This window comes from Eretmochelys imbricata, chromosome 1 (assembly GCF_965152235.1).
Source record: "Eretmochelys imbricata isolate rEreImb1 chromosome 1, rEreImb1.hap1, whole genome shotgun sequence".
Lineage (NCBI taxonomy): Eukaryota > Metazoa > Chordata > Testudines > Cheloniidae > Eretmochelys > Eretmochelys imbricata.
The window spans coordinates 8,354,337-8,625,219 of record NC_135572.1 but is presented as its reverse complement, the minus strand read 5'-3'; the positions used below and the strand labels follow the sequence as shown (position 1 = coordinate 8,625,219).

Genomic DNA, 270,883 nt, shown 5'->3' with positions numbered 1-270,883 from the left:
AGAGGCCCAGCAAGTTTCTCTGGTTTGCCCGGAGTCACTTAGTGGCAGAGCCAGGAGCCCTGGTTCTAACTACTAGACCTCACTGCCCTAAGATGCAAGAAATTTTCCAGGAATTGCCTGGTTTCCACTTGATAAAACTTGTCAGTTTGGGTGGGGTCAGTCTAACATCATCATCCTGTGACTTCTTGCGGGTTTGATTCACTGACCAGTTTCCAGTCTCCAGCCCAGCAGCTTGCAGAGTCTGCTCAGCCCAGACAGGTAGCTCCCGGCTTTAATCACACACTGATGTAACCAAGACCAGAATCTGTTCCATCTTGTCCTATGGAACATCCACCACACCTCTCAGCCTGGCACCAGGCCCTGTCACATCCAGCTCTGGGCCTCAACATGTCCAGGGAAAATCCTCCCTCCAAGTGCCAGGCCATCCGTGCACTGTGGTGAGCAGTGTGACTTATGAATGGCCCATGTGGACTCAGATCTTCAAAACTGATCCTTTGATAGCAAACCCCCTTATTCTGTCTCCAGTCGGACACTCAGAACCACGAGTCGCTTTCTAAAATCCTTGCTAAAATCTAGATCCGGGAGACCCTACCCAGAATCCCCCTCACTGGCTCAGAATGAGGCTTTTTTCTCTTGGGGAGGGTGGGGTTGGAAAATGCCACTTTGTCGGAACCAAACCTTGTTTGCAGTTTTGCCTCAGTTTTGATGAATTTTTCAACTAAAAAAAAAGTTCGAGTTTTGCAATTGTCAAAACGTTTCCTTTTGGACATTCTGGAAATGACAAATTGCCGTTTTCAGGCGCAAAATGACTTTTTGTTTTGACAGTTAAGCTAGTGATAGTAAATAGATATGTTCAATCATGAGGAAACACCTTGAAATGAAGCTTTTGGATTTCCAGCTTGTGAACACTTTCCAGATTTTGACTTTTTCTCCTGATTCCAAGTGGGAAAATTTTTCAATATTTTGAAAATTGTCAGGGGCTGGGAAAACTCTTTTTTTTGAGCCAGCCCAGGCATGCGTGACTTATACGGCATTGTGAACATCCCCAAACACTGACTCTGTGGCCCGTGGACCCCTTGGGGGCTGCAGACTGTGTCTGAGATTTCCAAAGGAGTCCACACCTTGAAATTTGTTTGGGGTCCGCAAATGAGAAAAGGTTGAAAACCGCTGCTGTAGGGGGTTACCATCCATAGCAAGCACGTATGTTACCTGCTTGGAGCACACCCTGTTTGTGGTTCTGGGTGGATCTAACCCTGAACTAGCCATCTCCACTGAGAGTGGGCACTAGACTGTACTTTGGGAGATACATGAGGTATGGGGGGCGGGGGGGGGGTACATCTCCACAGTGAGCTGAAACCCACAGCAGCGAGTCTGAGCTTCTGGCTTGTGGGTCTCGCGTTACAGTGCTTAAAACAGCTGTTTAGCCATTGGGGCTGGAGGGCGGGCTATGAAGCTCACTCTACTCCTGGGGTTCAGAGCCCAGGCTCCAGCCCAAGCCCCAATGTCTACATGGCTATTTTTAGTGCGGTCTCATGAGCCTGACTCTTAGACTCGGGCTCTGAGGCTCAGTGCTGGGGGTTTCTACTTGCCATGTAGACATACTCCCCATGTCTCCGAGCAACCAAATCAAATGGGAAAGCATTCTGTTCTGTCACTGCCCTCCTGGGCAGATGCCTGAAGTCTTCTCTATTCAGATGCTCATGAGGCCAAATTCTGCCCGCAGGCCTTTCCTCCACTGGGACAGCAAAAGTGGGAGCACTAGTGTAGACAACACCGTTGGCTATCTCATCCCTGCTATTTATCTGCATTACTACAGTGCTTAGGGGCGCCAACCAAGCCCCCACTGTGCTAGGAGCTGTACAAACAGAGAACACTGCCTGTCCCTGCCTGATAGAGCTCACACCCAGATTCTCAAAGGTATTTCGGCTCCTAACTTCCACTGAAATCCACCCACCAGCAGCAGGCTTCATCTGTTGCGGGTGCTGGAACCTGGAAACGAGCTTGACAATGGCTTTCTTCTTCGCCTGAGCAACGTCGCTGACGTTTGAGGATCTGGTCTAAGCATAAGACGAGGCAACAGCTGGGAGCGCAGCTAGAGAGAGACCATAGTGGTCAGTGTGATGGGAAGTGGTCTCCACACTCCAGCAGCCCAAGCGTGGTCATTACGGCCTCGGACTCTGCTCAGATAAGCACCAGCTGCGGCCCTTCTGTCCTCTGCTAGCCTGGCTGTGACCGCAGAGCTGCAGAGGCGAGAGGTGGAGGGATTTCCGCCGTGGAGACGGGCCTGGTAACGCGGCTGGAAACGGGCTTCCGGGGAGCAGAGCGGGGTTACACCAGCGGCAGCGAGAACATGGGGAGGTCAAGGAGGGTTTTGCCTCGGGGGTGGCTCCATGCATGATACCGGCGCCTGAGTCCAGACGAGCAGGGGAGTCACTTCTCCGTCCAGTCTGGAAGCCAATCTTTTCCCCTGAGACATTTCAAAGTGACTTTTTATATTTTGGTTCACAACGGTTGGTTCCCGCGGTCGGGAGCTGGACCTGAACTACCGTTCCCGTTTCCGAGTGACACGAACGGAAGCAAAACGCCACCGGGGTTAGCAGTTCCCTTGGGAAAACACACTTCTCTTGGGATTTGCCATTTCCCTGCTTTGAACAAAACCATCCTTTTTCGGTCCAGAAGACGCCTGCCTGGAGCATTTTGAGCAGCCTCATTAAATTCCTTCTAGCTGACTCCGGCGGCCCCTTCCAGCATCGCTCCCTGGTGCAGAGCCAAGCCCCCGTGCACACAGCTGGGCCACTGCACTAGGATGGCTTCCACTTCAGGGGAGAGACAGGGGTTTGGCCTGGTTTGCTTGCAGTGTTGGCCTGCCACAGCTCCTCTGGGCCAGTCATTTCTCCATTTCCAGGTTCCTGTCTCATTTCCCCATTACACAGGGCTGAGAGCAGGACTCCCTGCAGGGCTGGGCCCAGGCGGCATTGGGCAGGGCGCAAAGCCTCATCCAGACCACCATGGACATTTCCCCTAGGGAAGGGCGAACCTCCCGCCCACAAGGAGCCCTGTGGGCTGGGCTGTGGGATGGATCCCAAAGCTCAGCGCCTTCCTGTGGGGCTGAAGGACAGCAAGGGGCGGAAGGCAGGCAAGGACTGGGAGCGAGCGGGGCGAGTTCGAGTCCTGACTCAGACTGGGGCTCAGATGCCCCATCCCTTCCCGGCCCAGACATCCCTGTACACACACACCCCGTCCCTTCCCATCCCAGACACCCCTGCGCACACATCCCCATCCCTTCCCAGACATCCCTGCACACACACCCCCCCCCGGCCCAGACACCCCTGCACACACACACACCCCCAGCCCTTCCCAGCCCAGACACCCCTGCACACATATCCCCGTCTCTTCCCAGACATCCCTGCATACACACACCCCCGTCCCTTCCTGGCCCAGACAGCCCTGCACTCCCTTCCCTTCGTGCCCCCTCCCCGCCGGGCTGTTGACAGCCCATCCCTGCCATTCCAGGGGTAGTAAACGCCTGCTCTAAGTGCCCTGCCCAGCCTGGTGTGACCCGGCCTGGCAGGGACTTGCTGGCTGAACAGAGGCATCTCTGTCCCGCGGCATCCCTGGCCCTGCTCAAATGCCCATTGTCCTCGCTGCCTGGCTGGATCCTCTGCAGGGGCCTTGGCAGACACCCAGCAGAATGGGAAGGCCTCAGCCAAAGCCACTTCCCCCCAGGGTGCATCCTTCCGCTGCCCCCTCTGCCGGGAAGGGCCATGGGCGTGGGAACAGGAGCCACATGGCTGCTGCAGCCCAGAAACAGGCCTCATGCAGGATTCCCCCTCACCCCCCAGCCCAAATGGGGCACAGCTCTTCCAACTCCCTGGGAATGGGCTGAGCCCCCGTTGGCCCCTGCCTGAACTGGGGGGCTGCCAGCTTTGAAGTACTAACAAACGGGACAGCCAGGGCCATAGCCCTGGGCAGCTTGGCAGCATGCACCGAGCACCCTGCGGGTACGTCTACACAGCACACCAAGCCTCAGCTCTGACTCCGGTTTGATCCCAAGCCCCGCTTCTTTCCACAACCACATCAGCCTGACTCGGGTCAGCCAGCACTCAGGAGCCGGGTCCTAGGACCCATGCAGGAGGAGGGTCAGCGCCCAAGTCCCACTGAGACATGGGGCCAGGCCCTGGCCTTGGGCAATGTGGACGCGGCTCAAGCCATAGCCCCACCTGACAGCCCCACCAGACTTCCCTGGGGGCTCCCACCCCTCTGGTCCGCTGCTGGAAACCCACTGGCCTCTCCGGCCCATGCCCCCAGTGCCCACCCACACGCTGAGCCCTGAGCCCGGCCTCACACGGGGTGGGCAAGGCGGGGAGCAAAGGGGTGGTGAATCAGGGAGAAGGGGAAGCTGGAGGGGGAGGGTGCAAGAGGGCTGGGGCTTATTCCACAGGACACAGCCCCCACCGGGAATGGGGGGAGGGAATTCGCTAAGGAGTGACGGGCCAGACCCAGCATTCCTCTCCCGGCTGATTTCACGCTCTGCAGCTGGCAGCTCCCAGCGCCGGGGATGTGAGCGCACCTCCTGTCCAGCGCCAAGTGGTCACTGGCAAATGGCTGCTGTCACGCCACTGGGGGGATCAGTGGGGGGGTCTCTTGCAGGCTTGCAGCCCCTACAAAACTGATGGCTCTGGGGCCAGTAGTTGAGATAATGTGTCTGTCTGACTGTCCATCAGCTCCAGGCTGGCAGACACCCCGTATGCTCAGAGTTCACCTGCTGGGTGTTATGTCTCCCCGGCATTGTTGAGGAATCGCCGTTCCGGAGTAACGCCAGGCACTGCCAAACCTTGGATGCCTGGTGCTGCTCACACAGTTGCATAGCCCAGTCCCCGGGGCCGGGGGAGGCGGGCTCTCTTCTCAAGCCTTTATCTCCTCCAGCAGCCAAGTCGTCTCCTGCACGGCGTGGCCCCTGGCCATGCCTCGCTCTCCCCAACCCTTGCCACCATAATGCTGTTAATACACAGGCCGGCTGCCACTCGCTGCTCAGTGGGAAGAACCACTTCTCCTGGAACGTAGAGGATAAAACTTTCCTCATCTACAGTGCCATCCCTCACAGGAGCCCTAAGGGCTTTACAAACCTCCCTGTCCACGAGGTGGGTGTTATTACCCCCATAGTATGGAAGGGTAAACTGAGGCACAGCGCTGGCATGACTTGCCCTGGGCCATGCAGGAACTCAGGGGGAAATGCCAGGCCTACAACACAGATCTCCTGATTCACGGGTCATAGCTGCTAGACCAGTCATTCCCACACGACAGCCCCTGGAACACGGGCTGGTCACACGGGCCTGGCTCCTCCCCCGGCGTCCCTCTGAGAAATCATATATAAACAGGCTGGAAACATCACAGCGCCTCTATATAAATCCATGGTACACCCACCTCTTGAATACTGTGTGCAGATGTGCTCGCCCCATCTCAAAAAAGCTATACTGGACTTGGAAAAGGTTCAGAAAAGGACAACACAAATGATTAGGGGTATGGAACGGCTTCCGTATGAGGAGAGATTAAAAAGACTGGGACTTTTCAGCTTGGAAAAAAGATGACTAAGGGAGGTACGATAGAGGTCTATTAAATCATGACTGGTGTGGAGAAAGTAAATAAGGAAGTGTTATTTACTCCTTCTCATAACACAAAAACTAAGGGCCACCAAATGAAATTAATAGGTGGCAGATTTAAAACAAACAAAAGGAAGTATTTTTTTTCACACAACGCACAGTCAACCTGTGGAAATCCTTGCCAGAGGATGTTGTGAAGGCCAAGACTATAACAGGGTTCAAAAAAGAATTCGAGAAGTTCATGGAAGACAGATCCATCAATGGCTATTAGCCAGGATGGGCAGGGATGGTGTCCCTACCCTCTGTTTGCCAGAAGCTGGGAATAGGTGACAGGGGATGGATCACTTAAAATCATAGAATACCAGGGTTGGAAGGGACCTCAGGAGGTCATCTAGTCCAACCCCCTGCTCAAAGCAGGACCAATCCCCCAACTAAATCATCCCAACCAGGGCTTTATCAAGCCTGATCTTAAAAACCTCTAAGGAAGGAGATTCCACCACCTCCCTAGGAAACACATTCCAGTGTTTCGCCACCCTCCTAGTGAAAAAGTTTTTCCTAATACTTGAAGATTCCCTGTTCTGTTCATTCCCTCTGGGGCACCTGGCATTGGCCACTGCTGGAAGACTGGATGCTGGGCTAGGAGCTTCGGTCTGACCCAGTCTGGCCGTTCTTATGTTTCTTAACTTCATGAAAACTAATGGAATGTTGCCTGCATTGTTTTCACTTATCTGTATGCTGGTATAATGGAGGAGCAAACATTTACATTCTGCCTGCTCCAGTAACTAAATAACCCATCAAAGGGGAACGAATGCAAATGCGGAATGCAAATGAAGAACTGTAACTGACCTCTGATCATCACACGCAATAACCACTTGCTTTGAAATGAGCAATTTTCTAAGACTCAAAATGGGTTCCTCACTCTCCATCATGAAAGGAAAAGCCAGCAGGGGTAGTGACCCCCTGTCCACGTGTTTCCTGTGAGCCGAAGATATACATATGGATTCGGGGAAAGATCCTGTTTGGACTCTTACAGGGAAATGTATCAGATGCAAAGTGGAGAGCCCCAGAGACAATTTGGGTACCCTGAAAAGACGTTTGGGAAAGTGGCCGTTTATCCACAGTGCTGGAACTAGGGGGGGCTATTGCACCCCCCCAGCTTGAAGTGGTTTCCATCATATCCAGGGTTTCCAGTTTGATTCAATAGCTCTCAGCACTCCCACTATAAACAGTGTTCCCCTGCCCCTGTACATGACTGCCACTCTTTGGAGTTACAGACTGTGGCTCACCTGCGCATATATTTTAACTTCTCAATAACTCCCATTTCCTTTTCTTAGCGGAATTGGCTGCCAGCGTTGTCTTTGGTGCAGGATCTGAGGTCAGTGACTGGTCTCTTGGGACTGGGAGCAACCTGATGGGGTGTGATTTTTGGTTTAATTGACCATTTATCACTAAATCCAATTGTCTGAGGGGCCTGACTATAACTCCACGGTAAGACTTTTTACAGTGGTCCGGGAGTTCACATTTGTTACTGGCTCGGTGAAATCTAATTAGAGAGCACACCGCCAGCTTGGGGGCGTCTGCCCTGTGTTCTGACAGCCTGCCCTGAGGTCGGCACTCACAGTTGTGAGCCACTCCAGGCAGTGTGCCTCAGAGCCCCATTGCGCCAGGCGCTGTACGTGCACATTATGAGCCAGTTCTGAAGAGCCTATAATCTGCAAAGGATGGGAGGGGAAAATCTGGCCTAGAGAGGGGAACGTGACTAGACCAGGAATAGAACCCAGGCATCCTGAGGCCTGTGAAAGTCCCTACAGGGATCAATGCTCATCATTATTATTCACTCCTGACTCACTGCTCGGCTGCAGCACTATCCTCAAAGCCAGGCCATGCCAGCCAGACCATCTGCGGGCAGCTCGGGTACCCAGCGGGCTCCACGTCTCGTGTGGGACAGGCTCTCCCTCAGACCTGCCACATCCTGGTGACCATGGGCTCCCCAGCTTGAGGGAGGAAGCTGGGGAAGGGACAGGCCAAGGTGTTTGTTTCTCATATGGCTCTGCTGAGATAGCGGGGTTCCCAAGCAGCGGGGGGAGACTCGGGGGAGGGGACTCTCTGTCCCTTTATCTGTTGCTCACGTGGTCTGTGAAAACAGGCCAGAGCGGCGACGTCGTCCATGTGAGGATCCCAGAGTGCGAAGCATCCAGGCCACCCCACCTCGTGACAGCTCCCACTCACTGGCAGGCAGGGAGATGCTGCTGCCATCACCACCTGCCAGATGGGGAAACTGAGGCACAGACAATGACAAGACCATGCTCTCCCAAATAACCTGTCATTGCAGGCACCTCAGTTTGTGGGCACTCAGCTTTAGGCACGCAGGGGCCGAATTTTCCAGGGTGCTGTGCGCTCACATCTCCGGGAACTGACAGAGCCGGACGCCCCAGGGGTGGCTGAGCATTTTGCAGGGATGAGCCCAGAGCACAGATGACATGACAGCTCTACCTAGTTTGTCTGCTCCACGGCTGCTATTTCCCGGCACTGCCCTTGCTGGGACCTTCGCTGTGCCTTGGGGCTGGGGCTGAGTCTCTGAGCCTTGGTGGGTCAGGGGCCTGGCGGGCATGAGGTCCCTGCTACATGGGCCGTCGCTGAGCCATGGGCCACAGAAGAGCTAGCCCCAGAGCCAGAGGTGGGTGAGGCCAGGCGTGGGGCACCAGCCCTGAGCCAGGACCCGCCCCACCCTTTGCCTTAGGGGTTGGAAACTGGGTCCAGTGGGAGGTGCTGGATTCCAAGCTGTTACCCAGAATTCACTTCTGCTCTCTGGCCCACTGGGAGTGCCCGGGATAGGTCAGCGCTGGCCCCGTGCTCTGTGCCCTGCACAGAGGGGGGGCGCTTTTCTTGACCTGCTGCTCACAAACCGGGTAGAATTAGTGGGGGAAGCAAAAGTGGATGGGAATCTGGGAGGCAGTGACCATGAGTTGGTTGAGTTCAGGATCCTGACGCAGGGAAGAAAGGTAAGCAGCAGGATACGGACCCTGGACTTCAGGAAAGCAGACTTTGACTCCCTCAGGGAACGGATGGCCAGGATCCCCTGGGGGACTAACTTGAAGGGGAAAGGAGTCCAGGAGAGCTGGCTGTATTTCAAGGAATCCCTGTTGAAGTTACAGGGACAAACCATCCCGATGAGTCGAAAGAATAGTAAATATGGCAGGCGACCAGCTTGGCTTAATGGTGAAATCCTAGCGGATCTTAAACATAAAAAAGAAGCTTACAAGAAGTGGAAGGTTGGACATATGACCAGGGAAGAGTACAAAAATATTGCTCGGGCATGTAGGAATGATATCAGGAGGGCCAAATCGCACCTGGAGCTGCAGCTAGCAAGAGATGTCAAGAATAACAAGAAGGGTTTCTTCAGGTATGTTGGCAACAAGAAGAAAGCCAAGGAAAGTGTGGACCCCTTACTGAATGAGGGAGGCAACCTAGTGACAGAGGATGTGGAAAAAGCTAATGTACTCAATGCTTTTTTTGCCTCTGTTTTCACTAACAAGGTCAGCTCCCAGACTGCTGCGCTGGGCATCACAAAATGGGGAAGAGATGGCCAGCCCTCTGTGGAGATAGAGGTGGTTAGGGACTATTTAGAAAAGCTGGACGTGCACAAGTGCATGGGGCCGGACGAGTTGCATCGAGAGTGCTGAAGGAATTGGCGGCTGTGATTGCAGAGCCATTGGCCATTATCTTTGAAAACTCGTGGCGAACGGGGGAAGTCCCGGATGACTGGAAAAAGGCTAATGTAGTGCCAATCTTTTAAAAAGGGAAGAAGGAGGATCCAGGGAACTACAGGCCAGTCAGCCTCACCTCAGTCCCTGGAAAAATCATGGAGCAGGTCCTCAAAGAATCAATCCTGAAGCACTTGCATGAGAGGAAAGTGATCAGGAACAGCCAGCATGGATTCACCAAGGGAAGGTCATGCCTGACTAATCTAATCGCCTTTTATGATGAGATTACTGGTTCTGTGGATGAAGGGAAAGCAGTGGATGTATTGTTTCTTGACTTTAGCAAAGCTTTTGACACGGTCTCCCACAGTATTCTTGTCAGCAAGTTAAGGAAGTATGGGCTGGATGAATGCACTATAAGGTGGGTAGAAAGCTGGCTAGATTGTCGGGCTCAACGGGTAGTGATCAATGGCTCCATGTCTAGTTGGCAGCCGGTATCAAGTGGAGTGCCCCAAGGGTCGGTCCTGGGGCCGGTTTTGTTCAATATCTTCATAAATGATCTGGAGGATGGTGTGGATTGCACTCTCAGCAAATTTGCGGATGATACTAAACTGGGAGGAGTGGTAGATACGCTGGAGGGGAGGGATAGGATACAGAAGGACCTAGACAAATTGGAGGATTGGGCCAAAAGAAATCTGATGAGGTTCAATAAGGATAAGTGCAGGGTCCTGCACTTAGGATGGAAGAACCCAATGCACCGCTACAGACTAGGGGCCGAATGGCTAGGCAGCAGTTCTGCGGAAAAGGACCTAGGGGTGACAGTGGACGAGAAGCTGGATATGAGTCAGCAGTGTGCCCTTGTTGCCAAGAAGGCCAATGGCATTTTGGGATGTATAAGTAGGGGCATAGCGAGCAGATCGAGGGACGTGATCGTTCCCCTCTATTCAACATTGGTGAGGCCTCATCTGGAGTACTGTGTCCAGTTTTGGGCCCCACACTACAAGAAGGATGTGGATAAATTGGAGAGAGTCCAGCGAAGGGCAACAAAAATGATTAGGGGTCTAGAACACATGACTTATGAGGAGAGGCTGAGGGAGCTGGGATTGTTTAGCCTGCAGAAGAGAAGAATGAGGGGGGATTTGATAGCTGCTTTCAACTACCTGAAAGGGGGTTCCAAAGAGGATGGATCTAGACTGTTCTCAATGGTAGCAGATGACAGAACGAGGAGTAATGGTCTCAAGTTGCAGTGGGGGAGGTTTAGATTGGATATTAGGAAAAACTTTTTCACTAAGAGGGTGGTGAAACACTGGAATGCGTTACCTAGGGAGGTGGTAGAATCTCCTTCCTTAGAGGTTTTTAAGGTCAGGCTTGACAAAGCCCTGGCTGGGATGATTTAACTGGGAATTGGTCCTGCTTCGAGCAGGGGGTTGGACTAGATGACCTTCTGGGGTCCCTTCCAACCCTGATATTCTATGATTCTATGATTCTATGATTCTATGATCGGAGGGGCACTGGGCTCAGCACAGCAACCCCCGTACCCAAAAGGGGCTTCAGATACCCCCCCCCCACCCACACACACGTCCTGGCACTACTCTCCCAGGGCCCACTGGCACCCAGCCATGTGCGTCCGCCTGACGCACTGTGCCCCACGGTGGATTAGCGCAGCCTGTGACTGGGCTAGGCAGGGGCGGCTCTGGGAGAGGCCGAGGCGCCCGGGGGGGGGCCGCGCTCAGGCAGGAAAGCGTGTGTGGAGCTCGCCCACGGGAAGACCCGCTCAGCTGCAGAGCTGCTGGACCCTGGCTGCTGGAGCTCTGCCATCACCTGCTGCTGCTGTGGCTGAGGGGGCTCTCTCAGCAGCCCCCCAACTGCCGGAGCCTGCTGGGACTTTCCATGAGACTGGGCCCTGGGGACTCCAACCTCCCCTCCTTGGCGTCATTTGGTGGAGAAATAAGGGTCCGAATTCCTTACAGCGTGACTCCTCTTGCCTACCGTAGGATGCTTATACTGCCACCCATCACCGTAGTTTGTGGGACCCCCAGCCTGGCCTCTGCACATTACATTGGCCCTGAGGGATTCGGAGATCACACAGGCCGAATGCATCCCAGCGCCAGAGATCCGCAGCCTGAGAGGCTTCCTAGGCAGGGTACCACTGTGTTCCAGGCCAGGGCCAGTCAGAGGGGCCACGGACCCAGCCAGGTGAGTTCAGTATTGTAACACACCCATCGACACCCACCCCATCATGGTGACTGTTGTCTCTCAGAGCTCCAGAGCAGCTTCTGGCATCGATCCCGCTGCTACAAAACCCAGACTCCAGCCACTTGAGCTGACGGAGAACCTCCATTAGCTGCTAGCAGAATATGGCCAGTGGGACAGGGGAAAGAGAACGTCCCCGAAATAATTCATCAGCAGAGCTTTTAGAAAACCAGCCACCCTTGAGTTAAAAGTCACCCGTGATGGAGACTCCACCACGGCCCTCGGTAAATTGTTCCAGTGGTTACTCACTCTCACTGTTAAAAATTTACACTTTATTTCCAGTCTGAATGCTTCTAGCTTCAACATCCAGCCATTGGGTCGTGTCAGACCTTTCTCTGGTAGACTGAAGAGCCCGTTGTTAAATATTTATTCCCTGTGTAGGTATTATAGACTGTGGTCAAGTCACCCTTTAACCCTCTCTTTGTTCAGCTAAATAGACTGAGCTCCTTGCGTCTATCACTCTAAGGCAGGTTTTCTAATCCTTTAATCAAGCTTGTGGCTCTTCTCTGACCCCTCTCCAATTTATCACCATCCTTCTTGAATTGTGGGCACCAGAACTGGACCCAGGATTCCAGCCGCGGTCGCACCAGTGCCAAATATAGAGGTAGAATAACCTCTGTAAAATAACAACGGTACAAAATATAGAGGAATGACAGAGCAGGTTGTGCTGGTGGGGGAGTGGTGCTACGTGTGAAAGAAAGCAGAGAGTCAAATATAGTAAAAATCTGAAATGAATCAAACGGTACCATAGAATCGCTCTGGATAGAAATTCCATGCTTGAATAATAAGAATATAGCAGTAGGAATATGCTACCGACCACCTAACCAGGATGGTGATGGTGATTGTGAAATAATCAAGGAGATTAATGAGGCTACAAAAACAGAAAATGCACTAGAGGATTTCAACTCTCCCCATATTGACTGGGTACACGTCACCTCAGGACGGGATGCAGAAATGAGATTTCTAGGCACCACCAATGGCTGCTTCTTGGAGCAGCTAGTCCTGGAACCCACAAGAGGAGAGGCAATTCTTGATTTAGTCCCAAGTGTAGCACAGGATCTTGTCCAAGAGGGGAATACAGCTGAACCACTTGGTAATAGCAACCACAGTGTCATTAAATTTAACATCCTCATGGGTGGGAAAATACCAAAGAAACCGAGCACAGCAGCTTCAAAAAGGGGACATAGACAAAAATGAGGAAGCCAGTTAAACAGAAATTAAAAGGTACAGTCACAAGAGTGAAATGTCTGCAAACTGCATGGAAGCTATGTAAAAACACCATTTTAGAGGCTCCAACTGAAGGTGTACCTCAAATAAACAAAAGCAACAAGAGGTAGAAAAAATACCACTGTGGCAAAACAACAGAATAAAAGAGGTGGTTAGGGGCAAAGAGGCATCCTTTAAGAATTGGAAGTCAAATCCTATTGAGCAAAACAGAGAGGAGCATAAACTCTGGCAAGTGTAAAAATAGAATTAGGCAGTCCAGAAAAGAATTTGAAGAGCAGTTACCAAAAGACACAAAAACTGACAGCAATTTTTTTTAATGTACACCAGAAGCAGGAAGCCGGCTGAAGAATCCGTGGGGCCCCTGGATGATCGAGGTGCTAAAGGAGAAGTCAAGGAAGACAAGGCCATTAAATTAATTTTTTGCATTGGTCTTTACTGCAGAGGATGTGAGGGAGATTCCCACTCCTGGTCCATTCTTTTTAGGGGACAAATCTGAGGAACTGTCCCTGACTGAGGTGTCTATAGAGGAGGTTTGGGAACAAACTGATGAATTAAACAGGAATAAGTCACCAGGGAGAGATGGAATTTACCCAAGAGTTCTGAAGGAACTCAAATATGAAATAGCAGACCTACTCACTGTGGTATGTAACATATCACTTAAAGCAGCCTCTGTACCAGAAGTCTGGAGGCTAGCTAATGTAATGGCAATTTAAAAAAAAAAAAGACTCCAGAGGTGATCATGGCAATTACAAACTAGTAAACCTAAATTCAGTACCAGGAAAACTGGTGGAAACTCTTGTAAAGAACAGAATGATCAGACACATAGATAACACGATATGTTGGGGAACAGTCAACATGCCTTTTGTAAAGGGAAATCACGCCTCACCACTCTACTAGAATTCTTTGAGGGGGTCAACAAGCATGCAGGCAAGGGTGATCCAGTGGATATAGTGTACTTGGACTTTCAGAAAGCCTTTGACAAGGTCCCTCACCAAAGGCTCTTAAGCAAAGTAAGTTGTCATGCGATAAGAGGGAAGGTGCTCTCATGGATCAGTTACTGGTTAAAAGACAGGAAACAAAGGGTAGGAATAAATGGTCAGTTTTCAGAATGGAGAGAGGTCAATAGCAGAGTCCCCCAGGGGTCTGTAGCTGGTTCAGTACTATCCATCATATTAATAAATGATCTGGAAAAGGGTATGATCAGAGGTGGCAAAATTTGCAGATGATACAAAGTTACTCAAGCTAGTTAAGTCCAAAGCAGACTGCGAAGAGTTACAAAGGGATCTCACAAAATTGGGTGACTGGGCAACAAAACGGCAGATGAAATTCAAAGTACTGCACATTGGAAACCCTAATCCTAACTGTACATACAGTTGCAAGGGGTTCCCAAGGTAGAACTCCCTCTCCTCCCCCCCCCCCCAAGAAACTATTTTAAAAACTCGCTGCTTCTTCTAAATAGACAGGACAGAGGTTGGAAGATAGAAGCACCCACCCTGCGGGAATGGGGGCCTCTTTGCTCTTTTACAATAACAATTGGCATCCAGTAGTTTCAACGAGCTCCCCAGCAGGGGGGTAGTATCATTACCCCCCATTGTACAGCTGGGGAAACTGAGGCACAGAGAGGGGACATGACCTGCCTCAAGGTCACAGGATGAGCTAGTAGCTGAGCTGGGACTACAATACAGGTCTCTGGATGGCCAAGCCTGTGCATTACCCACTAGACCACCCTATTAGAGGCCTGGGGAGGTAGCATGCAGGAAGGCAGCATAGCTGGTAGGTCCGGGCTGGCGGCCCTGAGAACCAGCCAGTCTCGTTCTCCCCTCCCCTTGCGGCTGGGCTCTCCCCTTTCCCCGCAGAGCTGTCCCATTCCCACCCCGCGCTGTGGGGATGCACGTGCCTAGCTCGGTGGGGTGCATTCATCTGCCAGGCTCAGCTCTTCAGCGGGGCGAGGCCCAGCACTCCCAGCTTGTCCCCCCTTCCCTTCCCCTCTGCCAAGCTGCCGTCTCCCGCTCCCCCCGCAGGCGGGTTTGCTAGTGAAATGTGGAGGCGGAGGGGGAACAATGGGGTTCTGTTGCTGGCTCTGGGTCTGTCCCTCCACCAGGAAGTCAGGCCACTGGACTGCCTGCAGACAAAGGGCTCGTTTGCATCCCTGTGGAGGTGGGAGGAAGAAGCACTGCCAAACAGCCCTGATAAGAGGGGCGGCTGGCTCTGGGCCATGCCAGGCCGCGGGCCAGCACGTGCCTCCCGCCCCCAGGTCTCCTGCCTGAGGGATGTCAGGGGAGGGAGAGAGGCCCCCCTAGCTGGGGCCAGAGGCAGGCCTCGAGGGGTCGTGTCTGGGCTGAGGGGGCACGTGAGTGCAGCCCTGCAATCAAGCCCCTTGTTAAAGGGGGGCAAAGTGTGCCAGGGACCTCTCTGTGACACCTGCCCTGGTGCCCTGCATGGGCCACCAACCCCAGGCACAAGAGGAGACACTGAGGGGCACCAGGACCAGCTGAACGTGCCCAGTGCTCCTCGCTAAGGGGCGTGTCTAGGCGCTTTCTGTGCCCACACGGCAAACCCATTAGCCAGGAGGTGTATAGGGCAGAAGGTTGCCCTAGAGCCCAGGAAAGCCACAGTTTGGAGGGAGGGGCCAGGCCCAGCCCCAGGCCAGGCACGCTCCAGCCCCCAGGATCCTGGCACGAATGCCCCTCGCCAGACGCGTTGCCTGAGCCCCATCGTGGCCGTGCCCTGGTTTGTTTATTCGGGGCAGGTCAGTCCTAGAACAATTCGCTGCTGACTGTGCAAATGGGATGGGGGAGCTGGGGCTGGGGTGCCCCCGGCCCTGCATTCAGGGGGCTCGCGAGCTAAGCTGGTAGTGTCAGGGCCCCCCTGTACTGCACTCTCATGGGCTTGTCATTTACATGTTTCTCCTGGGGGGTGTTTCTCTTCTGTGGGGATTGAGTCTTCCTTAATGTTGGTGTCACAGGACAGCAAGGTGCTGGGGCAAGCAGATGTGTGTGTGGGGGGTGTCCCTGGAGCAGGCAGATGTAGGGCAGGGGGTTTCTTGGGGCAGGCAGACATGGAGGTGGGAGGGTTCCCAGGGGCAGGCAGATGCTGGGGGGAGAGTTCCTGGGGCAAGCGGGTGCGGGGGAAGGGTTCCCTGGGGCAGTCAGATGTGTGGGGAGGGTTCCCAGGGGCAGGCAGACATGGGGGGGGGATTCCCTAGGGAGGCAGATGCGGGTGGGGGAGGTCCGTGGGGCAGGCAGATGCGGGAGGTTTCCCTGGGGCAGGCAGACAAAGGGGAGTAATCTGGGGAGGCAGGTGGGGGGAGGAGGGTTCCCAGGAGCAAGCGGATGTGGGGGTAGCGGGTGGCCAGGAGCAAGCAGATGTGGGGGGTAGCGGGTGGCCAGGGACAGGCAGATGCAGGGGTATGGGTCCCTGGGGCAGGCAGACAAGAGGGGTGGGGGGGGCGTTCCCTAGGGAAGCAGATGCAGGGGGATACATTCATGGGGCAGGCAGATGAAGCATATCTGCCCCCGATCGGCAGGTCTCAAATTCCCAGGCTGAGGGCAGCAGGGCCGGGGGGGGGGGGGGGGGGGGAGGGGATGTCTCTGCTGAGGGTCAGCATCACTCTCCAGCACCCCCTTCTGGCCAGTGTGTGGGGCTGGTAGTGATGAGCCCCAGAGGTGGCGACACCCGGCCCCCAGGGTGGCCGTCGGGGATTCCAGTCACCACTGCCCCCGAGGCAGGGCAGAGAGGGAAGCTGGGTCGTAGCGAAATCACCATTGCCCCTGCAGCGACCCTGTAAATGGAACCCAGGCGTCCTGGCCCCTCATCCTGTGGTCAGGCACGAGCCCCCGGGGCACCTAGCGATCAGCTCATGTACCAGCCGCTGTGCCCGGCCTGCGGGCTGCTGGCTGGAGCTGGGCCCCATCCCCCCTACCAGCTCGTTCTGGACATGGGGGACATGCTGGGCTACCATTCGAGAGGGAAAGGCTGTAGATCCACTGCTTTTGGGGTGCAGCAAGAAGGGGCTGCTGGGACAGGACTGGGGGCGGGGGCAGGGCGGAGGGGTGGCTGAGACCACTTTACCTGGGCTGCCCATGGATACTGAAGCTGGCTGCCCGGGACGGTGCCTCGTCTTTGCAGCTTTGCTGATGGGAGGACACGGTCACCGTATCTGCTCTGCCTACATTGTGCCTTTTAGCCCGTACAGGAATGCCTTTAACTCATCCCTGCCCCGCAGCCACCTCTGGGGCGGAGCAGGGCCGTTTGGAACAGATGCAGCGAGGACGAGACAGCGAGTACCCTGTTATTTCTCTAGGGTTGCCCCACGGCGTTCATTAGCGCAGCACCCCTCCAGGGTGGATCTCCAGCAGTGCCGAGGCCTCCGCCCCCAACTGCAAGCCGGGAGAGCTGGGGTGCTCGGGGCCTCCAAGGTGTCCAAAGTTGGGCACCCGAAATTGGGGTCAGTTTTGCAAAACTTGGCCCTTCACCTCTCTGTGCCTCCATTTTCCATCGGGTAGAAGGAGGCTGCTGGGTCTGTTGGGAGCTTGGACGATAACTGGCCTGCCCATTCTTATGCCAAAGGGGAAACTGAGGCACGGTGACTTACCCAGAGGGGAGAGCTCCTCCTCCATCTCCACTCCCTGCACCCGAGGAAGAGTTTTCCCTTGGCGGGCTCCCCTCCCACCCCTTCACACATCCAGCCCTGCTGCGAACTCAGCCTGGCCTGGCTGAGTGCGGCCCAGAGGCAGCAGGGCCTCAGAAGCCAACCCTGCTCCCTTCACCAGGCTCGGGGGCAGGGATCCAGGGCTCATTCCCCCGCCCCTCTGTGCGGGGGGCTGTACCACACTATATTCTGGTTGGGATTTAGCCTCCCAGCTCCCGTTCAGTTCAATGGGATTCATGTGGCGAAAGCACCCTAGCAGCCCCTCCTCTTTAAGGGCTTCAGCCCCGGGGTTCCTGGCTCCGGCTCCCAGCCTTGGCCACCCCCAGAGGGGGCCCTCTCCCCTGCATAGCAGCTCCAGGATCCCAGCAGAGCGGGGGGGTGGGGAAGGGGAGGCGCCGCGGCTGAGCCAGGCATTCCAAGCGGCGCTGGGACGGATTAAATTCTCGTGTGTGAAAAGAGCCAGCCAAGGCTGCTCCGTCCTCTCGCGGGGGAGGGGAGGCGGGAGCAGCTCCAGGGTGGGAGGAGAACCCCCAGCCATAACTGTGGTGCCCCTCACTGCGCTTTCAAACAGGAATTAACCCTCCCGTGCCCCGTGCTGGTGGAGGAGTTACTGACAGGGGCAGGCAGGGGCTAAGGGACTTGGTCAAGGTCACTCCGCCAGGCAGTAGCGGCCACACCACTGTTGCCCAGCCTTGACTGTAATCCCACTCGTCAGCGGCTCCCTTGGGCCATGCTGGCGCTGCCCTGGGGTGAAGTCAGCTGAGGATCGGAGGCTCGGGGACAGCCCGTGCGGCGACCACAGGCAGCAGAGCCTGGGATAAAAAGCACACCATGGTCTGTCTGCCTCCAGCATCCTCCATGCACAATTGCCTTTGCACTTTCTTCGACAGGAGCTCGGCGCCCCACAGGAGCGGGGACCCAGGCCCATTCTAAGTGTTGGAGCTCTGGCCTTGCGAACAGGGTTTGCAGCAAGGCACCCGTGGCGCTGTACACGGCCCCAAGACCCCAAAACACAGCAACTCTGTCGGCATAAAGACAGCGCCCAACATAGGCTCGAGGGCCGGTCTGACAGCGAACCCTCACGGGCAGGGGCCGGAGACGGTCGCTGGGCCTTGCACACTCACCAGACTTGGCTGTCAGAGCAGAGGAAGCCACGCATCCCAGGGCTGAGAGGTCTCCCCCGAGAACGCCCTGGCCCCAGCTGATTCAATCTAGGGACCACTGGCAAGAGTATCCCAGCCCACCTCACTGCCGGAGCCACACACAAGTAGAGGCCTCTCTTAGGGAGATTCATAGATTTTAAGGTCAGAAGGGACCATCATGATCATCTAAATGGGGGCTCCGATACCCCGGGCAATGGGATGGGTGCCACATAAGAGCTGTGGACAGAGATCAAAAGAAATTGAACAGTCCACTTGTGTCTCATCCAAGTAGCAGGCCAGGGCCATCCCTTCCCCAGCTGCTCAGATACTCCCCGCCTGGAGGGTTAGAAAGCAGAGCCCAGGAGACACAGGGAGCCTTGACATATTCTGTTTATTAAAGCAACACCACAAGGCCCTCCCGGCAGTAAGACCCCGTTGTTTCTATTTCCTTCTCAATAAGCAGATCCCACAGGACCCAACTCTCCTCTCCGTACAACGCGGGATTCATTTACAACCCAGGCTCCAGTTTCATAAAAGTATTAAAAACAGAGACAGAATTGCCCTTAAAGACACGTCAGCAAAAATAAAGAGAGAGCTCTGGATTGCGGGAGCCGGCGGGAAAGCCAGAGAGGGCGCTGGGACTGGAATGGGGCTTTGCTCCCAGCCCCCCTCAGAAATGGCTGCCAGCTGGGCCGTACACACCATAGGTTAGCTTGCTCTCGAAGGGTAGCTCCTTTCCTCGGCTCCCCCCGCTCAGAGCTCGGACTTGCCTTTCACACTGGTATGTTAGCCAGCAAAGGCAGCTGCCCCTGAGGCGATGTCACAATTGTTTGGGCTACTTTCCTAGGACCTGTCGGCTACTCTATATGCTGTGCAGTGCGCGGACTGTATCTGCCCTGCCATCGCCACTCTGCTGGGCGCCACGTGACCTGCTCAAGCATCTTTGGCCATGCCACCCCCTAGAGGCTGCAGCCTACAGAGCGCATGAGCGCCGATGCTCGTCCTGCGAACCTGGATTCTCCTTCGCTCGGGGGGCGCGTTCTCCAGGGTGGAGCAGAAGGCTGGCGTTCTAAGCCCAGCGCTGACCTGTTACGAGCTAGTTTCTCTTCTGACAGGTTTCAGAGTAGCAGCCGTGTTAGTCTGTATTCGCAAAAAAGAAAAGGAGGACTTGTGGCACCTTAGAGACTAACCAATTTATTTGAGCATGAGCTTTCGTGAGCTACAGCTCACTTTAGCTCACGAAAGCTCATGCTCAAATAAATTGGTTAGTCTCTAAGGTGCCACAAGTCCTCCTTTTCTTAGTTTCTCTTCTGGAGCTATTGTGCTGTGCGCTGACTCATCACGGTCACACGCAAAGCCTTTGGTTCCCACCAGCAGTCTGCCTGGAAAGAGAGATGGAGGTTTCCTTGGCATCAGCTCACCCTTCGCGGTAGAAGTAGTTTACCGAGATGGTTTCAGAGCAAACGCTGGTTTCTGGGAAGCCCCTGCCCATGGATCTGAACCAGGGGCCCCAGCCTCTGGAATCTGCTGTGAAAGGAGAACGGCCCCGAGTGCACACTGATAACACTGCCCAGGCCTCCAGCCACTATCGATGGTAAGGCTGGTTCAGCCTGCTGGATGCTCGTCAGTGCTGCGTTAGCTGGATGGGGATAATTATTTGCCGCTTCACGCTACGGAAAGGGGCAGAAGTTTGGTGGAAACCCACTGCCAGCACCACTTGAATTCTCCGCCGTGGCAGGTGCAATGAACACCCCTTCCACCAGAACTGTCAGGACTCCCTGGCCCTCAGCTCATGGAAGCTGCTTGACCTCGGGTGAAAGAGGGAGCAGACCGCTTGCATTACAGCCTGGGTTAGGGGGACAGAAAATGCATTTTGATAGTGCTTCCCCACCATCGAGGACATTCCCACTGGTCTCAGCTTCCTTATCTGACCTTAAAGGGGCCGGGTCCTCCTGGTCAGGACCTCACGGGACACGCTGTTGGGCAATCATTTCTTGCATCTTTATTCAGCCATCACTGGGACCGACAGGCTGTGCTGCCCCCTCCACCCGCCCCGGGGGAGCATCACAGGTAGGGCAGTCAGCTGTGAGCGTTGCAAAGGCACGAAAGACCTGGCGGGAGGGATGTGGGGAGACAGACCCTGGTACCTAGAGAGACCCATGGAGTTCCAGGCTGTCCCACGAGCTGCTCCCTCTCCCCAGCGTTCTGTTGCCACCTCCAAAAAAGAAAATCACCCCCACTCTCCCTTTTGCTACCCTGCCGTTTCATATCAATTGGATGAAACTGATCCCCCCTCCAACCCCCGGAGGCTCTTTTCCTTTTAGTGATGTTTGGTGACAATTCTTTGCACCTGCTGGATAAATGGGCCAGGTTTGAGTGCTGAGCTTGAATCAGAACGTGGAGCAGCGAGATGATCATAGAAACATAGACTGGTAGGACTGGAAAGGCCCTCAAGAGGTCTTCTAGTCCAGTCCCCTGCACTCAAGGCAGGACCAGGCACCCTGATTCAGGCTGCACTGTGCAGAGGTTTCAGTTGGGACAAGCAGCACTGTGATGCAGCAGGATTCAAAGGGCGGCTGAGGGAAACACGGCAAGAAGGAGGAGAGACACTTCTCTGAAGGCCTTCACTGAAGTCTTCAAGATCACCCTGCTGGGCACATGGTCTTCACAGCACTGCCCATTTCAAATAAACACTAGGTGAAGAGGCTGCAGCTCATTAAGCAGGAGACCAATAGAGTAGGTAGCTTCTGAAGCAGTTTGGGCAGGTCTGGTCCTCAGGAAGAAGACACGTGGTCTCGTTAAGAAAGGTGGCTGGGTGCAGGAGGAGGAACCAGTCCATGATCTCAATGCAAGCCGCAAAACGCACCTGTGCTCAGCAAAGCGTGGTGCTCTTTGCAAAGAGGTGACCTGCGTGGGGAGGTGCAGGACGCCTTATTCTAGCTGTGGAAGAGAATGCGTGTAGCCAGCGCGGTTGTAGCCTCCGGCTCTGTAAATGTGTCTCTGCAAATGGGGCCATCTCAGAAGAAAACAAAAACTCCATGGAAAAAAAATAGAAGTACAGCCCCCCCCACCCCCCATCCCCCATGTAAGCACAAATGCCTTCTCTTTGTAAACAGGTGGGATTTGTCGAAAGCATCTTCATGCAGGGGTAACCTTTTCAAACATGCCAGGTGGTCTCTATCAGTGAAGGGCTGTGTGGGGCTCAGAGGAGAAGGAACGTCGAGGAAGCCAGGAGAAGACAATCAGAACAAGTTTCTGTCATTTCCCTCTCCTGGCAAATCAAAAGTCAATCCCATGGAAACACTGGCAGGTCTTCAACGTGACAAAGGGACCCCAGGGCACTTGCTTCTTTGGCAGCTGATGAGCTTCAACCTGTAATTCAGCAATTACGCCAGTTCTGTCGGCCCTGCAGGATGGCTCAGTGCCCCATCAAACCACCAAAGCAGCCACAGCTCCTGGAGGGCAGGCATGTTTTAACACTGAACAAGGTTCCTGGTTTCCTTCCATCCCTGCAGCTGATGGGTTTGGAAGACCAAAGGCCAAGGAGATGGCGCAAGCGGTTGCAGATGCCATCTGAGCACTCGCTTCTCAGGACAGGGGTTTGCAGTGCAGTGGTTTCATTTTAGTGGCTGTCTGAATGGCTGACCAAGAAGTGGAAGCCATTCATCCCCGAGTGAGCTACGTACCCAGGTCCCAAGAACAGGATGGGACCAGGGACTCCTTGGGTTCACATCAAAGGGGAGGGGAAACCATCTAATGACATATCAGGGTTACCCCGCCCCCCAAAAAATGTGATCCAAGACAATCTATGTATTAGTGCAAACGTGGTTTATTATTATCAAGAACAGCCTTGGTTTCGTGGCACCCAGCTGTCCAATCACGCCTTCACTGGAAGGACACAAGGCTTGGGGAGTGGGGTTGGGGCATGCTGGATACAATGGAGGCAGGATGTCCCTTGCCGTGTCCTGGGACAGACAGCTGGGAAGCGTCTGGAATGAGAAGGACTGTACATACTAGCTTCACTGGGTGCAGAGGGACAAGTGCAGGATCATCTCCGGGTTCTAAGGCACTCTCCCCCTCCCCAAGCGGCCACCAAGCCCAGCCGCACGCTTTGGTTTCTGGAGTCCTCTTCACAAAAGGATGCAGGGCTTTTTAGGTTTCACCGGGACGGGGTTGAGGACGGCTCGCACGGCCTCCGTGAAGACCTCCTTGATGCCTTCCTGGTTAAGGGCGGAGCACTCCATGTACTTGACGGCGTGGATCTGCTTGGAGAGGTTGACCCCCTGCTGGGTTGTGACAGGCATCTGGTTCTGCTCCTTTAGCTTCTTTATGGTGTCGGGGTTGTTTCTCAGATCCTTCTTGGTGCCCACGAGGAGGATGGGCACATTGGGGCAGTGGTGGCAGACCTCTGGGTACCACTTGTGTTTCACGTTCTCATAGGAGGACGGGCTGGCTATTGAGAAGCAGATGATGAAGACGTTAGTCTGGGGGTAGGAAAGCGTCCGGAGCCGGTCATACTCCTCCTGGCCTGCCGTGTCCCACAGATTTAAGTTAATAGTCCTGCCGTCCACTGTGTTCTGGGCGCTGTAGTTGTCGAAGACAGTGGGGATGTACTCCTTGGGGAAGGCGTTGGTGGTGTAGCAGATCAAGAGGCAGGTCTTCCCCACCGCCCCATCACCCACCACGACGCACTTTATGCTCTGCATCCCGGCTCACGTTCCCTGGGCTCCACTTCAGCAACCTGGAGGGGGAGGAGACAGAGTCAATGAGAGCATGCTCGGTGCTGGAGACGGGCTCTGGCCTGCACTATGGCCAGGGGCTCAGGGTAGGTGATCACAAGGGCACCTTCTGGCCTCGAGAATCTGGGATGGGTGGAAGACAAGTAAGTGCAGCCATTTCACCAGCCTCCTGCTCCCACCCAGAGTCCTCCACCTACAATCCCAGAGATGTAGGGCTGGAAGGTGACCTCGTCCACCACCCCGTGCTGAGGCAAGACCAAGTCGGGGTGACGGAAGCTCCCTAAAAGTGTTGGGGGGGGCCGCACCCAAAACGTGGCCCTGCCCCCTCCACGCAGCCCCTTCCCCGAGCCCCCGCCCTAGCGCCGCCCTTTTTCCCCGATCCCCTGCCCCCATGCCGTCCCATCCCCCGCGCCCCCAGTCCCACTTTCCCTGAGGCCCCAACGTGTCCCACCCCTTCCCCCCAAGGCCCCACCCACGCGCCATCCCTTCTCCCCGAGCCCCACCTTCTCACCGTCTCTTCCCCCAAGACCCCGCCCCCCACTCGCTCCTCTCTATCCTTTCTCCCCATGTCTTGCCCTTATGGCTGGTGTGCCCTCCCACTTTTAAAAGTGGTGGAGCCATGGCCCCCTTCCCCCTTCCGCTCCCTCCCCCCCCAGCCGTTCTGGCACCCCAGCCTCACTTCTCTCCAGCACACATCGCTTCCATCGGTTGGAAGCCCAGAGATTGCTGAGATGCATTAACAGAGGATAAGGAACAAAGTGAGCCTTCATGTAAGGATCCTGACTCCCATGAGTCTCCCTCCATTTGCACCAGGGCCAGACTCTCTGCGCCAGCAGCTGGAGTCTCCAGAGGCCATGTGTTCACTAGGATAGGAGGCCTCCAGGGAAAATCGAGGTACCGTGGAAAGTTGGCTTGGTGACTGAGCCAGTACTGAGCCAGCACGCCAGAGCACAGTACTCTGATGCCATGGTGAGGGGCGCACCGACAGGTGCTGGGGTTTAGAGGAGACACGCAACTGAAGTCATTGATTTGTGTCGCAGTCGTGCCGAGGTGTGGCCAGTCAGGAGCCATGCCCCCATCGTGCGAGGCGCTGTATGGACAGATGGTCTCTTTCCCCAGAGAGTTGTAACCTAATGTGTCTCAGACAGGCGACAATAGGTGGGGTCTTACAACAAACAGCTGGAAAGAGCGGAAGGTAACAATAAGACAACGTCAGATGTCCCCCAGGGGTCTGTAGCGGGCCCAGTCTCTCCCACTGTATTGTCCACTGCATGCAGCCGATGAAGTGGGTTTTAGCTCATGAAAGCTGATGCTCAAATAAAGTGGCTAGTCTCTAAGGTGCCACAAGTCCTCCTCGTTCTTTCTAGTGGTGCAGTGCACAGCTGCCAGATTCCACCCTAGAAGTGGCTGCATTACAGTGATGGGCAAATATCCGTCCTCATCCTCAAAGGAAACCTGCACCACACTTTCAAAAGAGGAGCCTGGGAGCTTACAGCTCTGCTAGACGCGGAAACTCATGGCCTGAGCGGAGACACTGGATTTGTGGCTAATTACAAGGATCTGTAACCCGCTAACCCCCGCCTCTTCTGGGATGCTGGGAGTCCCTTTCCCAGGCCTGAAGAAGATCTGTGTGGCTGGAAAGCTAGCACTGGCATAAGCACTTAGCATTTCTAGAACATTTTCCCCTCCATAGATCTCCAAGCACTTTACAAAAGTCTCATTATCTGTTTGGCGTGGTCAAAGTTATGGGAGGTGGGAGTGGGAGTGGGAGATCCAGATCCAGACCCCACAACGCCCGGCCCTGCCCCCTAGACACGCGGTATTATCGCTAGGCACACTCAGAAACTGTAGCTAGTGCTGATAAGATTGATAAGATTCTGGCTGGGGAGGCGGGGGTGGAAGGGAGATAATCGCATTCTGCCATCACATGCCACTGGGAATGATAGTGAGAAGACAGATACCCATTCATCAGGTGGTGGCAGAGCACGGGCCCTGCCAGGAAGCGTAGCGAGCAGGTCTGGAGGAGGCCGATAGGCAGCTGGCCCAGCACAGGCTCCGATCTCCTTGCGGTTAGAAGGCGGGAAAGGTTCGGAAGCAAGTGCTTGCTCTGGCTGCTGCTCAGCCCCACGCCTTCACGGCCCACTTTCCAGGCTATGCTCTCGTGGGACCGTTCATGTTGCCAAGGGTCCAGCCCGCTCCTGGCTCCGATGGACGATGTCCAAGGAAAACCCACGTGCCGCGGGGGGCGGTGTGTCGGAGAACTGGCAGGGGCTGCTCTTCCCTCCAGTCAGTACGAAGCCAATGCCCCAGCAGGGTGCCCCCTTTCAGAGCAGATGTAAGGCCAAGTGTCTTGATTGCAGAGGGCCCCTTATGCAAGGGCAGGGTTGTGAACCCAGATGTCCTGACCAGATTAATGGGTAATTGCATTCCGCCTCTCCAAATACCCCGTTCTGCTGCCCTTGGGTACATTATTCTGCTCCACCCCCTGTCCTGAACTGCAACCTGGTTTTCCTGTTCAGTGCGGCTGTGTTCCACCCCAGAGGTCACTGCAGCTTGGTAACAGGAGCAAAAGCTCCCATGGCGATTGCTTGTAACTTTGTAGGTGGCTTATTAGATAGGAGTTCCTCTGTGAACTGCTCCCCCTCCACTCACGTGCCACCTCCTCCCATCACCCCCTACAGCCATGCTCCCATCACACACCCCCCTGCTCCATTTCACTTATAGACATTTATCTGCAACTGCAATACTGGGGCCTGGGGGCAGGGCTGTGGGGGGACCGGGGCAATCTGGAGGCGTAGGGAGACGGGAGACAGCTGCAGGGGCATGGGAGTGAATTGGTGCGCAGGGGGCTAGAGGTGGGCTGGAGCTGCATGGAGGGGCATTAGCGAGACCAGGGGGGTGGATAGCTGGTGGTGCAGCTGGGAGGCATGGGACACGTGCTGTCTCCAGCATCTACCCTGCTGACTGCAAACCCTGCACTGCTCCCTGCGCCCAGCAGGGATGGGAGCCAGGAGCCAGTCCCTTCCCCGGGGCACCTCCCTCCCTCTCCCCACAGCACATCTCAGGACACCTTCCCTCCCCCTCCCCGCTCCCTTGTCCAGGCCCCATATTCCCAAGCACCTGTCACTCACTCAGCCATCCCCCTTCCAAAGGGGAAAGCCCGCAGCTGGGCATACTCGGTGTCCCTGCTCCTCCCCTACCCGGCCCTGCATCCCGCGCATCGCAGCTATTGACAGCGCTGGGCACCTGGGGGGGCAGGTCGGGGATCAACTGCACCCACTCCCTGCAAGGCACCGGCAGGCTACCCCATATACTTGTGTATAGCCCAATTTGTGTCTAAGCCGGCTTGCCTCTTTCCCCCTCAGCACTGCCCCCCGCTGTGGCCTGCTCCCCGGCCTCCTGGCCTGGCCTTCCAGACCTCTGCCCCCAACAGCTTGGGCAGGCCAGAAACCCTCAGCTGGTTCACCCGTCCCACTCCCTCGCCCCCCCAGCATCTGCCCACTCCGTGTATTCCACCACTCCCACCGCAGCTTCCCCACTCCCCGGCGTTTGGCGGCCTGGCTCCCCATGAGGAGCAGCGATGATCACCCGCCACGTGCAGCCATGAGGCAGCCACTGAGCCGAGGACGCCCACCTGGGGCCTGCACCCAGACTGAGCGCAGCAGGGACGTTGCCCCCCAGCCCGGATTCCTAGGAGTGAGGAGTGGCTTGCACAGCTGCCTGGGCACCAGGATCTCCTGGATTTTGACCCCGACTGGCTGTGTGACCCCAGGCAAGTCCCCACTTCCCTGGGCCTCAATTTCCCCATCAGCAAAGTGAGGCTGAATTGCTGCACAGGGCTGCAGAGGAAGCCTTGGCTCTGAGAGGACTCAGGCCGGCTGCTGGGTGGGGTAAGACCAGGGGAGCCAGGAGGGAGAATTCACTGGGCTGGGAGCCTGAGACAGCAGAGGATGGGGGCCCAGTGGTTAGCACCTGGGAATCAGGAGAGCTGGGGTCAATTCCTGGCTCTGTTGCAGACTCCCTGAGTGAAGTGGGCAAGTCGCTTCATCGACCCGGTGCCCAGTTCCCCGTCAGCACAATGGGGTAACAGCCTGGCCCAGCCTCCCAGCAGTGCAACAGGGCCAGATAAGCACCACACAACAGACGTGTGTGTAAATGTGGGCAAGTCACTTTCCAGCTGTGTGCCTCAGTTTTCACACCTATAAGATGGGTGTGATTCTGTACCTGCCTCACAGGAGGTTGTGAGGTTTAACCCATTAATGGCAAACACGCTTTGGGATCTCTGGGGAGAAGGGCACAGCAAGATCACGCCAAGGAGTAGCGGGCGCCCGCCCCCCAAATACTTCCCGCTACCCCTTCCACTACCCCAATACCCCACCTGGTATTATTTATGTAACCAACATTATTTATCCTTGTTGAATAAAGTGCGTGTATAAAACAAAACCCTCACTCCCCCACGAATGGACTTGGCTGCCCCTTCGCTCCCCCGAATTAATTATTCCAGCATCGCCCTGAGCAGGATGCTGATTAGGTTTCATCACCAGCGGGGCTGCAAAGGGACGAGTCGATTGGGATACGTGCCCAGGGAGCATGGGAAGATCCAGGGCGTAGCTGCCACAGTGAACTTCCAACTGCTGCCCTGCCGCCAGGCCGACAGGACAGACGAGAGGGGAGCCGCATCTCGGGGCAGGCAGCCGGCAAGACAGAGACCAAGGCATGGGGACGGAACGAGGGGGCAGGCAGTCGGCAAGACAGAGACCAAGGCATGGGGCCAACGGCGAGGCGCAAATCCAGGCCTGCAGGACTAAGGGCAGGGTTCTCCAACTGAGCCAAAGAGGTCACTGATAGCAGTAGTAGGCTCTTAACCTTTTACTTGAACAAAGGCCTGTGTTCTCTCAGGGACGGCTACAGGGACAAGAACAGAGGCATGTCAGAGTGGGAGTCTGGGGCTTTAATCCGACCCACAGCCCAGCTGAACTCCACCAACACTCCCTGTGGGTCAGATTAAAACCCCAGACACCAATCAACCTTGGAGCCAGCCCCCAGTTTTGCCAATGGCTCCCATCTCTCTAATGGGCCAAACTGAAATCCCAGCACCTCACAGCCCTGCAGTTCAGAGTGCTTGGACCCTGACCCACTGCAGCCTGACACCCAGTCTCTCTGCTGGAAGAAGATGGCTGGGATGGTAGGAAAATAGAGCCGCTGAGGGAGACATGGAGAGAGAGCAGAGACAAGTTTAGCTTCCAAGTGTGGGGAAAAAGCCAGGATCTAAACACCCAGGAACCAGACTCCCTTCTTCCCTCCCCTCCTGGCCACAGGCTTCCGTCCACCAAGCTAAATCTGTGACAGAACCAACCGTCCCTGGGGTTTAGAAAGGAGCATCAAGGGAGAAAAGGCCTCACCTTTTAGCAAACCAAACTTGGATTCCCCATCTGTTTGTGAGGGACCTTGAGAGACAACTACAGCTCCTCTTTTCCCTGCTGTTACCAGGCTGGGGCCGTATGGTTTCCGGGAAAGTGCCCAGGACATGATACTGGAAGGTTTGTTCTGACCTGGAGGACAGAGCCAGGCTATGGGGTAGCACAAGCTAGAGCCACCCTGGATCTCAATCTCCCCTGAGCAAAGCATGCTGGGAAGGGGCGGAGCCAGGGGCCTTTATAAGGCAGGTTCCGATACCGCTCAGGGGTGATACTGGCTCAGGGAGCGAAAACCCAGAGTGTCTGTGAGCAGGGCGCTTGGACAAAGTCTATTGGCTGGGCTAGAGAAGATTTTAGTGCCCCGAGCTCTATGGAAGTGACTGCACTGGTCGGTCTGGTGAACATCCTGGCTTTTAAGTCATTGCTTTTTTCTCTGTTCCCCCTTGTCCCACTGCTGTGGTGCGTAGGGGATCTGGGCTCACTGTAAGATCAGGCCTTTAAACAGCCCTCTTGTTTCTCACCACATTTACTGTGTGTATTGCGACAGCACTGGGAGTCCCAGCCGTGGGTCAGGACCCTGTTCCACGAGGTGCTGTACAAACACAGAACCAGACAAGAGAGTCCTTGCCCCCAAATGCTTACAAGCTCGCTTTGTTTCTCTCGACTGCTGCATGCCTCGGCTCTCCCTGGCTCTGATAGGGAACAGACGCTCCGAAATACCCTGAGCAGCCCCATTCTCAGGACACCTCGAGATCAGGAAGTCCCCCATGAAAGCCTGTTCTTGCAACATTTCTAGGTTGCAGCGTTTTGGGGAAGAGCTTGGCTTTGGGAAGCTCCTTTTGAGAGCTGCCCATTTCTAGCTCGGACCCGGGGCAAACCCTGAAACCTCAAGCCTCAAACTAACAACTGGAGCCTGGGACCACAGGAGAAGGCCAAGTACCAGGGCAGGGGAAAGACTCAAAGGTAGCCCTGAAAGAGGCCCAGAGAGAGTGCCGAAGACAAGCGCAGGGAGGGTGTCTTTTGTTTGTTTGGTCCTTGGTCACCCCAGAAGGGGATAAGTCCATTTGTGACTTGGCTGGAGGGCTAAGCCACATCTCCAGCATAGACCTGTGTGTGGCTCACTGAGGAGACCCACCTCGGGGGAAGGAAACTGAGGCAGGGAGTGCCCGCAGTGCCACGCTCAAGCAGAAGGGGGCGGTACGGGGCGGCCACGCCCAAACATAGGCACTCTCCCTGGAAATCTAATGATTCTAGTCGCCTGTCTCCAAATCGCCCTGTTCTTCTTACACCCTGCAAGACAGGACGCCCGGAGGTGAACACAGTACGGGGCGTGGTGCTGGGGGTGAAACTAACACATCAGAGCGAGCTCTGCAAGTGAAAACCCCGGTGTACAGTGAAAGCAGGAAATGCAGAGCAGTTCGGCCACAGCTGTTCCCCCGCCCCGCAGGCCCAGCCCCGCCCCGCCTGCCAGCCTTGCAGGGGATTTCTCAAGGCCCTTTGCCCCCATCCCGACGTGGGATTGTTCACCCAGGTAGGGCAGGGGGAGCAGGTATCTCATGGGGTGCAGGCCAGCATGGCGGGGCCCTGCGGGGAGAGCGCTCCGCCTGCATGATCAGCGGCAGGAAGCAGAGCGGCTGGGCTGGCTGTGGGAAGGCGGCACGGCGGGCTTGTGGGGCTGAGCGAAGCAGGTGGGGAGGGGGAGGGCAACGCCAGTTTCCCTTGACGTACAGAGCGGATTTAAAAATACACTCCCGCCGAACCCGCTTGGGAATGAATCATGTGCAACAGCAGACAGGCCGCTGCCCCATCACGGCAGTGACGCACCCTAGCCAGGCTGCACAGCTGGGCCAGGCCTGGACAGACCACGGCGGTCGGGCACGAGAGGCTCCCAGCCAGCCGTCTCCAAGACTGGACAGAAGGGGAGGAAGGGTGGGCTTGTGCTGGAGGCCCTAGGCTGGGATCAGGAGAACTGGCTTCAATTCCTGCCTGGGCCACACAGGCCCCTGGGCAAATGGCTCGCGGTCTCCCAGGTCCCCATCTGTGGAATAGGAATAATGACGCCTCACAGGGAGATTGAGGCCAAATCCAGGAGCTGTGAGGAGCACAGGGAAGGGTTTCATGTTAATGGACACTGATCCAGGTGGAAACTGCAGTGAAGGCCCCCGCGGGAGCCAGAAGGTAGAAGGACTGGAAGGGACCTCGAAAGGTCCAGGCCCCTGCACTCATGGCAGGACTAAAGGCGGGTCTACACGACACAGTTAGGTCAAGGTAAGGCAACTTACATCAGCCCAGTTAGGTCAGTGTCTACACTACAGCCTTCCTCCCGCCGATGTAAGTGCCCTGCTACACCAACATCATAACTCCACCGCCACGAGAGGCGTCGGGCGTATGTTGGTGTTGTTAGTGCAACGCAGGATCCGTGTAGACATTGGCTATTGGCTGGCGTGTCAATTTCACGGCAGGTTGACTTGTGTTTCTAATGTAGACATACCCTAAGTATTATCTAGACCATCCCTGGCAGGTGTTTGTCCAACCTGCTCTTAAAAACCTCCAGTGATGGAGATTCCACAGCCTCCCTGGGCAATTTATTCCAGTGCTTAACCACCCTGACAGTTAGGAAGTTTTTCCTAATGTCCAACCTAAACAGCCCCTGCTGCAATTTAAGCCCATTGCTCCTTGTCCTAGCCTCAGAGGTTAAGGAGAACAATTTTTCTCCCTCCTCCTTGTAACAACCTTCTAGGTACTTTGTGGGGACCCTCACAAAGTGGCCAAGGAGCTGTAGGAGGGTGAAGAGATCCCGGGGGAGTGGGCGTTGGCAGGCCCCCTTCCCACTTTGCTCTGCTGGGACCCTCAGGAGATCTGCGGCTGTGCATGGCACTACTGCAGCACTGCAATCAGCTCCTAGTGAAGTCCCTGGGACTTTTCCACTGACTCTGGGGGAAAGGGGGTGTGTGAAATGGGGCCCTCTTTGAACTGATGTGATCCGATAGTTAATCAGGAGCTGACCCGTGCTCGCTGATAGAAAGTCCCAGATCTGGGAAGGCACCGTGGGTGCAGTGTGTTGCATAGTGTACAATCTTCTGCCTTTCATCAATGTCCAGCTGATTTGGACGACATTGATTTGCATAACGCTAGCTATTTGCATAGTGGCAAATCATCCTCCTATGCATGCCGCATTGCAAAGCCCCAGCTCCATTAATGGACTTTCCAAATGGCCCTTCCATCCCTTCGCTTGGACTGTCCCACAGCCGCTACAGGCATCCCGATGGCAAGTCTCTGTTTCCCTGAGTGCAATTTCAACCCAGTAGCAACCTGATCAGTGTCTATCACACCTGGACTGTGCTTCCTTCTTGCAGGGCACCAGCTTGTCCTTGCTGCATTCCTAAGACCCTTGGAGTAGCAGCAGCTCAGTGTCCTGACTGGACTTCCTCTGTCTTGGGATAAAGTCCCCCCGCCCCCCGGCAGTCCCCTTTTGGTGTGGGACAGCTGCAGCCAGCGAAGACTCCATTGCACAAGGGTGGAGGAGGAGCTGGCGAACCCTGCATGAGCCCCTGGGTTGGCTGCGATAGGGTTAGAGGGAGTTCATGTCCCTGATTTGACCTGATAATCGTTAGAACTCCAAGGTCTGCTGCACCAGATCAGCCCTAGCGAGATTCCAGGAAGAAAAGCACCATTCCCTTGCTAAGAAATAATAAGTCTTGACATAGGACCCACAGTGTTGTGGGCTCGCCCACAAAGGAAGCCAGAGGTCACTTACCAATCCTGAGCTAACCTGAGCACCCGGAATGCTGTGAGAGCCACGGAGAGCTGCAGCTGGCCAGTGCGTCTTCAGCACCCCTGCATCGGGCCCCTTGCTAGCGACCTAACTTGTTGCAACAGGTGTGAAAGATATGGCCTTTCCCCCAAATGGGGATTACGATACTCACCCACATTGGCTTCTGAGGCTTTAATGGGGGAACGTCTGCACAGTGCTATGAACAGGCAAACCACTGAGTGTCAGAACAAAGCCATGGCCAGCTGGGACATCCTATGCTGCACAGTATGGCTGCTGCATGGGGAAGGGGAGTTGGTCTATTTGGTACCTATACAGCCCCCAGCTCTGTAACATCAGATGATTTAGTGGGGGATTGGTCCTGCTCTGAGCAGGGGGTTGGACTAGACGACCTCCTGAGGTCCCCACCAACCCTGATGTTCTATGATTCTGTGATATCCCAGCGTCTCCCAAATGTCTGAAAACAGACATAGAACTACCCATCTCTCCTCCTTCCCAGCCTGCAGGTGAAATAGTGTGGGGGGGAGAAGGACAGACAGACAGACGTGAGACACAAGGGCCTACTCTGGGAAAGCTAAATTAGAGAGGATAAGTTTCAGAGCCTCCTGTGCCAAACCCGCACATCTCTTTCACTTGAGCTAAAGGAGAGTCTGGTAGCAGTGGAGGGGCCAGGCCACAGCTGTGCAGCCCTGTTTCCATCCAGCAGAGGGCTGTGGCGTACACTCACTAGCAAGTTCATACCATTCCCCGTTTTACAAGTGCGGAAACCGAGGCACAGAGGTGGGGAAGTGACTTGCCCAAGGTCACCCGTGAGCCCGTGTCCGCGCTGGGATCTGAATGTAGGAGGTGGCATTCCCGTGCTCAGATCATGGCATTCCCGTGCTCAGATCCCGTGCTCAGATCCCACCCTGCTCCTCTCACTAAATCAATGGCACCCAGGAGTCCGTCCCTGGGGTGAGAGCGGAGAGGGCCAAGAGCAGCTCTTGCAGCTGCGTACAGAGCACCTGGTCCTGGGAGCCTCTTGTCCTCGCTCTCCTCTCCCCGGAGGTCTTGTTAGGTCACCGGAAGCAGGTGACTTGGTGGTTTGGGTTCTGCTCCGCCTAGCCCCTCCCAGCCAGGGGAACTGATGGAGATTCAGGGCTGGTGGGGGGAGCAGCTGGCAGGCAGGGAGCAGCTGGCCCTCCCACAAATGGAATCAAAGACCAGCCATGTGAATCCTTGTCACAGCCCAGCTCCCAGCCCAACGCTTGCTTCCTCTGCAGGTGACGTTCGGGGGCACGATGCCCCCTCTCCCACCCCACAGAACGTGGGTGGAGCTGGGAGCACTCACATGGGGGCGGGGGTTATTATAGCCACGGAACAGATGGCTCATCTGACCTGCCCAAAGTCACAGAACGAGTTGGTGTCCGTGGCAGGACTAGGCCTCAGGTGCCCTGCTCTGGCCACTAAACAATGCTGCCTCTAAATCTGAGCCAGCCAGAGGTGAGAAGACCTGCCCCGATGGCTGCAACAAATCCTCTCTGGAAGGAGCTGGCGGGCCGGAAATAGGTAATAAGGAGCTCGGGGTTACCGCTGGAGCGGGCGTGCGGGATAAGGCAGGTGTGTGGCATGTCTGTGCCCCTCAATGAACTCAGTCAGCAGGGCAAAACACCCCTTTGTCTTGGTAGCTTGTAAATCCTTCTGAAAGCAACCTGGAGACACCGTTGTACGCTGCAGCACTGGAGGGGTTAATCCAAGGGGTACTGAAGGAGAGAAGGAAACTCTTCCCATGGGCTAAGGGATAGGAATGGGAGCAGATCAGCAATTTAACGGCACAAGGAATATCTCCCTCTGCAGGAATCGGAGCTGAATGGACCAGGGCCCAGAGAATGCTGAAATGCTGAGGGTGAAGGTAAAAGAACTTGCCACCATCCCCTCCAAACTCCTGGCCAGGCCTGGGAAGTGAAGAAACCTTCCCCAGAGCATCCATCGCAGGTGTTACCCAGATCCCAGGGCACGCTGAGCAGGACTTCAGGGGACCAGGCACCCATAGGCACATGGACACCTGTGCGGCACAGATGTGAACTACAAGGGCTTGTCTACACACAGCATTTGCACCGGTTTAATTCTGTGTGCACCTGCGATGGTTTAAAGTTGGTTCTATGGCTTGAGTTTGTGCCTACAATCCCCCCGCCCCTCCAGGCTGAGCTGCCGTAAGCCAGGTTGGAACTGATTTCAGCACGTCCACATACAAAGCTGCCACAGAGCTGAGCTAAGCCGCTGTAGAAAGACGCCAGTAATTCCACCGGTGTCACTTGGCATGCTGAGCTCCAGAGAACTCTGCCACGAGGCACCGGGCCCTAATCTTGGAAGCTGCCAGTAAGATCCCAGTCGCCCTGCGTCTTCCCTTCCCAGCTGCAACACGAGCCAGTTTGTGCCGTAACCAGCAGTTTGGTTGAATTTCTGCTCTGCCCTCTCCTGCTTCCAGAAAGCCCAGCAGGCCACTTGCTGCACCACAACCAATGGAAGCAGCCCTGAGTCTGCCGCACTGGAGGAGATGCTGGGCCACCATCAGCTAGAGATTCTCCCTCTGATCAGCCAAGAGGCTGCTGAGGGACGTGGGAGGAGGTGGTGGGGTGGGAGGAAGGGAGGGAAATGGGAGTGGATAATCTGATCTAGGGGGGAGAGGGGCCTGCCAAGCTTTGAAACTCTGGAAATGTGCCAACCGCAGTCATCCCACCTTGCCTCAGTTTCCCCACCTGGATAATGTTGATGGCGCCTAGCTCACAGAGCTAGCTCATTTGCTCTGAGCTCCTTGGACAGAAGGGGCTTGAGGAATACCGTTCTTCTGGGAGCACTGCCCATCACCGTGGTATCTGAGCTGTCCTGAGTACTACTGCTGGGTACGCGGGCAGAGACATTCACCGGTGAACCCCCCCACATACCCTGTGATGGGAGGAAGGTCCATGTTGCTGTCACTGTTTTACAGAGGGGGAGTGGAGGCCTGGAAGAGATTAAGGACCTCCTCCAAAGCCCAATGGGCTACACAGACACTCACTCACTTCACCGGGCGCAGGATCCGGCCATAAGAGCCAGGCCCAAAATGAGAGGGGGCTTGTGCCTGTACTGATGCCAGGAGTCCTGATTCCGCCCCCACCTGGAGGTGGTGTGATCCCGTTAGCGGGCAGGTTAGAGAACGCACCTGAGAGGTTTTCTAACCCGGGGGGCTGCCTGGCCCTGGCACGGGCAGGCCAGCTGAGCTGTCATCCCCTTGCCTTCGCTGAGTCGCCCTGATGGGAACGGCGCTGGGAATGCACCATCAGAGGGGGGATAAACCAGCCCTGGGGGACACCCGCGTGGGAAAACATGAGGCTGTCCATACGGGCAGCCAGAGCACGGTGCTCTGGCAGATCACTCAGCAGAGCTTTCCTTCCGTTGGAGCAGAGGAGGGCAGCCGCTCGGGGCTGCCAGAACACGGGACGGGGGGCTCTTATGAGATTACCCCACTCTGAATTCACCAGCCCCTCTCCCTGTGCGGCTCTACTCTGCTGGGAGAGAGCCATTCACTGGGAATGGGAGAGGACAGCAGCATCTGTTCACAGGCATTATCGTGCCCAGTATGGACAGGCGGCCGCATTTGCTAGAGGGGCCGGGAAAGGCTGGGACAGTTTTGCAGAGCTGGCCTCAGGGTGGTGTCAATATAGTCTAATCCCCCACATGGACGTGGGGTAAGCACCTGGATCTCTATCACCGTGGTGTCTGGGCTCCTGCCCTGCAAAGTGCTAGGCCCTGATCCTGTCCAGGGGACTTGATTGCACTTTACGATCCCAAAGGGCTTCACAGACATCGATTAAAGTCTCAGGCTCACTATCTCCATCTGGCAGAGGGGGAAACTGAGGCATGGGGGCAAAGTGGGTTGCCCAAGATTACACAGCTAGTCACTGGCAGGGCTGAGGCTATACCAGAGGTTCCTGACTACCCGCCAGGCTGACGGCTGTTCCCTGGAAGGCTCTCCTTCCTGCACGAGAGCTGGCTATTGTCGTCCATTTCCTAACTCCAGCAGAGAAAAAAACCACTTCGCCCTCATGCAAACGCTTTCTAGGCAGAAACAATTCTGCTTCTGTGGCCCGTATTTCCTAGGGTGGCTCTTCCTGTTTGCATTCAAATCTTGGTTTCTGATCTGCTCAAGTATCGATTCCCTGTCCAAAGGCATCTGCCTTTGGAGGCTGCGATTGACAGATCAGAGCTAATGCAGGGAGCCAGAGACCAAGCCGGCAGCTCTAGATCTCACGTGGCTTCTTGAAGGCGGTGCAGGCTGGCTTTGACAACAGCCCTGCCCATCCCTAGACGTTCTCCCAGCGCCGCCCACACGGGAGGCCCTGGTGCCCACTAACTGCCCCTCTCTGGCACCGACAGGAGCAGGGGTCTCCGGGCTGCTCAGGGAGCTCAGTGTGGCAAGTGCCCGGTCCAGAGCAGCGAGTGGACGTGGTCTCCAGGAGCCACAGGTACACCAGAACTTCCTGGGCAGCGCTGCTTTGAGGCTGCGAAAACCACGCTCCCCAGCCAGAGCCACTGGCCTTGGTGTACCGCGGGAACAGAGCTGGGAAGGGCCCCCCTGCTCCGCCCAGCTTCCCATCGGGCAGGAGACTCCTGCCCGCCATCCACACGCAGGCCCTGCGGTGCTGGAAAAGGTTCCCATGCTGCAGGGCTTAATTTGTGCCAGGGCTGAGCCCCGGCACCTCTGGGCTTGTTGCATCAGTTATGAATGTAAAAACACAACCGTTCTGGGGGGGCCCCCCAGCCAGGCCCCCGCTCCCTGCCTCCCCTGACTCTGCTGCAGGAAGAGGAGAGCAGTAAGATGCACCAGCCCTGAATGAGGATCTGTCACAAGGAGGGGTCTGTTCTTCCTGCCTGACGCTGGAAAGAGCAGCTGGGCAGATTTTACTGCCCTTTCCCAAGGCCTTGCCTCTGCCTTTCAGCACGTGAACCCTCGATCCTGGCAAAGAAACGAAGGCACTTGGACGTTCTGGGAACTAGACTCGAACCTCCCCAGAGCCCCACTGGTTTCTCTAGGTAGTGAAAGATCACCACCCAGGTACGTTCTCTGGGCTTCGGTCAAACCCAGTTCTGAATGCCTCTAGCGTCCAGGCTTCCATCCCATCCCCTGGAAGCTATTCCGCAGCTGATCAGCTCTCAGTACCGGGCAATGGATCCTAACGTTCAGCCTCCATTTTCCTCTCCGCAGTTCAGCCTCAGCCCATTCCCTCGGGCCCCCCCTCCCTTCCCTGCTCCGGACTGAGCCCACAAGGTGTCCTGAGCAACTGCCATGGGGCCTGTCAGCACGGAGCCTCCCTCGCTAGGAGCAATTGGGGTTGCTGGCAAAGGAGCTGCCAAGCCAGATCAGACTCATTGTCCCATCAGGCTGGTGTCCTGTCTCTGGCAGGGGCTGGGACCAGATCCAGACCTAGTGGACTCTCTTGCAATTACATGCTTGTGTGGAAGCTTCTTCCTGACCCCGGCAGCTGATGCTTTACTTCCGCCCTGCTGCAGAGCGGTCCCAGCTCACTGAGCCTCACTCATCTCAGGGCCAGGGGGTGATTGAAGCCCACTCGAGTTGGGACCCTCAAGAATTAACTCATCTTTTCAACCTGACGGCCGTTATATTCTCCCTTCCACCCACTTCCCTCTCTTCTAAGTAGCATGACCCCACCTCACACCTCTCTGCCCAGAACCAAGGCCAGTGTGACTGGCTAATCAGCCAGTGGATCACCCCCTCTGCAGCCAGGGCACGTGTGCATCCCCGCGTGAGCATCGCCAGCGTGCTGGGAAGGGGAGAAAATCAAGGCCGCTCTGAAATCTAGAGCGCACTTGTATAGCAGCGCAGAGAATAGTCCTGTACTCAGGACACCAGCCTGGGACGTGGGAGCTCTGCCACTGACTCCGCGTGTGCCCTTGGGTGAGTCACTTAGCCTTGCTGCAGCTCAGTTCCCCTTCTATACCACAGGAATAACAGCCCTGTCCCGCCTCAGGGGTGGAGCGAGGATAAATACATGACAGATTGCGAGATTCTCCTCTGCTACCGTGCTGAGGCCAGCTAAGTCCCTTCGCTCTGCATGTCTCATGGGAAATTACCATACTTTTGGTGATGCCTCATATCCACACGCCACGCTCGTAATGAGCTCATGATGCATCAGGGTTGGGAGGGTGACAGAGCTGAGAAACCGACTGGCCCAGGCAGTCCAACCCCCTTGGCCTGTGCAGAAGCAGCCCGCCAAACAGAAGATTGGTGTCTCTGTGAGCTGGGTGGGTGGGTCTCGGTCTGTCCAAGGCACTGGTAAGACCGTATCAGGAATGCGGCGCTCATGTGCTGGTCACCCGTGTTGAAGGAAGAAGAATTCAGGCTGGAACAGGTGCAGAGAAGGGCTGCTCGGACGGGCAGGGCCGTGGAGGAGACTGAGAGAGGTTGGCTGGCTTAGCCTGGCGAAAGGCAGGCTGAGCGGGGATCAGATTGCTCTATAAATACACACCAGGGTGAACCCCAGGGAAGGAGACGAGCTATTGAAGCTAAAGGACAATGTTGGCACAAGAACAGACAGGGAGCGAGTGACCAGGAAACGTGGAGGCTAGGAAGGAGAAGGTTTCTAACCCTGCCGCAACCTCCCAGTAGAGCAGAGAGGGACAAACAACCGAAGGGGCTTTCGGGTGGAGCGTGACAAGTTTGTGAAGGGGACGATATGCCAGGGCTGTCTGGGATAGCCGGGGACTGGGCACAATGCCCCGGAGGTCCCTTCCAGTCCCACGTTATCATTGTTTGGGTGCCCAACTTGAGTCTGGCTCCTGGAGGGACTGACCACCTGGCTTCATCTGCTGGGAGCCCAGAAACTCGGGGACTAAAATAAGTGGCCATGTTTGGAAGCCTCTGCCTCAGAAGACATGAACCCCAGGTCCAGCCATGGCATCGAGTGGCCAGAGAACGGTGGACAGGGGGCATTACTCTCCGCCCCCACGAGACTGCAGGGCCGCATGGGGGAGCTTTGCCTGGCTGACCCTGTTTGACCAGGGTAGGCCTGGCTCGTCCTGGAGAGCGACCAGGCCCCGTCCCACAGGAGCATCACAGCCCCATCCTCCACCCTGCGCCAGCCCAGCCTGCCAGGGTGCGAGGCTGCTCGGCGCTGGCCCAAGGGTGAGGGGATGGGGAGCTGGAGCCCGCTGGGGAGGGATGCGGGGGGATCTCCAGCCGCCGGCTTCCACGCAGCCTTTAGAAGGATCCTTCCTGCCACAGCCCGTCGAAAGGACGGAGGGGTCCAGCCCCGGGCACATGCGGGGTGGGGGGAGCGGCAGGGCCCCAGGCCCTGACGCAAACGACATCAGCAGGCCTGAGCTAGTTACAGGAAGTAAACAAACCTCGCCCAGGAACCCAGCCCGCCCCTCCCCACGTGCCCGCTGGTGACTGAGATACCATCCCTGCTTCTGTGTGTGCCCCCCACACACTGCCCTCCTGTACACCCCCCCACACCCCCTTCCCCCCATCCCCACCCCACACCCCAAACACTGCCCTCCTGTACACCCACACACGCACTGCCCCACACCACCCTCCTGAACACCCCCACACAAACTGCCCTCAACCCCACACGCTGTCCCACACCCCCACACTGCCCTCCTGTACACCCACACACACACCCCGCCCCACATCCCTCATGCAATCCTGCTGCCCAAGCAGGGCCGCATGGCCAGCCCACGCACGAACTCCTCCTGGCTCCCACGTAGCCTGTCGTCAGGGCCTGGTGGGGGTGTACAGGATGGCTGTGTGTGGGGTGGGGGTTGTGTACCGAAGGAGGGCAGTGTACACCCCAGTATACAAGTTGCCCCCCCACTGCCCACACCCCCCCACACACTGTGCAAACCCACAACCCGCACACACTGCCCTCCTGCACACCCACACCTCACATGCTGCCCTCCTGTACACCCCCCACACCACACCACACCTAGCCCACACTCACACCCACACTTCACACACGGCCCTCCTTCTGTACACCGCCCCCACAGCCTTCACCATACACAGCCCCCACCCCACCCCACCCTCCTGTACACAGTCCCCACCCCCACCCCCAGTCCCCTCCTTCTACACCCCCCTCACACACAGCCCCCACCCCCACTCCACTGCCCTCCTTCTACACCCCCCACTACACACACTGCCCTCCCCAGAGTCCGGCCACAGATGCCCAATAGACATGGTGCCCCGACCTTTCACAGCTCCCCCCCCATCACCACCCTGGCCGCAGCCCCCTCACGCTGCCCTGCCTCCTCTGTTGCCCGCACACGTGTCACCCCAGCCCTGAAGGCCTTGCTGGGGGCAGCAGGATTGCACGGGGCTGGAGGGAGGTAAAACACCCCAGGGCACCTTCCTCTGCCCAGCAATGATCCTCATCCGGTACCGCATCAGCAAGAGGAAGCTGGGGCCAGGACCCTGGCGGGTGATTCATAACGACTCCCCCTCCCCACCCAGGAAGGGAAAACAACTCATCTCGCACTCAGCAGAAAAGGGAAGCAAAACCCTCTCTCTGTTTTTCAGACACAAAATCCACCCTCAGCCCCTGCCAAGAACTCCGCCCAGGCGGGGGGGTTTCCACCCAGAGGAGGGAAAATGTGCCATCTGCTGAATGCTGGGGCCACACCAACGGAGCCTGGCATCCTCCTGAATGGGGCCTGCCCACTGTGTTTCTCCCCCCGCCGGACTGAGTCCTTCCACTAACCCCTGCCGAGCAGCCCCCTGCGCCTGAGTCCCTCGGCTGAGGCCTGGGATTCTCGGCCCCAGGGTCCCTCCCATCGGACAGTTACGTGCACACCACTGCGGCTTGGGGCCATGACTCACGATCCTCCAGGACTCCGCCTTCGGACACCTGTCAGCCCACGAAGGGGTAGCCTGGGTCTCTCCCCTTGGGTGCAGTAATATGAAATATTGTCCTGCCGTGGCACCTAGCTGTCCCCACCAGGGTCAGGGCCCCGTTGTGTTAGGTGTTGAACACACTGTATTTACGGGTCCAGTGGAGCAGGAAATAAACTGGCTCTGCGCAGCCTCCCCCATTCCAATCCTTTTCTGAAGAGGAAAATGAACGGCCATACAGAGAGCTCCACTCTGCTACACACACACGCTCATGCTCTGTCAGGTAGGAAAAGTACCTGCAATCACTAGAAGCCGCCTGTATCTCCATGGGAGGAGAAGGAGAGGCTAGAGAAGGTGTCTGACAGCCAGGACGACTGGGTTCTACTATAGGTTCCGGGAGGGAGTGTGGGCTAGTGGCTAGAGCAGGACTTCTAGGTTCTCTTCCGCCCTAGAAGGAACATAGGACTAGTCCAGTATGGCCAGCCAGTACAGAACAGTTAAACCCACTTCTAATGGAAGTAGCGCCTCCTTCAGAGCAGCACGGCCACCAAACTCCTTGAAAAATGCAACAGCGCTCCCCTTCTGAAAGGAGCCAGAACTCAACACTGTGGACCATCCCCTCTCCAACCTCCCAGCCACGGGCAAGATCATGGAGAAAGTAGGAACCACCATGCTCCACCAACAGGTGACGTCAGTCAGCATCCCGGATGCCTCCAGAGAGGTCTAGGGGCACTAAAAGGTGACCTCCTTGTGGCCATGGACACAAGTAAGATCTTCACGGTCCTACCACCGGGCCTCTACAGCCTGTGACAAGGGAACCCCAAGGTACTGCTAGCTCTCCCACCTGACACAGCCGGAGCTGATGGCCCAGTCTCCCAGTGGCTCCAGTCCTCCCTCTCCAGCTGTGCCAGAGAGCTGAAGTGCTGCTGGTCAGAAAGGAGAACAGCTGCCTCCACCTTCCATGGAAGGCGTGCAGACCCAATTCATCAAAAGGGCGAGAAACTCAGGGCCCTGTCTGACTCCTCAAAACGCCCTCTTTCGCCCCCAGCTCGTTAGGAAACCTTGTCCCTTCCTCCCGGAGGAGATGTGACCACGGGGATCAAGACATGTGTCACCTCCAGGCCGGGTTACTGTAACCAAAACTAAATGTGAAGCTGCCGGGCAGGTTCCAGCTACCCACCTCCGTGGCTCAGACCAGCATGGGCACCTCAGACCCATGCTTAAATGCCTCCACTGGCTCCCAGTCGGCTTCCGAAGCCTGTTTAATGACTCAGCCCTAATTTAAAGCAATTAATGGATCAAGTCCCTGCTACACCAAAGACTGTATTTCGATCTGTGACCCACCACCACAGCTGCGCTCCTCTGGGCCAATGCAGATCACAAAGCGCATGAGCACTGGGGTCAAACTTTCTCAGTCCAGGGGATCTGCCTGTGGAACGATTGTCCAGAGGAGCTCAGGCGAACCCAGAGATTGACCGTCTTCACGAGACACTGCCAAACTTTCTTTCTCTTTGGAAAAGTCTCTCCATCATCTGAATAACAGTCACCAGGCTGAACCCCCTAAGCCCTGCCAACCAATCAAAAACCTTGCACCAAGCGGAATTGAACCCCGAAAAGGAGAGACATGACAGAGACTCCACCAAGTCCACTAGGGACTTCGCTATTGCTACGGATTTGAAATTGAAGGTGAAAAAGGACTTGCGCCCAGTGGGGTGATTGCTTTTCTGCTGTGTTTCCTGCTTCTGATACATTCAAAGAACGCCTTGTGATTTGTTTTGATGTCTTTGGCTGGGTTCTCCCCGAACGTCCCAACCCCTATCTAACACTCTACCTGCTCCCGCCCGCGTGCAGCCAACAGAAAGAAGCTCCATTTTCGGAAGGATGCTGTTGTGGCTTGGAGGACATAAGCTCTTCTTGACTAATTTCTTCATTTATTTTTATCAACTGCTACCTTTCGTTACATTTGCTCCGCAGCTACCATGCCTGCCCTAGACCTACCAGTCTTCCCAGCAATCTAAAGTTAGTTTCCAGGACCTCTCTCTTACATCACCTTATGTTACTGGTAACATAGGCTCCTCCCTGCACATGCCAGAAGCCTCTAGAGAGGTCTCCTGAGATCTGCTACACGTGGACCCAAGAGCCATGTCACTGAATTGATCTTCTGGTCACCACGACCCCAGCTATTGCTCATGATCAAATCCACCATCTTTACAGCCCATGTGTCTCACAACTACCCACCCTGTCACTTTCTTCCTGTCTGCTTTGATAAAGTCCTCCAAGCACCTTTAGCTACAACTCAGTGGTGACTGAAAGTCTCTCTCTAAAAGATCTGCCATAGTTCCACACACACACAACCCTCTCGCAGTTATCAGGCACAAAGCAGGAATGAAGGGCAAGTTTCTCTGGCCTGTGCTATACAGGAAGTCAGACTAGCTGATCAGAACGGTCCCTTCTAGCCTTAAAAATCTACAGATCTGTGAACTAACATCCCATTTGGCAACGGCTTTATCTTTCAGTCTACTGTCAGGTTTTGTACAATGCTCATCATTGTAGTATCTAACTATCAAGGGTGAAATATTTTTTGTTTAAAAAAAAGAATCAAAGGGTTAACTACAAAAAGGAGCAGAAGGCAAAGGGTTCAACTTTAGAAAAAGGCAAGACAAACTTTTGTAAGGCTAGAATTAAGTATAAAAAAAGACAGAAAGTGACACAGCCAGCGTTCGAAACTAAACAAAGGGGAGAGTGAAACCGAAAAGGCCAAGAATAGCTAAAAAGAAAGGTCAAGCTTAGAAATAAGTTAATAGAGAGAAAGCTGAGCTTGAATATTATGAAAAAGGGACAAAGTCCAGGGTTTAAAACCGATGAAATTCTAGTGTTAATTATGCACAAAATAGGAAAATGTATATGTATATATAGAGAGAGATAAAGGCAATTTGAAATGGTTTAAAAATTAAATCGTTATTTTAAGACTAATAAGGGCCAATCCTACCAATAGTTATCCACATGCTTCACGTTATTGAAATGTGTAGTTCCATGGGACTTACATGTTTCAAGTTAAGCATAATCTTAAGTGTTGACGGCATTGGGGCAGGGTCTGTGTCTTCACATGAGGGGGCCCCCATCCTGACTGGGGCTGCTAGACACTACAGCAATGTAAAGACTCTTAACCAGTAATGCCAGAGGGATAATAGTTCCCTTCCTCACCCGGGGGAACCAGGAGGTTTCATTCATTTGTGTTTGCAAACTCCTTGGGATGCAAGGTGGGATGGTCATTCCATGCCCCAGAGAAGCCTACTAATTCTCTGAGCTGCTCGTGAGCGTGCATGGCTTTGAACACAGAAAGCAGCTTGGAACTGTGAAGTACCAGTATGATAATCAAGGCCGTTCATACACTGGAACGCCTCTAATTATGACACACCGGCCCCTGGCTGCCCAAGGAAGGGAAGGGAGGGGGCCCGCCGTGCCCTCCAAAGAGATGAAATAATCGTAACCATACAGTAACAAGGAGAACCCAGGGGCAACCTCGTTCCATAGAATTGCACAGACGCTTGGACAGAGAGCGACTTCCTTAACAACCAAACAGTCACTGCAACAAACCACCCCACTCAGAGGAGGGATTGCATTGGGGTTTAGAGCACATGCTCACATTCAGTGGGAACGGTCTGGTCTCACTTTTTCCTTGAGCTGCCCCACCTTATTTCAGCTCTGTTCCGTTCGCCCCTCCTGAAGCTCCACCACTGTCAGAAACAGGCTACTGGGCAAGGTGAACCACGGTCTCCCATCTCTTCCCTCCTGCCTGCCTCCAGCTCTCCTCCCATTCACCCCTCCACTCTCACCCATCCCGTCTGATCCCGGCTGGATTCGAACCAGTGACCTAGCGGTCAAAAGCCAGTTACTCACCCAGGTCCTCAGGATTATTTCTTCTGCAGCATCAACAACTTAAAATGCATTGTGCAAAAATACAATGTACAAGATTTATTGTGTCTGGAAAAATATGCAACAAGCCTTAAATACATTGTGATGCAATGCGCATGAGTGAGCACATCATTGCCCTCTGCTAGACAGAATCAGAACTTATAAGCTGTGTGTCATGTGCCCTATACTGCAAGTAGCTAGTGGTGATTCTCCTTTACTAAAAAGGCAGGGGTCAGGTCTATCTATGCTGGTTCCACAAAGTTCCAAGCAGCCATGCTGCATAGCACGGTGCCAGCCATAACATTGGGGTGGCCCTGGCTTTGTTACACTATTTGAAGGCTGTTTCTCATTCTAAGGGAGTCTGTATTCTCCAGGCAGGGCCGTCTCCCCACCACCATCCTGATGAGCTCAGATCTCCGCCTCCCTCCTCCCTGACTCCAGGTCGAATCACCACCACTGGTAGCCTATGACACTGGTGATATCAGCCCAGGAAATCTGACCCTATGGGTGCATTCACTCAGGCATAATCTGGGAACTGCCCCAGCTCAAACCGTCTGCTAGCAGCCCCGTCCATCCGAGCTCAGGCCTGAGTCACTGCAGTCTGATGCCCACTTGTATCCCTAGTAAAACGGGAGGTTGCAGACGTTCATTCTTAGCCTTTTAGTAACACACAAAATGATCTGACCTCATGAAAAGGCAGCAGAGCCCACGGAGGGCATCTCAGCCCAGCTCACATGGTCTCAGCTCACCTGGGATGGTGAGGGGGAAGACCCCAGCAGTAGGGTGGGGATAGACACAGAGTCCTTGGCTCCAAGGCCAGAAGGGACCCATGTGTACAGCACAGGCCAGGAGATTTCCCCGTAATAATCCACAGAGCAGATCTCTCAGAAAATGAAGAATCAAATCCACTCCCAGTCCTGGGAGGGGATCTTCTCTTCCCCTCCCCCCTTCTAAACAAAACCCAGGCCATGATCCAACCCAATACACCCCATCCCCGAGACAAGGAGATACCCAGGAGGAGCCCACTGCTTTCCAATTGAACAGCACAGAACAAACTCTGATGACTTTCTGACTGCAACATGCTGCCTGCTCTAGCACTAGAAGGGCCCAGCCCGGCTGAGCTTGGCACAGAACGGCTCAGGGCAGTCAGAGGGAGAACCCCAGGGCCAGGCCCACTTTAGCCTGGCACAGAATGAGTCCGCCCAGCTCCCTGCAGCCCAGCTCGGACTGACCTAATAACAACAAGGGACACAAGGGAAACTCCTACTTGCTCTGGGCCAAAGCCAAGCCTAGCTCAGAGGAGGGCTGGGAAAAGGGCCGGGGGAGGGAGGGGAGTGCCAGGCTTGTGGGGGAGGGCACAGGGCAGGCTGTGTTCTCAGGACAGACCTTCTCTCCCAGAAGAAACAGAGCCAGGCAGTCTGCCCAGGCCGCCTGCACCCTGCCCCCCCTGGAGGAAGCAGTGGCCCAGACAGGAGCACCCCACAGCTGGCTGCTTCACCATTTTCCTCCTGGAGTTGCTCCTTTTCAGAGTGCAGCCCAGCCTGGCTTGGCCCAGGTCAGCCTCGTCGGGCCCGGCCCAGCCCGGCCCGGCTCAGCCTCCCCCGGCCTCCTTCACAGGCAGACACAGCAGTAGGTCTTGTCAGTTGCAGTCGCCTTTGGTGAAAACTCTTCCTCCTCCTCTCCCCCCATATCCCTCACTCCAGCCCCACAGCCCACCCCTGCTTCTCCCCCAGGCTCTCTCCTGCCCCCCTTTGCTGACTGCAGCCGGGTCCTGGGAAGCGTCCTGGCCCCCGTTCCACCAGGCACGCAACACACCCACCCGGCGGCACCCAGCCCGCCCGAGGGGACCCGCCCTCCAGAGGCGCACTGCACAGCTCCCCACCCCGATCCGAGGGGACCCGCCCTCCAGAGGACAGACAGCAGCGCCCCCACCCCGAGGGGACCCCCCCCAGAGGCGCACTGCACAACTCCCCACCCCGATCCGAGGGGACCCGCCCTCCAGAGGACAGACAGCAGCGCCCCCCACCCCGAGGGGACCCCCCCTCCAGAGGCGCACTGCACAGCTCCCCACCCCGATCCGAGGGGACCCGCCCTCCAGAGGACAGACAGCAGCGCCCCCCACCCCGAGGGGACCCCCCCTCCAGAGGCGCACTGCACAACTCCCCACCCCGATCCGAGGGGACCCGCCCTCCAGAGGACAGACAGCAGCGCCCCCCACCCCGGGGGGACCCCCCCTCCAGAGGCGCACTGCACAGCTCCCCACCCCGATCCGAGGGGACCCGCCCTCCAGAAGCGCACTGCACAGCGGCACCCACCCCGATCCGCGGGGACCCCCCCTCCAGAGGGCACAGTGCATCAGCACCCACCTCGGGGGACCCTCCAGGGGCGCACGGCACAGCGGGACCCCCCACCCCATTCCAGAGGCTCACGGCACAGCGGGACCCCCCACCCCTCTCCAGAGGCGCACGGCACAGCGGGACCCCTCTCCAGAGGCGCACGGCACAGCTCCCCACACACTTTCTGCCAGGCGCCTGGCACAGCTGGGGACGCGGCCCCCGCCGGCCTAAGGGGCGCGCCCGGACCCCCTCTCCCAGAAGGCGGGGGGAGCTGCGGGGAGGCAGGACTCACCCTGGCTCATATCTCGGGGCGGCGGGGGGGGCGCAGTGACCCGGGTGTTTCTCGGCTGGGGGCGCCCGCCGCTGCTGCTCGCTGCTGCTGCTCGCTCCCGGTGCAGAAGGAAGTGAATGAGGCCAGAGGAAGTCTGCAGAGCAAGGCACAAGAGAGCGTGAACAAGGAAGTTTCTGCTCCCCGGCTCTTACTTCCCCTCCTCTCTAGCCCTGAGCACTCTCTGCTGAGGCCAACTTTCCTCCAGTCCTCTCCCCTCTGGCTCTTCCCCCCAGTCAGATCCCAGCCTTGCCCCACAGTCAGCCCTGCCTTGGCAGGTCATGCCACACCCACAAAGAGGAACCCCCAAATCTCTGGGGGGACTGCACCCCAGGAGGTGCCAGCCCTGGGTCTGCCACCTTCTGTTCAGCTGTCCAGGCTCTAACCACCCCGAGGACTCCTCCAGCCTGGCAGCGGGACCGTGGGTAGATCACACACCAGGGAAGCGCCCAGACACTGCCGTGATGAGCGTTGGAGAAGCGCCTTAGGGAGCTGGATAGGGAGGGTAGCCAGCCAGCCTTGTGTTTGCGGCCTGGTCCCAACAAGCACACGCACCTCGGGGGCGTCATCGCGTTATAACCCAATGTCAATGACATCCCTGGGGCGGGGGGGGAGCCAACGGGGCATCAGTCAAAGCCTCCATAGGTGCCAGACATGGACCCACCCAACCCAGCACAGCCAGTATCTGCCCCGTCCACGCCCGCTTCTCCAGAAGTTTCTCTGTGCGTCTTGCTCGTCTCTTAACCAAAGGGAAGCCTGCTATCCCTCAGGGCACCAGTTTCCAACCTTTCTTCATTTGCAGGCCCCTGAAAAGTTTCGCAGGGCAGCGCGGAGCCCTTTGGAAATACCAGACACAGTCTGCGGAGCTCCCCGTCGAAAACCACGGCCCTAGCCACTCCACGGCCCATGAAGGCTAGCGTCACTCCCAGGCGGGTTTCAGAGTAGCAGCCGGGTTCGTCTGTATCCGCAAAAAGAACAGGAGGACTTGCAGCACCTTAGAGACTAACAAATTTATTTGAGCATCAGCTTTTGTGGGCTACAGTTCACTGCACTGGATGCATGCAGTGGGGAGCAGAGGAGGTCAGGACAGCCGCTGAGCTGCCTGCAGTCAGAGGAGCCTGGCGACAGGCCGCAGGGCTCGGGAAAAGGTTACAAACCAAATGGTTTGGCGGGCGAGCGTCACGTGCAGTGTCCGGATGTTATTATATAAACGCTCAGCTCCCCTGTGAAAGCCACACTCCTGCACCAGCCTCTCCTGTAGCCTGCAAACAGCTGTCGGCTGTGGGTCAAATTCACCCCTGGGGGAACCTGAGCAGCCCAGGCTTCTTTACCCCGAGCCGGCGGCCCCAGCACAGGGAGGCTGCTGCCACCCAGAGGCCAGATGGTGCCATGCCCCAATAAATGCTGAGTGATGAAGGAAGGCTCAAGAAGGTGCCAGGGGGCTGTTGGTTGTTCTGGGGGAGGGGTTGGTGGGACAGTCTCTGGAGACGTGGGGGCATTTCTTGCTCCTGTTGAAGTGTTCACGGCAAAGCTCAGATTCGTTACCATGCAAGTCCTGGAGCCGGAAATGCTTTCGGGCTGCAGTACGCATGGGCCACTCCATGCAAGGGTTCATAGCCACAGGACCATGAGACACAGGCTTGGAAGGGACCTCCTGGGTCATGCAGGCTAATGCTAATGCAGGCAGCCCCGGCATACCATCCATTATTCCTTACACCCCGGAGTCTTAGGCATTGTGTCTTCAGTGAACCCCACCTTCCCCGTCGGCCCGGATGCTGTCTGCAGCACAGTGCTCGGGTCAATGGGCCGCGAGCTCGCCAAGGCCGCCAGGGACACTAAGAATTCCTCCCTCCTGTCCCCAGCAGGACCCGGTGTGGTGGGGGAGCGGCTGCCTGGATTCTGATACATCCCCGGGGCTGATACACGTCACCCCTCCACGGGAGGTTTGGACAATGGATCTGGGTTGTCTCATACCAACAGGCATAGAAGCTTGCAGGCACCGTGCGTGCGGGGCTGAGGCCCCCTTTGTACAGTGGACCAGCCTGGGCTCCTCCGTGTTCTGGGTCCCCCCGCAGCCCTGCATGGTCTGAACGTCCCGATAAGAGCAGACACAGCCTTTCCTGATTCATTACTCGTATGTCAGCCATGTCTGCGGTGTCCTAGTTCAGGCTAAGGTGGAGATCCTGCTTCACACTCCCCCCACACACATGCATGCCTGCCATTCGCAGCTGCTTTTTATAGCCTTCTCGAGAACGCAAACAGGCTCAGCGCAGAGCCAGCCGTGTGTTTGTAAGTCTTTTAACCGATTGAACCAGCCTGGTGCTGCCTAGGGAGATGCTGTGGTGGCAGAGTGCCCCGGGACATGCCCTGCATGCTCCCACCTGCCCTCGGGCCCCTCAGAGCCCAGCCTTGCCGCTGGGAGGGACCTTACCTAGATCATGCACAACTGAACAGACAGCGGAGGGGGAGTGCCAGGGCTAGAGAGGTGTTCCAGGGGCTACGAGTCATGTGAGGAGCCCAGATACTCCAGTGAGTGGTGTCATTGTTATACGTTCTCAGCCACACACGTGATGTTACGATTGTTCTGTATAATGGAGACAAGGTGGGTGAGGGGATACCTTCTATTGGACCAGCCTCTGGCCATGGAAGAGAAGCTTCCAAGCCTACACAGAAACTCATCTCACCCACAGTATCGGACGGGCCTGGACACAGGGTCACCTATTTGCATGTGAATTGGACTGGAAAGCTTTTTACAGTGTGTAAACGAGCACTCACTGTCTGTCTGTCTATGGGATACCAGAATAATGTCAGAAACACTGCGCTGGAGACAAGAGGGGCGTGTGCACGAGTGAGTGTGAGAGGGACATGGGGATATGCAACAGGCTAGCTGGCCCCTTCAGTGAAAGGGGGCTCAGCGCTCCTGTTCCAGTCAAGGGGCACCCTAGTTTGATGTCAGAAGAAGGGTGAGGCTGCCCCTGGTGTTATAAATGAGAGTTCAGCAGCCTGAGAGGGGAGTTTATGAAACAGAGAGAGGGTGGCTGAAGTGGCTACCATGCATATAAAAGGAAGAATGTGTAGGTGGAGCTATGCAGGTCAGAGCTGGGAAAGCCTGCGCCAGTAGACAGGCACAAAACACCAGCACTCCACAGGGGCACGTCATCAGTCCTACCTTCTTCAACATCATGACAAATGATCTTCTGAAAGAGAGCTGAGCAGCCAGAGGCATCCCTCTGATCACCAGCGACCACCCCGTGGGGAAAACCCAGAAATCCTGTGTCAAGGTTCCTTCCCCACTCTGAACTCTAGGGTACAGATGTGGGGACCTGCATGAAAACCTCCTAAGCTTACTTTTACCAGCTTAGGTTTAAACTTCCCCAAGGTATAAATTATTTTACCCTTTGCCCTTGGATTTCCACTGCCACCACCAAACTTTATCAGGGTTCCTGAAAAAACAGAGTTTGGACACGTCTTTCCCCCCCAAATCCTCCCACCCCTTGCACCCCACTTAGAATCATAGAATATCAGGGTTGGAAGGGACCTCAGGAGGTCATCTAGTCCAACCCCCTGCTCAAAGCAGGACCAATCCCCAATTAAATCATCCCAGCCAGGGCTTCCTGGGGAAGGTTTGGTAAAAATCCTCACCAATTTGCATAGGTGACCACAGACCCAAACCCTTGGATCTTAGAACAATGAAAAAGCATTCAGTTTCCTTACAAGAAGACTTTTCATAGAAGTAAAGAAAAGAAGCACCTCTGTAAAATCAGGATGGTGAATACCTTACAAGGTAATTAGATTCAAAACATAGAGAATCCCCCTAGGCAAAACCTTAAGTTACAAAAAAGACACACAGACAGGAATATTCATTCTATTCAGCACAGCTATTTTCTCAGCCATTTAAAGAAATCATAATCTAACACATACCTAGCTAGATTGCTTACTAAGTTCTAAGACTCTATTCCTGTTCTGTCTCCAGCAAAAGCATCACCCAGACAGACACAGACCCTTTGTTTTTTTCCCTCCTCTCAGCTTTTGAAAGTATCTTGTCTCCTCATTGGTCATTTTGGTCAGGTGCCAGCGAGGTTACCTTTAGCTTCTTAACCCTTTACAGGTGAGAGGATTTTTCCTCTGGCCAGGAGGGATTTTAAAGGGGTTTACCCTTCCCTTTATATTTATGACACACACCCCAAATCTCAGCTAGGGTGAAACGCTGGCTGGGATTTCTTCCTGGAGCTCTAGGAAAAAACAGAGTTAATAAGACACATGCATCTCTAAATATACTATCAAGTACATAAAAACTAACAATATTTTCCACATCTCAAGGATGATTTTAACCAGTTGATTCTGGGAAACTTTCACGGGAGAGTGCATCAGCCACTTTGTTAGAAGCTCCTGAGATGTGTTGGATGTCGAAATCAAAATCTTGGAGAGTTAAACTCCACCGAATAAGTTTTTTGTTATTTCCCATGGCGGTATGAAGCCACTGTAGCGCAGCATGGTTGGTTTGCAGGTGGAAACGCCGTCCCCAAACATATGGGCGTAGCTTTTCCAGAGCGTAGACAATGGCGTAACATTCTTTTTCACTGACTGACCAGTTGCTTTCCCTCTCAGACAGTTTTTTGCTGAGAAACACTACAGGGTGGAATTCTTGATCCGGTCCTTTCTGCATTAAAACTGCTCCCACACCACGCTCGGACGCATCTGTGGTTACTAGGAACGGTTTGTCAAAGTCTGGGGCCCTTAGTACAGGGTCAGACATGAGTGTCGCTTTAGAAACTGAATGCTTTTTCATTGTTCTAAGATCCAAGGGTTTGGGTCTGTGGTCACCTATGCAAATTGGTGAGGATTTTTACCAAACTTTCCCCAGGAAGTGGGGTGCAAGGGGTGGGAGGATTTTTCCTCTGGCCAGGAGGGATTTTAAAGGGGTTTACCCTTCCCTTTATATTTATGACACCCTGCAACAGCTGCTAAAAGTAAATGAAGGTCTAAGGAAGTTGTAGCAGGGTGCAGCAGGGCCCCTTTGGCTTCTGCCTCTGCTAAGCTCACAAAGTCACTCTGAGACCTGGGGCTTAGTAACCACTGGTACACTTTATTCTCAGGCTTGTTCCCACCACCATTTCACCACATACAAGTAACCCTTCACCGTCTGCAGGCGGGAGGGGAGAGCTACTTCCCTGTTTCCATTCCCTGCCTTTTTCTTTTTCCTTTCCCTTTCCTTCTGCTCTCCCTTGGCTTCCTTCCCCTGAGGCTTTTGTGCAGCCCCAGGCTAATTAGGTAGCAGCTGTCTCTGCCAGGTCATCTCCAGCCTGCTCTAATTTATTCCCCTAATGAGGAGTGGGCATGACAGAGGGCTGAATCTGCAACCCTTTGCCCAGCACCCTGTCACAGAAGGGCGTGGAGTGGTGAAACACGGGGTGCTTTAAATTCTCAGTTGACACAACTAAGGGAATGATAGTCACCAATGGGAAAATTCAAAAAGATTATAAATTGTATCTATATGGACACCAAATAAGTATAGTCAAAAGTGTCACCTTTTTAGGTGTGATATCTGATAGCAAGCTCACGTGGAAGGATCGTATGAAAATATTAGAGATAAGTAAAGGCAGGATAAACTTACTTAAAAGTCTTTCTGGAACTTCCTGGGGTGCGGATAAGGCAGACAAAGCACTAATGAGACCCATCACCAAGTATAGGGAGAGTTTAGACAGGACGAGTCTCCAGAGTCCTGAGTTCAAAGCGAACTCAGAGGAAGAGCAGCACTGGGCTGAGAGCTCCAGGGTGGGGCTGGCCAGGGGGGCGAGAGCCGCAGGAGCTGTACCTGGGAGCTGAGCTAGGGAGGGGTGAGAGTCACAGGAGCTGTACCTGGGAGCTGAGATGAGATACGGTGAAAGCCGCAGGAGCCGTACCTGGGAGCTGGGCTGGGATAGGGTGAGAGCTGCAGGAGCTGGACCTGGGAGCTGAGCTGGTGGGGAGGGGGGTGAGAGCCGCAGGAGCCGTACCTGGGGGCTGAGCTAGGGGCAGATGAGAGCCACAGGAGCCGGACCTGGGAACTGAGCTGGGGAGGGTGGGCGTGAGAGCCACAGGAGCCGGACCTGGGAGCTGAACTGGGGGGAGTGGCGGGGAGAGCCGCAGGAGCCATAACCAGGAGCTGAGCTGGGGCGGGCTGAGAAATGCAGGAGCTGTATGTGGTGTAGGACGGTTGGGACGAAAGTACCGGTTGGACGGTGGTGGGGGGATTCTCGTCTATGGTCGTGGGATGTTTGATAATCAAGTAACCCCACAGAAACGGCTAGCTGAATTCTCCAGAGGTTGCACTGAGTCTAACTGAGGAATCAAGAGGGACACTGAGGCCGGGGCTACTGGCAGGGCTGCCTGGAGGCCAAGCGGTCCCCGGCTGTTTTTGACATGTGTTTTAGGGATGGTTGGGAAAAGCCCTCCCGTCGAGAGCACTGGAACGCCTGATCCTCTGGGACTGTCTTTGCTGAGCACAGCAGTACCCTCCCCCATCACTCAGGCCTGTAACCTGGGCGTCCCCAGCAACTCCTCCTACCCGTTCCCTCTATCCTTATAACTCTCCTCCAGTCCCTCATTATCTCCTGACCTGTGGCCTGCCTGTTCCTCCTCTCGGTCCCCAGCACCCACGGGTGCCCGCTCCAGTCCGTACAAAAGCAGACGCCAAGACCATTGTCCTTGTCTGCCGATATCCCCCGTTCCTTCAATCCCTCCACCGGCTTTTCCTTTCAGTGACCTTAACATCTTGTCCTTCCCCTCCGGGACCAGTGCTGGGTTTACAATGGCGCCAGTGGCTCCATGGAGCTGGTCCCATGCTCAGAAGGGGCCCCGGCCTGCTCTGCTTGTACTCTGCCCTGAGACCCCGCCAGCCACCCCACCCACCACTTGCTCCTCTTGGCCTGCCCACCAGCCAGCCGAGGGCTCCTCTCCACCCCCCTAGTCCCACCCGCAGACTTCTTGCTAGCAAGTTAAAGAAGTACGGACTGGATGAATGGACTATAAGGTGGACAGAAAGCTGGCTAGATCATCGGGCTTAAGGGGTACCAATCAACGGCTTGATGTCTAGTTGGCAGCCGCTATCAAGCGGAGTGCCCCAGGGGTCGGTCCTGGACAGTGCTCCCGCTAATTTTTCCTACCCATGTGCGGAAATTTTGTTATGTTCACCAATATGGAGGTGATATGCAAGAGTTGGGGTGCAGGGGTGTGAGGGCTCCGGCTGGGGGTGTGGGCTCTGGGGTGGGGCTGGGGATGAGGGGTTTGGGGTGTGGGAGGGGACTCCGGGGCTACGGCAGGGAGAGAGGACGCCCCCCCAGCTCTCTCCCTGCAGCAACACCTGGGCTGTGAGGGAGAGGCACCTCTCCCCGCTGCAGCAGCTCCGGGATTGAGGCTGCAGGATAGACATCCCTTCCCTGGCCCCAGCAGGGCCAGGGCTGGGTTCTGGCCAGGGGAGGGAGCATTCCAGCTGCACCTGGGTCCAGGCCGCGCCGCCCGGGCTGGGACTGACGCTGGGCCGGGCCACTCTGTCCATGCTTGGGTCTGGACTGGGCAAGACCACTCCTGGGTCTGTGCCGCCCTGAGCCGCACCTGGGTCCATGCCACCCCGGCCACACCTGGGAACTTAGGTCCTGGGGTCAGTTTTGTTCAACATCTTCATTAATGATCTGGATGATGGGATGGATTGTACCCTCAGCAAGTTTGCGGATGACACTAAGCTGGGGGGAGAGGTAGATAAGCTGGAGGGTAAGAATAGTGTCCAGAGTGACCTAGACAAATTGGAGGATTGGGACAAAAGAAATCTGATGAGGTTCAACAAGGACAAGTGCAGAGTCCTGCACTTAGGACGGAAGAATCCCATGCACCGCTACAGGCTGGGGACCGACTGGCTCAGCGGCGGTTCTGCAGAAAAGGACCTGGGGATTACAGTGGATGAGAAGCTGGATATGAGTCAGCAGTGTGCCCTTGTTGTCAAGAAGACTAATGGCATTTTGGGCTGCATTAGTAGAAGCATTGCCAGCAGATCGAGGGAACTGATTATTCCCCTCTATTCGACACTGGTGAAGCCACATCTGGAGTATTGCATCCATTTTGGTCCCCCCCACTACAGAAGGGATGTGGACAAATTGGAGAGAGTCCAGTGGAGGGAAACGAAAATGATCAGGGGGCGGGAGCACATGACTTATGAGGAGAGGCTGAGGGAACTGGGCTTATTTAGTCTGCAGAAGAGAAGAGTGAGGGGGGATTTGATAGCAGCCTACAACTACCTGAAGGGAGGTTCCAAAGAGGATGGAGCTCGGCTGTTCTCACTGGTGGCAGTTGACCAAACAAGGAGCAATGGTCTCAAGTTGCAGTGGGGGAGGTCTAGGTTGGATATTAGGAAAAGTGATTTCACTAGGAGGGTAGTGAAGCACTGGAATGGGTGTTACCTAGGAGGTGGTGGAATCTCCATCCTTAGAGGTTTTTAAGGCCCAGCTTGACAAAGCCCTGGCTGGGATGATTTAGTTGAGGATTGGTCCTGCTCTGAGCAGGGGATTGGACTAGATGACCTCCTGAGGTCCCTTCCAACCCTGATATTCTATGATTCTATGATTCTCTCTGCCTCCTGGCCTAGGGTGACCAGACAGCAAGTGTGAAAAATCAGGACGGGGGTGGGGGGTAATAGGAGTCTATATAACAAAAAGACCCCAAAATTGGGACTGTCCCTATAAAATTGGGACATCTGGTCACCCTACAGCCTGGCCAGACCCCAGTGCACCTCCGGCTCTGGGCAGTCTCGGCTTCCTACCACCTGTGCGGCCTCACCTGTCTCCCTGGTGCTGAGCAGCCTGGGACGGGTGCAGAAGCCTGGCCAGTCTCAGCCAGTTGATGGGGGGCAGTGTGGGGGGCTTGGCTGGGCCCCTCCAGGCAAGTGGGTCCTGAGGGAGGCTGGCTGGGGCAGGCCCTGGCCTGGCTGGATCGTGCCACTTCCGGAGTGATTCCCCGCCCCGGGACCAGCCCTGGCTGCACGGGCAGCTCAGCCCGGCAGACACAGTTGCCTCCCAGCAGGGCCGATGAGTGCAGCCAGGAGGCAGGGCCTGGGGGAGTGGGTCTCTGGGAGACATAGGTGGCTGCTGGGCTGTGAGAGGCTGGGGAAGATCTGTGTGTTGGGGCACTAGGGAGTGGGGGTTCTGTGTGGGGTGCTGGGCAGTTGTGGTGGGGCTGTGGGCAGGGCGGCACTGGATGGGGTGATGGTGTGCAGGGCGCTGTGCATTTGTGGCAGGGTCTGGGGGGGTGCTGGGCATAGTGGGTCTGAGGGGGCTCTGGCCTTAGGGAATTGGAGGGGGGGCATGTTCCAGTGTTGGGCAGGGGGTGAGGGGGGGATGTGTGGTGCGGCATGGCCCACTGTGCGTCTGGCAACTGCCAGTTTGTAAAGAGTGCCCTCGCACTGGGCTGGGCAGAATGGGTCTGCCCCTGCCATGCCATACCCCTGCCCGGCCCCTCGCTCCGGAGACTGCCCCCCCACACCATGCTCCATTGTCCCCATGGGGGCTCACAAATATGTTTGGCGCTGGGCCCACAAAAGGTTAATCCGGCCCTGTCCAGGACCCTACAGAGCTCAGACCCTACCGGAGGTGGACTGATGCCTGTCTCTGGGGAGCAGCAGTCTCCTGGGGCTTGGCGGGAGCGTGCCTGAGCATGTGGGCCCACTCCTCGCTGTGCCCAGATCCTCTGGGGCTCCTGGCCTCTGCCCCTTCCGCCCTCCCACACCACTGAAGCTTGTGCCGAGGTAGCTTCTCTCCAGGAGCAGGGATTGTAGCTCAGTGGGGCAGCCCTTTTCTGGCTGCTGGGCCCTGGGAGCAGTGGCTGCGGTGGGGGGCAAAGAGTGGCCAGCCCCATGCTGGTGTCAGTCATTGCCATGGTTACCACGGCACCCACTGTCCCCACGGTGGATGACTGCCCTTGCCGTGAGTGTGGGGACATGGGGTACACCTAGGGCTCCTCTCGCCCTTCTGTGTGCTGCAGCTCCCAGCGGCTCTGGGAGGCGAGTGGGAGCAGGCAGTGCCCCCTTATATCAGTGCCCAGGGCCCCGTCTCGGCACAGAAAGCACGTAGCTCCCAAGATGTCTCTTGGGGCCCCAGCACCTCTGCGAGAAGGATGTAAACAGGCCAGGCCTCCCTACAGTGACACGACACCCTCCTAACAAGAGGGAGCGGGGAGGAGCAGGAAGAGCCCAGTAGCTCAGGGTCGCTCTGCTCCTGGGAGCAATTGGAACAGGACAGTTCCTCTGCTTCTCCCATCCTACCATCCCTGCAACACCCGCTGCAGCCTCCCCAGAGTTGGGGAGGGTGTGTGTGAAGAGCCCCTGGAGCTGCAGAAGGAGCAGAGGTGAGGCCAGGACAGGGACAGAATTGTGGGGGGCCTGGGGCAAGGTGGGGGTAGCCTTGGGAAAGGCAAGGCAGGAAGAAGAGGGGTGAAGAAAAGGCATCCGATGAAGTGAGCTGTAGCTCACGAAAGCTTATGCTCAAATAAATGGGTTAGTCTCTAAGGTGCCACAAGTCCTCCTTTTCTTTTTGCGAATACAGACTAACACGGCTGTTACTCTGAAGACTGCTGGCAGTGACTTGCTCGGCACACCTAGCATGTGTGACATGAGACCAGTGCTTAATTTGTGCCAGAGCTGAGTCCCGGCACCTCTAGGCTTGGCAGTTCATAGCCCCAGCACCCCCAGACTTGCTGCGTCAGTTATGAATGTAAAAAAAATTACTTGAGCCCCGGCACCTCTCATTACAAATTAAGCACTCCATGAGACACTTTCAAAGAGTCAGCCACTTTTGGGGAGCCACTTGGGCCTGAATAAGGGCTTCCGTCCATCCACTCTCCAATCAGCTTCAGACTTGCCATTTCCTGATGAAGACCACTCAGCATAATGACAGATTTGTCCTTTCCATATCCCCCAGGCTACATCCACTGTATCAGTTTGGTTATGGTGAAAAGGGGCTGATCCACAGTGATCACTGACACCTGGCGTGGGTTACGTGGTGTACAGTGTTCCTTATCACATCCATGGCGGGACGAATAGTTGCCACAGACATAGAGTCATCCGGAAAGAGGGGAAGAAGTTGGGGTGGAGTCTGGGTCTGGCTGTTTGCTGGCATGGTAAGCTGCCCTGGAAATGGCTGGATCTCCATTTAAGGTATCCAGACTTGCTGCTTGCCTTAATTGTTCAAGCCACCTGCATTCTCCTTGCAGGGCTTGGGTAATCAGCTGACAGTCAGTCTTGATTTCAGCATTTGAGGCGGGATGGGAGTGCTGGTTTTCTTCACGATCAGTGGAGGGACAATTGTGTAAGACTCAGGAAGTGATGATATAGTCTCCTCCACTGGTCTCACAGTCCAAGATGGGAATTCCACAGACAGCTCCCTCCACTTGAGTACTGGGATGCTGAAAAAGTGAGATCCCAGTTCTGCGGAAGGAGTCTGTTGCTGTGGTGGAGCTAGGATTGTGGTCTGCAGCCACAGCAGTGAACAGACGACCAGGAAGCTTTAGAAGACAGATATATTCTCATCCTTGAAGTGTTGGCATGCACTGTTTGCCATGCTGGTAGAGATGGCCAACACTGTCGTAGGAGATGGACAATCCAAGTTTAAAGACGGTAGCTACTGGTCACTTTTTCACATCTGTGCATGTGTCAAACCAGTGAAGGCATTTCTCAAGCTTTGTTGCTGTTCAAACTTTCTTTTCCTTCACGGCAACGGATATTGCTGTCATATTGCAACTGTACTATGCCAAAATAAGAGTCGCTGGATGAACGGAAACTTGCTCTGAGTGAGTTTTAATGTTTGGACCACCCAATATCACGGACATCAAAGCCACTAGTGACTCAGGCACAAATTTTGCTTGGCCTCCTGGGTTAAATGATCCATTAATTGTGTTTTCATTTGGCATATGTCCGTTCAAACACTTTTTGCTGTTTGGGACAGGTGAAGTGCTTCTTCCTCACAGTCTTCCTCACGTGCTTTTCGGAGGGCATGCCAGTATCCTGGTTGAAGGCAAGGAGCACATCATGTCCTTCTTGTATGCGTGGAGATCTGGAATGCGTGAAAGGATGTGTGATTTTAGTTCAGTGTTGTGAATGTCACCCCCAGCTGTTCTAGTGTAGCTGTATAGAGCCTGGGGAGGTCTGCTAATTTGAATGAATTTGTGGCTCCAGTCTTCAGTTTTGTCTCTTCAGCGTATGCTATCAGTTCAGCAAAGGCAATCCCATGCGACATCTTCTCTGTGTTGCTTTGCTCAGTTTTCTTCTCCCTGACTTTGTTGTAGAGAGACACAAAACAGCTTGCATGATACTTTGCCTTTTGGGCCACTAAGTTCCCTGCACTTAAGCCCTGGTCTACACTAGGAGTTGAGGTTGAATTTAGCAGTGTTAAATCGATTTAACCCTGCACCCGTCCACACAATGAAGCCCTTTTTTTCAACTTAAAGGGCTCTTAAAATCGATTTCCTTACTCCACCCCTGACAAGGGGATTAGCGCTGAAATTGGCCTTGCCGGCTCGAATTTGGGGTACTGTGGACGCAATTAGACAGTATTGGCCTCCGGGAGCTATCCCAGAGTGCTCTATTGTGACCGCTCTGGACAGCACTCTCAACTAAGATGCACTGGCCAGGTAGACAGGAAAAGGCCCGCAAACTTTTGAATTTCAATTTCCTGTTTGCATGGTCACCTGCAGCTTGCCACGCTGGCCAGAGCTCATTAGCAGAGGTGACCATGATGGAGTCCCAGAATCGCAAAAGAGCTCCAGCATGGACCGAATGGGAGGTACGGGATCTGATCGCTGTATGGGGAGAGGAATCCATGCTATCAGAACTCCGTTCCAGTTTTCGAAATGCCAAAACATTTGTCAAAATCTCCCAGGGCATGAAGGACAGAGGCCATAACAAGGACCTGAAGCAGTGCTGCATGAAACTTAAGGAGCTGAGGCAAGCCTACCAGAAAACCAAAGAGGCAAACGGCTGCTCCCCCAAACATGCCCCAAACATGCCACTTCTATGATGAGCTGCATGCCATTTTAGGGGGTTCAGCCACCACTACCCCAGCCATGTTGTTTGACTCCTTCAATGGAGATGGAGGCAACACAGAAGCAGGTTTTGGGGACGAGGAAGATGATGATGATGAAGTTGTAGATAGCTCACAGCAAGCAAGCGGAGAAACCGGTTTTCCCGACAGACAGGAACTGTTTCTCACCCTGGACCTGGAGCCAGTACCCCCCCGAACCCACCCAAAGATGCCTCCCAGACCCGCCCGGCGGAGAAGGGACCTCTGGTGAGTGTACCTTTTAAAATACTATACATGGTTTAAAAGCAAGCATGTTTAATGATTAATTTGCCCTGGCATTTGCGGCTCTCCTGGATGTACTCCCAAAGCCTTTGCAAAAGGTTTCTGGGAAGGGCAGCCTTATTCCGTCCACCATGGTAGGACACTTTACCACACCAAGCCAGTAGCACATACTCGGGAATCATTGTAGAACAAAGCATTGCAGTGTATGTTTGCTGGCATCCGTTCTTTATCTCTCTGTGTTATCCTCAGGAGAGTGATATCATTCATGGTCACCTGGTTGAAATAGGGGGCTTTTCTTAAGGGGACATTCAGAGGTGCCCGTTCCTGCTGGGTTGTTTGCCTGTGGCTGAACAGAAATGTTCCCCTCTGTTAGCCACCGGAAGAGGTGAGGGGTGAGGGTCTAGCCACGTGGTGGAGGGAGGCAAAATGCAACCTTGGAACGAAAGCACATGTGCTATGTATGTAATGTTAACAGCAAGGTTTACAGTGAAAGAGTGTACCCATTGTTCTATAAAATGTGTCTTTTTAAATACCACTGTCCCTATTTTTTTCTCCACCAGCTGCATGTGTTTCAAGGACCACAGGATCTTCTCCTTCCCAGAGGCTAGTGAAGATTAGAAGGTGAAAAAAACGCACTCGTGATGAAATGTTCTCTGAGCTCATGCTGTCCTCCCACACTGACAGAGCACAGACGAATGCGTGGAGGCAGACAATGTCAGAGTGCAGGAAAGACAAATTGGAGCATTGGGCCAAAAGAAATCTGATGAGGTTCAACAACGATAAGTGCAGCGTCCTGCACTTAGGACGGAAGAATCCAATGCACCGCTACAGACTAGGGACCGAATGGCTCGGCAGCAGTTCTGTGGAAAAGGACCTAGGGGTGACAGTGGATGAGAAGCTGGATATGAGTCAGCAGTGTGCCCTTGTTGCCAAGAAGGCCAATGGCATTTTGGGATGTATAAGTAGGGGCATAGCCAGCAGATCGAGGGACGTGATCGTTCCCCTCTATTCGACATTGGTGAGGCCTCATCTGGAGTACTGTGTCCAGTTTTGGGCCCCACACTACAAGAAGGATGTGGAAAAATTGGAGAGAGTCCAGCGAAGGGCAACAAAAATGATTAGGGGTCTGGAACATGGGTGACTTTAATTTTCCTGATATCTGCTGGGAGAGCAATACAGCAGTGCATAGACAATCCAGGAAGTTTTTGGAAAGCATAGGGGACAATTTCCTGGTGCAAGTGCTAGAGGAGCCAACTAGGGGCAGAGCTTTTCTTGACCTGCTGCTCACAAACAGGGAAGAATTAGTGGGGGACGAAAAAGTGGACGGGAATCTGGGAGGCAGTGACCATGAGTTGGTTGAGTTCAGGATCCTGACACAGGGAAGAAAGGTAAGCAGCAGGATATGGACCCTGGACTTCAGGAAAGCAGACTTCGACTCCCTCAGGGAACAGATGGGTAGGATCCCCTGGGGGACTAACATGAAGGGGAAAGGCGTCCAGGAGAGCTGGCTGTATTTCAAGGAATCGCTGTTGAGGTTACAGGGACAAACCATCCCGATGTGTCGAAAGAATAGTAAATATGGCAGGCGACCAGCTTGGCTTAACGGTGAAATCCTAGCGGATCTTAAACATAAAAAAGAAGCTTACAAGAAGTGGAAGGTTGGACATATGACCAGGGAAGAGTATAAAAATATTGCTCGGGCATGTAGGAATGAAATCAGGAGGGCCAAATCGCACCTGGAGCTGCAGCTAGCGAGAGATGTCAAGAGTAACAAGAAGGGTTTCTTCAGGTATGTTGGCAACAAGAAGAAAGCCAAGGAAAGTGTGGGCCCCTTAATGAATGAGGGAGGCAACCTAGTGACAGAGGATGTGGAAAAAGCTAATGTACTCAATGCTTTTTTTGCCTCTGTCTTCACGAACAAGGTCAGCTCCCAGACTGCTGCGCTGGGCATCACAACATGGGGAATAGATGGCCAGCCCTCTGTGGAGAAAGAGGTGGTTAGGGACTATTTAGAAAAGCTGGACGTGCACAAGTCCATGGGGCCGGACGAGTTGCATCCGAGAGTGCTAAAGGAATTGGCGGCTGTGATTGCAGAGCCATTGGCCATTATCTTTGAAAACTCGTGGCGAACGGGGGAAGTCCCGGATGACTGGAAAAAGGCTAATGTAGTGCCAATCTTTAAAAAAGGGAAGAAGGAGGATCCTGGGAACGACAGGCCAGTCAGCCTCACCTCAGTCCCCGGAAAAATCATGGAGCAGGTCCTCAAAGAATCAATCCTGAAGCACTTACATGAGAGGAAAGTGATCAGGAACAGTCAGCATGGATTCACCAAGGGAAGGTCATGCCTGACTAATCTAATCGCCTTCTATGATGAGATTACTGGTTCTGTGGATGAAGGGAAAGCAGTGGATGTATTGTTTCTTGACTTTAGCAAAGCTTTTGACACGGTCTCCCACAGTATTCTTGTCAGCAAGTTAAAGAAGTATGGGCAGGATGAATGCACTATAAGGTGGGTAGAAAGTTGGCTAGATTGTCGGGCTCAACGGGTAGTGATCAATGGCTCCATGTCTAGTTGGCAGCCGGTATCAAGTGGAGTGCCCCAGGGGTCGGTCCTGGGGCCAGTTTTGTTCAATATCTTCATAAATGATCTGGAGGATGGTGTGGATTGCACTCTCAGCAAATTTGCAGATGATACTAAACTGGGAGGAGTGGTAGATACGCTGGAGGGCAGGGATAGGATACAGAGGGACCTAGACAAATTGGAGGATTGGGCCAAAAGAAATCTGATGAGGTTCAATAAGGATAAGTGCAGGGTCCTGGACTTAGGACGGAAGAATCCCATGCAGTTACAGACTAGGGACCGAATGGCTAGGCAGCAGTTCTGCGGAAAAGGACCTAGGGGTGACAGTGGACGAGAAACTGGATATGAGTCAGCAGTGTGCCCTTGTTGCCAAGAAGGCCAATGGCATTTTGGGATGTATAAGTAGGGGCATAGCCAGCAGATCGAGGGACGTGATCATCCCTCTCTATTCGACATTGGTGAGGCCTCATCTGGAGTACTGTGTCCAGTTTTGGGCCCCACACTACAAGAAGGATGTGGATAAATTGGAGAGAGTCCAGCGAAGGGCAACAAAAATGATTAGGGGTCTGGAACACATGACTTCTGAGGAGAGGCTGAGGGAACTGGGATTGTTTAGTCTGCAGAAGAGAAGAATGAGGGGGGATTTGATAGCTGCTTTCAACTACCTGAGAGGTGGTTCCAGAGAGGATGGTTCTAGACTATTCTCAGTGGTAAAAGAGGACAGGACAAGGAGTAATGGTCTCAAGTTGCAGTGGGGGAGGTTTAGGTTGGATGTTAGGAAAAACTTTTTCACTAGGAGGGTGGTGGAACACTGGAATGCGTTACCTAGGGAGGTGGTAGAATCTCCTTCCTTAGAAGTTTCTAAGGTCAGGCTTGACAAAACCCTGGCTGGGATGATTTAGTTGGGGTTGGTCCTCCTTTGAGCAGGGGGTTGGACTAGATGACCTCCTGAGGTCCCTTCCAACCCTGATATTCTATGATTCTATGATTCTATGAAAGCACAAAATGACTGGGAGAAGAGGTGGTGGGCTGAGGAGAGTAAGTGGCTGGCTGAAGAAAGGGCTGAAGCTGAAAGGTGGCGGCAGCATGATGAGAGGAGGCAGGATTCAATGCTGAGGCTGCTGGAGGATCAAACCAATATGCTCCAGCATATGGTTGAGCTGCAGGAAAGGCAGCAAGAGCACAGACTGCTGCTACAGCCCCTGTGTAACCAACGACCCTCCTCCCCAAGTTCCATAGTGCGGGGGCCTCCGGCCACCCAGCCACTCCACCCCAGAGGATTGCCCAAGCAACAAAAGGCTGGCATTCAATAAGTTTTAAAGTTTTGAACTTTTAAAGTGCTGTGTGTCCTTGTCCTTCCCTCCTCCACCTCCTGGTGCTTCTCTCCTCCATCACCCCTCCCAGGCTACCTTGGCAGTTATCCTCCTATTTGTGTAATGAATTAGTAAAGAATGCAAGAATGTGAAGCAACAATGACTTTATTGCCTCTGCAAGTGCTGATCGAAGGGAGGAGGGGAGGGTGCTTAGCTTACAGGGAAGTAAAGTGAACTAAGGGGCAGGGGGTTTCATCAAGGAGAAACAAAAAGAACTTTCACACTGTAGCCTGGCCAGTCATGAAACTGGTCTTCAAAGCTTCTCTGATGCGCACCGCACCCTCCTGTGCTCTTCTAACCGCCCTGGTGTCTGGCTGCGCGTAACCAGCGGCCAGGCGATTTGCCTCAACCTCCCACCCTGCCATAAACGTCTCCCCCTTACTCTCACAGATATTGTGGAGCGCACAGCAAGCAGTAATAACAGTGGGAATATCGGTTTCGCTGAGGTCTAACTGAGTCAGTAAACTGCGCCAGCGCGCTTTTAAACATTCTACCACCATTTTGCACTTGCTCAGCCTGTAGTTGAACAGCTCCTAACTACTGTCCAGGCTCCCTGTGTATGGCTTCATGAGCCATGGCATTAAGGGGTAGGCTGGGTCCCAAGGATAACTATAGGCATTTCAACATCCCCAACGGTTATTTTCTGGTCTGGGAATAAAGTCCCTTCATGCAGCTTTTGAAACAGACCAGAGTTCCTGAAGATGCGAGTGTCATGTACCTTTCCCGGCCATCCCACGTTGATGTTGGTGAAATGTCCCTTGTGACCCACCAGTGCTTGCAGCACTATTGAAAAGTACCCCTTGCGGTTTATGTACTCGCCAGCTTGGTGCTCCGGTGCCAAGATAGGGATATGGGTTATGTCTATGGCTCCACCATAGTTAGGGAATCCCATTGCAGCAAAGCCATCCACTATGACCTGCACATTTCCCAGGGTCACTACCCTTGATATCAGCAGATCTTTGATTGCATTGGCTACTTGCATCACAACAGCCCCCACAGTAGGTTTGCCCACTCCAAATTGATTCCCGACTGACTGGTAGCTGTCTGGCGTTGCAAGCTTCCATAGGGCTATTGCCACTCACTTCTCAATTGTGAGGGCTGCTCTCATCTTGGTATTCTTGCGCCTCAGGGCAGGGGAAAGCAAGTCACAAAGTTCCATGAAAGTACCCTTACGCATGTGAAAGTTTTGCAGCCACTGGGAATCATCCCAGACCTGCAACACTATGCGGTCCCACCAGTCTGTGCTTGTTTCCCGGGCATAGAATCGGCGTTCCACCGCATGAACCTGCCCCATTAGCACCATGATGCCTGCATTGTCAGGGCCCATGCTTTAAGAGAAGTCGGTGTCCATGTCCTCATCACTCTCGTCACCGCGCTGACGTTACCTACTCGCCCGGTTTCGCTTTGCCAGGTTCTGGTGCTGCATATACTGCTGGATAATGCGCGTGGTGTTTAATGTGCTCCTAATTGCCAAAGTGATCTGAGCGGGCTCCATGCTTGCTGTGGTATGGCGTCTGCACGGAAAAAAGGCGCGGAACGATTGTCTGCCGTTGCTTGGGAGGGGCGACTGATGACATGGCTTACAGGGAATTAAAATCAACAAAGGGGGTGGCTTTACATCAAGAAGAAACAAAAACAACTGTCACACAGAATGGCCCCCTCAAGGATTGAACTCAAAACCCTGGGTTTATCAGGCCAATGCTCAACCCACTAAGCTATCCCTCTCTCTGGTATTTCAGGCAGGACTTCATGGAGGGAGGGAGGTGGGGGGAGCAAATGAATACAAAAGAAATCTGGTCTATTTCTTGTTTTGATCCACTCCATCTATCTTTTACATCTTTGGCTGGCAGCAGACGGTGAAGAAGGACTGCAAGCCACCCACATCTCCTGGCTTCTCGGCTGAAGATGGTACAATAGGACTGCTAGCCATCCATATTTTCTGCCTGCTCACCATAAGATGGTACAATAGGACTGCCTGTAGGACTAAAAAGAATGACCTGGCCGAGTCACTCCTAATTTAGTCCCTTCACCCATGTCTGCCCAGGCGCTCCTGACCGACGTGGTCAGGAGCACCTCAGGCATGATGATGACGGCTACCAGTGCTATTGTACTGTCTGCTGCCACAAGGCAATGGGTTGCTGCTGCCGTGTAGCAATGCAGTAGCGCGTCTGCCAGCACCCAGGAGACATACGGTGACAGTGAGCTGAGCGGGTTCCACACTTGCCGTGGTATGGTGTCTGCACAGGTAACTCAGGCAAAAAGGTGCGAAACGATTGTCTGCCATTGCTTTCCCAGTGGGAGGGAGGGCCTGATGACATGTACCCATAACCACGCGTGACAATGTTTTTTGCCCCATCAGGCATTGGGATCTCAACCCAGAATTCCAATGGACAGCGGAGACTGTGGGAACTGTGGGATAGCTACCCACAGTGCAACGCTTTGGAAGTCGACACTTGCCTCACTACTGTGGAAGCACTCCGCCGAGTTAATGCACTTAATGCACTTAGAGCATTTTGTGTGGGGACACACACAATCGAATATATAAAAACGATTTCTAAAAAAACGACTTCTATAAATTCGACCTAATTTCGTAGTGTAGACATACCCTTAGTTTTGCAAGCAAGCACTGGTCTTGCAGCTGAAGTGCACACTTCACTGTCAATGCCCAGGGTAGAAGCTTCATGGAAGTCTTCTGATGGCATATTTGTTTCACAAATAAAGCATGCTTCTTCTCCTGGAGGTTCTTTGTGTTGGTCGCTGAAACATGCGTATTTCCTCAGCAGTTCGCAAGGTGGTGCACAGCTTTCTCAGCTCTTTTCAGTTTGGTCCTGTTAAACTGCTGGAGTTTGATAGCCAGATCTAACATGCTCTTGTTTTCATTCTGCTGGATTAGTCAGATCTGCACCTGGGTCCTCCTGACAAAGCACACACTTGCCCCTGTCAGTAGAGGAATGGGATGTCTCTGCACATGGACCTGGCTCCTGAAGAAGATTACATCTTTCTGACACATTTGGAGCACCAGTAATCGCCAATAGTAATCTAATATCTTTTGCTACTGCAAACAATGAATATTACCACCAATCACCAAGCAGCTTTCACACAACCAAAGTAGCATCTGAAAGAAAAAAGAGAAATGAGATTAAATTCTGCCCAGGGCACACTGACAATCAAAATTAGTACAAAATGTGTTCTTACACCATTTTTATGGTCATGTTGGAGGAAAACCAAGAATATATCCCTTGCGCATCCAGCTGTAGAACGTTATTTGCTGATTGTGACAATGTTGTTAAAATGCCACAGCCGCCGCCAACATGGCATGAGTTGGCAATGGCCCCATACCTGAAAATCTTTATTAGGCCAGGCCCTAAGACTGTGGCAAATGCCATGCTTTTATCATCAAACCCACAATTCCACGATCTTGTTGCACAAATGTGATTGGCTAGTCTGTGGCCCGGCCCTCTGGCCAAGTCACCAGAAAGTTCAAACCCCTTCCGTGGTAGCACATGGTCCAACTGAAAGCCCAACACAGATACCCACCCTGGTAGTTCTTCTGCCCCTCTTGGAGGTCACTGAAGTTCTCGATTCTTGGCCCCTCCAGAGGTTTCCATGTCTTACTTTCTCCCCAGCAGGATTCCCCCACTGCCTCCCTTCCCCAGACGCTCTGGCAACTTTCCTTAGGGATCTCCCTGCTCACTGTAGGCCCTAGCCCAAGCCTCCCTCACAGGTGCCTCCCCGCCTCCCCATGGGTCTCACATCCAGAACTCTGGCCCCAACACCTGGCCCCTTGTTCCAGGGGCTCACAACAGGAGTTAGCTCTACTCCGGTTTCAGAGTAACAGCCGTGTTAGTCTGTATTCGCAAAAAGAAAAGGAGTACTTGTGGCACCTTAGAGACTAACCAATTTATTTGAGCATAAGCTTTCATGAGCTACATCTCACTTCATCGGATGCATACTGTGGAAAGTGTAGAAGATCTTTTTATACACACAAAGCATGAAAAAATACCTCCCCGCGCCCCACTCTCCTGCTGGTAATTTGGGGACAATGTATACCTTCAGATCAGCGGCACTGCTATGGGTACCTGCCTGGTCCCACAGTATGCCAACATTTTTATGGCTGACTTAGAACAACGCTTCCTCAGCTCTCATCCCCTAACGCCCCTACTCTACTTGCACTATATTGATGACATCTTCATCATCTGGACCCATGGGAAAGAAGCCCTTGAGGAATTCTACCATGATTTCAACAATTTCCATCCCACCATCAACCTCAGCCTGGTCCAGTCCACACAAGAGATCCACTTCCTGGACACTACAGTGCTAATAAACAATGGTCACATAAACACCATCCTATACCGGAAACTGACTGACCGCTATTCCTACCTACATGCCTCCAGCTTTCACCCAGACCACACCACACGATCCATCGTCTACAGCCAAGCTCTGAGATACAACCGCATTTGCTCCAACCCTCAGACAGAGACAAACACCTACAAGATCTCTATCAAGCATTCTTACAACTACAATACCCACCTGCAGAAGTGAAGAAACAGATTGATAGAGCCAGAAGAGTTCCCAGAAGTCACCTACTACAGGACAGGCCTAACAAAGAAAATAACAGAACGCCACTAGCCGTCACCTTCAGCCCCCAACTAAACCCCTCCAATGCATTATTAAGGATCTACAACCTATCCTGAAGGATGACCCAACACTCTCACAAATCTTGGGAGACAGGCCAGTCCTTACCTACAGACACCCCGCAACCTGAAGCAAATACTCACCAGCAACCACACACCACACAACAGAACCACTAACCCAGGAACCTATCCTTGCAACAAAGCCCGTTGCCAGCTGTGCCCACATATCTATTCAGGGGACACCATCACAGGGCCTAATCACATCAGCCACACTATCAGAGGCTCGTTCACCTGCACATCCACCAATGTGATATATGCCATCATGTGCCAGCAATGCCCCTCTGCCATGTACATTGGTCAAACTGGACAGTCTCTACATAAAAGAATAAATGGACACAAATCAGATGTCAAGAATTATAACATTCATAAACCAGTCGGAGAACACTTCAATCTCTCTGGTCACGCGATTACAGACATGAAAGTTGCGATATTACAATAAAAAAACTTTAAACCCAGACTCCAGCGAGAAACTGTTGAATTGGAATTCATTTGCAAATTGGATACAATTAACTTAGGCTTGAATAGAGACTGGGAGTGGCTAAGTCATTATGCAAGGTAACCCATTTCCCCTTGTTTTTTCCTACCCCCCCCTCCTTAAACGTTCTTGTTAAACCCTGGATTTGTGCTGGAAATAGCCCACCTTGATTATCATACACATTGTAAGGAGAGTGATCACTTTAGATAAGCTATTACCAGCAGGAGAGTGGGGTGGGGGGAGGTATTTTTTCATGAATCAGTATTTTTTCATGCTTTGTGTGTATATAAAAAGATCTTCTACACTTTCCATGGTATGCATCCGATGAAGTGAGCTGTAGCTCACGAAAGCTCATGCTCAAATAAATTGGTTAGTCTCTAAGGTGCCAAAAGTAGCTCTATTCCGGTGGCTCAGCCAGTCCCAAACTGCTGGGCCTTCCCCTGCAGGAGATTCCTGTCTCCTCTCTCCCCACCTTCCCTCAGGCTGCTCATAAGGCCTGGCTCATCACTAGCTCTGCCCCCTCTGGCTGGGAGACAATCTGCCAGGCAATCTCCCAGCAGGGAGGGCACGTCTCTGATTTGGGTTTTGTCTCCTTCTCTAGCGCAGTGGTTCTCAAACTAGGGTGCCACTTGTTCAGGGAAAGCCCCTGGCGGGCCGGGATGGTTTGTTTACCTGCCGCGTCCGCAGGCTCGGACGATCGCGGCTCCCACTGGCCGCGGTTCGCCGCTCCAGGCCAATGGGGGCTGCAGGAAGGGCGGCCAGCACATCCCTCAGCCTGCGCCACTTCCCGCAGCCCCCATTGGCCTGGAGTGGCGAACCGTGGCCAGTGGGAGCCGCGATCGGCCAAACCCGCGGACGCAGCAGGTAAACAAACCGGCCCGGCCCGCCAGGGGCTTTCCCTGAACAAGCGGCAGCCCTAGTTTGAGAACCACCGTTCTAGCAGATGATGGGGTTTCAGCCCATCCCAGGGACTCCCCAGGAGACTGGGAGACTCGCTGCACTTCTGCTTTCATCTCAGTATGCCCTGCTCAATGCCATTCTCAGTTTGTGACTTGGAAAGACGTTGTGATCTACCACTAACACCTTTATACCTAGTGATAACATAGCTGGGCCGGAGGAATCTGCCTTTCGTTTTCTGTAACTTCTCTATGCTACGAGTATTTAGAGACACTAGGGAAAGAAATTCCCCCTTTCACGCAAAGAGAGGGGCACGCCTTCCAGTGTTGGAGCTGTTGCGGGTCCCTGAGGATGGCGCTCTAGTCCAACGTTTCTCAAATACAGCCACTATGGCTGCATGTGGCCACCAGGGGCTTTTCTTGCAGCCACAGTTGCCTGGGATGTGATGGGGGGGGAGGAGAGGAGGGTTTCAGTAGTGGCTAGGCCCTGCCCCTCTCTGGAGACACAAAAGCTGGAGGAGCAGGCATCCTGTGAGTTCCTCATCTTCCTGGGGTTGGTATTCAGCCCTTCAGGGATGGGCGGCAGGCTCCAGCCATGGGGCTTGAGGCTCCATTCCCTGGCCATGCGGTGGTGGGCTCTGGCCGCAATCTCACCCCTCCCATCACCCTGGCCCTCGCTGCTTCCCCCAGTGGCCCATCGCCACTGACCCCATTGCCTCTGTACCTACCTCCCCATCCAGGGCGTAATTTGTACCCAGGCTTGCTGGAACTGAGTAAGTCTGCTGTGAAAAGTGATATTAAAAAAAGCAACTAAACAAAGCAAAAGAAACAACAAGAAAAAAGACAAGAACGTGCAAAGCGCCTGATTTGTGTTTCTATTCTGTTTAGGTCCAGTAAAGAATAGAGACAACTGTACATTATTTTTAGTATTGAGTCTGCAATACTTCAGAGTCCATACTCTGAAGCCACCAAAATGTTTGTGGTGAGAACCCCTGCGTCTAGTCCAGAGGTGGGCAAACTACAGTTTGTGGGTCACAACCTGCCTGCGGGACCGTCCTGCCCGGCCCTTGAGCTCCTGGCCATGGAGGCTCGCCCCCGGTCCATCCCCTGCTGTACCCCCACCCTCGCAGGCTCAGCTCACTGCGCCGCCAGCCGGCTGGGTGGCGCAGCTGCCAGACATGGTGCTCTGAGTGGCATGGTAAGGGGGTGGGGAGCAGGGAGTTGGATAAAGGGCAGAGAGTCTTGGGGGGCACTCAGGAGACAGAGAGCAGGGTGCGGTTGGATAGGCATGGGAGTCCCAGGGGGCTTGTCAGGGGGCGGGGGTGTGGATAGGGGTGGGGGCAGTCAGGGGCCAGGAATGGGGGGGTTGGATAGGGGGTGAGCTCACAGGGGGGCGGTTAGGGGTGGGGGTCCTGGGAGGGGGCGCTCAGGGGACAGGGAGCAGGGGGGGTTGGATGGGTTGGGGGTTCCGAGGGGGGCAGGAAGTGGGAGGGGGTGAATAGGGGGCGGGGCAGGGGCCAGGCTGTTTGGGGAGGCCCGGCCTTCCCTACCTGGCCCTCCATACAGTTTTGCACCCCCAATGTGGCCCTCGGGCCAAAACATTTGCCCACCCCTGGGCTAGTCCCTAGCTTTTGAGCCTCGGGGCTCACACCCCTTTCCCCAGCCAGAGTCTCCTCGATCTTTCCGCTAGGAAACGTTTCCTGATCCCCAGCCGCCGGTGTCCTTTCGGGGACGGGGACCCGCCCGGAGCAGGGCGCCCCCAGGCCCAGCGCCTGCCTGCGCGGGGTGACCAGGCTTATTGCTAGGGGAAGAGGCTTTGTGGGGTCCGGGTCTCCCCCTGGGCGGCAGCTCGGGGTTCACAACCTCGGGGCTGCCCATGCTGGGGCCCCCTGCTCCCTGGGGGTCTCCAGGAGACATGCACACATGGCAGCCTCCCGTGGCCGGGCTGCGGGGCGCACGGTCTCCCAGCAACCCCCAGCCTAGCCACCCCGTCGGGGCCCCCCTCGGGACCGCCGCTGTCTCCCTTCCAAGCGCCGGCCCCGCCGGAGCCTGCTTAGCTCGCGCGCTCTGCCGCCCCGCTCTGAGCCGCCGCCTGCAGCTCCCGCCCTTTGCCGCCAGAGGCCGCTGCGGGGCAGCGCGGCGCCCGCCGGGGGGCGGGGTCAGGCGGCCGTAGCCTATTGGCTGCCAGCGGGAAAGGGGCGGGGCCTCTCCTGGTTCCTGCCCCGCCCCGTGCGGCGGCGCGGCGGTTGGCGCCTCCGCTGTCAGTGTCCGAGCGTGCGGCGGCAGCGGCGGCAGCGCTTCAGCCGGCTCCGCAGCTGGGCCGCGACAGCGGGGTAACCGGCCACCGGGGCTCCGCCCGGAGGGGAGACACCTGCCGGGGGAGGGGCCTCGGGAGAAACTACCGGGCGCGCGGGGAGCGACGGCGAGTCTGGTGCTGAGAGGGCTGCCCGGGAGAGACCATTGCGGAGGGGTGGGAGGGGGGAAGGCTGGCCTGGCCTGGCCCGGGAGAAACCATTGCTAAGGGTCAAGGGCTGGCCTGGGTGAGACCATTCGTGCGGGGAAGGGCTAGCCCTGGGGGAAACCATTGCTCAAGAAACAGGGGTCAAGGGTTAGCCTGGGTGAGACCATTGCTGGAGGGGGGGAAGGGTCAAGGGTTAGCCTGGGTGAGACCATTGCTGAGGGGGGTGGAAGGGTCAAGGGTTAGCCTGGGTGAGACCATTGCTGGAGGGGAGGGGAGGTTAAGGGTTACTGTGGGTGAGACCATTGCAGGGGGGGGAAGGGGGAGAGGTTAAGGGTTTAGTCTGGGGGAAACCATTGCTGAGGGGATAGGGGGAGGTTAGTTAGTGTGGGTGAGACTATTGCTGAGGGGGGAAAGGGGTTAAGAGTTGGCCTTGCTGAGACCACTGGTATGTGGGGGAAGGGCTAGCCTGGGAGGAATTGTTAGCGGTGTGGCGGGGGAGGTTCTGAGCAGAGGGACTAGAACCAGCATTAACAATCTGAACCTGTTCCAGGACACCCCAGGCCTGCTGCGTGAGAGCTGCCCCAGGAGCAAGGAGGACTAATCCTTGGAGAGGCCAGGCCTACTGGATGAGCAGACTGTCCCGGGAGAAGCCTGGAGTTGATAGGCACTAGGTCTGACGAGTGAGAGGTGTTCTGAATGCTGCTGGGATTTCTTATGTTCTGCTCGGACATACTCTCTTGGGAAAATCCACGATTGAACAGATGCTGTTGATTTAAACTGGGATAAAAGGAAAAAAAAATTCCTAAAGTAGCCTGTCCTATCCAACAGACCTGGGATAGATCATCACTCAAGTCTTGAAAGAGAGCTGTGCTGGAAATAAATTGGGCCAAACAAAGAGAGATTCTGGCCAATGTTTTGAGTCAGAGAAGAGTTGCTGATAAACTAACCTGGAAATCCCAAAGATAAACTGAGATTTGCTGAAGTGCATAAAAAGAAATCTTGATCAAAACTGAGTGAAAACCAAAATTTGGATTAAATGGTTTAGAGGCTTTTCGGATTAAACTGAGAAACCTGCCTTGGGTAAAGATACTAACCCTGGGAGGCAGCAGACAAGGCTAACCTGTTTCCAGTGGTAAAACTACTGCAGGGTTGTGCTGCTGAGGTGGGAACAGAGGATCGGACAATGGGTGTTCTACCACTTTTTTTTTTTTAAGGGAGTGCTAGCAAGAAGCAAAGAAAGGGATAGGTTACCTGGTACCTGGCAGAGTCCAGGTCTGTTAGTCTCCAGCTGAATAAGGTGTCCCTGTTTGGCATTTTTTTTATATTTTGTATTGTAATAGAGGATTGTGGCATCTGGGGCTTTTTAACACTTTATTTCATTCTGCGTTTTTAAAAATTCTTCTTTGCGTCTCTAAAAGAATGTGCGTTAGTGTCTTTGCAAATATCTGGCTCTTGAAAGGTATCTGATTAAAATGCACGTTGTTTGAAATTTAAATTAAAGCTTTAAGTTGTCACATGCACGGACATTTAGTTGACCAAAAAATAATCCTTTCAAACAAGTCTGGATTATTTTAGTCTTGCTAAACAGTTTGGAATCTGCAAGTGTGTTGCCTGTGAATGGTTAAACCGTGGATGTTGCAGCATTTTGAGCCACAGAGACTGCTGGAAAATCATTCATGCAAAAAAAAATTTTTTTTTGAACTTTAGTACCAAAAATGTTCGGTATTTTTAATCTTGACTAGTCTTTAAAAATACAAGACTTGAGTGAACTTTCTTCAGGGTGAGGGAGGCTAATTAAAATCTGTTTTATTTGGAGATAAATTTAATTGTGAGGCTGGTTTTTGGGAGAAAGCATAGACCTAGGGCAAAATTTCAGTTTATGCTGGAGGGTGGGAAAAGAACCTCAAAATATCTCCATCCTTTACTTCTGTAGTCTTTGGAATTAATCAGGCACCGCTCCTGGGATATCAGACACTTTACTTCGTACACCATTTTGGGATATAAAGGTGCAGAGTGAACTAAGAAACTTGAACATATCCATTGGGGACTGATGCTGAGGAAGAGCTGACATACAAAGGGATAAAGGCTGTAATATTATACAGAAATGGATGTGTGGTCAAGAGTAGCAGTGTGGATCCTGTGTGGTTTTCTTCTGCACCAAGGACAGGGGGAGAGGCCCCCAGGTACCCATTTGGATGAAACTGCAATTGCAGGTAAGGAAAAGGCTTCAGAAATGGTGTTTTTATTTCCCCTCCTTCCCAGCGATGAGGAAAACATTAGAGCAAACTTACTGCTCTGTGAAACCTGTTGGTAGTCACAGGTAGGGCCTATATGCTGTTAGCTTTGATTATCTTCTGTCAAAGAACTAATCAGTTTTAGTTCATGATGCTTTAAATTTTACATACGTTGCAAGGGATTGGTTTGTCACATGATGAAACTTAGAATGTTAAATTAAAGTTTGCAGCTTCTTCAGTAAGGGACGTCCTCAAGAAGATATAACATGTCAGGATAGTGTAGACCCTGTAATAAATGAGATGCACTGTTGGTAGAAAAATGCTCAACAGTTTTGAGAATCTTGCTCATGAGTTAGATTGAATTGATGTGTCAGGGAGTCAGGATGGCACATGGCACTTAGTCTGAAACCCATTGCTTTCAGAGAGGTTTAAGATGACTAAACGGCAATCTCTTTATTTCAAAACAGATGCCAACTATTCACCAACTGCAGATTATTTCACTGTTTGTTGTGGATACTGACTTCATCCGTTTGGGAGATTTCAGATTTAATGTAGTTTTTGGTTCTCTTTTTTTTTAAAGCCACCTCTCCAAAGAATGCAAAGAGCACTGTCCCAAAATATAAGGGGGAAAGATAAAAAGGAGAAATTGCATACTTCGCATACAAAAATCACGAGTCTAAAAATATTTTTTTCACTATTGCCCTAGTGACATTCTCGGGGAAATAAGCATTTGATCACGTCTTGGCAGGGAGAGAGAGAATGAAAGTATGATAGCTGAATTTCTTGCTGTCTAGTCCTGTTCCCCCCCAGCCCATCCCGAAATCTGTCTGTCTCACTGGTTCCCAGTAGGCAAATGTTGGCCTTGCATAAGCACTTGACTCCTTTGCTGACAGCTTGATCGTCTCAGTAGAGGAGTGAAGGTTTGAATAGGTCATTTTTGGACTGATATACCTCGACTCCTAGTGATTGTCCCTGTATGTCAGGATTGAGGTCTAGTAGAGAAATTTGTTTGCTGTTGCTGCTTTTACTGTCGCTATCTGTGGATAAACAGTGGCCTCCAGTAGTCAGGGCTGCCAGTCCTGCACGTTTTACCAGCACTGAATTCAAATGTGCACACAAGAAAATAGAAGAGTACCCTATGAGCACTGGGAGACAAAAATATAGTTGATTTACGTAGCAGAAAAAATTGTTGCAAAAATGCTCTCAGGTTGGGTGCAGGCAGCTTTTAACAGCCCAAACATAACTTCTCTCTTGAAAGTGTCCCATCCAGCAGTGTCGTCAGCATCTGGGTGGCTCCTATAGCTGGAGGTACCCAAAAGCATTAATTGCATTCAGAAATGGTTTGAACCTGATCAGAAAACTCATGAATGCAGATTTCCAAATAAGTAATGCTTCATCAGTTAAGGAGTGAAGATCAGGGTCTCTGGAATAAACGGAGGAATGGCTGATTTATGAGTGCTGAGTAGTGTGTGTGTTAATTTTAATACTGTTATGGTACATTTCACTTGTGTTAGTAATCAATAATTTTACTTGGTTTTAAAACTGGCTGTTACTAACAGTGGCAAACTCTTGAGTCCTGAGGTGAGAGAGAGAGCATGAACCTGGTACGTCCTCTCTGAGCAGTGATAATACTGAGTTCCACGTTGACAGTGTAATGCTGATTCACATGAATTTTTCCCTTATGTTAGTCAATGGCATAACTAGTTGATATGTTCCAAATCTTTTTGAAAGACTGGCTTTCATTCTTGCATTCTGTGTATGAGATGCTTCATGGTTTTAGGTTTAAAGCAACTTCACATCCAGCCTGCTCTGACAAGGAAACAGGATCTCGGCAGTCCTTTTGAAACAGGGTTTGTGCCTCCAATGAGCCTTCAAGTGGGATAGTTTTTGAAGGCCTCGCAGAAATGCGGCAGCCCTGGTGATTCAGTTTCTGACTTGTTTTTATCTCTAAATGAGAAGCAGTCAATTGCAGTGCGGTAGAGGAGAACTGTGTGAGGTACTCAGTCTCTGGTATAGATTACCTGCAGGCAGGCTTTCCCTTGTAAGGGATTCCTATTCACTGTATGTACTCCTGTCTGTTCACGTCTAGTCAATATACAATTTCCATTTGTTTTTTTGGATAAAAATAACTTCAGATTAATATGTGTGGCACCTAGAAAGAGTACCATAGTGATTACAGTCCAGAAACCAGCATAGAGATAAACGAGGTCTGACTGGACTGCATAGACACATGTTGATGCATAACAGAGGTATTCACTCCTGAGGCCAGTAATTCATGGCCTTTAACTACTCTGTGTGTTTGAGTAGCAGCCGTGTTACTCTGTATTAGCAAAAAGAAAAGGAGTACTTGTGGCACCTTAGAGACTAACCAATTTATTTGAGCATAAGCTTTCGTGAGCTATAGCTCACTTCATCGGAACTGAATGCATCCGATGAAGTGAGCTGTAGCTCACGAAAGCTTATGCTCAAATAAATTGGTTAGTCTCTAAGGTGCCACAAGTACTCCTTTTCTTTTTACTCTGTGTGTGTTCCTTTGTTGGATAATCGTTGAAGGTTTTATTGTGGACGCCACACTCGGTTCAGAAGGCCCATAGCAAAAAGGCTCTTTAAGATTTGCTTTTTAGTTGTCGTAGTTACTACTTGTATTTAAGTGCAGAAGGCCCTCATACACCACATATCACTTTCTGCCTCATGCAGTCCTCTAGGAACAGTCAGTATGAATCCTTTTAGTTGGATGCATGACTATACATTACTGTTATCATTAAATAGATGCAAACAATCTAGGACTACTAGGTTTTGAAGTGAAGCACAATTGGCTTTCTTTAATGTGGCTTGTTTTTAATATTTACAAAAACTGATTGCGGTGGTCACTTGTCATCTCTGTAGAAGGTGATGAGATTCTCAGAAGCAGCAGAAAAGCAGTTTACTCAGGAAGCAGAGGTGTGGAAGTTGGAACAGTAGTTGCTGATTAGGCTCTTTCTGCTTTCAGAGGTGTAGATTCATTTGCACACACTGGTAAATTACATGCTTTATACTGGATATATGTGTATGTTTGTGATTTCTAGGCAGTTTAGCCCTGAGTTTAGAACTGGTAATTGTGTGTGTGAAGTGTAATTGATTAGCCTCTCGGAAAACCGCGCTTCAGACTGTGTTCAGCTTGTACACAATTATCTTCATGGGCATCTGTTCTCTTTGAAAAATGAGATAATGATTAGCCTTTTCACATCTAGGTGTCTGGTTCAAGTCTAGCTACAGTTGGTAGTGCTGGAGAGGCTAGTTGTCTGGTCACTTATGAGGAAATGAGTTGGCGGTACTATATAGTTGATTTTTTTTTTTTTTTTTTTTTAAGGCAGGAAGGGACCAATATGATCATCTCCAGTCTGACTTCCTGCATAATGAAGGCCAAACACCCTCACCTAGTAATCTCTGCATCAAGCTCATAATTTCTGTTTGAGCTGGAACAGAAGCTTCATTAAGACATCCAGTCTTGATTTAAAGAGTTCAAACATCTCTAGGTCAATTGTTTTAATGGTTAATTACCTTCATGGTCAAATTCTCATCTTATTTCTAGTCTGAATTTGTCTGGCTTCAGCTTCCAGCCATTGGATTTTGTTATGCCTTTATCTGCTAAGTTTTAAAGTGCTGTACTATCAGAAATCTCTTCCCCATGTAGGTACTTGTAGAACATAATCAAGTCTCCTCTAATTCTTCTCTTGGATAAACTGAATAGATTGAGCTTCTTAAGTCTCTCACTGTAAGACATACTTCCTAGACTTCATATCATTCTTGTAGCTCTTTTCTGAACACTTTCTAATTTTTCAATATTCTTTATGAAGTGTGGACACCAGAACTGGACACAGTATTCCCGTAATGATCTCGCTAATACAGTATAAAGAGGTAATATCTCCCTACTCATACTTGATATTCCCCTGCTTATACATTCAAATATTGCATTTACCCTCTTAGCTATAGCATTGCACTGGGAATTCATGTTTAACTGGTTCTGTACCTTTACTCCTAAATCCTTTTCAGTGTTCCTGCATTCCAGGATACAGTCCCCCATCTCGGAAGGGTGACCTGCATTCTTTGTTCCAAGACATATGACCTTGCATTTGGTTGTATTGAAATGTCTTTTTGTTCAGATTAGAGCCCTGTGACCTGACCTGAATCTGAGTGGGACCCGGACTACGAGCGTCGGGTCTGGGTTGGGTGGGAAAAGAACAAGACCCTCTCAACATCAGGGCAGATCAGGTCAGCTCTCCTTCTCCTGCCCTTGGGGTCTGCATGGCAGTGGCTGACAGCTGTATGCCCTGCTCCTCCTGTCCATTGCCTCCCCGCTGCATGGGTGCATGGTATGGGGCAAGTATGCCACTGCACATATGTAGTGCAGCAGGGAGCAGCGAATGGCAGGAGCAGTGTGTGTGCAGCTGCCAGTGTATGCTACCCTGCTGACCCCATGGCAACTCATATTCAGGGAGGAGGGGGAAGGTTTGGAGTTGGTTTGAAAAATGATGTGACCTGGTTGGGTCAGGGTGGACTTAGGTCTGGGTCAGGCCTAAAGGTTCAGTCTGATCAGAACTCTAGTTCAGATGAGTCTGTTTTACCAAGCCATCTGAGTGATTGTTTACCCATCCACCGATTTTTTTTTTGTATCGTCTTCAAATTACCAGCAATGAAAAGTGGGCAGCCTGTTCACTTTGACTTAAATTCATCTCCTGTTTCTGTCTCCATGTTCGTAACAGGTGTCTGCGCATCTGCTTTCCTGTGTCTTATTCTGACTTGTGTCCGTACTATTTGTAAGGAAAAGGCTATGCCTTCCTGTTCCTGCTGGGAGAAATGCCGGACCTTGGTGGGATGCCTTGTATGTAGGGAATCAGTTTGTTCCTCCTTATGGCATGGCCCAGATAAAGTAAAGATCCTTTCCCCTGTTAACATTATTGTTGTGATACTCTCTGGATAACAGCTGTGGTAGATAGCATTCAGAAAGTATAGCTTCTAGTAGTTCTTGCACTAACTGAGTAGCTAAACTGCAGTTGCTGACTTAGTTTGCTTCCCCCATTTCATAGAATCATAGAATATCAGGGTTGGAAGGGACCTCAGGAGGTCATCTAGTCCAACCCCCTGCTCAAAGCAGGACCAATCCCCAATTAAATCATCCCAGCCAGGGCTTTGTCAAGCCTGACCTTAAAAACTTTTAAGGAAGGAGATTCTACCACCTCCCTAGTGTCAAAGTTTGACTCAGACTCGCAATTTATCAGACCACTGTTTTATTAGCAAAGCTGCTCTGCTAATACATTTAGATGTGAGCCCCCCAAGTGGGGCTTGTGTCTCTTAATTTGTACAGTTTTTGGAGAACAAGTTACAGAGAAGTTACAGAAAAAAGATTTTAGTCACCACCCTTCGAGATCCCTGAGACCAGTCACGTATCTTTAATTACCTGCCACCCTTAACAATCTCCTTTAACAGCTTTCAGTTAACTTAACTAATTGCCCTTCACACCTTCCATTCTGATGCCTGCTTCTTAGACGTGCTGGCTCTATCTTAATTGCTTCTCCATTCAAAAGCTAACTGTCCCTACATGTGCTCCCTCAGATACTTTGTAACATGTTTTGGCATGCCCTCTCATATACAATGTATCCAGCATATCCCCTTATACAATGCTATACTTATACAGTGTTATACTTCCACACTAGGTAACGCATTCTAGTATTTCACCGTCCTCCTAGTGAAAAAGTTTTTCCTAATATCCAACCAAAACCTCCCCCACTACAACTTGAGACCATCGCTCCTTGTCCTGTCCTCTTCCACCACTGAGAATAGTCTAGAACCATCCTCTCTGGAACTACCTCTCAGGTAGTTGAAAGCAGCTCTCAAATCCCCCCTCATTCTTCTCTTCTGCAGACTAAACAATCCCAGTTCCCTCAGCCTCTCCTCATAAGTCATGTGTTCCAGACCCCTAATCATTTTTGTTGCCCTTTGCTGGACTCTCTCCAATTTATCCACATCCTTCTTGTAGTGTGGGGCCCAAAACTGGACACAGTACTCCAGATGAGGCCTCACCAATGTTGAATAGAGGGGGACGATCACGTCCCTCGATCTGCTCGCTATGCCCCTACTTAAACATCCCAAAATGCCATTGGCCTTCTTGGCAACAAGGGCACACTGCTGGCTCATATCCAGCTTCTCGTCCACTGTCACCCCTAGGTCCTTTTCCGCAGAACTGCTGCCTAGCCATTCGGTCCCTAGTCTGTAGCTGTGCATTGGGTTCTTCCGTCCTAAGTCCAGGACCCTGCACTTATCCTTATTGAACCTCATCAGATTTCTTTTGGCCCAATCCTCCAATTTGTCTAGGTCCCTCTGTATCCTATCCCTGCCCTCCAGCGTATCTACCACTCCTCCCAGTTTAGTATCATCCGCAAATTTGCTGAGAGTGCAATCCACACCATCCTCCAGATCATTTATGAAGATATTGAACAAAACCGGCCCCAGGACCGACCCCTGGGGCACTCCACTTGACACCGGCTGCCAACTAGACATGGAGCCATTGATCACTACCCGTTGAGCCTGACAGTCTAGCCAACTTTCTACCCACCTTATAGTGCATTCATCCAGCCCATACTTCTTTAACTTGCTGACAAGAACACTGTGGGAGACCGTGTCAAAAGCTTTGCTAAAGTCAAGAAACAATACATCCACTCGATTAGATTAGTCAGGCATGACCTTCCCTTGGTGAATCCATGCTGACTGTTCATGATCACTTTCCTCTCATATAAGTGCTTCAGGATTGATTCTTTGAGGACCTGCTCCATGATTTTTCCAGGGACTGAGGTGAGGCTGACTGGCCTGTAGTTCCCAGGATCCTCCTCCTTCCCTTTTTTAAAGATTGGCACTACATTAGCCTTTTTCCAGTCATCCGGGACTTCCCCCGTTCGCCACGAGTTTTCAAAGATAATGGCCAATGGCTCTGCAATCACAGCCGCCAGTTCCTTTAGCACTCTCGGATGCAACTCGTCCGGCCCCATGGACTTGTGCACGTCCAGCTTTTCTAAATAGTCCCTAACCACCTCTTTCTCCACAGAGGGCTAGCCATCTCTTCCCCATGTTGTGATGCCCAGCGCAGCAGTCTGGGAGCTGACCTTGTTCGTGAAGACAGAGGCAAAAAAAGCATTGAGTACATTAGCTTTTTCCACATCCTCTGTCACTAGGTTGCCTCCCTCATTCATTAAGGGGCCCATACTTTCCTTGGCTTTTTTCTTGTTGCCAACATACCTGAAGAAACCCTTCTTACATTTCTCTACATTTCCTTGAAAACTTGCTGGCTGTGGCCTGGAAATCACTTGACCAGAGTTGTAAAGTACTCTCCCTCTGGCAGGGATGTGATGAAAGGAAAGGTCCCAGTGCTTGATTAAGTTGCAGTAGGATAAATGCTTTTGTCCTGGGCTGGGGGGTTTTGCTCCTTGGCTGCTTCCACACCATAACAGTTACTTGATGTTTTGTCCTCTGTACAAGTTGCACTCCACTGCATTTGAGGGTAAATGGAAGAAAATCCATTAAAAAAAGTCCTCCCTTATTTCCCCAACTCCAGGAGTGTTATGGGAATGTGCTTTAATAGGAGCTCCCTTAAAGCATTAACTACACTTTCTCATACTAGAAATCCTAAGCACTCTTTTTGTGTGGCTCCACTTAACTGTTGTTTTCAAGCTCCTGGAACAATTTGCTGCTCTATCTATTGGTTAGGCAAATAGTGACCTGAGACTTCTATTTTTCTGCTTAACTTTGTTTTGTTACTTCATTCTCTCATCCCATTTGTCTATTTTGTCCTCCTGTTGTCTTGTCTGACCCCTGGACCATAAGCTCTTTGCAGGTAGGGACAGTCATCTTTATTGCTTGTCTGTCGAGGAAGTAGCACAATGAGGCCTTAATTCTTGACTGGAGCTCCCAAGTGCTACCAGAATACACACAATCAAAATGAATAGGATGCCAGAGGAGCAGCTTGAAAGCATGTTGTTGGGACAACTTCATGTTTCTAAAGCACTGGTCGAGAACTGTTTATCCTAGATATGTCTAAGGCCCCTTTTCCCTTGGAATCTAAGTGCCATGTAAAATTCAGAAGTATCTAGTCTATAACAAAATAACTGTTATTTCCCTCAGTTCCCTGTGAACAAGGGTAGGTGAATATAAGTTTTGACTCAGTCTTTGGGGATCCGAAAGAAAAGTTTTTGATCCTTGCCACTTGCATGTTATAGTAAAATCATCATAGTCAGTGCCCTGCATATTTTGTGATTCTGTGGTGCTGAGTTTTCTGGTGAATCCCTCTGTAGCTGATAAATTGTGCTCCATAATCTTTGATTTAAAAAGAAAACTTGTTTCTAGTTCTCTTATGGTTACAAAGAAAGCCTTGAAAACATTAATGGAGTGTAAACCACTGCGAACTGTGCGTGTGCAGACAGTCTGAAGCAATACTTCAGAAAGTTGTGAACATCTGAATGGTTCATTGACTCTAAAACCTAAAGATGCTAATTTAAATATCAACATTGCTAACTGTTTGATCATATTAGCAGAATCATAAAAGTGTAGGACTGGAAGGCACCTTGAGAGATCATCTAGTCCAGTCACTTGCACTCAAGACAGGACTAGGTAAGAACTAGACCTCTTGACAGGGGTTTGTCTAACCTATTCTTAAAAGCCTTCAGTGATGGAGATTCCACAACCTCCCTAGGCAATTTATTCCAGCGCTTAACCACCCTGACAGGAAGTTTTTCCTAATGTCCAACCTAAACCTCCTTTGTTGCAATTTAAGCCCTTCGCTTCTGTTGTATCCTCAGGGATTAAGGAGAACAATTTTTCACTCTTCTCCTTGTAACAACATTTTTTTAAGTACATAAAAAGTTATGTGGCCCCCCTCCTCCAAGTCTCCCCTTCTCCAGATGAAACAAATGCAATTTTTTCAGAAACATCCACCCAATATGTTGTTCCACAATTCTGAACTGTCCCCCCCCACCTTCTCTGATGCCAGAAGCCCCTCTTTTCCCTGCCCAGCTGCCACAACCTCCAGCTTCTCCCCAGTAGCTTGTAAGGGTATATCTACACTGGCATTACATTGCTGGCAGTTACATTGCTGCTCAGAGAGTTCTGAAGGGAAACCGCTGTTGTGTGTTCACACTGTCAGCTGCCTGTGCAATAACATGTTCACACTTGCGGCACTTTTATTGGTATTCGTGGTGGTGCACTCTGGGCAGCTATCCCACAGAGCATCTCTTCCTCTTCTGCTGCTAAGAGTTGTGGGAAGGCAGAGGGGGTCGCGGGGCATCTTGCGTCCTGTCCCAATGCCCCATGATGCATTGCAATCCCTGTGTTTCCGTCTGCATTTGGCACCATCTTTCAGTGGTTTGTGTTCTGCACACTCTGCCTCTTTGGTCTGCAGGAATGGATCCCAAACTGTTGACCAGTATGCTGCTCGCTCTTACTAGCACGTCATGAGTGGCAGTGGAGTTATTCCTTAAACTACAAAGGCAAGAGGAGTTCAACATTGATCTTGCCAAGTGTAGTAGCTACGACATGAGATTGCTTGTGGCATTCATGGAGGTACTACAGTGGAATGCTGCTTTTGGGCTTGGGAAACAAACTTTCGGATGAGGAAAGCCGCATTCATGGGACTGTGTGATGAGCTCGTCCCAGCCCTGCATTGCCAGGACATGAGAATGAGAGCTGCCCTGTTCTAGAAGTGTGTGGTGATTGCACTGTGGAAGCTAGCTACTCCAGACTGCTACCGGTATCAGTCGCTAACCAGTTCGGAGTGGGAAAGTCAACCGTTGGACTCGTTGACAGAAGCGTGCAGGGCCATTAATCGCATCCTGCTCCGAAAGACCGTGACTCTGGGCAATGTGCGTGACATTGTGGATGGCTTTGCACAAATGGGCTTCCCTAACTGCGGAGGGGTGATAGATGGCACGCATATTCCAATTCTGGCACCAGACCACCTAGCCACCGAGTACATTAATCGGAAGGGTTATTTCTCTATGGTTCTCCAGGCACTTGTGGATCACCATGGGTGTTTCATGGACATTAAAGCAGGCTGGTCCAGAAAGGTGCATGACACATGCATCTTTTGGAACACTGGCATGTTCAGGAAGCTGCAAGCCAACACTTGCTTCCCAGACCAGAAGATCATTATAGGGGAAGTCGAAATGCCCATTGTGATCCTGGGAGATCTTGTCTATCCCTTAATGCTGTGGCTTATGAAGCCATACACGGGGAACCTTGACAGCAGCAAAGAGCCGTTCAACAACAGGTTGAGCAAGTGCAGAATGACTGTTGAGTGTGCTTTTGGCCATTTAAATGCCCCCTGGCACTGCCTATATGGGAGGCTGGCCGTGGCCGATGACAATATTCCTATGCTTATAGCCGCATGCTGTACGCTCCATAATATTTGTGAAGGCAAGGGTGAAAGCTTTACTCAGGGCTGGACCGCTGGGGCTCAGCGCCTGGAGGTTGAATTTGAACAGCCAGAGACCAGGGCTATTAGAGGGGCGTAGCACGGGGCCATAAGGATGAGGGATGCCTTGAGGTAGCAATTTGAAGCTGAAAGTCACTAGTATTTGTTTAAGAGTGGTAGCAGTATTAGTCTGTATCAGCAGAAAGATCGAGGAGTACTTGTGGCACCTTAGAGACTAACAAATTTATTAGAGCATAAGCTTTCGTGAGCTATAAAGCCCACTTCATCAGACGCTTGAATAAAGACTGGGAGTGGATGAGTCGTTACACTAACTAAAAACTATTTCACCATGCTAATTTTCCCCCTACTGTTACTCACACCTTCTTGTCAACTGTTTGAAATGGGCCATCCTGATTATCACTACAAAACTTTTTATTTTTTTTATTTTTTCTCCTGCTGATAATAGCCCACCTTAATCGATTGGTCTCAATAAGAGTTGATATGGTAACCCCCATTTTTTCATGTTCTCTGTGTGTATGTGTATAAAAAAATCTTCCTACTGTATTTTCCACTGCATGTATCTGATGAAGTGGGCTTTAGCCCACGAAAGCTTATGCTCAGATAAATTTGTTAGTCTCTAAGGTGCCACAAATACTCCTCATTCTTTCTGCTAATATTTGTTGCTATTTTCGGGAGTGCAATGCTTGTAATGCTAGGAGGCGATTGTGATTGGTGCAGGTGATGCACTGTGAAGGTTTAAGAAAATTGCCTGTTGCTTTATAGGGCTCTGTTTGCTTTCAGTAATGGAATAAAGATTGCTTTCAAACCAAAACAATTATTAAAAAACAACTGGAGGAGAGAGACAAACAAAAAAAACACATCAGCACTGTGGGGGATGCGGGCAGGGAGGGTCCCAGGAGGAGGTGGGGTCCCGGGACGGTTAAAGATTTGTGTATGTCCAGGTATCATATGCAGCCGTGTCCTTTGCAGTACAGTGCAGCGGGTACTGGACTTCAGCAGGGCTGCGGAGGGACGGGTGTTTAGTGCAGTGGGTAGTGGGAGTCCACAGGGCTGGACTGTGACGAATGCAGCAGGTACAGACTGGAGCCAGGAGGTTGATAAGAGTGTGTCGGCGGTGTCTGGGGGGGGCGCATGTGAAAGAGTTTTGTGACAGCGGCTGCAGGGGAGGGCAGTGCGGAGCTGCTCGGTTTGCATTATTGGTAATGCCTGGAGCGTGTCTGCTTGGTGCTCCATAATGTTTGAGCCTCTTCATGGCTTTGTTCTGGCGCGCCGTGTTCTCCTTTTGGTCCCTCTTCTCGCTGTTCCACCGCTCCTTCAATTCTTGTTTTTCGGCCACGGAGTGCATCGTGACATGACGCAGCAAGTCCTCTTTAGTTCTTCATGGCTGCTTTCTAATTCTGCGCACCTGTTCAGCCGGCGATAACAAAGAGGGAGGTTGGGCTCCCAAGGTCCTCTCTGTGAAGCTAAAACATAACATTTTACAGAAGCAGTGTTGTTTGCAACACACAGACCACTGATTCAGTGATTTAAAATACAGCCACTATTCACATTCCTGTCACTAACTGGCTGACCCCAGGCAAGGACACTTGAGCCACAAGACCCCCACATTTGTGAGTAACTGCAGGGGCAGTGGCAGTCAGTGTTCCAGGACTGTACTCGGCACGTGGCTCTTGGGGAAAGCCAGCATTGTAGGGGGGGCCTTATAATCATTCCTGTCCTCACATTTTCCACAGGCTATGTTCATTATGGAAGATATCTCGCTGCTGAGGGTGAGCAGGGAATCAAGGGAGGGTTTAGGGAGTCAGGGTGGCTTCCCTCCGAACCAGAGGGTAAAGAGCCACCCTCTCAGCCTGAGTGGGCGGGGCCAGACCAAGCTTACGCCAATCCCCGGAAGGGGAGGGGTGGGACAGGAAGTACAAAGGGCGGGGCCCTTTGCCCAGTGAGGAGAGCACCAGGGAGGGAGACAGACACAGGCTGCTGGCTGCTCCCTCGCGATCCTGCTGCTGACCCAGGGGAGGCCCTGGGCCAGGAGGAACCTGACCGGGAGGAAGGCCTGTGGCGACCAGGACTGCCAGCCGCTGAGTACCCAGAGGACCTTGAGGGGCCCGGCTGTAGCCCAGGCCAGCGTGAGTCTGACACAGAGTGGGAGCTGGAGCTGCCAGCAGCGGAATACCTGCACGGGCTGGAGGGACCCGAGAGACCCGCTTGAGAGACTGGGTAGGAAGTAGCACAGACTCTGGGGCCTCCTCTCCAGTTTGCACTTTGCCAAGCTCCGATAGTGACTGGCTAACCTCCGGGGTTGAGAAGAGCTCCTGGCTGCATGCATCTTTGACCTCAGAGTCATCCTATGCCTCTGGGTCCCCCTTCCCCTCCACATCCTTGTCCAAGATTTCCCTTCCAGGCTCAGTCCACTGTCGACTGGCACGCGAGCCACTGAAGTATCCACGGTGGCCTTCGCAATGGAGGTGGGGTCGCCACCGAGTAATGCGTCCAGCTCTTTGTAAAACTGGCAGCTCGTGGGCACAGCACAGGAGCGGCGGTTTGCCTCCCGTGTCTTGTGGTAGGCATTCTGCAGCTCCTTCACTTTGACCCTGCAGTGTGTCCCGGTCATGGCCCCTTTCTGTCATGCATCGTGAAATCTGTCCGTAGGTATAATTCCTATGGCTGGAGCACAGCTGGGCCTGGACAGCCTCCCCTCCCCAAATGCTGATGAGGTCCAGCAGCTTGGCACTGCTCCAAGCGGGGGATCGCCTGGTGCATGGAGCAGGCATTGCCACCTGGAAAGATGTGCTGAGACCACTGCTTGCGTCACCGAGCAAACAGGAAGGGGACTTTCAAAATTCCCAAGGACTCTATGGGGTGGGGTTCACGGTTGTTCACCTGAGGGCAGGGAGTAGAGTTCAAACCGATGACCAGAGAGGCGAGAACAGGCATTGTCGGACACCTCCCAGAGGCCAATTCCAGGACTGTAATTGACCAGGTGTCTACGCTGGCACCACGGAGCTGTAGTCCCGGTGCAGAATGCTGTATGCCTCTCGTCAGGGTGGTTTTTTTACAGTGCTGCAACTGCACAGTTTCTGTAAACTAAGTGGCTTGGCCCTGTGTACACCTCGAGAGTTATACCGCAGAAAGCTGCCAGTGTAGACAATGCCTAAGATGCAGCTATGAATTGTCAATGGAAAAATCTTTGGCATATTGAAAATGTGGGAATAAAGTACATTGAGTTAATATAAAACCAGACTAGCTGAAGTATTACTGAACTGGTTCATTTTTCTATTCAATTAACCCCCCCATATTTAAATGAAGCTGCTGGAGAACTTCATCTGTCACACGAGGGTGCCATACAATCCAGGAATCTTGCTGCAAAATGTAGATTCAGTTTACTGTAGAATACACAGGCCCTTGAGATAAAGCGGAAAGCGAAGAGAGACAAACACCTGGATTAGTGAATAATGTAAAGAAGCAAAAGAATTTGTGAAGAGAAATGGCACAGATAAGAGAACTGAGTATTGCAAGATTAGAGAACCGAGTGGGACATGTGAGTTGAAGATATCAACAGTGAAAGACAAGCACGGGCAAAGTAATTGACAGGATCAAGCAACGAAAATGGAAAGAATATTTTGAAGAGCTGTACAGTGTGCAGAACACAATAGGTGCAATGGTCTTGGAGAAGCTTCCAAATACAAACAACGGAAAGCAGATGTGGGAATTCTTAGAAGTAGTAAAGCTCTTGATAGAAAGTTTTGAAAGAGGAAAATGTGCCAGGAGGTGACAATGTAACTGCACAGCTGTTGCAAACAGGCAAAGTAAACACAGTAAAGTTGATGCACAAGTTGTTTAACAAGATTTACAAGGAACAGTGAGTGCTGAGCGAATGGGGGAAAGCAATAATAGTACCGATTTATTAAAAAAGGATAAGAATAAATAGAGAGGAATCAGCTTATTGAGTATTCCAGGAAACATATTCACCAAGATGTTGCAGAGGAGCATGAAGAAGGAAGAAGTACGTGGAAACGGCATTGCAGAGGAACAGGCTGGATTTAAACCAGGATGAAGTAAAATAGATCAGTTATTTGTGATAAGACAGGCAAGTACATCATCGGCAACCCCTTGAGATACCTCATATGTTTTATTTTTCATTGGTTCTTTGGTGACTGAGGAGTCCAATCTTTGAGCCACAGGGTTGTTGGCAGATGTTGCAGGTGGTGTTGGAAGACAGGGTTGGGTCACGATTGCTGCGTGGCAGTTGTCTTTCCTTTCTTTTCTGGTGTTTTTCTGCGACCAGGGCATGTGGATTTTCCTCAAAAGTGGACGTTCCCTCTCTGACAAGTCTTCACCAGTTATCCCTATCCTGGGCTGCTGTCTCCCAGTGTGTGGTGTCGATGCCACATCTCTTGATGTTTATCTTGAGGGTGTCTTTAAAGCGTTTCTTTTGGCCTCCCCGTTTCCTTTCTTGTTCGGTGAGGTTGGGCATACAGCAGTTGTTTTGGTAAGTGCACATCAGGCATGTGCACACAGTGCCTGCTCCACCTCAGCTAGTGCTGGATAATCAGGGTTTCAACACTGAAGATTTCAGAGTAGCAGCCGTGTTAGTCTGTATTCGCAAAAAGAAAAGGAGGACTAGTGGCACCTTAGAGGATGTCGACATTAGTGCAACAATCCTCCCACTTTATATTGAGGATCTTCCGAAGAAAGTGCTGGTGCTGACGTTCCAGGTTTTTCAGGTGTTTTCTGTAGGTCACCCAAGTCTCACAGCCGTAGAGGAGAGTTGGGATTAAACTAAAAGTCTAGTATGTGTTCTGATGTTGTGATTGTTAAACACCTGGCCAGATAATCTGCCACAGGCAAGACAGGCGCAGTGGATTCTGTGCTCAATCTCGACATCTATGTCTGCAGTCTGTGAGAGATGGCTGCCAAGAGAGGCAAAGTACTCTACATTTCCAGTTCTTCTTTGTCAGTGTAGATCTTCCCTGCTGGGTCTGATGATTGACTGGGGACTGCCGGGTGGAGAATTTTGTTTTGCTGATGTTCAGAGTTAGCCCTAGGCTTTTTGTAAGCTTCAGAGAAGCAATTAAGGACTCTTTGTAGATCCTCCTTTGAGTGTGCAACGACAGCACAATCATCTGCATACTGGAGTTTGGCTACTGTTGCCAATATTACTTTAGTTCTGGCACGGAGATGAGAAAGGTTGAAAAGGTGGCGGCGGTCAGTCCGATATTGGATGCCAATTCCCTGTGGTAGACGGTCGTGGGTTAGTGTTTTCATAGCTGCTAAGAAAATGGAGAAAAGGGTGGGTGCCAGTACACAACCTTGTTTTACACCAGTTCGGATGACAAAGGGCTGAGAGTTAGAGCCACTGCACAGGATGGAGGCAGTCATCTGGTCATGGAGGAGTCTTACAATGGTGATAAATTTGCCTGGGCAGCCAGACTTTGACATGATTTTCCACAGAGCCTCACGATTGACGGAATCAAAGGCTTTGGTCAGATTGATAAAGGCTGTATACAGCTCCTGGTGTTTTCCTTGACATTTTTCCTGGATCTGCCTGGCTGCAAAAATCATGTCGGTGGTGCCTCGTCATGGTCTGAAGCCACACTGGGACTCTGGAAGTACTTTCTCTGCAAGAGGGAGCAGGCGATTCAGTAAGATTCTAGCAGGGATCTTTCCAGCGATGAGGGCAATACCTCAATAATTGCCACAGTCAGTCCTGTCTCCCTTTTTGAAAATGGTGACAATGTTAGCATTACGTAAAACAGCAGAGATTTCTTCAGTGCACCAGGTTTTGAGGAGCACCAAATGAAGCTTGTTAGTCAGTGTTTCTCCCTCCACTTTCAGTACTTCATCTGGTATGCCATCAGGACCTGGAGCTTTATTGTTCTTCATTTGTTTAATTGCTTTGTGGACCTCCTCAGGTGTTGGTGGTTTGGCAAGAGTTTCCCAGATTGGGTACTGAGGGATGGAGTCAATGGTTTCATCCGTCACAGTTGATTCTCGATATAGAAGCTTTTGGTCGTGTTCCTTCCAGCACTCTTTGATGGATGTGTTATCTTTAAGAAGGGCGCTACCATCTTCAGAGCTCAGAGGTGTGAGGCCACGTGAGCTTGGTCCGTACAGGGTCCTTGTCTCACAACAAAAGCTCCACATATCATGTCTGTCAGCGAATGTTTGGATTTCTTTTGCTTTGTCCTCCCACCATTTGGTTTTGATTTCTCTGATCCTCCTTTGAACTTCAGTTTTGAGCTGATGGAAAGAGCTCTGCTTCTGACTGGATAGTGGTTGAGTTTTGCCAGTTGCAGAAAGCTTTTCTCTTCTGGTCCCAAAGGGCTGTAAACTCAATGTTGTTGTAGTCAATCCTGTCTTGATGGTGGCGGGTAGCAAGGCTGATGGATTCCTCGCAAGCCTCATGTATGGTCTGTTTTAAGGCTTCCCAGTCTTTTTCGACACTTGTGTTGTTATTTCCAGGTGTGCATATGGTCAGTTTTTCACTGAGGATTGTTTAGAAGTCTCTTGGTGCACTGAGGATTGAAGTCTTTGTATGTTGTATTGCTGTCTGTGTGATTTGGGTTGCTTTCTATACTTCGGTGCAATCCTGATTGATGTGACTGACATCACCAGGCGGTGGTCAGTCCAGCAATCATCAGCGCCTCTCATGACATGGGTGATTTGGACATCTCTTAGATCCTCTGGTCTTACAATGACATAATCTAGGAGGTGCCACTGTTTTCAGTGGGGCCGTTGCCAGGTTGTTTTATACTTGTTGCTTTGTCTGAACACAACTGAACTTGCTAAAACAACTTTATAGACCAGACAGGCTTCTGATAGCATTTGGAAGAAAGGGTTATGGCAAGTCTTGAGAATGTATGGCTCGCATAAACGGGGTACAAACAAACAAGCAAACATGTTTTAATACAGCTAAATGTAAACATGTAAATCTAGGAACAAAGAATGTAGGCCATATTTACAGGGTGCCGAACTCTGACTCGGAAAAAGATTTGAAAGTCATGGTGGATAATCAGCTGAACATGAGCTCCTGGTGTGACCCTGTGGCCAAAAGGATTAAGTGATCCCTGGATGCATCAACAGTGAAATCTTGAAAAGGAGTGGACAGGTTATTTTACCTTTGTGTCTCGCACTGGTGCAACTGCCCCTGGAGTACTGTGTCCATTTCTGGTGTCTACAATTCAAGAAGAATGTTGATAAATTGCGAAGGGTTCAAAGAAAAACTGCAAGAAGGATGAAAGGATCAGAAAACATGCCCTATAGTGACAGACTCAAGGAGCTGAAAGAGAAGGTTAAGGGGTGACTTGATTCCAGTTTAAAAGTACCTACAAGGGAACAAATATTTAATAACTGGCTCTTCAGTCTAGCAGAGAAACTTGTGACATGATCCAATAACTGGAAGTTGAAGCGAGACAAATTCAGACTGGAAATAAGCTAAAAAAATTTCACAGTGAAAGTAATTAATCATTGTAACAATTTTTACAAAGGCTTCTTGCAGATTCTCTGTTAGTGACCATTTTTAAATCAAGATTGGATGTTAAGAAGGAGTTACAAAAAATAACTGAAAAGATAAACCCGGAAAGCAGAACATTAGGGCTGAAGATCATCACAAAGTCACAACTATGGCAACTGGAAGACAAGAGGAAAACGCAAAGATGAAAGTCAGAGACAGAACTAGAACAAGTGGAAAAGTTTTTGTATATTGAAGGACCAGAATTGAAGAATGGGCATTTGAAGGTAACATAAAAAAGACTCTGTAGTCTCTGTTGCATTTGGAAAATTCTGTAGGATCTGGAAGGTTAAAGACATTTTGATTAAAAATGAAAATCTGTGTCTCTGGGACAGTTGTCATGCTGATACTGCTGTACGGGTTGGAACGTTGGTGTGTGAGGAAAGCTGATGAACATAGGAGACTGAGTTCAGAAATGAACTGGCTGAGGGGAGTACTGAGAGATTTAAGACTGCAGAAAATAAAATATGATGTAATAAGAAAACCAGTAGGACAAGAAATAAAAATGTTACAGAAGATTAAAGAGAGATGTTTCAAGAATGGACCGGAAAGGATACTATGCATGGAGGTACATAGCAGAGTGCAAGGGACTGCAAATAGAGGAAGACTGAGGATGCATTGGATAGATATGGTGAAGAATTACAGAGAACAAAAAGGATTAAAGATAAATGAATCCATTAAGCTAGTACAAGATGTAAAGTGATGGAAAGATTTCATTCAGCCCCATTGTCACTGCTTGGCTGATGGATGGGAATCAAATTAAAAAATACAGGCTGGTGGCCATATACATGGGTGTGATCATTCTGTTCCCAAGCCAGCCTGATGGGAACTCTGACTTCTTGCTGGAGCTCTGTGTAATAATTATTGCATCCTCTTCTCTGCCACTATTCTGAGGAAACTTGTATAATAAATGAGAAAGTATTGAAAGCTACTTTTAGTTGGTGCTCTTTTAGATCAGCAAGGATTTCTGATGTTGTACCTTCTGCTTATGGCTTCAGTCATTCCGGCAATGTTAAATCGCTTGCCTGACAGGCACCTTCATGAGCGGTATGAGCTGCAAATGCTAATGGCATTTGATTGGATAACATGGGAGAATTTTAGTGAAAAGTAGAATGAGTGGTTGGGAAAAGTCCTCTGTTGTTTGACCCTTAGTCTGTTTGCCAAGGCAGAAGTGCTGACAGTACTGGGTAATGCCCACTGCTTCAAGGTTAAATCAGATGACCTACCTGGTAAAATGCTCTCGACTTCACTTATTTAATGTGACTTGACCCTCCGTAGAATTGATACTGTCATTACAGTTTTGACAACGTCTATTGAACACATTACGAAAGAGACCATTACTACTTCCTTAGAGCATTTTTAAGAATCCTATCTGAAAATGTGAGGAGCCTGTTCCAGCTTGCAAGGAAACCTGAATGGACAGCGCAGTCTTTGGCTTATTCAGAAATGAAAAAGGATTTATCCTGGAGCCAATGATGTTTTGAGAACTGTAGAAATGATGTTTTGAGAACTGGAATCCATTTAGATATTTATATCATCCTCATAATCGTAGTGTCTGAGCCCTTCACAAGTATTTAGGGACTTACCTTCACAAAAATCCTCGTGGGTAGGGAAGTAATATCTATCTATCTTACGTATTTATAGCTAGGGCAGGGTGAATAACTGATTTTTCAGTCTGCTGACAGTTCTGAAAAAAAAAAATAAAAAAAAAATCGGACCTGAACCAAACCCCAGATAGTTCTGAATTTTTGCCAAATCAAAAAGTGGATAAAAATTTTGGTTTGGGTCAAATGAAACGTTTAGTTTCAGGCCACTTTTAACTTTTTTTTTTTTTTTTTTAAATGCAAGCAAAGGATCTCTTCATTTCTCCTGTTGAAGCTGTTCCAGTTTGTATAAAATACTTGAATAGTCATAGAGAAAGTAAAAAGAAAAGGAGTACTTGTGCTGTACTACAGCTGTAGTTCACGAAAGCTTATGCTCAAATAAATTGGTTAGTCTCTAAGGTGCCACAAGTACTCCTTTTCTTTTTGCTAATACAGACTAACACGGCTGTTACTCTGAAACCTGTCATAGAGAGAGTGTGAGTGAAAGACTCACCGACTCACTCTCTAGCCTGATGGTTAGGGCACTTGCTTGGGGTGTGGAGCCTAACGGCTCAAGTCCCTGTGCCAGTGAATATTTAATAATTTATACAAAGTGCAACAGCTTCAACAGGACAGATTGAGAGCTGTAGCCTGTGGTTAGGGTACTCACCTAAAGGGGAGGGCGACCTGGGTTCATAGTCCCTGCTCCAGTGCTCCAACCCAGCTACTGGGCAGTTGGGTATAAGTCGAGCAGCACCAGCACAAGGTTTGTGAGCGGTGCCGAAGCCCCCTTGTGAATCTAGCCCTTTTTTTGCCCAAAACTCTTCAGGGAATTTGTGTGAAATTTGTGAATAGTTTTAGCTGGCCTGAAGCAGCATTTTTTTGGTGAATAAACTTTGTCCAAAATATGTGCTCCGCTCTACTTACGGCTTCCATAACTACGGTATCTGAGCACCTCATACAGTAGAACCTCCGAGTTACGAACACCTCTGGAATGGAGGTTGTTCAGAACTCTGAAACGTTTGTACCTCTGAACAAAATGTTATGGTTCTTTCAAAAGGTTACAAATAAACATCGACTTAATACAACTTTGAAACTTTACTATGCAGAAGAAAAATACTGTTTTTAACCATCTTAGTTTAAATGAAACCAGCACAGAAATAGTTTCCTTTCCTTGTCAAATCTTTTTAAACTTCCCTTTTATTTATTTAGTAGTTTACATTTAATACAATACTGTACTGTATTTGCTTTTTGTCTGTCTATCTCTGCTGCTGCCTGATTGCATACTTCTGGTTCCACATGAGGTGTGTGGTTGACCAGTCAGTTCATAACTCTGGTGTTCGTAACTCTGAGGTTCTGCTGTAGTTTGTAATGTATATATCTTCACAACACCTCTGAGGTAGGGCAGGGCTATTTTTCCCATTGTACAGATGCGGAACTGAGGCACTGAAAGACTAAATGACTTGTCCAGAGCTAGTAATTGAATCCAGGTGTCCTGAGTCTATCTTCTACACAAGACCTTCCTCTAGGCCATGAACTGTTATATGATCAAGTCCAGCTCCCTACCAGTGTACAATTGTTCTTTGTAGTACATTTTTCTAGCTTTAGGAGTAAGGTTCGGCTGTGTGATATTCTGTCGTATATAAACCAGTTTAAGGAATGACCTGAGCTCTCGCTCTTCAAGACTGTGGAATGAACTCCCATAGGAGCTAAGGACCAACACAGAACTCACCACTTGTGGAAGGCACATTTTTTGACCTTGTCTTCTCTAACATAAAGATAAAGAGGGGTGTGTGTGTATGTATCACTGTTTCCAGACCAGTAAGGAGTTGTCACCACTTGCCCTGCAACCCTAGGTGCCTTACAATGCTTTGCTGCTGTAAATCCCAACCTGGGATGCTCACAGCCAACCTACCAAGCATGCAGGTCACACCTGAGTGTCTGTGTGCTAGATAGCCCTGGTTCAGCAGCTCTGACTCCAGCAGTCTGGCTACAGCCCCATTAAGGCTTCCATCAGCCTTGGTTACAACCAGCAAGGTGACACCAGCGCATGCCGGGTCCCGAGTTTCCCCAAATGGTGTGTCCTGAATTGTCCCGTCCTCTCTTGGGTAGCTCAGAGAAATAATAAGCTTTGTTACTCCCTTAGAGAGAGAGAAACTGTATTGTGCTTTGTAGCTTAATTGGGGTAAATATATTCTGATCTTCAAACATATGAACTGAGTTGGTTCATAGTAAAATAAAACAAATTTATTAACAATAGGACATAGGTCAAGTGATGCCAAGTAAAAAATAAAAGTAGAGATGGTTACAAGCAAATGAAAAGTGAAAACACATGTCTAAAACTTAATCTAGCAAAGTACAGGCTTTGTTCAAGATGATTTCTCTCACCAGTCTGACTTCTTCCCAGCCACGGCTAACATTCCTTCAGTCAGGACCTTCCACAGAAGTACAAGATGCTGGCTTCCCTTGTCTTCCTAGGTGAAAGATCTTTGCTTAAATAGGTTTCTCACCTATATTCAGTTACCAGAGACTTCAGCACCTCTGCCCTGCCTTGGAGAAGGATGCGTCCTTCAGCTGCTTGCAAGAGAACTGTTCCCTTGTGTCTGTCTAGTGATGGATGCCAAATATGGCTTCTGTCTCTGCTTATATCTTCCAAAATTCAGTGACCTTGTTTCAAGAGCAGGATGACCTCATGTTACTGTTTTCTTTCTTGTGCTCTGCTTATCCCCTGCTGATTTGAATTTTAAATGGGGCTTCCATTGTTTTTGGTTTTACTTAATTTCATTAGAGACAGGTAGGCAGCTGTGATATTCCCTCCTGTATGAGAGAGAAACTTGTTTCTCCCTTTGTTTGATCACAGACTGTAAAGCATAAAATTAAATATCCATAATTCCTTATGTAGTGTTAACACATAGGATTCACAATATTAATCACCAGTGTGTCACAGGCTTTCATAAAAGACCTCCCTTAATACACTTTTATAATTAGGGCCCTACCAAACGGACCATGAAATCTGGTCTCCCCTGTGAAATCTGGTCTTTTGTAGTCTTTTACCCTACACTGTACAGATTTCACTGGGGAGACCAGCGTTTCTCAAACTGGGGGTCCCGACCCAAAAAGCGGGATGTGGGCGGGGAGGTGGGTTGCAAGGTTATTGTTGAGGGGCTGTGGTATTGCCACCCTTACTTTGGCACTGCCTTCAGAGCTGGGTGGCTGGAGAGTGGTTGCTGTTGGACGAGGGCCCAGCTTCGAAGGTGGTAGCCTAGAAGTAAGGGTAGCAATGCTATACCTGCCATCCTTATTTCTGTGCTGCTGGTGGTGGCAGTGCTGCCTTCCAAGCTGGGCTCCTGGTCAGCAGCTGCTGCTCTCTGGCTGCCTAGCTCTGGAGGCGGTGCAGAAGTAAGGGTGCAGAAGTAAGGCAGGCGGTACCCCAACCCTCCTACAATAACCTTGCAAACCTCTCCCCCCGCACCCCGTCTTTTGGGTCAGGACCCCTACAGTTACAACACCATGAAATTTCAGATTGAAATATCTGAAATAATAAAATGTATGATTTTTAAAATCCTGTGATCGTGAAATTGACCAAAACGGACATGAATTTGGTAGGGCCCTATTTATAATACAGTATACAGTCAGTTGATTGAGTTGCTTATCACCTGTGGTTCAGCCCTCCTGTATTCATAGACCAGTAAACTTTTGCAATATATTCTTTGAAAAGTAAAACTCAGACCAAACTTTTCTCGTTTCTTCGCTTGTCTCTTCCCCCACTTGTTAGCTTGATAGCTTTGTTTACCTAATATGTAAATAGACCTTCCTTGTCTCTGCCTGATAATGGGGCTGGTTAGAAAAACAAATATACATTCCTTTGTCTAAGGCAGACTCTGCTTATGCATTGTTTGCCAAACACATTTTAAAAATATTCCAGCACATATTCATAACTCTCTATGCACAGCCTGTGCATACATCCTGCAGAAATATTAATGATCAGTGAATTATTGGTTCTCCAATGACATATTGCATGACATCTTTTAGATACAGATTATAACCATAGTGAGTTGGGGTACACTGAATTGGTGAGGCCAGCTGAAATTCATTACCCGATACCAGTGAGCCCCTTGCCCTCTGGCACTGCGTTGCTCTTAGAGTCACATATAATATATATATTAAAAAAAAATCCAAACCAAAATGCACCTCTGCACACACCTTTCCCCCAGGAAGAGGATGAGAGAATGAACATGTGACAGATGTTAGTCACATCACTTAATGCATTACTGAAAGGTGTTTTGATGATGAACACAGTATAAGAACCTGTATAGAATAAAGCAGACCACATGGTTAGCCTGAAAATTATGTGGCCTACTCGTGGAGTGGTGCATACAGAAGATACAGGGTCCTCTGTTGTTCTGTGCTCTGCTCTTGCCCATTCAGTTTGTGTGTAGATGGCAGGTTATATAAAATCACTGGGTGCAGTGCCTTCATTCCTTGCTAAGTGGCCACAGCCTTTACTTCTCTGGGCAAGAGACCGATCTGCCTCTGGGCACGTTAGTGCTTGGGCAAAGATTGCAGGGGCAGCAGAGGGGTGATCTCTGTTGTCAGGTGATGAGATGGTCAGAATTATTCTGTTTCAAGAGCTGTTTGCACATTTCATTGCAAAAGAGCACAACATTATAGTGTCATTCCATCCGGAATTATTTTTTAAATAAGGACATTTACCTTGAGGCCGTCTCTGTGCCTCTTGCAGTTCCTCTCCTGATTATTAAACTCTGAGGCTGGACTAATTAAAATGATGGCAGTAGCACATATCCTCTTTATAGCTCATAAAGCCCAGATCTAGTGGAGAGGTTACCCTTTTGCTGCTCGACTGCAGATGGTGCAGAACTTCTTTAAAATAGAGGTTCTAAAATTGCACCACATGTTTATTTGCACTGAAAAACCTGCTGAATTGCTTCATTAGTCAGCTATACTGTAAAAATAAAGCTAGATGCTGGAGAAATGAATTCCTGTGTAGTTCAGGAACAAACTCGAAGCTTGGGCTAGTCTGTATGGAATAAGGTTATTTCTTGCAGCAATCCTGGGATGAACTCCAGTTCATTAGAGTGAATTTTGGGTTCTTCTCCTTTCTCCAGCAAGACCAGCTCATTTGGCCGAGCCATTAACATCTTGACCACGAGAAGGGAATATAAGGCAAGTTACCTTTTGTTTTAACTGATTTGAATGCTTGCTTGGCTCTCCAAACAGCCAGAGAGTATGTGGAAGACAATGTGTGATATTATTTGCCAAGGTTTTAAGGGTTTAGAAAGAAGTTTTATACTTTGATTTAATCAGCCCCTGCATTCTTCTCTGCAGTTTTCACTCGTGTTATTCCAGCCCATTCTGTAACAGCTGACGAGGTCACTCGATTACAGACCTAAGAGTGGCAATACTACAACAAAAAAACTTCAAAAACAGACTCCAGCGAGAGACTGCTGAATTGGAATTAATTTGCAAACTGGACACCATTAAATTAGGCTTGAATAAAGACTGGGAGTGGATGGGTCATTACACAAAGTAAAACTATTTCCCCATGTTTGTTTTTCCCCCCTACTGTTACTCACCTTCTTGTCAACTGTTGGAAATGGGCCATCCTGATTATCACTTCAAAAGGTTTTTTTTTTTCTCCTGCTGATAATAGCTCACCTTAACTGATCACTCTTGTTATAGTGGGTATGGCAACACCCATTTTTTTCATGGTCGGTTGGTCGGTCTGTCTACTGTATTTTCCACTGCATTCATCCGATGAAGTGGGTTTTAGCCCATGAAAGCTCATGCTCAAATAAATTTATTAGTCTCTAAGGTGCCACAAGTACTCCTTGTTCTTTTTTTTCTGATCCTTGGGTATCTCCGTCTTTCCCTGAGCACTGCTCCATTTGTTACCACAGTGAACACTGCGAGTCCTCTGGCTTCAAATCATAGGGCCTCTTGTGGAACATGGTGCACCCAAATGTGGTGCACCCTGGCGACCGTCAAGCTTTCTGTAGGAGTTGAATCTTGGTCACTGGGGTAGAAATGTGGCACTGAAGGCTTCTGCAAGGGTTGCTTTTTGACTTTCTTCTTAAAATCAGAATTTGGCCCCTGAATTGAGAGGGCCGGACTGTATCTCAGTACATTATATTGGGATGTCAGAACAGGGTGCACTTGTGGGTGACCGGATCCAGAGGTTGCATGTGGAACTCTGAATGCCAGGTTTGAGATGTAGGTTTTTCTGCAGTGGAACAGGAGCAGTGTGTTGGGATGGGGAGAGAAAATAACAGGGTGAAGTTCCCTTCTCTAGAATAGGTGGTAGAACCAGTGGAGAAGCTGCAGGAAGTTTTTGAAGAGATTGTATTGTACATCCATTAGTAAATGAGCCATGGATGTGATTTGGTTATTTTATAAATATGAAGTAATTTCCATGGGGTTGCTTGGATGTTTGTATGTTTGCTTGAATTCTGAGTCCATCCCTTGTGTAGAGTGTTTTTCCACCTTTGGAAACACACTGGTTCATTATGAGGTAGTGTGAATTTGTGCTCAGGCTTACTTTAGGAACCACTGGGGATTCCATAAAGTTCTCTGAGCAGAATATGTCTCTTACCTTTATTGAATATTTATGTCGTTGCTTTGCTGCTGCAAGCTAGTTTTCCAGACTTGTGTGAACCACTCATGCAAGCCTAATACCCCTTCAAAAAACAATTTCCCTGAGGGGATAGTTTCACATAGGGTGATCAAATAGCAAGTGTGAAAAATTGGGATGGGGCGGGTGTAATGGCGTATAATAGGGGTCTATATAAAACACAGCCACTAATATCAGGATGGTACCAATAATATTGGGATGTCTGGTCACCCTAGTTTTACATGCTTCTGGCTCTGCTGTCCCCTCACCTTTGGAGTGGGGGGCTCTGAAATTGTAGCAGGTTGTATTGATTCCAGCCAGCTGGCACTGTGTGGAAACAGAAGGGTGAGAACCTGATTGCTAACATGAATTACTATTTCCTAATAACAGGTTTCAGAGTAGCAGCCGTGTTAGTCTGTATCTGCAAAAAGAAAAGGAGGACTTGTAGCACCTTAGACACCCCAGGAAAGGGGGTGTAGGGCTTGGGGGGATTTTTGGGGGAAAGACGTTTCCAAGTGGGCTCTTTCCCTTTTGTTTTTGTCAGACGCTTGGTGGTGGCAGCAATAAGGTCCAGGGAAAAAAGGTAAAATAGTTTGTACCTTGGGGAATTTTTAACCTAAGCTGGTAAAAATAAGCTTAGAGGTTTTTTCATGCAGGTCCCCACATCTGAACCCTAGAGTTCAGAGTGCGGAAGGAACCTTGACACTGAACCTTAGACTTGATCACTAAACTATCTAAACTACTACATGCCACAAGGGGCCAAACAGTGGTTCCCTTAACCCACCCAGCAATATTGTTAATCTACCCAACTATACTCTTAGCCCAGCAGAAGAATCTGTCCTATTTCGGGGCCTCTCCTTCTGCTCCTCCACCACCGCAAACATGATACAGTTCGGTGGTAACCTAGAATCCTATTTTCTACGTCTCCGACTCAAGGAATATTTCCAACGCACCTCTGAACAACATACTAACCCACAGAGACCCACAGAGACCTTCCTAAAATTTGTTAGTCGCTAAGGTGCCACAATTCCTCCTTTTCTGTTTCCTAATATACATCTGTATCCCATGTGTTGCAATAAATGTGAATAACGTTGTCTTTTAAGTACCTCCCACCTCTCTTCTCGAAGGAGAGAGTATTAAAAACATCGGTCAAACTCATTATTTCAGGTTTTGAGAGTCAGTGCCTGAAATTCTGAGATTCTCAGCGGATAGAAACATAATAAACAGGAGAACTTTAAGAATGTTCAACATTCGAATTATAAATGAGCTGCCTGCTTGTTTGTACGGTTTGCTCGTTTTCTTGTCAAGCTCCGCTTTGTGCTGCAGGAAGGGGAGAAATAATTCAGGATTAAAGCTGCTAAGCAATGGGTATGCTTAGGGTTGTAGCAGTGCTGGTGCAGTGATCATCTGTCCCTCAGTGAAATGTTAGACTTCCTCCAGGAGGGGGTTAGATGCAGCATGCAACCTAATTGCTGGGGGTAAGAAATAGTTCCCTCAAAATATGATTGTCCAGTTAACGTGTATCCCCTTCAGCACTAGTCATCCTATTTGCTTTACCATTCGAAACATGGTTCAGACTGGGCTGTCTTAAAGAGGCTTGGTGCTCCCCCCCACCCAATAGGGGGCCATCTTGATATTCAGAACTTTAATATCAAGTTTGTAGTCCTTACAGCTGTTCAAGATACAAACCAGATGTAAGCTGACAACATGTTTATATAAACTGATCCCTTTCATCTGAATGATGTGTTAACTCTGAAGCCTAACAATAACAAACAGTCCTCGTTATTACCTCTATAACATTGCTGATCAAAGCATGCCAGAAAGAAGTCAGTCGTGAAGATCTGCACAATCTACTGTGACTGGCACCTCTAAGTCGGTGGAACTAGGAAGAGAGCCATTACATTCTCTTCTTGCCAACTATACCACTGAGCTATAGAAAACAAAGGGTTTTAAGGCTTTTTAAACATAGAGACTCAATTTTAGCTGAACGTTTCTTTTGTCAGCTTCATATCTTGTTGGATACAAATTAGTGTAGAAATATATCTTTTTGGTAAAACCTTAGTGTGACATTGTCTAATTAAAATATAATCATGCAAATCATTATTGCTACCACTGCTATATAATTGCAGTAAAACTTATACAAAATATAACTCATGGCCAGAAAGGGTTAAACAGCTTGCAGGTCAATGACCCAAAGCCCACCTTTAAAGACATATTAGAAATGTTACCTAGGGCCATTGCATGCTAAATAGGCTAGAACTTTGAAATGCAAACCTATGTTGTTAGAGGTAATATTAATTGTGCATCTTAAATGCTACCCATGTAATCGGACAGTTCCTGTCTGTCGCTATAGCTACTAATTCAGAGATCAACACGGAGTATTAACATTTAGATGAATCTTTGGTGAAATAATGTCATTGTCTATATGTCTCTTTGAAATTAGTAATGGACTGCCTAATGGATAAATTGCCCTATGTTAATTTGTGTAACTAATTACTGGTGGTGTTTAGAAAGCAGAAGGTTACATCAAAAGCCTATTATTTACCCAGGACTGTGTGGTCAAGTGGATGCTAGAAAACTGTATAAAAGACTGTTGGGGTCCTGATTCTGTCATCTCAGATCTGCTTGAGGCTTCATACAGGGGACGCTTAGGCCATAAGGACCGAGATCTCAGTTCTAACTGGATTGCCCTGAAATATAAACATTGGAGTATAACCTATGGACTATTTCTGAAAGAACTCTTTGCAACTACAACGCTCACCATCTCTTCTCTCACAGTTTGTATGGTAACTTCCAACTTATCTGTATGTATACAGGTCTGTCTTACTATATGTTCCATTCTATGCATCCGATGAAGTGGGTTGTAGCCCACGAAAGCTTATGCTCTAATAAAGGTGCCGCAAGTACCTCCTGTTCTTTTTGCGGATACAGACTAACACGGCTGCTACTCTGAAACCTGTCATCTCTGCTATGAATCTGAATCTTAAGAATTGAACTCATGTCTGTATGTATACTGATCTTTTAACCATACTCTCTTTTGTTTTTAAATAAATTTTAGTGTAGTTAATAAGAATTGGCTGTAGTGTGTATATGGGTAAGATCTGGAATATTCGACAATCAGGGAGGTAATGTGTCTGATCCTTTGGGATTGGTAGAACCTTTTTTTTTATATGATGAAATAAGATTTTCAGAAATCATCATATTTGAGGTAGGTACCTGGATGGAGGCCTGAGGCTGGATCACTTTAAGGGAACTGTGTTGTTTGGATTTCTGAGTAACTAGTAAGATAATAAAGAAGTTGGTTTATGCCGGCTTGGTAAATCTAAGTATTGGAATATCCACCAGCTTTTTGGGGATTGTCTGACCCATGTTTTGTAGTTCACCCTAATTGAGTGACCACAGCTGGTCCCCACTGGGACCCCATCACACTTAGAAATGGACATTAGAAACTGATACAATCTTCCACAGGTTATCTCCCTTTCTAATTAAGTTCATGGATTTGTTTTCTAAACCTGCCATTCAGCTGCCAGTCTGTCCAAACTCAGGCTGATATAATGGGAGGAAAGGAAGACATTCATGCTAATAACCAGCTATCTTTCTTTTTTAGATGCATTGAACAGTTAGTAGTTTCCGAAAGCTGTTCAGTACATGAGAAGTTGTTACCCCATGCCCACCTTGGAATCATGACTGATACTACTGTAGAATAGAAATGAACCTGTAAGAGTTCATAAATAGTTTAGGGATTTATTTGGCACTGATTCAAGTTCACCCTGGCCCATCTGATCAGAAGATAGCATTGAAGTGTCACTAGTTATTTCATCTTCTTTCCTGATGAAATTGTAGGTTAAATCGCAAACCCATCTACATCGTGAGCACTTTTGTTTTTAATTCTGGAGGGGGTCTGAAGAGAGTATGTGGTATTTATCCCCATGCCTTTCATCCAAGGATTTCAAAGCACTTTCAGAAAATTAAACCTCATATCTTCCACAGGACTATATATGCATCACTTCACCAGTCACTAAAATGCAGCCGTCTCTGGTATAGATACAGCAGATTTAAACAATGCATAGCAATGTAGGACAGAAAGTAAAAAATATTGTAGTCCATGTGAAAGCCCACCAACATCACTTTAAATACCCAGTGTTCCTTGGAGGTTTCCTGTCCATGTTCTGACCTAGCCTGACCTAGCTTATTTTGTACAATTCTGACGGGACCACAGTGTAATGTAGTATGACTGCAGCCAATTTAGTAAGGGGGCTAAATTATCCCCTCCTATGTGATCAGCTTCTTCTCCACACAATAGGTCATGTCAGATTTGTTGTCATCACTATGATAAAAAATTCTAAGCATGTGTTCCTATTTCAGTCTTCAGTTGAATTTGAGTAAAGGGACATGGACCTGCTGGAGTGAAACTCCTCAATATTGATGCTTTCATAAGCCCCCTATACATAGTGATCTCTGTTCTATGGAAACCAGTTGCTTCGGTAATATCCCCGTGTATTTCTGGGACTTTATGGGTTATGTCCTCCTGTCAGCAGGTGATGATTGACAAAAGACTTTCCCAGTTTTGCCTCACAGCTCCTGATATAGTGTGTTGTGGGTTTTTTTTTTTTAATGCTTTGTGCTTTCCAGCAGGGGTTGCAACCTCATTGTGTTTTCTTTGACTCATCCACTTCAAATAGTTTGGTCTCTTCCAGGCAGTACCGTAGGTTATCTGAGGTTATCCTCTACATTCTCCAAGAATATGAATAGATGAGGAGAGGTTTCAGATGGTAGGGGGTAATGTGAAGGTTCTCTGCTTGACATAGAAAGTGATGATTTAAAACTGCATGAAAGCCTTGAGCCTAATGAATTAATGTATGTAAATGACGTAGGAGACAAAGGTGTACCTGAGGCCACAATAGATAGTTGTACAGCTGTCCCCACAGATAAAGGAATTTCTGAGCTGGTAGTGGAGTCCAAAGTAAATTCAGAAGGGAAGACTATTGGAGCTTCCTGACTGAGTAGACCATACTGTATATCCTGTTGTCTTCCCACACTGCCAAGTGTGTGGGCTCACTTTACTGTCTAAAAGACATGGACAGTTGGAAGTACCTTTTCCCGCAATTGTGGTAGAAACAAGAGCAATGTTTTTGGCCCTGCTAAACTTGTAAAAGATGTCATAGAGCTCAGCAGTAGGAGGGGACATGGAGCCACACCATGTTTGAAACTTCTCTCTGATCAGTGTAATAAACTATTTGCCTTTGATGGTATTACAGTTAGATGGCTCTCTCAATATCAGAATGGATTGGTTTAGTTGTCAGCTAAACCTCTGGAAATGACTGATCAACCCACACTTCCAACAGCTATGCTGACAATGGGGGGAAGGGGAGGTTTCCAGTTGCAGACCTCATTGCATTCATGTGGAATTGCAAATTGAATGGTTCCAAATTGAATGCTGCTGATCTACAAGAGTGCTACAGACCAGTGGTTCTCAGCCAGGGGTCTGAGGCCCCCTGGGGGGCTGTGAGCAGGTTTCAAGGGGGTCGTCAAGCAGGGCCAGGGGGACTCGCTGTGGCCCAGGGCAGAAAGCCAAAGCCCTGCCACATGGGGCTGAAGCCTGGACCCTGAGCTTCCCCACTCAAGGCTCAAGCCAAAGCCTGAGCAGTGTAGCTCTGCGGGGGCCCCTGTGGCATAAGGCCCCAGGCAGTTGCCCTGCTTGCTACCCCCTAATACCAGCCCTGGCTTTTACATGCAGAAAACCAGTTATTATGACACAGGTGGGCCATGGAGATTTTATAGTATGTTGGACGGGCCTCAGAAAGAGAGAGGTTGAGAACCCCTGCTACAGACATTGAAAAGACCATGCTGTCCTTGGTGGATCACGCTGGATTATGCAGTCTTCTGAAGATTGTATTCGTATTTGGTGAAATCTGGGTTTGGCCCTATGCCAGAATGACTGAGTGTGGTGGAATCTGTAAAATTCTTCATTAAAACTGGTTTGAGCTGTGAGAGGTGGTATCTCATTTGATCTCTTTCCCTCCCCCACCTTGCTTGGCTATTCCCCTTCTTTTGGGGGGGGGGGGGAAACGGGACGAAGGGGGCAGGGAAATAGTGGCTCTGTGTGCTGTAGTCAGGAAGTGACAACAGGTGGCATTTTCTGCTAAACCACCCAGAAGCTACATGTGCACACTAGAGCTCAGCAGACCGTTCATTCCTTGTCATACAACCTGCCTCCAGCTCGCTGCTGTGTTTGATTTTGCATTACGGCTGGGATAAGTTGTCCAGCTGGTTTGTTTTTCATCTCATGGCTATTTTCAGTCACCCAGCCTAACAAGGTGAAATGTCTGAGATGCTTTTCTGTTCCCTGTGACTGTGCTATAAGGAAGCCTAGCACTCATTCCAGGGTAATCTCAAGAGAGGGCTTCACCCTAATGTTTTCTATTGCTTACTAGCCTTTGGCTACTAACCCTTTTACTGTCTGTTAACCAGTCTCTTTATAAAGGCTAAAGAACAATAGGAGTGTCTATCCAGACTCAATTAAATATTGGGAGGTGGACTGAAATCATTTAATAAAACTGCTCTGTCACCTGATTAAGAGATGTATCAAATCCAACTCTTTAGCTGGAATTAGGAATCGTCTGTGTCATGTAGGGGTCTTGCTCCATTTCTGAGGAACACTGGCTGTAATACAGCTCAAACATTATTCCTAAAGCATGTGAGCTTTATATTTCTTTGCATGCCAGTTAGTAACAAAAGTATCTGCCTCTCAGATCCAAATTAGAAGATGGTTGCCCTGGATATGGGAAACAAAGCCAAACTTTCCTGTCTTCTGCCTGTAAATGGGTAACTAATTTGTACATATTTGCAGTTCTCTTAGGTATTTGTTTAGTGCCAAAAGGAACTTTGAAACCACCACTCCCTCAACAAAAAGAGTAGTTTCAGCAAATCCTTTTCTCCCTTCTTCGTATTCTCTTTGCACCCCTGACTATAGCCAAAAGGAGTAGCTCTCCTGAGTCGGGGCCAGCATTCCGAGGCCTTCACTGCATGGGAGATTACCCCACTTCTAGCACTGGTAGCAAGTCATCAGTGAAGCTGTAGTGGTACAACTCCCTAGTATTGACTGTCTTTTGTTTGTCTTTGGTACCTATCAGGCCCTCATTGTAGTATTCGAGTGCACTATTATCCCCATTTGGGGAACCGAGGCACAGTGAGGTCCCATAGGAAGTCTGTGTCAGAGCAGGGACTGGAATCCAAGCCTCCAGCGTGTACCCTAACCCCTGGACCAGCCTTCCTCCTGTAGACAGACTAAATCACTATTTGTAATGGAGGAGCTTGCTCCTGGCCACTGATGGATTATGACATTTGGACAGATCCCTAGTATGGGGAAGACCCTAGAACTGTAGGGAAAGGAAAAAGGAGGTTTATATAACTCACCGCTGCCCCGTTTTGGAAAGAAAGCCTAGCAAAGTGGATGTTGCTTTCCATGTCTGCTAGCTGGGACTGGACTGCTGACCTCGCCAAGGCGACCCTCCGACATCTTTACTCAGAACTGTGGAGAAGCAGCAAACCAGGGTTAGATTTTGGAATACACAGCTTTTTCAAAGAGGACTGCATTCAGCGGGAGCATGCTGCAACCTATTGGTCAGTCCAAACTTCAATTACTCAGGGTGGGTGGGGGGGAAGAAAGGAGTGAAATCTTGCAGTATGTCTGTTTCTGGATTCCTTCACTAGTGGGATTTTGAGTCCCAGCCCTATTAGATGTTCTGATTTAAAAACAATGCTAACTTTTTAAAGCAGAAATCCAGTAGCTGAAAGTTGATAGCCAACAGTAGGCTGCTTGAATAGGACAGTGTTGTTGTAATAGCTGTGATGGTCCCAGATATTATTAGTTAGTGGTTAGAGGGTTATAGTTGGTAAGATGGTTGGGGATGATGTTTTGTTTCTTGCATTTTCTCGGGAAGTAGATGTCGCTGTTAAGCTTTGCTCCCTTTTTCTTCATGATGCGGAGTTTCCATTTCAGACAGCAAAATTTGATATCTTCCATTCTATTCACAGTAGCTGGTCCAATAAAAGATATTACCTCACCTTGTCTCTCCGAGTAGACCAGAGTCTAGCAAATCCCTTTATGTTAATTGAGGGAGAGGGAAGCTTTGGTTCGAGGCACACAGTGTACACTAGCCCAAGAGAAGGTCATGGTGCTTGAAAGGCAGATTCAGACTAACCAGGGAGTCCATGGGTAGCTCCTTTATTCACACCCCGACCTCCCTGAATGCTGTTTTTATTTAGGTAAGAACGTTTTCCCTCTGGTTTTGTAACTTTTTGAATATGTTAGGTATAACAACAAATACACTTCTCCTTGTCCATTTGCTGGTCCTTCTTCCCAGCAAACACATGGTAGAAGATGCGGAGAAGAATCTTCTGCAGAGCATGTTTGGGCTTTGTGGGTCTGGCAGCCTCATTTTACATAGTAACTCATTCATATAAGCTGTATCTGTTTTAGTGGACCTCTGAAAGTCATGCAAACTATATGAGATCATCTTTCTCTGTGGTGGCCTACAAAAGCATACATTCCTGCTGTTCAGATGCAATAGAGGGAATCCAGCCCCCTCCACTTTGGAGTTACCTAATGTTTCCACCTTCTGACTAGCCCAGTTAGCTTTTGTGTATCTGCAAACTACAAGAAAGACTTCCAGTACTTTATATCTGTTGATTTTTCTCATCCCTAATTCAAAATGCTGGGTGACCTGCCCTTGTTAATTCATTTGCTCACTGGTAGTTATGCTCTTAAGACTTTAGCTTGTCCTGTCTTGGTTTGGTCTTTTGGGCTCTTGGCCAGATTTGGTGGCTGATTCTGGTTGCTGGGCCCTGGCCAGAAAGAGCTCTTCAGATCCCCATCGTTTGGACCAGCTCCCTGGAATTAGCCAGTTCTAGTACTAATCCCAATAAAGAGCTGAAACAGTTTTCCAAAGAATTTTAATCAAAGGGCAGACCAGCCCTTCTCTTCTGAATCCCATTAAGTCATTTTAGTCTGTAAAATTTTTCTATTATAATTTGCCTTTGTCTGTGCCAAATATAGTTGAGTAGAAGTTATTGCTGTCATCAACCCATTTTGCAGGCAAATTGTACTAATGCTGTAGTCTGTAGTAGATGTGCAAAGGTAATTTTTTTTTTTAATGGCTAAACTCTCCTGTGAAAGACAGGAGACGCTCAATGAGGATTTGCACATTGAGGGAAACTTAGGCCCTGTCTACACTATAAATACAACTGCATAAGTTCAGTGGTGTTGCTCCAGCATAAAACTGGTATCACAGAGTGGAGAATCAGGTCTGAGCCCTTCACCTTTCTCTACTTCAGCGGTCTCATGTTCATTCAGTTCTTCATCAGTGTTTCAGGAAAGTGTTCTTTCCACAACCCCAAATCCTATTCAAGTAATAGAAGGAAAGCTTTCTGCGAGCAGCTGATAGCCCAGAGGGGGGCAAACTACGGCCTGAGGGCCACATCCGGCTCCTAGGACCCTTCCCTCTGGCCCCCAAGCTCCTGCCAGGGAGTGGGGTCAGGACAGGCTTGCAAAGGAGCCAGCCCAACTCCCCAGCAGTGTGGTGAGCAGGACGGAGGCTAGCCCCTGGCCCCTTTCCTTCTGCTCCCCTCCCTCCCTCGCAGTCACAGTTCCTCCAGCACCTGGACAGCGTGGCTGCAGCTCCAGCCGGGCAGCAGGGCTATAGCTATAGCGTGGCCACACCTGGTGCTCCAGGGTGCTGTGGTCAGGGAGAGTTCTAGGAGCGGGGAGTTTGCAGGGGGGTGGTCAGGGAGCCTGGTCCCTGCTGCTGGGGACGGGGCAGAGCAAACCAGGGCCCCCCTCCACCTCCAGCATGCTTGGCCCCTGTCCCCAGTAGCCAAGCCCAGACAGGGAGCAAGCCCTGCCCGACTGCCAGGGAGAGCAGCCAAACGAGCAGGGGAAACGCACAGGAAAAGGACTGAGCCCCCTTTTCTCCCACCCCACAGGTAACGTGGGGCGGGGAGAGCAGGGAGGGTTGGCTAGGGGGCGGGGGGCCCCAGGAGAGTGGTCAGGGGGTGGGGAGCAGGGGAGATTGGATAAGGGACGGGTGTCCTGGGGGGATGGTCGGGGGCAGAGAGCAGGGGTGTTTTGGATAGGATGCAGGAGTCCCGGGGGGCAGTCGGGTGGGAAGCGGGGGGGGGGTTGGATGGGGGTGAGAGTTCCGGGGGCCTGGAATTGGGGCGGGGGCCAGGCCATGCCCCCAGCCTTCCCTACCTGGCCCTCCATACAATTTCTGTACCTGATGTGGCCCTAGGGCCAAAAAGTTTGCCCACCCCTGTGATAGCCCAATGGCTCAGAGGAGTAGGGAGGGAGCAGGGTAGTATTTAGTACACTAGCATTCAGCCTGAAGGAGAGCAGCTGGCTCCGGGAGAGGGCTCCTGCCGGGCAGCACTTACCTCTGGCGGCTCCTGATGGTGTAGCATGGCTACAGCTAAGGCAGGATCCCTGCCTAGCATGGCCCCATGCAGCGCCCCAAAGGGGCCAATGCCACAGCTCCCCGTTCCCAGCCAATGGGAGCTATAGGGTCGGTGCTTGCAGGCAGGAGCAGCACGCGAAGGGAGACCCCCGCTTCCTGGGGCCGGTCTGGCCGCTTCCGGAACAGCGTGGGGCCAGGGCAGGCAGGGAGCCTGCGTTAGCAGCAGCCCCACTTCACCACCAGAGATCGTGATTGACTGGGAGGTCCTCTAGGATCAACCAGTCGACTGTGATCGACCGGTTGGTGACCATTGATCTAGGGCGAGCTGTGTCTTTTGTTTCAGACGCACCTAGGTTCATTTTAGTTTGCTGTCAGGTACCTAGCCTGACAGGCAGAAGGTGGGGACACCTTTTGTCTTAGGTCTGGAAAGCCACTTTGCAAACCAGTCAGTGAAGGGCTACACCCAATTACTTCAGAGGAAAAGTATTAGGAGGCCCTCCTAGCAACATGGCGGTTGAAATGGCGGGAAAAGACATCCCTGCCTTCATCCAGACTGTCAAAAGGGATGGTAGAATGATCTGTTATAGGAGCAGGCAGTCCCTTTGAATCTTCAGCTGCAGGCTTATAGAAACATCACTCCAGCTTCTGCCAGAGAAAGTTTCTGAATGATACTTTTTCCTACCAACCTCCTTTAAGAGCAATAAAACCTAGCTCCAGGCCCGATCTGTCTAAGAGCACACCAGCATTATTCAGTCCCCGCTGGTGAAAGGCTAGTTCAGAAAGGTAGGTTTCAGAGTAACAGCCTTGTTAGCCTGTATTCGCAAAAAGAAAAGGAGTACTTGTGGCACCTTAGAGACTAACCAATTTATTTGAGCATGAGCTTTCGTGAGCTACAGCTCACTTCATCCGAGGTGAGCTGTAGCTCAGGAAAGCTTATGCTCAAATAAATTGGTTAGTCTCTAAGGTGCCACAAGTACTCCTTTTCTTTTTTCAGAAAGGTAGAAATTGTGCAGCAAGACACTGTGATAGAACTGAAGAAATTCCCTGTGCCTTGTTCATAGTCTCATTCACCGAAAAGAATGAGTTCAATATAGGAAGAAGGCCATCAGTAATGGATTGAAGGTAGGTACTGAAGTGCCAGAACCTCAGATTCTAGGAAGTGACTCCTGTACCTTTACTGCTCCTCTTCATACCCTTACATGTGGCTCAGGACCAGCAGAATAACATTTACTAGAATTGGATCAGGTTTCACTCTGCTGCTGCTTTTGACTCCACTGCTTAGTAAACAGCAGCCTTCTGTGCACAATCCTACAGGAAGAAAGGTATTAGTGTCCTAATGACTGTTAAACTGTCACTTGCTTTCTGGCCTAGCAGGATGTAGAAGCGCCGCAGAGATGGTACATTCAGCCCTGAAGGAGTGAGGAGGTATTGTTTCATATTCTCTGTGTATATATAAAGTCTGCTGCAGTTTCCACGGTATGCATCCGATGAAGTGAGCTGTAGCTCACGAAAGCTCATGCTCAAATAAATTGGTTAGTCTCTAAGGTGCCACAAGTACTCCTTTTCTTTTTGCGAATACAGACTAACACGGCTGTTACTCTGAAACTTATCTGACTAGTGATCTAGCTGATCTGGAGTGAACAGTACCTTCATTAGCCCTCCCCAACCAGTCTTGTGACTGGGAGGCTGAGAAAAAGCCAAAGAGGAAAAATGTGGATTGACCAGAAACTCGCCACTAAAAGGGGTGAATAAAAAAGGGGAGAGGAAAAGCTATACACCACCAAGGAGAGAGAGGAGTAGAAATATAATCCAAAGGCGTGAGGATAGATGCAGAGGGAAGGGGGAAATAGTACACATCTCCACCTTAAAAATAAAGGTTTCACAGTAGCAGCTGTGTTGGTCTGTATCTGCAAAAAGAACAGAAGTACTTGTGGCACCTTAGAGACTAAATAAAGCAATTCACGTATTTGGGTTTCTTTCAGCTCCTAATCAAATGAAGATGGCTATGTGAATTGGTAACCAAAAATTGAGAAATTAAACTTCCCCCTTCCCTTTCCTTATAAGCACAAATGGTATCAACTCCCTAATCTTGGGCATATGGCAGTTTGCGCCGATGATAATGATTGTTTGACTTCGATGCAGAAACAAGCAAAGTGAGGTGGGCTTTGGGGGTCACAGCTCTTGTTCAAACAGAAATCTGTTGATTAGCAGTCATTTACCTCAAACATATGGAAAGGTAAATGGATTGCTGCTCCAGCGACTACCTCAGCATGAAGAGCTTTTTGCAATGTACTTTGAAACGGCAGCAAGAGTTTTTGATTGACAGCTGCTAAACTGGATTCCCCATTTGGGCAGCCTTTTCGTCTCTGTCTGCAGAACTGTAGGTATGTGCTCCCTGAATGGCATGACAGTTCAGAATTGATTGGGTATGCACAGTGCAAGCGGCATTTGCATTGCAACAAAGCTGAGGTAATTTTACCAGCAGGTTTTTTAGATATCCTGCTCTTCAAGTTAGGATTCAAATTTCATGAATCCTGATATTCTGCGGAGCATGTAGTTGCTGATGAGGTTGAAATTCCTTATCTTAAAAGGTTCAAGAGCGCATTTTAGTGCAGCTCCTGTATGTACTATGCTTACATAACTTCTTACATTGAGTGCTTAAATCTTTACAGTAAATCATCTGCCCAATAAATCTTCCCTTAACATAGAAGCATAGTATACCACTTGTGGCCCCCTCTTGGCCACTCAACAGACTGCTTGGATGGGATCCAGCTACTGAATTCTGCGATGTTCTAAAGCCTGAACAAAGTTCAGGCACTGCCACTGTCTTGGGGTCCACAGGTACACTCTTGGGATGCAACCCTCTGCAGATCCCCGGAGAGCTGTGACCAGGTGGCCCGCTCCCCAGCCCCCAGAACTGGTGCTGGTCCCTCAAACACTCCCTGACTGCCTCAGGTTAAATGCACTCCCAGAACTCCAGCCAAATGTGTTCTGGGCCCACAGTTTAAAAATAAACCCTACACACGTTTCCCCACCTCACTTTCCTCATCACTCCAGAGCATGCTTTGGTTTGGGACCAAGGTCATCTGGGTCCATCTGGGATGTTTTTGCTGCAGTGCATGGTTTGTCTTCTGAAATATGGAGCCTTTTCGTCTCTGATAGCTTTCTCTAACCTTGATTGTTCCAACTCCTTCTTTTCTCCTGTCTGAAGTTTCCGTTTCCTGTCCCAATGAGTCTCTCTAGTTTTACATCTTACACCACCACCATCTGGTTCCTTTGTTTTACTGCTGGTAACTTTCCACTTTACAGCCCTCATCCCCCTACTAGACAAGCTGGATAAAGTGTCTTCTAGCTCCAGTCAACCTCCTTAGCATATCTATTGACTGGTTAGAGTACAGTCATTAAAGTTAAGTACTCTCCATTGTCGTTAGTCTGGTGTGTGCCTGTTACAGGTCCTAGCAGCAGTGATAGTGACAGGCATAGACATATATTATTCTATGATACAACAATTTTCATAGAAGCAACTTCATAACATCAACCAGAATTCATAAATTGTACAGACAGATTCCCCAAATCACCAGAGCTTATATTTGAAACTTGATTGTGACCATCTCACTCTTCAAATCTCTTTTGGGAAGAGACCCGATGACAAGCTTCAGTTGGGATTGAAGTGGTGGTGTTTTGTTTTTTTTAAAGTTCCTGAGACAAAGCACACACTGTTCTTAAAGCCGCTTAAAGTTTGTGCAGGTATCAAAATGCATTTGTTTTCAGTTTTGGACTAGTGTTTAAAATTACATGCACAAAGGTCTGACTTAATTTATTTTTTTAACTTTGTTACTTTGAGTGAAAGCCAGGGTTGCAAAAAAGATCCCCTCAAAAAACAAAGGTTTCAGAGTAGCAGCTGTGTTAGTCTGTATCCGCAAACAGAACAGGAGGACTTGTGCGCAGATAAATTTGTTAGTCTCTAAGGTGCCACAATTCCTCCTTTTCTTTTTTCAAAAAACAAAGTATTGGATAGCACTGGTATTTCGTTTTACTGTCGTTGTAGATGATGGGCTCTTCCATCTATATCATGGAATAGTGGGTCTGTTAAAGAAGCGAAGGTGATTTATTCTTTTTGTAAATGCTATTTAAGCACCTTAAGCAGTGGCCTCTTGTGTGAAGCCTCACTGGTCTATAATTGACTGAGACGTGAATTAAGTGTCCTCTCTCAAAGCTGGGAACACATGATGGACATTTATTTCAATTATTGCTGGCTGTGGAGTCTGTGATGAGTGTTGAAATGCTGTAGGATTAAAAAAATAATGGAAAATCGTTACCTTTTCAGCACTTCGATTCTGCAGTGCTAGGTGCGATAGGAAAACCTCAGAGAAACACCTTCTAATAATTATATTTTCATTAAAATAGATAAAAAATCAGCTGTGCAACATTTGTGAGAGGTGTTAGCCTCATGGCTAAAAGACGGGGGTGGGGGGTGGGGGGGCGCATTAGTGCTGCTAAGTAGAATGCCATATCACAGGGGTTATACAATAGGGAACAATCTGGCACTGGCTGGGGGCGGGGGAGTAGATGATCTAATAGGTCTTTTCCATTTCTAATGTCTGATTCAGTCCAGTGCCAGTTGTAAATCTGCAGTTTTTTCCCACGCACAAGAAGGCATTGCGGGGGGGGGGGGGGGGATTTCCGTAATCCCAGGTCAACTATAAAGCTCTGCTGGGAATTATTTCTAGCCAGAGAGACTGGTTAGAAAGAACCTGGAAATAACAGGGATTTTTAGGTGATCAGTACCTACAATTCAGGTATGAAGAGTATGTAAATCCTTGTTCCTGGAGGATTTATGGGGAACAGATCAGCATAGTTTCTGCTTCATTTTCTACAGTTCTTGTGCTGTCGTGCACATCCAATTGCCTGGTGTGCTCGGGGAGCTTTTGATACATTAGCTTCAAGGACCAAATCTTTTGTTTATTTCCCAGAGCAGGTGCTTAGCTTCTCTTCCAAAGCCCTACAAGATTTGTGCTCCTTGTTGAAAGTTTGTAGTGCTAGTATGTTACAAAAATAAATACACTTCGGAAAAATAAACTATTTGTTAGTGGAAATAATAAACAGGGCCAAATTCAGCTCCCCTGTTGGAGTTATGCCAAGGATAAATTTGATAAATTCTGTCAGTCGTCAGTATTTAGTAATTAAGAACTGGAATGTAGCCATCAGCATTCCTGTTTTGGAAGTTAGTTAAGGTTTTAAGTGTTAACTTTCAAACAGGCCCATTTAGTAAATCGGGCAGACTTTAGTAAAATTTTAAAAATATTAATTCATATGGCATATTGTAATGTACAGGTTTGTGTAAATTTCAATTATACCAAGAAGCAACAAAATATAACTTTGTATCCCTACAAAAGTGCAGAAAGTAGGAGAAGAATGTTAACTTGTTTGTTCTGCATTCTGATGTCTTTTCATTCAAATGAATCCATTGGGGATTTCCTCTAGTAAGTTGTGTCCCACCTGTCCGTCTCTGCTTGTTCTGGTTTCCTTTGCAGATTTTAAAGTTAGTGGAAGATGGAAAGTTTTTTATTTTCTCTGTGGTGGTGCTCAACCCCCGCAGTCGGCCCCAGGCCATGCCTCTCCCCGGTCCCTTCCCCCAAACCCCTGCCTCTGCTCTGCCCTGGCCCTGCCCCCGCTCCGCCTTGGCCTCACCCCCATCCCATCCTTTCCCGCAAGCCCCGATTCCCACCTCTTTCCCACCTAGTTCCGCCCCCTCCCACAGCATACCCCACCCCTGCTCCTCCCTCCTCCCTCCCAGAGCCTCCTGCACCCTGCAAAACAGCTGATCGTGCCAGGCGGAAGGCAGTGGGAAGGAGGGGGAGACGCTGATCAGTGGGGCAGCAGGCAGGCGGGAGGCGCTGGGTGGGGAGCTGGCTGCCAGTGGGTGCTCCAGCCCTGGAGCACCCACGGAGTCGGCGCCTATGGTGTTCTGTATCAGTCCAAATGCTTGAGTCATGCTTCTCTCTGCAAGCAGATAAAGAGAGGACTCTTGAGATTTGGATGATGCCATCCTCCCACCCATCAATCGTTTCCCACACCAGAATCTTCAGTTATTTGTCTCCCAGAAGGTAAAACTGCTTCCCAGCCTCTCTAGTAGTGAAGAACCTGAGGCCTAGTAAACGTGATTCTCACCTGCCCACCCTGCTGTATTTGGACAATATAATATCAGGGTGGTACTGGTTCCTGCTCCCATGTGCTGACTTTGCTGCAGGTCTAACAGAGACGTAAGAGGCAAGAGGTGTCACAGATGTAGGGCCTTTATATGGGTTTGTCTTGAAGAACTCTTAGTTCACAGCAAGCTGGGATTTAAATTTACCTCTCACTAATGTGTAGTGCACTAACTGTCCGTGTGGACTCTGCAACTGTACACTAAACTTTCTGTAGTGTGCTTTAATCTACTCCTGTTTCAAAGCACACTACATCAAAGTGTGCAAGGGAACTTTTAGCAGGGTCCACACAGTCTCTTAGTGCACAGCAGGCTAGTGCAAGGTAGATTTACATCCTGGCGTTCCACAAATGAAGGGTATGCCTGCACTGAAAACGCTACAGCGGAACAGCTGCGCTGTTGTAGTGCTTCAGTGTAGACACTAACTATGCTAGCAGGAGGGGTTCTTCCATTGTCGTAGGTAATCCACTTCCCCAGAGAAGGGTAGCTAGGTCAACAGAAGAATCCTTCCGTCAACCAAGTACTGTGTACACTGTGGGTTAGGTTGGCTTAACTATGTCGTTCAGGGGGTGTGGATTTTTCACACCTCTGAGCGACATAGTTAAGACGACTTAATTTTCTAGTGTAAGCCAGGTTGAAGTGTTCCTAGACACAGGCCCTGTGACTGAACACCGGGGAGGTGTCCTTCCACCTAAACTGGAGAATTTTGCAGGACAGAGGGATGCCCTAGATCTGCTTTCAGAAGACTGCCTAACATGGTGGGGGGCTGCTTTCTATGTGTTGTTCAAGCCTACTGTCGGAAGCACCTTCACTGAGTCTGGGTAACCATGGGATCTACCCTTGTTTCCTCACTCTCCTTTCTATTCATTTGTTACACCCTTTTGTTCTCTTGTCTTTTTAAGAGTATGTCTACACTATGGAATAAGGTCGAATTTATAGACATCGGTTTTTTAGAAATCGGTTTTATATATTCGAGTGTGTGTGTTCCCACAGAAAATGCTCTAAGTGCATTAAGTGCATTAACTCAGCGGAGTGCTTCCACAGTACCGAAGCTAGAGTCGACTTCCGGAGCATTGCACTGTGGATAGCTATCCCACAGTTCCCGCAGTCTCCGCTGCCCATTGGAATTCTGGGTTGAGATCCCAATGCCTGATGGGGCTAAAACATTGTCGCGGGTGGTTCTGGGTACGTATCGTCAGGCCCCCATTCCCTCCCTCCGTGAAAGCAAGGGCAGACAATCGTTTTGCGCCTTTTTTCCTGAGTTACCTGTGCAGATGCCATACCACGGCAAGCATGGAGCCTGCTCAGGTAACCGTCACCGTATGTCTCCTGGGTGATGGCAGACGCGGTACGGCATTGCTACACAGTAGCAGCAACCCATTGCCTTCTGGCAGCAGACGGTGCAATATGACTGGTAGCCGTCATCGTCATGTCCGAGGTGCTCTTGGCCACGTCGGCTGGGAGCGCCTGGGCAGACATGGGCGCAGGGACTAAATTTGGAGTGACTTGACCAGGTCATTCTCTTTAGTCCTGCAGTCAGTCCTATTGAACCGTCTTATGGTGAGCAGGTAGGCTATATGGATTGCTAACAGTCGTACTGTACCATCTTCTGCCGGGCAGGCAAGAGATGAGGATGGCTAGCGGTCATATTGTACCATCTTCTGCCGAGCAGCCATGAGATGTGGATGGCATGCAGTCCTTCTGCACCGTCTGCTGCCAGCCAAAGATGTAAAAGATAGATGGAGTGGATCAAAACAAGAAATAGACCAGATTTGTTTTGTACTCGTTTGCCTCCTCCCCCGTCTAGGGGACTCATTCCTCTAGGTCACACTGCAGTCACTCACAGGGAAGGTGCAGCAAGGTAAATCTAGCCATGTATCAATCAGAGGCCAGACTAACCTCCTTGTTCCAATAAGAACAATAACTTAGGTGCACCATTTCTTATTGGAACCCTCCGTGAAGTCCTGCCTGAAATACTCCTTGATGTAAAGCCACCCCGTTTGTTGATTTTAGCTCCCTGAAGCCAACCCTATAAGCCGTGTCATCAGTCACCCCTCCCTCCGTCAGAGCAACGGCAGACAATCGTTCCGCGCCTTTTTTCTGTGCGGACGCCATACCAAGGCAAGCATGGAGGCCGCTCAGCTCACTTTGGCAATTAGGAGCACATTAAACACCACACGCATTATCCAGCAGTATATGCAGCACCAGAACCTGGCAAAGTGATTCTGGGCGAGGAGGCGATGTCAACGCGGTCATGTGAGTGATCAGGGCATGGACACAGATTTCTCTGAAAGCATGGGCCCTGGCAATGCATGCATCATGGTGCTAATGGGGCAGGTTCATGCTGTGGAACGCCGATTCTGGGCTCGGGAAACAAGCACAGACTGGTGGGACCGCATAGTGTTGCAGGTCTGGGACGATTCCCATTGGCTGCGAAACTTTCGCATGCGTAAGGGCACTTTCATGGAACTTTGTGACTTGCTTTCCCCTGCCCTGAAGCGCATGAATACCAAGATGAGAGCAGCCCTCACAGTTGAGAAGCGAGTGGCGATAGCCCTGTGGAAGCTTGCAACGCCAGACAGCTACCGGTCAGTTGGGAATCAATTTGGAGTGGGCAAATCTACTGTTGGGGCTGCTGTGATGCAAGTAGCCCACGCAATCAAAGATCTGCTGAATCAAGGGTAGTGACCCTGGGAAATGTGCAGGTCATAGTGGATGGCTTTGCTGCAATGGGATTCCCTAACTCTGGTGGGGCCATAGACGGAACCCATATCCCTATCTTGGCACCGGAGCACCAAGCCGGCGAGTACATAAACCGCAAGGGGTACTTTTCAATAGTGCTGCAAGCTCTGGTGGATCACAAGGGACGTTTCACCAACATCAACGTGGGATGGCCGGGAAAGGTACATGACACTCGCATCTTCAGGAACTCTGGTCTGTTTCAAAAGCTGCAGGAAGGGACTTTATTCCCAGACCAGAAAATAACAGTTGGGGATGTTGAAATGCCTATATTTATCCTTGGGACCCAGCCTACCCCTTAATGCCATGGCTCATGAAGCCGTACACAGGGAGCCTGGACAGTAGTCAGGAGCTGTTCAACTACAGGCTGAGCAAGTGGAGAATGGTGGTAGGATGTGCATTTGGACTTTTAAAGGCGCGCTGGCGCAGTTTACTGACTCGCTTAGACCTCAGCAAAACCAATATTCCCACTGTTATTACTGCTTGCTGTGTGCTCCACAATATCTGTGAGAGTAAGGGGGAGACGTTTATGGCAGGGTGGGAGGTTGAGGCAAATCGTCTGGCTGCTGGTTACGCGCAGCCAGACACCAGGGCGGTTAGAAGAGCACAGGAGGGCGCGGTACGCATCAGAGAAGCTTTGAAAACCAGTTTCATGACTGGCCAGGCTACAGTGTGAAAGTTCTGTTTGTTTCTCCTTGATGAAACCCCCCACCCCTTGGTTCACTCTACTTCCCTGTAAGCTAACCACCCTCCCCTCCTCCCTTCGATCAGCACTTGCAGAGGCAATAAAGTCATTGTTGCTTCATGTTCATGCATTCTTTATTCATTCATCACACAAATAGGGGGATGGCTACCAAGGTAGCCCAGGAGGGGTGGTGGAGGAGGGAAGGAAAATGCCACTTGGCACAATGAACTTGGGGATGAGGGCGGTTGGTTACACAGGGGCTGTAGTGGCAGTCTGTGCTCCAGCTGCCTTTGCTGCAGCTCAACCATACACTGGAGCATACTGGTTTGGTCCTCCAGCAGCCTCAGCATTGAATCCTGGCTCCTCTCATCACGCTGCCACCACATTTGAGCTTCAGCCCTCTCTTCAGCCTGCCACCTCTCCTCCCGGTCATTTTGTGCTTTCCTGCACTGTGACATTATTTGCCTCCACGCATTCGTCTGTGCTCTGTCAGTGCGGGAGGACAGCATGAGCTCGGAGAACATTTCATCTCGAGTGCATTTTTTTTTTCTTTCTGATCTTAACTAGCCTCTGGAAAGGAGAAGATCCTGTGATCATTGAAACACATGCAGCTGGTGGAGAAAAAGAAAGGACAGCAGTATTTAAAGACACATTTTATAAAACAGTGGCTACACTCTTTCAGGGTAAACCTTGCTGTTAACATTACATACATAGCACATGTGCTTTCGTTCCAAGGTTGCATTTTGCCTCCCCCCACCGCGTGGCTACCCCCTCAACCCTCCCCCCTCCCCGTGGCTAACAGCGGGGAACATTTCTGTTTAGCCACAGGCAAACAGCCCAGCAGGAACGGGCTCCTCTGAGTGTCCGCTGAAGAAAAGCACTCTATTTCAACCAGGTGACCATGAATGATATCTCACTCTCTTGAGGATAACACAGAGAGATAAAGAACGGATGTTGTTTGAATGCCAGCAAACATACACTGCAATGCTTTGTTGTACAATGATTCCCGAGTACGTGTTACTGGCCTGGAGTGGTAAAGTGTCCTACCATGAAGAACGCAATAAGGCTGCCCTCCCCAGAAACCTTTTGCAAAGGCTTTGGGAGTACATCCAGGAGAGCCGGGAATGCCAGGGCAAAGTAGTCCTTTCACATGCTTGCTTTTAAACCATGTATAGTATTTTAAAAGGTACACTCACCGGAGGTCCCTTCTCCGCCTGCCGGGTCCAGGAAGCAGCCTTGGGTGGGTTCAGGGGGTACTGGCTCCAGGTCCAGGCTGAGAAACAGTTCCTGGCTGTCGGGAAAACCGGTTTCTCCGCTTGCTTGCTGTGAGCTATCTACAACCATCATCTTCTTCTTCTTCTTCTTCTTCGTCCCCAAAACCTGCTTTTGTGTTGCCTCCATCTCCAGTGAAGGAGTCAAACAACACGGCTGGAGTAGTGGTGGCTGAACCCCCTAAAATGGCATGCAGCTCATCATAGAAGCGGCATGTTTGGGGCTCTGACCCAGAGCGGCCGTTCGCCTCTCTGGTTTTCTGGTAGGCTTGCCTCAGCTCCTTAAGTTTCACGCGGCACTGCTTCGGGTCCCTGTTATGGCGTCTGTCCTTCATGCCCTGGGAGATTTTGACAAAGGTTTTGGCATTTCGAAAACTGGAACAGAGTTCTGATAGCAGGGATTCCTCTCCCCATACAGCGATCAGATCCCGTACCTCCCGTTCGGTCCATGCTGGAGCTCTTTTGCGATTCTGGGACTCCATCATGGTCACCTCTGCTGATGAGCTCTGCATGGTCACCTGCAACTTGCCACGCTGGCCAAACAGGAAATGAGAATCAAAAGTTTGCGGGCCTTTTCCTGTCTACCTGGCCAGTGCATCTGAGTTGAGAGTGCTGTCCAGAGCGGTCACAATGGAGCACTCTGGGATAGCTCCCGGAGGCCAATACCGTCGAATTGTGTCCACAGTACCCCGAATTGAAGCCGGCAAGGCCGATTTAAGCGCTAATCCACTTGTCAGGGGTGGAGTAAGGAAATCGATTTTAAGAGCTCTTTAAGTCGAAATAAAGGGCTTCATCGTGTGGACGGGTGCAGGTTTACATCGATTTAATGCTGCTAAATTCGACCTAAAGTCCTAGTGTAGACCAGGGCTTAGTGAGGTTTTATGCTCTTTGGGGCAAGAACTGTCTATTGCTATATGCTTGGCACTGTCCAATCGTAATGAGGCCTCAATACTGGGGGGGATCTGTGCACTGTGGAGCCTATATCAGTATAGCTAGTGTAGATGCAGCTTATACCGACAGAAGGAATTTCTCTGTCCATGTAGGAACACCACCTCCCTGCGTGACCTTGGCTGAAGCACTCCTCTATTGACATAGCTACACCTGCACTGGAGGGGGGTTTATTGGCATAGCTTTGTTGGTCAGGAGCATGTATTTTTCTCACCCCTCAACAACATAACTGGGCTGACGTGATTTTTAAGTAGAGACCAAGCCTGATGGGGCTTCTGAGTGTTGTTATGGTATAAGTAGTCGGTCCAGCGCTGAAGTCCTGGTGGGCAGACAGGCTTTGGGAAAATGCCTCTTCCAGCCTCGCTTATCTGACTCCCTAAAGGAACTTGAGTCTTTTTGGCAATGGGTTGTTGCTCAGATAAATTGGTTAGTCTCTAAGGTGCCACAAGTCCTCCTTTTCTTTTTTCTGAATACTTGTTGCCTTTCCAAGCCTGCTTTTAAACAATACATAGCTCAGGAGATTCTTTCATAGTGGTATGGAAATCCTGGAAAAAACACGCCACCACATTGGAGGTGAACACACTGATGTGATGATAAAATACAAAGGTTTCTCCAAATTTCGACAACTTTGAAATACACAAAAGAAGTTGAAAGCACAAATGTGAATTGAATAAACAAATGTGAGTTGTTCTGGGGCAAACTAACCCTTGCTGTAATTGTAGTGAAGCTAATGGAACAGTAATCATATTAATAATGGCTCTATGCTGGGGATGAGTTTGGCATACTCTCCTCTATTCAGAATGCATTGCTGCTATACATTACGCAGTATTCAGATAAATTGCAGCCCGCTGAAATGGTTCCATGTACGCAGAAAATGAAAACCACGTTGCTGAGTGAATCCGGTCAGCTCTCCTTTAAAGTAATTTTATTCTGGTGGCAAAAAAACCTTGAAGGCCTTTGAAGGCAATCTAGAAAAGATGGTGCTTGATCATTCCCAAATCATTATTATTTTTTATGCTGGAAGGTGCTAATAGCTGCCATCAAGTGGGTCTTTGATCTACAGACAGTTGTAGATCACATTAAAGCCGATGGGTGTGTGGAGCACCCTTCTTTCAAGCGAAATGGGAGGAGCAGTTAAGACCTTCATGTAGTGAAATGGTTGGTGGCATCTACTGTTTCCAGCATGCATGCAGCGCGCGTGGCAAGGCCTTGTTCAGAAGTCAAGCTATGCGAGTTGACTGGTTCCCTCTCTGATTGCCAACACAGATTATGGCATTGTTTGGCAAACTGTGTGAGTGAGTGTGAGAGAGAGAGAGAGAGAGAGAAGAAAAGTGAACAGAGCACCTGCAGACTGCTAGAGCAGTTGTGATTGTGTCCCTGAGAGGGAGTAGAGGGACAGACCTCCTTGTGGCACAGAGCAGACTGGAGGGGCAGACTTGAACATTGTGAGAAAGGAAACTGTCTCCTTTTGTTTCTGCTGTGTTCAGAGAAACAAGACTTTGTGTACATCCTTTGTAAATAAACAGGTTATACTCTACTGCAATCCTGACTCATAGGATACATTCCTTTTTCTAATGGAAATCCTGCAATGCCCTGAGTGTTGGCTAATCACTCAGGAGAGAAGGGCAAAGTTGTTAGTATTTATGTGCAATAGCACCTGCAGCTACTAACAGGTTGAGCCCCATTGTGCGAGGTTCTGCAGAGACGTATAGAAAATAACAATCCCTGCCCCAAAATGTTAACAATCTAAAATAAATGCTTTGTAATACCTCTGTAGTCTGAAGCAATCCCAGAAAATTTGGCACACGGATCATTGAATGGAATGACATCTGCAGTGATCTCTGGTTTTGTTCCATTTCATTGATTTAGTTTTAGATGGTATGAAAGGAAGCTGATGGCAAAGGAAATTGCCTGCTATTCTCTGCTTGGAACAAATGGACTGGTGGTTAGTTTAGAAATGGACTTATATCTTAAAGAGACAATCTTTCTTTTTCTTTGCAGTTAGTTATACTCGTCTGTTTGCAAGGACCCCAAATAATCCATGACCCAGATTGGAAGAAAAGGACTGAGTTCTCTAATTCCCTAATGTATTGTCTTAAACATGTTTTTGTGCCTAGCTGTAAAATACTTAATTCTGCAAATCACTATGAAAACTGGCTATGTTCCCCACCTGCCTTTGTGAGCAGCAGGCTGGAGAATGATTATGCGTCTCCTCAGTGTTGCTATCCTGTAAGTTTAATGGCCTGAGTGGTTTTGAAAGTATGCTAAGATATCTGAACTGAACAAAAGATCTTGTGCATGAAGGCTATTGAAAAACACAACTGGACAAAGCCTCTACTCTCTGCAATGGACCTGTCTGTGAAAGGGCTGGTTTTTGTGACATCAGAATTAGAGTTGTTACTTATTAATTCCTCCTTTTGCTTTGAACAAACACCTGTAACTGTATGTAGTGGTGACATTCCAAACTCAAAGCAGTGATTTTTTAAAAAAGTATAAATATTTGATTGTGGTTATTGATCTGTGTTATACTGAGAAGCCTCAACTGGGGATCAAAAACCCGTTATACTGGCTGCTGCACAGATGTAATAAAAAAATATAGTTCCTTTCCCAAGGAACTTACATTTAAATGTATCATAAAGCATACACATACCTGTGGGGAGAAGACAGTAACAGTGGAAGTGATCGTGTTTAGTATAACCAGCAGCAGTGACCGCATGAAGTTTCAATGCTGTTTAGAGAGGCAGTATTATTCACTATTTATATAGTGCCCGGATTGTGCTTGAGAAATAAGGAGACACAGAAGCTGCCCTGGGGAGCTTACAATCCAAATAGATATATTAAGGACAGATAAGAAGAAAAAAGATGCAACAAAAAAGAAAAGTGAACACTTAGTTGAGCATGTGTCATGTTAGTTCCATATGTGTTTGGTTCTGTTGGTTTTTTAGCTTTCCTAACCGATGTTTTAAATGCCAGTATTACATTTCATGAAGGGGAGTGCTAAATTTTACAGGCTTTTTTGGGGAAAAGTGTGTTTTGAGGAGGGACTCGGAAGATAATGGGAGAAAGTAGAGTGTGTGGAGTACAGATTAGAGACCATGGGACTGTCTATCTGAACTCCTAGGTTCTGTTTCTGCCTTTGCCAGTGATTTGAGCAAGTCCATTTAGCTTCTCTCTGTGCTTTGGCTTTTCTATCTTCAATTGGGAGTAATACTACTTCACTGAGAATACAGAGAAGAGCAAAGATGGGCTTATGGTTAAGGTACTAGACTATAACTCAAAGATCTAAATTCCATCACTGGCTTTGCCACAGACTTGTAGCAGGACCTTGAGCAAGACACAGAACTAGATGTTACTTTTGTTGAAATAATAACAAATTTCCCTTTGACTTCAGTGATGCAGAATCAAATCCTTAATTTCTCTCTGCTTCAGCTCCCTCTATGTTGAGTGAGGATAATACAGCCCTCCATCATAAGGGATTTTGGAAGGTAAATTAACAAATGTTTCTGTTGCACTTGAATATAAACAGCCTATAAATATATGAACTTTCTTGTAAAGTGCTTTGAGATCACATAAGTACTGATTACGAATTGGCAAGTTTGCTGCGTTCCAGAGGGATGATTTTTAGTATACAAGGAACCCACCCATTTGATTTTGGGTTTTTCAGTATTTCTTTATGTATTAGCTAAAAGGAGGATGATTATATTTCCTGTCTTCAATTACAAGTGAGTCCCCCAAATGCTTTGCAGATTATACAATCACTTCACTAACATGCAGACAGCTGACCCATCTATGAGATAGAGGAAATATGGTTCAGTGGTTAGGGTGCTAGACTCGGACTTGAGACCTGGGTTCAAGGCCCTGCCCTACCACAAACTTCATGTGTGACGTTTGGCAAGTCACTTAGCTTCTCTGTGCCTCTGTTCCCCATCTGTAAAATTGAGATAATAGCACAGCTCTACTTCATAGGCTGTTAAGGATAAATGTTAGATTGTGAAGTGCTCAGATACTATTATAAGTGGGGCCAGAAAAGTACCTAAAATAGTCATGATGGTATCAGGAGAGTTACTACTTTATTTCTATGTGCTACAAAGAATCTTGGGTAGATAAAAGAACTATAAGAAATCCAAAGCCATGGTAAATTTTGGATTTACGTTAATACTATATGGTGACAAGGTGGGTGAGGTTAATATCTTTTATTGGACCAACTTCAGTTGGTGAGAGAGACAAGCTTTCGAGCTATGCAGAGCCCTTCTTCAGGTCTGGGAAATGTTCTCAGAGTGGCAGAGTCAGCTAAATACCAGATGGGAACAGATGGTTTAATTCTCCAATTGTTGGGGGAAAGGAGGGGGGGTATCTGGGGAGGGATTAGTAGATTATAGATTGTTATAATAAGCCATAAATCAAGTGTCTTCATTCAGTTTGTGATTTTTAGTGTCCATTATAGTTATGAATTTAAGTTTCCAGACTCATCCTTTGAGGTGTTGTGCAGGTTTCCTTTGAGGAAGAGAACTGAGAGGTTATAGCAGCGGAGATATGTCTGCAGATTTTGTGTCCGTCGTTCTGGCTGGGCCTGATGTGACTTGGAGTTGGTGTGTCCTGCTCTGTAGGAAGCATGCTTGTGACAATGAGCTTGGCAGGATCGGGGGATTGTTTGAAGGCCAGAAGAGGGAGTCTGGGAAAGATTTTTTTTCAGGATATGGTCCCCTCCCATCCCCCGAGTATACATCGCATATAATATTGTGCGGAGACATTTGGGGCTCTGTTCTGCAAACAGTTATACCTTTGTGAAGATTACTCGCATGCAGAGTCATATTGGAGCCCATGGGACTTCACATAAGAGTGACTCATTCACACACACAACTGTGAGCAGGATTGGGCCGTTGGTCAGTAAAATAAGATATAATCTGTTGTGAACCTCTGGTTTTATAAACGAGAGGGTTGTTGGAGGTGAGGCACTAATTTGTATCTCCTTTAGATGCAGTGGTTGCCATACTGTGCATTACACTCTTCCTTATTGAGGAACCTTCCAGTTTTGGTGGTTCTCATTAATTACTTGTAGTCAGCTTCTTATATGCTCAAATCCTGTCTCCTCCTTTTGCTAGTCACCTTCAGAAAAATAATCCTTTTAGTATTACACAGTGTGTTTAATTTTCAAAGTGCTTTGCAATCACCAGTCCTCCCAACATCGCCTAGGAGGGAGGGGTTCCCATTTTACAAATGGGAAAGGTGGGACACAGAGTTTGGGACTGACCCGTGGCCATACTGTGAGTCAGTGGTACAAGAGAGGACCTAACCTTGGGAATCCCTAGTGTCTGTGCTTAAATCTTTGCCTCTTTTTGAAAATCTTACCCTATAAGTAAGTCCCCGGTTAGGCAATTGACTCTAGAATGAGAGTGTCATAAATATAAAGGGAAGGGTAAACCCCTTTGAAGTCCCTCCTGGCCAGGGGAAAGCTCCTCTCACCTGTAAAGGGTTAAGAAGCTAAAGGTAACCTCGCTGGCACCTGACCAAAATGACCAATGAGGAGACAAGATACTTTCAAAAGCTGGGAGGAGGGAGAGAAACAAAGGGTCTGTGTCTGTCTGTATGCAGGGTCTTTGCCAGGGATAGACCAGGAATGGAGTCTTAGAACTTTTAGTAAGTAATCTAGCTAGGTATGTGTTAGATTATGATTTCTTTAAATGGCTGAGAAAAGAATTGTGCTGAATAGAATAACTATTTCTGTCTGTGTATCTTTTTTGTAACTTAAGGTTTTGCCTAGAGGGGTTCTCTATGTTTTTGAATCTAATTACCCTGTAAGATATCTACCATCCTGATTTTACAGGGGGGATTTCTTTATTTCTATTTACTTCTATTTTCTATTAAAAGTCTTCTTGTAAAAAACTGAATGCTTTTTCATTGTTCTCAGATCCAAGGGTTTGGGTCTGTGGTCACCTATGCAAATTGGTGAGGCTTTTTATCCAACATTTCCCAGGAAAGGGGGGGTGCAAGTGTTGGGAGGATTGTTCATTGTTCTTAAGATCCAAGGGTCTGGTTCTGTAGTCACCTAGGCAAGTTGGTGAGGCTTTTTACCAAACCTTGTCCAGGAGGTGGGGTGCAAGGTTTTGGGAAGTATTTTGGGGGGAAGGACGCGTCCAAACAGCTCTTCCCCAGTAACCAGTATTAGTTTGGTGGTGGTAGTGGCCAGTCCAAGGACAACGGGGGGAATATTTTGTACCTTGGGGAAGTTTTTGACCTAAGCTGGTAAAGATAAGCTTAGGAGGTTTTTCATGCAGGTCCCCACATCTGTACCCTAGAGTTCAGAGTGGGGGAGGAACCTTGACAGAGAGCTTTATTGTTAGACTGCACATGTTACCAGGGTTGGTTGAGAATCTTTGTAGCTGCATAGATTCCCTTTTCATCCCCTTTGCTGACTTAATTCAAGTGCTGTCTCTCCAGAGGATGACTTGTTTTTAATGGGAATAAAGTACAATCACATTTTTTAAGTCTCTGTCTCAAAATCTAAAGCCTTGTGTACACTACAAATGCTTTGTCTTTGTAGCTGTACCAATATAGCTATACCAGCAGAGCCACCTAGAATAGACGCAGTTTATGCCAACACACCGCCTCCCAGAGTGACATTAGGTCTGCTGACAGAAGCTCTCTAATGTCAGCATAGCTGGGTCTACCCCAGGTTTTTTGCCAGCATAGCTAAGATGGACAGAGGGTGGCTTTTTTTTCTTCACACCCCTTACCAGCATAGCTATGTTGACAAAACTTTGTAGTGTAGACTAGCATGTGTCTGTGTCCTATATTGTTCTCCTCCCACTGCCCTGAAGATTCTTAGCAGAATTCTGTCAGTAAATTGCCATTGTTCAGAACTGGGGTTTTCTTGGCAATGAGTCACCTCCCTCTCTCTTTTACTTCCTACGTGATAGGATGTTGCTAGGGTTTTTAAAGGGAAATTACACAAACAAGCAAAGAACTCCAAGTTACATACATTCTGAGCATTATTACCATGTTTGGTTGGTTAATAAAACACACATATTTCCTTAATATAAAGGTGCTTCCACCATTTTTAGCAAGTTTTAAAGGAATATGTAATTCCTTCATCACTCTTATACCCGCCCCAACCAATGATGTTGTGTCTTTTGTTCTACTGCAGTGTGTATGGAACATTGACAGCTGGTATTATCTAGGCAGGTGGTGAGTTGAGACTATGGCTTGTTATGCGAAGCATGTTAGTTTTGCTGTTACCTTCCCCCCTTCCTACACTCCAGTTACACTGTTTGCCTATTGCCTTTGTTAGTCACCTGTTGCATCTTGTTATAAACCTCAATGGTTAACTTTTGGGGAATAGAGAGGCTGTCATCTTTTTACTTGGTTTTGTGCCTAGCATAATGGGAGCCTGATCCTGGGACTGGGGCCTCTCAGTGTGACTGTAATGCAAATAAATGAAAATAATAGACTATCACTCTTTAATCTTAGTCACTAATATTCCCACTCTGTTTTATCATTTATTTATTTTTGCTTCTTCCAGCTTATAAAAGTGCCCTGATATGGTGCTTTAACTGAATTTTTGTGTGGAGATTTTTAAAGAGACATATTTCAATCAGTGTAAAATGTATAGCATTTTTCTAAGACATATGCCATGTAACCTCTGGGGACAGATTCCAGCCTTTGAAAAGGAGCCATGTCTCAGCAAGAATTTGCAGGTACGTTATTCTGCCCCATGTTACACATTTGCAAATAACAAACTTAATGCTTGTGCTATCTAAGTAGGAGGAACCTGTGCCGTTTTTACCAGGAATAGTACTCCTGTAAATCTATCAATAAATACAGCATTCTTAATTCTATAGAATGGAGTTTCCTGCTAGCTCCTGGCTTGGAGTCTCGTTCCCATAGACTGGATGTGTGGCCTCCATGGTGCATGGCCCTGTTAGACAGAGTATTACTCCATTTTTGTTTTTCCCTTCCAAGGGCTTTGCCTTTTTCATGCTTTCAGACAAAATAAAACCTCCTAGGTGGGCTAAACAACTCTTTTAAAGGTGATTTGTCCAAGGGCAGCAGAGATCTCAAGAACACACAGCTGACCTGAATGAGGACAGTCTTCCCTGTTTAGTTTATTTGTGAGCAATGGTTGATTCCCTGCTTCACTTTGCGGAGCGCATGCATATAGTGAGCTACATACCATCCCCCAAAGGGTGATATGGGAACAGAGTTGTCCAGCCTGCTGTTGTCAGGTTTTCTGCTTTTTGGTGGTGGCAATGTGGAAATGGAGGCAAGAGGCCAGCTCTCCTTTTAAGCCTCAGTTAGTCCGTGACTAAGGATATTGAATTATGGTCTGGAAGTCCTAACCTTTCACTTGTGTTGACTGGGGTTTTATTTATCAACTTGTAAGAACCCAGCGTAGCTAGTGAATTCGGTTTTCCTCTAAGATCTAATAAGTTAAAATCTTATAACAGAAGCAAACTCTTTTAATTAACTGGTTCTTATTTTGTTTGGGAATTCATGGAGCTTTATGCTTGTAAAAGTTACACAACCATCATTTGTTGCAACACTTGTGAATACATGCCAAAGGTACCACCAAAACTGCTTTTCAGGAAGAACTAAGAAACTGATGAGTAGAAAAGTGAAATAACTTTCAAGTAACTTGCACAAGCTAGCAATCTCTTAATTCTGTTTCTCAAAAGATTAAGAGCATTAGGAATTCCACAGATGAATATTCCTCAACAATTCCAGTTGTGGTTTAATGTATTGGCCTTTTACAGAATGCTTGAAAGCTCAAATAGTAAAAAGATCCAAATATTAGTAATACTAGCAGCTACAAAGGATTGAAAAAAACCTATTTCTGCTCTTTTTGGCCAGTTTGTTACATTTCAGCTTAGAGCCTGGATGTTGGTGAAACACGTTCAAATACCAGGAAAGCTTGAAGGAAAAAATGGAACCTCTCGACGAAAGGAAATATATACTGAAGAAAAAGCTTGAATGTACTGGGTAACTGACAGTATCACCACAAAGACAGGTTTCAGAGTAGCAGCCGTGTTAGTCTGCATTTGCAAAAAGAAAAGGAGTACCTTAGAGACTAACAAATTTATTTGAGCATAAGCTTTCATGAGCTACCAATGAGCTGTAGCTCACGAAAGCTTATGCTCAAATAAATTTGTTAGTCTCTAAGGTGCCACAAGTCCTCCTTTTCTTATCACCGCAAACACTTTCTTAATCAAAGAGCTATAATCTGAATTGAAATAACACAGATCCAGATTCTTGCTGGCAGTAGAGTTACATACAGTGTGTAACAACAGCTTTTCATCTTGGAAGGTATGGGACTGCAATGCATGAATATTTTGAAAAAGCCGGGGAATGTGTATGAATAGTTGTGTGTGACTGCACTGCTGCAGGCCCTCTCTCTCTGTCCTGATTATAGAAGAATATCAAATGCAGTCCACAACATTAGCTCTTCCTTTTTGCAGCTGTGTTTGATCTCAGCCATATAACATACACATATAACAATAGAAACTGTTTTTGTAAGCCTGCCATTCCCTGCAACTCCTTTTCCTATGTCTGCATAGTGAATAAGGGCAAGAAAGCATTGAACTTCTTTCTCCCTTCAGCATCAAGTCGGAACAAATGCAGGGCCTCCAGAGTTTGCTGACAATCTCATGAAGCAGTCTTAGTAATGAAGATCATTACCTATGGAACAAGGGCCATAATGGCTTTAAAGCCATTTTGGCTTTAACTAGGTCTAGGCTTAACTCCCATTGATTTACATTTCTCTGCTCCAAAGTGAAGTCACTGGGTCAGAGTTCTGACTGGCTACATTGCGAGGAAAAGCTCATCCAGAACTATTCAAAAGAAGTCCAGTAATCCTCTCTGGCAGTAGTGCCAGCTGCCCTGGATGTCTGCTCCATGCCACTTCCTGCTTCTCCCTGCAACAGCATCAGTACGTGGCAGCATAACCCCCCAAAATTCCTTTTGAAGGAGAAGAACAAATCAGGTGGGTGAGGGATAAATATATAGGACTGGAAAAGAGAAGCAAAAACACATGAGCTTAATCAGCTCATGAGCTGTGAGAAGGGGATAATACAAATGTGTGTGTTTGTGTATAAGCTGATCCTTTTGTACATCTCTTCTTCACACCTATGCCCGATTTACACCTAAAAATTAATTATTGCTCTGTGTATAAAGAAGGTGGCTCATGTAGTATATGAACATGCATGGTAGCTACGGTGGGGGCTTCAGAGCTGTATGAATCCCAGCGGTGGTGCATAGCCACCGAGCAGTAGGGTTAGGAGAAGCAGGAGCTCTACTTGTGCATATAGCATGGGATGCTTAGAAGCTCTGTGTGGTCTCCAGATCTGGTGATTCTCCTCTCTGTGGAACTTACGAACGCTGCAGGAGCAGAGCCACTAGCTTCAGGCATCAGAGTGAGCTTCTGATCTCTGCATCCTATATGTCTAAGTGTTGTTGATTTGTTGTATAAGCAGCTCCCTTAAAAATTGTGCCCTTTTTGGTGTAGGTCTGGAAATGGTGGGCTTTACTACTGGCTGAGGGCAATAAATATTAAAATATTACTGAAGGGTAGAAATAGCTCCTGCAACTAAGGTGTGTGTATATAAAGTATTTGTAGCCCAGGACTGACAACTGAAGGAAGCTTTTTTTAAATCCGAGAACAGCTTTTTACAAATACAGCTCTTGCCTCTGGCTATATTTTTTTTTTAAAATTATCCTTTAGTTTTTTTTAATGCATTGAACTTTTTATACATGTTGCTGTAATGTAATCTTGGGGATCTTGGACCAGTATAACTTTAATTCTCGGTTATATTGTATTTATTGCACCATAGGCTATTTTGGCTTGGGCTATATGCCATTTCAATTATTCTGGTTTTGGCTGAATACCAAAATTAGACATGTAATGCACCCAGTATTTTGATACCCTAGTGAAAGGTGCTGTGCAGCTGTGTCTCTGTAGCACTTAGTGAAGACGCTACCTATACTGATGGGAGAGCTTCTCTATAATAAAATGAAACTATAATGATGAACAATATTGTCAGACATATAGATGAACATAATTTGTTGAGGACGAGTCAACATGGTTTTAGTAAAAAGAAATCATGCCTCACTAATCTACTAGAATTCTTTGAGGGGGTCAACAAGCATGTGGACAAAGTGGATCCAGTGGATATAGTGTGTTTAGATTTTCAGAAAGCCTTTGACAAGGTCCCTCACCAAAGGCTCTAACCCAAAGTAAGCTGCCATGTGATAAGAGGGAAGGTGCTCTAATGGAGTGGTGACTGGTTAAAAGATAGGAAACAAAGGGTAGGTATAAATGGTCAGTTTTCAGAATGGAGAGACATAAATAGTGGCGTCCCCCAGAGGTATGTTTTGGGACCAGTCCTATTCAACATATTCATAAATGATCTGGAAAAAGGGGTAAACAGTGCGGTGACAAAATTTGCAGATGATACAAAATTACTAAAGATAGTTAAGTCCCAGGCAGACTGTGAGGAGCTACAAAAGGATCTCTCAAAACTGGGAGACTGGGCAACAAAATGGCAGATTAAATTTCATGTTGATAAATGCAAAGTAATGCACATGGGAAAGCATAATCCCAACTATAAATATAAAATGATGGGGGTCTAAATTAGCTGTTACCACTCAAGAAAGAGATCTTGGAGTCATTGTGGATACTTCTCTGAAAATATCCAGTCAATGTGCAGCGGCAGTCAAAAAAGCGAACAGAATGCTGGGAGTAATTAAGAAAGGGATCGATAATAGGACAGAAAATATCATGTTGCCTCTATATAAATCCATGGTACGCCCACATCTTGAATACTGTGTACAGATGTGGTTGCCCCATCTCAAAAAAGAGATATTGGACTTGGAAAAGGTGCACAAAAGGGCAACAAAAATGATTAGGGGTATGGAACGGTTTCCGTATGAGGAGGGATTCATAAGACTGGGACTTTTCAGCTTGGAAAAGAGACGGCTAAGGGGAGATGTGATTGAAGTCTATAAAATCATGACTGCTGTAGAGAAAGTAGATGAGGAAGTGTTGTTTACTCCTTCTCATAACACAAGAACCAGGGGCCACCAAATAAAATGAGTAGGCAGCAGGTTTAAAACAAAAGGAAGTATTTTTTCACACAACGCACAGTCAGTCTGCAGAACTCTTTGCAAGAGGATGTTGTGAAGGCCAAGACAATAAACAGGTTCAAAAAATAACTAGATAAGTTCATGGAGGATAGGTCCATCAATGGCTATTAGCCAGGGTGGGCTGGAATGGTGTCCAAAGGCTCTGTTTGCCAGAAGCTGGGAATGAACAACAGGGGATGGATCACTTGATGATTACCTGTTCTGTTCCTTCCCTCTGGGGCACTGGCCACTGTTGGAAGACAGGATACTGGGCTAGATGGACCTTTGGTCTGACCCAGTAGGGCCATTCTTATGTTCTTCTTATGTACTCCATCTCCCCAAGAGGCCGTAGCTGTTCAACAGGAGAAGCACTGGGGGTTAGGTCAGTATAACTACGTCGCTTATGGGTGTACTGATGTAGTTATACTGCCATAATTTTGTAGTGTAGACCAAGTCTGAGGCCTGGTCTACGCTACAGAGTTAGGTTGACGCAAGGCAGTTTACATCGCCCTAACTGTGGAAGTGTCGATGCTAACATTTTGTTCTTGCTGACATAACTGCTCCTCCGACTTAATAACTCCACCTCCTCGAGAGGCACGGAGTTCAGGTTGACATAGTTAGGTCAATGCAGTGTCAGTGTAGACACTGTGTTGCTGACGTTAACTGTTACTGGCTTTCAGAAGCTATCCCACAGTGCCTCACGCTGACAGTACTCCTGGTAAGGATGCGCACCACTGATACAAGTGTAGCATGGACACGTAAAAGCAACTTAATTACTGCGGTGGCCGTATACTTATGTATCTTAGGTTGACATAATTTTGTAGTGTAGACATGCCCTTAGAGAGAGAGGGAGGTATATTCTCTGTGCTCCTCTTCCAGCATGACAAAAGCTATAAATTGTTTCAAATTACTACCAAACTACAGTCCTTTAGTTACTGTGCAAACTTGCAGTGTCCATGCTGACACCATTTGAATTGGATTTGTGCACTCTGAGCCCTTGTTCCCACCAAATTCTTTTTACAATCCACATCTTTCATAAATGTACCAAGAGCTGAGGTCTGAAAATGATTATAATTGGCTGAACACTGTTACAATATCTGCATAGTTCAGTGCAGATTAGGAGACAGAAACCCACTCACTTAGCAGGTTGCCTTGGGCTCTCCGTAGGCAAGAATGACTCACCAACCTCCGTTATGTGGTTTCCTGGCTTTTAGCATTTTTCTCTTACCTTTTTAAAATAATGATTAGTTTTGCATGGGTAATGCACAGCAGTGTGGCATTTAATCCAGTATAATGTGGGCTGTGGCTGATTGAAGCAGTTGATTTTATGTCTGTTATAGGTTTTGAACCTGCCGTTGTCTTTTTCCCCCTCCCTCCAGCCTCAGTTTTCTCTTTCTGAGTAGTTATAGATCATAGAATTAGAGGGCTGGAAGGTACCTTGAGTGGTCATCAATTCCAGCCCCGTGTGCTGAGGCAAGTAAAGTAAAACCATTTCTGATGGTTGGAGATCCCCTGGCAGCATTTACAGGAATAGGGGTGTTGACCCTCGTGTCCTGGCCAGAATCCAACTACAAAAATTGCAGCCTTCTTCCTTGAATTCCTGCTGGTTATAGTTAAGGCTGGGAGTTTGTCATGGAAATCACGGATTCCGTGACTGCAGCGGCTGGTGCAGCTGGCCTGAGGGCTGCCTGAGCAGCCCCTGGGGAAGTCTCGGGCTGCCACCTCTCTCCACCCAGCAGCAGCAGGAGTTTGGGTGTGGGCTCGGGTGGGGGTTGGGGCATGGGAGGGGTATCATTAAACAGTTACAATCCATACTTGATGGGGACTGTGATGGGTTCCCACTGGGGTGCCACCTGGATCTGGGGTAACACTGAACCATCTGATCCATGAGCCTGAGCTTCCTCTCTCAATGTGCTGCTGTGACAAGCTGCAGACCCTCTCCTGGTCCTACACTTCCACCACCATTCACAGAGGTAGGGAGACACCCAGCTACAGTTACATGCAGGATCTCTGAGCAGCCACTGCATGAACCAACAGTAGAAAGGCTACAGGCAAGATAACTCTCACCTCCTCAGGCACGCACCTCCTCTGGAGCGTAAACCCAAAATTATACCGAACTGTACAGCGTAAGCTGATAGAGTTCATCCCTTCCTCAATGCGAAGAGGAAATACAGTGAGCCTGCGTTAAACCAGATTGAGATATTTTCCTTGGACAGTTCACTTAAAGGCACACTGGGTTTAATTTAAAACATAAATCACGTTTATTAACTACAGAAGATAGATTTTAAGTGATTATAAGTGTTAGCTTACGTTTTTGTTTATTTACCAGGTAATCAGCTTTGATGTGTTTGCTAAGTTTAACACACTAGATAGATTGGATATGAATGAGCAGTTTCTCACCCTAAGAGATAGTACAAGCAGGCTTGCAGATTCTTAAGGGACAAGCTGCACTTGCTTTACAGCTTGGAATCCCCAGGTTTTCATACATAGGCTACAAATCCCTTTAGCCTGGGTCCAGCACTTCCTCCCCTTCCGTCTTTGTTCCTCAGGTGTTTTTTCAGGAGTCCTCTTGTGGGGGGAGTGAAGAACAACAGATGATGTCACTCCCTGCCTTATATAGCTTTAGTATAGGGCGGGAACCCTTTTGTCCCAAACTCAGTTTGTGGAAAAACACTGACATCCCAAGATGGAGTCCAGAGTCATGTGGCCTGGTTACATGCCCTTGCATACCTTGCTGAGTTATAGCAGCCATTAGTTACAGGCTGTCTAGAATATTTACAGGAAGGATAAGTTCTTCCAGGGTCCATTGTCTTTGCTGATGGGCCATCAGCACTATCTGGCTTCTTCATTGTTGTACCAGAAAGGCTAGTTGTGGGTGTTACCCAAAGTAAGCATGATTGAGATACATATACATAGTTAATATTCCTAACTTCAGATACATGCTGGAAAAGTTATGATTTGCTGAATATGATTATCCTATAACACCCTACATGACCCGTCTTGCATATAATGCATCATAACTATGCTATAATCATACCATAATAATATCACTATGAAAAATGTGGGTGCAGTGTCACAGGGACCACATCCTGAAGGAAATCCTTCCCAACCCCCTCTTCTGGCCTTCAAGATAACTCCCCAGCCCTGCCAAGCTCATCAATGGAAGCAGGCTTCTTACAGACCAGGACTGAGTGCTGCTAGACTCAAGTATTTAATACATACATTACAATATTATACTGAAGTAACCATGTTATTGCATCCAAGACCCACAGTCAATCCCATTGCCAGTTATGCCACTGTACCTCATTGTGTGTGTCAGGCATATTTTTTGGTAATGTGTTGAAGAGAAGGCCAACTGAATAATCTTTCCAGGCCCTATTTGTATGGGCTTAAGCTCTTGGTCAATGGTAAGAGAGCAAGTGTGGGAGCAGAGCAGCTCCAGAATTGGTGCTGTATTCTCAGGAGGAGAGAAGAGAGTCATGAGTGAGTCAGTGGGGCCAGGGGAATGGGATGATCGGGAGAGATTGGGGGAGAATAACAGAGAGGGATGAGGACAAGATGGAGAGTATATGTGAATGAGGGGACGAAGGGGCTGTGTTGAAATGTTAAATTAAAAGTAACAGTCACCAGAGTGAAATGCCTGCAACTAGCATGGAAACTTTTAAAAAACATCATAATAGAGGCTCAAACTATATGTATATCCCAATTAAAAAAAAATCACCATGGTGACCAATCAACTGCCACTATGGCTAAACAACAGAGTAAAAGAGGCAGTCAGAGACAAAAAGACATCTTTTAAAAACAGAAAGTCAAATCCTACATAAACGCTGGCAAGTAAAGTGTTCAAATACAATTAGTTTTTGTCTGTTGCTCTTCAAATTCTTTTATGGCCCACCTAACAACAGTTGGGGCCACTGGATGATTGAGGTGCTAAAGGAGCACTCAAAGAAGATAAGGCTCTTACGGAGATGCTAATTAATTCTTTGTATCTGTCTTCATGGCAGAGGATGTGAGGGTGACTTCCACTCCTGAATCATTCTGTTTAGATGACAAATCTGAGAAACTGTCCTAGATTGAGATCTTGATAGGGGAGGTTTTGGAACAAATTGGTAAATTAAACAATAAGAAGTCACCAGGACCAGAGGGTATTCAGCTAAGAGTGCTGAACAAACTCAGATATGAAATTGCAAAACTGCTAACTGTGGTATAACCTTGCATAATGACAGGTTTCAGAGTAGCAGCCGTGTGAGTCTGTATTCGCAAAAAGAAAAGGAGTACTTGTGGCACCTTAGAGTCGAACAGATTTATTTGAGCATAAGCTTTCGTGAGCTACAGTGGAAAATACAGTGGGGAGATTTATATACATAGAGAACATGAAACAATGGGTGTTACCATACACACTGTAACCAGAATATCACTTAAGGTGAGCTATTACCGGCAGGAGAGCCGGGGTGGGGGCGGGCATTGCTGGCACATGATGACATATATCGCATTGGTAGATGTACAGGTGAACGAGCCTCTGATAGGGTGGCTGATGTGATTAGGCCCTATGATGGTGTCCCCTGAATAGATATGTGGACACAGTTGGCAACGGGCTTTGTTGCAAGGATAGGTTTCTGGGTTAGTGGTTCTGTTGTGTGGTATGTGGTTGCTGGTGAGTATTTGCTTCAGGTTGGGGGGCTCTCTGAAAGCAAGGACTGGCCTGTCTCCCAAGATCTGTGAGAGTGATGGGTTGTCCTTCAGGATAGGTTGTGGATCCCGTTGCCAACTGTGTCCACATATCTATTCAGGGGACACCATCATAGGGCCTAATCACATCAGCCACACCATCAGAGGCTTGTTCACCTGCACATCTACCAATGTGATATATGCCATCATGTGCTAGCAATGCCCCTCTGCCATGTAAATTGGTCAAACTGGACAGTCTCTACGTAAAAGAATAAATGGACACAAATCAGACGTCAAGAATTATAACATTCAAAAACCAGTTGGAGAACACTTCAATCTCTCTGGTCACTCGATTACAGACCTAAAAGTGGCAATTCTTCAACAAAAAAACTTCAAAAACAGGCTCCAAAGAGAGACTGCTGAATTGGAATTAATTTGCAAATTTGATATAATTAACTTAGGCTTGAATAGAGACTGGGAGTGGATGGGTCATTACACAAAGTAAAACTATTTTCCTATGTTTACTCCCCCCTCCCCCCCACCGTTCCTCAGACGTTCTTGTCAACTGCTAGAAGTGGCCCACCTTGACTATCACTACAAAAGGTCTCCCCCTCTCCCTCTCCCCCCCCCCCCCGCCCCGGCTCTCCTGCTGGTAATAGCTCACCTTAAGTGATCACTCTGGTTACAGTGTGTATGGTCAAACCCATTGTTTCATGTTCTCTACGTATATAAATCTCCCCACTGTATTTTCCACTGAATGCATCCGATGAAGTGAGCTGTAGCTCACGAAAGCTTATGCTCAAATAAATTTGTTCGTCTCTAAGGTGCCACAAGTACTCCTTTTCTTTTTGTGGTATAACCTATGGCTTAAATCAACTTCTATACCAGTTGTCTGGAGGGTAACTAATGTAATGCTGATTTTTAAAAAAGGCTCCAGAGGTGATCCTGGCAATTACAGGCCAGTAAGCCCAGCTTCAGTACCAGGCATGTTGGTTGAAACTGTAGTAAAGAACGGAATTGTCAGACACATAGTTGAACACGGTATGTTGGAGAAGAATAAGCATGTCCTTTATAGAAGGAAATCGTGCCTCACCAATCTTTTAGAATTTTTTTAGGGAGCACATTTCAAACAAACAAAAGAAAGTTCATCTTCACACAGTGTGCAGTCAACCTGTGGAACTCATTGTCAGGGGGTGTTGTGAAGGTGAAAACCATAACTGTGTTAAAAAAATAATTAAATAAGTCCATGCAGGATAGGTCCATCAGTGACTGACTGTTAGCCAGGATGGTCAGAGACATAACACTGTGCTCAGGGTGTCCCTATACCTCTGACTACCAGAAGCTGGGACTAGACGATAGGGGATGTCTCACTCGATAAATTGCCCTGTTCTTTTCACTTATGTTCTTAAATATGCACTCAGTCAAACTTTGATTCTGCATGCAGACTTACTACATTGCTGCTAGTTCGCTTGCATAACCTTGCTGATTGGCTGAAATCTGCTGTCACTCATAGCTGTGGAGGGGTAATTGAATAAAGGGAAAAAGTATGAAACTAATTTTTCACCTTTTATATAAGCCCTTTCTCTCTTGAGAGATGGATAAGAATCCCTTCACTGGAGAAACTCTCAGAAGTCATATAATCTAAACAGGTTTCTGAGGGCATTTCCATGGGAAGTAAATTCTTAGGCAAATTGCTCTCACTATATGCCTCAGCGTACCCTATTTGTGAGAGGAGATGTTTAATTACTTACTTCCAGAGATGACTGTGAGAATTGCCTGTTTAAAGCACTTTGAAATTTGTCAAGGGAAGGAATATTGTATAATAAGAAAGTTGGTAGTAAGGAACCTCACAAAGGAATGATGAGGAGTGGTCATTGAATAACGATATCTGAGAAATTGCTCTTGAAAAGCTGAAGGGAATCCCATAAACATATGTATGCTTGATAAAATATTTTATATACAACATTTAAACTGCATGTACACTTATTATATGAATGCACATACTCAAATACAGAATTTTAACTGCAAATAATCACTTCTAACCATATGAACCATCTGCCAGAATTACCCTAGCTGTAGGGAAAATAAAAATGTTTAGTTTATTGCATTTAACTACTGTCCCGTGCTTCAGTATAAAAATTTAACCCCCTTTGTAGAACAGCATAAGTGGGAATAATTTAGTGCAGAAACAGATCATAGAATCATAGAATATCAGGGTTGGAAGGGACCTCAGGAGGTCATCTAGTCCAACCCCGTGCTCAAAGCAGGACCAATCCCCAATTAAATCATCCCAGCCAGGGCTTTGTCAAGCCTGACCTTAAAAACTTCAAAGGAAGGAGATTCCACCACCTCCCTAGGTAACCCATTCCAGTGTTTCACCACCATCCTAGTGAAAAAGTTTTTCCTAGTATCCAACCTGTGCAGAAAATGTAAAGTAGGAGACGACCTCTTGAATCTCAGTGGTACTGTTGTAATGTCAGGTAGTTCACAACCCCATGGTGTGGCTGTGTGCTTTGAAGCAGATGCACTGACTGTGCTTTGCCAAGCACATGGTCTGTATTTTCATGGATGTTTAAAGAAGAAAGTACATGAGAGAGAATATGAATGAATGTATTGTCATTCCTAAAAATCTTGTGCACTGTAGTTTGCCCTCTGAGACTTCACACCTTAAATTTTAATTGCAAATATATAACCAGTCATGCTGAAAATACTTTAGGAATGGAATTTGATTCCGTGATACTGAGAGGTGGTGGATGATTTGGGATGGAGGCCCTAAAGGAAAATTCCATATCTGATGACAATACATTGTCTTCTTAGACTTGTATTGAAGTGAGCTCACAGCAACAAAAGTTGCCAGGCAACTTAAATGAAAGATTGAGCCAGAGGAGCGCAGCAGATGTGAGAAGGGTCTGCAAAAAATCTGACTGATACCCTGAAAAATGGTGGCAGGTCTAGAAAAGATGACCTTGCCATGTATGTGATGTAAAGCAGCAGCCTTTTTGGAAAACACATTCACTGTGATAGTTCCCCATACTGTTAAGGTGGTTTGTCTGAGTTTATTAGGAAAAATTGAAAGTTTTTCTGTTTTTGGTTCAAAATCTTTTTTTCTCTATGGTTCTGAAGCTATAGTCTCTGGACCACTTGTGGCCTGAAGAACTGTTACAGGGGGTCCATAGAAGGACACACTTTGGGAACCACCAGTAGAGGATTGGTAGGGGAGGGGTGAGAGAATCTGTCTCTTAAAAAAAAAAAAAAAAAAATGACACACAGGATGAGAAGTTGGAGTCACTGTGTCCTGTGTGCGTGAATGGACATGCCCAGGCACTCACAGTTCATAGAATCACTCATAAATATGAGACTGCTGGCTTTGATTTTTAGGCGCATTGCACTATTGACTGTAAACAAAGGCCCACCTTAATACATACATGACTATGAGTGAACTTAGCAAACTAAGGAAGTTGGTGAGCCAAACATACATTCCTCTTCCTGGCCGCGTTCTATGAATAGTAAGATTTGTAGAGGGGAGAGAAAATATCTCACAAATCTAAAAATGATTATCCTGCTTTATTAGCAAGACAAGGTGGGTGAGGTAATAATCTTTTATTAGACCAACTTGTGTTAGTGAGGGAGACAAGCTTTCTATCTTACACAGAGGTCTTCTTTAGGTCTGGGAAATGTACTGTTAAGGTATATCTACACTGAAATTAAAAATACCTGGCTGGCCCATGCCAACTGACACAGGCTCATGGGGCTTGGGCTAAAGGGCTGTTTAATTGTGGTGTAGACATTTGGGCTTTGTGCCGGAGCCCTAGCTCTAGGACCCTGTGAGATGGAGGGGTCCCAGAGCATGGGCTGCAGCCAGAGCCCAAACATCTGCATTGCAATTAAACAGCCCCTTAGCCAAAGCCCCACGAGGCCGAGTCAGCTTGGACTAGCTGCGGGTGTCTAACTGCATTGTAGACATACCCAGAATGTCCCGTCTGAGTGCACTTCCGAGACCTGAAGCTTGTCTCTCTCACCAACAGAAGTCAGTCCAATAAAAGATATGACCTCACCCGCCTTCTGTCTCTGATATCCTGTGACTAACAAAGCTACAATAACATCTGCAGATCCTGCTTTATCATATTCTTGTGTGCTTGCACACACACTCCCTTCTGCCTAATTGGTCACAGCCCATTGGCTGAGCCAGTATAGAGCTGTTCAGTCAAGCACAGAAGGAAAGAATTTTTCCTGTCAGCATGCTGTACAAGAATTAGAACAAAGTGTCACTCACTAATGACTTAATGACTCCCCCTGAAAACTTTTGGCCTCTCTGTGCTTATTCCTATATTTGGCAAGCTATTCACTGACCTTAGTAGTTATTTTCTTATCCCCCTGCAGAAAGACAGTGTGCCTGTATGTGGCTGCTTCTGGATAATGACATCTTCACTGATAATGGGTGTGGTAGAGACTTCATCACCTGAGCAGCATGATTGTCCAAACCTTTAATGGGCTGAGCTCGGTTAGGATTAGATTGGGATGGATTCTGTCTTGTACTGTCTGAAAAAATACACATTACTCAGTGGTCAATCAGGAATGAAGACCAAATTCAAGTTTTACGAATGGAAGAGGATTGATCTTGCCCTCATGTAGTCCCAGACTTAGTGGACTCTTGAGAGAATCAAGCTGTCTTTCCCACACAATGGTGTAAATCAGGAATAATTCCATAAAGTCAAGTGTCAGAGTAACAGCCGTGTTAGTCTGTATTTGCAAAAAGAAAAGGAGTACTTGTGGCACCTTAGAGATTAACCAATTTGTTTGAGCATAAGCTTTCGTGAGCTACAGCTCACTTCATCGGATGCATACTGTGGAAAGTGTAGAAGATCTTTTTATACACACAAAGCATGAAAAAATACCTCCCCCCACCCCACTCTCCTGCTGGTAATAGCTTATCTAAAGTGATCACTCTCCTTACAATGTGTATGATAATCAAGTTGGGCCATTTCCAGCACAAATTCAGGTTTTCTCCCCCCCCACCCACCACACAAACCCACTCTCCTGTTGGTAATAGCTTATCTAAAGTGACTACTCTCCTTACAATGACAGGTTTCAGAGTAACAGCCGTGTTAGTCTGTATTCGCAAAAAGAAAAGGAATACTTATGGCACCTTAGAGACTAACCAATTGATGAAGTGAGCTGTAGCTCACGAAAGCTTATGCTCAAATAAATTGGTTAGTCTCTAAGGTGCCACAAGTACTCCTTTTCTTTCTCCTTACAATGTGTATGATGATCAAGGTGGGCCATTTCCAGCACAAATCCAGAGTTTAACAAGAACGTCTGAGGGGTGGGGGGTAGGAAAAAACAAGGGGAAATAGGTTACCTTGCATAAGTCACTTTAGATAAGCTATTACCAACAGGAGAGCGGGTTTGTGTGTGTGGGGGGTGAGAAAACCTGAATTTGTGCTGGAAATGGCCCAACTTGATTATCATACACATTGTAAGGAGAGTGATCACTTTAGATAAGCTATTACCAGCAGGAGAGTGGGGTGGGGGGAGGTATCTTTTCATGCTTTGTCTGTATAAAAAGATCTTCTACACTTTCCACAGTATGCATCCGATGAAGTGAGCTGTAGCTCACGAAAGCTTATGCTCAAATAAATTGGTTAGTATCCAAGGTGCCACAAGTACTCCTTTTCTTTTTGATAAAGTCAAGTGGACTCTCATCAGTATAAAACTGGTGTAAATGAGAGGGGAATCAGGGCCAGAGCTTCCAGATGTTGGCTGTGATCCCCCAGCTCCATGAATGCTACTGTTCCTGCACCGATAGAGTTTGAGTCAAAGATCTAAGGCTATGTCTACACTACAGCATATGCTGACATAATTTATCACTCGGGGGGTGAATAAATCACTCCCTGAGCCATATAAAAGACACCAGCATAAGCGCTCGTGTGCACAGCGCTATGTCGGGAGAGCTTCTCCTGCCAACATAGCTTCTGCTGCTCATGGAGGTGGGTGTTTTATGCCGACAGAAGAGCTTTCTCCCATCAGCCTAGAGCGTCTTCACCATACGCGGTGCAGTGGTGCAGCTGTATCAGTACAGCTTCAGCACTGTACGTATAGACATGGCCTAAGTTAAGAAATCGGTACAACAGACCTTAGTGAAGGGAACTGTGCTGGTTATGACCTAATAGAACTCCTCTGAGTTTGAATGCTAAGAGGTGTGGGCAGCTCGCAATAACCTTAGCAAGTGGATTTACGTAAACTGAACATTCTCCCCATAGCACCACACCCACCCTGTTTGTTTGTTTGTTCGTTCAGCCAGAAAGACCAAAATCAAACGCTTCAGAATGCTGGGCTATGTAGGCCTTACAGACTTAGGGGAAGTCTACACTTAAAATGCTACATCGGTGCAGCTGTACTGATGCAGTTGCACCGCTGTAGCAATCTAACGAAGACGCTCTAAGCCGATGGGAGAGAGCTCTCCCGTCAACAAAGTTAATCCACCTCCACAAGAGGCAGTAGCTATGTCGGTGGGAGAAGCTCTCCCGCCAACATAGGCTGTCTGTGTGGGGGGTTAGGTCAGTATGATGACGTTGCTCAGGGCTGTGGATTTTTCACACCCCCGAGTGATGTAGTTACACTGATATAGGTCTGTAGTGTAGACCAGACCTTAATTTACTCCTTTAGTGTGTCTTTCTGTCATCCTGATTACCCCTTCAACCTAGGCTCAATATCCAAATACATGAGTTTATCTTTAGCTACATTTGACCTTTCTTCAAAACTTCAGTGTATTTAATCTCCAAGGAAACAAACAGGTTTGCTTGTTTTATGGCAATAAATTGCTTAGGATGGATGCATCAATATAAATGAGCTTTGGAGCACAAGGCATTGAATGCAGTAGCCCAGGACCAAAGGTACCATATGATAGCTTTTGATGAAGTACTAGAAAACTTCCCTGGATATTGCACCTTTATTGTGTGGTGAAGTCTGGTGTGTTCCAATGGCCTTGAGAGCTTATGTTGGTGGGGGTTTTAACTCCTGGAAGGGCCACCCAAGCTGGACAGGTCAGAGGATAGGGACCAGATGAAAAGCAGTCCACTCATCTCCCAGGTTGAGGTTGAGCAATAGGCCAACAAACTGTTCTTGTTTTAAAAAAAACAAAACAAAAAACAAGAAAGCCTATTCCAGCAAATAGCAGGATAGACAGGGATGGCAGAGCTTTGTTTGTGCCCTTAGCAACGTCTGACAGTGAGGGAAGCAAAGACGAGGTGGATGCGGTTAATATTTTTTATTGGACCAACTTGTATTGGTGAGAGAAACAAGCTTTCAAGCCACACAGAGCTCTTCTTTAGGATTCAGATATGCTACGGGGCAGTATACTAAGCCGGAGCTATTTTTAGAGTCAAGCTGAAGCGTGAACCCTAATAATAATTTTTATTCTTGTAGAATGCAGAGCAGAGTACAGCAAGACCTTTCTGGGCACTCGGATACTATGGCGATGGGTGCCAGTGAAAGATCCAAGTTAATCCTCTGCCTCTTCCCCCCAAAACTACTTACTATTTTCTTCTTCTGTTCTTGCTGCTCCCGGATGAGAATGCACAGTTCCTCATGGCCTACTGCCGCTCTGTTCCTGATAATGTGATTGCAGATGCACTCCCTTCACACTCTTGTTTCCATTACATTCCATGCCACTTTCATTGCTGTGGTCTCCACTGCTAATTTCCTCCCTTTGAAGTGAGGAAAAAATGTTCAGATCTCTTTGAAACCCTGTGGAAGCCAGTCTAGCTAGCAGCGATTTTTACGCCGTGGGGGGAGGTGGGAGGGAGGACTACTGCTTTAGTTTAGCCGAAACACATTTCATTCTGACATCTGGGGCTATGTCTACACTACACCGCTTGTAGCGACATGGCTGTGTTGCTACAGCCGTGTCGCTAAGTCATGTAGTCAGCTCTCCTGTTGACAAAAAACTTTCCACCCCCAATGAGCGGTGTTTGTGTTGTCGGCACTGGTGCTTGTTGTGGCAAAACTTTTGTCTTTCGGGGGGGTTAACACCTCTGAAAGACAAAAGTTTTGTCATTCAATTGTCAGTGTAGACATAGCCTAAGTCTAAGATTATTGAGCTTTCCAAGTTTTCCATAATATTAGGGGATGATTACAAGAGTTACTAACAACTTTACCCTCCTTGAGTAAAGGTAGCAAGGTCAAGTGAATCTAATAACTTTATCCGGCTCCTTCTATGAAAGAGCATTGGTTGAAGAGGCATTTGTACTGACTGGAGGCCTTTTTAAAATTGTAATTTAAAACAGCCCAGAAGCACTGAGTTCAGTTCCTTCCAACAGAAAAGGGGGAGGGAGGGGGTATCATCAGTTTGTCAGTCCAAGTACCCAAGTTATTATGAACTATGCACAGCTCCAATTATTCAGACTTACAGGGTTTCCATTCTCTCATACACAGGATGTTAAAATTTCACTAACTGCTCTGCTTATGTGCTTCTTCACTTTGTCACCTTTGCAAACAATGTCTTAGCTACTAAGAGTGGGCAAAACTGTTTCCCCTTTCAGGATTTTTTTTAAAATGCAACTTTGCAATTTTGTGCCCACAGTAAACATTATGCAATCCTTGGACCTGAACACATTTCATGTGAATTTAAAATAGATATAGATGTGAGCATATTGGATATACAGGTTTGAGACTCTCTAATGGACTGCAACTGCTGACTTGGCAGCATATCATCCCTTCTGGGGGGAAACTCCTCTTACAGGCTTTTCCACATCACCAAGATGGTGTGGGCAAAGTCTCCCTGGAAAAGTATGGGGAAGATCACCCCCCAGACCTTGTTACCCCCAATGTGATATGGCTGTATAAAAAAACTAATGCGGTCTTGGGATGCATCAGGAGAGGTATTTCCAGTAGAGATAAGGAGATGTTAGTACCGTTATACAAGGCACTGGTGAGACCTCACCTGGAATACTGTGTGCAGTTCTGGTCTCCCATGTTTAAGAAGGATGAATTCAAACTGGAACAGGTACAGGGAAGGGCTACTAGGATGATCCGAGGAATGGAAAACTTGTCTTATGAAAGGAGACTCAAGGAGCTTGGCTTGTTTAGCCTAACTAAAAGAAGGTTGAGGGAAGATATGATTGCTCTCTATAAATATATCACAGGGATAAATCGGAGAGGGAGAGGAATTATTTAAGCTCAGTACCAATGTGGACACAAGAACAAATGGATATAAACTGGTCACCAGGAAATTTAGACTAGAAATTAGACGAAGGTTTCTAACCATCAGAGGAGTGAAGTTTTGGAATAGCCTTCCAAGGGAAGCAGTGGGGGCAAAAGATCTATCTGGCTTTAAGATTAAACTCAATAAGTTTATGGAGGAGATGGTATGATGGGATAACATGATTTTGGTAATTAAATATTCATAGTAAATAGGCCCAATGGCCTGTGATGGGATATTAGATGGGGTGGGATCCGAGTTACCCAGGAAAGAATTTTTTTTAGTATCTGGCTGGTGAATCTTGCCCATATGCTCAGGGTTTAGCTGATCGCCATATTTGGGGTCGGGAAGGAATTTTCCTCCAGGTCAGATTGGAAGAGGCCCTGGAGGTTTTTCGCCTTCCTCTGTAGCATGGGGCACGGGTCACTTGCTGGAGGATTCTCTGCTCCTTGAAGTCTTTAAACTACGATTTGAGGACTTCAGTAGCACAGATATAGGTGTGAGGTTTTTTGCAGGAGTGGTGGGTGAGATTCTGTGTAGGAGTCCTGAAATTTGGCTGGGAATTAAGAATCATGGAGAGGGCAGAAGCGAGACTGGTCCTGGAGGAAAATATCTCAAGGCAACAGTTATAAATGGTGATCTAAGTGGGTTTAGCAGTGAAAGGAAGAAGGAGACTGGGTGGTAACTGGAAATGTAACTACTGGTCAAGAGTGTTTTTTATTTTTGATGGAGATGTCAGCATACTGTTACTGAGAGGGAGATGGGCCAGAGAGAGCAAGAGGAGGAGATGAGAGGTGGGACAAGGGACATTAGTAACTGGGAGGGGATCAAGCATGTGTCAGGGTTAGAGAAGAAAGCAATTGAGAAACCTCACTGTTGGTTAGAGTGAAGAATGAGGAAAGTGTGTTGCAAGAGATGTGGGGAAGAGAGGAGGGGGAGAGAAAGGAGAGGTGACAGTGGATCTCTTTAAAAAAATCAATGAGTTCTTGGGTGAAGAAGCTGAGGTGGGGGATAGCTTTTAGGAGGGAGTCAAAGGAGAGCTTTGAATGTTTTGCCCTGTGTTTTGGATGAAAAAGCCAGCAGTTTTACAATGGTGTCACGCTACTGGCTCAGGAAGCCTCAACTTGGGAGGCAACCAGTCTGTTGGAAGGAAGTGGTTGAGTGGTTAGAATACTAGGAATACAGATGATTAAGGGCTCAGTTCTGTAACCCCTTCCTCACCTAGGGTAACACTTACATGTGTAGTCCCACTGATGTCAGTGGAACAGCTTAAATGATTAAATGATGTGCCACTCAAACAGATTAAATGATGTGCCACTCAACATGAGTAGGGGCTGCAGAATCGGGCCCTGTGGGGTTTGTAGGCTTTCCTTTGGCTGGATAATGTTGAAAGATTTTGTTTACTGCTATTGTTAGCTGGAGTCGCCTGCAGTGGCGCTCTAGGCATCACTGCAACCTTTAAGCATAGGTCAGACAGTATGACCTTCTATCCCAGGGATCGGCAATCTTTGGCCTGCGGCCCGCCAGGGAAAGCCGCTGGCAGGCCAGGCTGGTTTGTTTACCTGCAGGGTCTGCAGGCTCGGCCATTCACAGCTCCCACTGGCCACGGTCCCCAATCCCAGGCCAGTGGGGGCTGCGGGAAGCGGCGCGGGCCGAAGGATATGCTGGCCGTCCTTCACGCAGCTGCCTTTGGCCTGGGACAGTGAACCGCGGCCAGTGGGAGCTGCGATCAGCCAAACCTGCAGACACTGCAGGTAAACAAACCGTCCCGGCCCGTCAGCAGCTTTCCCTGGTGTGCCGAAGGTTGCCGATCCCTGTTCTACGCAATGGCCTGATTTCTGTTTGTACTTAGTTGTTTTATACCATTGTAATTCCATTAACTTCAGTTTACTCTTAATTTACACCAGTGTGAGGGAGATCAAAATGGAGCCCACTGTGTTGAATTTGAGGAAGAAGCTGTACAAATGTATTGGAGAATTCCTAAAGGGACGCTACAGAGCAGTTTACACTGCAATAAAAAAACCTCTAGCACGGAGCCTCAGAGCCCAGGTCAACTGACTTAAATAGCAGTGCAGGTGTTTGGGCTCAACCTGGAGCCCGATCTCTCTCTAGGACCCACCCCACTTTCTTGGTTTCAGAGCCGAGGCTCCAGCCCAAGCGCTAACATCTGTGCGGCAACCTGTAGCCCCACAGCCCACGCCCTGTGAGCCTGAGTGAGTGATACGGGCCAGCTGTGGCCATGCTGCATGTCTTTTGTTTTAAGGTAGGTGTATCATTAGGAGAGACTTTGTTTCACTTTTCTGATGGCTGGGAAATGGTTCTGATTATGGTGTGCAGCAGGGGAGTGAGGCTGCTAAAAAGAAAAGCTCTTTGGCCCAAAAAAGTGGCTGTTGCTCAGGCTCAAGAGGCTAAGGGCATCTGCCTGGAAATAAAGTACTTGATTTATGTACAGTATTAATGTTTAAATGAAACCTGTCACCCCTTTTAATAAACAATCCTCAAACTCCTGCTGTTTCTACCTCACTAATGAATGTACTTCCAAGAAGATTAACAGAAAGAACAGGACAAATTTCTCACGAGTCTGGTACGGCCACTTCATACAAAAGTGAAACAATCTCTTGCAGCTTCTAATCTGATCTGGTTATTAAATTGCTGTTTCAGGTGAGGACCAAAAATGATTTGCAGTGTCTGGTGTAATGATGAGGTGGCAAATGGAAGAACCCCATTGTATTCTCTCCCATTCACAATACCCCAAACCACGCTGCTGTGGAGAAGATGGAAATTCAACATAACCGAACAAGAATGTGCTGCTCCGGTGGTGCAAGCAACATACCTGCTCAAACACCTTTCAAGAGCGGGTTGATTCTCCATGTCATGGTTATTTTAGTGAAAGTCACGGACAGGTTGTGGGCAATACAAATAAATTCACAGGAGCTGTGACCTTTCTGTGACTTCTACTAAAAATAACGGGGGAGAGAGGGCTGGGGTGGGGAGAAGGAATGACAGCTGGAGCCTCATGTGGGGGACTGACAGCCCCATCCCCACCACCACAGGGGAGCACAGCTCCAGCCTCCACCGCAGCCATGTGGGGTGGGGGTGGGGGAGGGTATGTACAGCCCCCGCTAAAGCTGTGGGGGTTGGGGGGCACACAGCAGTGGCTCCAGCTCCAGCCAAAGGGACGGGGGTGGGGTGGGGGTGGGCACGGGCACGCACCGCCCTGGCTGCAGCAGCAGAGGATGGAGTGGGGCAGGGGGATGTCTGGCACCAATCAAAGCTGCGTGGCTGGGAGGGGGAGTGTCCGGTCCTGCCACTGACAGCTGAAGCTGAAATCACGGGGGTCTGTGACCTCTATGACTAAATCTTATCCTTAGCCCTGATAAATCACCCAGTGAACTTCACAATGAAAATTAAGCAGTCAGAGTTCCTAGGGCTCTGGAGAGACAGGGAGAATGACTTCCATGCTTTCAGTATCGCAGTCAATTGGGCTTTGGCTGTATGACTTTTATGTATGCGGAGGATCAATTCATTACTCTGTCACTTTCAAAATAGCTATTTTGGCTCAGAAGACACTATTCCCTACTACAATACCATTAAAGGAAGGAACTTGTAGGAAAGAAATTGCAGGAATTTAAAAACAAATCAGTCATTGGGCTATGATTGCTTGGGGGATACAGAGCCTTTCACTTCTAGATCATTGGTCAGTGGTGATTTAGATGAGATTCTAACTACCATCTCACATTATCTTGGTTTATGTGGAATGATGTGGGGGCCTGTATAAATTCTAGGGCAAAGATGTCAGTGTCAACATAACCAGCACTGATTATCTTCCTTGCAGGTAGTTTTAGCAGACAGACCCTGACTAATGTAGGGCAGGGAGACTGAACACCCCTCAGAGTGATCCCTCCAGGTTGAGGCACATCTACAGGGGTGTGTGGGAGAACCCTGCATTGTCAGTTCCTGTTCTTTATATGTTCTATGGGGCAAATGGAGAGTTTCTGTCCCTTGGCCCGTCCCTTTGACACATTTCAACAGTACTTAAAACTCTTGAAGAAAAAGAAAACTTCAGTTGGTATGCCTGCAGTGCATCTTAATTGGGCAGTACTCTCAGCACCTTGCCAGCTGCTGTGATCTACTGCCCGAGAGAATGTTCTTGTGCAGTGGCACTTTCCGTTGGATGACTTCTGCAGTATGAAATTGGGCTCTAGTTACCACAGGGTGGGAAGGATTAGGGGAGAATTTTGTCTTGTTTCTTTGGCAGTGGTCCTAATCCTGGTCGATTTCAGCATTTTAAGAACCTGATCTTAAATAACCTGTCTTTGTTTTGGAGACTAAAAAGTAGAGACAGACACCTATGAAGAGAAACGGAGGGTCAGAAAAATTGTTTTTTTAAATTAAATAAACTTAACACCTAAGGCTGTTAGAGTCCACCCTTGTCCCAGACCTGAAGAAGAGCTCTGTGTGGCTTGAAAGCTTCTCTCTCACCAACAGAAGTTGGTCCAATAAAAGATATTACTGCCCCCACCTTCCCTCTCTAGTATCCTGGGACTGAGAAGGCTGCAACTACACAGCATACAGAGTCTACTCTTGTAATATATGGAGCATCCTTACTTCTGGTAGTTGGTGGGTATTGAAAAAAGAAAAGGAGGACTTGTGGCACCTTAGAGACTAGCAAATTTATTTGAGCATAAGGTTTCGTGAGCTACAGCTCACTTCATCGGATGCATGAAGATACTTAGGGCCTTGTGGATTGAGTCTATTGTAACTTGCCTCTAGATAACCTACTAAACTGCCATTATTTAAAGCATTGTATTAACCTCAAAATTACTGAAAATCTACAGAAAGAAATGACAGGCACTGGGAATGACTGCTACATAATGAGAGGTGAGATCATTGGAGGCAGAGGCAGACCAAAGCAGACATAGTTCCCTTTGTGACTCTCGGTTGGAAATTCTAAGAAGAATTCTGTGAGAGTTGCTTTCTGACAGAGGTCATTATCCCCAGGGTGAGTTTCTGGTGGGGTAATAAAGTTTATAATACTTATCTTTCATGTTTGTTCTTCTAAAGTGTTTATCCTTCTTCACATAATCTCGGAGACAAGATTGCCCTCTCCCAACATTTAATGAAGTGTTTTTATATGTGGATAAGTATTTCAAGCTCAGACAGTCTTAACTTATTCTGAAGCCTCAGTGAGCTGCTTTTAGTTTATAGCTCATAAGCAGAACTCTCCAATGAATTCCATTGTCCCGTCATATAGACACATCTAGTTATGGATCCAGTTCCGCCACCCTTGCTCATGTTGTGTAGTTCTACATTCTGCCCATAGTCCCAACAGAATCAGTGATACAACCTTTGTCTTCCTCTGGTGGTCAGCTGGCAGGTGTAATGTTACACTGTCTGAAAGCTGGCGATTACGTGGGTCTGGTTTTGCAGCTCTTCAGATACAGTTTCCCCTGACTCCTTGCTCCCAAGTTTAAATAAGTAATATGCTAAAATCCCTCATCCACAGTTCATTTGGGAAATTCATCCTGTAAAATTATAGATGGTGTGCGGGTGTGTTTCAGATCCCTTTTCGACAGCTTTTGAACATCAAATATGAAGTGACTAATGGCTAATGGCTCTGCTTGTAATATAGTATGCCCAGCTGTTTAGGGTAAAGTGGTAGTTTAATAGTTTCTATTGTCAGTGGAAGTGCAGCATCATACTCATCGCTTCGTGAAGGAAGTATTCTGTGGTAACTAGAGCTGGAGACTTAATACGAGGATTCCTAGATCAGTGGTTCTCAGGCAGGGGTACGCAGAGGTCTTCCAGGGGGTACATCAGCTCATCTAGATATTTGCCAAATTTTACAACAGGCTGCATAAAAAGCACTAACGAAGTCAGTACAAACTAAAATTTCATACAGACGATGACTTGTTTGTACTGCTCCATATACTCTATGCTGAAATGTAAGTACAATATTTATATTCTAATTGATTTATTTTATAACTACGCGGTAAAAATGAAAATAAGCAATTTTTCAGTAATAGCGTGCTGTGACTTTTATACTTTTATGTCTGATTTTATAAGCAAGTAGTTTTTAAGTGAGGTGTAACTTGGGGCTACCCAAGACAAATCAGACTCCTGAAAGGGGTACAGTAGTCTGGAAAGGTTGAGAGCCACTGTCCTACGTTATTTTCCCAGCTCTCCCACTCATTGCTGTGTGACATGTTATATGTTACAAAGTCTCAACTTTAAAATAGGAATGATCCCTCCCTCCCTACCTAACAAGGCTCTTTTGAGGCTTTGTTAGTGTTCATAAATTGCTTTTAATATTCTCAGCTGAAAGGCCCTGAAGAAAAGCAGAGTATTATTACTTCTATGGGGGACTGCTGAAGAGAGAGGTTAAGCTGGTGCTGCCTTGCTCAATTTCGTAAAACTCTTTAAAAGTCCTATTCTCAAAGCTAAGTTTATTTTCTGGATGCAGTTCCAGTATTAATAAACGGAGTTACATAAATCACAATTCTTAAAAGTGAACTAAGCTGCCATCTAATCCTATCCCAATGGCTGCTTTGATTATAATATTAAGTGCTGTTGGAGGCAATCAACTGTAATGGTATTAAGGCAGCTTTTCAAATGTTATTAGAGATAATAGGAACTCATGGATGAAAATGAAGAGAACCTGCAATTTAACAAACATTAAAAAATATCCCCCTTGAAAGCAGGGAATAAATGAAAGGTCTGGAGCGAAATGTTTTGATGCCACCGACGGTTATCGTGAAAGCCAGCGCTCTTCGTGCAGCAGGCCCTAATGCCTAGCACAGAATCTGGAGCAGCTCTCTTGAGTACAGTACGTTTGGGGGACAGTCTCAGGGCTATTGAAAACAGGACCTGAAGCTTCCTGAGCACTTCAGAGTGGAGAGAGAGGATGGCTTTGTGCTATGGGACTTGTGGCATCTGGGTTCAGTTTCTGGATCTACTACAGATTCCTGCGTGATCCTGGGCAAATCATTTACACTTTTTGAGCCCCCATTTCCCAACCAAGAAATGGAGATAATATATCCTTATCACAAAGCGGTTGTGATAAATTCAGTAATGATTGCAAGGTGACTTTATGCTACAGTGATTGAGGACCCTACAAGTACCTTCCTACAAATGACATTTCCTAAATTCAGGTGGGTGTTTGGGCACCTTTCTCTAGCTTCTGGTGTATTCCAAACTTTATCTGGGCCTATAGAGCCTCCAGTACTCAGTGCCCCAGCTATCAATGCACTTGTAATCTAGTGCAAATCTGATGCACATTTACTGGAGAGGACATGTGTCTGTGCTCCAAATGGCTAATGAAGTGGCCAATAAAATGTACAGTACTCTTTGACTTTCTTCTTCCTTAAAGGAGTAACACACTGCACAATCCCCTTCTTCCTTACAAAAAGGAAAAGGAGTTGTGGGACCTTAGAGACTAACCAATTTATTTGAGCATAAACATAAGCTTTTGTGAGCTACAGCTCACTTCATCGGATGCATCCGATGAAGTGAGCTGCAGCTCACGAAAGCTTATGCTCAAATAAATTGGTTAGTCTCTAAGGTGCCACAAGTACTCCTTGTCTTTTTGCGAATACAGGCTAACACGGCTGCTACTCTGAAACCTTCCCCCTTATGTCACTTGCTGCATCGAGCTAAGGATCACAGATCCATTAAAATAGATACTGTTTCAGCCTGTTTGTCACGTGCGAGTGTAACCCACACACCTTCTGGGTGTGGTGTTCTGTCCCCTCTAGTGGCACCGAGACCTCTTAGAGAGAGATAAAATGAGTCTGCTCTACGGCCTTAGCTAAGAGCCAGTTGGCTTGATAGACGTTCATGCACTAAGCTCCAGGGGCCCCAGGTTTGATCCCACCCGCTGACAACTCCAGGGTCTGTCGACATTACACAAGCAGACCCAGACCTGTCAGTCTCCAGCAGCAGGGAAATGCCCTGCCCCCTGAAGTTCCTTCCTGTATTATCTGCCTCCCCGGCTCGCCCTGCCCTCCCTGCTCCAGAGCTTTTCTGGGGGAAGATCCAAACTTTTGTTTCAAAGTCCTGTTTAAATTTGGCTCAGTAATGTGCCCATCCAACTCCTGGCTGTGTCCCAGGCTGTGTTTGCCTATCAGGGAGACTGTCCTGTCAGCTCTGCTTCCCCTTCTGTAGAGCCCTGCAGATCTGCAGATATCTGCTTTATATCCCACAGCCATGTTTGCAGATTGCTACTCGGCTGTGGATGCAAAATTTTTATCCATTGAGGGCTCTACCCTTCTGTGGCATTTGTGGTGGCTGGTGTTCCTGCAGACTTCAGGGAGCGAGCTAGGCCAAGAAAGTCAAAGGCAAAAGGAAGGGCTTAAATCTCCTGCTTTCACGTTCTTTGTGAGCTACGGGCAGTTCCCCCTCACAGCCCAGTCCAGGTGCATTTGCCTCAGCCTCCTCTTTTCTGGGCAGGAAAGAGAGGCAAGCAGGATGGGAAAGAACTGGCTCTGGGGCAAGCAGCTCCCCTCCTTCTCCATCTCTGTGAGAGGATAAAGCCAGAAAGCAGCAAACCGGGTGGAAGATTGAGTCTGAGTCCTGGTCTACACTAGGACTTTAGGTCGAATTTAGCAGCGTTAAATCGATGTAAACCTGCACCCGTCCACACGATGAAGCCCTTTATTTAGACTTAAAGAGCTCTTAAAATCGATTTCCTTACTCCACCCCTGACAAGTGGATTAGCGCTTAAATCGGCCTTGCCGGCTCGAATTTGGGGTACTGTGGACACAATTCGACGGTATTGGCCTCCGGGAGCTATCCCAGAGTGCTCCATTGTGACCGCTCTGGACAGCACTCTCAACTCAGATGCACTGGCCAGGTAGACAGGAAAAGAACCGCGAACTTTTGAATCTCATTTCCTGTTTGGCCAGCGTGGCAAGTTGCAGGTGACCATGCAGAGCTCATCAGCAGAGGTGACCATGATGGAGTCCCAGAATCGCAAAAGAGCTCCAGCATGGACCGAACGGGAGGTACGGGATCTGATCGCTGTATTGGGAGAGGAATCCGTGCTATCAGAACTCCGTTCCAGTTTTCGAAATGCCAAAACCTTTGTCAAAATCTCCCAGGGCATGAAGGACAGAGGCCATAACAGGGACCTGAAGCAGTGCCGCGTGAAACTTAAGGAGCTGAGGCAAGCTTACCAGAAAACCAGAGAGGCGAACGGCCGCTCCGGGTCAGAGCCCCAAACATGCCGCTTCTATGATGAGCTGCATGCCATTTTAGGGGGTTCAGCCACCACTACCCCAGCCGTGTTGTTTGACTCCTTCACTGGAGATGGAGGCAACACGGAAGCAGGTTTTGGGGACGAAGAAGAAGATGATGATGGTGGTGGTAGATAGCTCACAGCAAGCAAGCGGAGAAACCGGTTTTCCCGACAGCCTGGACCTGGAGCCAGTACCCCCTGAACCCACCCAAGGCTGCTTCCTGGTCCCGGCAGGCGGAGAAGGGACCTCCGGTGAGTGTACCTTTTAAAATACTATACATGGTTTAAAAGCAAGCATGTGAAAGGATTACTTTGCCCTGGCATTCCCGGCTCTCCTGGATGTACTCCCAAAGCCTTTGCAAAAGGTTTCTGGGGAGGGCAGCCTTATTGCGTCCTTCATGGTAGGACACTTTACCACTCCAGGCCAGTAACACGTACTCGGGAATCATTGTACAACAAAGCATTGCAGTGTATGTTTGCTGGCGTTCAAACAACATCTGTTCTTTATCTCTCTGTGTTATCCTCAGGAGAGTGAGATATAATTCATGGTCACCTGGTTGAAATAGAGTGCTTTTCTTCAGCGGACACTCAGAGGAGCCCGTTCCTGCTGGGCTCTTTGCCTGTGGCTAAACAGAAATGTTCCCTTCTGTTAGCCACGGGGAGGGGGGATGGTTGAGGGGGTAGCCACGCGGTGGGGGGAGGCAAAATGCAACCTTGGAACGAAAGCACATGTGCTATGTATGTAATGTTAACAGCAAGGTTTACCCTGAAAGACTGTAGCCACTGTTTCATAAAATGTGTCTTTTTAAATACTGCTGTCCTTTTTTTTTCTCCACCAGCTGCATGTGTTTCAATGATCACAGGATCTTCTCCTTCCCAGAGGCTAGTTAAGGTCAGAAAGAAAAAAAAAGCACTCGAGATGAAATGTTCTCCGACCTCATGCTGTCCTCCCGCACTGACAGAGCACAAACGAATGCGTGGAGGCAAATAATGTCAGAGTGCAGGAAAGCACAAAATGACCGGGAGGAGAGGTGGCGGGCTGAAGAGAGTAAGTGGAGGGCTGAAGAGAGGGCTGAAGCTCAAATGTGGTGGCAGCGTGATGAGAGGAGGCAGGATTCAATGCTGAGGCTGCTGGAGGACCAAACCAGTATGCTCCAGTGTATGGTTGAGCTGCAGCAAAGGCAGCTGGAGCACAGACTGCCACTACAGCCCCTGTGTAACCAACCACCCTCCTCCCAAGTTCCATAGCCTCCATACCCAGACGCCCAAGAACACGGTGGGGGGGCCACCGGCCAACCAGCCACTCCGCCACAGAGGATTGCCCAAAAAAAAGAAGGCTGTCATTCAATAACTTTTAAAGTTGTAAACTTTTAAAGTGCTGTGTGGCATTTTCCTTCCCTCCTCCACCACCCCTCCTGGGCTACCTTGGTAGCCATCCCCCTATTTGTGTGATGAATGAATAAAGAATGCATGAATGTGAAGCAACAATGACTTTATTGGCTCTGCAAGCGGTGATCGAAGGAAGGAGGGGAGGGTGGTTAGCTTACAGGGAAGTAGAGTGAACCAAGGGGCGGAGGGTTTCATCAAGGAGAAACAAACAGAACTTTCACACCGTAGCCTGGCCAGTCATGAAACTGGTTTTCAAAGCTTCTCTGATGCGTACCGCGCCCTCCTGTGCTCTTCTAACCGCCCTGGTGTCTGGCTGCACGTAACCAGCAGCCAGACGATTTGCCTCAACCTCCCACCCCGCCATAAACGTCTCCCCCTTACTCTCACAGATATTGTGGAGCATACAGCAAGCAGTAATAACAGTGGGAATATTGGTTTCGCTGAGGTCTAAGCGAGTCAGTAAACTGCGCCAGCGCGCCTTTAAACGTCCAAATGCACATTCTACCACCATTCTGCACTTGCTCAGCCTGTAGTTGAACAGCTCCTGACTACTGTCCAGGCTCCCTGTGTACGGCTTCATGAGCCATGGCATTAAGGGGTAGGCTGGGTCCCCAAGGATACATATAGGCATTTCAACATCCCCAACAGTTATTTTCTGGTCTGGGAATAAAGTCCCTTCCTGCAGCTTTTGAAACAGACCAGAGTTCCTGAAGATGCGAGCATCATGTACCTTTCCCGGCCATCCCACGTTGATGTTGGTGAAACGTCCCTTGTGATCCACCAGAGCTTGCAGTACTATTGAAAAGTACCCCTTGCGGTTTATGTACTCGCCGGCTTGGTGCTCCGGTGCCAAGATAGGGATATGGGTTCCGTCTATGGCCCCACCAGAGTTAGGGAATCCCATTGCAGCAAAGCCATCCACTATGACCTGCACATTTCCCAGGGTCACTACCCTTGATTCAGCAGATCTTTGATTGCGTGGGCTACTTGCATCACAGCAGCCCCAACAGTAGATTTGCCCACTCCAAATTGATTCCCAACTGACCGGTAGCTGTCTGGCGTTGCAAGCTTCCACAGGGCTATCGCCACTCGCTTCTCAACTGTGAGGGCTGCTCTCATCTTGGTATTCATGTGCTTCAGGGCAGGGGAAAGCAAGTCACAAAGTTCCATGAAAGTGCCCTTACTCATGCGAAAGTTTCTCAGCCACTGGAAATCGTCCCAGACCCGCAACACTATGCGGTCCCACCAGTCTGTGCTTGTTTCCCGAGCCCAGAATCGGCATTCCACAGCATGAACCTGCCCCATTAGCACCATGATGCATGCATTGCCAGGGCCCATGCTTTCAGAGAAATCTGTGTCCATGTCCTGATCACTCACATGACCGCGCTGACGTTGCCTCCTTGCCCGGTATCGCTTTGCCAGGTTCTGGTGCTGCATATACTGCTGGATAATGCGTGTGGCGTTTAATGTGCTCCTAATTGCCAAAGTGATCTGAGCGGCCTCCATGCTTGCCTTGGTATGGCTTCCGCACAGAAAAAAGGCGCGGAACAATTGTCTGCCGTTGCTCTGACGGAGGGAGGGGCGACTGAGGACACGGCTTACAGGGTTGGCTTCAGGGAGCTAAAATCAACAAAGGGGGTGACTTTACATCAAGGAGTATTTCAGGCAGGACTTCACGGAGGGTTCCAATAAGAAATGGTGCACCTAAGTTATTGTTCTTATTGGAACAAGGAGGTTAGTCTGGCCTCTGATTGATACATGGCTAGATTTACCTTGCTGCACCTTCCCTGTGAGTGACTGCAGTGTGACCTAGAGGAATGAGTCACCTAGACGGGGAAGGGGGGGAAGCAAATGAGTACAAAACAAATCTGGTCTATTTCTTGTTTTGATCCACTCCATCTATCTTTTACATCTTTGGCCGGCAGCAGACGGTGCAGAAGGACTGCATGCCATCCACATCTCATGGCTGCTCGGCAGAAGATGGTGCAATAGGACTGCTAGGAATCCGTATCGCCTGCCTGCTCACCATAAGACGGTTCAATAGGACTGACTGCAGGACTAAAGAGAATGACCTGGTCAAGTCACTCCAAATTTAGTCCCTGCGCCCATGTCTGCCCAGGCGCTCGTGGCCGACGTGGCCAGGAGCACCTCAGACATGACGATGACGGCTACCAGTCGTACTGTACCGTCTGCTGCCACAAGGCAAGGGGTTGCTGCTACTGTGTAGCAATGCAGTACTGCGTCTGCCATCACCCAGGAGACATACGGTGACGGTTACCTGAGCGGGCTCCATGCTTGCCGTGGTATGGCGTCTGCACAGGTAACTCAGGAAAAAAGGCGCGAAACGATTGTCTGCCCTTGCTTTCACGGAGGGAGGGAGGGAAGGGGGGGCCTGACAATATGTACCCAGAACCACCCGCGACAATGTTTTAGCCCCATCAGAGTGCTCCATTGTGACTGCTCGGGACAGCACTACCAACTCAGATGCACGATTGTTTGCCGTTGCTCTGACACAGGGAGGGGCGACTGAGGACATGGCTTACAGGGTTGGCTTCAGGGAGCTAAAATCAACAAAGAGGGTGGCTTTACATCAAGGAGTATTTCAGGCAGGACTTCACGGAGAGTTCCAATAAGAAATGGTGCACCTAAGTTATTTTTCTTATTGGAACAAGGAGGTTAGCCTGGCCTCTGATTGATATATGGCTAGATTTACCTCGCTGCACCTTCTCTGTGAGTGACTACAGTGTGACCTAGAGGAATGAGTCCCCTAGACAGGGGAGGGGGGGGGAAGCAAATGAGTACAAAACAAATCTGGTCTATTTCTTGTTTTGATCCACTCCATCTATCTTTTACATCTTTGGCTGGCAGCAGACGGTGCAGAAGGACTGCTAGCCATCCTCATCTCTTGCCTGCCCGGCAGAAGATGGTACAATACGACTGCTAGCCATCCTCATCTCTTGCCTGCCCGGCAGAAGATGGTACAGTACGACTGCTAGCAATCCGTATCGCCTGTCTGCTCACCATAAGACGGTTCAATAGGACTGACTGCAGGACTAAAGAGAATGACCTGGTCAAGTCACTCCAAATTTAGTCCCTGCACCCATGTCTGCCCAGGCGCTCCCAGCCGACGTGGCCAAGAGCACCTCGGACACGACGATGACGGCTACCAGTCATATTGCACCATCTGCTGCCAGAAGGCAATGGGTTGCTGCTACTGTGTAGCAATGCCGTACCACGTCTGCCATCACCCAGAAGACATACGGTGACGGTTACCTGAGCGGGCTCCATGCTTGCCGTGGTATGGCATCTGCACAGGTAACTCAGGAAAAAAGGCGCAAAATGATTGTCTGCCCTTGCTTTCACGGAGGGAGGGAGGGAGGGAGGGAACGGGGGCCTGACGATACGTACCCAGAACCACCCGCGACAATGTTTTAGCCCCATCAGGCATTGGGATCTCAACCCAGAATTCCAATGGGCAGCGGAGACTGCGGGAACTGTGGGATAGCTACCCACAGTGCAACGCTCCGGAAGTCGACTCTAGCTTCGGTACTGTGGAAGCACTCCGCCGAGTTAATGCACTTAGAGCATTTTCTTTGGGGACACACACACTCGAATATATAAAACCGATTTCTAAAAAACCGACTTCTATAAATTCGACCTTATTCCGTAGTGTAGACATACCCTGAATCCCTAGAGCCGCACCAGCAGCCACACTTCTGACTGTGGAGCTCAGCTGCCTCTGCTCAGGCTGCAGCTCGAGGGAGAGTAATGGCTGCAACACAGAGGTTGCCTACATCAGAAAGGGCAATAAGGGACTTTTGGGTCCAGCTTCTGCCACCTCTACAAACAGGCCTGTGCTACTGACATCCCAGGCAGAGGCCTCCAGAGGAAATGCAAGCCTGTCTGGCTCATGATACCCTAATAATCGAAAGGGGTAAAACGTCTGTTGAATCCATTCTTGAATCCCAATACTTTCCTTCCAGGACCCAGAAACCCCATTTTGGGAGAGAAGACAGTAAAGTCAACATCTTTGAAGGCCGGGAGATCACTAATCTCTCAAAATATTTTTGGAGCAATGTCTGAGCCCAATTTCACTCCCTCCTCTGAGGCGGGATGGTAGAGACAAACTCTCAGAGAGGATGTATATAAATAAAATCAGCATCCGGTTCCCTTGCTCAGCTTCATGGAGTGCAGCATGGCAGATTAACCCAGAAAAAAAACCAAGCCAAAGAGCTGTGCTGGTTTCTTGGGTTCATGTTCATCCAAAAAGAGGAAATATTTGAAAAAGACAGGAGTGCTTTCTCCTTACGGGAGTGAGGCCAGCTGTCCAAATCAGTATTGTGAGATCAAATCACATATATATAAAATAAATCAAAATCAAACAAAATGAAAAACCCACCCAGAGGATTGACTGTTTCAGCCAGAGCACTGTGTTGAGTGAAAATATGTTCGAGATCTGTGACTGCCTGAGACAAGCCATAGTTGTTTATGCCTCCTCATGCTTCCTGGGAAGATATCGTAATAGAGGAACGGCAATTTCTTGCCACACTTAAAAGACTAGCAAAATGTTGAGCTGTCATCGCTTCTGGCATTAAAGTCTGAGTCCTCAACTGCTGCTATGGGTTACCACGCCCTAGCTATTGGGCTGTTGTCCCTGGCTACCGCTGTGGATCACCACGCCCGAAGTACAGATCATTGTTCCTAGATACTGCTGCAGTTTGCCATGCCTTGCTGCCACAACCAATCCACCTCTTGCTTCGGCAGCTGGCCATAGAGTGATGAGAGGGAGAGCAGCCCAAATGTGGAAGAACAAGCAGGCAGGAAGGGGCTCTTGGCTCCCCATATACTTCTTTGTAACCTCGGTGGCCTCCATTTTGTAAGGCTGTAAGGTTCCTCAGCATGAACCAGTCAAGATTCAACTTGGTATTGCTATCAAAGGTAAACATGGCTATTGTCCCTAGGGGCCAAGGTCTCACTGTTTCTAATGGGATGGTATTTTACTTGAAGGAGTGGCCACTGTACTATCTATAGACAGCCAAGTCTGGGCAGTGTTACCTCTGGGCCTGAAAGCTCTCAGGTGGCATCAGACCACCACCACCAAAAATAAAGTACAATTCTGAAGGCTCATTTGACCCTCTATCTAGCACCAGTACCTAGCCAGCAGTTCACTGTCAGAATCCTCTGCCTTCTGTCTTCCTTCGCTTGAAGGACAGGAAGGATCTCTGAGACGATCACTTGGACATTCTTCTCCTTCAGCACCCCTCTGAGTTCCCTGAAGTCATCTATAATCTGTGAGCTATCCCACAATGTAGTGTCATTATGCCAATATGTACCGTGACCATGGCCTGTTGACTTCAGAAGCCTGTTTAATCATAGAGTGATGTCTCATCTTTTAGCTTTGAGAGGAAAACACACCGTCCGCTGTCTGCCTGTCCCTTGCAGAACATTCATCCATTCTTCTTAGTACAGAATCCTCAACAAAAATCATCTGTCTTCCTTGGATGGTTGAAGCTTGATTTTTTTCTTACGGGTTGTGCTGAGTAGCCATCCACAGGTGTGTCCCCCACACCTCTCCATACCATTTGACCAGCTGGATCTTCAGAGATATCTTCCACAGTTTCCACACGGCGGACCTGACATTGATTGGAAACTTTTAGCTGCATGGAATTACTCCTAGTCCTCTTCTCTTTGATGGCCACAAGCTGTTCATCCTCATCTGCCTCAAGCTGTGTAGAATGCTGCCTTATCTTCTTGTCTCTGATGGTTATGAATTACCAAGTGTGACATTCTGTACCTTGGGGGAGCACCCTGTAACCCCCATGTTGCTCATTTAGATATAATTATGATTGCATATAAAGCCGGCTGTGTGAGGTATCATGGGAAAGGTTATGTGATCTGCTGCAAGTCATTTTTCTATCCATATATGTATATCATTAATACATATGAAGGTATGAGAATTGTGTGGTATGGTTGTCACTAAAACGTGCTGTAAGTTGGGGAATCAGCCAGATATTAGCTCCCCAGAGGCAACAGCAAGGAAAGTAACCAATGCCCGGGCAGGGTGTCAGACAACCCATCAACAGCCATTGTCCAACAGGGGAGCTACAATTCAATGATTCACCTGCATGAGGCCACACCAGAGGAATTGCTCAACCTTGCCTGGAGACTAAGTAATGCCCCCAGACATGTCCGGACTTGTGTGTTCCCTAAGCACATAGGACTGAGGGTATAAAACAGAACAGAGCAGGCCCATGCTTCGCCTCTCTCCTGCCCCCACCCATGCTGCAAGCAACAAGGACACTGAGAAGATTTATGCAGAGAAGACTGGCCCAGATTTCAAGGGTGAAATCTGTGTGGTACGAACTGCAATATCCAGTGGCTTGAAAAAAACTGCTTAATCTAGATGTTGCCCAAACTAATAGGATTGAGAGTTTAGACTGCATGCTTATATTTTATTTTATCTTGGTAACTAACTTTTGGCCTATCACTTAATATCACTTAAAATCTATCTTTTGTAGTCAATACATTTGTTTGGCTGTTTATCTTTACCAGTGATTTTGCCTGAAGCATGTGGCCAATATGCTCAGGTTTGCAAAGGCAGGTGTATATACACTTTTCATTGATGAAGTGGTGAACCAATTAATAAATCTGCACTTCCCACCTTGAGCAGTGCAAGACGGTATATTCCTGAGGTACAAGGCTGGGAGCTGGGGGAATTTGGCTCTGCTGCCGTTGCCCTGGGAGCATTCATGCAGTGTAGCTGGGTGTGGGGCTCCACATGCTGTTGTGCTGAGTGATCACAGCACCTGGAGGGGTTTGCCGCTGGTCACTAGCAAGGCATTGTGGGAGACAGCCCAGGCTGGAAAGAGTTCAGGGGGGCACAGTGTTCCCACAGTCTCGGTCTGCACCCTGGGGAATCCCGTCACACTAAGTATCTCTTATTTCATCTCTTTCTCATTCCTGGATGGCCAGTTTCTTCCTTGAATCTGGGGTAGTGATGCTTCCTGAGGCTGGTTATCCAAGAACTCTTCAGCCTTTCTGGTGGTCTGTAACATCTGTACTTTTGTCCTTCCAATCTAAGACTCCTAAGCAAAAAGGTCAAGTCTCTGTACTATAATGTTCTCAATATGGTCAAGAAAAAGGAAGTTTTGTAGAAACCCTGACATTAAATGCTTCCTTAGGTTAACTACCCGGATTCCAACCCCACAATGTTTGGAACCTCATTCTGCTCCTTACCCACTACCTAGTATCGTTACACTTTCTATCCATTAAAGCAGACTTCCTGAGAACCACTATCGCCAGTCGGATGAGTTTATGAAGTTGGGAGCTTTCTCTGTGGAGACCTGTTCAGACATGCAGTCCTCACATCTGTCATAGCACTCACTTGCAAAGTAAATTCAAGAAATGTTCTTTTTCTGTCAAGCATCAAAGTCTAATCTGTAGGAGCACTGATAACTTCAGGGCAGAGAAGTCATGTCTCCTGTATTGAGAGCAGCTAGATGGCCATGTAGCCATCAATACATAAATTCACCAAATTCTACATATTGGTCATCTAATCACTAACCAATGCCATTTTTCGGCAGAAGTCTTCCCCATGCCTCATTGTCCAGGATATATAATCAACCTCATTTTGGTTGTCCATAATTAAAGGATGATCCAGCTTCCCACCCTGGAGGCACATTGCTGTGAAAATTCCATTGTTAAGGCTCTGTGAACCCTAGCTCCATGTAGAACAGAAAAAAAAAATCTGTGTTTTGCCTGAAAATTTCCTTTCCTTGAGTAATAAGGTCCATAGATCTGGCCCATCTTGGAGACAAATGGATCATCCAGAATAGAGAGAGAAGTTGATACCCAAGTATTCAGGTTTATTTTGTTAGGGAGACATGTCCCTGTGCTCTGCATTAGGAGAAATTGTTGTGATTTCACTTCAAAGTATAGTTAACACAATCTGTAATTTAGGAAAGTAGAATGGAATCATACTGGCCTGGACATTGTCTTGATTAAAGGGAACTTCAGGGGGTGGGGCACTCCCTTGTTGCTAATGACTGGCAGATCTGGTTCTGCCTCCAAGTTGTAAGTAGGCTGAAGTACCCCTTGTAACAGATCTGTAGACCTTATTACTCAAAGAAAGGAAACTTGTAGATAAGCACGAATAAATTTTCCTATTCTGACGTCATACCATGTGTGACCAAAGCAAACATTGTCAGCTAATACCTTGTCTACCCTAGGAGGCTTTTGCTGGTATAGTTGTACAGTTGTCAGTTATGCTGACAAAATCCTTTAGGGTGGATGCACTTAACTGGTATAAAACGGCTTATAGTAGGGTTTTTATCAGTGTGGCTATCTTGGTAAAAAATCACACCGTTAATTGACAGAGCTATGTTGGTAAATTTCTAAGTGTAGATCACACCTAAATTTCAGGGAAACTACAATTACATCTGAAGCCTACCTGTGGACATCTTTTTTTTATTAAGTTAAATTCCTTGGGGCATTTCCTGTTCCCAGAATGTGGTCAGTATTCAGGATTCCCTGTTCCAGAAGGGACTGGCAGAGCCCGCAGCACTGGGAAATCAAGAAAAATAGACCGGTATTCCATATTTAGACACTACTGGTATCTCAGAGTATAAATGAGACTGGATACTTAACCGTGATAATTGTAACTTATGTGCGCAGGGCTGAGCTGGTTACCTAATTTGGGAAGACATTTTCTCATGGTATTTTGACGGGGATTTTTATTTTTTCTCTGCAGCACTGAGTTAGGAGAGGGGATCTGCTGGGCATATCGCCCATTGCCTGATTTCCTGTGGTTGCAGAGGTTGGGTTATGGGAGATGGAAACTGATGCTTTCCATCTTCTGTTCTATGTTTATATTACACACTAAGATACTGGAATTAGATCAGTATCAGTTTGAAAAGTCCTGTTCCAGCACTAGTGCCATAACTACAGCCAGGATTTTAAATGTGCCATCCCTGTGTAAAAATACATACACTTGTCAGGCTTTCAAACACAATAGTGATGAACACAATGTAAAACTTGGACTCGTAGGTTGATACTCGGTGAGACGCTGAAAGCGTAATTGGAGAACCCTCCTCTAGGTGCTTTTGAGAGAATGTCATATGCAAAGTATGAAATTGGAGAACATACATTTATTTATTGTAGATAAACATTAAAATAAAACTCTGGATCCTCTGCTCTTGTAACTGATATTGAAAAAAGTTTGTGGTCCTTCATCTGTTGCTAAGCTTCAAGGTAATATCATCCTGTTTATAAGGCTGGTATCAAGCCACGTCTGGGAGTCTGCAGATACAAGCCAACATCTAACAGAGATCAGAGGTTAAAGGTATGCCCACAAGGAAAACTACTGCTCCCGTGCATGGTAGTGCAGCTGTATTTTCTCACTGATGAATATTTTGGGATGAGTGACATTTATGGCTGTAGTTGCATTAGGTTCAGAAACTTTGGCAGCTGTATTTCCTGTAAATTACAAGTGACCATTCAAAGCTATATGACCCTGCCATCTGTCTTTATCTGATAGAGACACCTTTATTTCCAGTAAACTGTTAGTGATCATATGGTGCTGTATCATGACTCATATACTCAATAATAACTTACAGAGGCACCTGTAGTCTGAAAAAAGTGCAAGTGCTCTTACATCTCTCTGACTCGCCCATCCTATTTTATCTTCCATGCTCACTTACAAGCGCACTCACTTGTGTTTCTTGCCTGCCTCACTATGGCATTTGATCAGCTAAGACACGACCTGCAGTACCAAATGCTGTCATGCCAGGCATTGGGGCACCTGTAGCAGCTGAAGGAATTGCAGTCAGTGTTTGCTTGGGGAAATTACATGCACCTGTTACTTTATTTGTGTTTTAAACAGTCTGGAGAGAGAGGAGTAGGAAGTCTGTCTAGCTTGGTATCCTGCCTTCTTGACAGTGGCTGGTGCCAGATGCTTCAGAGGGAATGAACAGAACAGGGCAATGATCGAGTGATCCATCCCCTGTCATCCAGTTCCAGTTTCTGGCAGTCAGAGGTTTAGGGACACTGGCATCATGGGGTTGCATCCTTAATCATCTTGGCTTATAGCCATCGAGGGACCTATCCTCCAGAAACTTACGTAATTCTTTTTTGAACCCAGTTAGACTTTTGCCCTTCACACCATTCTCTGGCAATGAGTTCCACAGGTTGACTGTGCATTATGTGAAGCAGTACTTCTTATGTCTTCTCTTTTTTAAGCTAAACAGTCCCAGTCTTTTTAATATGGAAGCTGTTTTGTAACTTTTCCTGGCTGGTGTTAGCTGTATGCAGCTAGAGATCTGTGCTGGTAGCAGAGGGCTTCTAGGGTGGATCTGTCATGAAGATTGCATCAGCCAAGGTATCTGTGAAAGCTAAAGGGGGAAAGTAAAACTAATAATGAAACATTTAAAAACAATTAGTGTGAATTCAGTGCTGGCAAAAGATTTCAGATTGACAGACCAAGAAACATAAATCTCACTTCAGTCCACACTTAGGCCCTGATCCGGCCAATCATTTAATTAAACATGTACTTAACTTTTTAAGCATATGAGTAGTTTCATTTCATCTGGGTTTTTAGATCTCAAGTTGATAGATGCCTTAATAAATGCCAGTTTAGCCTCAGAAAAGATACGGTATGTATGGCAGCAGTGCCAGATCCCTCTGGCGTCAGCGTGCCTGTTTTGTTTTGGAAGGACCACCATGAAGTCAGAGGGGGATTCAATCTCCAAGGCCCTTTGTGGTATGTCTACGCTGCAGTTAGACACCGGCGGCTGCCCCAGGCCAGCTGATTCGGGGTCGGGCTAAGGGGCTCTGGGCCTCCCACCTCCCAAGGGCCTCTACGTCTACTCTGCAATTAAACGGCTTCTTAGCCTGAGTCAGCTGGCACAGGCCAACTGTGGGTTTTTAGACATGCCCGTTGTTCCTTAGCCATTCTGCTAAGACTCAATAGGAATGCCAATTCTAGTGATGGGTTTTGTGATGTGGACACCAGTCCAATGGGAACTGGACTAAGACCCGCCAAACTCATTTCATGTAGTCCTCAGAACTGCCATCAGATGGTAAAAAGTTTCAGTCAATAGCAACCTGGAATGAATGCGGTCTTAGGTACCTGCTAGGTGAAAGGCTCTTCGTACCATCAACAGATTCCTACCCAAAAGCCTCTAAAATTTCCTTTAAGCAAGACACCTGTGTTTTTGAATCAGCATTCTCTACTTATTAAGTATGAGGCACAATTTATGGTGTTGGTTTATAAATATAAAACTCTAAATGGCCCATCACATATTTAATGGAAATACCATCTTTTTATTGAATAATTATATGTATAAAACAAAATGAATAAAATAAATTTAACTAAACCCACAAAATGTCCTGTGTCTAAGCACAACTGTAATATACATAATAATGTCTTAATGACACAAAATAAACCTATATGGCAAATAAATCCCACTAAATACAAACTAAAAACAACCCAGGAATCCTTCCCCCAGGCTAAAACTGATAGGCCTGTTAAAGTCGCTGGCCTCTTCTGGAGAAGGCCCTGCCTCCCATGCACTCAAGCTGATCAGCATTTCCAGCGCTACTGGTACGTAATGCTGTGATGGAAGGGACTGCAGGAGCTAGTCCCTAAGATAAATTGGCCCAGGCTAGGCCCTCACCCATTCTTTTTTGTCTGGATTTGCTGCTATCATAGAGACCAGCCAGTCTTACTTTATATTTGTAGGTCTGGAACACTAAAATATCCCAAAAAGAAAAGGAGTACTAGTGGCACCTTAGAGACTAACCAATTTATTTGAGCTCACGAAAAGCTTATGCTCAAATAAATTGGTTAGTCAGTGAGATGGAAATTCTTGTGGTGGGGGCTACCTAATGCCAGTGTTTTCTCCCCAAACAGAGTTTTGTCGAATTGATGAGCCCTTGTGCCACAACGAAGATGAGCAGCTCAGCTTTGAAGCTGTCTGCAATATCCACAAACAGATGGACGATGACGCCAATGGCAACGTGGATGTAGAGGAGAGCGATGAGGTTAGTTCACAGCTACTTTTCTTTCTTTCTCCCTTCCGTCCTTCCTCCCCTTCCTGCCTTCCTCTTTAGGAGGGCAGCTCTACATTGGATAGTACTGCGTGTCAGGGGTGGCCAAAGATCAGCCAATAACATTTTCCAGAGTAGTTGTTGGCTGCCTTCATCTTCATCCTGCAGAGACTGCAGCTCCCAGAATGCCATAAGACACCAGTCCTCGCCCTGAATAGAAGAGACAGGCAAAGACACAGAGATGTGACTTGCCGAAGCTCAAGAGAACCGAGGTCTCATGACTCCCCAATCCAGTACCTTATCCATTAGGCAACACTACCCCGCAGCTCGCTACAAGCGCTATCCACTAGACCCTGCTACCTCCTCGAGGCAGTACAGCAGAGCTGAGCTCTGTGCACATACTGTATGCCTGGAAGTGCTTCGGAAGGGAGGTGAGGTCATAAATGGGGCAGTTGGATCCTTTTGAAAGAAATTACAAAAGTGTGATCTGCAATTTCTGCGTTGTGAAGTGAAGCCTTTGTTTTCTCCATTGGGACTGGTTTGGTCTATTTACTGTGATGTTTGCTCTTGTATAGTGCTCTGCCAGCTGAAAGCTCTCTACTAACATTGGACTGACTGACTGACCCTGACAACAACGTGTCTCTCTACCCCCACCCCACCCCGTCCAGTGAGGGAGTATGTTTTTTTCCCGTTTTGCAGAGAAGGAAGTGCAGGCACAGGGAATTTAAATGGTTGCCTGAGCCCACACAATAAAGCCATGTGACAGACAGGCCCCTAATAACGAAGCAGCTCTTTAATTTAAAAATATTGGAAAGAAAAGGCTCATAAGTCCAAAATGTGAAATGGTGTCAATTCAGAGTCGCCCCAGCAAGCTCGGAGGGCAGGCGCCAAGTTGTTTGTTCTGTCATTACAGAGCTCTCCTCTTTTTGTCTCAATTTCACTGCCCAGACTGATCAAAGAACTCCCATCTGAATTCCCCTGTCACTTGTGAGGACAACCTTTTTGTACAGTCCCTTTCCCTTGTCTCAGTCCCTATAAACTCTGGAGTTCTAATCCTGGCTATGCCTCTGACTCATGGTATGGGCTTGGGTCAGTCCATTCATTTGTCTACCTCAGTTTCCCCATGTGTAAAATAGGGACAATACCCATGTTGAAAAAGTGGAGGATTAATTAGTGGGTTTTGTATAGCTCTTTGAATGTGCTAGATAACATTATATAAATGCTATGTAAAGTATTGTTAATCTACGAATTAGTTTGCATAGCTGGAGCGCAGGATCTGATGCAAGAATCTGTCTTGTATATTGTCACTTTACTCTGGCCTCTGTGCTACTGTAGTACAAATAATTATTATTATTACTACGCTCCCCGGGGACTCAGTTCTGGATGGTTTTCTGAGCTTTCTCAACCCCTGGCTTAGCTGTATTTTGAAGTTGCCCCATTACTACCGTGTAGTTTAAAACCCTTTAAATATCCAACTAAATATGATCATCCAGGCCCTCTTCATCTCTTGTCTTGATTATGAATCACCACTTCCAGTCCATTCAAAATGCAGTTTCTAAGATCGTATTCCTTACCCATTGACCTGACCACATCACCCTCTCTCTGTGAATCCTCCACTGGCTTCTCTTCTCCAGGATGTCAAATACTTCTTGTCCTCACCTTCAAGGTTCTCCCTAAATCTGGCCTCCGTGCTTCGCTGACCCTGGTGTCATGTTGCATGCTGCTCTTTCCACTCCTTCAGTGACACCAATCTTATTGCCTGGTTTGTCTGTTTCTTGCACAGCTGTCCTTGTGGTTTTTTCCATGCTACACTTATGCTGTGAATGCCCTCCCAGAGCTAATCTGCAAGGTGATCTCCCACTCCAAGTCCCTCTTTAAGACCCAGTTCTGCTATGGTACTACAAGAAATTAGCCAATTAATATAGTTACTTAAAGGAGATATGATAGAAAACACACACACACAACTAACTTTAGGCAGATAAGTCTTCCTTATTCCGTTACGCCACAGACTAGCCCTCATTAGTAACTGTACACTCTTTTTGAAGTTCCCTGCCATCTGCTCCCCATGCCTGTGCCCTGATAACTGTTTAGTTATCCTTCCATTCTGTCATGTCTCATATTTAGTTTGTAAGCTGCTTGGGGCAGGACTCACCTCTTCCACGGTATTCTCTGTGCTGTTTTTTCTTGGGAATTTTGTAGTGCTGTCACAGCCTCTTGAAACAGGCCATTAGAACATAAATATATAGAAAAAAATGACACTCCCCAATGTACAGAGGAGAATATTATGTATATGAAGGTGGATAAACATTGATTTTTCCCTTGGAAATGATAAAAGCTTTGTATTTCAGCCAACTGAAATGGCTAATTTTCATTGGGTTGCCCACCTACAACTTGGCTGTGAATTAAAACTCAGCTAAAAGATGAGAAATTACAACATCCTCTAGTCTACTAGACTGTCTTCCTTAAATTCTCCATCTGTTCTGCTCAACTGTAGGGCAGTCACAGCCTCAGCAGCTCTGCCATAAAGAATTTGTCTTGTCATCATATTTTCTGAGGCTTGATGAAAGAGGAGAACACTAGAAGCCATCAGAGGCATCGACTTAGTTCTCAATTTGAGGCCCAATTGCACATTCCTGCCTGCTGTGACAACTATTGGAAATAAACCTAAATCCACCCCTCACACTCGTTTGTGCCAAGGGCTGTTAATGATGCAGGGTTAGTTTGATTGTCTATCTCCTTCGGTTCTCTCTCTTTCTCTCTGCCTATCTGCCTGGGCAACAGGATTTGGAGACCACTGACCTTTCATATGTCAAGAAGATGACTGCTCAACAACTGAAAGAGAGGAAAGTCAGCCTTTCTGATGCAGAGCGATGTCTCTCTAGTTTTTAAAGGTCACTGAAGCTGTGAGAAGGGTTTTACCCCATGCTTTCCTCTGCCAGATGCATTCAGCTCCGACATGGTGGGTTATAGGGAAGACTCTGGTTTGCTACTTGGGATGACTTCTCTGAGAAACCTGCAATGGATTAGTAAAGCTTTCTTAAAGCCTGGAAGTTAGTTAGTTGTAACATGCAAAGGCAGATTTTCAGCGGGAATGTAGCTTTGTGCTTCTTGCCAACAAATCTGGGACTCTCGGATTTTTTTTTTTTTTAAAGTGGGGGTGGGGTAGTTCTGCAACATACCTAGATGGGGAACAAACACAGGCTTTGTCGGGATGGTGTTATCAGAGTCAGGCCCCCTTCACTGGGAATGACCTACACCAGACTTGCAAATCTCACCTCAGGTATCCCAGCTGATCTCATCTGGTGAAGTAAAGCACAGAGAGAACAGGATCTCTCATACCCAGGACCCAACTATAGCAAGCTTAGTAACTGCAGCATAAATTGCACCTGGAAACAAACTGGAAGCCAATGCAGTCAGTGGAGCACATGGCAAAATGTGCCACTCCATGTGTGAGTCACCAGTAAATCATCAGACAGCTGCAGTCTGCACCAGCTGAGGTCTCAAAAAGGTCGTCACATGCAGCCCGTGTAGAGCACACAGAATGAATCTAATCTGGAGCTGACAAAGGCATGGCTCGCTGGTGAATTCCACATCTGAGAGGGAAAAGGGCACCCTCTGCTCTGCCACCACTCCTTCGTGACCCTCCAGCAGCAACAGAGAAGCCATTAACCTGAGAACCAACGTAAGAAGGCAGGTGTATGCCATCAATTGAAAGGGCAGACATTACCTGAAAATGCCCCTGTGGTGCCAGTGGATGCTACCAAGCTAGTGAGTAAGGGGGGAGCAAAGTTGCTTTGTTGTTTATTTTGTAGTACACTCACTTCTGTGTCAGAAGGCAAAGTGTTCAAGTTCCACGGTGAGTTTTGAACTCCTGTAGCGCGAACAGTCTATTATGATTATTTAACTCCTTTTAATCTTTCCTTTCAAGTTGGCCCTTTTACAATTTTGGTTGTTCTTCTCTGACTTCCCTTCAGTTGACATACTCCTTTCCAGAATTGACGATTTAAAATCAGTGACCATCTTCTGATTCAAATTTGAAAAAGCAGCAAAGCTAAACATTAATAATTTTTCCTTTTCTGTGGAGAGTATGTAACATAGTCAAGGTTTTGAATTTATATCTGCTCTCAGAATCCAAGTGATTTGCTTGTTGAATTTACTTTTAGAATAGCTTGCATTATTTGCATTTTATGTGCAAATATTGTTCTGTGCAAATATTTCTATGTAAATATTTGTTTCTTTAGATCTGTATTGATCTTTTGCAACTGCAGGAAACGTATTGTCATCTCTGTTTGCTTATTGGCAGAGTTAAGTATTGCAAAGTACCATGATTCCAGGCTTCACAATGCAATGCAACACCTCACTAGTAGATGTAATTCATTGCTATTGGAGAAGCTGACATGGGAATCTGTGTCGGGAGCTTGCCTCTGTGTAAAGAACTTGTAAATAGTATTATCAGTACTAGCCTTCCTGGACACATCCGCATCTGAAGCTAGACTTGCCTGTTCAGTTATTTTTCTCCATCTTTCAAAGCTCTAAGGTCCTCCTTATTTTGTCATGTATTTAAAACTTTTCTTCATTGGTGGCTGGAGGCCAGCTCCTGGGCGTATTATTTGAATGGATACAGATGCCCACAAACGTGAACCTATATGGCTGTGTTTTATGTTTAATCTTCAGATTAAACACAGCAGTTGTTCAAAGATTCAAAAAGTAATAGCAAAAAAATGTTTAAGTACATCAGAAGCAGGAAACCTGCTAAACAACCAGTGAGGCCACTGGACGATTGAGACAATAAAGGAGCACTCAAGGACGATAAGGCTATTGTGGAGAAACTAAATGAATTCTTTGCATCAGTCTTCACGGTTGAGGATGTGAGGGAGATTCCCAAACCTTAGCCATTCTTTTTAGGTGACAAATCTGAGAAACTCTCTCAGATTCAGGTGTCATTAGAGGAGGTTTTGGAACAAATTGGTAAACTAAACAGTAATAAGTCACCAGGACCAGAGGGTATTCACCTAAGATTTCTGAAGGAACTGTGACAGGGTCGGACCAGATGGCTATGGGAGAGTAATAGAAGGCAGATATATTAGCCCCAGGCTAAGTAGGTCCCTTTTCCCTGGATAAGGTAACAGGGAAGGTTCCAGAAAAATCAAGAACCTTCTGGAGACAATTAAGACAGGCTGATTAGAAAACCTGCAGCCAATCAAGAAGCTGCTAGAATCAATTAAGGCAGGCTAATCAGGGCACCTGGGTTTTTAAAAAGGAGCTCACTTCAGTTTCTGGTGTGCGTGTGAGGAGCTGGGAGCAAGAGGCACTAGGAGCTGAGAGTGAGAACGCGGACTGTTGGAGGACTGAGGGGTACAAGCATTATCAGACACAAGGAGGAAGGTCCTATGGTGAGGATAAAGAAGGTGTTGGGAGGAGGCCATGGGGAAGTATGACTGCTCAGAGCTCAAGTATGAAACTGCAGAAAAACCTGAGTGTCTCTGGATTAAGTTTAGAAGTGTGAGCACCAAGGGTGATGTCGTGGTGGGAGTCTGCTATAGACCCACCAGACCAGGGGGACGAGGTGGACGAGGCTTTCTTCCGGCAACTCACGGAAGTTACTAAATCACAGGCCCTGGTTCTCATGGGAGACTTCAGTCACCCTGATATCTGCTGGGAGAGCAATACAGCGATGCACAGACGATCCAGGAAGTTTTTGGAAAATATAGGGGACAATTTCCTGGTGCAAGTGCTGGAGGAACCAACTAGGGGCAGAGCTCTTCTTGACCTGCTGCTCACAAACCGGGAAGAATTAGTAGGGGAAGCAAAAGTGGATGGGACCTTGGGAGGCAGTGACCATGAGATGGTCGAGTTCAGGATCCTGACACAGGGAAGAAAGGAGAGCAGCAGAATACGGACCCTTGATTTCAGAAAAGCAGACTTTGACTGCCTCAGGGAACTGATGGGCAGGATTCCCTGGGAGAATAACATGAGGGAGAAAGGAGTCCAGGAGAATTGGCTGTATTTTAAAGAATCCTAATTGAGGTTACAGGGACAAACCATCCCGATGCGTAGAAAGAATAGTAAATATGGCAGGCGACCAGCTTGGCTTAACAGTGAAATCCTTGCTGACCTTAAACACAAAAAAGCAGCTTACAAGAAGTGGAAGACTGGACAAATGACCAGGGAAGAGTATAAAAATATTGCTCGGGGATGCAGGAGTGAAATCAGGAAGGCCAAATTACACCTGGAGTTGCAGCTAGCAAGAGATGTTAAGAGTAACAAGAAAGGTTTCGTCAGGTATGTTAGCAACAAGAAGAAAGTCAAGGAAAGTGTGGGCCCCTTACTGAATGAGGGAGGCAACCTAGTAACAGAGGATGTGGAAAAAGCTAATGTACTCAATGCTTTTTTTGCCTCTGTCTTCACGAACAAGGTCAGCTCCCAGACTGCTGCACTGGGAAGCACAGCATGGGGAGAAGGTGACCAGCCCTCTGTGGAGAAAGAAGTGGTTCGGGATTATTTAGAAAAGCTGGACGAGCACAAATTCATGGGGCCGGATGCGCTGCATCTGAGAGTGTTAAAGAAGTTGGCGGCTGTAATTGCAGAGCCATTGGCCATTATCTTTCAAAAGTCATGGCTATCAGGGGAAGTCCCGGACGACTGGAAAAAAGCTAATGTAGTGCCTATCTTTAAAAAAGGGAAGGAGGATGATCCTGGGAACTACAGGCCAGTCAGCCTCACCTCAGTCCCTGGAAAAATCCTGGAGCAGGTCCTCAAGGAATCAATTCTGAAGCACTTAAAGGAGAGGAAGTGATCAGGAACAGTCAGCATGGATTCACCAAGGGCAAGTCATGCCTGACTAATCTAATTGCCTTCTATGATGAGATAACTGGCTCTGTGGATGAGGGGAAAGCGGTGGACGTGTTGTTCCTTGACTTTAGCAAAGCTTTTGAGCTGGTTTCCCACAGTATTCTTGCCAGCAAGTTAAAGAAGTATGGGCTGGATGAATGGACTATAAGGTGGATAGAAAGTTGGCTAGATTGTCGGGCTCAACGGGTAATGATCAGTGGCTCCATGTCTAGTTGGCAGGCGGTATCAAGTGGAGTGTCCCAAGGGTCGGTCCTGGGGCCGGTTTTGTTCAATATCTTCATAAATGATCTGGAGGATGGTGTGGATTGCGCCCTCAGCAAGTTTGCAGATGACACTAAACTGGGAGGAGTGGTAGATACGCTGGAGGATAGGGATAGGATACAGAGGGCCCTAGACAAATTAGAGGATTGGGCCAAAAGAAATCTGATGAGGTTCAACAAGGACAAGTGCAGAGTCCTGCACTTAGGACGGAAGAATCCCATGCACCGCTACAGACTAGGGACCGAATGGCTTGGCAGCAGTTCTGCAGAAAAGGACCTAGGGGTGACAGTGGACGAGAAGCTGGATATGAGTCAACGGTGTGCCCTTGTTGCCAAGAAGGCCAATGGCATTTTGGGATGTATATGTAGGGGCATTGCCAGCAGATCGAGGGACATGATCATTCCCTTCTATTCGACATTGGTGAGGCGTCATCTGGAGTACTGTGTCCAGTTTTGGGCCCCACACTACAAGAAGGATGTGAAAAAATTGGAAAGCATCCAGCGCAGGGCAACAAAAATGATTAGGGGACTGGAACACATGACTTATGAGGAGAGGCTGAGGGAACTGGGATTGTTTAGTCTGCAGAAGAGAAGAATGCGGGGGGGATTTCATAGCTGCTTTCAACTACCTGAAAGGGGGTTCCAAAGAGGATGGATCTAGACTGTTCTCAGTGGTAGCAGATGACAGAACAAGGAGTAATGGTGTCAAGTTGCAGTGGGGGAGGTTTAGGTTGGATATTAGGAAAAACTTTTTCACTATGAGGGCAGTGAAACACTGGAATGCGTTACCTAGGGAGGTGGTAGAATCTCCTTCCTTAGATATTTTTAAGGTCAAGCTTGACATAGCCCTGGCCGGGATGATTTAGTTGGGGATTGGTCCTGCTTTGAGTAGGGGGTTGGACTAGATGACCTCCTGAGGTCCCTTCCAACCCTGATATTCTGTGATTCAATGAAGTAGCCCAGGGAGTTGTAGCTATCGCACAGCTGTTCCAGGAGGCACTCTAGACGGCTGCATTCCACAGGGCCCTGGGCTGGAACCCGGAGTAGAGGGCAGGCCCGGGTTCCCCCCAAATCCTCCCAACTCCTGGTCAGACACAGGAGTCGTCGACCTGGACTGTGAGTTCAGAAAAAAGGCCAAGCTGAGGGCTGCCGTGAAGCTCCAAGGCGAGCAAGTCCGCCAATAAGTGCAAGACCCACCAAGGTAGAGCAGGAACTTTGTCACAGAACTCAAATGTGAAATTGCAGAACTACTAACCGTCATCTGTTACTTATCATTTAAATAAGTGTCTGTCCCAAATGACTGGAGGAAAGCTAATGTGACAGCAATTTTTAAAAGGGCTCCAGAGGAGACCCTGGCAATCACAGGCCGGTAAGACTGACTTCAGTACCGGGCAAACTGGTTGAAACTGTAGTAAAGAACAAAATTGTCACACTTATAGATGAACATAATTTGTTGGGGAATAGGTTTTTGTAAAGGGAAATCATGCCTCACCAATCTACTAGAATTCTTTGAGGGGGTCAACAAGCATGTGGACAAAGGGGATCCAGTGGATATTGTGTACTTAGATTTTCAGAAAGCCTTTGACAAGGTCCCTGACCAAAGGCTCTTAAGCAAAGTAAGCAGTCATGGGATAAGAGGGAAGGTCCTCTCATGGATTGGTAACTGATCAAAAGATAGGAAATAAAGGGTAGGAATAAATGGTCAATTTTCAGAATGGAGAGAGGTCACTAGTGGTGTCCTCCAGGGGTGTGTATCAGGACCAGTTCTATTCAACATATTCATAAATGTTCTGGAAAAAGGGTTAAACAGTGAAGTGGCAAAATTTGCAGATGATACAGAACTACTCAAGATAGTTAAGTCCCAGGCACACTGCGAAGAGCTACAAAAGGATCTCACAAAACTGGGTGACTGGGCAACAGAATGGCAGATGAAATTCAGTGTTGATAAGTGCAAAATAATGCACGTTGGAAAATATAATCCCAGCTATACATATAAAATGATGGGGTCTAAATTAGCTGTTACCACTCAAGAAAGAGATCTTGGAGTCATTGTGGATAGTTCTCTGAAAACATCCAGTCAGTGTGCAGCGACGGTCAAAAAAACGAACAGAATGTTGGGAATAATTAAGAAAGGGATAGTTTCTGTCTTATCTGTCATATTGCCCCTGTATAAATCCATGGTACGCCTACATCTTGAATACTGTGTGCAGATGTGGTCGTCCCATCTCAAAAAAGATATATTGGACTTGGAAAAGGTTCATAAAAGGGCAACAAAAATAATTAGGGGTATGGAACGGCTTCCGTATGAGGAGAGATTAAAAAGACTGGGACTTTTCAGCTTGGAAAAAAGACGACTAAGGGAGGTATGATAGAGGTCTATTAAATCATGACTGGTGTGGAGAAATTAAATAAGGAAGTGTTATTTACTCCTTCTCATAACACAAAAACTAGGGGCCACCAAATGAAATTAATAGGCAGCAGATTTAAAACAAACAAATGGAAGTATTTTTTTTCACACAACGCTCAGTCAACCTGTGGAACTCCTTGCCAGAGGATGTTGTGAAGGCCAAGACTATAACAGGGTTCAAAAAAGAATTAGATAAATTCACGGAGGATGGGGCCACCAATGGCTATCAGCCAGGATGGCAGGGATGGTGTCCAAAGGCTGTTTGCCAGAAGCTGGGAATGGGCGATAGGGGATGGATCACTTGATGATTACCTGTTCTGTTCAGTCCAGTTCCTCTGGGGCAGCTCGCATTGGCCGCTGTCGGAAGACAGGATGCTGGGCTAAATGGACCTTTGGTCTGACCCAGTGTGGCTGTTCTTATGTTCTCCTAGGACATGAGATTATCCTGAGAATAACTGTAGAATGTCAGGCCATTTCAGTAAATGTGTGAAAACGACTGAGGCAATAGTCCGTTTGGACAATGCCATTATTGTACCTGTCCACAATTGACACAAGGAGCAAAGGCTTGGCCTGAGATACCCACCGAGTTGGTGTGGACAGAAAGGCAACTGGAAAAACCTTCAGAAGCTCACGCATCAGGGAAGCTGGACAATCCAGCCCTCTAGTTTACTGGTAAGCAGCGACATCAAAGGGGAACTATTTTTTTCTTGTGTGCGGAAGTACACATAATGATGTAGGCCAAGGGAAGTTCTCTAGCGTGATCCCTGTGAGCCCTAGTTAGTTGACCTGAGCTCTAAGACTCTCTGATGCAGGGTTTGGTTGGGTATTTTTTGCTTTGTAGATATAATTTGGGTTGCTGTCAGGCTTTTCAGGTTCTGTTGAAAATGGGCTTATTTGTGCGTAAGAGCCCTTAGTCCTGGGCCAGACACTTTGTCATAAAATCAGAGCCTTAGAATTGCTTTCCAATTCCATAGTGCGCAAATTGGCAGTCAGCTGCTGGATTGTAGTGAAATATCCCTAATGCTGGAAAGGCCCTGTTTCTGAGTCAGTTGCGTTTCTGTCCGTCTTTAATAGTTTCCTCTGTTAGCTTACTTCATGAACTAGTGAGGGGGAGGTCAGGGATGATTTTGAAGATTGAGTGCAGTCACCTCCGTGAGAATTCGTATATCTTCAACAGATGTTCTGAAAGGCCAGCAGGCCTGAAAGTCGTCCTGCTGGCATTTTTTGAATGTTGAGTTATCCCTCCACTTAGCTTGCTCCATTCTTGTGAGCAGGCTTGAGTTGCAGAGCTATGGGCAATTGTGATGTCCACATGCTCATGAGTGCAAATGAAACCCAGTGTTCTCGCTTTGTAGTGAGTTAGGGCTTGTCTATGCTGGCAATTTACAGTATTGCAACTTTCTTGTTCAGGGATGTGAAAAACCACCTCCTCCCCCCCGAGGGCAGCAAGTTTCAGGGCTGTAAAGCGGCAGCGTAGACAGTGCACCAGCACTGGGAGCTACGCCCCTCGTGGAGGTGGTTTTTTGAGAGCACTGGGAGAGCTCTCTCCCAGCGTTGCGCCATGACCACACAAGGCATGTTAAAGTGCTGCCAGGGCAGCACTTTAGCATTGCTAGTGTAGACGACTAGCCCTTAGTCTTTGCTCAATTGAGAAATTGGGATTTTATCCACACTGCAGCCATCTTTTCCATGGGGGATGTAATTGGCACTTTTTTTTCTAAATTAAGGTCTATTTTTTTTTTAAAAACTATATTTAAGACCAGTGAAAATTTGTCAGTCAACCTTCAACTGTCCTTTTAAAGCATCATATGTCTTTTCCTTTTGTGGAGATGAATTTTCATCAAGTTTAAAGATGATAGCAGTGACCCCAATTACAAAGAGAGCCCGGGCTCTTATGGGAAAACCCTTCTAATTAGCAACCTATTTGTGATCATACTCAGTCAAAGGTGGTTCCAGTTCCGTTTAAGGACACCTATGTCTTATGACTTAATTGAACAAACTTTAGTTTGTGGGATGTTTTTTCTATTTAAGTTCCAGGTCTATAGTGACCAAAATATCTGCAGCCAAGATTTGTAGAGCCGGATACAAAATTTGTATCGGTATCTGATCCATGATCTGCAGAAATGATCCGTGGATATCCGCAGATTTGCAGGGCTCTAGATACAAAATTTGTATCTGCATCCGATCAGTGATCCACAGAAATGGTCTGCGGATATCTGCATCCGCGGATGCAGATACCTACGGATATAAAGCAGCTTTGTGAAGAGGTAGATGAACCTTTCACAAAGTTTAGCAGCCAGAGGGTTAAAATGTTTAATGAGATTATGCAAATATGTAAATTGATTTATAATTATGCATTTTTTTCTTAAGGTGCCACATAATTGCTCTCAAGAATCTGAAATTCTCATTTTAAAAATGTCTCTGAAGCTTGTGGTTGCAAAGAAAACTTTCTGGCTGTGACCCTAAAGTAACCATTATAGTGATGTCAGAGTCTGCAGACAGCCAGAAACAATAGTTCTGATTAATGTTGGACTTGCTCCTGTTTAGCTACCCTGGGTGTTAACGTTGAAGCCTAGTAGTGATACCTCAGAGATTTGTGAAAGGGTAGTTATCTGATGCTATTTATCAGTAACTTTTTAATTACAGGTTTCAGAGTAGCAGCCGTGTTAGTCTGTATTCGCAAAAAGAAAAGGAGTACTTGTGGCACCTTAGAGACTAACCAATTTATTTGAGCATAAGCTTTCGTGAGCTACAGCTCACTTCATCGGATGCATTCCGATGAAGTGAGCTGTAGCTCACGAAAGCTTATGCTCAAATAAATTGGTTAGTCTCTAAGGTGCCACAAGTACTCCTTTTCTTTTTAGTTACAGTGACTTGAACACTTTCACTCGTATATTGCACATGATCTGTGTGGCCATATGCTAGAAATTAGGAGCTCCCATATTTTCTTTGCGCCCCCGCCCCTCCAAGCGCCTCACTTTATTGAAATCCTCAAGTTGTCTGTACTTGGCTGTTAGTCAAGATGGTCAGGGATACAACCCCATGCTCTGGGTGTCCCTAGCCTCTGATTGCCAGAAGCTGGAAGTGGACGACAGGGAATGGATCACTTGCTGGTTGCCTGTTCTGTTCATTCCCTCTGAAGCACCTGGCATTGGCCACTGTTGGAAGACAGGATGCTGGGCTAGATGGACCAGTATGGTTGTTCTTATGTTCTTATGGAACCTGTTCACCCCTTAATGTAAATGCTTTTTCTGCACAGTGCTAGCCAGGTTCTTAGTCCCTTGTTCCTTTTCACGTGTACAGATGGTGTTCTCTTACATGTGTTGACATTTGACAGCTCTTGCTGTGTTTCACAATTCTCATTCCAGTTGGTTTTGAACACCAAATGACTTTAAAAGAAAGTATAACAATGCAGAGTGGCTGTTGACTGCTGTGTCCAGCAGTGGTCTCTTCTGCTTATGCTCACCATAATGGTAATTCTTTTCATCTTGCTTCCAAATTATATGCTCTCTTTTTGGGGTTATTTTTGACATTGAAATTGCTTTAGAGGCGTTTGTTGGCTACACTGTGAAGCTGCCATATAGGAGAATGTAAATTTATCTGTGAAGTTATCACATGCGTATTCAAACTTGCCTCAGTTGAAATCTCTTTGTTCTGTAATGTGATGGCAACACACTCTGTGGTTCCTGTGCACTTGGTGATCTTCTCTGCAAACAGCTACAGAAAGGGAAATCTAATTTTTAACACTCAAGTGTGCTTCCATTTTTCATAATTTAACTGCCTTTAATGTGTCAAAGCAGTTAGTTTGTCTGAAAGATGCAGTAGGAAATAAAGTTGTGGTGTATTGTGCCTTTACTGTTTGTGCAGGTCACTAATAGGTCACCTTAACAGCTTGTCAGAGAAGTTGGGAGTCTTATAACACTATGAAATCCAGCTCTCTCCTTCCATGAGAGAAGTTGAAAATCCCGTACAACACTGTCCTCTTCTGAGAGTACTCCGAAATCTGTTTTGATGGTGCTCTGTTTAAGGAAAGCTGAGAGATCACTTTTCCTTTCTGTGCTCCCTGAGCTAAATATACAGAGCAACAGCTGATCCCCTGTGTCCCTGTGGGTGTTTACAGGCACTCTTAGCAGCCCGTTGTGGCAACTCCAGATGACATTGCTGCATACCCCATGTAGGTCACAAATCAAAAAAGGGGGAAATAGACAAGTTTGCATCTTTTGTTTTGCTCCCTTCTTTGGCTCACCTATTTACTAACTTAAAGCTATTCTCCCTCGAATGGGAGTGATGGCTTAGTATCCTGTGAAGTTCATAACCATAATGGAGCATAAACTAGTACTGCTGAGAAGAACTGATGTTACATGGTGTTGTGGGTCAGATTTTTTCCCCCAGCCTTTGTAACTTCAAAATGTGCAGCTAAATCAATATGGTCTTTTCACCACTATTCAGCAGAGCTATTCAGAGCAAAAAAATGAATTTTAAGAATACTGTATAGTATGCAGTGTCTGTATACATATTGTCTTGTATAAATGCAGCATAAGCACCTAATAAATTTGAAAACAGAGCAATGTACGTCCCTTAGAGTTCCTGGTAATAAGAGATTCTGCTTGCCTAATTTCACTAATAACCACCAAAGAGAGTCTATTTTTTCTCTTTTGTGAAATTGCCTTCACGGATCATCATCCGGAGAGTCCTGCATTCTGCTGCAAGGGTGTGGAGTAATGAAATAAAGTTGGTCAAGCTTAAACAGTGTGTCCTGATGCAAGTTTCAATTGACTGCACGTATAAGGTAGAAGAGAGGTTCTGTAGGCCAAATTTAGGCTTCTAGGTAAGAGAGAGAAGTCCAGGACCTCATTGGTAGTGTTCTCTGAAATGCTTCTAGTTCCATGTGCAGGGCCAGTTAGACAGGCAGAACTGCAGGGTCTCAATGTGTGGATGAGATGATGGTGTACGGAGAAGGGAATTAAGTTTATTAGGAAGTGGGGAAACTTTTGGGAAAGGAGGAGCCTATACAGGAAGGATGGGCTCCACCTAAACCAAAATGGGACCAGATGGCTGGCATGTAAAATTAAAAAGGTCGTAGTGGAGTTTTTAAACTAAGAGTTTGTGGAAAGCCGAGAGATGCGGAGGAGCACATGGTTTGGATGGAAATATGCCTTGGGGAGGATCTGTTAACGGGGATTCACTATATCCTACTAAAGAGGAGAGGCTAGAAGTTGATAAAGTACAGGTATGAACTGAAGAGAAACAGTCAAACGAGAGAGAGTCCCATTCAGTTACATCACGTAATACTAAAAAGTGACAGATTTTATAAGTGCTTGTATACAAATGGTAGAAGTCCAAATGCTAAGATGGGTGAACCTGAGTGCCTGGTATTAAATGAAGATATTGATATAACAGGCATCACATAAACTTGGTGGAATGATGATAATCAGTGGGACATGGTGATACTAGGGTACAAAATACATAGCAGGAGTGGCCAAACTTACTGACCATCCAAGCTGCATAGGACAATCTTCAGAAGCTCAAGAGCCAGGGCGTGCCTGCTGGGACTCGGGGTGTCTGCCAGGGCTTGGGGTTTCAGCCCTGCTCCTGTTGAAGCAATGAGCCAGGCCCGGCACACATACCGTGCAGGGCTGAAGCCACGAGACACCCCCCACCACCACCACCTTTGGTTGGAAAAAGCTGGAGGTGACACATGGGGGGCACATGACCAGACTTTTGCCAGGGTTTGGTGGCCCAGCTCTGTCACATGGTGCTGCCAGGCCCCCTCCCTGCACGGCAACTGCTGGAGCCATCAAGCTGGGAGCTGTGGCTGTGGGGAGAGGCAGCGGCAAACAGCTGGGAGCTGCAGGGAGAGCCATTACATTTGCTGCTGCCTCTCCCCATGGATCTAAAGCACCGGCCTCTCCGTGCAGCTCCCAGCTCTTTGCCTCTGCCTTTCCACACAGAACTAACATCTGGGAGCTGCAGGGAAGGGCCTCTGAGGATAAGAGGGGTATGTATGCTGGAGAGGAGGGATGTGGCATGACTCAAGCTGTTGGGGGTAGGGGGGTGGGCAAACCGTTAAATTATGCCCCCACTCTCAGCAGGCACCAGTCGTCTGTGGCAGAAGCGCTGAGCCTCCTTTCCCCAAGTTTGGTAGGCGGAGAATGGGGGGAGCCTGGGGAGCTCTGTGAGCCCCACTTTCACTGTAAAAGTGCCGCATGCTCACGAGCGGCAGTTTGGGCACCCCTGATACATAGAAAGGACAGAGTAGGTCGTGCTGGTGTGGGAGTGGCAGTACATGTGAAAGAAAGCAGAAAGTCAAATATAGTAAAAATCTTAAATGACTCAAACTGTACCATTGAATGTCTATGGATAGAAATTCCATGCTTGAATAAGAGTATAGCAGTAGGAATATACTACTGACCAGGATGGTCATACATTTTTACTGCTTTTTATGACTCTTTAGCTCTGCAGAGCCAACCTCCAGCCTTCATCGGTACTTAACACCTGATTGCCTCTGGCACTGCTGGTGAGAAGACACTGGCAGGCTACCTTGGTATCAGCTCTTTTGCCTATGACTCCAGTATTGAGTATCCACTTTGGATGACCTTGGTTTTAGAATCAAGGACTGAGGATTTCTTATTAAGTCCCTGCCTACAGTGGTGTAGCTTTTGGAAACTGGTTTAAAGTTGGTTATGTTCTAACGGTGGGTTTGTAATTTGTTTAGTATTTCGATTCATAGAAAAACAGGAACAAAAATTGCAGAGTTGGGTTAGATATATACTAGCATGTCTGCTTAAAAGGGTCACATTATCTAATTGTAAGTACCTATAATATAGTCAGGCATTTTGTGCCCTTGGTAGACGAATTGCCGCTGGTCTTGCACACTTGTTTTTGTGCTTTTATTTATTCACAATAATATGTTCCATCAGGCAGTGCCTGTAGACTATATTAATGTCCATGCATTTGCAATCATGTCCCGTTGGGCCCACAATTTCTAGTTTTACACGTGCAACTGAGGCATATCTTTTTGAAAACGTAGTTCTTGGTTTCCAACTGCTCTGTGTGAGCTTTGAAGCAAAGCAGGAAAGAGACTCCAGGGAAGAGCTTTTGTGAAGTAAAGCTGGAACTCTGTGGGCAGATTGGCCCTAGAGACTTGGTAGCAAAGTGTCTGACATACCAGATCTGTATTTCGCAGTGTCTGAGGTGATGTCTCTGTCAGTTGACAGAGACCTGCAAATCAAAACTGGTCATAATCACGTTTATATTTTTGTCTTGTTGCACTGGAGTAGTTTACATTTCTTGTATGACATACAGGTGAATGCCTGGGGCACTGTAATCCAAAGAAAAGGTTGGAGTCCAGAAAGTCTGAATAGTTTTCCATATTAATTTAAAATTATATTTCCTTTCTTTTGCAAGTAATTTATTGGATACAACCTGATTTGCCTTCCCACAAATAGAACTTGCCAAATGCACTTGAGAGGATGTTCATGTTTAGCCACTTCAGCATAACCTGCCCAGAGTGGGGATGAGTAATACTTCTGTATCAATACCTTCGAAACACACTAACCTGATGCTACTGAGCCTGAGTTTTTGCCAAGTTCAGTTCAGTTTCTTTCATTCTCAAAATGAAGTTCTCCTGGTTAGTTTTCTCAGGGGGCTCCAAAAAAGTTGAACATATCAAGGGAGTAGCAGACCACCAAATCCTCTTCTTCCTTGGCTGCTTCTGTTGATTAGGTGGTTTTAAGTGTTGCTCATTGGGCCAATGATCTCTGGTGTACTTTATAAAATCATTGCTAGTAAAATGTGCCGATGACACAAAGTTTAGTGGAGTGGTAAATGACAGCAGTTATATAGTGCGATCTGGATCACTTGTGCTCACCTGAACAATATAGCCAAATGCAAGATCCTACATCTAGGAACAAAGAATTTGGGGCATACTTAAAAGATGTAACACTGTATGCAGTGAGACTGAACTTAGGGATAATGGTAGACAACCAAGCGAACTTCGGCTCCTAACTAATGCAACTGTTAAATGTATAAATGTCAAAGCAAGGCAAGTTTAAGTAAGAGCAGGGAGATGGGATTACTTCTGTATATAGTATCAGTAAGACCATCACTGGAATACTATGTCTGGTTCTAGTATCCATGCTTCAGAAAGGATGGTGAAATTGAAAAGGATTCAGAAAAGAGTTACAAGATGATTCAAGGTCTGGCAAACGTGCCGTATGGTGAGAGATTTAAGGTTAAGTAGTGACTTGATCATGGACAACAAGTACCTACATGGGGAAGAGATTTCTGATAGTTGAGGTCTCTTTAATCTAGCAAAAAAGGCAAAATGCGATCCAATGCTTGGGAGCTGATGCTTGACAAATTCAGACTAGAAATAAGGTGTACATTTTTAACAGTGAGGGCAGCTAACCATTGGAACAACTTACCAAGGGATGTGGTGGATTCTCCATTTCATGAAGTCTTTAAATCGAGACTGGATATTTTTCTGAGAGATGAGATAACACAAACAGAATCACAGAAATGTAGGGCTGGAAGGGACCTCGAGAGTTCAAGTCCAGTCCCCTGTGCTGAGGCAGGACCAATTATACTTAAACACCTGACAGGTGTTTGTCCAACCTGCTCTTAAAAAACTCAGTGATGTGGATTCCACAGCCTTCCTGGGAAGTTGTTTGTTTGTTGCAAAAATTACTGGGTGATTTTCTATGGTTTCTGTTTCGCAGGATATCTGACTAAATGGTCATTAAAAATCTATGAATTAATGACTAACCCCTTTGTGTTCTTTTTCTAGTTCCTGAGGGAAGACTTAAATTATCATGACCCAACAGTCAAACACAGCACCTTCCATGGGGAGGATAAACTCATCAGCGTGGAAGATCTCTGGAAGTCATGGAAAACGTCCGAAGGTAAAAATTCTCATATCTAAACACTGATACATCCATTTTGTTTGTGTTTTCAGCAGAAAGATCATGGTTGGTTCCAGCCTCTTCTGTCACTTTTTGCATGGACTTAGTTTTCCAGCGGGATAAGAGGAGCACAAATAAAACAATGCAGTTGCATTCAGCACCTTATAACAGCCAGATAAGTAACGTGCTCTCTGAGAGGAACCCCACAGAAATCATCTAAATGTGAGGACTGTTAGACTGTGGAATTGTTTTCCAAGGGCAGTGCTGCTAGCCCCATTGCTTAGAATCAAAGAAGATTAGGGTTGGAAGAGACCTCAGGAGGTCATCTAGTCCGATTCCCTGCTCAAAGCTGGACCAACACCAACTAAATCATCCCAGCCAGGACTTTGTCAAGCTGGGCCTTAAAAAGCTCTAAGGATGGAGATTCCACCACCTCCCTAGGTAACCCATTCCAGTGCTTCACTACCCTCCTAGTGAAATAGTGTTTTCTAATATCCAATCTAGACCTCCCCCACTGCAACTTGAGACCATTGCTCCTTGTTTTGTCATCTGCCACCACCACTGAGAACAGCTGAGCTCCATCCTCTTTGGAACCCCCCTTCCGGTAGTTGAAGGCTGCTATCAAATCTGCCCTCACTCTTCTCTTCTGTAGACTAAATAACCCCAGTTTCCTCAGCCTCTCCTCATAAGTTATGTGTGCCAGACCCCTAATCATTTTCGTTGCCCTCTGCTGGACTCTCCAGTTTGCCCACATCCCTTCTGTCGTAGGAGGACCAAAACTGGACACAGTATTTCACGTGTGTCTTCACCAGTGCCGAATAGAGGGGAATAATCACGTCCCTCGATCTGCTGGCAATGCTCCTACTAATACAGCCCAATATGCTGTTGGCCTTCTTGGTAACAAGGGCACACTGCTAACTAATATCCAGCTTCTTGTCCACTGTAATCCCCAGGTCCTTTTCTGCAGAACTGCCGCTTAGCCAGTCGGTCCCCAGCCTGTACTGGTGCATGGGATTCTTCCTTCCTAAGAGCAAGACTCTGCACTTGTCTTTGTTGAACCTCATCAGATTTCTTTTGTCCCAATCCTCCAATTTGTCTAGGTCACTCTGGACCCTATTCTTACCCTTCAGTTTTATCTACCTCTCCCCCCAGCTTAGTGTCATCTGCGAACTTGCTGAGGGTGAAACATTTCAAATTAGACTGGACAAACACTAGAATTGTATCATTTAGAGCATGTGTTCAGAAATAACTGGAAACCAGTGTGGCTTCTGGAAAACAAGTAGGTATTACCAGTTCCCTAATGCTGTTTCTGTACTAGCTGAAACTTCTGAGTGGTCTTTAAAGATAGTCCCATACTGCTCATTACAATAATACATTTGACAGGTCACAAAGACATAAATGCCATGGAAAGGGCCACATTAGAGAGCTGGCCATAATCTTCTATCTTACTGTATAGGCAGGAAGAAAAAGGCATTTCTGCTCGCCAGTAATAGCTGGTACTGCTGGGTTAATTGGGATCCAGAAAACACTTATAGATCGCATACTACCTTGACAAAGGGTGTGAGCACCTCCTGAATAATATATAGATGCCTCTTCTGCTGTTCTCTGCAAGTACTTCCCCTGCCTTCCTTTATGATATGGCTCTGGATGTTGTCACTATTATTGCCTCATCCACCTCAAGGGGTTGTTAATTCTGAAACCTAACAATGACTGTGAAAATGTCAACATTAACATTGCCACTACTGAGAATGTTAGCAGAAGCATCCAGCTAACTGTGCTTATCCTACAGTCTTGAACTGCCTTTCTTGGGGACAAAATCCCCATGTGTTCTCAGTCCAGTTACCCAAACCTCCAGCTTCCCCGACAATATCTCTGAGTCATAAATACTAGAGGAGCTGGTCAGAAATTTTTTGATGCTGATTTGTCAGAAAATACTGGTCAGAAAATGCTGATTTGTCAAAATTGAAATGTTCCAGAGGAATGTGTTGGTTTCAACAAAACTTTCAAAAGAAGCCAGGCAGGTTTCCATCAGAAGCCTGCCTGGTTTCCTGCCCACCTCCTTGGCTCCTCAGTGGCCGGGCTGCTGGGTCTCTAGACTGCCAGACTCCCTGCCTGAAGGGCTGCTGCGGAGCGTGGGGCTCCCAGGCTCACGAGCTGCCATAGAGCCTGGCCTCCCAGACTCCTTGTTTGATGAGTTGCCAGGGCTTCAGGCAGCTCAGGGAAAGTTGAAAGCACTTCAAAAAGATCAAAATGAAATGTCACGTCAATGTTTTCCTAACAAAAGTCAGCATTTCTGTTTTGAGGGACACTTGGAAATGTTTATGTATTTTTTGTTCCAGTTCAGAACAATATTTGTTGTTTTTTCTCTCTCTCTATCAATCAATCAATACGTTTGGAATTTCCTATGGAATGGGAATTCCAGTTTCTGGCCAGCTCTAATAAATACAGAAATCTGCATTACCTCAATGTTGAAAATGTGGGGGTAATATAGGATAAGTGGAATTTAATATTTAAACACGGGGCCATTCTACTGAGTTTATCATGCGTTGTTTATTGAATTTAAAATCTCAATATTTAATTTAAGTGAAGCTACCACAGAGTTTCTAGTCACAGAATCCATGCACTGTGTCACGTGCAGCCAGCTTGTCACAGAATATGTGCCTTGACAAAGGTTGTAATATATGACGCATATATGCTCCTCCTAGTCCTTCCCCCTTAGTCCATTCATGCCCTTCTATCATCCTGCCCTCGCACCTGGAACAGCCTTCTCTGCCATCCAGCCTCTCCTCCCCTCAGTCAAGTCCCTTATTAAAATCCACCTGTCGGGAAGTTTCATAAACTCATTAAAAGCTACTTCTTCAAGCAATCTTCTGATCACTTTATTGACAACCTCCAAACCTTTCAGCTTCTTAGCCTTATCCTGTTTCTTTTATGTTTGGCTTGTTTCATTTACACTATAAATTCTTTGGGGCAGGGAGCATCTGTGTCTTCAAAGTGCGGTGTTGACGTGTCTGTATATAAATTATAATTTAAAAACGACTGGTTTAATAATCTCTTATGGTCTCTGCAGGGTGACTTAATAAGTCACCAACAGCAGACATGAGTCTGTGGTACTGGAAAATGAAGCAATGACATGCATGAATCTGGAATTGCTTTTCTAGGTTCCAAATTACAACCAACTGGAAACTCTCTCTGGAGAAAAGGGTTGGGAGAAGAATAGAAGAATGGGGTATTTAAAAAACAAAAATTTTAAGTGTTTGGTTCCCTGTCCCATTTGTTTTATTCTTCTGTTCACTAGGGTGGCCAGTATGTTTAAAACTTCTTGTCCAAAGCACTTTAAAAATCAGATTGATGCTACAGGGCACTTTGTCTTTTGTGTGTTTGAGGAAAGCCTGACATTAGAAATATTTATTCTGTTGTATCATTGTTTACAAATGGCTTTGCCTAAGTGTATCTGAATGTCAGTTTCAACCCAGAAGCTCTTAAGTGCTGGAACATCCCAGGATGCTCTCAAGATACATTACTCCATTGTTTGATTTCTTCTTTTTCCTGAAACACATTTTAAGTAGCATTTCCTTAAAATGTTTCTGTTACATGATTTTTCCCTTGCTGAATTGGGCTTAGTTATCTCTTCAGTTTTTCTGCCGCAACATGCCCCATATTGTTAATAAAATATGAAATGGTTAGTTTCCAGCGTTATTTTCGTTCTCATACGGAGGCTAATCCCTCTGAGCGTGAGCTTCTTTTGAAGTCATTAGTCCATCCATTGTGGAAGACTGGTAGAATCAGGCTCACGAAGAAGGCTGTGCTTTCTTTCTGCAGTTGTCATCTGAAAGATGGCTTTGAAATGGTGTGTGGTAGGAGTCTCTCGCTGACATGATGCCCAGAGCAGATTTGTTCAGTTTACAAATTAAATGCTTTTTTTAAACTGCCATCTCTGTAGATTCTGCTGAGGTCTGAAAATCAAACTGTTCTTTTTGCAATTTACATTGTCACCAGAAATAAAGATTCTTCTGCTGTTAGCTTTGAAGTTCAGGCAGAATAGACTCCAGTTCACTCTCTTACAGCTTTGTTGATTCTGGACTGCTTCTTAGACAGTTCCTCTAAGAAAACAAGGCGGGTACATAATATCACAAGAAAAGACTAAAATAGGCAGCTTCTGAGGAAACCAGGGCTTGAATTCATGTAAACATACCCAATGACCACTGTTTTAAGCAGATGATGATCGTCTGTTAGATTAATTTAAATGTCTCCCAAAGAGAGCAGGGCTGGCAACACAGCAACCATCAGAGGGAAGCTGCCTTCAATAAAGTAAAAAAGTTCCAGAGGGTGGAGGGTAGCACTACCAGTAAGCTAGGTATTTACCATGCTCTCTGGTGAGGAGATTTAACAGCACAGAATTAGGAGCTATAAGAATTCAGCTGGGCACGGGTCCAAGAGTGGGGATCTACTTTCTACTGTAAGCAAGAATGACTTAAAAAGAAAAGGTTTCAGAGTAGCAGCCGTGTTAGTCTGTATTCGCAAAAAGAAAAGGAGGACTTGCGGCACTTTAGGGACTAACCAATTTATTTGCGCATAAGCTTTCGTGAGCTACAGCTCGCTTCATCGGATGTATTCAGTGGAAAATACAGTGGGGAGATTTATATACACAGAGAACATGAAACAATGGGAGTTACCATACACACTGTGAAGGAGAGGGATCAGGTAAGGTGAGCTATTACCAGCAGGAGAGCGGGGCCGGGGGGAGGAACCTTTTGTAGTGATAATCAAGGTGGGCCATTTCCAGCAGTTGACAAGAACGTCTGAGGAACAGCAGGGGATGGGGGGAGTAAACATTACTTTGTGTAATGACCCATCCACTCCCAGTCTTTATTCAAGCCTAAGTTAATTGTATCCAGTTTGCAAATTAATTCCAATTCAGCAGTCTCTCCTTGTTTCAGAGTAAAAGCCTTGTTAGTCTGTATTCGCAAAAAGAAAAGGAGTACTTGTGGCACCTTAGAGACTAACCAATTTATTTGAGCATAAGCTTTCGTGAGCTACAGCTCACTTCATCGGATGCATACTGTGGAAAGTGTAGAAGATCTTTTTATATACACGCAAAGCATGAAAAAATACCTCCTCCCACCCCACTCTCCTGTTGGTAATAGCTTATCTAAAGTGATCACTCTCCTTACAATGTGTATGATAATCAAGGTGGGTCATTTCCAGCTTCAGCCCCCAACTAAAACCCCTCCAACGCATTATTAAGGATCTATAACCTATCCTGAAGGATGACCCAACACTCTCACAAATCTTGGGAGACAGGCCAGTCCTTGCCTACAGACAGCCCCGCAACCTGAAGCAAATACTCACCAGCAACCACATACCACACAACAGAACCACTAACCCAGGAACCTATCCTTGCAACAAAGCCCGTTGCCAACTGTGCCCACATATCTATTAAGGGGACACCATCACAGGGCCTAATCACATCAGCCACCCTATCAGAGGCTCATGCACACCTGCACATCCACCAATGTGATATATGCCATCATGCGTCAGCAATGCCCCTCTGCCATGTACATCGGTCAAACTGGACAGTCTCTACATAAAAGAATAAATGGACACAAATCAGATGTCAAGAATTATAACATTCATAAACCAGTCGGAGAACACTTCAATCTCTCTGGTCACGCGATTACAGACATGAAAGTTGTGATATTACAACAAAAAAACTTCAAATCCAGACTCCAGCGAGAAACTGTTGAATTGGAATTCATTTGCAAATTGGATACAATTAACTTAGGCTTGAATAGAGACTGGGAGTGGCTAAGTCATTATGCAAGGTAACCTATTTCCCCTTGTTTTTTCCTACCCCCCTCCCCCCCCGACGTTCTTGTTAAACCCTGGATTTGTGCTGGAAATGGCCCACCTTGAGTATCATACACATTGTAAGCTTTAGATAAGCTATTACCAGCAGGAGAGTGGGGTGGGAGGAGGTATTTTTTCATGCTTTGTGTGTATATAAAAAGATCTTCTACACTTTCCACAGTATGCATCCGATGAAGTGAGCTGTAGCTCACGAAAGCTTCTGCTCAAATAAATTGGTTAGTCTCTAAGGTCTCTCAGTCTCTCCTTGGAGTCTTTTTTTGGAGTTTTTTTGTTGAAGAATTGCCACTTTTAGGTCTGTAATCGAGTGACCGAAGAGATTGAAGTGTTCTCCAACTGGTTTTTGAATGTTATAATTCTTGACCTCTGATTTGTGTCCATTTATTCTTTTACAGTAGAGACTGTCCAGTTTGGCCAATGTACATGGCAGAGGGGCATTGCTGGCACATGATGGCACAACGGGCTCTGTTGCAAGGATAGGTTCCTGGGTTAGTGATTCTGTTGTGTGGTGTGTGGTTGCTGGTGAGTATTTGCTTCAGGTTGGGGGGCTCTCTGAAGGCAAGGACTGGCCTGTCTCCCAAGATCTGTGAGAATGATGGGTCATCCTTCAGGATAGGTTGTAGATCCACATATCTATTCAGGGGACACCATCATAGGGCCTAATCACATCAGCCACACTATCAGAGGCTCGTTCACCTGCACATCTACCAATGTGATGTATGCCATCATGTGCCAGCAATGCCCCTCTGCCATGTACATTGGCCAAACTGGACAGTCTCTACTGTAAAAGAATAAATGGACACAAATCAGAGGTCAAGAATTATAACATTCAAAAACCAGTTGGAGAACACTTCAATCTCTTCGGTCACTCGATTACAGACCTAAAAGTGGCAATTCTTCAACAAAAAACCATCAAAAACAGACTCCAAGGAGAGACTGCTGAATTGGCTGTAAATCTGAAATAGTTTTGTGTTTGCCTCTTTGACAGCAGAACCAGTATCCAAATTAGCATTAAATTTTGTCTTGATTGTTTTTTATAAAAGGAGGTTTGAAGTGGACATTGACACTCATTCCAGCCCCTCGTGATGCTCACTAGTGGAGATTAGAAGGCTTTGGTATTTGATACCAGGTTCTGAAGATCCAGTTTTAATTTCTAATTCCCTTGGGTGTGTTCATGCTTGATAGTTGCCAGATGTAAAGGAAATGTTTTATGGCCCACAGTCTGGCTTCCATCATGTCTAGTATCATCTAAATTAATGCTGTAGCGTGTTTTCTTAAACTGGTGGGGTTTACTGTCTTGGTTTGTGCTGCTTTGTATCTCTCTGTACCGACAATCCCATGAGATTGCATTAAAATTATATCCCTTTCCTCTGGCTGCCCATATTAGACACTAGCTTCTGTCAAACAAGGGAACTCCCACCCTGTCAGGCCTTCTCTCCAGCTGGAAGTATTCATCTCCTCTGAGGGAAGTGGAAGATGTTCTTATATTCTTATGTATCCATTCAAAGTTTGGGAGCTGAGGTATAAATTACTGCTGGCATTAGTGAGCCCAACTTTATTGACTTCAATGTAACAGAACCATTTCAGACCAGAGGGGAATAAGGCTGTGTAGCCAGCTAGAGATCTAAAAGCACTGTGTATGAGAGATCTCTTTTGAAGTCTTGGATAGAAGAATGTGCAATAGTCATAACCAATTAAAGCAATGACTGGACATCAAATAGAGGATCCTGTTTGAATTATTTGGGATTTATCTAAATGCCACTGGATGAACCAGGCAGATGCTATATGCAGGCTACACTAGACATATCAGAATAGAGCGAACACCTACTCACCCCTGGTTAGTGGTTGTATTGCTGCTTGACTTTTTTCCGTTTCGGCAGTGTCACAGTGGTGCAATCATGCTTAAAGGCAAGAGAGAAAACTCATTTCATAGGCCATAATTTTCCGCTGTCCGCTCATGTTGGAGTCTTTTGATATCAAGCTGTGTCCCAAGTTGAACTCCTTTGAAATGAATGCGCCTAAAATTAGTTGACATGGTTTTCAAAGTTGAGGCCCAAGTAACTCCCTCCAGAAGCCTAACAAAGCATGTGAAGGAGGTGAAGAAAGCACTATAAAAGTCCCAGTGTTTTCTTCCAGCAAATCAGTTTCACGGACCATTTTTAATCTGTCTCCTAAGTGCTTTATATCACAGCTCTTGAGAGCCTCTTAGCTCCCAATTGCTATGATAAAGCTACAAACACTGTGTTAGGGGGGCTTATTCCTTTACCCACTTACTTCTCTGGTCCTTCTCGCATGAACAGAGAGCAACAATACCCGAAGTCCAAAGGTGCAAACAATTCGATGTTTATTGGGGTGAACTTCCAGCAAGCATGATTCCAGTTTCCTTCCTTAGTATCCTCCTTCCCAGCTCTGACACCACAGAGCCTTACACTTGTGTCCTTGTTCCCATTCCTGCCCTTAGCCAAACATGATTCCAATTTCCTTACCTCCATTCCCTGTTCCCATTTCACCCTTTAGCAAAACATGATTCCACATTCCCTGTTCCCATTTTCCCCCCGCACACCCACCCCTTAAGGTTAACCTGTCCCCCTTATTTTCAGGCTTGACTTGTTTTTTTCACCTCCCTTTCCTAGAGGGCCATAATCTGAGTCTTCTAGTAGCTTGTTTGCTGACCAGATGTATTCGTTATTTGCAGCTCCTTTGTGCCCATCAGCTAGGTAATTTGCATTTACACACAGAGGCTTACTAGCTTGCTTCTGGATCCAAAGCTGTTAGCAGCTCAGACACTGTCTTAAAAGGGAAGCATTTTACTTCCACCAGAGTTCTGATTACTTTCATCTCCTGCTCCAAAACACAGAGATCTGAAAAAGAAAGCATAACCTATTGTGGTTCCTTTTGGAGCCCTATTAGGATTTTAATTAAGTGCCATGTTTTATTTGCATTTCTTTTACCCCTTCTCCAATATACACTGCACACGTCCTGGGAAAATGCGCATTCCTTCCGTATAGTTTAACCTCCATACATTATATTAGCCATATTAATTTTACACAAGGTGTAACTGCCTCCCCCATGTCCACAGAGTTTTCATGCGCACCCACCAAAGCAACAATCTCATCCCCCAGAGCCATCCCAAGGCTCAGTGTTCCCATCATTCCTCCCCTTTTCCTTTTCTTTTACCTGTGCACACACACAAAATTCTCTTTTGCCTAACATCCCTTGCACTGTCATTACTCTTTTTACACAACTGTACCCCGATTACACTTCCATCTTGTACAACTAGACACAACCAGGGGCAGCCAAGTTAAGTTCCAAAAGAAACCCCTTCCATCCTTTAGTGATTTTGATTACATTACCCAAAAGTCAAATAATTTTGATCAGATTCTCTCTCTGCCTGCTGCTTGCAGCAGTCCCTTATAGACCATTTCTATGGGAAAAGGGCCCATTTTCCCTCAGAATAGCTGTAAAGGCTTCTGGGGACAGAAGCATAGTGGTGGTAGTAGCCACTCTACCTGACCCCCTTAGAAAATTTAATTACCAAGCCTTCCGTCCCATGTGACTGCACAGAGTTGCACATACAGTTACATTTATATAACTGGGTTTTATCATTAAACAAAAACTTCCTTCTTGACATCTCACATAAGTATCCAAAGTACCCTCTATTAAAACTTCAGAAAAACAAAAGAGTGTGGAAAGGCAGGTTGCACTTTGAAACCCTTTTTTTTTTCCCCTTCTTTCTCTCCACTCCCCCAGGACCAAGTCTCAGATCCAGTCTCTAAAGGTGGTCTGTTAACTCTGCTTTTGACTTTTGACTGTTTGACTCTGCTGTTGTGCCAAATCATCTTTCACTACCCCTAACTAATTCACAACCCTTCAGCAGCCCTTGCTGAAGCAGCACCAAACTTGAAAGATTCCTGGCAGCTTCCCATAATGCTGCCCTTACTTCAAACCTCTCACAAGCAGACTGAAGTGCCTCCTTTCCCTGGAAGGCACTCAGTCCCCATGGGAAGGGACCTTCTTCCACTAGCCATATACCAAGGAGAGTGGGCTCCTCAGCCACCCCCATCCCTCTGGGTCCCCTAACACTTTCTCCATTTCCTTTTTAATCTCATCCCAGGTTGACCCCTGCACCTGATATGGGCCCTGGTTCTTCCTTATCCATTTATCCAAAAAATCCTTTACCCTGGCTTGCCAGAACCCGCAACTACCATCACGAGGGTTCGCGATACCCCCTCCAAGCAGCTGCGCGGACTGTTGGGGAGGGGGACTTACAGGCTGCCACTCACCTATCCAATGCGATGCATCCGAGTCACCGGCACCAAGATGTTAGGGGGTTTATTCCTTCACCCACTTACTTCCCTGGTCCTTCTCGCATGAACAGAGAGCAACAATACCCGAAGTCCAAAGGTGCAAACAATTCGATGTTTATTGGGGTGAACTTCCAGCAAGCATGATTCCAGTTTCCTTCCTTAGTGTCCTCAGTGGTTTGAGCATTGGTCTACTAAACCCAGAGTTGTGAGTTCAATCCTTGAGGGAGCCATTTAGGGAGTTCTGGGGCAAAATTGGGGATTGGTCCTGCTTTGAGCAGGGGGTTGGACTAGATGATCTGCTGAGGTCCCTTCCAACTCTGATATTCTATGAATCTATGAATCCTTCCCAGCTCTGACACCACAGAGCCTTACACCTGTGTCCCTGTTCCCATTCCTGCCCTTAGCAAAACGTGATTCCAACTTCCTTACTCCCATTCCCTGTTCCCATTTCCCCCTTTAGCAAAACATGACTCCAATTTTCTTACCCCCATTCCCATCTCCCACACCCACTCCCCCTCCCACTTTCTGATTGACTGCAGACTATATAGTAAAACTTGAGTTCTGCTTTGCTATACCTTAACCAATCATTTTCCTGAAATTTAACTAACCAATCCTAACATATTGTAACATGATTATTTAACCAATTATATCCCACCACCTTAATTAGTTTACACCCAGCAAAATTAATTATACAGCAGACCGGAACAATCACAGAACCAGACAGAGATTATACAGACAAACAATAGCAAAGTGGGAACTATAATGACAAAACAATACAAAAGTGAGGATTTCACATCCCAGCTATTGATGAGTGAATTCTTGCCAGACAGGATGCTATCAAACTAGGTTTCCTTTTACATTTTCTAAGCACTTCCCTTTCTCTGGAGGTGATAGGCACTATCAGGACAGGATTGTATTCCTAAAGGCCCAATAGCACCTTATTGCAATGTGACTAGTTTGGAATGTGAGGATGTGACCGGTCGCTTCCCAGTTTATGGCTGCCTCTGTTGCTTAGCCAAAGACCTTAGCCTAAGAACAGGGCCTCAGACTGTCACAGTAAGAGAAGGCCCTTACACTGGCAGACAGTGGTTTTGATTCTTTCTTTTATACCTCTATAACTAGCCAAGTGATAAGAATACACCTAAATTCTTAGAGTATAGACCTTTACAGACAGACCTGAATATCTATATCCTAACACACTGCTGCATAGGACTCGGGATTGTGCTGTAATGCACACAGTGAGGAAAGTGAACACAATCTTTGCCAAGAGCTGTTTCAGACTGCTGGTATATCTGATGCCGTCATCCGCCTCACCCCGTGAGCTGTAATTGTGGTGTAAAATAAACCCCACCCATAAGGTTTATTGCCTTAGACAGCTGTTGGGAAAAGTGACAGACTTTGGACATTGTATGCTGGTACCTGTTTATCCTAAATCTCCTGCAGCAGACTTATTGTATATACAGGACAGACTATGAAAAATCATCACACAACCAAAGATGTTGTAGGCTGAAAAAACCTATAAGGTCACCTAGCCAATTCCCACGTGACATTTTGAAGGTCTTCATCTAGTTACTGAAGGTGGCTTATCTGTGCAGGCAATGCTGCTAGATTTGCTCCATGTTTCCAGGGGGATGATGAGCTTGTCTGGTGCATTCCAGCACTCCTAATACAGCTTTTAGCTGTTTCCTCGAAATGTGCTGCTCAGACATACGAGCAGCCTTCCAGCAATGAAGGATTTAAACCCTTGTCACCGAACTCACCTTCTCCCTGGCTCCAAAGCATGCGCTGCCTCACCCAGTCTCAGTCAAGGAGGTTTATTTCTTTAACAGAGGTTATCAAACAAACAGAAAACTGACTTACCTCCATCCTTGGCCCCAGGTTTCAGGGCCACCCCCCTCAGGGGTCTCCAGCACTCCAGTTCCCTAGCCTCAGCCAGCTCCGGTCCCTTCTTGGAGCAGCAGCTGCCTGGCTGCTTCCCTGAGTCCCTGGCCCCTTTCTCCAGGGACCCACCACATGTACTAGCTCCACTCCAGCGTGGCCTTCCCTCCCCAGGATCAGCCTGTCTCAGTCCTTACTCCTGCTGACTAACAGCCCTTAATAGGCTCAGGTGTAACCCAGCCCTCTTTAATTAGCTGGAGTGGGCTCACCTGCCCTGGTCCAAGGGAGCTGGGCGTAATCTGTCTATAGGGATCAGCTACCCTGTGACAACCCTCTTCAGCTTTTATCTTTACTGTACAGAAGGAGAAAGGGAGAGATGCATCAGGTGAAGCTTCTGTCCTGGGGTGTTGGGTATATGAAGATAGCAGATGTGTTGGTGCTGCCAGCTGACCGAGTTTCAGCTCCACAAGAAAAGGATTCAGCTGTTTGTTTTTTCCTCCCTCACAGTGTATAACTGGACAGTTGATGAGGTGGTGCAGTGGCTAATCACCTATGTAGAACTGCCACAGTATGAAGAAACCTTCAGGAAACTGCAGCTAAGTGGACATGCCATGCCCAGGTCAGTGCCGATTGCATCTTCTCGCTTACGTGTGTGTGCGCGCAAGGCCTGCACCACTTAAATCCTGTTTTGAGGATTTATAAGGTGCATAGGCTTTGCACTGGCCCTCTGCACAGAAATGAGTGAGAGGATGTGAGCTGAAGGAAAGGAGAGGGCAAGAACTAGGGGGAACTATGCTCTAGGGGGAGTTCGGGGAGGGCAAGAACTTGCGAGGAAAAGCTTATACTTTACCACATGGGAGACACTGTCCTAAATACCAGATTTCATCTCTCTCTTCTGCAGCCAACAAGGGAAGTTTGTGGTTAAAGCCTGGAATAGGACAGATCAGATGTGGGTTCAGTTCCTGGCTCCCTCACAGACTCCATCTGTGACTTGGGGCAACTCGCTGAATCTCAGTTCCCCATCTGTAAAATGTGGCTAATCTTTCTTTTCTCCCGCCCTGTATCTGACTTGTCTGTGCAGAGAGTAAAGTCTGTGGGGCAAGGACTATCTCTTACATGTGTGTACAGTACTTAGCACAATTCTGCCCTCATCAAAGGCTCTTAAGCAAAGGAAGCAGTCATGGGGTAGGAGGGAAGGTCCATTCACGGATCAGTAACTGATTAAAAGATAGGATAAAAGGGAAGGAATAAATGGTCAGTTTTCAGAATGGAGAGAGATCAATAGCCGGGTCCCCCAGGGATCTGTACTGGGACCAGTGCTGTTCAACATATTCATAAATGATCTGGAAAAAGGGGTAAACAGTGAGGTGGCAAAATTTGCAGACAATACAAAATGACTCAAGAGAGGTGAGCCCAAAGTAAGCCCAACTGCGGAGAGTGACAAAGGGATCTCACAAACCTTTGTGCCTGGGCAACAAACTGGCAGATGAAATTCAATGTTGATCAATGCAAAGTAATGCCCACTGGAAAACATCATCCCAACTGTACATATGTAACCCTTCTGCCAGGTGAAGCCAGCAGGAACAAGAGCCGGGTTCAGTATCTAGGGGGTCTTTTTCAACAACACAACACAAAACTGGCTCAAGCCGCCACCCAATTGACCTGGGACAATTATACACCACCCCCTGGGTGCCTCTAAGCGGCAATCCCCCTTTCCCTCTCGCAAGCACAGAGTCTGAGTGTAGCAAAACCTTTTAATAAAAGGAGGGAATTAACTCAGAATTAATTTGGGAAAGCACCGCAACTAGGGCTCATAAACACAAACCATGAGCAAAAGACCCACCCAGCAGTCAAAAAAGCGAACAGAAATGTTAGGGAGCATTAGGAAAGAGAGAGATAATACTATAGAAAATATCATAATGCCATTATATAAATCCATGAAATGCCTACACCTTGAATACAGTGTGCAGTTCTGGTTACCCCATCTCAAAAAAGATACATTAGAATTGGAAAAGGTACAGAAAAGGGCAACAAAAATGATTCAGGGTATGCAATGGCTGCCATATGAGGACAGATTAAAAAGTCTGGGACTTTTCATCTTGGAAAAGAGACAACTAAGGGGGGATATGATAGAGGTCTATATAATCATGACTAGTCTGAAAAAAGTGAATCAGGAAGTGTTAGTTACCCCTTCACACAACACAAGAACTGGGGGTCACCAAATGAAATTAATAGGCAGCAGGTTTAAAACAAACAAAAGGAAGGATTTCTTTCACACAATGTACAATCAACCTGTGGAACTTGTTGCCAGGGGATATTGTGAAGGCCAAAACTATAACAGGGTTCAAAAAAGATCTAGATTAGTTCACGGAGGATAGTTCTATCAATGGTTATTAGCCAAAACGGTCAGGGATGCTACCCTATGCCTAATGTGTCCTTTGCCTCTGTTTGCCAGAAACTGGGAGTGGACGACAGGGGACGGATCACTTGAGGATTGTCTGTTCTGTTCATTCCCTCTGAAGCATCTGGCATTGCCACTGTTGGAAGACAGGATACTGGGCTAGGTGGACCATTGGTCTGACCAATCTGGCCGTTCTTATGTTCCTATGCCCTGGTCTTGGGTGGGGCCTATAGGTACTCTAGTAATACAAATAATAAACAAGAGCTGTGGAATCTCATGCTGCTCAACAGAAACACTTACAGTTGGATTAGGAGTGGGGCTAACAGACTGAAAGACCCAAGGTTATCCTTGCTAACAAGGGGCCTGTAAAAAGAAAAGGAGTACTTGTGGCACCTTAGCGAATAACAAATTTATTTGAGCATAAGCTTTCGTGAGCTACAGCTCACTTCATCGGATGCATGCAGTGGGGGGAAAAAAATGTAAATTTGTTAGTCTCTAAGGTGCCACAAGTATCCTTTTCTTTTTGCAGATACAGACTAACACAGCTGCTACTCTAAAAGGGGCCTGTAGGCAGGGTTGGGAGAAGGTGTTGTAAGTGGTAATAAAATAAGGCTTCTGTGGCAGTAGATGTTTTGCTCAAGAGACTGGGTGTGTTGACCTGATCAGGTTTTCTCCCACCTGGGAGGTCTCTCCTGTGTTGGCTGTGCAAACAATAAGGTGCCAGTTGCCAGCTATATGGAGTTGAGGAAGCAACTGTTTGATGGTGTGGCCAAATAGAGAGATTCCAGGTTTAACTGAAAAAAATGGCACTTGTCACTTTCTGATTCTTGTGCTAATACCTACCCGATTGCCAAGGAAGATGTTTTTAAAATATCCATCCTGCTTCAAAAGCTGCGTTTTGAGTTCTCTAAGGGTCTTCCACTTGCCTGAGAGGACAGTGCCCTGGTCCTGTTCATTGTATTTCTCCTCCGAGAGCTCAGGCTCTGGTATTCTTATTCTGGTATTGCCATTTCCAGATTGAAATGTGACTGCTTGCTCTTTTTTTCGCTGTAGGTTAGCGATAAACAATGCCACCATGATGGGAACTGTACTGAAGATGACTGATCGGAGCCACAGGCAGAAGCTGCAGCTGAAAGCCCTGGACACAGTGCTGTTCGGACCTCCTCTCTGTGAGTAATGGTGCAGAGCTGGCTCGTTAGAGAAGGGTGGAAGGAATCCGCCCATTCCAGAGACAGTGTCTAGGACAGGGGTCGGCAACCTTTCAGAAATGGTGTGCCGAGTCTTCATTTATTCACTGTAATTTAAGGTTTTGCATGCCAGTCATACATTTTAACGTTTTTAGAAGGTCTCTTTCTATAAGTCTATAATATATAACTAAACTATTGTTGTATGTAAAGTAAACAAGGTTTATAAAATATTTAAGAAGCTTCATTTAAAATTAAATTAAAATGCAGAGCCCCCCGGACCGGTGGCCAGGACCCGGGCAGCGTGAGTGCCACTGAAATCAGCTTGCATGCCGCCTTTGGCACGCATGCCATAGGTTGCCTACCGCTGCTCTAGGATGTACCTAGTGGAGGTGAAATCAAACTGTTCCCTACCAAAGTTCATCTAGGTAACTTGATAATAGCCTGATTTGCACAAAATGGAAGCAGAGCTACCAACATATTAACTATGGAGGAGCAGCCCTGAAGACTACACGTCCCAGTATGCAGTCCTGCATTTTTATCGAATTGGACACTGGCTGTAACCATAAATGAAGCATTGCATGCTGGACCTTCAGTCTCTGTGGGCTACACCTTGTATTCAATGCAACAACAGTTCAGAACACACTGTAGAATTCTGAGGTCTGCATCTGGTCTCGGTAAATCTCTTATTTTCTCTGTTTTGGAATGCAGCTGCTATGTATCCTTGCTTGAAAGATCTTGTCATGTTGTCACAGCACTATAATATCAGTGGGCCAGAAGCAAAACAGCCTGATCTTGGATGAGGAAAACAGCAGTGCAGATTAGTTGAGAAGACATTTTAGACTGAATGAAAACTGGGAAATGAGTTCTTGTCATGCGATACCAACTAATGGTGTCTGTGGATCTGGAAGTCTGGTTGATGTGCATTGTATTTTTTGTTAAATCTCCCTCCTCACCTCTCTTCCATTTTGTTTTCCTTTTTATACTAATTTTCCCTTTCTCATTATTTATTTCTGTTATAGTAGCACCTAGGGTACATCTGCACTGCAATTCAATGCTTCAGCTGGCCTGTGGGCTGCAGAATTGCCATGGAGACTTTCGGGCTTGGGGTGGAGCCTGGGTACTGGGGCCTCCCACCCCCTCATGGGGTCCCAGAGCTCAGGCTCCAGTCCGAGCCCAAACATCTACCCTTCTGTTTTACAGCCCAAGTCAGCTGACACAGGCCAGCTACAGGTGTTTAATTGCAGTGTAGACGTACCCCGAGAGGCCCCACCGTGATTAAGGCCCCATTTTGCCAGGCACTGTACAAATGCAAAATAAGAGAGAGTTTCTCTTTTCCCTTTTTTCGTCTTCTCCCTTCTGTTACATACCAGTATCTATTGCACTGTGCTGGCTACATTAGCCGTGCTCCTTTTTAACCCACTACATGCTGGTTGTCTTCCCCACTTACCATTCTTGTACCTTCCGGGGAGGAGCTGGGGCTTCCTCCCAATCTTAAGTTTTTTCTCTGCCCCTCTCTTTGTGGGGTCTATGACCCTTAGCCGTCTGGGCAAGATGTAAATCCTCCACTGTCTCATACCAAAAGATAATGTCAAAGTGCAAATGCAGCCAGCATTCTCTTTCCAATGATTTTGTGGCAGGTCTTCAGGGAGAGTTGCCCTAGTGCAAGCCCTGCCTGCCCAGAAATCAGCTGAGTTGGGGTTTGCCACCTAATGTGGCTGTGTTCGCCTGCTGGAGGAGATTTAAATTGACTGGTTTAAACAGATTCATTTGATCCAACAGGCCTCTCTTGTGCAATTAGCAGAACAGCCAGTTCTGCTCCCAAATGTTAAAAAAAAGTCTTATTTTGAGTCAGTTCTACTGAGTTTATGTTCAAAGGTTGACATTTTTGATAGTGGTCAGTGGCATTGCAGACTAATGGTTAGAGCAGGGGACTGGAAGCAGGGACTCCTGGGCTGAATTTCTAGTGGAACCACTGATTTAAGATGTGCACTTGAACATGTTAATCTCTGTGCCTAACTTTCCCCATCTCTGAACTGGAGATAATAACTGACACCATATGAGTGTTAGGAGAATGAATGTTTGTAAAGGGCTTTTAGATTGTCTGATGAAAGGTGATTTTTAAGTGCAAAGTGAATGCTACATTATTCTTAGCCATTAATGCAAGCATTAGCATTATCCTCATTTGTGATATTCCATCCTGCTAAAATGGCCATAATAGCATTTTAATGTTGAGTCCTTTCTACGTTCAGACTGCTGTACAAACATTATTGAATGCGATGATTGCAATATTTGAATAGACGAAGGTCAGCATGTCTCTGGTACAGAACTTGTGGTTAGGGATTGTTACAGAGTAAATGGATGGAGGCAATACCTTGGAAATGATTAACAATTAAAATAAAGGATGAAAACTGGTTAATTTAATGGAATGTTCCAAGTTAAAACTGCATTTTATATACTTAGAGAGCTATTTATCTAGAACTAATTTCAGAAGGATTGCAAAGCTACCGGGTTTGAACAGACGTCAGTGATTAGCTATGTTTCAGGAAGTGCTTGGCCACCAGTTAAATTGTGAAGTGAGTGTTTGCCCAATGCCGGATTTAGTGAATTCAAAGGAATTACTATTACACACCAAGTTTCCTTTTTGTCAGTCAAATAAAGGTGGCCTTCCACAACAGCTATATCCCCCTGGCAGTGTGAAACTGCCAACCAGTAGGATGAGGCTTGTGAGTGCAGGAGACAGAACTCTCCCAGGAGTTGGATCAAGACTATGGAACTCACTGCCCGATGAGCTAAGGCTGAGTAATCTGAGCCCATTCAGAGCTACATGCAAAACCCACCTCTCTGTTCAGGCTGCTGTGCTTGGGCAGCCTCACTTTCATTCTTATGGCTGACCAAAACACAGTTCTTTCTGCTTATCTGCGGACAAGGAGAAGGGAAGTGCTCATTGAAGGCCTTCTAACATGGCGGTGCTTGGGGCTACATAAGAATTTAGGAGGACTGGAAAAGCCACAGTCTGGATTAGACAAACGTAGCATCCCACTTCAGTTACATAAGGCCAAAGCCATAAAAAAATAGTAGATAATGCCACTACCGTGGAGTGGAGATTTCAAGAGGGATGATACAGTATTTGCTCGTTAAGGCAGAACATATTTGGCTGGATGCCAGAAGTTTGTTCACTAATGAAACTATGAAATCTGTTGCAGAGACTCCAGCAGACACCTGGTCACCTATGGCTTGTCCAGCATGGCTGCCGCTGGGTAGATCCTTGGGATGTGATGATGACTGAACTTGACTTGCTGTATGCGTTACATTATAAACCAACCCACCCACCTCCCCATCCCTGTTGCAGAATCGTGGTCCCGTGCTTAATCAGAGTGTTGAAAAATGAGGGCAAAGAGGAAAGTGCCATTAAGTAATCCAAATGTGGCAAAGACGCTTTGGGGGTTCTGTGAATGCAGTTGGTTTAAGGATCAGTTTGGCTGCAGTTCTCATAGCATGTGAATAAAACTGTACCAGATAGAATGTTTTTTGGAGTAGATACTATACCAGAAAGAATTAGTTTTAGAGTGCACAAGAGAGGAGGAAGTGAATGGCTTGCTTGCATGTTACCTTGAGATGATAAAGTTCTGATATATCTAATGTGACATAGGGAAGAGAATTAACTTGTTAAAGAATTTATAAGGTACTTTAGCTTGTTTCTTTCAGAGTTATTGTCCAGGGAATAGAACATTGTCAGACAGCAGTGGTCACCTCATGAGCATACGTTTACACTGCACCTTTCCTCCCAAAGGAACCAAAAGCACTTGGGAGTCACTCCAGCCACCCCTGGGGCGGACAACAACAGGGGCTGAATTCCTTATTTTATTTGGTGACCTCTGTGTCTTGCATGCTGAATATGGTCCCTGACCCAAGGAGGTTCCAGGTCATAAAGACTTCCATATTTAAGTGAAGTTATATGGGGAATTTAGGGATACAGAGTGTAATTAACCAATTAAGATTTTAGCTAGGACACCAGAAATAACATCCCTACTCTTGTGAAAAGAACCATAAGATTTTTAATCACCACAAGCAGTTAAAATATTGGATTTATGTTTCCTCCCACAAAAAATTGCCCTTTGTACCACACAGTGCCATTGGTCAGAACTGACTTGAGAGAAGAGTGCTACCTGCTGAATTACCTACCTTAGGCTTTCTTTGGAGGCTGCCCATCCAAGTACTAATTAGGCCTGACCCTGGAAAGCTTGCAAAGTCTTAAGATATTTACTTGAATAAATATTTCTCTAGTTCCATTTGCTAGGGCAGATAGGCATCTTGTGTCATTCAGGTCACAAAGTTAAAAAAATACGTAAGCTATACTGGGTCACCAGGTAAGCCTCACGTACTTCCTTACTGCCATACTAATACTCACGCTAACTTTGGTGATCTGCTAGGACTGGAGGAGCAGATTCCACAGGAGAGAAGTCTGTTCTGAGAATGCTCTGCTTCCAGTCCAAGCAGCAGCAGTGACAGCATCCCAGCCGATATCAGCTGCTGAGATGGGACATACGGAACGAGGCAAAGGTCACAGCCCGAGGCCCTGTGATAATGCTCTGTTATTGTGACTTGTTTCCTCTTACGGCAGATTATGAATGGAGACGCGCACTTCAGATGCTGGTGCAGCAGAATGACAGTGGTTTGTTGTTCCACTGCTGCTCTCAGCTCCTCTGGACTCTGCTGGGAAATGAGTAATTCCCAGAAGGTGGTCATCACCAAGCCTTGATCGAATAACTGGCTGAAATAGAAAGGTCGTTGCCTGCGCCAATCAGAGAAGCAGCTTATCCATAAAAGGACAGGTTTTTAAAACAGAATATTGCACATGTCAGAATATTTATTAGTTTCTGCATGGCCTGATATTTTTTCTTTTTATTAAATGTTTATTCCAGAAGTGTCATCCATCTGGGATAGACCAATCTAGATTTCCTTTGGTTTAAATTTCAATGCAGCTATCTTTTTCTATAATAATTAAATGCATATTTGACAAGTAGTTTGATGGCTGTCGGGAAGTTATTTGCTTAAAGCAATAGAATTTATTAAACAAATATAAAATTCATTATCACTCCCACATGTACCATCCACTTTAAATATTTACACTCAAGTGAGTTGTGTTTAGATTACCTGCACCTACACTGAACAGCAGCATCGAGCTGAGCCCCATTAATAATCCTGTAAATGACTTCTTTGCTTAAAAATCCAATAGCTTTATTATATTGTTCTGTCAGTGTTCATAACAGCAACTACAGTAAAATAACCTGTAATTTGAAGTGCCTTTGAAGAAACAGTAACTATGAAACTATGAAACTAACAGTGACCAAGGGAGAGGTAGAATTGTAAGGCCTGTGTTATGATGCCCTATTCTCACATGCATGGGTCAGTATGTTAAAATTTTAGCCTTCAGAGGAAACGAATAAGAGAGGTCATGTTAGAGGTATGTACATAGAATATTGAATGGCAGAGAAAAGATGAACTAGAGGATAGGTCCATCAATGGGTATTAGCCAGGAAGGGCAGGAATGGTGTCCCTAGCCTCTGTTTGCCAGGAGCTGGGAATGAGCGAAAGGGGATGGATCACTTGATGATTCCCTGTTCTGTTCATGCCCTCTGGGGCACCTGGAAGTGGCCACTGTTGAAAGGCAGGCTACTGGGCTAGATGGACCTTTGGTCTGACCCAGTAGGGCCATTCTTATGTTCTTATGAGTGCTCCAGTTACATGTTCTCATAATATCAATGTCTCTTCAGGTTTTATACTCCCACCCAGCATTGTAGTAACCATGCACCTTCTATATAAAATCGATAGCAGTAGCAAAGTCCCTAGTGCACTTTATGAAGTCTCTCACACGTTTCCTTCTCCGGGGTAAAACTCTGATTGGGATTTTTTAAAATATTAATTTACTTTTACGGTTTATTTTTTAAGCTTGACTTATTTCTGAGATGGATGTTGTTGTTTTGGCTTGGTTGGGGATGGGTGGCATGAGTTGGTTGGGTTTTTTGATTAAAAGGGGTGTCAGTGTTGTCAGTGTCTTATGGTGGAAAGACCTTTTTGAAGAGGAAGATAAAGGCAGACTCTGGATTTGCCTAATCTCTTCTGGAACTTTGTTCCCTAGCTGGATCATCTTAGCCAAGAATGTTGTGTCCTCAGCTCTCGGAGGAGGGAAATAAGTTTTCAAGTACATAAAAGGTTTTTGTTAATCTTTGAGGATAGGACAAGAAGGATGGGCTTAAACTGCAACAAGGATGGTTTAGGTTGGACATTAGGAAGAGCTTCCTAACTGTCAGGGTGGTTAAGCACTGGAATACATTGCCTAGGGAGGTTTTGGAATTGCCATCATTGGAAGTATTTAAGAACAGGTTAGACAAATACCTGTCAGAAATGGTCTAGTTATTACTTAGTCCTGCCTTGAGTGCAAGGGACTGGACTAGATGACCTCTCCAGGTCCCTTCCAGTCCTACACTCCTATGATTCTTTGATTCTATAATATAAGAATAAGGAGACATATGAAATTAAGAGAACAATTTCAAAATAGATAAAAGGAAATATTTTTTTATACAGCACACAGTTCTCCTGTGGAACTTACTACCAACAAGAGATCATCAAGGTCAAGAGTTTAGGAGAATTCCACTTCTGTAGATAACATTCACAGTTACAATAGAAAGGATTTAACACTTTTTTTTAAGAAAGGCTATAAGCCCTCATCATTCAGTGCATAAGCAAACTACTGACAAGCTGAAGAAGAAACTAGGCTATTCCATAACTGTGTGCTGTGAGGTTTCGTGTAAAGTCAGGTACTGGTCACTGTCAGAGACAGATACTGGATCACCTGGACTGATCTGGAAGGCAGTTCCCATGTTCCTGTGAGTTGTGTGTTTCACTGCTCCATTAAATCATTTTTAAATTAAGCAGCCAGTGTGGCATATAGTCCTTATTTTTGTATTGTAACTTCTTATGCAAGTCTCTATAACATTACTCAGTTAGAAATGTCCTAGTGCTTATTTATTTTTAAGAGATGATTTTTGTATCCTGGATTTTTATTTGGAGAATGTGTTTACATTCTCTATAGTTTGATTCAGTTTTTAAACAGCGCCAGCATTTGTCCAGCGTGTAGTTGAAACTCTCTGATTTCTTCATGTGCTTTATTTCAGTGAGTCAGTATGTACTGTGTATTTCTAATGCTGTAACAAAAGAAAACAAAAAGAGTAATAGCTGGATTAGAAATCATGAACATAGAGCTAATTAACTCCTGGTTTTCCTGCAGCTAAATGCAGCCAAGTTGCTCTGAGTTTCTGGATCTGATTCAGCTTCATCCCTCCGTGAATATTGAAGCCAAATTCAGAAAGTTACTACAATGTAGTAGGAGAGTGCTGGGCAGTTGAATATCCACTTGTGGGGCCAAATTCTTTGTGCTGTTCCAACCTGTACTCTTGGGGGAATTCTGCGCCAAAAAAATTAAAAATTCTGCACACCATATTTTAAAATTCTGCATATTTTATTTGTCAAAATAACACAGTATAATCACTCTAGTTTCAATTATTTTGGTAATTTATTTCAAAATACCCATCAGCAAGTGTGTCTGTAACAACAGAGACAACAAAAAAAGATTCAGGGAATGTTTTTTTGACAAATAGATTCCTTACGAGGCATTTTAATAAATAACTTTAAGTAATAATTCATTTAAACTACAATACACAAATGTATTTCCCACCCTCAGAAGCAGTGCAAAGACTTGGGTGAGTCAGGGTAACTGAGGAGCTGAGGGAGAAGGAAGTAATTGCTAGGAAGGAGTCTGGGAATGAACCTGGAGGTTTGCTGGGTGTGGGTGGGAATAGTATGGAACAATTTGTTTGTTTGTTTTGAGGGGGGAGGGATTGTAAGGGAGTTGGGGAGCCTCCCCCATGCAGACCCTAGCTGATCCTTAGCTTCTCCCATTCAGTCAGGCATGTCTGCCCCTGTCTCTATGTGTCCATGCACCCCCACTCAGCCACCTGTCCTCCGCCATCCCCATGTGTCCCTGCACGCCCACTCAGCCACCCCTCCTCCACCATCCCCATGTGTCCTTTCTCTCTTCCCCCTTGTCTTCATGTGTTCCTGCACCCCCACTCAGCCACTCCTCTCCCCCACCCCCTTGTGTCTCTGCACCCCCCACCCTCATTCAGCCTGTGGCTTAATGCTGTCATACCACTAGCTGTTATGCCCCTCCTCCAGTCTGTCTCCGCCACTCGCTCTTCTGAACCCCAATCTGTGTGACCCTCCCCAGTGGCCCCGTATGCCCCGCTCTGTCTGTTCCCCGCCCCATAGCCCTCCCGTACCTCTGTCTCCTCCCTTTCTGTGGTTGGCTGCTTCAATCAGTGAGCCAGCAGCCCGCTCTTCTGGCTCCACATCAGCCTCTAGTGGATGAAAGGTGTAATTGCAGCATGACTCTTTCACATCTTCCCTTCACCTCCCCCTCAGAATCAATTATGCTGCAGGGGAAAACAAATCTGTGGAGGACATTAATTCTGCACATGCATAGGGGCACAGAATTCCCCTAGGAGTAAACCTAAGAAAGTGTCTACAAAGCTGCCCTAATAGCTCAGTTAAGGATTGGCGTAAGAAAGTCCCTGGCTGGCAGAGAGCCGGTTTAATCAGCGTTATACCAACCCCTCCCAGGACCCTGTCAGAAGAATGTGCTGTATTCCATCCAGTGATCTTTCACCTTCATAACAACCCATAAGGTTCTGTTTACCAGGTAGCATAAATTAGAGCAGTCTGGAAGCTGCTCTAAATTATTCTGCGTGCCTAACCACTCCCTAGCAGCCTCAGGGATCAGAGAACCATAATGGTGGCCTAAAGCCATATTTGCTGCTTCCTCTCCATAAGGGCACTGGTTAGAGTTGTTGAGGATCTGGCGCTTGGTTTCTGGTTCTCAAGAACTAAGAATTGAAAGGGTTAAAGAATCAGTGAAGTTAAACCATTGCAATCATTTGGAACTGGGCATTTTAGCAGCCACTTAAGGAACCTGAGGCCACTATTAATCTTCTGCCAGCAGTCAATGGAAGAATAGAAACTGACACATGAGTGTAAAAGCCCATTACCATAGCAGATGAGGTATGATTTAATCCCAGAAAGTGGACATGTTATAACATTTTGTGTGCATGTGTGGAGTGCTCCACTTTGAAGTACTGAATCAGTCATCGATAGTGTGAGCCTTGCTGATCTTGCTGCTTTAAATCTGGAAGAAATTTTCAGTCTCCAAAGGTCTCCCTTCCATCAACTGTGTAATACCTGATGTTTTTAGCAGAATTGCCAAAAAAAGCATGAAGAAAAATAGATTTTTTGTTTTAGCTCGTGTTGCCACATCTTGATACCTCCCCAACTCAGGTTACATGTTTAATTTTGACTATGAGCAGTTACTTTGTTTTGGAATCAATATCCTGAGAGAGAGAACAACATCTTGTGAGAGTGAGAGCACAAAAAGAGCAGAGTGAAAGAAGGAAAATGCAGTTACAATACAGGACGAAGTATACTGGTCTGCGCCTTGCAAATGACGAAGAAACCCAGTGAGAGGGAGTTGTGTTCAATTGGAAACAAAAGCTCTGACCTAAAGAGGCAGAAATCTGCAAAGGAGAAATGCTAAGACTGTCTTCCTTCTTCCACAGAGCGTTCTGCAGCCTGGGTGCAGAATAACTGAAAGCTCTGGTACACTCTATTAAAGAGAAGGATGGAATCTGAGAGTAGGAAATGATCTCACTATGCTGCCATGGTGATACAACACCCCAAAGGGTTAATAATAGCACTGTGTGTATGTAGGAGTGTGTTAGAGTAAACACAAGCCTTGGCTGGCAATCAATGGAAAGCCGCCAGCTCTGATGAGAGATGCTAATCTATCATGTTCCATCCCAGAGTTGAGTAGGCTTTGAAAATGGCAATGGAGGAAACAGGAAAATGCAAGAAATCAGTTAGTGAAGGCTCTGATGTATAAGTAGAATTTCAGAAAATGCCTAAGAAACTGGAAGATTTTCTGCTTCATGACCAGTTTCTTAGGGTCTATGCAGGGAAATTGACCAGAATAGTCATGGTGGAACAAGCTGTTCCATAATAGCTCCCCATGTGGACACTCTGTTCTGGAATAAAAGTCACTTAGTTCTGGAATAATTAGTGCACTCCCAAAGCAGAGTAATTATTGTGGAATAAAGTAATTTTTATTCCAGAATAGCTATTCTGTTCAATTTCACCATGTAGCTAAGCCCTAAAGTTTACAATATTATCACATAGGTACTGTATGTTTGTTTATTACAGGCATTTGTGTGTCAGTCTTCACCATCATGCTTGGAAGGGCTCTATATCATTTAAATTGAAGCAAACACAATTCCCATGCACAGGGAACTAATACTCCTGTATGGAGATATGCCAGCAAATATGTCCCCTATTATACATATCTAATGACACAGGAAGTATGGTCTTATGTTTAGGACATGGCAGTTGGAGTCAGGAGACTTGGATTATAGTCCTTCCTCTGCCACAGACTGGCATGTGTGACGTTAGATGACTCACTGAACTTCTCTTCATTTCTCATCAGTAAAATGGGCATGGTAATGGGGAGTCCTAACTCATTAATCTTTGCAAATTGCATTGAGAGCCTTGGAAGGAAAGTGCTGTAAGAAGTGGGGGATATTAAATATGCCAAGGAAACATACTGCACCGCCGAGCTGTGTCATGCTCGCATCAGCTAGTCTGTGATGGTAGATACAAAGAAGGAAGTTGGATTTAGGCACTCTAGGATTACTAATCCCTGCCATCATGGTATCTTTAACTTGCCTGTGTGAGTAGCCCTCTGATTTCTCCTGATGGTTCTTGGTTTCACACTTCACTTAGTGTTTCTTCCCAGCTATATTCAGCTATGGTTCTCATCCACTGTGCAGCACCCACTAAAGCACTGTGTGTAGTACTACAAAGTGCATCATGTGGAGCTATTCCGAATCTAAACTATAATGCAACTGCCAAATTTAGACTCTCCTAATTGCTAATTTGAGGGAGGTTTTTCATTGTAGAGGAGTGAGACACTGTGTCACTGGAGGAAGGAGCTTATTAAGATGGCTGTCAAGCAAACCCCATTTAACCGATTTAAAAGCAGATTAGTGTGCTTAGTGCCTGCACGTGTGTGAACAGGTGAGGTGGCATGTACCACGAGGGGGAAAATTACAGATGAGTCATGGCAAATAGTGATGATCATGCATTCTATCGAAACTTGTTACGTCTGTAGTTTCCCTTGCCTTCCTCCCCACTGCACTTCTTCCTTCCCCCTTACAAAGGCCTTCTCTGTGGAGCCCATCTGGAGAGGCCAGAGCACTGCTTCTACCCATAGGCTGGTTGGACCACCAAAGGGGTGACAAATCTTTAGATTTAAAAAGCTCAGTGTCTGAGGGTTTTTCACTGCATTTGCCACGATGACACAGTTACTGTCCTGTGTCTGAATGTCGACACTGATGGGCAAGCACACAAAACAGGAGGGTAAATTAACTGACAGGTTTCAAACGCACAGTATGATGCCTGTGGGCTAGATCTTTGATCTGTCATCCTTTGAATTACTGCCTTGCAGTGACTCACACTCATTCTCCTTTGCTGGAATTAACTAGGGGAGACCATCTTGGTAACCTCACTTCTTCTTCTTGTGGTAACCACACTAAAGCAAGGAAGAGATTATTGAAACCAAAAAGGCCCTTCATTTAGAATGACTTTGTTACCTCTGAATTTTCCTGGTATCTTCTCATTGGAGACCATACAACTGAAAAAGCAGGACTCTTGTTGTCAAATGCTAAGGACTCTTGGCAGCTGTAAATATAAAATAATTCAGAGATGAAAGATACAAATCCAGGGTGCGGCTAGTAAACTAGATACTTCACTGGTGCAACACATACAGCCTCAGGCTAAGGAGAGCCTAGACTTTGGCTGTCAAGGCATCTGTGATGGAAAATTACTGGGAAAGTAGCTATCAAGAATGGTGAAAGGAAACTGAAAAGGAGAGGAAGGATTAAGTAATTGAGTGTGGGTGGAAAGTAGAATAATAGCTGTGAAAATTCTGACTTGCAGTTCTGTTCTCACTAGATAAAAGAAATTAGGGACTAGACACCTGCAAAAACTTGGCAGAGTATGGGAAGAGGATGTTGTGATTAACTGGCCTGCATGGAAGTTAAGGTCCATATTAATCTGAATTATTTTACTGACTTTGTGAGTGAATATGTTAAATGGATGATTACATTTTTCCATGCAGATGAAACTCCTCAATGGCCTTGGTTTATGGAGTATTGTATTACTGTTGTCAGAAACCAGGATGTGGGCAGCTGAGCCAGTGGTTGGAGCTGGAGTAGACAGCCAAGAATGGAAGCCCAGGGTCAGAGCCAGAGTTAGAAGTCAGGAATCAGAGCCAAAGGCCAGAACCGGGTTACCTGGAGCGAGGGAGGGCAGGAGCAGGGCTGGGTCCAAGGCAGAGGCAGGAGCTATCTCAACCATGGGCAAATGCATAGAGCAGCCACTGAAGAGCTGCTGGGCTTAAGAGACAGTCTGCTGACTCTTCCAACCAGTCAGGCGGGTGTAGCTAGTCAGGCAGCCTCCTGTGGGCCAGCTGGGCTCATTAGGTTGACGGGAGACTGACTCTGCTACACGCCCTATTCCTGCTTTAAGATAATGGAAGAGAATGGAGGTGGTTGGTTCTGGAGCTCTTGTAGCCCTTCATATTGATGCATCTGCATGATAGTATTGTTGTTAAATATTTTAGCTAAAGCATATATGTACAGAAGCTTAATATGCCTTAGAAATAGCTAAGATAAAAGTGGACATCAGGCAGGCTTGGGATGAGAGAATACCTATATGAGACTGGAAGATTAATCAGATTTAGTTGAGCTTATTGATGATCTATTTTACATCTTAGTGTCCTGAAGAAAAAACAATTCCTTCAGTGAAGCATAAATTAAATGAGAAGGAGAGCTGAAATGTAATTAACTTGTCACAGTGTAGGCCTTTGATCCCATACTTCTTGGCGTTAGGTGCTAGTAATATTTGTTACATAATTACAAAAGTAATTAGAAATATTATTATTCCCTTATCCAACTCTTGACAGAAACAAATCGACAGTGGGTACCTGGGGAAAGACACCAGGATGTGGTGGCAGGATAGTGCCACCCCAACAAGGAATTGTTTTGTCGGCTTCAAGGAAATCTAGCCAGGGGAAGCTCCCATTATTGCTTGCCAGTGTCGGAAAGGTATTTGTCTGTGCAGGGAGTTGATATGTGGCTGAATATTGACTAGGATCTTGATTTTGCATCTTAAGGTCATGAATATGAAATTATTTCCGTATACTTCTTTATGTAGTCATACGCCAGCAGTGCCTAGAACCATCTTCATCACACACAGAGACATGCCTTCTGCAAAGGGTCCATTCAGTTTCTCTCTTTGTACTTAGATAACAGGTCTGCATTGTTTGTTTGCATTCTAGCATCTAGCACTTTAAATGTATTTAATCAAATGTTGGTGGGCTGAGAAAAGCAATAACTAAGATTTATTCCTATATAAACACCGTACTCGTTTAGTGTGTAGCAGATGGCTTCAGTTTTTGTTTATCAACAAAGAGGCTAGTTGTTTAAAATTCCGATAATGAGATGCTCCAGTTTAAAATGAGTTTTTTGTTTTAATTTGCAAGGTGAACATTGTACCATTTCTATTGAACTGCAGAAAAGGTCCTATCTCAGACCTTTTGGGATATGTTCCCTTTGCATTTTGGCCTGTGCTTTTCCGTTGGCCAATTTCTGCTGAAGTTCTGGTAGTCGTAGGCCTGGTGTGCACCTAAAATTTAAGTTGACGTAGTTACGTCACTCGGGTAGCTATGCTGACTTAACCCCCAGTGTAGACACATCTAGGTCGATGAAAGAATGCTTCTGTTGGCCTAGCTACCATTGCTCAGGAAGGCAGTGTTCCTGCAATGAAGGAAAATTCCTGTCATTGGTGTAGGCTGCGTCTACAGGGTTATACGGCAGCATAACTATGCCAAGGTAGTCCCTGGAATGTAGACATAGCCCTTTTCTGACAAACAATAGGAGATTATTTCCCAGCCTTAAGGATGCCAGATTAGTTTTTGGTGAAGTAAAGAAGAGTAGGAATGGCTGGAGGAAAGCTGTATGACTCCAGATTTGTTTTGCCCTCCGCTGTACCAACATGCGTCTCCTCCTGTGACTAAAGTATCAGGTAAATCCTTGGAAGCAGCCCGTCTTCAGTCCCTGCTCCCATAGTGCTCTTTAACATAGCCAGCCACAGGACCAGCCCGTGTGTATGTAGCTGCAGGCTCCCATGGCACACAGCCCAGCCATAAGGGCACATATGGTCCAGCCTCATGGCCATCCTCACTTTGATCAGCATGTAACCTTCTCGTGAGGTAGGGAACAGGAAAGGATAGCAAAATGCAAGTATCACAGCAAAACTGAACAAGAAAAATAATGCCCAGAAAAGAGGAGACGGCAGCAACTGTATTGGGACATGACACAAGGCAGCATGTCAAGAAGCCAGTCTATCCCAGCTGGGGCCTCTGACCAGAAACATTCGAGGGCACATCTACACTTAAAATGCTGCATCGGCATAGCTGCACCAATGTAGCACGTTAATGAAGACACTCTAAGCCGATGGGAGAGAGCTCTCCTGTGGGCGTAGTTAATCTGCCTCCCTGGAGGTGGTAGCTACATCGGCAGGAGAAGCAGTTCTGCCAACATAGCACTGTCTACATGGGGGTTAGGTTGTGTCAAAGTTTGACTCAGACTCACAATTTATCAGACCACTCTGTTTTATTAGCAAAGCTGCTCTGCCAATACATTTAGAAGTGAGCCCCCCTAGTGGGACATGTGTCTCTTAATTTATACAGTTTTTTGGAGAACAAGTTACAGAGAAGTTACAGACAAAAGAAGAAAAAGATTTTAGTCACCACCCTTCGAGATCCCTGAGACCAGTCACGTATCTTCAATTACCTGCCACCCTTAACAATCTCCTTTAACAGCTTCCAGTTAACTAATTGCCCTTCACACCTTCCATTCTGATGCCTGCTTCTTAGACGTGCTGGCTCTATCTTAATTGCTTCTCCATTCAAAAGCTAACTGTCCCTACGTGTGCTCCCTCAGATACTTTGTAACATGTTTTGGCATGCCCTCTCATATACAATGTATCCAGCATGTCCCCTTATACAACGTTATACTTATACAATGTTATACTTCCACAGTTGCTATAACAACATTGCTCAGGAGTGTGGATTTTTCACACCACTAAGCGATGTAGTTATACTGATAAAAGTCTGTAGTGTAGACCAGACCTGAGAAATACCGAAATAGGGTGTTCTCTAAATCTCAAGGCTGTAACACTGAGGATGTCACATGCTCATTGCTCAGAACTCTCGTTAGTGGCATCTCTTTCCTGCAGCTGCAGTTTGAGTTTTAAATGGGGGTGCTGCTGTATGAACTGAATCAGGGAGGAAATCAAATTAATCAAGAGCCATCTATCATATATAATGGAAGGAGTCTGTTTATATCATGATTCACCAGTCTCCCATTGCCTTATGATAAATACCCAGAATGTTCCCGAGTGCTCCTCTTCATCTTCCCCAGTAGTAGCAACCGCATCGTACTTTGGTTCAGTGCTCACATCTTCCATGCCGGTGATATTCAGAATAGCGTCAGTAGCACCTGTTCTCAATCCACTGGCCACTTATCTGCTGTCTTCAGGGTCCAGCTTTTCTCTTTGTTCCCAGGGTGAGCAAATGCTGTGAAAAGAGACAAAATTAGTATTTGCAGTTTTGTGGCCTTTTTGGTATAGTTATCCTTCCCGCACCTCCAGGCAATCTGTCTGATGGGGGATACGCTTGTAGTTTTACTCCAAAAGAGCTTGGGTTTCTTGCATGTTGAAAATACTATAGCCAGTTTTCACTGGGTAACCTCAGCACAGCCCTCCTCAGCACAGGTAGCACAGATTCTTCACATCCATTTCTTGTGCCATTTTGCATATGCTCATTGCTTTTGTCTTTTTGACTTCTTGTCACGGAGGCATCTCCTTCTGGCAGCTCTGGGGATTAGCTCTTGCCAGGTTCTGCCTTCCTCTGGTGGTGTCTCTACCCATCGTCTCTTTCACCTTGCAGCTCCTCTCACTCCTGGAGCTGCAGCTTGCTGTCTGTGGCTTGGCCCTCCGGCCAGGTCTCTAAGGTCCTCCCCTTCCAGTGGAATCTCACTCCTTCTGGACCAGCTGTCCGTCCGGCATCTCCAAAGCCCTGTGCCACTTCCCAGTGGCTGTACCTTGGGTTCCATCCCAGGGACCCTAGAACATGCAGCATGATCCTAGCCTAGTCAGCAGCCTATGGCACGCGTGCCAAAGGCGGCACGTGAGCTGATTTTCAGTGGCATTCTGCTGCCAGTCTGGGGTTCCGTCCGCAGGCCCTGTGCCAGTCTAGGGTCCCAGCCACTGGCCCTGCTCAGCCCATTGCTTGCCTGGGGATATTGCAAAACTCAGCAAGGAAAAGCAAGGGCAAGGATCACAGTAAACTGGTAAGATCTGCATTTTAATTTAATTTTAAATGAAGCTTCTTAAACATTTTAAAAAGCTTATTTACTTTACATACCACAATAGTTTAGTTATACAATATAGACTTAGAGAGAGAGAGACCTTCTAAAAATGTTAAAATGTATTACTGGCATGCAAAACCTTAAATTACAGTGGATAAATGAAGACTTGGCACACCACTTCTGGAAGGTTTCAGAGGAGCAGCCGTGTTAGTCTGTATTCGCAAAAAGAAAAGGAGTACTTGTGGTACCTTAGAGACTAATACATTTATTTGAGCATAAGCTTTCGTGAGCCACAGGTGTCCTCCCTCTGTCCCCCTCCCCCCCACTGTTCTGCTAGTAATATCTCACCTTAAGTGATCACTCTGGTTACAGTGTGTATGGTAACACCCATTGTTTCATGTTCTCTATGTATATAAATCTCCCCACTGTAGTTTCCACTGAATGCATCCGATGAAGTGAGGTGTAGCTCATGAAAGCTTATGCTCAAATAAATTTGTTAGTCACTTCTGAAAGGTTGCCGACCCCTGTCCTACCCTTGCTGCTGTTTCCCTGGACTTCTTCCTACATAACTGGCTCTCCTCTCTCTTTGGGTTTGCCAGACCACTCTCCCTCCTCACAGGGAGTGACAGTGGCCTCCTTCCCTGCAGCCCCCCTTTGCTACTTGCAGCTTCTGGGCTTTGTACAGGTCCTCTTGTTCCTGCCCAGCCGTGCCTGCTTCTAATTAGTGGCCTCCTTGTAGCCTACATCTCTCCCCTACTTGCTGCTTAATTTGTTAATTAGGCCTGACTGGCCTAATTTACCCTCTCAGGGCCAGTGTGGGGAATACACCCCATCACACTTCCCAGCCACGGACTTCAGCAGCAGTGTACTTGAGTAACTCCAGAAATCATGACTCATCCTAACTGAAAGGGTGATCCCATCAGATTAAAGCAGCTTCATTTCCAGCAGAGTGAATGTTGTTATTGGCATCCTAGAGAAACCTAAAGTGTATAGACCAAGACCACTTGGAGCAAAGGTCTATAATGCGTTACACTGCATAAAAGATTGAGCTGATGAGGACCGAGCCAAAGTGAAAAGCTTGCTCGTGAGTCAACGACTGCTGGTAGTATCACTTTTCAGTTTGTTCCTCTCCATTACTCATTTAGCATTTATAGAAGAAATGAGCAAGATCTAATCCTAATATTCTTTTAGGTGGTCTTGGTAGAAAATCAAATAACGATTCCTTTGATTAGGCATAATGTTCTCCCTCTCCACCTCATGCGAAGTATGTTCCTATCTTTCTCGTTTATACTTCAGGTTGCGAAGACATGTAAACTGAACTCATGTGGATTACTTTCTCTTTCAAACCTTATTTGCTGCATTTTCTAACTCAGGCCTCCAGAGATGGCAGAGGTTCAGCAGTGTTTAGCTTGTCCCCCAGAGGGTGAAATGTGGTATTTCATCCAGTTTGTCTGCTGAGGTTCACTGTGACCCTTTCCCCTTTCATTCATTTTCTCCACTTCTGCAGGATAGAACAGTTGCTGCACATGGTGGCTTATCTTGGCTTGAAGCCTTTTGTGAGCTTTCCCTATGCAGAACAGTCTCTGAGTCTGCCAGCTGGTGCTGCCATTCAGGCGACCCAGCCTGCTCATTGATACATGCTGCTTTCTTTGTCGCGTTTCCCAGGGTCTGCTTCTGCATGTCTGCTTCCGCTGCGTGTGCTCACATAGTGCTTGATGATGTAGTTCTCAGATTAAGCTACACATGCCTTTCCATGGGCTGTCATGCTTCATCTGAGAACCGTCATTTCCATTTCCACTGGCATGTAAGCATGAGTGAATTCAGTCTCTCCCCCCCAGTTCTGTGGTGTTTCTTTCTTTCACTGCAGCAGTGGGTTCATTTGGCTTTTTCTTTTTCTCATGCTGCATAGATTATAACTACATTGCTGGCATGTTTCTTGTATGCAGTTGAGGGGACAGTTTGACCACTGAAGGCAGCAACTACTGATGTGATGTGATCTGATCTGATATCAGCACCTGGCAGAGGGCGTGCCAGGGTTTTCAGTCCTTGTTTTGAATCCTGTTGAGCTGAGCTGGAGGGACCCAAGTGTGCTGTTTTCCTGGAGGTGCACTGATATACAGAGATTACAAAAACATACTGATTCCCAGAACAAAAACCAAATACTGAATCGTTAAGGTCATCTTTTGTTCATTCCCTGTCCATCTCTCTCTCCTTTGTGGGCTGGTCAACATCCTCTTCTTCCACTTCCTTTAATCAGCAGCTCATGATGTTTTGGCTCCATATCGGTGTCTGCAGCTGGATTTTTAGAACTATTCAGTTCCATCATCCTTATCTTCTTTGCCTGGTGCATGGATTCAATGAGAGGGAGGTGAATTGATGTCGAAGTCTATTGACTATACAGGATTCCAGTAGGTGTGTAAATGTAACCCACGCACCTTCTGGGTGTGGTGCTCTGTCCCATCTAGTGGCACGGAGAACACTTAAAGACAAAGCAATTAATGAGTCTGCTCTACAGCCTTAGCTAACAGCCAGCTGGCTTTTAGCTCATGCGGGAGAGGCTCATGCACTAAGCTCCAGAGGTCCCAGGTTTGATCCCACCTGCTGACGACCGGGGTCTGTCGGCGTTAGAAGTAGGGGCTCACCTGGGATTTCAACTGGGAAGTCTCTGAAGCTCGTGACATAGAATCATAGAATATCAGGGTTGGAAGGGACCTCAGGAGGTCATCTAGTCCAATCCCCTGCTCAAAGCAGGACCAATCCCCAACTAAATCATCCCAGCCAAGGCTTTGTCAAGCCTGTCCTTAAAAACCTCAAAGGAAGGAGATTCCACCACTTCCCTAGTAACGCATTCCAGTGCTTCACCATCCTCCTAGTGAAATAGTTTTTCCTGATATCTAACCTAAACCTCCCCCACTGCAACTTGAGACCATTACTCCTGCTTCCTTAGGTAGGGGAAGTAGATAACCCACACACATTCTGGATGTGCCGTTAGATTGAACTATTAATCTACTGTAGAACCAGCAGGTTTCAGAGTAACAGCTGTGTTAGTCTGTATTCGCAAAAAGAAAAGGAGTACTTGTGGCACCTTAGAGACTAACCAATTTATTTGAGCATAAGCTTTCGTGAGCTACAGCTCACTTCATCGGATGCATACTGTGAAAGTGTAGAAGGTCTTTTTATATACACACACAAAGCATGAAAAAATACCTCCTCCCACCCCACTCTCCTGTTGGTAACAGCTTATCTAAAGTGACCACTCTCCTTACAATGTGTATAATAATCAAGGTGGGCCATTTCCAGCACAAATCCAGGGTTTAACAAGAACGTCTGAGGGGGTGGGGGGGGGGGTGTAGGAAAAAACAAGGGGAAATAGGTTACCTTGCATAATGACTTAGCTAGTCCCAGTCTCTATTCAAGCCTAAGTTAATTGTATCCAATTTGCAAATGAATTCCAATTCAACAGTTTCTCGCTGGAGTCTGGATTTGAAGTTTTTTTGTTGTAATATCACAACTTTCATGTCTGTAATCGCGTGACCAGAGAGATTGAAGTGTTCTCCGACTGGTTTATGAATGTTATAATTCTTGACAACTGATTTGTGTCCATTTATTCTTTTATGTAGAGACTGTCCAGTTTGACCAATGTACATGGCAGAGGGGCATTGCTGGCACATGATGGCATATATCACATTGGTGGATGTGCAGGTGAACAAGCCTCTGATAGTGTGGCTGATGTGATTAGGCCCTGTGATGGTGTCCCCTGAATAGATATGTGGGCACAGTTGGCAACGGGCTTTGTTGCAAGGATAGGTTCCTGGGTTAGTGGTTCTGTTGTGTGGTATGTGGTTGCTGGTGAGTATTTGCTTCAGGTTGCGGGGCTGTCTGTAGGCAAGGACTGGCCTGTCTCCCAAGATTTGTGAGAGTGTTGGGTCATCCTTCAGGATAGGTTGTAGATCCTTAATAATGCGTTGGAGGGGTTTTAGTTGGGGGCTGAAGGTGACGGCTAGTGGCGTTCTGTTATTTTCTTTGTTAGGCCTGTCCTGTAGTAGGAGACTTCTGGGAACTCTTCTGGCTCTATCAATCTGTTTCTTCACTTCCGCAGGTGGGTATTGTAGTTGTAAGAATGCTTGATAGAGATCTGGTAGGTGTTTGTCTATGTCTGAGGGGTTGGAGCAAATGCGGTTGTATTGCAGAGCTTGGCTGTAAACGATGGATCATGTGGTGTGGTCGGGGTGAAAGCTGGAGGCATGTAGGTAGGAATAGCGGTCAGTTGGTTTCCGGTATAGGGTAGTGTTTATGTGACCATCGTTTATTAGCACTGTAGTGTCCAGGAAGTGGATCTCTTGTGTGGACTGGACCAGGCTGAGGTTGATGGTGGGATGGAAATTGTTGAAATCATGGTGGAATTCCTCAAGGGCGTCTTTCCCATGGGTCCAGATGATGAAGATGTCATCAATATAGCGCAAGTAGAGTAGGGGCGTTACAGGACCAGAGTTGAGGAAGCGTTGTTCTAAGTCAGCCATAAAAATGTTGGCATACTGTGGGGCCATGCGGGTACCCATAGCAGTGCCGCTGATCTGAAGGTATACATTGTCCCCAAATGTGAAATAGTTATGGGTAAGGACAAAGTCACAAAGTTCAGCCACCAGGTTAGCTGTGACATTGTCGGGGATAGTGTTCTTGACGGCTTGTAGTCCATCTTTGTGTGGAATGTGGGTGTAGAGGGCTGCTACATCCATAGTGGCCAGGATGGTGTTATCAGGAAGATCACGATGGATTGTAGTTTCCTCAGGAAGTCAGTGGTGTCTCGAAGATAGCTGGGAGTGTTGGTAGCGTAGGGCCTGAGGAGGGAGTCTACATAGCCAGACAATCCTGCTGTTAGGGTGCCAATGCCTGAGATGATGGGGCGCCCAGGATTTCCAGGTTTATGGATCAGCTCTCCAACACCACTTTCTACAAGCCATTACCCTCTGATCCCACTGAGTTACCAAAAGAAACTACAGCATTTGCTCAAGAAACTCTCTGAAAAAGCACAAGATCAAATCCGCACAGACACACCCCTGGAACCCCGACCTGGGATATTCTATCTACTACCCAAGATCCATAAACCTGGAAATCCTGGGCGTCCCATCATCTCAGGCATTGGCACCCTGACAGCAGGATTGTCTGGCTATGTAGACTCCCTCCAGGAGTAAGCGAGATATCTAGAAAACTGATCAAGGAAACATGACCACTTAGGACAGTGGTTCTCAACTCTGGTCCACCGCTTATCCCATCTAGTGGCACCGAGACCTCTTAGAGAGAGTTAAAGGAGTCTCCTGTACAGCCTTAGCTAACAGCCAGTTGTGGCTTTTAACTTATGCAGTAGAGGCTCATGCACTAAGCTCCAGAGGCCCCAGGTTTGATCCTGCCCAACGACGACCAGGGTCTGTCGGCGTTTCGCAAAGATATCTGTAAATGGAATAAATATTGCTCTTTTCATTTCTTTCACGAGCACACGTATCACTTTGTAGTGGCACAAATTACTGTAAAATGCTAATTATATCAACTTTTTGCTTTTCCTTCAAGGTTTGGTCAAGTGCTGTCTTTCTGCCCTGTAACCGATTGTTTCTTGACAGCATGAGAACCGTCTCAAGCAGTGGGGGCTTCATCTCTTATCTGCTCATCTCCCAAGCTTTCCCTAATCCTTGGGCTTTAGGAGGAAAAGATGGTGCAACATTTCATATGCCCTTCTGAATATCCTGTCTGTTTCACATCACTCGGTCCTTCATGAATACATCAGGGGCACAGGTGCATTCCAGGAGGTATAGCAAGCACGTCCTGGTTAGGAATAGATTGTGTTAATCCATTTTTATCCTGTTTCCTGCCCGTGTCCCATCTGCCAGACTTCTCATTCCAAAGATCCGTAGTGTCTTGTGCATAGTTGCTCTTTCCCCTCTCTGCCTTTGTATGTTTATCTTACCATCTGTACTGTACCTTCTACATGATAGGATATTATAAATGGCACATTTTTACAGGCTTGAGTCTTAGTGTGATGTGGTGTTGCCAAATGTCAAACAGAAAGATTTGTGAACAAATGAAAAAGGTAACTTGGAGTTGCAACACTTCTGTCTCTTACCTGGTACAATTAAAGCCTGTTGTTAGTACCCAATGACAAAAAGAAAAATGCATCCATTAGCTTCTTGGCAATAATCTTAAACCTTATTCATTTCTCCTAGATTAAAGGGAAAAGAAATCTGGGTCACTCCAGCTTGGCCCAAACTGAACTCGAAATTTACACATGAGGAGACCCAAATGGAGTTTATTGTGGTGGGGGAGCTGAGACACCCCACAGCTCTGAGCAAGGTGGGCAGGATTGGTGGTGAAGTCACATGCAGAGGGGTACCAGCCCAGCCACCCACTCATTCCTCCTCATTCAGGAGAGAATAAGAAATGTAAAAATTCAGCATTTATTGTTTGAGTCATTACCACAGCAAACAGGAGGCACCAGAATAATCTGCTTAGGGGAAAGGAGCCAACTTCACAAAGACATAATGGAAATTTCCCTGGGAAATACAGCATTGTAGTAGGTCTTGAAGGTGCCTGTTAACCCACTCTTACTGCTAGGATCCAAAACCAAAAGCTGTTAAAACTTAAACCAGATGGGTCTTTATAGTATGCTATGTCAGATAATGACCTCTCTTAATGTCTTCCAGTATCTTTGCCTAAATCTCCAGGAAAGGATGGAAATGAAGATGGGACTTTGAGCTCTGTCCTACTCAGAAATCACTCTTCAGCAAATGTCAGCACACAGCATGTGGACCACTTATGTCCTCAAAATAGGGCTCCAGTGGGGGTTGAGCCCTGCATAGGCTTCTATGCAATGTAAATCATGGGTAATCTAGGAATCACTAGCTCCCCACCCGTGATGATCTCTCACTTTTTTCAAGTGATGAGGCACCTCATTGCATTTGTCTGCTATCCTGAGTCTAAGCCATACTTTCACACCTGGAATTGCTGTCTAATAATTTCATAGATTCATAGATTTCAAGACCTGAAGGGACCATTGTGATCATCTAGTCTGACCTTCTCTATAACACAGGCCACAGAACTTCCCCAAAATAATTCCTAAAGCAGATCTTTTGGAGAAACATCTAATTGTGATTTAAAAATTGTCCATGATGAGAATCCACCACGGCCCTTGGTAAATTGTTCCAGTGGTTAATTACTTCCACCTTTAAAAAATGATGCCTTATTTCCAGTCTGAACATATCTAGCTTCAACTTCTAGCCATTGGATCATGTTACATCTTTCTCTGCCAGATTAGAATAGGGGAGTAGGAGCCAGAACTGCTGGGTTCTTTTTTCCCAGCTCTTACACTGACTTTTAATCTTGGACATGTCACTTGTTCCTCAGTGTACCCATCTATAAAATGTGTGTAATGTATTGTCTACCTCTCAGAGGTGTTGTGAGGCTTAATTTATGTCTATAGAAGTGCTTGAAGTTCCTCAGATTAAAGAGGGTGTGGAGGGAAAGTAACTATTTTCTATCATCTTTAAATTATCTATATGTGATTTTTCTAGGCACTTTGGGATCTGTCACATGAAGTTTTAGCCATTTGTTTTTTGAACTTCCATCACAAATACTCAACTTCTCCTTGTCAAGCTATTCCTACTGACAGGACTAGGAGGAGCTGGATGCTTATTTGATGGGGCTCACTGCGTTACGAGAAGTATCTAATCCCAATAAATCCCACCTTTACCTGTTGGACCACAGTGGGTGAAATCGCCCTCCAGCCTAATTACTGTTGGTGGAAGAATCTCACAAAAAGTACCTTATAAAGCATTTGGTCTGTGAGAGGGAGCATGGCTTCCGGGGTCTGCATACACTACTGCTGAGGTGCAGGCTTCTTCACATGGGAAGGAAGAAAGAGCGGGGGATGTCATCTGATCTCCCCCCCCCTTCCCCCAAAAAAGACACTTTCTTTCTTTATAAGGTAGCTGTGAGAATGCATTACACAACTTAAATAATAATCCCTCTAAGAACCGATCTTGCGTTGCTTGTTTGCCCTCTTATGGCTCTTTGGATCTCAGCCACCCTAATCTCTGAATCCAGAAATGGTCTGATTGCTCCAAGTACTTTGGAAATGCCCTGCATCCTCAGGGTTAAGTATTCAGTTGAGGGTAGGGAAGTTATGTAAACTCCTCATAAAAATCCTTCCATTTTAGATGAAGTGAGACGCTCCTCTTAATTATTGATTCCTGGGATGTTTCTTCTGATTCCTCCTCTTATAGCTGCCAAGTGAACAGACTCCTGTGGGCCTGGTCTGCAGCCCTGACTCATCCAAGTAGGCTTTTGCAGAGTTGACTTGAATGTAGCTGATGGCTGCAGGATCTAGCTCAGTGTTTGTCCCAGTGAGAGGAAACAGAAACATAGTTTGGGTTAAATATTAAAGGTGGCTAATGTCTGATATTCTCTGTCCTTGGAAATCCTAGTAAGAGTCTATTTTTCCAGGATTTTTCATAAATTATACACCAGAGGTAACCCCTAACCCCCAGTGTGGTTAGATGCCCAGCTATGATGACTGTTGTTCCAGTGCAAAAGGTTAAATTACTTAGCCTAATTAGGGCATTGGGAAAGAATTTCATATCTTTCTAGGTTCTGTTTATTTATCTTAGGGCTTTATGGCGCCTCTCATCACTGTAGGATCTAAGCATATTCCCTTTAAAATCAATAGCAATAGCAAGTTCCCAAGTGGACTTCATTCACCTATTGGCACTTCTCCCTTTTTGAGATTAACATTCTGCTAACAACAACAGGGTGGGGTGGGATTTAGATTTTATTAATTCGATCCTTTTTATTGGTAAGGGCTTAGAGAAAGGGGCTATCAGTGTTGTGTGTCACTATTAAGATAAAGTGACTTCTTTATATATGAAGATTTTGCAATGTTCTCTAAAGATAATCAGACTCCAAATTTGCCTCATCTTTTCTGCAAGTTTGTTCTGTAGCCAGATCCCCTCATCAGAGAATGCTTTCTCCCCAGCTCTCCTGTGCTTTGTCTTGGGCTTTGTGATCTGTATTGGCCCAAAGGAGTGCAGCTGTCATAGTGGTTGGCAGATCAGCATTCAGTCTGGGACACGACCTGTTTGTGACATTCCCCTCTGGTGTTATCTGGACCGGTGATCTGCTAGGTCACTCCAATCCTTGACTCTGGGAGCCAGCCTTAGCCTGCTCTGCTGTGAGAACCCCCACTCCTGGGCTGTTCACGCACAGCCTCTGGCATGTAAGCTGCTACCAGCTACTTGCAGCCGAATGACACTAGCGGTCCCAGACACAACCCTAGAAACCTCCATCTTGCAGTGTCCAGTTATGCCTGCTGGATGCTGCAAGCTTATATGAGTTCTTGATCTGTACCAGGGTTGTTATCCCATGGGGAGTCTCTCACATGCTTCAAACCAAACACACTGCTTCAGGTAGAATAAACAAACAAATTTATTAACTATGAAAGATAGATTTTAAGTGATTGTAAGTCAAAGCATAACAAGTCGGATTTGGTCAAATGAAATAAAAGCAAAACGCATTCTAAGCTGATCTTAACACTTTGAATGTCCTTACAAACTTAGAAGCTTCTCACCACAGGCTGGCCGGTTGCTCTTCAGCCAGGCTCTCCCCTTTGATCAGCACTTCAGTTGCTTGGTGGTGGTGTCTATAGATGGAGGTGGAAGAGAGAAGAAGAGCATGGCAAACATCTCTCCCTTTTATCATGTTCTTTCTTCCCCCTTGGCTTCTTCCCCACCCCACCCCCAACCCCCGCCTTCAGAGTCAGGTGAGCATTACCTCATCGGAGTTCCAAACTGACCAAAGGAAGGGGAGTGACTCCCTCGAGAGTCCAACAGATTCTTTTGTTGCTGTCTAGGCCAGTGTCCTTTGTTCCTGTGAGGCTGGGTTCGTCCCATACGTGCCCTGATGAGGTGTGAACTGCCTCTCAGCTTTTGGAGGGTTTTGCCTGGGCTTATTTTAAGCCGTGAGGTCACATTTTCAGCCTCATAACTATATACATGAAATTATAACCTATAACCTTACTATAAAAATCATGCTCAGTGCATCATGAACCTTCCAAAGACACCCAACATGACAAACTTTGCATTGGATACCACACAATCATTTTACAAGGATGAACATGGGTGTTCCCCTGAGGTACAGAGCGTCACACCATTAAATTAAGGGTTCTTATATCATGCCCATCGCAGTAGTGTCTGAGTCTTCTCTCCAGTATTGGTTTGGGATCATCTGTTAAGGAAAGTAGGTGTGTTTTCTGGTGATTTCAAGGGGATTTGTAGGTATGGGTGGGCATCACTCCTTCCTGCCTGCTGTATTTCTAGATCCATAATTCTTTCTAATGCTGTTAATTTTTTCCCTGTGGTGCAAAGATAACATTGCAAAGCACATCATCCTATTTCCGTCTTTGAATTAAACTATCTATTTGTAACTCTTTTTTCCCCAGTAACTCGTCATAACCACCTAAAGGATTTCATGTTGGTGGTGTCCATTGTCATTGGAGTGGGTGGCTGCTGGTTTGCCTACATCCAGAACCGCTACTCAAAGGAGCATGTGAAGAGGATGATGAAAGACCTAGAAGGGCTTCACAGAGCTGAGCAGAGTCTGCACGACCTTCAAGAAAGGTGAGTCCTACTTAACCACCTACCTCCAGGGAAAGCTTAAATCTCTACTGTTAGTTTGGATTAAACCAGTAGCAGTCAGCCTCTTATGCTGTATGGGTATCAGCCATAACCTTAGGTGATCATAGCAAACCGGTTACCCAGTTGACATTACTGATGTGATTGCACAGTCTTTGAATGCATTTGGTCAGCTAGTTAAGAAATTTGGACATAACTTCACACTTGCCACTCCCTGCACAATGTGCACCGGTTAGATGTACTTGGGATGTGTCCCATGAAGACTAGAGGAGTTAAAACTAGCCTCAGATGCTATTATAAGGGCCTGCGGCTGTCGTGTAAAGTCACTATGCTGCATTGGCAGCATGAGCCACAAGCATCTTATGTATTTTTAGTGGACTTGAGCAGCACAGATAGTAGTTCAGGCTGAAGGCTGATTTCCACCCTAATTCCCTTTTGTTGATTGCTCATGTTTTTCTCAAATTCAGGCTGAGCTGTAGTTTTTGTACAGAGAATGAATTTTGTGAGAACGTTTTCACCAAATCAGTTGTGCTGTCTTTGAGACAGTTAAATGTGAAGGGCCTAGTTCCACCCCCCCCCCCACGAGTCCATCATATCCCAACTAGAACTTTTGTACTTTGAACATTAACAACTGCAAGCACTCTGATTCTTAGCTAACATGACTTGGATGCCCCTGCTATAGTTGACAGGGGCTTGACACCCTTGTGTTTGAGCCTATTGTCTTACTGTAAATGGGAACTTGCTCCTGATGCGTCATACTTTCCTGTGCTCCAGCAGTGAAGCAGGTCAGCTATTGCTTCTTTGTCAGTCCAAATGATATTGAAAGAAACCAGAATTCTTTTGCTTTCCTTTTAAAATAATAAAATAGACTTGCTCCTACAGGAAGAAAAAGCCTTTCAAAAAGAATGTTAAGTAATCTGGCTCCTTCAGAATCCATCATGTGGACTGACTCAGGTTGCATCTTCATATTAGCCAAGAGAGAGGGTGAAACACATCAATATTCTGGAAATGGTTCAGGAGAGGAATTTGGCCAAATTTCCTCATGGATTCTTCCTCTGAAGAATCTGGAGGAGCCACCGCTTCCCAGGCACTACAGGGATATCCAGATCTCATAAGTTGTTTACTAGGAAGCACAAAAAAAGTTAGAAAATTCAGTACTGGAACATTAAACATAAGCAGCTGAACTCAGTCTCTCGTTCATCATAAAAATGTTTCATTTCTTCTTCAAAATACTGTGAGCTGCAGAATGCAACTTTTACTCACATGAGTAATTGCATTGACCTCAGCATGGCTGCTTACATGTGTAACTGCTGCTACAGGCCCTATGTATGGACAAAGGGTTACTACTGACAATCTCATTTCCTTCTTTAAAAAAGGTTAGTTTCTTGCTGAAATCACCATTTTTAACAGAGCCTGGTAGATTTTGGCTCTAATTATTTTTACTTGTCCCTTGAATATAATTTTCAAGGATACAGAGCCCACTCTGGTTGCCGTAGAAGTCGATGGCTAAACTCCCAATGGCTGCAGTGTGAGCAGACTTCTAAGCCAATTGTGTGTGCGCACTAGCTTGCGTGAAAAGTTGCCTGTACATGTGCCAGCATCTCAGGAATGTAAACCTGCCGTGAAGATTTTTACAAACACTTCAGCCATTGGAAACTGTGTCACATACACACACAGTACTGGAGCCTGGTTCCTTACCTATCCTGTCAGAACAGCTGGCAGAGAATAGCCCTGCTCATGAGTGTTGTGTTTGTGAGAACTTTCTTCTGTCAGGTAGCTCTGTGTGATGACATTAGTTGGTATTCACCTGAAAGGAAAGATGTGTGTCAAGATGATGGTGCCAAACTCACCACCTTCCCTTCTTGGTGACACACACATATGATCTGCTTTGTTCCTGACATGCAGAGAGGAAAAACTACATTGACTGTATGTCTTCGAGGCAGCTAGTTCTGAGCAACAAATCATTTCAGGGTTGTGTATAATTTTACCATTGCCAGATTGGCAATTCCACGAAGAAAAAGGATTTGCTAAAGTGAGAAACCAATAGGATTTCCTATTTGAAGTCTGACTGCCCATTGAGATAATTACTGTAGAGCATCAGAATTTTACTCTGTACCTCTAAGTACCTACCTTTTAGGTAGGACCTGGAGGCAACTTCTGAGTTTATGCTGGGGTTTTAAGGGAATTTGCCCTGTAGAAATTGGGCCTAAATACTAACATTGCTGAAAACGTGCTGTGTAAGACATGACCTTGGGATCTGTCATTGAAGATAGGACAACATAAACAAGTAGATGGGCCGGTGAACGTTCACTAATGTTACCTAAAGCCAAACACGAAGAAACCTGAAACCGCATATGCCAGGCAGAGCTAAAAGCTTCAGAGAGACCTCCTCATGACAGGTCTGCAGAGCATTAAAGTGGGAAGGATTGTCTGTGGATAGAGCACTGACCTGGAAGGAATGAGGTGAGTGATCATTTCCTGGCTCAGCCACAGACTCCCTGGTGACCTTGTGCAAACCAACTTGCCCAGGGTAGACTGAGTCCCCTTCTGTAAAAAGGGAATAATACTCCCCTACCTCACATGATGCTGAGAGGATACGTTTATTAGTCTGCAAGGTGCTCAGATGCTGTGGTGATAGAGAATGCTATGTACAAGTCATCTTTCAGTGGTCCAAATGGAAGTCATTCCATGGTTCTCTTCGAAAAATTGTGACTAATCTGGGTTCCAGACAAACGATGTGAGTCACACTGAAACAGGTGTCTGTCCCAGGTGCTGAGTAGAATCATAGAATATCAGGGTTGGAAGGGACTTCAGGAGGTCATCTAGTCCAACTCCCTGCTCAAAGCAGGGCCGATCCCCAATTTAATCATCCCAGCCAGGGCTTTGTCAAACCTGAACTTAAAAACTTCTAAGGAAGGAGATTCCACCACCTCCCTAGGTAACGCATTCCAGAGTTTCACTACGCTCCTAGTGAAAAAGTTTTTCCTAATATCCAACCTAAATCTCCCCCACTGCAACTTGACACCATTACTCCTTGTTCTGTCATCTGCTACCACTGAGAACAGTCTAGAGCCATCCTCTTTGGAACCCCCTTTCAGGTAGTTGAAAGCAGCTATCAAATCCCCCCTCATTCTTCTCTTCCGTAGACTAAACATCCCCAGTTCCCTCAGCCTCTCCTCATAACTCATGTGTTCCAGTCCCCTAATCATTTTTGTTGCCCTCCGCTGGACTCTTTCCAATTTTTCCACATCCTTCTTGTAGTGTGGGGATCAAAACTGGACACAGTACTCCAGATGAGGCCTCACCAGTGTCGAATAGAGGGGAACGATCACGTCCCTCGATCTGCTCGCTATGCCCCTACTTATACATCCCAAAATGCCATTGGCCTTCTTGGCAACAAGGGCACACTGTTGACTCATATCCAGCTTCTCATCCGCTGTAACCCCTAGGTCCTTTTCTGCAGAACTACTTCCTAGCCACTCGGTCCCTAGTCTGTAGCGATGCATGGGATTCTTCCGTCCTAAGTGCAGGAATCTGCACTTGTCCTTGTTGAACCTCATCAAATTTCTTTTGGCCCAATCCTCCAATTTGTCTAGGTCCCTCTGTGTGTCCTGTCCCTACCCTCAGGCGTATCTACCACTCCTACCATGTTTAGTGTCATCTGCAAACTTGCTGAGGGTGCAATCCACACCATCCTCCAGATCATTTATGAAGATATTGAACAAAACCGGCCCCAGGACCGACCCTTGGGGCACTCCACTTGATACCGGCTGCCAATTAGACATGGAGCCATTGATCACTACCCGTTGAGCCCGACAATCTAGCCAGCTTTCTATCCACCTTATAGTCCATTCATCCAGCCCATACTTCTTTAACTTGCTGGCAAGAATACTGTGGGAGACAGTGTCAAAAGCTTTGCTAAAGTCAAGGAACAACACGTTCACTGCTTTCCCTCCATCCACAGAACCAGTTATTTCGTCATAGAAGTCAATTAGATTAGTCAGGCATGACTTGCCCTTGGTGAATCCATGCTGACTGTTCCTGATCACTTCCTCTCCTTTAAGTGCTTCAGAATTGATTCCTTGAGGACCTGCTCCATGATTTTTCCAGGGACTGAGGTGAGGCTGACTGGCCTGTAGTTCCCAGGATCATCCTCCTTCCCTTTTTTAAAGATAGGCACTACATTAGCTTTTTTCCAGTCGTCCGGGACTTCCCCTGATAGCCATGACTTTTGAAAGATAATGGCCAATGGCTCTGAAATCACATCCGCCAACTCCTTTAGCACTCTCGGATGCAACGCATCCGGCCCCATGGACTTGTGAACGTCCAGCTTTTCTAAATAGTCCTGAACCACTTCTTTCTCCACAGAGGGCTGGTCGCCTCCTCCTCATGCATTGCTGCTCAGTGCAGTAGTCTGGGAGCTGACCTTGTTTGTGAAGACAGAGGCAAAAAAAGCATTGAGTACATCAGCTTTTTCCACATCCTCTGTCACTAGGTTGCCTCCCTCATTCAGTAAGGGGCCCACACTTTCCTTGACTTTCTTCTTGTTGCTAACATACCTGAAGAAACCCTTCTTGTTACTCTTAACATCTCTTGCTAGCTGCAACTCCAGGTGTGATTTGGCCTTCCTGATTTCACTTCTGCATGCCCGAGCAATATTTTTATACTCATCCCTGGTCATTTGTCCAATTTTCCACTTCTTTTAAGCTTCGTTTTTGTATTTAAGATCAGCAAGGATTTCACTGTTAAGCCAAGCTGGTCGCCTGCCATATTCACTATTCTTTCTACACATCGGGATGGTTTGTCCCTGTAATCTCAATAAGGATTCTTTAAAATACAGCCAGCTCTCCTGGACTCCTTTCTCCCTCATGTTATTCTCCCAGGGGATCTTGCCCATCAGTTCCCTGAGGGAGTCAAAGTCTGCTTTTCTGAAGTCCAGGGTCCGTATTCTGCTGCTCTCCTTTCTTCCTTGTGTCAGGATCCTGAACTTGACCATCTCATGGTCACTGCCTCCCAAGATCCCATCCACTTTTGCTTCCCCTACTAATTCTTCCCGATTTGTGAGCAGCAGGTCAAGAAGAGCTCTGCCCCAGTTGGTTCCTCCAGCACTTGCACCAGGAAATTGTCCCCTACATTTTCCAAAAACTTCCTAGATTGTCTGTGCACCGCTGTAGTGCTCTCCCAGCAGATATCAGGGTGATCGAAGTCTCCCATGAGAACCAGGGCGTGCGATCTAGTAACTTCTGCGAGTTGCCGGAAGAAAGCCTCGTGCACCTCATCCCCTTGGTCCGGTGGTCTATAGTAGACTACCACCACAACATCACCCTTGTTGCTCACACTTCTACAATTAATCCAGAGACTCTCAGGTTTTTCTGCAGTTTCATACTTGAGCTCTGAGCAGTCATACTGCTCTCTTACATACAGTGCAACTCCCCCACCTTTTCTGCCCTGCCTGTCCTTCCTGAACAGCTTATATCTGTCCATGACAGTACTCCAGTCATGTGAGTTATCCCACCAAGTTTCTGTTATTCCAATCACATCATAATTCCTTGACTTTGCCAGGACTTCCAGTTCTCCCTGCTTGTTTCCCAGGCTTCATGCATTTGTGTATAGGCACTTCAGATAACCCGCTGATCGCCCCTCTTTCTCAGTATGAGGCAGGAGCCCTCCCCTCTCACGCGCTCCTGCTCGTGCTTCCTCCTGGTATCCCACTTCCCCACTTACCTCAGGGCTTTGGTCTCCTTCCCCCGGTGAACCTAGTTTAAAGCCCTCCTCACTAGGTTAGCCAGCCTGCTTGCGAAGATGCTCTTCCCTCTCTTCGTTAGGTGGAGCCCGTCTCTGCCTAGCACTCCTCCTTCTTGGAACACCATCCCATGCTCAAAGAATCCAAAACCTTCTCTCCGACACCACTTGCGTAGCCATTCGTTGACTTCCACGATTTGACGGTCTGTACCCAGGCCTTTTCCTTCCACGGGGAGGATGGACGAGAACACCACTTGCACTTCAAACTCCTTTATCCTTCTTCCCAGAGCCACGTAGTCTGGAGTGATCCGCTCAAGGTCATTCTTGGCAGTATCATTGGTGCCCACGTGGAGAAGCAGAAAGGGATAGCAATCCGAGGGCTTGATGAGTCTCGGCAGTCTCTCCGTCACATCGCGAGTCTTAGCTCCTGGCAAGCAGGAGACTTCTCGGTTTTCCCGGTCAGGGCGGCAGATCGATGACTCAGTCCCCCTGAGGAGAGAGTCCCCGACCACCACCACCCACCTCCTTCTCTTTGGAGCGGTGGTCGTGGAACCCCCAACCCTAGGACAGTGCATCTCTTGCCTTCCAATCGGCGGAGTCTCCTTCTGCTCCCTTCCCTCAGACGTATCATCTGGTCCACTCTCCGCATTAGTACCTGTGGAGACAACATGAAAACGGTTACTTACCTGTATCTACGTTGCTGGTACATGGATGTTCCCCTTTTTTCTTCTGGAGGTCACATGATGCCAAATTTCTTCACCGTCCTCCTGTCCCCGATGTGCAGCCTGCTCTGAATCTTCAGAACCTTGTGCCCGTAGAAGCATATCTTGACGTCTGTCCAGGAAATCTTCAGTTTCTCTTATACAACGCAGGGTCGAAACCTGTTGCTCCAGACCTTGAACCTTCTCTTCCAATATGGAGACCAGCTTGCACTTTGTACAGACAAAGTCGCTTCTGTCCTGTGGAAAAAAGACAAATGTACATAATGCCCTTTCCACGGTCTATCAAATGGCTACTTCGTTGCCTCACTTAGAACTTTGTGAGGGCCTTTGAGATATCTAGAGCAGGAAAGGTTGATACAGGAAGTCAAATCTGTTCTAATCTAGAACATTTACAGGATATCCCTTAATGGCAACTGTTCCCAGGAAGTCTGCCAAATTGCTCGCATTTGCATCAGTGTAAATTCAGAATAACTCCACTGAACTCAGTGGAGAGCCACTAGTGTAAAACTGGCATATGTGAATCCAGTCGCACTGACTGAGAACATGCAGGGAAAAGTTATTTTTGTCTTTGGTGAGCAACAGAGGAAATGTTGTTTGCATGAAACATGAATAATAAAAAGGGGGAAAAGAAGAACTCTGACTAGTGCATTCGAGAGAAATATTAAGGCTTAATCCCTTTCCCTTTCCCCCAATGCCACACACACCACCGGGACATTTCCCCTTTAAACAGACAGCATTCTAATGTCTGTGGAGGATTAACAAGCCTAGTATGGAAGTGATGGAGCAATGATCCATGGAGGGCAGAGAGCGTGGGTTTATCTCTAAACTTGGAACGTCTCAATAGGATTCTTTTAAAATTAGGAATGAAAATATTTGTTTCTCAGCAGAACCGTAAATTGAAAATAAACCCTTGTCCAGCAGCACAGCCAACAAAATGGCTGAAGAAAGTCCAGCCCATCCAAATTTTGTTTTGAACTGCCATCTCTACACCATGAGGAGGGTTGTGTTTGCAGTGTTCTCTGGGGTTTGCACTCTTAAGTGGAGCAGTGGACTGCTCCCCTCTAGCCCCTGCTCCCAAAACACGGGTTTCGTTTGTTCATAGTAATGTTTCGAAGTGCGTCTTTAACATTCTTCCCATTTTTTTTAATCTGGGCTATGAAGTAAACAGAAGACAGATGTAGTCCCTTATTTTTGTACAAGGACTCAAAGAGAGCAGTCTAAGTGCGTGTATCACACAGAGCAGAATTCTGCGATAAGGATCGACTTCAACTCATTTGATTTGTTTGTAACTGAATGGTCACTTGTGGTCTCATGAAACTAGCGTTTCTCAAAGTAGCAGTGCGTAGAAGCAACGTCTCGTGCAGGCAGGTTCTGCTTCCCTACCCCTCTTAGAGCTTTAACAAAAATCAACCCTCCTGGCGTCTGGTTTGTTCACACAAGTTGCTTCCCACAAACAGTCACTCTTCCTGGGGCTGGAGGTTTTCCTTGCCATCCCTCCTCAGAGGGTCTTGATTACTCCCAGTACGTCTAAAGAAAACCTGCCGGCCAAGGGTTCTAGTGGCCTGGGCAAGGGTCCTTGCCTTTGATTGCAGTTGGCTCCTGGTGTACCTCAGAGCTGCTGTTCTGCACATATCTCAGTTTTTCCCTTCTTTTGGTTTGGAAAGGGGGGTAAATAATCAGAAACTGAGCTGTTATTCCAGTGTGGGGGTTGGATACCCCGAATGAGAAGAGATTTGGTGACTGGAAATGCTTTTAGCTGGGACGATTCAGCTTGCAGTTTAGTTTTTAAAAGTCTTCCGCAGCCTGTTAGCTATTTTTGTAGCCAGTCTTTGAATCTTTATGCTTAAGCCCAGTAATGGTTTCATTGGCTCAGTTTATGCCTGCCTGACCTCAGAAAGCTATTATCCTCATAACTCCTAAACCATACTACAGTTATCTTAAAACTCCAACAAATCCTGAAAAGGAAACTGACTGACCAGAACGTGGAATATAAATAGAAAGGATGGGTTTGTTTAAGTTGGGACCGTAACCTGACCTGCAGAGACAAGGGACAAAAATGTCCTCACAGTGCACTCTGGGTCACAAGGTCTCTACTATTTAAACACACCGTTGTGTCCGGCTATATTGATTTACCGTCTACTAGAGCACAGGATCTCTAGAGAAAAGAGGAAAACAGCTCAGAGTTTAAGGCCAGAAGGGACCATTAGATCATCTAGTCTGACCTCCTGCACATCGCAGACCATAGAATTTCATCCAGGTACCCCGGCATTGAGCCCAATAATGTGTGTTCGAAGCATCTTCTAGAAAGGCATCAAAAGATGGAGAATTCACCACCTCCCTTGGTAGTTTGTTCCAGTAGTTAATCACCCTGTTTAAAAAGTGTGCCTTGTTGCCAGTGTTTAATTAGGTGCTGGGGGCTCAAACAATTTTTTTGCTTTCATAACTGATGCGGCAAACCCAGGGGTGCCGGGGCTAGGACTGCCAAGCCGAGAGGTGCCGGGGCTAGGAACTGCCAAGCCAAGAGGTGCCGGGACTCAGCCCTGGCACAAATTAAGCCCTGCTTATTGCTAAGTTGAGTGTGTCCGGCACAGCTTCCAGCCATTGGTTCTTGTTCTGCCTTTCTCTACTAGATTAAAGAACCCTCTAGTACCCAGTGTTTTCTCCTCAGCAACATACTTATACAGCATTAGTCTTTGTAGCCTGAATGATAAAGTGAACCCCCCCACACACACACACACACAGACACACACATTTCAACTGAATACATGCTGCAGAATCATTGTCTTAAAATTGGCAGTCAGTCTCCCTGTTAGAAATGATCATTGCACTTAATTTATTTTAAAGAATAACTAACATTTGGAATTTGAAGTGGTTTTGGTGACAAACACTGGAGACTCCAGTGACCTTGTTCTTTGTACGGGCCAGTCGGAGTGAGTCAGGTTCATTCCTGATGTCACTTTGATGACTTCAGTGGAATAACACTAGGGTAGAATTTGTCCTAGTACATCCTCTCCTGCTTTGCAGCTCACATTGTCTTCCTCCGTAGCTTAATTCTTCCTCAGTGCACTCAGGAGGCTGCAGCGCCAAGGTGCTGTGTCTGAGGGAGGTAGCAGCACAGCCTTGGAAGCACCCTCCAAAAAATGAAAATGCAGTAAAAAGCCTGAAACAGCAGGCTGAGAGAGTTACCTGAAAAGCTATTGATCAGAGTCCTGAAAATCCTGGGGTGCGCCAGCATCAGTTTTCCTGACCAAAGAGTAAATAATCTGTAATTTTCTCTTGCATCCATGCAAAATCAATACTGATTTAATCCCATGGTGGAGAAAATTAACCACTCCTGGGAGGAGGGTGTGTCTAAATTTGGATCCAGTGGGAAATGGAATATGTGGGCAGATCTCATCTGCATGTGTACACATGCACAGCCACGTCCCGAGGCTTGTTAAAACTCAAGTATTTACCTCCCTGAAGTAGAGTGATATAGATTATGTCCATTTCCATAATGGCGAAGGCCTCTGTTTCTGGGTTTCTGTGAATACGCAGAAGAATCAAATGAGTTTGCAGCTCAATTTCATCAGACTGTGGCTTGTGTTCTTCTGGTATTTAAAAAATAAACGTGGCTGAAAATCTGAAGTTGATCATTTAGTTTCATGGAAAACTTTTCCTTGAGTTTTCTTAATGTTGACGTTTCAGTGCCACAGAGACTCTGTGCTGAATTGTGCTTTCCCTCTGGATTTACAGCAGCATCACTCTACTGTTATCAGTGGAGTTCCTCTGGGTTTACACCAGTGCAGGTGAGAGCAGAGTTTGGTCTTGTATGTCCTCACATGTGTGCAGCTAGTCATGCAGTAATTGTTCAGTGGGCTCCTTCGCCCAGGTACACACAGCCCTGTGTGCACTAGCAGTTCCCTGTGTCTGTGTGCATTAGGCTGCAGAAGGCCCAGGAGGAACACCGCACCGTGGAAGTGGAGAAGGTGCACCTGGAGAAGAAGCTCCAAGACGAGATCAGTATCGCCAAGCAAGAGGCACACCGGCTGCGGGAGCTGCGAGAGGGGACAGAGAACGAGCTGAGCCGACAGAAGTATGCTGAACAGGAGCTGGAGCAGGCAAGCATTGCATACCATATGTACAAGCAGAAACGGGGGGCGGGACACCCACACACTGTATGGCCATTGCTTCATCCCCCGGGAAACACAGCTAGACTCTCCTTGGTGTGCCCTGTTGCCACTGTTCTCCCAGTTGACCTTAGGGATAGGAGAGATCCAACTATCTCTGCCACTTCCTCATATAATACTTTCCCTCAAAGGCACCTTCTCATGAGGCTCAGCCGATCTGCTCTATGCCGTCACCAGAGGGGATCCCTGGAGAGTAACGCAAGACACGCTTCCAGAGCTGAATGTGCTGTCCCTTGCTCCACGGCCTCTGCCGTCCCCAAAGGGAAGGTATTGAGTTTGAGCCAGACCTCTGATCCTCCTGTGCTGAGACCCAACCAGGGGGCTGGCCCCTCCTCCTGTGTACGGCACGTCACTTCCTGTATTTTAGGAGACCTTGAGGCAGCACTCAAATGAATTCTAAACTGCTTCTGCAACACCCCATCCCCCTCTTTCCCGAAGAACCTCCAGGCTACTGAAACACTTGCTGCCAGCGTTGAGCATTTACATACAGTTTCCCAAGACAGTCGTTTCCTGTCAGGCTATCGCACACAAATACACTACAGTCCAGTACAGCCACCCACGTGTTGTCACACACATACAGATTGTATTGTTTGTGCATTGTGTGTGTCAAGTCACACCCATTGCCCCCTTCTCCTCCTATTAAAATTTGTAATGAAAGCTGAAGCCAGTGGTGACTTAACCAATCTGTTGTTTCTTAGAGGCCTTCCCGTGGGATTCATTGAGTGGGTGAGTAATGGCTTTATCCACCCAGCGTGCACTGTGTGATATAACACAATCACCACTGAAATGAACTAGAGGCCACAGATGTAATTCACTAGCCACTCCCACTGACCATAAGAGCCAAAGGCAACCTGTCAAAATCTAAGATACTTTTGGGTCCCTGTGAATCCTGAAATCTGAGCTACTCTTGCACCAGTTGATGCTGCTAAGAAGAAGATCTGTTTTTTCAAAGACCATGTTGGAGGCTCCTAGTGGAAAGCAAAGTTAGCCATGCCTTAGCGAGATGACCTCGTCTGTACACACTGGCCCCTTCCAGTGGCATCAAACCCCACCCAGATTATAAACCTTGCTCAGGCTTCAGTCTTTCCAGAGCCCATTCTCCCCTTATGTATTGGTCCCCTTACTGCCATTTTACACTACTACCTTCCTGTTTAGTTTCCCAAAACAGATTTTTTTGTTTCCATGTGAACCCTGCTGTCCATAAACATTTTGAGCAAATCTCTGGTCTCAGATTCAAGTGGTTCATCTCCACGGTTCTGCTCTGCCTGTGTGCTCAGCACTCCTAGGCACTCAGATACCATGGGGTTGGGTGTGCGGTCAGAACCTATATTGATTAGAGAGGACCGAACTCCATGTATGGTAGGAGATCAGATCAGTGGAAGTTGAGATTGGTGTGGAGAATTTAGTCCATCATGAAGATTATGATGCTGTCCCTGTATTTCTGTGAACGATTTAGGGATATTACATTTAACGTTAAAATTGCAGACAATAGTAAAATGGTGGGTAGTTAACTCTGGAATATGGCTGCTTTATAAGTCCCTCTAGACCAGTGGTTCAGGAGTACGAGTTCTTTTCAGGGGGGACGCAAGAAAAATCCTGTAATGGCAGACAACACATTTTGTTTAGTAAGACATGGCAATCTAATCATAAAGTATATTATGACCCTATCTCATAGGGTACGTGGTACACTACTTATTTGGAAAGAAATACATAGCCTAAAAAATGTGAAGTCCACTGCTCTAGATGGACTGGTAAATGTGCTCACAGATAGAATATGAAATTTCAAATGTCTGAGTGTAGTGTGATGTCCTTGGCTAGAAATAACGCTCAAGCCAAATGCAACTTAAATGGAGCTGAGTTAGTTAACACGGTAAAGGAATCTGATCTGGGTTTACTGAGAGATTCATTTAAACATTTACATTCTCAATCCAGTGTGCAGCTGTCTATCCTGGAAAAAGAAAGGGTGTTCACCAAAGCTATGTTGACACAGGCTTCTTGCTAGCAAGGTGCTAACATGGGCTGAACCCTAGATAGGACCTGCTCCAACCCCCGATAAAGTCATCCCGTTGAAGTCACAGGGTTGTAAAGCACTTTGAGATCTGATGAAAGGCACTAAATATGTGTAAATTCTTGTGAATGATTACCAAAACCAGGCATTTGTCCAAGGGTTTTGTGCCTTCATTGTGCTTGCCACCCCCTGGTTTTTGATCCTCCTACTCCAGGTTCAGGCTGGGGAAGAGGCTTGGCTGGGCTGCAGAGAGAGGAATTGCAGGTGGAACATGTGACTATACTGACCAAGCAGCACACTTTGTGTCTAAATGTTTCTATCTTTTTGCTCCAGTGTGAAAGTCTCCTTTTAACAAGCCCTTTGTGTTTGACTTAGTCACTGCACTGAAAAGAGGCAGCTGCTTGCTCAGAGTTGTCAGCAAGTCTTTGCTTTAAGGAGGGTGCAATTCCATCCCTTGCAGATCAGAAGAGCGGGGCACAGAGATCTACAGGGCTTGGAGATTAACACTCTGAATACTTTTACTCTGGGTTTGGTTCTCCTCTCATGCAGTCCAGTGTTATTCCAGTTACTCCTCTTCTCCCTCACACCAGCGTAAATCAGAATCAGACCCTCCGTCTTCACAGACTTAGAGAGATAGACCAGATCTGCATTGCCTAAACATTCTGCTTAACTGCACTGGTAGCTGAAGTGATTAGGGACAACCGCAGCCCAATTCCTGATAATGGTAGAGCAAAACGAATCAGAAAGGGATCCAGCCTACAGAATAGAGGGAAGTCCTGTAGGTTGCTCCAATTGCTCGTGCAGCAGCTTCTCCCATGCAGAATGATTCCCAAGGAAGAGAATGGTCCTGTCCTACCCCCCGGTAGCACAGTTGTCCCTTTGGCTCAGTGCACAGGAATTCTCCCTCTTCTACTGACCCCAAGCCACAGCCAGCCTAGGTTTGCTGGAGATCGTTTTCCTTTTTGGTGCCATTACAAGTGTTGGGACTGCAACCGACAATCCGCTGAAGGGACTACCTCGGAGAGTGCTAACTGGAATGAAAGGGTCCCTCTCCCGCTCCTATGCCTTCCTGTAATGCTGCTGCTGTGACTGTTTCCGTTACAGGTCCGAATGGCGCTGAAGAACGCAGAAAAAGAGCTTGAATCCCACTGCAGTTGGGCCGCACCAGAGGCCTTGCAGAAATGGCTCCAGCTGACCCACGAAGTGGAGGTCCAGTACTACAACATCAAGAAACAGAATGCAGAGAAGCAGCTGCTGGTGGCCAAAGAGGGGGTGAGAACTTCAGTCTCTTTAGTCCTAAATTCTTACCTCCCTGAGGCTGGGGTATGAAATCCATAGATATTTACAGCTCCATAGACCTAGAACGTCTCTCTCTCTCTGTGCTGTTCTCTCCTGCCTGCTCCCATCTCTTCTTTCTGCGAACCACCTTCTGACTGATCTTGCTTGCCTGCCATAGTGCAACATAAGGAAATCCTTGCTTGCAGGGACTCGACCCCAGTCCTACAGCCATGTGTTGCGCTTCGTAGCTCTGGTTTGGGTGAGATACCGTGTAACATCTTGACAATAGTATGTGACTATTGCTCTGTGCATAGAACCACAGAACTGTAGGGCTGGTGGGGTCCTTAAGAGGTCATCTAGTGATTCTAGTTCATCGCCCCACCCTTCCCCCCAGCGTTGAGGCAGAATCAAGTAAACCAAGACCATCCCTATCAGGTGTTTGTTCAACCTGTTCTTAAAGCCTCCAATAATGGGGATTCTGCTGCTTCCCTTGAAAGTCTGTTGCAGAGTTTAACTATCCTTGTAGTTGGAAAGGATTCCTAATATCTAACCTAAATCTCCCTTGCTACAGATGAAGCCCATCACTTCTTGTCCCATCACAGTGGACATGGAGAACAATTTATCACTAGCCTCTGTATAATAGCCCTTAACATATTTGAAGGTTGTTGTCAGGTCCCCCCCTCAGTCTTCTTTTCTCAAGACTAAGTATGCCAGGGCTTTTTAACCGTTTCTGATAGGTCAGGGTTTCTAAACCTCTTATTATTTTTGGTATTTTCCTCTTGACTCTCTCCAGTTTGTCCACATCTTTCTTGAAGCATGATGCCCAGTACTGACAACAGGACTCCAGCTGAGACCTCACTGATGCTGCAGATAGTCAGACAGTTACCTCCCGTGTCTTACATATGACACTCTTGTTAATACATCCCAGAATGATATTAGCTTGTTTCAAAACTGCATCACATCGTTGGCTCATGTTCAATTTGTGATCCACTATAACCCTCAGATCCCTTTCAGCCGTATAACCGCCTGGCCACTTATTCCCCGTTTTGTAGCTGTGCATTTGATTTTTCCTTCCTAAGTGTAGTACTTTGCACTTGTCATTATTGTATTTCATCTTGTTGATTTGAGACCAATTCTATAATTTGTCAAGGTCATTTTCAATTCTAATCCTCTCCTTCAAAGTGCTTGCAATGCTTCCCAGCTTGGTGTCATCTGCAAATTTTATAAGCATCCTCTCCAGTCCATTAGTGAAGTCATTAATAAAAATACTGAATAGTACCAGGCCAAGGACAAAACCCTGTGGGTCCCCACTAGATACATCCTCCAAGTCTGACAACAAACCATTGTCTACTACTCTTTGAGTACAGTCTTTTAGCCATTTAACCACCCACCTTATAGTAATTTCATCTAAGAAAATAAGAGTGGCCATACTGGGTCAGACAATGGTCCACCTAGCCCACTATCCTGTTGTCAAGGTTCCTTCCCCACTCTGAACTCTAGGGTACAGATGTGGGGACCTGCATTAAAACCTCCTAAGCTTACTTTCACCAGCTTAGATTAAAACTTCCCCAGGGTACAAATTAATTTTATCCTTTGCCCCTGGATTTCCACTGCCACCACCAAACTTTAACTGGGTTTACTGGGAAACGTAGTTTGGACACATCTTTCCCCCCAAAATCCTCCCAACCCTTGCACCCCACTTCCTGGGGAAGGTTTGGTAAAAATCCTCACCAATTTGCATAGGTGACCACAGACCCAAACCCTTGGATCTTAGAACAATGAGAAAGCATTCAGTTCTCTTACAAGAAGACTTTTAATAGAAGTAAAGGAATCACCTCTGTAAAATCAGGATGGTAGATACCTTACAGGGTAATTAGATTCAAAACATAGAGAATCCCTCTAGGCAAAACCTTAAGTTACAAAAAAGACACACAGACAGGGATAGTCATTCTGTTCAGCACAGTTCTTTTCTCAGCCATTTAAAGAAATCATAATCTAACACATACCTAGCTAGATTACTTACTAAAAGTTCTAAGACTCCATTCCTGTTCTGTCCCTGGCAAAAGAAGCCTATAGACAGACACAGACCCTTTGTTTCTCTCCTTCCTCCCAGCTTTTGAAAATATCTTGTCTCCTCGTTGGTCATTTTGGTCAGGTGCCAGCGAGGTTACCTTTAGCTTCTTAACCCTTTACAGGTGAGAGGATTTTTCCTCTGGCCAGGAGGGATTTTAAAGGGGTTTACCCTTCCCTTTATATTTATGACACCTGTAGTCTGGCAGTGGCCGCTGCCAGATGCTTCAGAGGGAATGAACAGAACAGGGCAATTGTCGAGTAATCCCTCCCCTGTAGTCCAGTCCCAGCTTCTGGCAGTCAGAGGTTTAGGGACATCTGGAACATGGGGTTGTGTCCCTGACCATCTTGGCTAATAGCATTAATGGGCTATCCTCCATGAACTTACCTAATTCTTTTTTGAACCCAGTTATAGTTTTGGCCTTCACAACATCCTCTGGCAAGGAGTTCCACATGTTGACTGTGTGTTGGGTGAAGAACTACTGCCTTTTGTTTGGTTTTTAAACCCACTGCCTATTAATTCCATTGGTGACCCCTGAGTCTTGTGTTATGTGAAAGGTTAAATAACACTTCCCTATTCACTTTCTCCACACTATTCATGATTTTATAGACCTCTGTCTTATCCCCCACCCCTTAGTTTTCTCTTTTCTAAGATGAACAGTTCCATTCTTTTTAATCTCTCCTGTTCCGTATCTCAAATCATTTTTATTGCCCTTCTCTGTACTGTTTCCATTTCAAATATATCTTGTATGAGATGGGGTGGCCAGAACTGCACACAGGATTCAAGATATGGGCATTCAGTGGATTTATATAGAGACATCATGATATTTTCTCCCTTATTATCTATCCCTTTCCAAATGGTTCCTAACATTCTTTTCGCTTTTTTGACTGCTGCTGCACATTGAGCAAATGTTTTCAGAGAACTCTCCACAATGACTCCAAGATCTCTTTTTTGAGTATTAACAGTTAATTTAGACCCCATCATTTTGAATGTATAGTTGGATTATGTTTTCCAATGTGCATTATCTTGCACCACATTTCCCTAGTTTGCCTATGAGAATGTTATGTGGGCCTGGGTGAAAAGCCTTACTAAAATCAAGATATATCACTTCTACAGCTCTCCCCTATCCACTAGGCCACTCATCCTGTCAAAGAAGGAAATTAGGTTGGTTTGATAAATCCATGTTGGCTATTGCTTATAATCCTATTAACTTCTAGGTGCTCCAAATTGGTTGTTTAATAATCTGTGCCAGTATCTTTCCAGATATCAGAGTTAGGCTGACTGGTCTATAATCCCCTGGGTCCTCTTTATAAAGACAGGTATTGTGTTGACATTCTCCCATCCTCTGAGACCTCATCCATCCTTCTTGAGTTCTCAAAGATAGTTGCTAATGATTCAGAGATTGCTTCAGCTAGGTACTTCTTCAGCTAGTACCCTAGAATGAATTTCATCAAACCCTGTCAAAGTGAATACATGTAACTTATCTAAATATTTTTTTTAGTCTGTTCATTTTCTGTTTTGGCTTGTGTCCTTCCCACTTGTTTTTGGTATTAGTTATGTTGAGCATCTGGTCACCATTAACCTTTTTAACGAAGACTGAAGCAAAATAAGCATTAAACACCTTCTTGATGCCATCTATTATTAGCACTCCTTCCCTGCTAAGTAGTGGCCCTATACTTTTCTTCATCTCTTTTTCTTGCTCCTAATGTATTTATAGAACTTCTTCTTATGCCTTTTGATGTTGCTTGACAGGTGTAATTCATTTTGTGCATTAGCCTTTCTGATTTTGTCCCTACGTGGTTTGGCTACTTTTTCGTATTCATGCTTAGCAATTAATCCATGTTTCCATGGAGGTTTGATGACCACGGATACATGATTCTATCTAATACTGGTCCATGATGCATGATGATATCAGGTACTGGTGTCATGTTTTACATTTTCAAAGTGCTGCACAAACCTTAATTAAGGCACCCAACGCAGTTGTCAGAGACACTTTACAGATGGGGAAATTGAGTCACAAAGAGATGAAGCGATTTGTCCAGCATTATACAGTGAACTAATGTCAGAGCTGGTTTAGAACTACTGAGTTCTAGGCTCCCGCCACATACTCAGGCCACTAGGCCACATTGCCACTCACTGAGTAAGTGGCTCTTTGGCGGATAAGTTTAAACCTGCTAATGTGCATAACTAGCTGTTGCGTGCAGTATCGTGCATTGTGAAACGTCTGTGAAAGGAACTCTCCACAGCCCCAGTGAGACCAAATCCGGCCCCAATGTCACACATATAAGGGCAGTGAAGTTTTTGACATATAAAATGTGTATGTTGTCTTCACTGGCCAAGTCACTTCGCTGTTCCCAGCTGTTTAAAATCTTCTGAGCGAAGCAGAGAGCAGGAAGCTATTGCAGCCAGTGTGCATGGCTCTCTTGACATTGTACAGCAGTCAGACGTGACAGGACAAATATGAATTTGTCTGTCTTACCACATTCTGACCACAAACGCTGTAGCACTTCAGCCATTTCCCTGTATGGTGTCAGCTGCAGCGTTCCTGCCCCCGGTTTGCCTTTTGCAACTCTGCAGCAAACATTATTAGAGCATAAAGACCAAGGATCTGTATGTAGAGTCTTAAGATTCAGATACACACAGGGCTCTAAAGAGGAGGCAAAACCCCATTTCAGGATGTTAGGATCCTGTTGATAAAGCTTTCATTGGTCTTTCTGGTAATGAGCCTGTGGCACGGCAGGAGTCCTTAGCTATGCAGTTGTAGCTGGTGCTCTGGAATCTTGTCCTTACTCAGCTCTTGACTGACACCCTAGCCAGCATGTTGTGTGGCATAACATCCGCAGAGAAAGTGACCGTTCAAGCTACTTGCATGTGTGCAAACAGCCACAGGACTATTTCTGTCTTATCCTGTTCAGGATACGATTGTCCTGGAGGAAACACAAGGGCAGATTGTTCCGGTGACGTTTTTCTGTTAATATATTTCAGGCTGAAAAAATTAAAAAGAAGCGAAACACCCTCTTTGGGACATTTCATGTTGCCCACAGCTCATCCCTAGATGATGTTGATCATAAAATCTTAACTGCAAAGTGAGTATCCACTGCATGCCTTCCTGCCATTTCCCCCAAATCCCTCCCCAGCACACGCATGGCTGCAAGGCTGTAATACACGCATGTCTGCAAGGCTGGTCTCATTTTGCTTAGCCTCACTGGGGCAAGGCACAGACATACAGCACACCTCTACGGATCCTGAACCCCAGGGAAAAGTCATTCCGTAGTGCATATTTTAAATACATTCTGTTGCACAGCATGGATTTGTTGGTCTTTCCTTTGCCTCAGTAAAAGTTGATCCTTATTTAATTCACATTTGTTGGGTTTTGGTGAATGTGTGAAATGTAACGGGTAACTAGTAACATTTTACCCCGTTAAGGTGGAAAATTGAAGTCCCGACCATTTACAGCTATTACAGATCCCATGTCTCTTTGCACAGTGAGAGGGATGTTCTTCCCTGAGGTAATTGTCCCCGGAGGTTTCCATTGGACAGGGTTTCCTGCTCTAGCCTGTTGCTGTATGCTGTGGCCATGTTCCCTCGTAAAGTGGGCTGCATTTCAGCCAACCTGTCGGTGGTTGGTAAAGTTGTTCATATGGCTGATAGATATATTCCTGTAAATCCCTTCCTTTCATGGTGGAAGTGTTCATTGGGATTTTGAGAAGATATTTACCTGTGAACTCCATCACACTTATCCAGCAAATAACCTGAAGGCTCATTCATTTGTCACTACAGTAAAGCTTCAGACACCACTAGCTTATTCATCTTAAAATTGATTCATTCATCTTACTTGCCTTCCAGGGTTGAGATTTTCCAAGCCAGCTAGAGGTGTTAGCCAGACAGCGCCCATTAAAATCCAAATGAATTAAAATCTCCTGGTCAGCTTTGAAAATCCCAACCCAAGACTCTGAGATTTGCGTGACTCAGAGCTGTATCACAATACTTTGACACTGACTCTTGTTGTCACTTTGAGAACCTGTCTGGGGGTTAACACACAGAAAAATCCCATTCTGAAGTGGTTACTACGTAAAGCTCTGCAAGGAGGTCTGGAAAAATACACAGAGAGGAATCTCATCTTAACATTCTGACTCCCTGTTTCAGACTCACTGGGATCTTCTATCTTGTGTAATTTGTTTCCACTGTTCCTCATTTGTTTTCCCTTTTCCCTTGTTCGAATCTTGTTTTCAGGCAAGCCCTGAGCGAAGTGACGGCTGCACTGCGGGAGCGCCTACACCGCTGGCACCAAATCGAGCTGCTGTGTGGGTTCCAGATTGTCAACAACCCAGGCATCCACACACTAGTGACAGCCCTGAACATCGATCCCAGCTGGGTGGGAACCTCCCGGCCCAACCCATCGCACTTCATCATGACTGATGATATGGACGATCTGGACGAAGAGATTGTGTCTCCCATGTCCATGCAGTGTATGTATCCTCTGCTAGATGATGTGCACTGAGGCGAGTTAACACTTAGCTACTGCTCCAGTGAGGGCACTGTGATACGCGAGATAGATAGGTGCGGAGAGCTGAGATGTATTGGAAGGGAACAGTGTAGCCATATTGTTTTTCTAAACCAACAGAGAAAGCGTGAGAGTCATTCTAGTGCTGGCATGTCAATATAAGCCCGACCTCCATTGCTGGAGGTATTTGGAAGCCATTAACTCCAGAAGTACTTACTAGTCCAGTGATGGAGAGACGTGTTGCTGCCCATGTTCTTCGTGGCGGTCTAGGGTAGAAGTGAAGAGAGCAGGAAGTTCTCCATGCGAGCTGGGCAGAGGAAGAGAGGGCAGTGCCGCAGTTGGAGGAGCAGTGGGTTCCAGCTAACTTGGCTGAGTCCGACTTGGAGCCACTTACCAGTGATGGCGTCGTCATAAGCATGACAGGTGCGCCAGCTAGATATTTATCTGAGGAGATGGGTTCCTGAGAACCTGCGGCTAGGATTTAACCAGGCAGTATCCACAAATCTTAATGGAAACCCCTGAGTACAAATTGGAGTGAAGACTCCAGATTTGATCCATACGTGGTATGGGCCCTGGGCTGAATTTTCACGTCTCAGATTTTGGGTGCCCGACGGGAGACCCCTAGGGCATGGTTTTTGGAGCACCTGCAGTTCCTGTTAAAATCAATGGCCAAGGTTCTCAGCTGGTGAGAATCAGGCCAGCCACGCTGATTAACATTAACAAAGAGCCTGTCTGGCTCACGGGGGACTGCATGTGCTCAGCGCCTTTTCAAACTAAGCCCCTGGCATCTCAAGTTGGGCTCCCGACACGAGTGACCCTTCAGTGTCACTATTGCCCTGCCCCACCCCCTGGGGCTCGTGGGGGTGCCATTGCCTGTGTGCAGGGGCCCCTTAAGGGAGGAGGACAGGTCTGTGGTTGATCTGTTCCTGTCCCGTTCGGGTTGAGAATGCTGCTGAGTGCCAGTGATGATTATACCTGTAAATCAAACTTTTCTCTCTCCCTTTCAAACCTGATTGGCTAACCCCAGACGCGGCCTGGCTTTTGGGGCGCAGGTTCAGTGACCGCTCGTCTATCTCCATGGAGGATCTGTCCCTCTGGAAACACCCCGGTTTGGTTCTCTTGGTTGTTTTTTTTTTTTTTCACCCGCTGGACTAAACTATATCCACGATTTTTCCAACTTTTTGACACAAAAACTAATTCACACGCTCTTCTCCAGTGAGACATTAGCATCTTTACTAACTCTGGGCAGACTCTGCTGGGATGAAGAAGAATTGCATGTTAGCTCCTTCCTCCTCACTTTGTGTTTGGATTTTTAAAACCAAGGTTTGAAAGGCAGTTTTGGTCAGGGCTTGGAGAGTGATTCTGCTCCCCTCTCTCTCCCTGGAGGACCCAGAGTATCAATGACAACAGTACCCTCCCTCTTTTGAGGTGATTCGGGCTGGTGGAGGGAGATGTCACCGACAGATGTGATTGTTTCAATGCTATATACAGCACAGTGGAGACTGCATACAGCTCCTGCTTGGAGGGAACATCTCAAGCGATTCCCCACTTCCACTGGTTAATCCACCCTCAGTGGAAGTGTTGTCACGTTACAGAGCCTGTCTGTGTGTGATGGAGGAGGGAGAATGTGGAGTTTCCTGGAGATCTGCCTCTAAAATATAAGAGGGTGGGGTCATCCTGCTAATGAGCAGAGTAGGGAACAAGATACCAGGTGATTAGAGTTTGATCCACCGCTGAGTTATTATTCTGGCTATACAGCAATGGAACTCCATTGACTTCAGTGGAATTAGGGTGGGGTAAACCTGGAGCACCAAGGCGATAAATCAGGCCCAGAAAAGTAATCAAGGCCTTCGATGGACAATCTGTTCATATTTATAAGTCAAAGTATCCTCATGGAAAATGGGGACACACTAAGGTTGTGAGTTACCCTGTGTGGCCTGGAGTATGTCTACAGGGGGGTAAACACGCATGGCTGGCCCAGGGCAGCTGACTCGGGCTCACAGGGCTTGGGCACTGGGGCTGAAAAATGGCTGTGTAGACATTCAGGCTCAGGCTGGAGCCCAGGCTCTAGTACCCTCCACCCTCGCAGGGCCCCAGCTGGAGCCTGAGTGTCTACCCAGCAGTCCTACAGCCCGAGTCAGCTGACCCAGGCCAGCTGCAGCCGTGCCGTAGGTACGTACTCACAGAGACAGAGGCAGGATTGAAACCAGGAGCCTTGACTCCCAGTCCCGTGCTCACTACAAGAGCTTGGTAAACAAAACCCAGGGGCATGACAGGTGTGTAAGGGACAACGTTGGGGGATGAAAAGCATTAATAGATTCCAATGCCAGAAGAGACCATTGTGATCATCTAGTCTGACCTCCTGTGTAGCACAGGCCAGGGAACTGCCCCGGCATGGAGGAGGGGAAAGGCCCAGTGAGGAAAGAAGAGCCCTCAGTTCCTCAGGAGATCTGAAATCCCACAAACGTATCCTCCTCCTCCAGCTCTGTGATAGAAAAGCCTCTCCTCCGAAGGCCAAGTAAGACCCCACCTGGGCCGCTTGACCGTGCCAGCATTGGTTCACATCAGCAGAGCTCCATTTGAAGAAGAGGAAGGTGTATAGCCCGAATGGCCCCCAGATCTGGCCCCTGGCTGCTCCAGCTCTCTCCTCCTCTGGCCACCTTCCTGACGAGTGTTTCAGAAGATAGAGATTTAGCTTCACTCATAGTTTGATTTATTAGGTTTATTTCAGTTCAGGATCCAGCAGGAAAGAAATTCTGTAAATGTTTAGGCTGCACAGTCGAAAGAGGGCCTCTGAAAGGATCACTGGTTGCAGAGAGTAGCAGTGAGGGAACGGAGACCCTCATCAGTGGGAATCTCCTGGAGGAAACCGTGTGGCTAACCCTGAGAGTGTTAAGACAGCAGTTTGTTTGGATTATTTTTGTTGCATTTCTTACTGTACAGTGATATTCCTCTTATACTGCAATATACCCAGACAGTGATCACTCCAGAATGTGTATGTATTTGAACCACAAGATGCCCTGTTCTCTTAGCTGTGGAGTGGGTTTGACAGCAGCGTTTTACTGGTTTTTCAATTCCCAAAAGAGCTGTCCCTGTACTTCACTTCTGAGCTTTTCTGTCCATTCACCTTTTTAAACATTTTGACATCACTGTCTTATGTGTATGCACCTTTAGACGCCAGAAAGTTTTGAACCCCCCTGCAAAGGAAACATACAGGACAGCCCAAAATGCAGCCCAGGGAAAAGTGTAGCCACAGTCACCCTTGACTGCTCTATGGAGATGCAGCCTATGGAATGCTGTGTCCCAGCATGCAGTGCTCTCTCTTGATCTCAGTGGCCATTGCAAATACCAGGAGTCGCTGCAGGATATATCCTTACTGAATATGAGGGCAAGACTGTCATCTGCTCCAATTCAAGCAAATGAGGGGTGTCCCTCAGTTGGGTAGAGTTCAGGCACCCTGGATAGAAGTTTTGGTGGCTGAAGAGCTTTGGGTCTTAGAATGGAAGAGCACAGAGATGTACTAGTGCCATCAGATATTGTTTTATGCTGTAAAGCTGGGCAAAATTACTGTCTGCCAAGCACAGCTCCACCAGGGTTGCATTTAGCAAGCAACAGTTGAGAACTTCCCGTGTCACATCCTAGCATCTCCTCATTGGAGCACCAAGTTGGGTTGGGTAGGGTCAAGAAATCTGGAAATCAAGAAGGAAGGGATGGTGGCCTAAATATTAATGATCCTTTATTTCACTATAACGAACTTTTTATTTCAAGGATTCTGGTACTCAGCAATAAAAACAAAAAATCCGTACGGAAGTTCAGGCAAGAAATGCATTGCAGCTTATAATTACCACATTAGAAATGCATTGCATCTTATAATTACCACATTAGAAACACATTACAGCCCATAATTACACACACCAGCTAAAGCAAGCTGTGAATCCACAGCTGTGAATGGTCAGACTTTGAAGGTAGTAATTTCCACTCAGTGCTGTTCCTGAGCATAATTTTATAAATGATCAGTGTGCAGTGGACAAGGATTTATTTTACAAGTGCTCTCCACTGTCAGAGGGTGAGATTTACCATTTGCAGTGGGACTGGCACAATGCCTAGGCACTGCTTATGTCCCAGGTTAGACTTTAGTGCCTAGGCCATGTGCTGGCCTCCTGTCCAAGGGCGAATTTCACCCCAAGTCGGTTCTACTCTGAGAGATGACTCTCTAAATTATCCTCCTGGTGGTCCATGTTTTATCAGTGCTCAGTGACTTGAAGAGCAGATATAAGTAGAGATGTTTTTTTCTGTCTTTCGGCCTGGGGAGCACCACTACTGTTCTGTTCTATAAAGGTTTTAGACTGCGCTTATCAATGTAGCATCTCAACAGCTACTCCTAGATTCTGCAGGCCACGCTCTGCCCTGAGTGGCACCCGTGCTGCCCGACTGCTTTCAGATTATACTCTGACTTGTCCGCATGTAATTTGGCCTCAGAACCTTATTCCCAAAAGAAACTTACGATGAGATTTGATTGCGGTCTACAAGTACGTACACCAGATGTCTTTTTAATATAGCAGACACAGGTATAATGAGATCCAATGGTCAGAAGCTGAAGCTAGAAAAATCCAGACTAGAAATAAGGTGCAATTTTTTGAGGGTAATTAACAACATTGGAACAACTCACCTAGGGGCTTGGTAGATTCTACATCACTTGAAATCGATGTATTGAGATTTGAGGTCTTTCTAAAGGGTATGCTGAAATGAAAGTTATGGGCTTGATGCAGGGAAGAGTGGGTGAGGTTCTCTGGCTAGTGCTATGTAGGAGGTCAGATTATATAATCACAATGGTCTCTTCTGGCATTAAAAGCTGTGACAGTGCATGAGAAGGAAAGAAGCCAGCGTGGCTTTCAGAGCTTAAGATGAATTTGCTAATGGAAAAAAAAATCTTGCAAACTGAGCACGCTGATGTGGAAAGGGAACTGGCTGATGTCATTTTTTCAGAGCCGATCTGCACTTGGTGGGTGTATATAATAGTGAAAAACGGTAGCTAACCCTACTAACATTGATTAGACCAGCTGATACATCTCAAAAAGTACTCCCTTTTCTTGCACTGGGCATCTCAGCCATCCAACCCTGCAGACAAAGGCACACAGTGAAAGCTGAGAGATTCCTGCACCTTAATGGAAACTTTCTTGTGCTTCAGTTGAAGTGCAACTGTACTTAATCGAAGGGCAAATCACGCTCTCAGCAGAGAAGGGGTAAATCTGGAGCATTTCCATGGAATCAGTGCAAATACACTGGGGTAGAACTGGTATCAGTAAAATCAAAATCAGACCCCTTGCTTCAGTCTCAAGCTAGTAATATAAACCTCTGATAGTGCACACTCCTCTCTGGTCACCTGTGTCAAGTCTGGGGATAATATAAGGAATGTAAAATTCAGTTTCTCTTGGGCTGGTCCTTGATCAAAGCAGAAGCAAAGATGTAACACCTCTTCTGTATCAAACAGCACAGCTCACAGCACCCCAGACAGGATGGCTGAAAGGGCCAAAGCGGTGCTCCATTGGTACAGAGTTTGATTATCTGTGACCTGTAATGCTGACATGGGATGGTGGCTTTATGCCAGTGCAGTCTGGCTGGTTTAGTGCACAGGCTCTTCTCCAGCTGCATTCAGTATTCTCTTCTCTGTCGTTACAGCTCCCCCCGTGCCCAGCGGTGTCCGCCAGCGCGTCATGGACCCGCAGCACTCCCTCGGATCTCAGAGGTTGGTAGAGAGTTACGTGCATGGCCAGAACGAGCCAGGCCAGCCTGCCCATTACCTGTCAGGCAGAGTTGCTCTCCGTCGAATGCACAGCCTCACTTCTGGACAATCTTTTAGTTCTGACGCTCATGGAACCAGCTTAGCATCTGCCACCACCGCCTCTTCCACCTCTTGCTCCTCCACCGCCATCACCACTGCATCCTCTCCTGCTTGCCATGCCCACCCTATCTATTACCATCACACCTCCTCCTCTTATATCCTCCAGATGGACTCCACCCCTGACCTGCCCCCTCCTGATGTCACCTCGGGGATTCGCTGTCGCACTGAGAGCTTTGGGTATACTCCTTCTTCTTTTCTAGCTCCCTCTAGCCTGCCGTGCCTCGGAACTGATGCTTGCTTTGGCGTTCTTCCTCTTGGAGTCCTTTTACCCTTTCCCTTCGGGCTATAATCATTCCTTGGTTTCTGCAGTTTTTGCTTCCTTAGCCTCTCTCCCATGTAAGCACAGCCGTTTTAGGATTACTGCGATTGCAGAACTTGGTCCAGTGCCTCATCTGTCATCTCAGTGGTGATTAACCAATGAAGTGCTGTGGTTTTGGCTGAAAGTTGCCTGTCTCTGTGAATAAATCGGTCTTTTATTTGGGTGATGTGCCTGCGGGAACAAAGGTAACACAACTAATCAAACAAACACTGACCTTATTTGAAACCTTGTCTCATCTTTGGCTCTTCCCAAGCAAATTGCAAATGAGTGTAAGTGGTTAGCTCCTGGCGAGTGCTGCTTGGAGCATGCGGCAGGAGCTGAAGTACCCCATTGTGTTCAGGGGTGACATGGACCAGCAGTATCCAGGGAAGAGGAGCTCAGAGTGACACTCTCCTTTGTGTCTCAGCCCCAGTCGTATGGCAATGGATGGCCGAGCGATGAGCGTCTCAGCTCTAGGTTACCAGCTGTAGTCTGGTCCATGTCCATAATGACTAGAAGGCAGTGATGGCTGTTTGGTGGCCTATGGGAAGTGAGTTTGTGGACTTGGTCCAGTTCAGACCATCCCATTGTTGATCAGCAGCCCTGTGAGCAGTGTCAGCAGAGAGGCCTTGGGAACGGAATGTCCTCTTCTTCCCTAGAAGGGGTCCTCCTAAAAGATGGCTGAAGCCCACTGTGCCGAGAGCTTATGCTGACACTGCTCATGTTCCTAGCTGCCCCATGGCTGAAGTAGAGGGTTCCATTTTTTGTGCTGCTCAGGGAACTTTCCTCCACAATTAAATTCACACACAATGATTGAAAACAAACAGGAAAAGCCTCTCAGCTTATTAAATGGACATGTCTTGAGAGCACCTTTTGAATTGAAGATAGCAGGCAGAGAATCTACCACTGTTAGAATAACTTCCAGCAGGCCCTAGTTCAGGACAGAAGCTGACCTCTTGCTGTTAAACACACAGTTATGGAAGGAGTATGGTCGAGTGCTTAGGGCCCGGGACTAGGGTTCTGGGTTCAGGTGTCCTGGGTTCTCTTCCAATTTCTGACTCTTTGGGTGGCGTCACTTCTCTGGACTCAGTTTCCTCATCTGTAAAACTGGGAGTTCTCTCCTAGCTCAGTGGCAGTGTTAAATAATGAGTGGGTGGCAAATGGTTGGAGATTGGAGGAGATGCTAGAGAAGTGCAAAGCATAGCGGACTGCATTAGTAGTGGTCTCCCTAGGTGTACATACTCCCCAGGATATAATCAACTTGTCCAGAACCTTCCACAGTCTGGGCTTTAGCTAGCTGACTCTCACGCTCCACCTTTGTGTCTCAAAGCAGATCTCTCCAAGACGAGTGCTGTTAATTCAGTATGTTCCTGATGGCCCAGAGCAACCTCTGAGGCATGGGCCGCAAATCACAGCACTTGTAAAGCATGAGCTAATTGTGCATTTTAGACGTGTGCATTCTGGAGCAACAAGCCTTAGGAAAATTTATGTCGGAAAGTGGCCCTGCCCATGTTCCATACTGGGTTATTGAACAGCACCATCTTGGCTCATGTATTGTTTGTGGAAGGGGAGCAAAGAACCGTTTGAATATAATTTAGGTGAATTGCTTGCCAAATTTCAGTCCAGTTGGGCCCGTCCTGTTTGACAGGTAAAGGTCTGGAACCACCTTCCATGGCAAGGTACAGCCCTGAATAAGTTCTTACAGCCGAGTGTCCAGTCCTTGGAAACAGGGTTACGCTAGGAGTCTTGACGTCAGCTTGAAGGGCAGTTTGTCACAAGAAGTGGCATGTTTTTCCCGAAGCTGTTTGCTCTTCTGGGCAGATGTGCGTGTTTGCTGGCCCTACAAAAAGCCCAGGCCTGGAGACCTGTAAGTCAGAGGCAGAAGAATGCTTGGCTTGATCCTCAGCTTCCTGGCGGATATCACAGTGGTCGCTTCTGACCCTGACTCTGTGTCGTTTTCAGTGAAAGAGCGAGATTTCTGATTTGTTTCTGCTCTGTGCCCCTGGAGGAAACCTGCTGGCAAAAGGGCACTTCCTTAGCAACGGCCATCCCTGCCCCATTGAGACTGTCTTCTGGAAGGCTAGCCTCCAGTACGCTGTCCAAAGCAAGGGTCCGAGTCGGGAGTAGAGCCAGGCAATTAGGCCCTCAGGCTTCATTTTCCTCTTGTGTCATTTGCATGTGTGTCAAACTGCACCTTTTTATTGCACTTCCATAGTCCTTTTGTCTGAGGAGCTCGGAGCCCTGTCTAGACATCAGTCGAGCCGCACAACATCCCCAAGAGAGATGAGCATGACATGGGGAAACTGAGGCAAAGAGACCCCCTCTGAGAGTCAGTGCTGGAGTCGGGAACAGAATCCAGGAGTCCCCATGACAGAGGCGGGTACTGCCCCAAACTCTGTGATATAATGTACGGCTCCTTTTAGCCCCAGCAACACCCAGGAGATGGCTGCTGGCGAGCCTTTGCCAGGGAAGCGTCTCTGCCAGCCTCTTCCTTTCCCCTAAGGAAAGAGAGTGAGTAGCTCTGGGCACTGCATCGTGCTTAGCTATCTGCTTCCTCCATGTCCTGCGAATACTGACAGCCCCTTCTCTAAAGGCCGGGCCGCTGGATTGGCTGTCACAAACTCCTCACTCTTCGCTTCTCTTTTGCAATTGGCTTCAGAGGACCTGGTGCAAACAAGGTCAGCGCTGTTCTGATTCTGGAGGCTGGTGTGTGTCTTTGAATGCTAACATTCAGGGATGGGGGTGGCGGATGCTCTGTGCACAGAGGTTTCTGCTTTCCAGCTCCTGCTCCTAAGCTGTGCCAGTGGTTCTCGTGTGGTGGGGAGGGGGCGGGAGATGGAGTCTTCCACCTGGCTGCCCCTTGTCTATAAGGTGGGAGCAGGGGCTGTCAAGAGACTTGGTGCCAGAGCCATTAGATGGGGTGGGGGAGTGGGAATTAATGATGGGGCTCCCCGCTCCCCAGTGAGTTGGGGCCTCTTCCCAGCCCCAGACTGCTTGATGCTGAGGGCAGCTGTGTAACCAAACAGTAGGTCTGGCCCAGCTCTGCTGTAAGCAAAGCGGTGTGACACTGATGTTGTGCTGCCTGGATGGAGCTGGGCCCCAGCTGGAAAAGGCAGGGAATGGAAGAAAGGAAAACAAGGGCCGTATGTGCTGGGGAGCTATGGCACGGTCAGGCTGAATGGCCTTGAATCCATCCGGAGGAAGCTTGACAGTACCTCATCCCAGGTCCTGTGTGATACGGACAGCGGAAGCCCATTTAGAGAAAAGCAATCAATGGGCAGCCGAGACCTGGGCAGGCAAGGAGCCCCCACGTGTTCTGCTATTCCCCTTCCATTCTTCCACATTCTGCTGTCTCCAGGAGTTTGCTTCTGTCATTTCATGCCCATCCCATTCCTGTACCCCTCCCCTCTCTCAACCACCCCCAGCACTTGGCAGACCTGGGCTAGTGAGTTAGGACAAGTAGGTGAGCGTAGAAAAGAACGTGCAGCAATCTGTAAATCATACGTTCGTGCCCTTGGCCTCACACTGTCAGTCACGTGGCTTTGGTGCCTGTGAACATGCTTGGCTGCGTTTAAAAGAACTGTCAACCACTGTAATGATGCGGCCAAGACTCGCAAAAACAGGGGCCCAAAGTTAAACGCCTGAGTCCTTATTTTGGCACCCAAATAGGTGACCTGGTTTTCCATAAGGCTGAGCACCTGGAGTCAGTGGCTGGGGGTTTCTGACTCAAGTCCCATGAAAACCAGTTGAATCTGTGCTCCAAGTGACAGGGGTAAATCTCAACCACTGACTCCAGGAAGAGCCGCTAGGCGTCCCAGCTCTCGGAAACCCAGACCATCGATTTGGTTCCAAAAGGAGGGCTTGGCAGTTTAACTGGAAGCACCGGTTTTCGAAAGTCTTGGCCAGTGTTGGCTTCAAGTGGCTGGTTTAGGAGCGACAGCTGGGCAGGATGGTAGTGCCTAACCTCTCTTCTTCCCCTGCACTCTTCCTGCTTCCTTCTTCCTCTTCCCTCTGGATCCCTCTCCCCTTCCTCCCGACCTCCAACCCCTACAAAGGGACATATGGTTGTAGTCCTTGGCTCTGAAGGCGTGGGAGGTGGGTCAAGATCGGTGGGGCCCATACTAAAGGCTGCTGTCACATGCAGATCTCACCCTGTGGGAGCAGGCTGTGGAGGGCTAGGAAGTTCCAGGTGAAGCCCTAGCAGTTTCATCGAACAAGAGCATGTGCCACTTGACCTCTCTCATTACGCAGGGTCCCTTGAGTCCGGCAGAGAGGGTTTCCTAGAGCCAGCAGGGGTTGCTGTGGAGTCTGCTGGCTGCAGCAGTGTTGGGTGGACCCACTGCAACCTGACAGCGGGTCAGAGCTGAGGGTGCAAAGGGAAACCCGTGGCTCTGCAGCCCCCCTGCCTTCTTTCCCCACTCTCCGGTCTGCAAAGACCAAAGATACCCTGAGGACTGGCTCACCAGTGGCCAGTCCCTTCCCAACACAAGAATTGGCAAGGGGCTGGTGGCACAAACCACTGTGCAGTCTGGCTGGCAGGGTCGGTTGTGCATCAGGAGCATTCATTCAGGCATGGCTTTGCGTGGGAAAGCCTCACCCCTAATTGTGACGCTTGCAATGAGCGGTTTGCACTGGCTGCCTCGGCGGTGGGATGGGGGACAGCCAGGCGAATGCTGTGTCTTCGATCAGTCTGCAGACTGCAAGCTGAGAGGGGCTGTGTGCGCACATGCGGGCTGAGATAATGCAGTGGAACCCTGCTCTGTTCAAATGAGACCTGATGCCACAGCCGCATGTATCAGGGCATCAGGACCATGCAATGACCCCTGGGGCCCAGGCCGAGAGGCAGAGCACTCACTCCGCGTGCAGGGAGATCCACTCTTCCTGCTCGTTTCTCTCAGTTCATGGCAGCGCCATGGGAGAGATGTGGGGTTTGGAGGGTAAAGTCACAGGAAAGGTTTAAGCTAAAGTACTGTTACCAGAGAGGGGGGAGCTCCCTGCCCAGGCCCCCGTTGGCGGGACCTCAGCCCCGACAGCGCTCACCCGGCTGGAGGAGTCGTCTGACGCCGCCTGTTAGTACAGCTATCGCTGGGGGTTGTTACGCCCTTGTGAAGAGCTAGGTGGTGTGAAGCTGAACTCTTACAGTTGTCTTTGAGCCCAGGAAGTGCAGGGCTGAGAGCTTTGCTGCCACCCAATGGACCAGGTCCTGTGAGCGGGCCCCAGGTTCCTCTGTGCCACCCCCATGGCCCCTGCGCTCTATTGTCTGACAGCAGAGATTCTCCCTGGCCTTAGGCCTCATCCGACCGAGGCTTTGCCCTGATTCCAGGCACAAGGGCGCACCCCGAGCACAGACAGCCGAAGCCAAGGGAACCTGCCCTGGTTCCCACTAGCTGCCAACAGCAGCTGTGCCTGGGGGGTTGCTCTGCCCCATGTGCCAGGTAGCTTGCATGGGCGGGGCAAGTTCTCGCTCGGTTGGGCCTGTTAGCAGCAACCCCTGCAGGCGAAGCACAGCGGGAGAGCAGGACGGGGCCTGGCAGGAGCAGAGCAGCAGAACTGGTTTGCTCCTGGAGGCTTGTTGCAAGTTTCTCCCTGCAGAATAACACATGGGAGAGTTCCACTGTGTTAGCCGGGCTGAGCCATTGTGCATGCATGTGCCTGTGTGCGAGGCTCCTCGGGGCATGGGCCTCTGCTGTGACCTTCTCCTTCTCCTCCCGCCCACAGAGACCTCACTCGCTCCGACTCCGATTCCTCCTTCCTGTACATGAGCGACCATCAGCGCATCCCAGGCTCTGCTCCCAAGCTCCTGGCTGCCAGGCCCCCCCTGCTGACCAGGTCCGCAGAGGAGGCTGCTTCAGGCCACGCTGCCGGCTGCGCCCCGACCTCCAACGGAGGGAGCAGGCACGGCGAGGCCTCCTCACTGGGGGCTTTGCAGGAGCGGCTGGCCGAGAGCCCGGTGGTGGCGAAGAAGATGATGATGCTGAACCATGGTATGGAGAAGTCCACCAGCCTCGGGGAGATCAGCCACCCGACGGCGGGCAGGCAGAGCCACTCCGATTCCTCCCGCTCACACAGCCCCAGCTCCACCGAGCCCGACACGCCCTCCCCCATCTCTGACTCCAGGCCCGGCAACGCTAAGAACACCCGCATCCCGCAGCTGGCCGCCAAGAAGAACGCCGGGGAAGAGGACAGCGGCTCCACGGGCGAGGAGACTGACTCCAGCCAGGGCAAGAAAAAGTTCCCCCTAAAGATCTTCAAAAAGCCCAAGAAGTAGGAGGAGGAGGAAAGCCAGCCACCAACCCAGTCCCTTGGGCAGGGAGGGGCGGGGCACAGAGCCATGGGCGAAGGCACCCTTCCCACCCCTTCCAGGAGCCACATGGGTGGGGTGCTTGCGACTGCCCACCCCCTCCTCCCCGCCTCCCAAGCAAGTCTTGTAAAATCTGCAGGGGAAGGAGCTATTTAAACGTATTTATTTCCTGACTTGTAAACCAGCCGCCCCTTCTCCCTCCCTCCGATTCAGTAGCCCCCTGCTTTGCAGTGCATGGCTTCTCATGACTTCCGAGCGGTCCTGCCTCCGCTTGGCCACACGGCAGTTAGGGTTTGTTTAATGTGCTTTGATTTTTTCCCCCTTTTGGCTTCTTCGGGACTCCTGCACGTGTGGCTCCTGCTCAGCTTGAGAACCTGACCAGGGGAGGGTTCCCTCTGTGCCAGGCCCGCCGCTTGCATCTATGCACCCCCAGGGCTTTGGCCTCCCTCTCGCCTGGGCCAGGGCAGTGGCTCGGGGAGGTCAGGGCCTAGTCCTGGCTACTCAGGGTTGAATCCGCTGCGATCTCTGAGGGTTAGCTGCCTCGTCCGTGTCTTTGCCGCTCTCCTTGGGCAGTGTAGGGCACTTGGTGAAAGACGCCCCGTGGCTGAGGTGACTAGGGAGGGTGGATGGGGCTTATGCGTTTTTGGCAGGGGAGAATAGAAGGCACGTGCCTGCCAGCGGATTCAGGGCTTTGGTGGAGAGAGAGCAAGGGCCTGGCCAGTGTTTCTGCATTCAGGAACCGTGGCCAAGTCTATTCTAGGCAGTGTTTGTTTCTTTAGCTGGCTGAGGGGATGGCTGCAGCCTGCCGGGTTGTTTCTGAAGCGGGGCCTGCTTGGTGAGGATCACCCAGCAGGCCCTGCCCTGTCTCAGCCTTCCCAGCCCCTGTAGCAGGAGCTGGAGATGGGCTTCCTTCAGCCAGGGCCAGGCACCGGGCAAAGGAAATCGGGTGTGGGGGAGGCAGATGCTGTGAACCCCAGAGCAGCTCCTACCAGGCCAAAGGGCCGCAAGCCATTTGGGTACAGCTGGGCGACCACCTTGTGCTCCATTGAGCTGCCCGGGTGAGTCGGGCCAAAGACTTGTCTTCAGAACAGGGCCGAGAGCACAGGCCCTTCCCCTGGGCTTGGACCCAGAGCGTTGGAGAATGAGAATTCCCCTCAGGAAGGCGGGCGGGTTCCGGGTATGTGGAGGAGTCGGCTTTGCTGCATGCTGGGCCGTGTCTGGTTCCCAGGGAGGAGCGATTGGCCTTGGGGGTTCCCCTTTGCAGCACGGCTCCCTGTTCCCGCCCATTCATCCCAGCAGGGGAGCGCCCAGGCTTTGAGCAACCACCAAGGAGCCTCGGGGCGAGGGCCTGGCGTTTTGCCTGCCGTACTGTGGAGGAATCCTGGGGGGGTAAGCAGGGCTGGCTGCAGGATCCCTGAGGAGGAAGAGGGGCTGGTTGGGGCCTTTGCTTGTAGCCGGTCTGTCGCGTCTCCAGGACGGGCGGACGAGGTGTTCTCGAGCCGGTAGTTAGACGATTACATTGTTGCTTTGAGATAAGTGAAAAATCCTCTATGTTGATTAAGTGCCTGCGATTCCTCACTCGCCTGCCCTCCTGGCTGCTGCTGGCCACCTGTCTGACCTGGGAGACCCAGCGCGAGGAGCCAGCCCCTAGTCCTGCTGGGCGGGCAGCGGCTGCCAGCTAGTGCCAGGTAGCACTGGGTCACATACCCTCCCCTGCCACCTTGGGCTGGTCCTGCTCCATGCAGCTTTGATGGCACTGGAGCAGATTCAGACCAGACCAGCTGTCTTGGAAAGGGCTCCCGACCCCCGCTGAGAGCAGCCTGGGGGCCTTGCCTTGCAGCAGCGCCCAAGTCCCTCCCGGCAGCGGTTCCAGAGCAGGGCAGGAAGGGCCCCGGAGAGGTGCGTAGCCCAGGCCTGAGCGTCTTACAGCCCAACCCCAGCAGGCCCGGGTGCGTCCTCCCTGCTCTGGGCACTGCCTGTGGGAGGGCACCCCTGCTGGGCCGGGCGCCCTGTGGCAATGCTTGCCGGAGAAGGTGGTGGCATTTCTAAAGCAGCGATTGTGATGCATCTGCCAAGTCTGATTTGTTTTGTCATTTCATAAAACTGTTTTCAATCCAATAAAGCATGTAGGAGATTTTGAGCAAGGGGCTGCTGGTCTCTTCTTGGCTGGCTGCCGCGAGGAACGGGCACCGAGAGGCCAAGCCCCAGGCTGAACAGCAGAGGGTCAGGGTCTGCCAGGCTCACACATGCATCACCGCTTCCCTGGTGACGGGGGCTGCGCTCCCTGGGCACTAGCTGGTTTGCAGCCTGGTACGAGTCCTGCAGCCCTTCGCCTAGATACACACCCCGTCCCAAGGGGAGAGGGTCGGAGTCAAGCCGGCCGGGGCCCTGACAGGAGCTGACGCGGTTACTCCGGGACTGAAATGCAGCTGGCGGACCAGCTATGATGGGCAGAGGGGTCCCAGGGTGCCAAGTAGCAGCCAGGGGCCTATGGGGTGGTCTCTAGTACCCCATGACACCGGGGGGGGGGGGGTGTCTTGCAGCAATCACACACAGGGCCAGGGCTCTGCCTGCCCCCCCCCCCCCCAAACACACACACACAGGGTCACTCATTGGGGTGCGACTCTTAATGAGCCAGCCAACCCGGAACATGCTGCCAACTTTCCTGCTGCGCCCAGGTTCTGCAGAGGCCCTGGTCCCACCCCCCTTATGCCAGCACTCCCGGGCAGCCTGTGCTGTGACTCCAGCAAGAGGCCCTGCAGCCGCTGGTGGCCCCCCCCAGATTCTCTCTACCCCTGCCCCAGAAGATCCTCGCACTCTCCTCTGGGAGCCGGGGCCTGCACCAGGGAGGGCCGGGCTGGGCACAGGCTGCGGCCGGTCCTGGTACAGGAGCCAGCGCCTGGCTGCAGGGATAAGGCCAGTGTCAAGCTGGAACTGGAGGGGGGGACCAGCCCCGCAGCAGCCAGAGCCCAGCAGGCAGGAACGGAAGCATCCCTCTCCCCTGCTGGCCTGGGGCATGAAAAGCCCTGAACTGCCTGCCAGCATCAGAGCCGGGGGGAATAAAACTCACCCAAAGCCGCCCGTGCGCCCATGGCTGGAACGTCCTGTCCAACCCACCAGCGCCGCCCTGGTTACATGGTGCTGGGCCCAGCCGCCTTTTCTGCCAGTGTTTCCAGGCAGCTCTAAATCCTCCCGCAGGGCAGCGAGGAGCCTGGCAGCCAGTCCTGCTCAGCCCCCGCCCTGCACCCCAGGGCTGCCTTGGGGCAGCTGGCACAGGCCGCAGCTGTTCCAGGCCAGCCGTGTGCCCCTGTGGCTTGGCTGGGGATACAGCAGCTGCAGGGGGGCGTCACTCAGCCGGCCCTGCCCCCGAGGGGTCAGCACCCAGCCACGGGGACGTTTTAAACCGAAAGTGCCCAGTTTGGTGAAGTGCTGGCACTGGCCGATGACC

At 47.8% G+C, this 270,883-nt stretch overlaps 2 protein-coding genes across 5 annotated transcripts; one reads left to right on the top strand and one right to left on the bottom strand.

Annotated features, from left to right (window-relative positions):
- Window positions 1-22,385: 22,385 nt before the first annotated feature.
- RHOG (ras homolog family member G) lies at window positions 22,386-48,105 on the bottom strand. The gene is made up of 2 exons (XM_077824376.1): window positions 47,909-48,105; window positions 22,386-23,315 (listed from the first exon to the last, which is right to left on the bottom strand). The coding sequence occupies exon 2, from the start codon at window positions 23,278-23,280 to the stop codon at window positions 22,705-22,707; it is 576 nt and encodes a 191-aa protein (XP_077680502.1). The 5' UTR covers window positions 23,281-23,315; window positions 47,909-48,105; the 3' UTR covers window positions 22,386-22,704.
- Window positions 48,106-73,505: 25,400 nt separating this feature from the next.
- On the top strand, window positions 73,506-269,575 carry STIM1 (stromal interaction molecule 1). 4 transcript variants are annotated; one of them, XM_077824160.1, is made up of 15 exons: window positions 73,506-73,618; window positions 74,297-74,417; window positions 75,680-75,959; window positions 172,973-173,103; window positions 191,417-191,531; window positions 204,092-204,203; window positions 207,039-207,154; window positions 234,248-234,425; window positions 244,827-245,004; window positions 248,186-248,353; window positions 253,416-253,516; window positions 254,664-254,899; window positions 255,962-256,042; window positions 260,614-260,680; window positions 266,853-269,575. In XM_077824160.1, exons 3-15 carry the CDS (start codon window positions 75,851-75,853, stop codon window positions 267,400-267,402), a joined length of 2,142 nt encoding a protein of 713 aa, XP_077680286.1. In that variant the 5' UTR covers window positions 73,506-73,618; window positions 74,297-74,417; window positions 75,680-75,850; the 3' UTR covers window positions 267,403-269,575. The 4 variants fall into 4 exon arrangements, with proteins under 4 accessions (XP_077680286.1, XP_077680128.1, XP_077680374.1 ...); XM_077824002.1 differs by having other exon boundaries at window positions 74,297-75,959; XM_077824083.1 differs by lacking the exon at window positions 73,506-73,618 and adding an exon at window positions 73,630-73,716 and having other exon boundaries at window positions 74,297-75,959.
- The last annotated feature ends 1,308 nt before the right edge of the window (window positions 269,576-270,883 follow it).

What these genes read in the sequence shown, in the direction of transcription:
- STIM1 (XM_077824160.1), top strand. Translation starts at nt 75,851, where the DNA reads ATGGATGTGTGGTCAAGAGTAGCAGTGTGGATCCTGTGTGGTTTTCTT. An exon ending in CTGAACAGGAGCTGGAGCAG is followed by an intron (nt 245,005 to 248,185) that starts GCAAGCATTGCA and finishes TTTCCGTTACAG; the next exon opens with GTCCGAATGGCGCTGAAGAA. An exon ending in CATAAAATCTTAACTGCAAA is followed by an intron (nt 253,517 to 254,663) that starts GTGAGTATCCAC and finishes TCTTGTTTTCAG; the next exon opens with GCAAGCCCTGAGCGAAGTGA.
- RHOG (XM_077824376.1), bottom strand. Translation starts at nt 23,280, where the DNA reads ATGCAGAGCATAAAGTGCGTCGTGGTGGGTGATGGGGCGGTGGGGAAG.